The sequence below is a fragment of the Dermacentor andersoni genome, chromosome 1 (assembly GCF_023375885.2).
Source record: "Dermacentor andersoni chromosome 1, qqDerAnde1_hic_scaffold, whole genome shotgun sequence".
NCBI classification, from domain to species: Eukaryota; Metazoa; Arthropoda; class Arachnida; order Ixodida; family Ixodidae; genus Dermacentor; species Dermacentor andersoni.
Window position 1 is genome coordinate 331,777,345 of NC_092814.1, and position 288,358 is coordinate 332,065,702.

Below are 288,358 nucleotides of genomic sequence, written 5' to 3' on the forward strand. Positions count from 1 at the left end.
GAGGCACCCACGGAATGTTTTGCCACGGCGGACCCGCAACGTGTTGTGGGCCACATAGCAAACACAGAGGAGCCGCAATCGGGAAGCGTGCGAGCAGCACACCAGCCTCGCCTCCCCAATAGCGCAGAATAGCAGCTTTCATGGTCTGTATATGAGGACTCCCAAGGCTACCAAGATTCTCTGAGCATAGAAAAAAAAAAAGAGGGGGGGGGGTGTTTGCTTTAAATGTTAACATCTTGCTATAAGTTTTCGAAACAGGCCCTGTAAACGACCCTCGCCTATACTAGCTGCTCTCGTTAACTCGGCACGATGAAAAAGTTTAGTATATTTTTCCTGCATTTCCAAACGTTCCAGAAAAAGAAGAGAAATAACTTTTTTAAATGGTATTCATTCATGCGTTCAAAATTTTCAGGTAGTATATAGATATCTAACTGCCGGAGACTCCTGCGCAGTGGCCTCACCAGTAGTTTGGCTGGTAGGTTGTTACTTGGTGAAATGGCGCGAAACCTACTTTGTGGGATCGTACCGGAATCGGGGTAGGAGTTCAAGAACATGAAATACTTTCGAGGAGAATAAGTTAAGAGGAACTTAAATCATTACTGACGTGGACATTTTCGAATTTTTTTTCTTTACGTTAAATGATTATTGATCTCGAAATCCTGGCAAAAAAAGAAAAGAAAGTTCACCAACGATTACGATACTCCCTAATGGGAAATTTGAGCGCAGCTCTATACGTACGTGTTTTAATTTCGCAATATATTGGCTGGCGCGGACAGTCTGTCTCGTGCGGCACATTGCAAACGGAACGAAGTGTGGCGCGACTGCCTCGTTAATCGGGAGAGAGCGAGAGGAAGCGCGTGGGCGACGCGTGGGCGCGATTCACAGCATCCGCCGCAGACAGACCTCCGCTCATGCAGCGCTTTGTTTCCATATACAGTATCGCTGGACACGTTCGCCGCATGCCATCGATCAACAGACGACGGCGCACTACTCTGGCGCCATCTCGTAGCGGTCGCCGCCGCGGAGCCGCGGCACTACGCTTTCCTTCTCACGTTTTCGCCATAACCTTTTACTCCCTTTGGTGAAGACCGTATTGGAATATGTTCGTGTTCGTGTCAGTTCAAAAGGTGAAGAACTCCGGGTCTCTCTTACTGTTTGAAAGTTAATTTTCCAGGTCGGAAAAATGACCGACGAGGTTAGCGGCGGTATTGCTCCACCAAAGAAGACCGCCAAGGACACTTGCTGCTTCGCTCCAAACTGCAAGTCGGGTTCTAAATATGTGAGAAAGAGGCCCTAGATAGGCTTGTTTTCGGTGCCAAAAGACCCTGACCTTTAGCAAATTGGAACTGGCCCTTCACCGAGCAGACAAGCAACTGCAGCCGACATCAGTTGTGTGCGAGCGACACTTTGTGCGAACGACATGCAGTCAACGGGAAGATTGTTCTGATTTCAAGGGAGCATCCACGGCTTTTCATCTATTTTATGACGAAGTTCGACGCGGTCTCTTCGTGTATCGTGAAGAAATTCAGCAAATGCATGGCTAAGCCACCGCAACAGATGTTTTTATCAAACGGTTCCGGCAGCTAATCTCTATCATGACATCACGGCTTACAACAGCTGCACCGCGTGCAAACTCGGAGAATGCACAGCCAGTATCTGAATTCCTCGACTACTTAGACGAGTGGGAGCGCACGTCCGAAAAAAATGGCTTTATCAGCGCAAGCGCGGCTGAAGGTCTTCTGGTATAACTCTGTACAGCACACTTGGAGTATGTGAGATCCAAACTCGGCTTCATGTACCCGATAACAAAGATTTAGTCGAAACACTCTGGAACAATTGTTCGGCGTTCTGAGGCAAATGTCGGGCAGCAATGAGCATCCCACGCCAGTACAGTTTCTAATATCTACTAACGCACTGAAATTTACGAATCTGGCAAGGTCTCCTGACAGCGGAAATGTTCGCCCCGAGCTGCTCAGTAACTTGCTCTCAGTATCGGCGACGCTAGTGAGCCAGCGGCACAGCGAAAAGCGTACGTCTATGAGCTCCTCGATGATGAAAATTTGCAAGCCGCACATGAGGTGAGCGCCTGTGACATCGGGAACCGCTGAGCTGCTACAGGGAAAAGTGACTCTAGGCTGATGTTCTATATAGCAGGCTATGTAACAAGCAATGTCCTGCAAAGAACCGAGTGCTCCGATTTCTCAGGGACATTACTGAATTCAACAGTCAGCTCAATCCTCCCGAGTCGTCACTTACGCTGCACATGCGAGTTCTGTTTATCCCTTCTGAAGCACTAAACAAACTGGTAGCATCGCTAGAAGGCGCCTTCATTCTCTGCTTCAGTTTAAGTGAGTTAAGGAGGAAAAGTATCGCCGACTTCGCATCCTTTCTGCAGATGACTCCTTCGAATTTGATCGGCCGTGATCGACACAAGAAAGAGTTCACAAACGATGTTGTGAAGTTCTATTCAATTACACACCTTCACTTTCTTGCCAAGGGCAAGAACATGGCGTGCGAAAGCAACAGGGAGCAGAGGAAGCACCTGAAACAGGCGTGTGCTGTGAATATATAATGTGACGTCGTGGATTAACGCTGTGGCCTTGCTGGCACTGTAAGCTATTTATGCCGGTGTGTCTGCTAACTCAGGTTACGAGGCATTTCTTGTATTTTAAATACATTCATGAATCTATAGTCCAAGACGTATTGCTTTATTTTATTGCAACCAAACAATGAACCGTATGCACTTACCAACACAATTATTCTCGTAACAATTTAAATACCGTAACTGAGGCAGCAATAAAACACAATAACTGCATGGATTTATCGAAATTGAAACACTGTAACTCTATAAATATCGCGTAAACACTTTTTTAAATACCGTATAAAACCATTTCAGTACTGTTTTATACATTGAAAAAAAAATATGCATCTACGTCTTTAGTGCAATGGACTGGAGCGCCGCGTTTATACCAATAAATGTGACCAATCGCCAATCTAGAAAATTGATTTCATCATTTCGTCTTTTCTGACTAGACGACAGTAACAAGTTCCCCTTTGCCTAAACTCCTCAGAGTGGTGTTACAACGCGTACATCAAAGCTAAAATCCATGCTAAAATCAAAGGCAGCGATACTATCAAACACGCTGCTCGTCTACACAGCACAGTCGACGTTGCGCGCAGCTGGACCGCTATACTGTCCGCAGCGCCGCTTCTGCGTAATGATGCGGATAAGTTGTCAACTACGCTCGGTCGGCACATCTAACTTTCTATATAGCCTATGATCTAGCCACCATACCAATGCTATCACGTGGCGTTACGAGACGGTAACAGCTAAGTAGCGTCACTAGCTGTAGAGCGTTGTAGTAACTAATGTTACTACACCCGACGACATCGAGGATAGAAAGCGACAACTTTCTGTGGCAGCGCAGCGAAAGCTACGAAGCCGAAGCACACATTTTTTTACTGTGCATCTGCATGTAATCAGCGAATGTAAGCAACTGTAAGCTGTAAACCGTGAAACAAATCAGGCCACTTATGTTTATTTTTTGTTCAATATTTATTTCACAGCAAATAAAAAGATTTCGTAGGAAAAGGATTTCAGTTTCTTGCTATCTTTTGGATTTGTGGTATCCATGTTTGGTATTCCAGCCCTGAAATTCCTGAGATTAGAGTGCGTCGACGTCCTCCTCCGCTAGAGGACATCGAGGCACCCTACCCGAGATTAGAGTTCCTGTATAGGCTACCACGAGCTAAGGAAAGAAGAATGATGGGTGTAACGTTAAGGGATAATAAAAGAGTAGATTGGGTGAGGGAACAAACGCGAGTTAATGACATCTTAGTTGAAATCAAGAAAAATAAATGGGCATGGGCGGGACATGTCGTGAGGAGGGAAGATAACCGATGGTCATTAAGGGTTACGGACTGGATTCCAAGAGAAGGGAAGCGTAGCGGGGGGCAGCAGAAAGTTAGGTGGGGGGATGAGATTAAGAAGTTTACAGGGACAACATGGCCACAATTAGCACATGACCGGGGCAGTTGGAGAAGTATGGGAGAGACCTTTGCCCTGCAGTGGGCGTAGCCAGAATGATGATGATGATGATGATGATGATGATTATATGCTACCAAACTACTTTCAGAAAGCGAACAGAGGAGCCCGATTTTATCATACGAAGCCCACAAAGACACCAGGGACAGCATAGGGGAAATTACTTGTGCTTACTAATTCAATTAAAGAAAAGGATAAATTCATGGAAATGAAAGTGGATGAAAAAAAAACAACTGGCCGCATGTGGGATACAAACCCACATATTCGCGTTACACGTGCGATGCTCTTACCAATCGAGCTACCGCGGTTCTGTTTTCCCATGCACTGTCTTGGATATCTATATTTTACTACTAGAGCTAACCTTGAGAGTGTTAGCCACGAGAAAATTGCAGATTACAGAAGAAACAATCCCTCGCCTAGGTTACAAACCTAGGCGGGGGATGTGGACCATCCTTTCTGCAGCAGACGTCATTATAGTACGTGATCCAGTTGGGTGACGGCAACAAGTCAATAAATTAAACCTACTCATGCTACCTGAAGGCATCAATGTCGACGCATTCGAGACCCTCGTTATGTAATGAACGAGAAGAAAAGGGGTTAACCGAGGCTGGCTAACACTCCCAAGGTTATTTCTTGCAGTAAAAAACATAAATCCCAATAAAGTGGATGGGAAAACGGCGCCGCGGTAGCTCAATTGGTTAGAGCATAGCACGCGTAGTGAGAAGACGTGGGCATAGAGTTTCTCACTATATTACCTAGAGGGAAATCTGGCGATTCTGCGCTGTGGTATGCATGGGAATGCCGGTATATTGTGACTTCGGATTGACATCGTTCTCGGAGAGCCAGGACACCTTGGGATACGTTCGATTCACCTGCACCACCTGCACCAGTTCACGAGGTGCTGTACCCTGTCATTCGTTTACGCGATGCAGCAGTGACGCCAACTGAACCACGAAGTTCGTTTCAAAAGTGCAGGAAAGTTGCAAGGCTGGTTCACGATTTTGCTGCACCCACTCGACTGTCGGTGCTGACTTGGTACAGGCGTACAAGTTCGAAGCAGCGGCGCAGTAGACGGCGCAGCACAGGGGCGCGAGCACCTTGAAAACCCCGCTTACGCACGTCTGATGTGTCTATGCAAGTGTGGTGTGTATTTAGGCCCAGAAGCCGATAATATACCTGCAGGCAGGACCTCGCAAACTCACGCACTCCGTGCACATTAGTCTGACATAACATAAAGCCTGCACCGTGTATGCCCCTTTGCATCCGTTTCGAGTGTCTCGCTGGGCCTGCACCTCAGCAATCAAGCTGCACAATTTCTGAACTTCTCGTGAACCGCCGTGAACTGGTTCACAGTAGTGCAGGCGAATCGAACGCACCCTTGAAGACGCGCCTGGCAAGCACCGTTCCGTCTGTCACAATGATTCATTTTCTACTAAAAAAGCACGTAAAAAGGTGTTTTAGCTTTATTATTACAGAAAAAACATGTTTTGTTTAACTATGAGAACTTGCTATTGCACGTACAATTATATGATAAGTAAAATGTATCAGCGGGCCGCCAAAGTTGGAGGACAGACTACAAGATTCGCGCTCGCTTTAGAACAGTTTGTCGTCTGTTCTTGCTTTTCTTCGCTTGGTTATGCATTGTAGGTGAGTAAAGATGTAATATGCGTGAATTGAAACATTTTATGAAGATTTTACTTTGAGAGCGCGTTACTTGTGTAGCCATATCTACGTTTTAGACGAAGCCTCTTACATTAACACCAGCCAACACAAGCCTCGCAGACAAATATACCGTCATTCCCATGACGGCACAGTGCCCCTTAGAAAACTCCCATAGACGGTGGCGCCATATTTCCCTCTAGGTGTTATAGTAAGAAACTCTATGGACGTGGGATAGGGCCAGTCGTTTTTCAAGCGAAGCTTGGGTTGGCTCACAAGTTTCGGTGGCGTTGTGGTCACGCAAAAGAAGAACAGTTGCTTCCAGAGCAGTGCAGCTGCGGGAAAGAGCTCTTTGATGAATTGACAGCTGCGCCGGCGCTGGAGCGTGAGGCATTAGCAAGAGTTCCAGCTGCATAGGCGCGCGCTCACGCTACGCGCGCAACCAATCAGGCCAGTTCCGCTTCAGCCGGGGAGGGAAGGGGTTTTACACGCGCTGCGCCGGCTTCGTTTCAATTGAACTCATTCTCAGAAAACGCATGAGACGGCCAAGCATTGTGCGTTCCCCGAAGAACTGGCAGCCTTCGACGAGCGGCGGCGAGAACTCGCCCGTGAAAGGGCTCGCCGTCGGCGCGCCGATCCACCCGTTAAAGCCGCCCAAGCCCAGGTAATCCGACAGCAACGAGAAGATCCCGAGCTGAGGGAGCGGGAGGTCGAAGCAATCCGGCACCGTTACCTGCGGGTTACTTATCCGTGACGGAGGTCAGGTGCACGCAGGACAAGCTTCGCTTACCCCCATATTCCGGTAGGGGTAGGGTTAACATTTTTTCATCCACATTTAATTCCATTAATTTATCATTTCTTTAATAAATTAGTAAGTACAAATAATTTCCTCTCTGTTGTCCTTGGTGTCTCTGTTCGTTGGCTTCTTATGATATGATTAATAAAAATCGGTTCCCTTGGTTCCCCTTCTCGTTCATTACATTACGAAGGTCTCGAATCCGGCAACATTGATGCCCTCGTAGCATGTGTGAGTTTATTGACCATGCAGTTGCCGTCACCCATGTAGATCACGACTCGTGACGCCTGCGGCAGAAAGGGTGTTGCACATCCTCCGCCTATAGGTTTATGTGTGGTAGCGCTGGCTAACACTCCCAAAGTCACTTCTAGTAGATAAATAAAAATACCCCAGAAAGTGGATGGCAAATCGGAGTCGCGGTAGCTCAATTGGTAAGAGCATCGCACGGGTAATGCGAAGACGTGGATTTGTATCCCACCTGCGGCGTTGTTTTTTCATCCACTTTCGTTTCAATTAATTATGCATTTTCTTTAATTTAATTTGTAAGTGCAAGTGATTTCTCCTATCTTGTCCTTGGTGTCTTTGTTTGTTGGCTTCTTAGGATACACATTATACTTTGGTAGCATATATACAGTAACTCTACCCGAGATCTTCGAGTGGCACCTTCTCGCATGTGACGTCATAGGGGGGACTCCATTGCCACTCCACTGCTGGCTACCCAGGGGCCAAGGAAAACATTGGCAGTAGAGAAGCCTGGGAGGCCTTGCTCCAGAGCGAGGCTGAAGACGACCAGCGTCGAGCAATCCGCCTGGCCGTTGAGGCCGTGAAGACTCACCGTCCTCAACGCGCGGGGACTGCTTCGTCCTCCCCCCCCTACCTACGTGTAGGTTAAGAGGCGGGCACCCCAGCTCGGTGGAATAATAAAGTTTTCAATCAATCAATCAATCAATCAATCAATCAATCAATCAATCAATCAATCAATCAATCAATCAATCAATCAATCAATCAATCCACTGCCGCACCGCGCGCGCGCTACGTGTGGCAACTTGGCGCTGTCGGCCGACCTGCTCTGTTCGAGTTTTTGAAATGCGAGTCTGTAGGCTTGTAGAACAGTATATACGGAACGTTCCAGGACACTATTTCACGTGAAATCAAGCGGACTCGCCGTCGTCATCACTCTAGTGTCGATTGCTCCTGGCGTCGTCTGCTATGGTCATCATTGCGTATACGTGCATGTAGGGCGTTGGTTACTCGTTCTTGCTGTTCCGTTATCGCAGCGCAGCATTTGACCTTCAGCTACTGCGTCTGCGCTGTAATACTGCGTCTGTCTGTCCAGCGCGTACTGCGTGTTCAGTCGCCCACTCCGTTGGCCTCAGCCATTCCAATTGTGTTGCTGCCAAGCGCGTTAAGCAAATCACCAAAGACCTTCGATTAAATTAATTTTTTGGGTTTTACGTGCCAAAACCACTTTCTGATTATGAGGCGCGCCGTAGTGGGGGACTCCGGAAATTTCGACCAACTGGGGTTCTTTAATGTGCACGTAAATCGAAGTACACGGCGTTTTTGCATTAATTTCGCCCCCATCGAAACGTGGCCGCCATGGCCGGGATTCGATCCCGCGACTTCGTGCTTAGCAGCCAGACACCATAGCCACTGAGCAGACGTTCGAGGCCATTCTCAGGAAACGAAGTGGTCGCTAGGGTGCGCTAAAGCCCCTCCATACACGTTTCCGCCGACCAGGTGGCGGTGGCGCGTGGATGTAGGGGCTTTAGGGTGCGCTAATGCATGCACTACTTTAGCAGCAGTGACTCAAAATACTGTCTGGAACGTCTGATAGCAGGGCGGACAAAATTAGTGTGCCAAAGCTACGTAGCTTTGTTCTGCTGTGCTGACCTTCGCAAGGTAATTTAAATGAAGCTTAATTACTTCCGTTGTGACAAAGTTCGCCCCTGCAAGTGAGTCGGTTCAGCGTAACCCTTTCTTTCTGTGCTGCTGCCATGGGGTAGCGAGCACATTTTCCGGACGATGTTCGTCCAGCGATGATAATTAGCGCTACAAAAACAGGTGACTACCTTTGTTTATATCACTGTTTTCAGCATACTTTGTTCTGTAAGCGCATCATACGTATTTAAAACTAAAACAAGAAAGTTAAGTTCATGCTGGCTGGTACTCGACCGAATAAGTAGCTGGAGCGCTAAACAAACTAGAAAAAAAAGAAAACACTAGAAAAAAAAAAAGGGGGGGGGGAGAGTAGACGTATAAAGGCGCAATAAAATGTTTACAGGCGTTCCTTGGTGTTCTTTTTTTTATAACAATATTTTTATTTCTACGCTGACAAAGTGATGTATTTCGAATGGTCTCTGGTATTCTGAAAGTAAGTTGAACAGAAGTAGTCTTATGCTAACCTAAGCAAACAATATTTTCGCATTATAAAGTTGTAATGAGATTTACTTGCAAGAAAATAGTGCTAAGCATGCTGGAGGATTGCGAAACATGATAGCGCGTGGTGCAACTAATGTTCGAAATAAACCGCTTGTCACTGAAAAAATTAATTTTTCTGGTCAGAAAAAAAATTATATATGCAACACATAATGACTAAACCTGTGAGCGGAATTTAAAATTTATGTTCGACTATAAAGCCACATATAGCAGATACATTAAATATACAACGTTTGTTGTCTTCCCAATGCTGTCATTTTAGAACTAGAGGAGGAGGAAATAGCTTTATTGTGTTTCCTGCGAGTTGGTGGGGAGGGCCAAATGATTTCGTAGGTCCTCGGCCCACAAGAAGAAAGAAAGAACAAGAAATAAATACAGGCAGTAATTGGAGAGCGCCGTGCTATTCGAGACGCTGTCAGAGCGCGAGAAAACGCATGAAAATGAAGCTATTCCGGAGTGTAGCAGACGACAAAGGTGGGTCCCCGGACTGACGTCACTGGAGCGCCGTTCGCAGCGCCGTCATCGGTCGCGCACGAGACTGTATGTATTTGTAGCCGAAGCATGGAGCAAATTTTTTTCCTTCCTCCATGCCTAAGGCTCCTAAGGAACCTCATTGTTATAGCTTATTGTAGTAGGAAGCCTACATAGCGCGACTTTGAAGTCACGCGCTTATGGTGGCTTCAGCTGGCCAGCTGGCTTCCTAGTTCTTGGTGACTGCGTCGGCACATGGCATTCAAAAATGCAATACTTTGTTCTAGGTTTCAATCCGTTTACCGAGAAATAAACAACCTTCGAAGTTATGAGAAGCTTAAACTTCAGCTATTTTATCAGATTCGAAACTAGCCAACGTTACGGTTATTTATCGCAAGCAGACGACGTTTTTGTAGGTTATGTATGTCCGTTTTTATTGACGTTCGGCTGAATGCCACACTACCTAGCTTCTGCAGCGACTCCTTTCCTAACAGCCTTCTAATTTATTTCACACAATACCCGCTCATAATGACAGAGTTCTTTTTCTTTCTCTGCACACGCTGAATGCAGTGTAGTTTCTCTTTCCACGGTTATTCGTATGCAGCAGTCGCTTCACGGCTTGGTCAGGCACTGCTTCAACGCGCCCAGCTCCCGATCGAGATTGCGTGCCACCTGATTAACGAAGGAACGCAAATGAGTACTACACTGGAGTGTGTACGTCACCAGCAGAGACATATTGAAACAAAACCGAGGTAAGCACGCTCAATTCAGTGCTCGTCGATCGAACCGTGAGGTGAACGCACCCGCGTAGTTCTGACTTTATCCACCAACACTGATCATCAATGTAACGGGCTACAGCAAGCTCGTTAACTTGCGGTGCGGCAGTGTACAAAACTAGCAGTGCGAGAAATAACAGACCATTGCTCGTTTGCAGTGCAAATGCGTTACAATGCCCTCAAGAATGTTGATTCGGGGAGGAAACTTGCCGAACAACTCGGCTAGCTCACTATTTAGACAGCGCAGTTTCGTATGAAGCTTGGCGTAATCTTACATGGGTATTAATATTTAAACATAGATAAAATATATCTTAGCAAATTAATTGTTTAAAGAATAATCATAATATACTAAAATAACATTTTTATGACAAATTTAGGTACGCAACTGTTTACATCCGGGATTTGGCATGAAAATCCTTCAATGCTTTAATGGCCGCCTTTGCTGGCATGTAAATTGTTTGAATTATTCTCTGTAAATTGCGTGGCCATCTAGACTGTAATATAAAGTCGTGTATCTTCGGAAAGTTGTAGGACTTGATGTGGGCCCGTCGGATGTGAGAAAAAAATGCAGAATGTAGTTCATGGAAATGCGTGCGATGCCGTGAGAGAGGAACCACAGGAGGTTAGTAAAGGACGTACAGGAACTAGCGATAATTTCGAGACGGGCCAGAGGCAGAGCTTGAATTCCCTGCATTCCAATTTTATGGCAGATTTAACCGAGAGTGACGACGACGAGGCATCCGAGGTAACCCTGCTTCCTTTCTCTTGCTAGCTGCTCTTTGATCCCTGCGTGTGCGACTCACTTGTATGCGTGTGCCATACGAAACGAGAAAAAAATGCTGCTGCGATCGTTAGGCCTAGGAGGGCTTTTTCTGTCCCCGTCGCGTCAGCCAGCCGCTCGCCCCAGCATTTTTGCCTCGATGCGGTGAGTAGGGCCAGGGTCCCGGCCGGCTGTGCGGCAGTTACTGGTGGCGGGCAGTGAGCTCCTGTCTCAAGCCGACGCGGCTTTCCAACTCTTCTGCGTCCATGTCGGGACTGGCGGCGGTAGCTTACGGGGCAGCACGAGGGTTGCGGTCACGGCGGCGCCAGCGCGGTACTCCGTGCTGTCGCCGGCTACGATCGCGACTCCGCTGTACCGCGTGTGTTCTTTTAACAGTTTATGGAGTCGCGTTGCGCGTGCTGTGCGTGCTTGCTGCGTCAGTAAAAAAAAAGAAAAGAAAGAAAATGGGCCCGTCAGCAGAGGGTCTAGGCCTATCGTTTGCCGACCCCCCTACCCTTCCCCCTTCATTTTTTCACCTCGGGATATTGCACCCTTCGGTCATTTGTCTCAGCAGCCCCGGCAACGGGGCATCGTGGCACTGTTTTCAAAATTTTGGATTCATTGCGGCAACACGGCGCATGTGCTGGTACGGTGAGAGCAGTTGCAAGACGTTTTAGGACAGAGGAAGTGGGCCCCGTGCAGTGCCCTTTCGCGGATCTGAAATATCGGGAGCTTGGCCGAATGAGTGTGGGGGGGGCCTAGTACTGGGCGATGTTTCGTTGCGCAGTCGCCTATCGGACTTGTCAACGCTGTAGCGTCCGAGGTAGGGCGCGCGTCTCTTTTATTCTCTGCTGTGCCTTCTCCCCGCGTCACGTTGCGAGACGCCGCCGAGCCGTGCCCCCGCCGAGAGTGAATGCCCGCTGCCAACGGACGCAGACGGTAGCCAGTGCGGAAGACTGTTTGTGTCCGTGGGGCTGCATCACGGCCTCGTTACGCAGCACGTCTGGAAAACACGAGTTGCCCACTGTTTATTCTGAGTGAGTCCAGCTGAATGTTTACAGCTTTACAGTTTTTTAACTTAGTCCGTCCGCAGGCAAACAAGAACGCTACAAAGAGGAGGGGGAGGGCGATAGGGGAGGGGGCTACGTAGCGCTAGGCCTAAACCTTCGGGCAACGTGTATTGTGCGCTGTTATTAAACCGCGTTAGGACGGCCGCAAGCCTGTGAACGGACTCGGGTGAGCTGGCCGGGTGTAGAAGGATCACTTGTGTATGGTGGGGCATGTCCGCACTTGCGTATGCATGTGCGATCCGGCGTTGCTGCCGTCTCCTCGTGTCGGGTTGAGGTCCCAGAACTGCTTTGAATACGTAGCTATGGGCCGCTTGCTCGCTAGTGTGCCGACAGTGCGTTGCCAGCCGCGCACTGGCCAGCGGTCACTTTGTGGCACTGTATAGTAGCGGTTCGCATCGGCCAGGTAGCTTCTTGCTCCCAAACAGCGCGAATCTCGCAAAACTCAACCGCGCTGTCGGTGGCGTTCGTACTACACAGGCACTGCGTCAAGAGTGCCCCAGCTCAGCGTTGACAAGCGGTCCTTGAGTAAGCGCGCAAGGTAGAGAAGCCATCTGTCTGTACGGCGCGCACGCATATGCTTCCGTCACTGGCCCGTCGTCTGCTGACGCGAGCACTCGTTCGAGAGTTGCTGCCATGTTTGTCGTCTGCAAAGCCGTCGGTGAGACGCGCCATTCCACGGTTGCCGTTAGTGGTGCCCACTCTAGGCTCTTTTAATACCTCTCGGTGTGCGATGGGAGCTTGCCGCCTCGCCTCCACGTAAACAAAAGTAATGCTTGCTGCTGTGTTCCTCTGGTATTAAACTTGACAGGTGGGCTTCCTAATGGACGTGTTTTATGACGTAGCGCGTATACTGCGATTCTTCAGTGATCACTCCTTTGAAGCTCGTAGTTAACAGCTGTGCGTGGCCTTGACTCATTGAGCTTTTACCCCCAGTGTGTGTGAATTGCTTCTGACAATTAGTGAACCTGAGTGGGTTCTGGGTCAGCACCTTGGTCAAGCATATTTTGGCTGTCTAAATAGGCGAGCATAGAAGTGCTCATAGCACGTTATTTCCCAGACCATGTCAAGGCAACATAATTTGAATTTCTATTTCTTGAGAGGTATTCTTTGTGTGTTCTGTTATACAATGACACTTGACAGGCCACTAAATTTTGTTTTGCCCACTAAATGATTTCGTAAGTAGTGTAGAGAGTTGTAAAAGCGAGTGCACTTTGAAGGTAGTGCTGCAACTACTTGTGTGGTGGAATTTACTATGTGTATGGTTAAAGTTGCCTGTTAAATCTGTTCAATTATGTTTATAGCAAACAGGTATTGACATTGAATATCCATTGGTTCTCATTGCGATCTTGGAATATTGTTCCCTGGGAAGCCTTCTGTATACTAACGTTGGTGTGTTCCAGTGTTTTTCTCTCTGTTGAGTAACCCGCAGTGGTTGCTTAGTGGCTATGGTGTTGGGCTGCTATGCACCAGGTCGTGGGATTGAATCCTGGCCATGGCGGCCGCATTTCAGTGGGGGCGAAATGTGAAAACGCCTGTGTACTTATATTTAGGTGCACGTTAACCCCAGGTTGTCTAAATTTCTGAAGTCTCCCACTACGGCGTGCCTCGTAAACAGATTGTGGTTTTGGCACGTAAAACCTTATAATTTAATTTTTTTTTCAGTTGAGTAGAAACTAGGAGAAAAAAACTATCAAAGGTGGGGCAGGAATGTGCGTACTGCTAATAGCGCTAGCGCATGCGAAGACTTGTGTACACTCTTTAGTAGTAATCACACAGGCTTAAATATTAAGGTTTGTGTTGACTAGCCACATGAGAATGACTGTTCAATAAGGTGTCTGAATAGGCGTGTTGCCTATGGGCTAGGTCAGTGTTATTGATCTGCTTATTGCAGTGACAGTAGTAGTGTATACTAAGGATTGTTGATGTGTACTCTGTGACCGGTATCTGGTTCCTGCAAGACAGTCTTGGAGGATGTGTTGAAGTCATACCTCTGTTTTCTTGACAAATGGCTGGTGATGAATTGGTCTGTGTGATTATAGTCTTCACTTTTTTAAACCTTGTGCCAAATTTTGGTGGTTGTGCATGTTGATGTGTGCATGAGTGGTGATGCAATGGAGAAACGCATACATGCATGTATGCTTTTCTTCAATTTCATTTAATTTGCTTCTACTCTTAATGTATGGCAAGAATGAATATACAGTGTATTCTTGTCGTTAATGCATCGGCACTTCTGGTTTTTCTGCTGTTAAGGCTCGCTTTTAAAGGTTGAGTTGCTGAGCAATGTGGGAACTGTTGTGATTGCTGGTTTCCATAGCCTCTTGGTTTGCTTGCAAAGTGCTTTGTCAGTGTGTGATGCTTTCATAAAAGTAGTTGTATTAAAACACAGATAAGCGGTACACTGCCTGCGGTTTTCTGGTTGCTTAGGCCTTACTTGTTTTTGATGCTTGCTGGGGTTTCTGGAACACATGGGAAAAAAGTAGAGGCAGTATTGAAAAGATGAAATGCCACCAATTAAATGAAGATCAGCCAACTCGGGATCATTAATATAAATGTCATAGTAGCCCAGAATTTTAAACAGTGTATGCAAAATTTGAAGTGCTGAATGTGATGGTAATGTGCCCTTGAATAAGAAGCTGCTGGAGAAAGTAATTTCATAACTTCAGCATGACTCGTTCATCTTTAAAAAAGAAAAGTGGACAAAATTAAGCCAGAACTGATTCGTAGCAGTTTTTTTTTCTTATTTTCATAAGATACCACCAATGTTGGATCACTAAAATGTTGTATAGAAATTGAAGAGGTTAATTCTTGTGCAATATGTATTTTTGCTCTTTATGCATGAGTACCATGTGCAATAATGAGACTGACCACTGGCCAGAATGTATTTTGGGATGTTGATTGAAATAAAACAACCATGATTAATAGTGATAGAATCCAGCATGCTGTTCATAATTCAAATAGGAATTACAATTTTAATTTGGCAAAGAAAATCTCGCATACCAGTAAGTTGTGCGGCCTGGTGGTGAAGTCTTGGCACTTCGGATCTGGTAATGAGATTACTGTACGTTATTTGGCTGTTAAGTACATCGTACTTACTGCTTGAAATTCCAGTTCGTGTATTAGGCTTTGGCGCTATATTCTTTAGTTTTGCAAAGTAAATAAAGTGCATGCTATCGAGCAACGCTGCCTTCATGATAACGAGTGGAGTGGCAGAGTTGTTCAGTGCATAGTGGCGCACATGAGGGCTGTTCCATGCGTGCGAGTTTGTGAGTTAGTACCCAGAGTTCTGTGGTCTCTCTGAGATACAAAATAATATCGACTTATTGTGCTGTGAATGAGTGCCAGCACTGCAGTAATAGCACTATTTGCATATCCTTCCATGTAGCTTGACTTGGCTAGAAAAAAGAAAAGCATGGTATTTGGGATCAGCTTGTCTTTCTTGGAGGGAGCTGTCGCTTCTGCATAGATTTGGACCTGTTGTAAAAATAATGCAACACTTCATAAAACATGAATGGTAGGAACATCGGCATGATAAATGAAATATTACTTTCTTTTAGCTAAATCCACACTTCTCGCCTGCTTCTTGCAAGTGCCGGCGTATAATCGCTATCGCAGTCACCTATCGCTGTTTTCCAGCATGTTTCTTGTGCATGACTACATCCTCAATGCAGATAAGAAACTTCTGGTAAAAAATGTTCCATGGCGTTTTCTGCATTACCACTGTATGATTGCACACTCAGACCAGTAAGCTTTCTGTTGCACTAAAAAAAAACTGGTGCATTAAAAATTGGTCGTTGGTCCCTTTACGACATTTGTGACCTGGTGGTCATGCTAAGATAGGCAATTGGAATGTTAGTCATTGCTTGTACTTGTTTCCGTAATCCTACTGCCATTCTTCAGTTGATTGTTACGTGAAATTATTATTTGCAGGAAGTTTGGTTCCTTGTTCGAAAAGAACTGGGCACTGGTGATTTGGCATAGTACTCTGTAGGTGTTGCATTAACCTTTTCATTCACAACCTTGTTTTTAAGTAGCACATTTGTTTCTTCAAGAAAAAAAAGAAGGTGCAATAGAATTGTATGACTTCATTGAATTTGTGGTGGCTTTCTGAAGAAAAAATATCCATTGAGGCAAAAGTTTATAAAGGCGAGATATTGGTTTGGCTGTTGTAACTGTTCGTTGTACACATTGCCAGTGCTAAGGATTTATGTATTCTTACTGAGTTAAGCGGGTGTGTAAAGGTATTCTGGATATTTGAGCATGGTATGGGATGGGGGGGGGGGTGCATATTCAGCTCTTTAGAAATTCATTTGTACTTCGTCTGTGGGTACATCAGTAGTAATACGTTGTGTCGGTGCAAGTTAAAACATGAACAGGCAATAACTGATCACAATGCCTGTTATGCATAATGGCATGTAAATCAAACATGTAATCACGGCGGCCAGTTTTTAAGCATGGTGCAGGCCCAAGTGTATGTTTCAGTTTAAACTAAGCCATCGTTACAAATGCACGGGGACCTGCAAGTGAAAAAAAAATTGGAGTAGTTTTGGAATTAATGTGCTTGAATTTATGTCGATAGTACAACCACTTTCAGGCTTGACTTGAACAACGGAGATGCATCAATGGTGACTTAACCTCCAACAAACAGTAATGAGCAAATGAATGCTCTGGGAGGAAGAATTAAGCTAGCACATTCAAGTCAACCCAACCAGAAAACACCAGCGCCCTTTGCAGGAGAAGCGAAGTGGCTCCTAAGGTGTGTTTATGTCAAGTATGATAGAGACTGTAGTTAACGTTGGAATGTTTCTGCAGTTTCAAAATGAGGATCATAAGCTGTATCAGTGTTAATTTTTTTCATTTTAGCGTTGTGGTAGGGGATTCAGTTGAAGCTATATATTTACTTTTTTGAGGCTAATTAAATTAAAGCCTGCTTAACCTGTTTTGGCACTTCATCAGTGATTGTTTTCTTACTTTAAACTGAAAAGGGAGGAGTATGTTCTCTTTACATTCCTTAAGTCTGCTTTAACTGAAAAAGGTTAGTGTTTTCAACAGCAGCACAATGGAGGAAAATTAAATGCAGGTGATTATGCTCCAGTGTTGTGTAATTTTGTAAATTCATTTCATGATAGGAGTGCATACTTGGGATTGAATTGGCACACACTGACACATGTGCTAAAATGTCAATTTTCACTGTTGAAAGGTGGTTTCAGCAAGGATAAAAATCAAGGATTTCTTGTACAAAAGCTGTGCAAGAGCTTGTCAAGATGCGCCACTCAGTTTGCATGCATGTTATGCATGTATAATATGTATCCCTTCCGGTAGTGAACTAGTTGTTACCTTTATAGGGAGTGGCTGTCACATTTTCTTAGGTTAATTGTGTAGTTGTGCTATTGGTATATATGTGCTGGTATATTAGGTGGAAAAGAAAGCCAGAAATTATATTTCTAGATAAAACCTGAAGCAGTATCAAATTTTGTTGTAAGGTTTGGCAGCTCTGTTCAAGAATGCTGGTTACATTGAAATCGCTTAAACCTTTAAGGTTATGCTCGTGGGGAATTCCAGCAGCCAATTTGGAGCACCTTTTGCTTTGTGCATAAGAATGGGCATTCTTTTTTGTCAGTTTCAGGTAAGACAGCAGTTTCGAGAGGTAATTTTCATCTTGCATTGTGAATTGAAAGAGCTTGTGCCCATACAAGTACGCCACTAGTATTCACCATTTGTCATTAAGTTGTGTCCACTGTGACTGGGTTTTGTTGTGCTTTGTTGTTGGATATGGTAACTATAACTGTTGACTATTTTAGTTGTAATGGCTTCATAGTACGGTGCAGGAGGTTTGGTATGTCTTGGAACTGAAGCTTTCAGAGAAAAGATGATTCCTCATGTTTGGCACATCATATCTGTCATGCTGGTGGTGTTTAAAAAAAGTTACAGTATGCCATTCTACTTACCTTTCCAGGTGCTCAAGCAAAACTGAAGTATTAAATGTAAATAATGCTGAATTCAGTAATACCTAAATTGTTAACCCTTCCTGGTCAGAATCTTTCAGTCAAGTGAAAATTTTGTATTCATGCATGCAAACGACAAGTCACACACACACACAAAAAAGTTCTGTAGATTTTGGCAGTGTATCTAAGGCTTTTCTTATAAACACTTAAACATATTCAAGGCATTGTAAAGTGGCCCAACGTTCTTCAGACTTTCTAATAGATAGTGACAATGATGGGATTGTATGGCCACAGATTATTTGAAGGCCGTTTTCATATAACCTTAGGCATGTTATATGTATTAGGCAGCGGGCTCTAGATAGTGTCCAGATAGTGTGATGCAGCGCATGGGCATTTGTGAAATTTCAAGGAGAGCCATATTTATCTGTGGCACAAAATACACATTATGTTAGCATTGCTGGCACTTGGATTTCTGAAAATAATTGTTTTTTCTTGGTGTCGAATATTTCCCACAGAGCCTTATAATTTCTACAAGAATCATTGGACCAAGGCCGCGATTTTGTAGCGATGCCTTTTCCCGATGCTAATGCCTTACAGTGCTTTTCGCAATCGTGAGTGACTGTTCAACGTTGCGGAGCGTCTCTTGAGTACTATTATCATCGGAAAAGGCATTGCCATAAAAGTGCAGCCCAAAAAGGGTTAAAGCAAAACTCATACAAGATAACCAGTGGCTTTTTGTATCACTGGGAGGTTATCTATTTTCTTCAGTGCAAGGAAAGACAAAGGTGACAGAAAAGTACGTGCGGACAGCACTGATGTCTCTGTCGTCTTTGTCGTTTCATGTGTTACGAACTTACCAGACTTGTGTAAGTTTTGTTAGATGGGAGGCGAGTCCACTTTCAGCCTAAATCTAGTACTAATCCCTGGAGTACCATTTGTGTGCACCTTGCAGTTTTCAATATACCAAGAGCCTTGTGGCGATTTTTACTTTGTGAAAAGTAGGGAGGCTTTGTGCTTATAGTCGCTTTATGCTGACGCATGTTTTTTTAAAGACGTCCAAATGTTAAATTTTGCAGAGCTATGAGTGAAAGTAGGACAGCAGTAAACTTGCTGGCATAAAATAGACATTGCGACAGTGACAATGTTAAAAATATTTGATAGTTGTGTAAACTTTTATGCATGAAACTTTATGTCGTGGGCCACTTTCACAAAGCATTTTGTGTGTGCATAAGAGGTTATGTGACAGTAAATTGCCACACTGTAGATAGGTTGACAGAAGAGTAACACTTGTTCAAAGCTTCTTACCTTTGTCACATGACAACTTTGTGGTATCTTGCTGTCACTTGTGCGAAGCTCCTTTTTTTTACCATGGACAAGTCTAGACGCAGGTAAAATGTCTAGTCAAAATGGCTGCTAGAGTGTACAGGGAATTTTATTCTGCTTACCCTTATAGATGAGGTGGTGTTGTCAAACGGGGCCCGTAATATTGTCTTGTTTTAGGAGCAGACATTTCTTCAGTGTGTTCATTTAGAAATGTATGCATGACATAGGGTACTGTTAGTTTGAACTTCTTTATTTTTTCTTCTTCACTGGGAGCTGTGACTTCATGGCATAACCTTATTTATTCGGAGTGGCACAATTAAAGTTTAAAATGTTATATTGAGCAAAAAGCTTTGAGTGTCCATAGGCAAGAGTTACAGTATTACCTAAATTTATCAAATTTTCTTTGTGTGTGTGTGTGTGTTTGTGTGTGTGTGTGTGTGTGTGTGTGTGTGTGTGTGTGTGTGTGTGTGTGTGTGTGTGTGTACATGTCTAAGCAGTTGCAGCTTGTGATTTGAAGTCCTCTAAATGAGTCATTGTTGCAAGAAAAAAACAAAACCCACAGCCGTGAAGGTTTTAGAATGGGATTCTTTATAGAAGTCAAAATTTGTTTTAAAAACACTAAAAAAAGACACTAAAGAGAGAAACAATTGAACCTGTATAAGTGAATTATCCTTATACAGTACCAAAGAAAGCCACTCTTACTGTGAGAAGAGGCTTGGTAAGCCAGAAACGATGCAAAAATTAAAGATGGGTGGTGACCATCCATGGAGGCTTTCGCACCAGCTAGCCGTGACGTCATGAATTTTGATGGCGTCTGCTCCCACCTAGTCAAGCTTTTGTCTAAAGATTGACACCATTTTATGATAAAAGAACCAAAGACTGAACTTGGCAAGTTTGGATAACTTTTACTGCACAACAACGGCCAAAATGTGAGAAAATACTTTGAAATCTGTGACGTCGTGCTGCAGTTTCGGTGCGACATTAAAAAATATATATAAATTTGACCCTTCATTTTCTCTTCTAATATTCAACCTATTACTGCGAAAGGAGTAAAATAGTGTTTTAAAAAAGTACATTGTCAGTTTGAACAGTTCCATTCTTTCTCTTTTAGTGTCCCTTTAATGTCGCATTCCTTAGTGTGAACAAAACAGTATTTTTTATAAATTAGGTGCATCACTGGCTGAACCTAGGTGGTACAAGGAAATCTTTATCCCCTCGTAAAATGCAGTAAAGGTTCTTAAAGCAATTCACTTTGCGAAGGATCAACCTGCCACACAAGTAAATACTGGGCTTCAGCTGCAGGATTCAGCTGTTGGGAGTGGTGTTTTATGTATTGTTGTTTTCCTGTGGCAGTGTGACCATGTTCATAAAGCCAGTGTAGCAGGGAGCAGACGGTAATCGTGATCCCAGGAAATGGATGAGCATTGTGTGCTGATCTAGCATTGTTTCAAGAATTGAGGCAGATTAATATGATCTATTGTTTTTTTTCTTTCTTTTTAACTGCAAAAACATGCTGATTAAGAAAGAGTTCTGTGATGTCCTGCTTGTTTGCTTGAGAAATGTGTTCATGTGTGCTATAAGGTGAGGGTTGGTGCTATGAATTTGCTGGAATTAAAAGTTGCATGCTAAGTGCATATTATTGCATATTGCACATGTTTTGCTGAACCTAAATTCATTCAGAGCAGCTTGGTATGACACACCGTGCAGGGAAAGGAAAATGTTCATGCATGGGCAGTTGCACCAAATCATTTGGTATGCACTTGCTCCATTCTAGCCACAGTAAATTCATAAATACAAAGCAACTGCTTAGTGAGAATTCAGTCTTAGAGCAACACCTGGGTGATGAGAGAGGCTGTAGAGTGAGAGTCCTGGATTAATTCTGTGAGGGGAGCACGAAATTGAGTTGCACTGCAAGATTTTAACACGATAGCGTTAACGGCCCTGTGTCGCAAAAAATCCCCCGTCGGCGTCCAGCGTCGCATGTCGTCTTGGCAAAAATATTTTTGAACCGTCCAGGCCCTCCATGTGGCAAGAAAGTTACTGAACCAGATGAATTTCTCAAGCTAAAATACGTAGAAAAATCATAAAGGACAACTTGCACGCATCCTACAGACATGATAGCGTCTGTTGATACCGTTGGATTGTAATTTGAATATACGAGAAAACATAATTCTGTTACACGGAAACTCGAACAAACCCTTTTTCCAGCATTTCTACCATTCATAGTCTGGCCACACCGTCCACAATTTGCGCGTGCCCGCGCTTGAATATCTCGGAGGCCATGGAGGGGCCGAGCGTTTCCCAGTAAACATAAACGATTAGATTCGCTGCAGTTGCCGGGAAGCGCGAGAAGCAGTCGGGGATCTTTGAATGCTATGGTGTTCCACCCTTAAAGGCGAAGCTTAAGCACCCTCTAAATTTTTTGTGATTCAGTGTTAGTTTTGCTGATAGTGAAAAGGAAAGCTCCATTTTCATTCTTGACAGTGTGCTACACTTGGCCATAACCTTTGATGTCATAGTGAGCATTTTCAGGAACTTCATGGTTGGACATGATGCGATACTAGTGCTATGCGACAAGGACACAAGGTGACGCAATACGGTGCTACACAAGCCAATCAGTGACGTGTGGTGTTGCCTTCGTATCCCTGTCACCTAGCACTAGTATTGTGCCCAACCCACTAAAAGAACGCAATGTGCTTGCAAGATTGGCTGCCATCGGTGTTTCAGTTTTAATCTTTTCATGGCATGCCAGTCCTGCACTTCTAAATGTTGCCCGTCATCATTTCTGGAAACGTAACACGCTGATTAGCTTAGCCTGATGCTTTCTATCAGTAGTTCTTCAAACTGAAGTGAACTTCAGATGTGCTTGTATGTTGTTGGTGTATGTCGTGAGTGCACCATTTTGCTGGTGTCTGGAGCTCAAATTGCCAAAATTGAGCTATGTGCGACGTCTGTGATGCCATTGGCACTCGTGTGAACTGCTGCACGCCTAAGTGAATTGGGGCTCTTTGATCCTTCCAGTTGCCAGTCTGCTGCTAGGCTTCATGTTTCAGATCTCGGAACATAGTTATTGGTAAGAAGCATGGGGTAAGGGTGGGGCTGGGTCTGCTCATATTGTTTCACTTAGAAACAATAAATTATAAATCACCACTTCCTTAAACATTGCAAAGAGAGAGAAAAACCCGCAAATATCATGAACCCGGAGTAAGATAAAACAATTAAATAACACTTATATTTGCTCTTTTTTTTTTCCATCCACATTTGCCATTTCTAATGCTGTTCAAAAAGAAAGGCTACAAGTGACTGATCATGTTGGCCCTTATTGGTAGCATGTCTTTTAACCTTGCATATCATATGACAGAGCATGAAAGTCTTCAATCCCAAGATCAGGTTGAATGGAGTGTAATGTCAAAACTAATCAGGGAAAGAGAAAGCAATATTTAGAATTATAACATCGGAAAGGAATGAGAAAGCAGTAAAGAAAGAGTAATAATAAATTTGCCAAGGAGCTTGCCAGGGACAATATGTATGCAGCCACAGATAAGCGGGGCAATGTCCTTGGCAGTTTCATTGATATAGTAAAGGTAGCAGAGGAATTCTGTACTAGTATATAGGACCCAGAACAGCTATGTAACCCCGGTGAGATCCAATCTCTAAGTAGTTCTGTATGTAACTCAATGATGTTAGAATTGTTTTGCAAGTAAAATGCATAAATTTAAGATCTGATAAACGGTGGCAAGGATATTATACTCTAAAAGCTTGTGACCCTTTAATTAATTCATGAGGCCTTGCATGTAGAGTGTACGAGAGACTTGGAAGGATGCTAACATGATATTGGTTGATGGGAAATGAGGTGTTAAAGACCTAAAGAATTGTGAGCCCATTAACTTGCTTTTGCAATGCACAAAATATTCACTAAGGTAATATTGAATATAATCGGAGCGACATTTCAGTCAACCAGAGGAGGGGCTTGCTTTAGCAGGCAACATTCAGCAGTTTATCACGTGCATGTCATCAGCCAGGTACCTAATTGAGAAGACGTCGGGAGTATAACCAGCCTGTCTATATGGCTTCGATAAATTATGGAAATGCATTCGATTCAGCTGAGATACCAGCAGTAATGGAAGTATTGAGTGGTTGAGGAGCAGAGGAAGCATACATGAATATCATTGGATTAAAATATCTAGAAATACTTTAGTTTCCGTAGCTCTTCACAGGAAAAGTAGAAAAACGTCGCTCAGAAAAGTTTTCGGCAAGAACGCACAATCTCTCCCATGCTGTATGTACACTTCATGTTTGAAAAAAGAAGCTGTAAGACTAGGAAGGATTGATGTGAGGATCAGGGGGGAATATTTTGGCAACCTGTGGTTCGCAGATGACATTATCTATTAGGCAACTCTGGAGATGAAAAAGAAATGGAGTTGGGTAGGTCTAGATCAGAAAACTGGTGGTCTGTTTGAGTAACAGGATTGGTTGTGGAAAGAGAAGGTAGATAAATGCAATTGAAGGCAGCAGAACGTTAGCTGGTGTAGTAAGATTAGAAAATTTTGCAGGCTTAGGATGGAGTTGTCCGTTGCAGGACAGGGGTACCGTGCTCAGTGATTGAAACTCTATACTCGGACAACGTGGTGGCTGGTACTTCCTTGTGCCACTGGTGGGCGGTGGTGACACTGAAAGCCTGAAAGTGTTTTCATGAAAGCAAAATCCACGCATGAAAGTGAGAATTTTTTTGATGCATCGTAACTGCATTTGGCCTCCTCAGCAATCGCCCAGCGATCACCGGTGGCACAAAAAGCGCCGGCTGTTGCGCTGTCTGAGTACTATGTTTCAGTCGCTGAGCACTGTGCATTGCTGGGAGAGGCCTTGATCCTGCAGTGGACATAAGCTAGGCTGATGATTATCAGTTATTGTAGGAATAGTTTATATGCAAAAACCAGTTAGTGTGCTTCTCCACACACCTTTTCAGACCTAACCAATATGGCAGATATCAAGCTATAATCATAAATAATGCATCAGTGTGTGGACTGGTGCTGTCATTTCTGCTGTCTGTTAGCTTCGAAAGTGCTTATTTAGTGGAAGGTTGGCCACCTTGGTTAGGGTAAGTCAAGTGTGCGGGAAAGCCTACTTATGGAATTTTGCATATTGTTTTGAAATGTGAGCTTTGGAACTGGTATGATAGGAGAAACTCTATGAATGAAAAATAAAGTTGTTTGGTACTTTCTTTGGCTGTGCCGGACTTCACTGAAGTTGTATTATAGTGAATATTTGTAGAAAGCATTCAAGTGCAAAAATGTGTGTGGCTCTAGCCCTTTAGAGAAGTACCCAGAGCAACAGCTTTGTGCGAACCTTGGGTTAAATATGTCAGTATTGCCTCTGATGGTGTACAATGCGTACCCTAGATGGTGTCGCGAATCCACCCTCTGCTGGCCAGCCAAGAAGAAATGTCAAATATGATGGATTGCGGCACAAAGGGAGGCCTGGGTAGTGTGCATTTGTATCATCCGAATTTCTGACACTGTCTTTAGAATTCCACATGGAACAGTATTTGTACAAGAGGTGGTCCTGTGTGCCGAGTATGCAGTGGCATCTTATGTTTTGTGACTCAAGCTTGAAAATGCGAGCCTTGATTAGGACATAAGTGTCCCCTTGTCTGCTCCTCTCTTGGGTCATGCTAGCTAGTGAAGCCAACATAATGTCATGAAGCCAAGCAGAAAGCATTGCATGGCTATGGTGAGAGTTCTTAAAATATATACCAACAGTGCCCTAATCTATCTGTTTGGTAGTTATTTAACATCAGGAGTGCAAAAGGTACATTTATAAAAAAACTTCATTTTTTAAACAAAATTATGCATCTAACTGGCCCCATAACTTGCAGAGCTTTGTGTGGGGATTCAGATTTCAATGATTTTAATAGGTCAAGAACATGTAAATTGTCCTTATCCTCCATTTGTCAGTCAGCCAAATCTTTATTCCTTATTAAAACTGTGTAGTAGACTTGTCTGTAAAATTTTTAGTATTGCAAGGTGTGCATAGAACATATCTGCTGGCACTGCTTAGCTGCAGTAGTTCATGGGAGCAGTGTGAAAAATTAGTTGGGCAGGGAGACAGAATTTCTGCATTGATGTTTACTGCTTGTCAATAGAAGTGTTCCAAAAAAAGAGATGGGATAGCTCGGCTGTAAGGACCAACATCTCTTGCAATTCGCAGATTGTTGTGCTAGGTAATTCTGCAGGTAACAGATAGTGATTGAGAATCTGAAGTAGCAATGTAAATGTATGCTGGAAGTTAATGTGCAATGGTGCAGTATATTGAAGAATGATCAGTAAAGTCTTGCAAGGGAAGAATAGTTCTTGCTTGGCAGTCAGCATGTGGAAGTATTGAATACTTTTTTCTGTGATAATTAGTTGTGTATTAATGGTAATATGAGAAGGAAATCGGTCGAACAGAAATGGAGTGAAGTGCATTTGGCAGTTGCCCTGAAACCGTGAACCACAGGTTACCATTTACCATAAAAGTAAATATTTGCTATGTTCTACCTGTGTTCATCAATAGGGGTGAATTTGCAAGGCTAACACGATAAGTTTAAATGAAACTCTGGCTGGTGCAACATTTGTGATTGTTCAGCTAAATTGGTAAATTAGGTCATTTGGAAAGCAGGAACATACAAAAGTGTGGAACAAGTTTCATAAACTAAAGCTTGGTGATTGATGTGTAGTAGCTTTTAGCATTAATTGATCAAATATTCAGTTCACTGTTCAGAAAGCACTTGGAACAAAAGAGAGCAGTGAAAATTTAATTTGTTGCCTGGGCTGTATATCTGGCACTTTTGTGATATTTGGCCCACTTTATAAAAACGAAGTTCATCTGTTAATCATGGTAACACATTAAACACGTGTCAGTTGCTGTGTTCCCTGCATGTCCAATTACTGGAATGTATGTAATATAAATGTGTTAAGCTGTGGTATATTCCTGTGCTGCTTTATACGTTTTTACTGGCAATAGTTGGTGCATTTGACAAAGAGCATTGCTGGTATGTGCTGTTGGTCACTTTTTTGCTGGCAGTATGAAGCAAATACCATTTTATGTAGCTTCTTCATGAAACATTTTACAAGATATTCATGCATGCATTTAGTAATTGAGGGAAATGACTACCTGCAACCTATTGAAGTCGTGGTCATTGTTGCTGTCGTCAGTTGTCACTAACTCTACACCGCACTGCAAATTTCGTGTGAAACTTCGAAGGAACATGGGGTCCTTCAGTGTAGGCAATGGATCTTCAATGTCATAAAGCTGTATTGCTATACTCGTGGACAAGTTCTTGTAGCACTCAAGTGAAAGCTGCACTGGCAGAGCTTCTGCAAATGTTACTTTGCCCAAGAAATCTGGCAGAGTTTGCCTGCGTTTTCTGTTTTTGCACAGTTTCTTGGAGTGGATATTGAATCAGCGTAGCTTGCGCTTGGGATGGTTTTGCATGTGCCAAAACATGGAAGAGCAGAGTTAAAATAATCAGGTTAAAATTTAGCTCTGAGTGGTGTTTTGTCTTCTTTTAATATACATACTGTAGTACAAGCGTGAGTGAGGCAGTGGAATTATTTTCAGGAGCACTGTCGCTTGTGTAGTTCGCTTCCATAGCTTTTCCTTCATTGCCACAGAAGGTCGTCTATGAACGTAGTGGCAATGTCCTTTCTACATCTCTTTGCGCTGTTCATTAGTGTGTGGCTTGGAGGTTTCTAAAAATGAAGCATGAATGTTGTTTGTTTTCTTGGTTTCTTTTAAACCTTTCTACTTTTGCACATATTCATAGCATCTGTCCATGAAAACTTCAGTAGTCTGCGATTGTCCTTGTTTTCTTCTCTGTTCTTGTGACCCCAACGATTTGTACCAATTGGCCCAAAATACTGACATGCGTCCCATTTTATTAAACCATGCATAATGGTTGTGTTCAGAAGTGATTTCAAGTTCAAAGAAAGGGATGTCATGTAAAAACTGCATACACATGCCCTATTTTCTTGTAGCGCATGCTGATGTAAGCTTAGTCTCCTGCACCTAATATCTGTTGGCTTACATTACAGTGGGGTTCAGTATGTGCTGCAAGAAAGCTTGGCTTGCAATACTCCAAAGTCGAACAGAAAACTCTAGTCATAGCTTCTTTTTCTAAATATATTTCAAAGTTCTGTGAGCCTTCATATAGGCAGCACAGCTGGTTGCCTGAAGCTGCAAACAAGCCTGCAGAAATGGTTGCCTGTTATAAATGTTAACTTTCCTTGCAAAATTTTGTATAGAAGTTTACCAGAAACAAAAAGATTGATCAGTTTTGAAATTCCGACTTTACATCTGAAACGGTGTAGGTTTTGTGTAATGCCCAGCATAGATATAAAAGTTAGGTGTTGCAACAATTTTTGTATTTGCGAATTTTATAGTAGCTGTACCTTGTTTTCGTCTATGGATAATATCTACTGAGAAAAATTTGCAACTTGAGCTTGTGTAAGTGAATACTAAAAATTGAGTGTCGGAAAACTGCAACAATGCAGGCAGCTGTGTGTTCTAGTCTTGTTCTGTGTTAATGTCTATCCATGTTTTGTACAAGTAAGATAATGTGGGCTGCTAGTTTGTTAGTGCGTATACAAACCGCGTACCCTTAGTTCGATTTCCTGCTGCTGGTGCACCATTGTCAACGTGAACAAGAGATCAGGAGGTGTACTTGCAGGAAAGTGAGAATTGAATGTAATAGAAAAAGAGACTTCTGTTGAAATTTTCAAAGGTGCTGACAGATTGATGAAAAATTAAAGTGCCAAATAAAGCATTTAATTTAGGCAAGAAATGGCTTTAAAGTGGCACTAAGAGAAACAATCATATCAGTTTAGGCTGAGGAAATATTTTTAAAAGCTGTATTAACAGTAATTTTGAGGCAAAAGGTTGATTATTAGAAAAAAAAAAACAGGTCAAAGTTCTAATATCTTTTAACGTTTTTCTCCAAAATTCCCTGAGCTCCAGTGCATCAGTGTAATTTAATGAATTTCAAAATAGTTCTTCATTATTGCATTCTTGTGCATTAGTACAATTCTTTCTCTTAAAATGCGATGCATTCCATCTTAAACTAATAAAGAAAAATCAACTATGCCTGAGCAAGTGCCATCAAAGTCAACTTCTAGGGCGAGACACATCTTTCATTTTTGTGTTTTTTCTGGCCTCTTCTCACGGTCTCTTTTTTCGTATTGGGAAAGGGTATAAAAATGCAGCTTGGAATTATTCTCTTTAGTCCACAATGGTGGGGATGTAGGTTTGGTACATCTTGACTAAAGGTGTCTAAGCGCAGGTAAACACGGGGACAAAAGGCACATTGGATGCACATGCAAGAGATCGGAAAGCACCTGTGCAGCCAATGTGCCTTCTTTTGACCTCCTGTTTCCCTACACTCAAACCACCTTTATTCATTTTAGTGTCCCTCTAACGTGCTCTTGTTGTGCAAAGGTGTGTGTTCTGTCTTTCTGCAAAATTGTTATACACTTCTTGCCTCTGCTTATAATGACCTTTAATTTTTGGGTAGAAGAGCTGTTTTTGTGATGCTGTAGATACTTTGTCACATTGTGCTTGGTGTATTTGACACATCACCACTTTGGTAGATCAGTGCATCTATGAATTCTGTTATAAATGGGAAAATATATGTCTTGTTGAATATTGCAATAGAAACAGCATTTAAAGTATCATTTGGCACATGTAAGCTTAAGCATCTTACATTTTGTTCTCAGCTTGTACTGTAAAAAAGCAATGGGTGTATTGCTCCTGCTGTCAGTGGACTGCAGTTCATTCGAAGTTCATGTGCTGACAGCAAATGGCTCATCTTCATAGGTTTGAAGACTATATATTTTACATGTTTCTGTCAGGACTGTATGCTTGCTGGCTAGTGTTGCCACATAGCAAGTGAGGGTACTGACAACTTAGAGAGGCATCACTGTAAACTGACATTCTCTGTATAGCTGCATCTTTGTCAGTTAAAGCTGTGCGCTTGTGTTTCCATCTTACTTTAAGGCATTGTGGGAGCTTGCCACCTTTGTGGTACTCATTCTACGATTTCGAAGCGCATCGCACGCGAAATGCGAAGGTTGTGGGATCGTTTCCCACCTGCTTGTTTTTTCATCCACTTTCATTTCCATTAATTTATCGTTTCTTTATTTCATTTATTAAGCACAGGTAATTTCCCCTATGTTGTCCTTGGTGTGTTTGTTGGCATCTTGTGATATGACTAATAAAAATCGGGCCCCTCGGTTAACCCCCTTTCTTCTCGTACTAAGATTGGTGTTTGTAGCGTGACCGTTGGGGCAATGAAACGCAGGCCGAGTCATTCATCTTGGACCCAGAAGAGCTGGAGGAAGAGCGCGTGCTGGACACGTCCAAGTTCCTGCTGAGCTCATCGGAAGGTGGTGGAGGCGAGAGCCCCGACCTACAGGTGGGCAGCGTCGACCCTGACACCCAGGCGCGCCTTGAGGCACTGCTTGAAGCCACAGGTGGGTGGCTTCTGGGTGGTACATTGTTTTACTTAACTGCTTGATGCCAGTTGAAAAGTTATATGGCATGGGCTTGGCACAGGCTACTGGTTGCTTGAGAAGCAAGATTTTATGTGAGGCTTGTGCAGTGGGGGGATGAAGCTTTTGGAGAGAGAAAAATGGTCAGATAATTTTTTTTTATTTCAAAATCAAACCCTTGGTTTGTTCAGGTATTTTACTGTGCATCCCTAAATTTTTGCTCGAAACCACTGGAAGGGCATAAAAAGAATAATTTCCTCAGCCAAGATGACAAAACATACCTTTGTGGTCAGAAAAGAACATCTTATTCAGAGGTCTGTGTTTCAGCAGTGGCACAGTGCAGATACCCACCATCTTGGTCTTGATGAAAAGTTTTTTTTTTCATCTTATAAACTGGCAGCTCAACTGTCTACTCTGAGCAGAAAGAAGTGCATAGACTGCCAGTTCCAAGGTTTAGCAGAAGGAAATGACTGCTCCCTATTGCTTCCCATGCCATGATACTCCGGCATGCTGTGTCACTGGCCTGAAATTTGAGACAGAACATCCAGTGTTGTAAGATTAAAAAAACACACACTCATTGTGTGCACGCAAACATCAACACAGGCGCGCGCGTGCGCACACACGCACACACACACGCACGCACACACGCACGCACACACACACACACACACACACACACACACACACACATGTGCATGCTCACATTCACATGTGCATGCTCACATTCACATGTGCATGCTCACATTCACATGTGCATGCTCACATTCACATGCACGCAGGTGCGCACACACAACTTTAATGAATATATCGCATAATATTTACATATGCAGCAATGAGTTTAAATGACAATCAAAGCTACTTTAAAAGTTTTATCAATAGTTGGTTTGCAAGCTCAAAAGCTCAGTGTTTCTGAACCTTGTGTTGGAGTGGATTTTTTTTGCATCATAACTAACTGAACAATCTGAACAATCTTAATGTGGGAGAAAAATATGCATATGCAATAGAATAAAGGCAACAAGGAACAAGAGTGCCACTAGTTTTAGTAAGTTATTTCCTGATTCTGTTCTTGCCAGTCAATTCATCTTCATTGGTACTGTTTACCAACAAACTTTGGAAGCTGGTAGCTGTTGTGCCATCTGGAATGCAAATTTTTAGAAGTCATTATTACATCTTCAGAGTAGTATGCTTGCTTTCCAGTCAATGCTTTGGTGCGTACTTTCTCTCTTCATTGGCATTGGAAGATCATTGTGTTGAGTGCATGTTTAATACAAGCTTATTTCATTGTGTGGGCAAAACATTGTGAAGCTAAATGGAAGCACATGTATTTGGACACAGGTGAACATATTGGCACTATGGAGTTTTATTGCTTGTGTTTACATGTAATTGTGAACCTTGGTGGACAGATGAGTGTAGTAGAGTACTGTAACAAGTGATGATGAATAAATTAGCATGGAGGGAGAAACTGCACTTTTTGTGCATTGATTGTATTACATTTAAACGGACACTGAAGAGAAAAGTGATTTCACCTGTGGTAGTAAATTACCCTTCCACAATACCAAAGAACCCACTTGTGCCATGAGAAGAAGCTTGGTAAGCCAAAAGAGCAGTCAAAATGAAAGACTGGTGGTGATGCCACTGCCTTGGAAGTTCTTGCACAAGCTTGGCGTGACGCCATAAATATTGATGGTGTCTGCTAGGGCGCAATAAAGTGTTTATTGATAAAGATTGAATTTGGAAAGTTACGTGAACTTCTACTGTGCCACTGAGGCCCAAATACTAAAAAATATTTTGAAATCCGTGATGTTACACTGGCGTACCGGTGTTAAGGTTTCGGCACGAAATTGAAAAGATTGAACTTTGACCTTCATTTTCTGTAGTAATAACTAATTATGGCAAAATTAACGAAGATATAATTTTCAATGAAGCCCTGATCAGTCTAAATTAATGTAGCGTTCATCTTTAGTGTCCCTTTAAGGGGCCCCTCACTAGGCCACATAGCAAATTTTCTTTATATGCTGGAAGTTGTTACGTGCTCTCTTGGGAGTGTTCTACTGCAATAATTTTTCAAATTGCTTCATTAATAGCCGAGATAGAATTATTTCAGTGCCGCGAACCGATGATTTCAAGAGGCGAGCATCACTGCCAACAAGGACACTCTCTCCACTTGCCCGTCTAGCCTCCGCAAGCGAAATGTCTTCCCTGCATTCTCCCGCACTGGAGCTGGAGGATCGAGGGACGCATATGCCATGCGCCCTGCCTTCTTTTTTTTTTTTCTCTGGCACTTTACTGCTGCGTGCTGCGCACTTCCGCTGACGGTCATGTGCGCACCCTGTTGCGTTTGTCTCGTTTCACACAGCGCACGAGAACACCTGAAGAGCTGTATACGTCAGCCCTTCACGAACACTGAGGCAGATGCAAGCGGATCACAGAGCATGATTGTGCGCTGGAACACGGTAGAAAATGAGTTTCGTTGTCTGTGCACGCGACTGAACGTGGGAACAAGCAGATGAAACGGAAGTACATTTCTCTTGCTGCTGTGCGAAGTAAAACAAAAACACACTGATGTTTGGTTCGTGTGTTTTATTATTTCTCTGAACTTTAATTCGTCTATTGAAGCAACGGATTACACAAATAACAGATGTTGCCTAGAATAAGTCTTGAAATGTCATGTGTCACTATGAGCGACGTCGCAGCATATACATGTTCGTAAGCGCACTTTCTGATGTACATCATCCCCCCCCCCCCGTCTTGAAGCATGGCGCCTGCGAGGAGAAAGGCAAACAGCATTTAGTTTGAAATTTCAGCTCCTTCTACGGCGCGTAGCGATGTAATTCTTAGCAGAGTCGATCGTGAGCACGCATTGTATGCACTGTGCTTGTCAGCTCAATATGGCCGGACCTGGTGAGGGGCCCTTTAAAGGCTTGCCTCCTTTGTGTGCTGTGAAGGACGAAAGCAAGCATGCGCCACTACCAGTGCCATCTTGAGCTTGTAGATGCATTGTATTGCATTCTTAGACTTAATTCAGTGATTGCAGGTTGGGCATTATTAAAAAAAAAAACTGACTCATGTGTACAGTTGTAAACGGGTCTATAATGGATGAAATGTGTAAGGCTAACGCTTTATGGCATAACTAGTCTTGCAGTGCAGTTGAAGGAATGAAAGCAATTCGACTCATTGACGTAACATACATGAGTAACTTTTGAGTGTCCTTCAAGTACAATGCCTCAGTTGCCTCACACCAACCACACTGATGGTGTGAATACTGAAAAAGAAAGTGGCACAACATCTTTGTGTGGAGCTAGTTGGAGTATCCTTGTTGTGAAAGGAAACCTAAGAGTTATCTTTTTTCTGAGGAAAATGGTCTCTGGAGTGTCAAGAGAATGACCACAGATTTGCCTGCCTTGGCTAAAACAAGCAAGTTCAGTCCGTCAGGGGACAGAACACCTTAATAATAGCTTATTGGTTATTATGGCATGTCCTTTCACACGAATACGCATTTGCTGTGCCCAAGTGGCAAGCACCGGCAACATTCTGGTAGGCACCAGTGGCTCCCGCAGCAGACGGCATACGAAGTTGTGGGAAGCTGGTAGATACTGCGACCTGGCAAAGAACTTGTTAATGCAATGCCAGTGACATGCTGCTTTGTTTGCACAAGTATTTTGGAACAAATCACGGCAACTCTGAATTGCTTTTCATTACCAACCGCTAAGCATGACCAGCAACAAAATACTCTGCATATTATTTTCAAGGGACAGCACGAAAATGTACTTGCATTGCCATGATTGACTGAACACAAAATTCTGACATTATACTGGCATTATCTTCCGAGAGTTACTATGTCATTGCCTTCTAGTTTATTCAGGGATGACAGAAGTGCAGCACTTAAATTTTAGTAATATATATATATATATATATATATATATATATATATACACACAGTCAAACCTCGATATATCGAACACGGATATATTGAATTATTGCGTATATCGAACAATTTCTATATCACATGGAAAATCGCATGCATTTTTAATTCTTTATTTCGAACGGGGCCGGATGTAAAATGGATATATCGAACTCCGCCGCCCCAGACCAAGTGCGCTCTGTTGACAGGAGGCGAGCTTTCCCGCAACACTCTCGAAGATAGCGGCGGCGCGATCGGCGTACCAGACTGCTGCGTACGACAGCTGCCCACATCGGTTGCGCCGAGGGCGCCATTTGAACGTAGTGGCGTACACACGCGGCGGCTTGGAGCCAGCACGGCCGCCTCGATCACGCGCGCACCTATGCGCGCACGGCGGGGCAAGCCGCCTCGATCACGCGCGCACGGCGAGGCTTGCCCCCGCCGTGCGCGCGTGATCGAGGCGGCCGGGGAGCCAGTTGGAGTGCTTTGTCGGTGCTGAGCCGCACATCATGTGCATTGCGGACGTCGTTGGCGGTGACGACAGCACCGGAACAGTGGCGGAGTTAGCAGACGTGGATATCGCGGCAGAAGTGACTGCTGAGCGGCCAAACGAAGACGCTGCCGAGGCTGATCCAGCAAGCGCTGATGTTGCCCCGCTCCCGACTGCAACTGAGGCTGTAGCTGCTTTGGCCGTTGTACGCCGCTACTGCGGCGCAATAGAAGGCACTGGACTGTCCCTTGTGGACCGTTTGGACTATGTTGAGGACGCCGTGGTCAAGCACGCGGTTGCCAATATGAAGCAGGCTACGCTGCTTCAGTACTTTCAGCGAACAAAATAAATACTTTGTTTGAAGCTTCATGTGAGTATCTATTGCGCCACGATTGGTTCATTGATTGATTTGCGCTAGTTTTTGACGCGTTTTCTACGTGATTTTATATATTGAATTCCGGCTATATCGAACTATTTTGCGATCACCGCGCTGTTCTATATATCGAGGTTCGACTGTATATTGTGGGTTTCTCTGTCTATGGCAAGTATGCGCTACCAACTTGCCTGATATTCAACATTAGCAATAACTCTTGTACAGTCTGCACAAGAGAAACAGGGCTGCTATCTAAATGTACAGGCTGTACTCTGTGGTGAAAACGAAATTTAAAGTAGTCGAACACTCGTGTACATGATGCAAGTAGCAAGTCAATCTGTTGTTTTCATTTGCAAAAATTCCTTTGTTACCACTGGATGGCTGCAGCTTGCCATAATAGATTTATTTCTCTTGCTGGATCTTCCTAAATCTGAAATCTGTTGGGAATGCAAATACAACTAACCGCTGAAGAGTCAAGCCATTCATTTCGCTGACCCTTTTCAAGCACCCTATCCTCTCTGAGACTTACCTTAGCTGTAGCTTAGCCAAAGATGTATGCATTGGCGATACGTACATTTTTCTTGTGCACAGGCACACAAGCTATGTGAGGTCGTGGGACCCTGTAAATTTCTGAATAGGTGAGTGTGATGTCATGTTCACATATGTGGGGAACCATTGTGAACAGTGTGTTCAGAGTTCAAGTGGCTGACGCACACAAGTAACATGGTGAACAGCACAGATGATGGACAAGAGATATAATGTGCAAAATCGATCCACTGCCCTTTTTTTTATATCAATGCGTCTGTCCAGTTTGTATCTCTTGTTTTGTTCACTGCACTGTTGGCTGTGTTGAACTAAAAACAACCAATCTTCAACTACTCATGCAAACAAGAGATTAGTTGAAAAATTGTTGGCCGTGTTTCATAGCTAGATTTTCTTGGAGTACAGACTGTCCTGCTTTGTGTTTGCCACAGGGCTTGAACTTCTCTGCCTGTGCAGGGGATGTGCTAGAAAGCAAGGATTGAGTCAGGGCACACAAAGACACATACAGGAGTACACTAGCAAATTACATTTATTGAAGTTTCAAGTCTTCATAAATAGGTAGATTATTTTATAGCCATGTGACTGCTGAAAAGGTGCCAAAGAAGCATTAGAGCCCTTTCATTTCTTGTATGGTTTACACCTTGCCCCTGTCATGGGACCGAAAATGCATCAAACACACCAGCTGATATATGAACGATCGGGTCAGAGAACATAAGCAAAATTTAGTCGAATCTCGATAATTTGAACTCGAAGTGGCCCGAATATGTGTTGTCATTAAAAGAAGTTTGAAGGAATTTAATTGAATGGAGGACTTACCTGCAGTGGCGCATGTGCACTGAGCTAACACGAGTGGTAAGTTCCAGAAGATTTATTCACACATATTTGCAAAATACACGGAAACATCCAAAAGTCCGGCGGTCCAAAAAAAAAAATATGGATCCATGCCTTTTACTGCCCCCGAGGGCTCAAATCGCCACAGGCACGTCCGAAATAGCTCTAGAGGCCTGCCAGTACGCTTATTAAGCATATCGGTGCTCGTACTGTGATAGGAGAAGGCCGGTGCACACATGTATAATTACCATCTCCCGTGACAATTGCCCCTTCTAACTTTTGGTATGCTTCATCGATTCACAATACTGTATTGTGGAGAAGCTGACTTTCGGGAACCGGCATCATGCAACATGCCATGCTTTCCGTGCTCCAAAGCCATTGGCGAGGATTACAAAGGGGGAGTCGGCGTCAATGCTAACAGCGGCGAATGGTTTCAAAGGAAAACAAGGCACTGAACAGCAATAAGCTTTGTAGGGAACATCAAAGCAGCTAGGTCTAGCATTGTCGCGGTGGTGCCTACGGCTACCAGCGGATCTGCATGCGAGAGCGCCGATTTGAGGCGTCGTGATAACCAAATGGCAGCAGTGGTGGCTTCAACCAATGCCGTTTCGGACCTGCGGTCATGGCAGAAAGTCTAGAAAACCGGACGGTGAAGGCTTTTTAGGTGCGAAATTTCAGACGTTCTTATGAATACACATAAACGCTTTGACTCTCCGCAAAATTAAACCCTTTGAGTCGTATCTTGCCACACAACAATAATTGTCATGTCTTGTCGGCATTCCCTTTCTTTAGCGGTGCGAGCTCGGTACTTCAAGTCGCGTACGGCATGCAAATTATCAGCTTGGCAGAGAATTCTCGACAGGAAAGTAGTGAGTGCAGCGTTTTCAAGAAAGGAAATGCAAGACAGGTGACAATTATTGTTGTGTGGCAAGATATGACCCAAATGGTGTACATTTGCTTAAGAGTGTATGGAGTACCATGGTGGTGCCGCGAAGGCACCTGAATTATCGGTCATGTTCGAAAATTTGGGTTCCGGAATATCGGTCGTTGACTGTACAGGACACCAGTCACTTACAGAAGTAATCTGTGATGGGTGGCTGCGCACAAATTTCCGCCACATTTTTTTTCTTAGCCTGCGGCTTTGAGGGGTCTCTCCTAAGCTCTTCCTCTATGGCAGGGTCAGAGGAATGCTGCTCGGGGGTGCCGCCGTGTGATTTGGCGCCCTACTGAGGGCATTGTCGAAGTGCAGTATGTTCGAATTAACTGTCGCAAATGCTTGCGCATTCGAATTACCGGGCGTTTTCGCCCATTGGAATACAGTAAAAATTTGTTAATTCGACCCTCGTTAATTTAGAAAACCGAATAATTCAAACTCGTCCTCTGTTCCCCGCAGGTGTATGAATTATTTAATGCAATGAAACTCATGAATTTGGACGTATTTGGCCACACATCGGTTAATTTGGACAACTCTCGGAGCTCTGCGAGCATGGAGCGCCGCAAATGTGCGACGCAAAAGAACAAAATCGTCGTTAGTGTCCACCAAAATGAACGGGCGGACTTCGCATCGTCATAGTCATCAGTGGAAATTATACATGAGTGACAGCAACGCTGGAGTGTGTCGGGCCTATTTGTGCCTTTAAAGCCTTCTTGCATTTACTGCTGCGCTTAGCACTGCATGGGCCGCGTGCCTTCAACACTGCACAGTTGCCATTCATGATCACGTTGATAGCGACCGCGGTTTCGTCCGCAGCGGTTGTGGCAAACACTAGTTTTGTTTTGTCTCAGTGCGCCCGTTGGCTGCGCGCCTTCAGAACCGCAAGGTCGCCGTGCATAATAGCCTCAATAGCGGTTGCGGTTTCGTTCGCAACAGTTGCGGCAAACAGTAGTTTCGTTTTTACTCAGTGCGATGCCGTTGAGGATGAAGAGCACCATCTACGTCACGATGGGTGGCGACCTGGCAAAAAAATAATCTGGATGTGCGTGTGGTAGTGAGAAGCTTCTCGGATGAAAACGCGCCGCTGCCACGCTGTGAAAGAAGTCGCAAGGCCTTGCTTCTGTGACCGCTAATCAGTCACTAGATGAGAATTGTAGCTTCCGCACTGCCCTTGTACAAAAATAGAAATAAGATTTGCTGATTCAATGAGTAAATAAAAGCATGACAATGTAGTATGCATTTGCTTATGATTTTCTTGATACCCTCGATAATTTGGCATTTGGTTAATTTGGTCATTTCTTTAACTCCCGTGAAATCTGAATTTACAAGGTTTTACTGTGCACACAACTTTGACGGGATCACAGTGTCAATTCGAATTAACCGAAAGTTCAAAATGAGAGCTTTTGGATTAACGAGATTCGACTGTATTATGTGTTACAGAGATGGGCACCTGTCAAAGCACATTGCAATAATTGTGGCTGTTCTCATCCTTTTTTATGCGAAAGCTTCAAGTGGCCCATTGAGCGAAAAAACCGGCGGAGTCTGTAGCAGCGAAAAAATTGCATCCAACGTGACACCATGTCACGAATGCCTGAGGCACTCTCGTCATAGTGGTTCGCGCTTGCAGGCTCGGGCAGCACGTACCGCTGTGGAGTGTGAAGCATCTACATAGTCGCCGCTGCAACCTTGGCACTAGCTAAATGTCGGTGGCATGTGGCATTGGCACCACAGGCTGCTGCTGCTGCTTGCTGGCTTGGGCAGCACATACCCTTATGGAGTCTGAAGCATCTGTTGAAAGTGCTACATAACCAGCTCCCTCAAAGATAAATGTGTGCAAGAAGTTATAGAAGCAAAAGCTGTAATCAGCGATAGTTCCATGTGTGTTAGTTCATATGCTATCAATTTAGTTGTCATGAAGATAAGTATGCTTTTTAAACTCCGCAGAAAGAGTCGCAGTGTACATCACATGGCTATTAGATCATGTGTAAACTCGTGGAGTTTCACTAATGTCAGTTGCTAACGTGCTCCCATATGTGTCCTTGTGTGCCTCAATCAGTCCTTGCTTTTTAGCGCACCCCCTGCACAATATGAATTGCCAACTTGCCTAAGAAGCAGCTCTCGCAGTCTGCCTGTCCCTGTTCTAATAAATGACACCGGTAGCACAGTTGCGAGGGATGCGTACATTCCAGTTGGAATGTGATAATTTTTATACACAAGTGGGCAAAATACATTCCATCACCTCAATGCCGCAGTGACAGCATGAAAGACATTAATTGAATGACAGAGATGCTTAAGAAAGTTCTGCATAAGGAGGGAATTAACGAGTCATAATCGACTTTGCACAACTAATCCTCTTGCTTAACTTTTTAGTCTTCAGCTGCCATGGTGTTCAGACACTTCATGTGCTTGCTTTTCTGAGCAGGTGCATCATTTAGCTGGGTCATAAAGCCATTGTTGTAGGGAAAGAGGGACAAAATTCTCCCTGGGAAGCTTGCTTTGGTGAAAAACGGAACTCTTTAATGTAGCTGAGAAATACATGTGAATACATTGCAGTTCACTTCGCACAGCTTGCCTGTCTGCTGTCACAGCAGCTCAGTGCCTGCCATTCCTTTTTCTCGCAGTGTCTGTGAGGTGGTGCCACAGTGCAAAATGCAAAGTGAAGTGGCACCACATTGTGAAAGACTGATTGTGTTAAGTTCTAGCAATGACCAGACGCGGTGATCTTTGTTTGCTGCCTTTCACCAGGCTACTTCTACAGAGTACAGAATTCTATTGAGTTCTCGTACAATTCTCGGTTAGTATGTACACTCTCGGAACATGAATATCACCTTTAGCCACTTGATAAGCCATGTGGCATTTGCACTGTGCTGCCCTGTTTTAAGGATTTCTCCAAGTGTCATCTTGTTGAGCAATGTAGGGGGAAGGAGTCTCCCAAGAGCTGCGGGAAGGGTAATGCTCTTAGCCCCATCAGTGTCCATGTATTTGAGTAGTTAATCATGCCACGCATCTTCATAAAAAGAAATGAATCCCTGGCTCAAAGTGTATGCATAAGTTTACCATTCGCTGGAAGCATTACAAAACTGAAAAAAATTACTCACGCACCATTGCTGATGGCAAGCATGGTAACTGTGCCATCAGACATGGTAATGCCTCCCAAAAAGGCTCTCTATGGCAATACACTGGACTCTGAATTGAACTGCTGCAGCATTGGTAAGCAGAGTTTTCAATTTATGTGACCATAAATGTTGTACTTTTTTTAACCACCTCTGGACAGAAAGCAGAAAAAAAAAGCATGTGACATACACAAATGTGTATGCCCTTACTGAACGGGCTAATGTAACTAAACGAAGCTGGTTGATTCGTTGCTACAGGAAATGCCATCACTGAAGTAGTCTGTCGATGCAGCTGTACAAATTAAGACAGTGGTGGAACAACTGCACCAATTATGCGAACTTTCAAGCCACTGCTTGAATGTGTTAGCCAAATAAAGAACTAAGGGCAAAACATACTGATCCTGATTAAATTTAGCTCTTTCCATACCGTGCGCATTAGGCATCATTAGCCCGCCAATGATGGTTTGAAATGCCGCTTTCGAGACCTTACGCGTCGCTCACGGACTCATTGCGCTATCGGATGTGAAGGAGGAGAACTATATTTTTGTTTGCTAAGCAGTTCGCTTTCTCCCCGCACGTGGGGATTTTTGAATGTGCTCTGAAGTTTTTGCGATCGTCAAAGTAAATAGCAAAAGTGGCTGCCAACTATCTATGGTTTGAAAATGCCATGTTCGAGACCTTCAGTGCCGCTAATGGACACTCTGCACCATAGGACGTGAAGGAGAACTATCATTTTTGTTTTCTAAGCAATTCACTTTTTCCGCGCCAAGTGTTAATTTTCTAATGCACTCTAAAGTTTCGCAATTGTCAAAGTAGAATGCAAAAATGGCCGCCTCCGGGAGCGATGCGCCCGCTTCGAAAGATCGTAGATCTTGTGACTCAGTTGCATCTGTGGCTGATAAAGATGGATCGAGCAGCAGCGAGTCTGTGAATGCTGCCTTTTCGTTAGACTTTAAATCTGAGAGCGATGATGACGCAAGCCAGCCCGGAACGTTAGCAGCCCCATCCTGGCATGCCAAACTGTCGTGCTTGCACTTTAAAATTTTTGTAGTGGAATACCTGTACAATTAAAAATTTTGATTTTTACAGAGATAGTGCCTATTAGATGGTAGTTGATTTTGTATATATCATAATTTTTTTTACATATTTTTCAGAGTAGATACAAGCGTGTCTTCACAAACTTTGTTCAAATTTATCCCACAATCTTGATTCTCATAATTTCTCATAATTCTCATAATATTTAGTGCAGTAGTTCCAAAAAAAAAAAAAAGGCTGGCGTAACCTTCAAAACGCCCTATTTTCCTCATGGTAGGGCAAGAGTTAAGCGCAAAGTTTGGGCAGCTTGGAACACATTTTTAGCCCCGCTTTTAGTACAAGTACTGTATAAGTGGCTCGCGCCATTTGTACAAACCGTAATGAGTAGGGGTGTGTGAATATTTAAACTTTTGATTAACGAATTGAATAGTCACTATTTGTAAATGCAAATATTTTTCTAATACTTTTCGAATATTTCAAAATGTCCCCTGCACCCAAATAAACATAAAATTGGAATATGGTACGGTAAATTTTCACCTGCACGGCCATAGTACAGATGCAAAACATGAGAACTTGCATATGGGAGCAGGCTACGTCACTTAGCTAGCCACACTTTATAGGCTGTACAGCGGTTATTCGCACTCTCTGAAGAGCCCTGTGCGTGCAAAGAAACTACTTGTTTGCTTCTAATGCTCCAATTGTGCTTTTGATAAACAACGCTTCATAATGTACTACGTAATCATAGAAACTTGTTAACGTTAAGAATACTGAGGTGTGAACATTGTTTCATATTAATGGTGATTCGAAAAGTATTTGTTATTTGATTCAATTTGCTTCTTGCACTATTTGATTCGTATTTGATTCGGTCTGAAAAATCGCTGTTCACACACCCCTAGCTATGAGCTCCGAAAGCGCTTGCGTGTCGTCCACCCAGTCACCGCTTACTATACCCGCTAAAACGCAAGCATGCAGAGCTGCACCAGCGTCACGCACATCCATTGCAAACACTGAGGCAACGGAGGCAGCTGAGGCAAGCAGTGTATGGGATCAAACATGCTACTGTCCACGGGATTGCTGTGAAAAGGGTAAATAATTCGCTTACAAGTTGGGACCTTCCTCACAATCCTGCACAATTGGAAGAGCAGATTCTGTCGTTGTAATTTAATCAGCTTTAACGTGTTTTACAGCACAGCTATACATATATGCTGGAGAGATTCTGCACAATAGAACAAACCTGTTGACATCTTCACTGTAATTTCAGTTTAGTCGTGCACGTCCTAGGGCTTGGTCTTGTTAACACGCTCTAGTTCTGCAAACTTTTTGTTCTTGCTTGTGTGAAGTGCGCCGAACACGCAACAGTTGATGCAAGCTTAAATAGTAGAAATGGCATTATAGCATGATGTATGCACATGGGAAGGCATTCTATTCAAGATAATAAAACTAGTCCGGTACTTTACAGTATGAATGCATTACTGATTGGCATAAAGCTGGCTACAATATGAGTATTTATTGACTATCTTAGGTAAAATTGGGACCATATCAGGTATAAGGATGTACGTTGAACGCTGTGCCAAAAGTGCTTGTCGCTGCATTAAATCGAATTTTTGCCTGAGCCAAGACTGTCCTTGAAAAGTGAAATGGTTGTACCACCACTGAAAAGACAATGTGCACGTTGTAGGATGGCAATAATGCTTCACACACTGCTCAACGTAGAGTGAAGCAATTAACCCTTTCGCTGTCGGGCGTTTCTGGCCGTGACGCACCCCCAGTGTCGGCTTGGTTTCAGGGAACGAGCATAACAGGGAATGAACATAGCAATTTATTTTTGATTATGATTGGTATACAAATAACATAGTCAATGCAATATGCACATTTCAGTGTTCTGCAGCTGTTGTTAGTAAACATCATCATCATCATCAGCCTGACTATAAAATCCGTTCAACATCCGAATCTGACGATGCGGAACCCTCTTCCTCTCATGCGACTTTGTCCGAGTCCGAATCCGAGCTCGGCTCGTATTCTGAATCGGAATTCAGCCACCGCTCCCATGAGCACACGAAGGTCCCGCGCGCCGAGCCATCCGAAAGTAACCGCGCGCAGGGAGGATGCGCTTTCAGTTGCCCGCGCAACGGAGAGAAATGGGACGTTGCGTGATCAAGAAGACAGAGGTAGATGGAAAAAGGCTAAACAAAGTTCGAAGGGCTTTACGTTTACTGCTGCAAGTCGGAAGCGAGGGTGCGGCGAGAGAGCGAATGCAGCAATCGAGTCACCCTTTTTGGAGAGGCAACGGCACGTGCGCCTGAACTTGACGCGCCGTAGCAGGCACACCAACAGAAGAAAAATAAAAACCTTCAAACCAGCGGAGATTACAGAACAACCCTTGAACCCATAACCACACGCGCGCGACGCATGATCCAGCGAACGCGGAACCACCGCGCCACTCAGCAAAGAGAAAGTGGGGAGTGGCAGTCGCACCGTACTCTTCAATACATGGACTAACACAGGTCGGGGCGAATATACGAACTTGTAGAAAGAGTCAACCGATGGCGTGGCCAATCCAGGAGCGCCTGCTTTGCGCTCAGGCGCGAAATTTTGAACGCACGATAGAGAACGTACCGGTACGTCAGTGACACCGTGGGGGGGAAGCGCGATGACGTACCGGTACGTCAGTGACAGCGAAAGGGTTAAGCAATGTTGTGTTAAAAGGGACTGTAAGACTTTGTAAGGGGCCATATCTTCGAATATAGCTAAGAAAGAAAGGTAGCTGATGAATGTCCAATGAGTTAAAGAAAAAGAAAATCCAGGTTTTTTTGGAAATGTATATGCACAACAGTGATAGATGGGACAGCAGTGTGTAGCTGGATGATTATAATTGACAAATTTAGACCTGTTGAAGTTCTGTAATTATGCACTGTATTACACTTAGAAAGCCATGACTGCCTTGCTTCTGCAAGATGCACACACCTGCTTGACCTATAGGGGAAAGCCTACTATATAGGTTTCCCAACTCTGGAATGGACAGTCTGAAGAGGGGCTAGGATGACTGACCCCAACAATACCAGGAGCCCCATGTCTGTATGGGCAAGAAGTTGCGCAATAATTTTTCATCTACCATGTTGTGATTTACTACAAGAAAGATGCAGTTGTTGCCTGGCTAATACAGCTACAAGTACAGATAGTACAGATAATTTGAACCATTAAGGCCAACAGCACTAGAACCATGACAAAAACTAAACCACACTTATGTTTTTTACAATGCTACAGAAGAAAAAAAGAGAATGTGCAACCGAGCTGTCGGGCATTATTAAAGGAACTATGGTTTTTATTGACTGTTATTCAGTAAAAAAAGAAGCCTAAGTAGGGACATTTGGCTGACCTGGCACTAAGGGTCAAGTCGAGACCGGGACATTTGCTCAAGAGTCGGAACTGTCCCGCTAAATTTTGGAAAGTTGGTAACCCTACTACTATACCTCTATGCCCATCGTAGTGCATTGCAGACAGATGGGCGACTATTCTGGTTGGTAGGTAAAGGGACCTTGAAATGATTTTGACGATACAAACGTACTCAGTTGTTAGAGTAGGTCCTTCTGATCATCAATTGACGCATCTAAGTGTTCTGCGTAAAACGTGTAATATATTACAAGGTTTTAAAAATCCACATCACTGCCGATCGCAGCACACTGCTCGGCGGAATTTTAAGCCGCCCCTACCTATATGACTGAAATCACCCATATGACGTCAGTGGGGCGAACTATCCGATTGGCTGACCAGGGCGCGTAATCGATAATTTTTCCAACTTTATGGTAAACAAATGATGTTCGTAATAGTTGGAATGTTAGTTAATTTGTTTTTATAAAAAGAAAGTAGCATAAAGAGAATGCACAAGAACAGTTTTTCACTTCCGGCACACAGCAAGTGTCGTCTGCTTGTGTTACAATGCGCTCCGTCTTTGACGAGAGCTCCGTCGTCAGTTTCAGTCTGTCTTTTCGTGAGCGCTATGATTCGACTTTGTTGCGTTGTGGACTGCAAACGTAGCGACTGGCAATATGTCAAGCTGCGACATCGTGTCCCTCTGCAAGCCAGTAGACAAATGGACTGGCTGCAGCGCATCGGCCTGCCGCTATCCGATCGGTGCTAGGATTTGCGCGATTGAGGCCGTCACTTTACACCGGAAGATTACTAACGCAATAGCGTTTCGCGAGTCCGGTATTAGCATAAACGCAAGCGCAAGGGGACAGGGCCTGGCCATGTCCCCTTGCATGTCGTTTCACGGAATGAACAGAAGCGCAAATGTGAATGGTCTGCACGGTGCAGCCACCTGGAGGCAGAGCTCAACCACACACAGTAGCAGTAACGAAATGTATTCTTCTTTGCTGCTGGTGTATATTTTTCGCAGGAGTGTAATCGTTAACACGTTGTTTTTGTAAATGTTTAAAGTGTGTTACACTTGGTTAGAGCAATATTAGCTCTTTCTTTGGCTGGTTAAGCTCTGCGCCAACGGGTGGCTGGACCGTGGAGACCGATCAGGCAGCTCACGTACGTCTACGCTAAAGTTCCTTCATCAGCTTGAGTTTATGCCTCCACCGTTGAGTTGAAACGTTCAGCTAGTGTGTTATTACCGGAATACCAGACACGTTCGGTGCTGCGACAAAATGCTCGCAACGCACACTGCTTCGATAGCTCTCGCTTGGGGTCGACGGCCAAGCTGCTAGCGGAGAGGTTTCGCGTGGGCGGGCGCGGGCTCCAAAACAACCGGAAGTGGATGATGTGACGTCGCATCGTGACGCAGAAGCAGTGAAGGCGGAGCTTAGCTGCGATCGCTTGGCGAACGATTTGAGGAGGAAAAGCATGGCTATGGAGGAGGGTAACTTGTAATCGCTGGTAGCTCCATTAATATGTAACGCTTCACTTAAGTTGTGGTGCGAATGTTTAGTTAAGCTGTACTCTATGTGTCTACAAAATTTGTCCGAACCATTTCAGGGGCCCTTTAATTTGAGGTTGTCTATGCGTGTGCAGGGCTGAGCAAGCTGTCCCTTGAGGGCAAACAGTTCGCAGACCCGGAGGTTCTTCGGCGGCTGACGACCTCGGTGAGCTGTGCCCTGGATGAGGCGGCGGCTGCGCTCACGCGCATGCGGGCCGAGCACGGCGGGGGTGCCCCCCATCAGCAGCAGCAACCACAGCTTCAGCAGCAACTGCAGCAGCAGCCACAGCAGCAGCAGCAACTGCAACCACAGCAGCAATCGCAGCAACAGCAGCAGCCTCAGCAGCAATCGCAGCAGCAACAGCAAGGAACAACTGGAGGAGTGCCTGCAGCAGCAGTCAACAGCAGCCGGACCCTGGCGGAAGCGTGTAGTGAGGGGGACGTACGTGCCGTGCGTCAGCTGCTTGACGAGGGCCGCAACGTCAACGAGGTCACCGAAGAGGGGGAGAGCCTGCTCTCTCTCGCCTGCGCCTCGGGATACTGTGAGCTGGCACAGGTATTCCATGTCCCTTCCTGGCTGCCCTTGTAGAAGAACCCAATTGGTTTCAGTGACTGCATGGAGTGCCCAAGTGCTGGCAAGCGCTTGTGCTAAGTGAGAGATATGAATTGAATTTGCACTGGGATGAGTCAAATGCAGAGTGCACACACCTGTGCTGTTCATTGATTGGTCCCAGTGCCTCTACTATCCAGCCCACCTTTGCACTAAGGTGATAATCATACCAGTGCTTGGTGGGGGAACAGCTGCGCCAATTGCACCAAATTGGGCCAAGACCAGTGCTTTGCACCATCCCGGGGAACTATAACATAAGGCTATTCCAAGCTTTTCTATCCCATTCTTGCAATCAGCCTTCCACGATTGGTCACAATTTTTTCGGACTCCCCCCCCCCCCATTTCGCTTGTTTGTTAAGGGGAGATGTGGGTCTTCAAACTAATTTTGTTAATTTTAGTGTGAACGGGATGATATTTAACAGTATTGTTCAGTTTTTTCTGCTGATTGCAAATATCTAATTAGATTTTGTATATCTTCATTAGAACAAACGATGCAATGTTTTTAATACAGAAATTCAATCAATTTCTTACAGGACTTTTCAAAAATTTAACTTTATCAAAAGGAAAATCAAAGTATACAGCCAGAACGCCAGAGAGTAGCTCTAGCCGGTGATGCTATTTTTATTGTTCTCAGTGCAATTATAATGCAAAAAAGACAGATGTAAACATAATTTCAATATTTTTGCTAATTTTCATTTGTATTTAGTGGCAATTAAAATTTAGCCGGCAACTTTAGCAATAAATAAATAGCATCACCGGCTAGATCCATTCGACACAAATATATTGATACCAAACATTTTGCTGGTACTTAGAAAGAACATATGAAGATCCCCCGTAAGGCAGTGTGCGGTGTCCAAAAACATGAAGCTGAGAAAAACAAGTTTGAACTTTCAGTTCACTGTAACTTTTAATGGTCTCACGATATACCAATATAAATTGCATCACCATGTAGGCCTGTCTTTCAGCAACAAGTTTATGACATATATATGGCCATTTTGCAAATATAACACTGAGATATTGGTTGCAAAATCATGCATAGTCATTGAAAGCAATGCCAGAAAGCTAGCACCACGAGCTTCACATTCCTATTTTAGTTCTTTGTTGAACAGAAGGCACACAAATGGCATCCCTATGCAAATAAAGTTGGGCATAGTTCATGGCCACAACAAAATATGTCCTTTCAACAAAGTTTATGGCTACAACAAAAAATTTGGATCAAATCCCAGTGGTGGTCGCCACATTTCAATGGAGCTGAAATGCAAAAAAGTTCATGTGCTTGTGTTGTAGCGCTTCCCAAGTGGTCAAAATTGGTCCAGAATCATATCATGGTTTTGGAACGTAAAATCCCAGAATTCAAATTTAAAAAAAAAAATTTATATCTCTTGCACACTCTCACAATTGTGCATTCAGCAGAAGGTCACACCTATACCTATAAAAGCCCAGGACTGTAGGCAGAGTCTGTTGCTGGCTTGTGCCTCTTTGCAAGCTTGTTTATCAAAGCATTTCTGTTTGTGTGATCCTTGTTGGACATGTGAAGCCTCCGACGATCCTTTTCATCCTCAGACGATCCTTTCACGCATGCCACACGTGGAGCACTCCAGCACAAGCTTGGCACAGAGCCCGTACTCCTTGGCGGGGTCCTTTGAAAGCATCAGCGTTTTCTTGGCGCGCACGGGACACGGCATAAGTCCAAAAAAGTCTTGCGCCACGGATAAATCTATGATCGCAAGTTCCGTTCCGCTGTCGCTGACGTCCTCTTTCGTGTCAACACCCAGCAGCTCAAACTTTCGCTCCGTTGCAGACTGCGACGCCAGGCGCGTTTTCGCCTTATCGGCGATCGCTGCGCGCTTGCTTCTATCTTCGGTCGTGAAGAAAACGGTATCTACACGGTCTGCGCCAACTCGCGAGGCGTGGGTGGACGAAGTGTTGATGCTAGACGTACTGGGTTGCAGTTCGGAACTCGATCCGGCAGAATCTTCAGGCAGACCAGCAGCCGGCAACTCCGGGTGCATTTATCAGTCTTCTATCGCGCATTCCACGACCGCCTTCGCGCCTTGCCGAACGCTTGACGCGTAGTAGTCTTCAGACGACGATCTCTTCCAGCCATTCGGGCAGTGAAAAAGACATTTTATAGAATGTTGTCGAGAAGCGAGCGGCTGAACAGTGGTGCGATAAAACCTCAGAGACAAACAGGCAGCGCGCACGAGAGCGACCAGCCTGCCGGGCGCGCGGGAATCGGCACTCAAACGGCGCCAGACCAATAGGAGCGAGGCGCGCGGGGGCCGTGCGTGCTTTGGCCAATCAGCGGCACGGGCGCATCCTTCAGAAATGACGCGATAGCGTCGGTTCCTCCTCACCTAAGCCATTTTGAACCGGCGCAAAATACGCACAAAGAAAGCAGCTTCCAAACAAGCTCAAAATGGCGCCCGCCGGCCAACGCGTTCGCAGATGACGACGGCGCGAAGTTCGAACATTTTTGGCAATTTTTTGCTAATTCCGCGGCCACCCTGGCCCGTATAAGTGTGTTTTTTTATTATTTTCCGATTAAATTTAGGTTCTAGATTTCGCGGAGAGATTCTTGAATGTATAAACGTAGCGAAAACGCACTTTTCCGAAAATCGACTTTTTTGCGATTTTTTGTCATTTCAAGACCCGCGTCTCCCCTTAAGTGACGTCCGGAAAACCGCGAAAGCTTCTCATCTTATATTTATTTATTTATTTATTTATGTATTTACTTTTTACATGCTGCAGACCAATCTGGTCCAAAGCAGGACGGGCAATACAATTTACAATATATCTCTATTACGCAAAAAGGGAACAACAAGAAAAGAAACATGATAGCACCTGAGGAAGGAGCACAAAAAGACATGATCATCTCGTCATACAGTGTGTCATAATGTTCTGTTAGGCTGTTCCAGTTGGACACAGAACACGGAAAAAAGGAAAACTCGTAAATGTTTGTTCTCGCAAAGTAAGGGGTTAGAAACTGTGTTGAAACAGAAACAGAAGTCGCATGGCGCCCTTTTCATTGCGGGGTGCTCTTCTCGTCGTGACGATTGCATTCATGAGGCTAACGTAATGCGCAGCTTCTGCCACGGTCGGGCCTGAATTGCCCGTGCTGTCGCTTTCTGTGTCGTCCTCATCACTGTCTTAGTCCACGCTTCGGCAACAACAGAGGCAATGATGGCGAAAACTCTAACCTCGTAGCCGACATCGCGGTCGCAGCAGCGCTGCCGAGCAGCTTCTTCGCATTCCAAATGCCACACACCGTAGTCAACAGCAGATGCCTATCGCGTGCCAGCGCCGACTTCTTCGTGTCACGTTCGACAGCACGAACGATGTCAAATTTTTCTTGTATGCTGAGCACCCGGTGTCTTTTTTATCCAAACTTCGGCATGACGCGAGTCCTCGCTTGCATGACGCCACAACGCTCTCCGGCACGGCGCCGAAATGATGTTGATGTTGATGTGGCTTCACGCGCTAACGCACAAGGCGCTTGGAGGCTGCTGTTCCGATCTCTGAGGCTTGTTGTTCTGCCGGGCCGCCCAATGGAGACCGACGCACTGCTGTGCTTGCGTGACGCGAAGTGGAAACACTACGTGTTAACAGATACGTACGCAATAAGCTGGCACGGTTTATGCGGATACGAAACACATTATGTTCAATGGCCGCTAAGTCGGGGATTTGACTTTACTACTTTAAAAACAAAACTACTGTTCAAGCGGGTATGGTTTAACGAGGTTTTACTGTATACTGCATTTCAATACTAATAGAAATACCAGGAACTGCGTACACTAGTCGAAGGTCATGTGGTGGACCTCTTATGCAGCTTCACGTTTTTGCCGCGTGGGGTGGCAAAGGTAATTTTTCACGACTTTTAGTGATGATTTCAAAATATAAATCCACATTTAATGAGAAAAACATGCCTTGTTTTAGCCACTACGATAGGGAATCATTCCATCAGCGATGTTATCTTGATTCACGTTTTGAGCGGTTGTTTGACCCTTTAATGGGGACCTTCCTTAAAAAAAAGCAGATCCCATGGTTGTAGTTTAAACTCTCTGGCTGTGTGAAATAATGTACGTCACATTTGCATCAGTTATAAAGGTGTAGGATGGTGTATTTAGGCATCTCTCACTGCTGTTTCAACAATTCTGCAGTTACTGCTGGCGATGCGTGCCAACGTGGAGGACCGAGGCCTCAAGGATATGACCCCGCTGATGGAGGCGGCCACTGCGGGCCACACTGACATAGTGAAGCTGCTCATAGAGCATGGAGCCGATGTCAATGCACAGACGGCACAGGGTATGTGTCTTACCCTTTCTTTCTCTTTTGTTTGCATGTTTAGATGGGGCTTATGTGTGGTGACAGGGAGTGACCAAACATGCCACAATCTGTCACCGAAGCTCTTTAGGCTTGTATACCGAGGCATCCGGAATTACAGTGGTTGACTTTCAAAAATGGCTGACGAAGGTATTAAAATTTCTTCCCTCTGTATCGATATTCAAAACTTAGTGCACTTTGGTGCATCACTGCGAAAATCTAATTTAAGTGATGTTGCACAAACACATGGCATATAAGTTCTAATCTCTTCATTCACAACTTTCGAATTTGTGATTCTCATTTTTATCAACATTTTAATTGCGCATCCCAAAATACAGGGGGCTTATACTGAAACAGTTTAGCAATGTTCCTCATTCAGGCCTTGGCCATATCATAGTACACGAGTGTGTTTCACTTTAGGTACAATCATAGCTTTGGGCGTGCTTAGTACATTTTAGTGGTGTTTATCTTGTACAGTTAAACTTCGTTATAACGAACTTCAATATAATGAAATTCTCGATATAACGAAGTATTTAACTTTTCATAACCTCTTGTCCGTAGAACACCGTGTGTCTAGAACCTCAATGTGACGAATTGTTTGTGTGCAATTTCAATATAATGAAATTTCACTTCCCCCGCAATGGAAACTTCCATGGACGCAGATGGTCAAATGATTGAATTACTAACGACTGCTTGCAAATGCGCACCTCAAATTTCGCCAGAGTGACCACCGAAGTGGAGCCATATCATGTTTCGTATGAAATCCAAGTGCCACAAGGTCCAATCGCAGCACCTGCACTTTGTGCTTTAGGTGCGAGTGAAAGTGTGCGAGGGTGAGACAAGAAAGATGGGGCTTCACGAGTGTTGCCTTCCTGCGTGAGCAAAGGGAAACGGGAGGGGAGCTCGTGGTGCGATCAAGCGATCGCGAGGGGGGGGGGGGGGAGTAAATTGGAGCACATAACAATTTCTGACGTGCTCCTCTCCGCGGTGGCTGCGCATGGCTGTAAGCATACGTAGCCACGCACCCTGCTTGTAATCTACTGTGTGTGCAAAGAATGGGCGAGTGAGCCGAGATGAGACTGCGTGGCATTATGTAAGCTGTCTTCTTGTGGGTTTAGTATTGGAGGTTGCGTAATCTCGAGTTTTGGTGACTCGTTGGAGTGAAAGGCAGAGGAAGCATTAGCTTCCCGTTGGCCGGCACTTTTAATAATAGCGTCGTCCCAGTGCGGGCAACTCTATCAGCCGCCGGGGCAGAGTGCACGCGAAAGCGTGGCTGGCTTCGCTTAATTTGTACTGTGGATTTGAAGCTATGGTCGTTGTGGCATGAAACCGTACCGTAAAAACTGGACTATAGGTTGGACTGGAATATAGGTCGATCCCCCAACTAACGAATTCTAAGAATGAAAAAAATCTTTTTCAATGGCAAAAGTACCGAAAGACACCCTTACCTTGAAACAAATGCGACTCATGCACAATAGTGACAGTATTTATTTAAATGCTGATCGCATGTGCACCGGGCCAAGTTTTTTAACAGTATCGCGCGACCATCGACCTGCATGCTTGTCAGCACCTTATTAAGGGGGGAAGCGGGGATCAGATCGCGATTTTCGCGAAAAAAATCGATTTTTTAAAAGTACGCTTTTCAGAATCTACAGCATCATTTCTATCTTGTACTGAAATATTTCACCGAAAAACAAACTCTAAGCACTTAAAATAAATATATTTGTCGGTGCCGGCGTCCACAAATCCGCCCGAAATCGCGAAAAAGCCGCGAAGTTCAACGCGCGACTGCTCGGCTTTCCCGCCACGGAGCGCCGCCATTTTGGTATCGTTGGAAAGCCCGACTCTTTGACTCTTTGTCCCAGCCCTTCCCTTCCTTCCCTGCCAGCCAGCAAGCGCACAAAAAAAGAAAAACAGGAGAGTGGCAGCACGGAGCAGCCAATGGCTGCCGCGCCCCGATTGGCTCTGCGCCGCGGCTCGTTGTAAGGCGCCTCCTCATTGGTCGACGCCGCGCCATAATGGCGGCCGAGGCAAGGAGCGCAAGGAGCGTCTGCTTTTGTCCGCTGCTGGGAAGCCTTTCTGGACTTTCCTTCTCTTGTGTTTCGAGGACGTCGGCCACGTGCAATGGATCCGCGCACGTTCGAAAAGAAGTACCGGACGAAGCATGCCTACGGGAAGCGGAAACGCAAGCCCGTCACAGCAAGGAAGAAGCGGCGATTGTCAGCAGGTGGTTCGGCCGAGCCGAGCGTCCGTTCAGAATCGGCGGAGTACGCGCCCAACGTGCTGTGCGATCTCTCGCCCAACGTGCTGCGGGATCTTGCGCCGAGTCGAGCACCAGCCAGCGATAGTGAGACGAACCATGATCTTTTGCCGTCGAAGCGCGGGCGCAGTGTTACTTCACCGGTGACGATCGACATGCCAGTGAGTCTCGCCGTACGCGAGCGTCCCGTCGCAAGTTCGTCCAGCACAGATTACGGAGTGAGCTTGCAGCGGTCATCGCCGCCCGACTGCAGAGCATCGGAGACGCGCTTCCGCGGTGTGTCGTTCAACGCCGAGATGTCTCCGCAGCCAACAACCGCCAGTGAAGGCAGTCCCATGCCATCGACGAGTTCCGGCGCTTCGACGGAGCTGCAACGCGGGCGCACGCTTGCTGCCGCGGATGCGCCGGCGGCCGACCTTGCCGCTCATCGCAGTGTTGACTGTTCGCCCAGTGGACGTCGCACTATTCAAGCTCACCTGGAAACACGATTTGTGTCCGCGGAAACTGCAGAACTGCAAGCGTCGAGAGTTCGCGAATCGCTTCGCGCGGTTTCAGCAACGGAGCGCAAGTTCGGGCTGACTGGCTCACAGGAAAATGCCATTCCCGCACCTCCAGAAGAGGAGTTTATGCTTGTTCAAGTTGCTGCTTTGAACTCGCTGATTGGTTCCCCGCTTTGCCCAACTTGTCAGCAGCCCGGCCTAGCAGTGCACCGCGAGACTGAACTGGGACTAGCTGTGAAGATGGTACTTTCATGCATTTCCTGTGGTAGTACCCTACAGTCTGAGTGGTCCTCACAAAGGAAGAGCGGCTCTAGAGCTTTCGAGGTCAACATCAGAGCTATGCAAGCAATAAAGAGCATTGGGAAAGGACCAACTGCTCTTAATGACTTCTGGGCCACCATGAATGTCTCGCATCGTGGGTTACACCACAAAACATATGATGGGCACCTCAAAAAGACTTTCAAGCCTGCCGCAGCGGCAGCTGCACACAACATCTTCACAGATGCTGTAGAGGCAGTGAAAAAGGTGTACACTGAAATGGAGACAACATTTTCAAAGAACATTACAGTAGTGTATGATGGCACATGGTTGACACGCGGCCACAGCTCCCATACCGGCGTAGGCTGTATAATTGATTTTCATACAGGGCTTGTGTTGGACTGCATAGTTCTGTCCAACTTCTGCCTTGGGTGCAGCCGACAGCCAGCAGAAAGTGACCCCAACTATGCTGAATGGAAGCAGCAACACCAGTGCCAGAAAAACACTGATGTGAATTCTGGAAGAATGGAGGTTGAGGCTGCACTACAGCTCTTCAGGCGCTCCTTGAGCAGAAATGATCTACGTTACACAAACATAGTTTGTGACGGGGACAGCCGCATGTTTCGCACTCTATGTGATGAAGAAGTTTATGGTTTTGTGCAGCTATCTAAAGAGGACTGCATAAATCATGTTAAAAAACGAATGGGGGCTGCACTTCGCTCTTTGGTGGCCAAGGCAAAGAAAGGAGAGCCACTAGGTGGAAAGGGGGGCCTGACACAGCAGCTCATCAAAAAACTGACAAACTACTATGGCCTTGCTCTGCGGAACCACTCGGAAGTCGAGGAAATGCAAAGGGCAGTAATGGCAACGTACTACCACATCACATCAACAGATGATGAGCCCCATCATGAGCTGTGTCCCCCTGGCCCCCTTAGCTGGTGCAACCACCGGTCAGCTGAGGCAGAAGGGCAGCCAGCACCAGCTCACAAGTACAAGCTTTCAGCTAAAGTTGCTGAAGCACTCCTGCCTGTGTACCAGCGCCTCTCAGACCCTCAGTTGCTGGCCCGGTGCAGAGGAGGCAAAAGTCAAAACGCGGCTGAGAGTCTCCATTCAGTGATATGGTCACTAGTATCAAAAGACCAGCATGCCTCACTGTTTGCTGTGGAAACAGCAGTGCACGAGGCAATTTCAAAGTACAACTCGGGCAGTCTGAAAGCTTATTCAGACCTGTGCACAACATTGGGCCTGCGCCCTGGTGCCCTCTCTCTTCAGCGGGCTGTCGAGAAAGACTCCCAGCGAATGAAGAAGGCACACAAAGTCCATCTCCTGAAAGGACAGAGGGCTAAGAAGTCACCTGCTGCCAAGGACACCAAATTCTACAATGCAGGAGCATTCTAGACAGTGTGTGCCAGTATGGAACTTTGAGGCTTGTTTTCTCAAAAGTTTGTTTTGAGCTTATCACCTCGCTCGTGGAAAGCATAGCACGGCAATGGGAGCACGGATTTTAATCCTGTTTGTTTTGCTGCAATTGGTGAAGTGTGCCTTATGTCAAGACAGTCTCAGATTTACCATTTAGGCTCACCATTTTTTTATTACACAATAATTGGAGCATGATACATTCTAAACATAAAGAGAAGGTGCATACTATATCGTTTAGAAGAAGAGCAGAGAAATTTAAAAAGAAATTAAGAGAATCTTGACTTAGACTATACTTCTTAGTAACTATTAAAAACATTTACAGACCCATAACCCATTTTGCTGTCACGCTAGGCTTTCCACGAGCAAGCAACATGTGAGCAATATATAAATAATGATAAAATAAAAACTACTGAAGATATGATTGTGAAACTTTGCAGCTGTCTGTTTGATGCTATTTCGAACCTGTATGCCAAATTTCATCACTCTAAGATAAAAAATGAAAAAGTTAGTTCCGATCCCCTCATCCCCCCTTAACGGCGCTGAGCGGCGAAACAAACGAGATACGCTCAGGTGTACACGTGCGCTTACTTTCGCTCTTTCGCCGCTCCGTGCCGTGATGATAAGGTGCTGACAAACACGTGGGTCGATGGTCGCGCGATACTGTTAAAAATTGGCCGGGTGTACAGTACACAGAAGGGCACGATGTGTGCAAGTGCTACTCCGAATCAGAGCAACGCCTTTGATCAGAGTCGTCCGAACTAGAGTCGGATGATGAGTGCTTCTCGCTGCCCAGTCCAGAGGCGCGCGCGATCTCTACCGCTTTCACACGGATGCATTCGGCAGTCACCGGCAGCGATCTTGCACGCAGCTCCTGGACGAACTCCGCAACCTTGTCTTCCAGTTCTGCGGTCCGCTGCGGACCGCCCACAAAATGACGTTTTCTTTCGGTTACTGCAAGTGGTAATACGCTGCTTCTGCTTCTGCCAGTACCGACAGCTCTTTTCGGATACTCCAGATTCGCGCTGTTCCACCAGGTTGCCGTAGGCTTCCGCGTCCTCAATCGCCTTTTTCTTGAAGGCAACGGTGAATTATCGTCGGCTCCCGCTCATTTTGAAACAAAATGTGAAACAGCAGCCTTTAACCAATATAACTTTGTGACAATCGAAACTCAAAATAGCGGTGCCATAATGTCGCCACGCTGCGCTGCTGCTGTTGGCGATGACGACTGTTTACTTCGTCCGCCCATTGTTGCAAGACTTCCGTTGCTTTGCCCGCCAATGTCCGGTATATTAGACAAGGGTCAACTTTTCGCAATGGTATTATGAAAAAAAGTTCCACCTATATTCTGGTTTTTACGGTATCCTTCATCGCCGACTCCCAAATTCGCCAAAATGAATCATTATCTCATTTGAATTTGCTTTTTTGATTGCCCGATCATTCGGAAAATTTTGTGGATCTTGTAAGAAAAATCAAGCGGTAATTGTACTACAGCATAGACCGTTTATAACGTGGGTTGGGGGAGTCGGGAAAATCCGCATTATAAGCGGTACCGCACTATATCAAATATGCCATTTTTAGACTCTTATTCACGTGCAAATATCGTCAACCCACCTTTTATGATGTCTTTTACAACGTAACGTGCAATAAAGCACCAGAATTTGACACTAAACAAAAAATGTTTTTCTTCATCAATGAAAAAATGCCGTTATCTTCGTCTGGCACTGAGCCTTCACTGCATTATGCACCATCTCATCTTCAACAGCGATCAGACGCTGGAAAGCTTTCTCGCTCAAGCCCTTCTGTGCGCAGTACATCGTGAGCTTGGTGATGTATGATGCATCTTTGTGCGAAAGTTTCCGGTATGCTGTCTCCTTCGTCGTCGTCATCGTCCGATACATTGTCATCGCGATCACACACTGCTGCTACAATTGCTTCGTCTGTGTCGGCTTCTTCGCAGACAAAGTCATCGCAATCCTTGTTTACGAAGCCTTCGAATGTGTCGTCCTGTCCAACAATGTTGTTTTTCACCAGGTCCGACCACACATTCGTGTTGAGGACTTCGTCAAGATTGTCAACATTGTTGCCGCGGTGGCTATCGACGCTCCTCACATCAAGATCGCTGACCACGGCGTTGCGCACAAACCCCGCCTTTGCAAAACACTTGGTGATGGCTGACGCTTTTATCTGCCACCAAGATGCCATGATCATGTCGCAGGTTTACCTTCATCGCTTTGTCATGCTGAAGGTTAATCAGCATTCTTTCGCATATGTGCATTTTATAATGCGCTTTCACTGCGGTGATTATGCCTTGGTCCATCGGCTGGCTCTTGGCTGTCGTATTTGCGGGCAAGAACTTGAGGCTCACTGCACTGAGCTTTAAATTAACATGATGGGCACTGCAGTTGTCAAGAACTATGACAACTTGTTGCTTTTCTAACACCATGTCTTCATCAAATTTTTGAAGCCAAGTTGCAAATAGCTCCCGAGTCATCCATGACTCGGGAGCTATTGCAACTGTTGGCCTTATATGTAATCGGCAGGCACTCTTTTTTTTGAAACAGTGCGGCCGCGCCGACCTTCTGATCACAAATAAGCACCTCTTGTCGCTGCCATCCATATTGGCGCAGAAGAGAACGGTAAACCGCTCCTTCGAAGCCTTTCTACCGGAGCAGCACTCGTGGGACAGTGTAAGTGTGCGGTTTGGGAGCAAATTACCGTATTTATTCGAATCTAGGCCGACCCCAATTCTAAGCTGACTCCCTAAAGTCCGAAGCCAACAACAACAAAAATATATTACCTTGAATGTAGGCCGAACAAAAAAAGCAAGGACAGTGTTCACAAAATGCAAACAGCATTTATTGAGTCTGAACATGCAGAGCTCATTCAATGTCGTCGTTGCTGCTAGACTCGTCGCTGTGTTCCTTGTCACTGTCACCTTCAAACAGTGCACTATCTTCGGTACCGTCAAGGGCATTAGATATGCTGCACTTTTTAAAGGCACGCACGATCAAAGTACCTGGGTTGTCGTCCCACGCTGCAGCTTCCCAGCCCTCCAGCTTCGATAGCGATGCACGTTTGATGCGGCCCGTTGCTGTTAGCATGTGGTCTTCGTCAGTCAACCAGTCCGTGTAATATTTCCGTAGACGATCCTTGAAAGGTTTGTTGATGCAGACATCAAGTGGCTGCAACTGGCCCGTCATGCCGCCCGGTATGACAGCGAGGTCCGTGTTCGCTTGGGTAAGTGCAGCCTTCACGTTGTCGGTCAAGTGCCCACGTTAAGAGTCAACGACAAGGAGCAAGTTCTTTGTCAAAAGGGCTCCTGGACGCCGTCGCCACACAATCTTAACCCACTCTTCCACCATCGCACCCCCATCCACCCGTTCTCATTTGCCTGCACAATGACATTTCTTGGGAAAGTTTCTCGAGCAGGCAGTGTCTTCCTTTTAAATATTATATAAGGAGGGAGTTTGTCCATCAGCTGTGCAGCACAGCATCACAGTTGCGCGCTGCTTCTCGTAGCCCGCAGAGCGCACCTTCACCTCCTTGGCACCGTTTTCATTCACGGCGTACGCCACTGGCATATAAAAATACACAGCAGTCTGGTCGGCGTTGCCGATTTGCCCAAGGTTGTAGCCTACCGCTTCTTTTTCGCAGCACGTAGCGCTGAAAAGCTATCAGCTTTTCTTCGAAATCGCTTGGAAGCTTCTGGGTGATTGAAGTGCGACGTCGGAGGCTGAAGCCGAAGCGCTTCATGAATTTCTTAAGCCAGCGCCGGCTGGCTTTGAAATCCTTTGGCGTTAGGCCTCGCTCCCTCGAAAGTTCCCTCGCTTTCGCTTGGAGCACTTCTGTTGTCACTGGAAGGGCAGCTGCTCTCTGCATCCGAACAAAGTCGGCCAAAACTGTCTCCACTTCGTGGTGACGGCCTTTCTTTGGTCCGCTAAATGCCATCCTCGTTGCGGCGCATGCAAAAAGCTGCTGTCGTTCCCTCCAACAACGGACGTTTTTCTCGTCGACGACGAAGTCCTGCCCGGCTTGAAGGTTCGACGATGCCACTGTGGCTATCACAACTTTTCGCTTGAAAGCGGCACTGTAGTGGCATCTCCTGCTTGGTGACATCGCGATAACATCACGTTGCACACCGATACGGCCGACACGACACAGGTCAAAATGGCGACCTCGCTTGTGTACGGTTGGCTACTGGCACGGCTAGTAGCGGCTGTGATACTGACTTTTCTAGATGGCACTAGCTATGCACTATATTTAGCAGTTTCAATGAAAAACTGGCTCGTTTTTTAAAATCCTTGAATCTAAGCCGACCCTAGCTAGAGTTTGGAATATGATTATTTGAAAAAAAAACTATCGGACTAGATTCGAATAAATACGGTATAAAACACGCCAGCCTCATCCGCGTTATAAATGTCCCGCTCGGCGTACTTCGCCAGCATGGTCTCAATGTTTATATTGAGCCAGGCCTGAACAGCAGAATTGTCAACTTGTGCGCTCTCCCCGGAGATAACACGGCAGCTTATTCTGTGCCAGTCCTTAAACCGTTGAATCCACCCATTTAATGGGTTGAAACTGTCGTTGCCTAACAAGTTGGAAAATGACCTGACCTTTGCTTGGAGAATCGGACCACTCACAGGCACATTCTGGGCTTGACAACTTCATACTTTGATGAAAGCGTCTGTTTCCTTGCTAGTAATCCATAATCTTCTTGCAGTTGCTGTTGCACCTTATCCCTGTTTTTCCAAATTGCCGACACTGTTGTGTCGGTGATGCCTTACTTCTGCATGACAGAAACCTTCTTTAGACCACTTTCGACGTCGTTAATGATGCTTTGCTTCGTCTCCAAGGATAAAGCTTGCCATTTTCTTGAGTTGGAAGGATCAGGCGCATGGCAACTTAGCCTAGCGTGACACAAGTAGCGTGACACAAATGCAAGACAAGGAAACAAGTTTTCTGGTAGCTAGGCCTACTATGCTGGCAACACACTTCGGTGCCACAAGACGACGACTCGCGCACATCCATGATAACAACAAGAGGAAAAGCAGAAGGCTGGCACATGTGCAGAGCCAGCCTGTCAACCGGCCACCCCCAGCGATTGGACCTTCCCAACGTTTCTCCTTCTCGCCAAGTGGCTGCAATTGTAGTATTTCACTGCACTAATTTGTAGCATGTAGTTTCTTTTCCATTTAAACCACTTTGGCAGGCCCTCTTGAAGCATATCCATACCCAAGCTCAAGCCTTTGAGAGAGAGATCCCACCTTTACTGAGGTGTTTACTGGGTTTCTGTTGGATGCACATATTGTGAATTGCAGGAATGCATAAAACTGAACGGAAGTGTCTGAAAGAGTACTTGAGACGAAGCAACATGCTGTGCAGGGCACACACCGCTGATGTTTGCCTGCCTGGGGGGCCACGAGGCTGCGGCTCGGGCCCTGGTGGAGGCGGGTGCAAACCTTGAGGAGCACAATGAGAATGGCCACACCCCCCTCATGGAGGCTGCCTCTGCAGGGCACGTGTCGACTGCCCGTGTCCTTGTGGCTGCTGGTGCCTCCATTAACACCCACTCTAATGAGTTCAAGGAGTCTGCACTCACACTCGCCTGCTACAAGGGTAAGCTGGCTTGATCACTTGTGCACCCGCTCCCTTTTCTGACTTTGGTGATGTAGGTGAATGTAACTGCTGCCGCTTCTTGCTTTTGCTCGTTTCAATGCTGCAGGGAATGAGCTCTGTCTTGGGGAAGCTGCTTGCCATGATAGCGATAGTGTTTGCCAACCAGTGCTAGGACGTAAATGTGTGTCTATCTCCCATGCTCTTAGATTTGTGCCATGCTTGTGCTATGCTCTCAGTTTTTTTGATGGTTTTAGATAGGGAATGCAGGCAGATAGTGAACCCATTGTTGTGTTTTGCACCTGTCTGGACACTGCACTGTTGCTGTTTTCGAGCCTTCAAGCTGAATGGATGAGGTGGCACAGAAATGGAGCTGGAAGTAATTTTTTTTTTTTTGCATGCGTGTGTGCAGGACATCTTGAAATGGTGCGGTTCCTGCTTGAAGCGGGCGCTGACCAGGAGCACAAGACTGATGAGATGCACACTGCCCTCATGGAGGCCTCCATGGATGGCCATGTCGAGGTGGCCCGGTTGCTGTTGGACTCGGGGGCTCAGGTATGCCGTGCAATTGCCCATGTGCAGTCTTTGTCTAGTGGGCAACTATCAAAACTTTTCAGTGTTGTGCAATGCTCAAGCAATGCTCAACTCACAGTTGTGCATGTGGAAGTGCCTTTATGAATGAGTATTCTTTGTTTCTGTGCATCGTAGGTGAACATGCCGACAGACAGCTTTGAGTCACCATTGACACTGGCAGCCTGTGGGGGCCATGTTGAGCTGGCTATGCTACTCTTGGAGCGGGGTGCCAACATTGAGGAAGTGAATGATGAGGGCTACACACCACTCATGGAGGCTGCTCGTGAGGGCCATGAAGAGATGGTGGCCCTGCTCCTCTCTCAGGGTGCTGACATCAATGCCCAGACGGAAGAGACTCAGGTGAGTTTCACTCTCCGGTCTGTGCTACACACTTTCCTGGGAAGCAGCAGGTGCACTTGCATGTAACCATGCCGGTGCAGCACAGCTACAGTCTAACTCTGCAATAACGAAAGTCCAAGACATCGAAACTCTTGCCATAGTGAAATATTTTTGTATCCCCATAGGATTTAGTAGATATTGTATATCTCTGCAGTGAAAATGCATTGAACGCAACCACGTTGGAACCTGGGGGCCACATGCATGACACTCGCGCAGGTCGTTTATTCTTTCGCAGCCGACGGCCATTTGTATTCTTGGAACTGCGCTGCTTTTCGAGGCGGGTACCGCTTGGGATTGCATACTTCCACTGCGGTGCCCTTGGTACAGTTGAATTTCATTACAGTAAAACCTTGTTAAACCTTGTTAAATCTTTCTCGGCTACCCGCTTAACACATAGTGCTTCCACTTTTCGTTGCGCAATCACGGTGGTGCGTCGTTTCCATCGAGCGGCCCGGCAGGACAAGCCTCAGAAATCAGAACGGCTTCCAAGTGCCCTGTGCATACTTGCCAACCCTCCCGATTCGCCCGGGAGACTCCAGATTTTTTACTGAACTTTCCGATTCTACGATCACTATCTTTTATTTCCCAAAAAGTGATATCTGTTCGCGCAATAATGGTCTTTGCGAAACCGGCACTGCGGAATCTACAGCCACATCGTGATAGTCAGAATCGCCAACAACGGCAGCACTAGCACCGTAGGTATCGACTAAGCAGCCGGCTACAGTGCCTAGTAAGCCGATCAAAGCCAGAGCCAATGTAGTTCTTGCATTTCATGCATGCCTTCCTCCATGGTGCATCTTGTTTCTGCTGCTTGTGTGTATGATTAGTGTTGGCTAGGCCGTCTGTGTGCGGTGCACCATGTAAAGTTAGAATCCTTGTGTGCTTTATGCCATGGCGCTATCAAAGCCCAAGAAAAGGTATCTGCAGAAGTTTTTGCGAACTTATATTTCTGAATTTCTGTGCTTTTTGACATCAAGAACATATTGCATTTTGTACAACGTTTGGATACTACGTCAGCGTGTCTCATGGTGTCAACGGCAACTTGAAACTTGCACGTTTCCACGGCGAAGCATTAAAGCTATGTTCGCGCCGCTGAGCAGCAAGGCAACAATAGTGAACTTTCTCCGGAACAAGTACGACGACATTGTCATACGTGTGGAGCGCCTGTTTACAGGATTCGCTGTTGAACGCAACCTACCCCTTAGTGTCAGCGAATACGTTGGGCCTCTTCTACGTAAAATGTTTCAGAAATGCGACGAGGCGAAGCACTATGGATGTGGATGCAACTCTGAAATGCAACTCTGATGAAACGCAACTATGAAGGATGTGGAGGTGGCCAACCTGAAATTTATTTCACAGGCATCGCTCTCGAGTCTTCGTTTCTTTATTCAGTTTCCCTCAGCTGCTGCCCCGAAATTCTAATGAATCTACTGAAGACGCTTTAGATGCTCTCGAAGCTGAGTTTGCCACACTACAGGCGTACAGTCTTCCAGAGGACATTCTGCATGAAGAAAGGTGGGATATACAGTGGTCTATGGTTGGAAAAATGAAAAACACTGATGGAAAACATGTTTCACCGAGTTGCTAAGGCGATGCTCGATTTACTTATGGTACCGCATAGCAACGCAGAGTGTGAGAGAATTTTTAGCATGGCGCGAAAAATTGGGACTGAGCTCTGCTCATCACTGTGCAACACCACCCTCCAACACTTGCTGCTAGTGAAGGCAGGGTGTCTACCAACCGGGAAAACTGGCAATTCTCAGGAATTTTAGGTAGTCTGGAAAAACTCGGGGGAAACTCGGAATTTGTGCCTCTATCAGGGAAAATTAGCTGTAATTTTATTGAAAGGGTCGAAAGTCATGGTAATGCTGGCTCGAGTGACAGACAGGAATCGTAATGAATCGTCTTTCACACCCTTTCGTCGGCTGGAGAGTTGCCATTGTACAGTTAACGACCGACTTTCCGGATTCCTGATAATTTGGACGGCTTCGTGGCACCACCACGTACCCCATAGATAGTCAATGTATCGGAACATCTGAAATTTCGGGCGCAAGAACTCTTCACCATCCGATTTTACGAACGTTTTGCCGTGACTGTAGGTCCAAAACGGCACTAATCAAAGCCACCACCGCTGCCATTTTGATTACCTCGTCACCTCTAACCGGTGCTCTCGCATGCAGATCCTGCGGCAACGCTAGGCCTAGCTGCTTCGACGTTCGCTATGAAGCTTGCCGTTGGGTGCCATGCCTTTTATTGAAGGAATTCCCTACTGTAAGCAATGGCACGGACTCAGCCTTTGTGGTCCTCGCGATTGGCTTAGAAGCTTGAAAAGCACAGTGCGTTGCATAGTGTCGGTCCCCGAAAGTCAGCTTCGCCTCCGTACAGAAATGTTACTTGGTGAAGCATACGAAAAAGTATTGCAATGAAGCATTACAAGCGTGGGAAGGGGCTATTGCCACGGGACACAGTATATATTCCTCAGTTATACACGCGTGAACCCGGTATTTCTTGTCACAGTACGAGCACTGATATGTCTAATACGTGTACCGACAGGCCTTCAGAGGGTTTTCGAATGTGCCTGTGGCGGTTTGAGCTCCTAAGGGCAGTAAATGAACTGCATTTATTTTTTTCAACTGGCCGATTTTTCGGACGTTTTCGCGGCCTCTAGGGAGTTAGAAAAATCGGACGTGGACAGTGCAACTGACCAAGAAGATGCTTCAAATGGTTTGTGGGGTGAACGAGTGGCGGAAGGAGGACAAGAACAGAAAGGACTTAAAGCATTGAGGAATGAACAGGAAAGGAAGCGTGCTGCCGCCGTTTTGAAGGAGCTTGAGCTCAAAAAACAGTGTTGGCTGATGCTGAGATGCAAGTGTCCCTAATCCAAACCAAAATAAACTCTTCAAACCAGTGAAACACAACACTGAGGCGTCGTGCACGGGTTAAGAGTATGTCAGGATAGTTCAGGTTGATACACCAGCTGTTGAGAGAGAATCTCAATTGTGACAAAGTTCGGGCCTCGTACCACTGAGCTTGCCATCAGTTGATAGAAATAGCTCGTATTCGAAAATATTTGCTTCTGTATGCATCTCCTTTTTATTCGTATTTGAGAATGTCCGACTCGATTTGCAAATTTTTTTCGAAGACATTTGCTGTGTATTTTTCTAACCCCTCCCTTCTATTCTCTTTTTGAATAGCATAGACACTACTCCTTAGTATTCAAATTATATTAAGTTCTTTATTTAAAATTTTTTGCATATGCTTACTAGAGAGTGACAGCATCGGGCGATATGGTTTCAGCCAGTCTTGACAAAAAGATAGTTCTGTTTCACTCGGAATTTTGCAAAGGCACTCAGGGAAAACCTGTTAAACTAAGGGAATTTGGAAATGTCAACTTGGTAGACACCCTGGTATTGTTTCAATTCTCACAAATGCTTTTCTTTTCAAGAAAATTTTTCAAAAATTGCCTGTGTGGTGCAATTGAATAACAAACCTAAACGACCTTCGATGCCTTCATATGCTTTATCGCATAACGTGGATGTATTGTGGTGAAATTTACTTTAGTGAACAGGTCCCAATGGTGCAACACATGTTAGACCCTTTTGCCTCTTGCTGAAATCCTGGGTGTGTATTAGAGTTCTGCTTTGTTTAGGAGCTTTAATGTCATTGTTACGTTAGTGTTTAATTTCGACATCAGAAAGTGGGTGTGCATTTGATTCGGGGCTGTGTTAGAATTGGGCAAGTACTGCGTTGTGAATCGGCCGTGCGTTCTAATGTTTTTTTGTGCAACTTCTTTAATTCGACTGGCCGGATAATTTGATAAATTTTTTGTGTTCCATCAAGGTAGAATGAACATAAGTTGACTCTTTAGTAATGGCTTACTAGTTTTAGTTTAGTGTTGGAAATGTAATTCCAATATTCAGAAATTAGCTCATAAGTCAATCTGCAAATCATTATTTTGTTTTCAATTCAATATTCGAAGCTAAGTATTCTATTCGAGTTTAAAACGTTTAATATTTGCACGTCATTACAAGTAATTCATTAGTCTGTAGCAGTAAATCTCGTGTTCCCTTAGGCAGGGTAGTGAAAGCATCTTGTGCACTTCTTTGTGCTTTGCTCAAGGTAGAAAGTGCGGCAAATTATTTCTTGGGGGCAGGACTGACCTGGTTGTCTCTGTGACTGCAGGAAACGGCACTGACACTGGCCTGCTGTGGGGGCTTTCTGGAGGTTGCCGACTTCCTGCTCAAGGCGGGCGCCCAGCTGGAGCTAGGCGCCAGCACTCCACTCATGGAAGCTGCCCAGGAAGGGCACCTAGAGCTTCTTCGGTACCTCATAAATGCTGGTAAGGAATTTTGGCTGCACACAAGGGGCCCTGGATCTTTGGCTCATCTGAGCTAAATACAGTAGACTCTCATCAGTAAAGCCATGACGAAACCTTTTTTTATTATTGTAAAGCTACATTTCCTGCGAAAGCGTCTGCCCAACTACTTGCACGGACATTGCAGAGTTGCAGAATGCATTACAGAATGCATTGCAGTTGTGTTGTATTTCACCAGGTGTCCCGACATGTAGCAGTTGCATGCTGCATGTAGCTGCACCTGGTTAACTCAAGCAGGCTAGGTGACGGTTTGTCACCACCCTGTATTAAAGGGGATGTCATTAAATCGTCAGTGAGTGTCATATCCTGCCATGGGTTAAGGAGGGACGCGGCTTTCGCATCGCGAAAAATTGCCAAAAAAAACGATTTTTTGAAAATCACATTTTCAGTTTCTATAACCCTTTTTCTATCTGATACCCAAATATCATCACTGTAAACCACTTAGAAGTGCTCTAAAAAATTCGTTTTATCAGCCAAGGTGGCGAAAAGTGTCGCGGAAATCAAGAAAGAACAGCGTTTTTCAAGCCACAATATCTCCGGAACGGCGCGACCGAGCGCTGCCATCTTGGTCTCGTTGGAAAGCGCATTTCTCTGTCTTCAAATTTGCCGCTTCAGCTATCTCCTCCATACAGAAACAAGCGCACAAAAAGCAAATAATTGAAGGTCGTGCCGGAGTTTGCGATTGGCCGCGCCCGCCACGTGACTCCAGCGCGGTTCGCCATTGGTCCGCCGCTTGCGTCGTCTGCTTGGCTCTTTGCACCTCGCGAGTATGGACGTCGCCACTCGCCGTAATCTCGACGTGTCAAAACGGGCGCTACACGGACATCGCAGTAGCGTGGCCGATTCCTACACTTGTGGACGTTTCAGACTCGCGGTTAAGCATTCAGAGCATCGGCGACGCGGACTTCGCGACCAAGATTCACACGCGGAATCCTTGGACATGCGGCTAAGCCTTTCAGCACTCCGTGTTTCGGAATTCGTGACGAAGCACGTCGCGCACGCAATCCTCGGTCACGCGGCTAAACATTTCGCGTCTAGAGAGTCTCCCTCCGGCTCAGCGATCAAGCACATCACGCGCGGACTTCTCCGACCCTCGCCTCAGCATTTTGTGCATTGGCACCTCGGACTGCGCGAGTATAAGCGCATCGAGTGTCGACTCCTCGAGCCTGCGACTAGGCATATCACGCGTCGTCAACTTGGACTGCGCGAATAAGCGCATGGAGTGTCGACTCCCCGAGCCCGCGACTAGGCATTTCACGCGTCGGCACCGCGGACTTATTAGCGAATAAACGCATCGAGGGTCGACTCCTCGAGCCTGCGACTAGGCATTTCGCGCATCGACACCTCGGAATGCGCGGCTAGGTACTTCACGCGTCGGCACATCGAACTGCGCGACTAAGCACATCGTGCGTCGGCTCCTTGTATCTGCGGCTAGGCATTTCGCACATCGCCGCCTCGGACCCGCAACTAAGCATATTGCGCGTTCACTCTATTATCATATTGTCACGATAGCTCGTAACAATATCTATCATACCACTCTTTCATAAAAAGAACCTCATCATGAGCTCTGTTCACTAGGCCCCTTGGGCTGGCACACTGGCTGCAGAAGTGATTGACGCATCATACAAAAGTACAATTCTGGAAAGCACCTAGCAGCTGCAAATCTATCACTGGTTCTCTGATCCTAAGTTCTACAGCCATTGTCAAGTAAAGGTGACTTGGTAGGCTGCTGACACTCAGAGCCTTCATTTAGTAATGTGGTCAATTCTACCAAAAGAAAAAAAAAAAAATGCCTCGCTGATTGTACTGGAGATTGCTATCAATCAGGCGGCCTGTGGGTACAGGCTGCCTGAATGTACACTGGAACTATATTCATGCCCACACAGAGTTCTGCTCGTCACTTGGTTTGAAACCTAGGCACCATATGCTCTTTGTAGAGCAGCAGCAGCAAAGAATGCCCTATAAAAAGAAAAAAAAGGGGGGGGGAGCACACCAGACCAGAGGCTACATGTACAAGAAGCCCCACATCACAAAACGCCCCAAAGACTACAAATTTGGTGCCTTTTAGAGAACTGAGGAGAAGGTCAAACTTTGAGAGTGGTTTTCTCAAAACTGTTTTTCTGCCTTTCTGCTCAGTTTGCGGAGCTGATTTCTTTGTTACCGTTTAACATATTTTGACTCCGTTTTTTTTGTCACGTTCCTTGGGCTGCAGTGCAGGTCGTGACATTCTCGCTTTCTTATCTTGACCCTTTGTAAGTTTATGATATGGCTATTTGTCTACCCTGCAAGTGCGTTTGATACGAAGGTAACATAAAACATGGCACTCCAAAAAATTTGTGTTGCGAAAAAGAATTCAAGAATGTCACGACCTTCAGCACGCATTTAGCTATGTAGTCAGTACTTAACAAGCCTCCCATCACATTCTTTAAATTCCCCAGGCTCTCCAGAAAGTCGGAGGAAGAAAAATTCTGCTCAATTTAATTGAATAAAATGTTCTCAAGATATCACTCTGAAACTTTTAGGGAAGCATCAGAGAGACATTCTAAACATTTGTGCCAATTTTCATTAAAATCCACGAAGAAATAAGGAAGTTGATTTTCAAAGCCACGTCCCCCCTTAAGGGGGGACATGGGTTGTGGAGATTATTACCTGCATCTTATGGCCAAATCTGATGAAAATATACAAGCTTACTTAGTTTTTCGTGCTGATTTCAAATATGCAACACTCTTTCTTGTAGGTTCATTAGTTCAGGAGATTGACGGTGCTGCCACTCTATTGTTTCCGGAGACAATGGAAAAGAAACTGCTCAGCAGAAAGTGAATATTATTGCATAGCTAGATACTATAATGTGCAATAACTGCAATGCTGCAAAAAGTTTTCAAATGAAATTTTAATTAGCCATTCTGCAGGTGATCAAAATTCTTTCCTTGACCTAAGGCTACCACACCAAAAGAAAATTCATAAAATGGAAATATACATACGTACAAATTTGAAATTCTGCTCTCAGCACTTTGTAATGTGTAGATTAGGCTTTCTGCTAAAGAAAGAATTAGTGCTCTAGCTGTTCTAGATCATGAGATATCACTTCGACAGTCTAGTGAAGTGACCCAAAAACATGTTTTGAGAAAAGTGAGAAAACGTGCAAAACCCTACTTTATTTATAAATTTACAGCTGTAACAGCTCAGTAGGCACCAGGCATGTAGCCCTGCTGACTCCCAGCCCCGGTGTGCCGCTTTTTGAGGGACTGGCGCAAATTTTCTGATGCTTTGCATTTCTTGGCTGATGCTGTCATTTGACGCCTATCTTTCTCGGCCATGAGGGTGCGACTTTGCTCGCTCGGATTTAGACATAGTTCTTTCATTATGTCCTTTGAGGCCCTTGCCTTTGCACACAACGATGTTCCCAGTATGACCCACGTTCAGTTCGGCGTAAAGTTCGCGAACCGACCGCGCGCAGTCGCTCGTCAGATTACGCGCCGCGCGATCGGCCGCTGGCGTCAACTTCGTCTTCACGTAGCTCTGGCACGTTTTCGTGTGAAGAGCCCGACGACTGATGCCCATCAACGAGACAAACGTCATTGAGCGCGGTCTGTCGATTCTCCGTTGCCTGCATGGCACGCGTAGCCAAAACGTTCACAGCAAAGGGTTTCATTCGTTCAGCACTGTGAACGCGCGGCGAGCTTTATAAGGCACCACTGCAGATGTTGCAGTTCGCAAATGTTAATAAAGTGTTCACGGCACTCAAATCCACAATCGTAAACGTAGTCCCATCAGGCGGGCGAAGTGCATCGTTGGTACTGTCACCCACACTCGCGTTTCCTCTCCGTCGCTGGAGCAGAAGACAACTCCGATAGCTTTGCTTTGGCTTTCGTTTCCTCCTCCTCCCGCTTGGAGGGTTGACGGTAGATCGTATCTTGCCGTACGCGAGCGCTGGGTCGAAGGGTCAACGGCAGGCGGACTTGTCACAGTATCCGCAGCAGCCGATCCGGTCGTTAGGCCTGCCGTTGCTGCATCGACGATTTCGGCATCGGTCGCTGAGGTTGTGGCGTCCTGAGCGTTTTGCAGTGTTGAGCAGCGTTTTTTGAAGTTTTCGATAAGTGTCCGTCCCACTTTTTGCGCACCAAACTTGTGCCGCGTTCGAAATTTGCATTCCGTTTCAGATATCGCGTTGACGCTGGGGCAAGATGGCGCACCTCAGTGCGCGGCTCCAAGCGCGGAGCAGACGATGGCGATGCAGTTCCGCCAATCGGGAGGCAAGCTCAAGTCACGTGCACCGAGTGACGAATAGGAGGGCGTTCTAGTACCTTTCTTTGCCGCGCATTTTATAAGTGGCCAATGGCTGAATGGGGCCCGTTCTGGCGGGAATTTGAAGGGAAAAGTCGCCTCTTTCAAATGAGACCAAGATGTCCGCGCTAGCGCACGTGGAAGAGCAGGCGCGCGTTTCGTAAAATATGCCGTTTCAGTGCAAGTTCCGCCTGAAATTCAGCTAGTACATGTCGTATAAGGCGTCACTGCGGCTAAAATACTGATGTTATCGGTATGAAATTAACAATATAGATGCAATAATAGCTTTACATTCCAAAAATGCAAGAAAAAAAAATCTAGTTTTTTTCGCGATTTTTGGTCGCCACAACCTGTGTCCCCCCTTAAGGGTTTCGACATGTGCACCGTGTAGTTTGAGATACCTGTGTTTACTCTTCCATACAATTTAAGGGACCTCCTTGCAAGGTATGAATCGTGGCTAAAGAAGCGAATCATAGAGCAATGCTGCTACTACAACGAGGCCATGTCAGGCCCAGCAGACTGCTGTACAGAGAGCAGCGCAAGCCGTAGGTTGCAGTCGATGCTGAGCGGACAGTTTAGATCGTTCTCGTGAAAACGACGCAAAGAGACTTTTCCGCGTAGGCCCTCTAGCGTGTGCTGCTGAAAATGGAGCCGCTGCTCCAGCTTACGCTGTGACTATGCTGAGTGTGCCATGAAGGCGTGACATTTTTTTTTTGCAACGGCAATTCTCAGCAGTCAGATGGTCAGCTGAGAAGTACCCCTTAAAAAAAAAAAATTTGTGGCCCGTTCGATTGCTTCACATGTAGGCGGCCGCATGTGCATACTTCCAGTAGCATGGAAGTGCGCAATGTTGATCTATCTTAAGTAAGCATACCTGCAAGATTCAAATACTTACACACTCCTGGTGACCTCGGTTTTTATTCCTCACCGCACAGACCACCATTTGGACCACCCTGGTTTGTATTTCCCGTGAACATATTGTCAGGTGAAGATCGAACTAAGGACTGGGATCGCTGGGACTAAACTTAAAAAAAAATATTTCACTATCAAAACGCAACTTCTCTTGATTAAAATTTCCGTGCTGAAAGTTGTGCTTCTCAATTATATCTGTTTTTCTGCTTATTTTTCCATCCACCACCTTAGTGTGTACCAACAGCTAAAACTTAGGCCAAAATAGCATTATTGCCCAATTCAGGCTTTTATTTTATACCCTGTGCTCAGCACATAGGCAAAAATAAATTTTTAGAGGGTGTACCGTATTTACACGATTGGAAGTCGACCACTTTTTTTTAATTTGAAAGTCTGAAGTTTGGGGGTCGACTTACAATCGAAACCAAAACATGGCCCCGCCAAAAAAGCGAGACCAACGGGAGCTACAACGTAGTTACAATTCTATGTTTGCTCTATGGCCCTACCCGTATCTTTTTGCTATTCCACGTGTTTGTTCGCTTTCGGAAGGGTTTTTCAACATTTTTGAGAGTTTTACAGTGCATGCAACACTCATGGGGACGTGTCGATAGTTGATGGAAGCGCTGCTGTTCCCATTTGCGGCGGCACCCTCAGAACGGCGGCGCTTGCGGGGAGTATTGGTAGCTCATGGAAGAGCAGACACCGCTCGCAGGTTTCTCTTTCTCTGTTGAAAGGCATTTGGCTTGACGCGTTCCACTTGACTGCCGGCTAGGTGCTACTTCTATGCTTCCCCAGTCGTCATGAGTGCTCCAGGCCCACTAATTGTTCAGCACTCATTCACAGCAGCGTTCAAGAGGGCTGCCATCCTTTACACCGAAGAAACAAATCACTGCGCAGCGGGCCGCAATTTCGATGTTCCTGAACGGGTGGTGCTATAGTGGCGATTGCAGCGAAGTGAAATTTTCACCTGTGACGGCAAGCGAGAAATTTCCCACGTGCCGAAGTCTGCACGCTTTCCGGAGCTGTAGGCTAAGCTTGCGGCGTACGTCGCTGAAATGCGTGATCGATCCCTGCCAGTGAAGTGCGACATCGTCATGAAACAAGCCCGGACCTTCGCCTTAATAGAGACTTTTAGCTCAGCGGGTTTACGTTTCGCTCTGCTCGCAGTCTCCACCGTTGCGCCAGCGGAGCGGCTCGCGAAAAAAGAATTTTAGCCCGGCGGATTACTCACCCGCTCGAGCGGGGTAAAGAGCGGGGCGCTCTGCTGCCCCACCTAGTGGTCCGAATAGGAGTTACTGAGAAATGAATTTGAATTACGCTTGCTTTTATAATGCAAGAAATGTTGAATAAAGATATATTACATGTTCTCAGTACATTATTTGTTAATAATGTACTGAGTACTAATGTACGGGTCAGCGCCGCCGTCGTCGATGCAGAACTGCCGGCATTCATGTTCACGGCTGCCATCTTGCATTTGCCATACACGCCCGCGCGTGCTGCGCTGCTGGGGAGTGCTTTCCAGCGGGCGTAAACGCTGCTCCGTAAAACCGCTGTCCGCCTCAGCGTCGTGCGCATGCGCAGTCGCGTCTTCTCTCGCCCGCTCCACTCCGCTGGCTGTAAACCCGCAGGGCTAAATCTCTAATTTTAAGGCCCTGCTCCGCCGTGAGTACGAGTGGCTGGCGGCAGAAGACCGCGAAATTACGCCAACCGGACCTGTCAAAAGAGCCTCCCCGACGGCTGCGTGTGGTTGGGTGCATTCGGCGTGGGCTGCTGTTCCACAAGATGTCCTAGTGAGGTCGTTTGCCAAATGTGAAATTTCGCTGGACCACGACGCGCTGTGGGACCGCAGCAAAGATGACGATGGCAGCACTAGTGAAGACGAGTAGTCCAGTGACCATGTCAGCTACTAATAAATTTTCGTTATCGAATGCGCCCTCGGGTATGCTCTCTCTCTCTTCTTTTTTTTTCCTGTCACGCGATATGGGGGCGTCGACTTACATTTGAGTCGACTTACAATCGTGTAAATACGGTATGCTTTAGGAGAAGTTCTATAAAAAAAAAATTCCAGGTTTTTATCCCTGACCATTTTTTGTGAAGTTTCCCAAAAACGCTATAATTTGCGTTTTCACCGTGGTGCTCAGGACTAAAAAACATAAAGGTATTTTGTGAAACTGTTTTAAAATGCAAGAATAATGTTCGGACCGCTTAAAAATTAAAATTTTGAAAGAATGTGCAACGCGGTCAATTTTTTAAAAAATTTTTTTGCACCGGCTTTACTACTATTTCGTGAAATTCAAATAGCCCTCATGTGCCCAAAAACTTTTTTCGGCTTAAAATAATTTGGGAAGATACTGTGCAAGTAATGCTTACATACGTGTAACTTTTTGAGAGAAATTAATTTTCTCAAGCGTGTGGGAGATACGGGGTTCTCCTCCGTACTCTTGGGACAAAGGAATGACAACACAGTAGTGCAAACAATCACAAGGGCATTTATTGCACCTTTCATAGATCAATGCCAGCTAGCTGAGTTGCTATCCCCAAAACATGCCGATGGGCGCGCGACAAATCTAGAAGTCCGACTCACCACGACCGCAAAGCGAGCGAATGTGTTCGCCCCATGCTGGATCCCAGCGCCTGGTCGTTCGCGTGTACAGTCACGCCAACGGTGTCCAAGGTGGCCACGCGAGACGGTCTCGCAGAAGCATGGGTCGGCGCGGCACGGCACGTCCGTCCCGCTTGCTTCCCAAACCCAAAGAGACCAAGTGCCTTCCTTTCGGCGCCCAAGTAACCTCGCCTGTCGGCGGCGTTAGCAGCGCAACACTCGCGCCATCTCTCGCACTGCGCCCCAACCACATCGACCGCCGCGGGCATCACGCCGGCCACGCGGCGAAGCCGCACTACAGGAGGCGCGCTATGCGGGAAAAACATCAGGGGACGCGCGAGAGTCGCGCATCCCCACAAGCGCCACGGTTGGGACAGTTGGCGTGGAATAATCCCAACATTAGATTCAACATTAGCCTTCTTTTTCTTTGATTTGATATTTGATTCGAAATCTACTATTTGATATTCGCACAGCTTTAGTTACTTTGTGAAAACCAGTGAAAAAAATGTTAGTTCAGAGTCCATGTGCTCTTTTAGCTTAGATTGTCTGCAGCAAATCATATTTTAGACTGTCCATTTGCTTTTGAGCAGCACTTGATGCTGAATGCTCACAGGGCCTTGTTTGCTAACCTCCGTGTTGTGTGCAGGGGCATGTGTTAACGCGAAGACTGCCACGGGGGACACTGCTTTGACGTATGCCTGCGAAAATGGCCACACGGATGTCGCTGACCTGCTGCTTCAAGCTAACGCTGACTTGGTGAGTGCAGTTGAGTGTCTTATCTTTTTCTTGGTATTGGATGTTCAATTTTTTGGGTACTCGCTACCACTTAGGATCAGTGTCACGCTGCAGCCAAATTGCCGTGTGTTGAATTTGTAGCAGCAGCAGCTCTTCTTACTGTGGGAAAAACATGAAAACAAGTAAGGAAACGACTAGACAGGAAATAATGTTCTTTGTAGTTCGATAGTTTCCTTACTTGTTTCAAGTCTTTCCCACTGCAAGAAGTATGAACCAACTAGCCCAGCAACAAGTATTAAGCAGCAGCCCTGTCAGCATTGCTGCCATCATCTGCAGGAGCACGAGTCCGAGGGTGGCCGGACACCGCTGATGAAGGCGTGCCGGGCTGGCCACCTGTGCACGGTGCAGTTCTTGCTCAACCGTGGTGCAGACCCCAACCGGCCAACCAGCAGCAATGACCACACACCCCTGTCACTGGCCTGTGCGGGTGGCCACCTGTCGGTGGTGGAGTTGCTGCTGGCTCATGGGGCGGACCCCAGCCACCGGCTCAAGGACAACTCCACCATGCTGATCGAGGCATCCAAGGGGGGCCACACGGCAGTCGTGCAGCTCCTGCTGGATTACCCTAACCTGGGTACGGCTGCGGCAGCAGCTGCCGCCGCCGCGGCAGCAGCGGCCGCAGCCGTGACCTCGACGGCTTCAGCCACCACAGCAGCGGCCCCTTCCCCCGCAGTTGAGGTGAGTGCCATGTGACGGTGCATTGCAGGCAGTGTGGTGTTGTGGGATGGGCAGCGTAAGAACACTATCTCCTGCAGAATGCATGCTGGGCATGTTTGTCACTCTTGTTTGAGCAAACATTTGCAAGAATTGCAATGCTATCCATGGGGGGCATCAGATAATGAACCCTTTTCATGATTGTAAGGCTAGCTTCCTGCTAGGTAGTTTGCCATGCTAATGGTGACGTAGTCATTCTTGAATTCGGCATATATGAGCCCAGTTAGCTTTTCTTATGACATGGAAAATGTAGACATGGCTCTCTTCATCAAACTGTGTACAAGAGCCATTAGTTGGACAAGTGTGCAATGTAGAGAAGTGCACTGGCAAATTATGAAACGTGTGTGTTTGGTTTAAAACGTTCACATAAAAATCTTGTTCAAACATTCATGACTGCAGCTGCAGTCTGGTGGTAGAGTTGCCTCCTTGGCTGTAGGAAACGTGGGTTCAATAGCTGTTGCCACCGGGCACTCACCAGTTTTCTGAAATGGGTACCAGCATTCCCCTGCAAGGTGCTGGTACTCGTTTTCAGTTGGCAACCTGGAGTTCATGTCAGAGTGAACACCCAATGGTTAACTCGATCCCCGTTAATTTGGAAAATCGGATAATTCGGACTTGACCTTGGTTCTGGCATCCGTATGCATTTTTTAGTGGCATCAAATTCTCGTTAATTCTGACGTATTTGGCTGCACACTGGTTAATTTGGACGACCCTTGGGGCGCAGCGAGTGCTGAAGGCCATAAATGTGCCATGTAAAAGAACAAAAGTAGTGCTAGCGTCCAACTGAAACGAAGCAGCAGTGACGGCATGGCCAGTTACGGGGGAAAACGGCCAGAACGCTTCGTGTTTACTTGTCCTCATGACCTTTATTCTTATGTTGCTACGTCGCATGATACCGCATGGGCAAGTGCCTTAGAATTGAGTCGTACCCATCAGTGATTGTGTCGATAGCGACAATGGTTTCGTCCGCAGTAGTTGCACCTACTGGTTGTTTAATTTTGTCTCAGTGTGCGTGTTGGTGGCGTGCCTTTCAAAATTGTGTAGTCACCATTTATGATTGTGGCGTTGATAGCAACCACAGTTTCGTCCGCAGCAGATGTGGCAAACAGTAGTTTCATTCTGATTCAGTACGTGTTTGCTACGTGCCTTCAGAATTGTGTGGTCACCATCCGTTCATGATGGTTCCATCGATAGCGACCATGGTTTCCTCCGCTGCAGTTGAGGCGGGCAGTAGTTTTGTTTTGACTCGGTGCAATGAGTAAGCAATACTGCAGCCTGCACGTTGGCATCAAATCCGTGGCTACTTCGCGATAGACGGAGAGTTCACTTGCTGGTGAAAATGTAATGGGGATGTGCGCATGATAGCAAAAAGTGTCTCAAATGAAGACGTGGGCATTGCTTAATGGCCACAATATGAAAGAATCCGCGAGGCCTATGCCGCTGCGGCTACTAATCAGTCACGAGATGAGAATTGCAGCTTCTGCACTGCTTTTGTGCAAAATAGGAACATGATTTGCCGATTCATTGGGTAAATAAAATTGTGTTGATGTACTAAGCATTTGTTTGCTGTTCGCTTGATATCCTTTATAATTAAGCATTCGGTTAATTTGGCCATTTCTTTAGGTCCCATGGAATCCGAATGAATGAGGTTTTTTGTAGAAAAGAAAAAATAAAGCACTGAAAGAAAGTTTACAAATTTTATTGTTTGCAGGTGTGCTTGAAAAATTGTGCATGTACCATCGATTCTAATGCGTCCTCAATTGTAAGCCGCACCCGTTTGCTGTGACTTAGAAAAGAAAAGTCCGTTACAATACCGTACACCTCATTCTTTCGTACAGAAATAAAGCTTTTTCTCATTTGGAAAAACAAAGATTGACTCCCAATGCACTGAAGCTGTGATGAATAAAAATGCATTTTTGCCTGAAAGGCGAAGCATCGATTGCAATAGCAAATTAGTAGACAGCCATACAAAGTAAGGACATTAGTCTTATCGGGCGTATAAACTGGTAAGCAAGCGCTTACTAAATTAACCAGCATGGTGTCACGCGCGCACAAGCAAACATGAACACGTCTAACCCGATGACTACAGAAACTCGCTATCGAAACGCTGGAGTCGGGAAGTGTGTTAGCAGGAGCGAGTGAATTGGCCTTCGTGCTGCCTCTCGCTATAATGCAAACCAAGTGATGATAGCACAGTGCAGTGCGCCTAGACATGTAGACTCTGTCCCCATCGCAGATCGCTTTCAAGATAGGGGCCGCGCAGCTGCGCCGTACGCAGCAGCAGTCGGGATAGAATGCCTCTCCTTCTGTTTGCGCCAGTCTCGCACGCAAGTTTCGGGAACTCCGAATGCCTGTGATGCGACCCGATTTCGGTTCATCTCTGCACACGTGATCACTGTCCTTTTAATTTCGGTATCATTATGAACTCTGCGTCTGTTTGTAGTCTGCACTTCCATGCTGATAAAGCAAACGCAGATAACGGGAAGACAGATAGTGGACTAACCTACATACTACAGCACATGGAGGTAGCTACGGCAGCTAGGCTCGAAGTGTGTACGAGGAGGCCATTTTGGAACGCCGATGGCGATATGGTAACGCAGATTTAGGGTCGTACTCGATTCTAAAGCACATGCAATTCTTGGACCTCTTTTATCTGGAAAAATGTGCACATTAGATTCGAGTAAATCCGGTAAGTGGGGTAAGCATAAAATTTGCTAGCATAGGCACCACACTATATTAGGATAAAATTCTTGCAGGCATTTTTCAGACCTTAGCTTTAGAATTAGCCCGAACAAAGAGCAAGATATCAATTAAATTTTACTCATTTCACTTTTTCTAGAGCAACAGTGAGTTTTCTGCAGGTGATCGCTACCAGCAGAGATTTCATGCATCAGGATATGTTTACATTTGAGGGTTGGTTTTTCTTCCTCCTTTAGTAAGAACTTTGTGGACTAGTCTTGGAAAATATTTTTATTATTATTGAAGATGCCCTGCAGCTTTTCATACCCTGAAACAGAGTTGTAAGACTTTGAAGTAGACACTTAGATGAGTGTTTAATTGTGACAGCAATTATATGGGCACTTGAGGTCTGTTCACACTGCCGCTGGGCTGTCACACACATACTTGGTACCTGCATGGAGGGTTAGAAGGTCACCAGAGGCGCACACAATAGACGTGTGGTACGTTTGGGTGCACTGTCGTACTCCGCTCCGTTGGCTTTGCAGTGGAGCCAGGGCAGCGTTCTGCCTTCTGCTGCCAGAATAAGCGTTGCGTGCAGAAACACTAGCGTTCTTAGTGAGCAATAGATGTCGACTGTTTTCTGTCGGTCTCACCTTGTGCGACAAGGTGCGACGCCTGGTAGCTTACATGGTTCCTGCTGCGCAGCAGCAGGTGCCTCTGAGTCTCCCTTGTGTATTGAAACACTGTCCAAGGAGCTCTAACACAGTGGTCAGCCTTGCCATTGCTTTCTCTGCTTCAAAACTGACAAACTTTTTTCTTTATTCCGTGAACTCTCAAAATTCTTGTTCTAGAGTAGACTAGACAGAGCAACAAGGTTTGTCTTCTTGGATTTCTTGAATCTTGTAAAACCATGAATAGTAATACCCTATTTAATTAAATTTCAGGCACTGATATTTCTCCAAGCTCGTATAAAACTTAAATTAAATTGGAACAATGTGAGATGGAAATGAATGTCATATTCGGAATGAGCCCATAAAATTACAACTTGGACCACTTATGACGTGACCGCTTACATTATGTAGGACCTGATATAATGCAGTGTTTTCCAACTACCATTTACCCTCCATGGGACTTAAATGTATACGGATACTGCTTATGATGCAGCCGCGTGACATGAAATGTAGTTGACTTCCGTTAATTCGACCCTGACAGGTCCGTTGAAATTTATTAAATTATCTGGCAAGTAGAAATAAACAAGATGCAGAAAAGTGACATAACACACTGCTGATATGTTTGGCGGTATTTGCCCGATTCTAACATGCCCTCGAATCAAATGCAGCCCCACTTTATTTGTGTACAAAGTAGAAAACTAGTATAAAAATGACATTAAAGCTTCTAAACAATGTACAAATCTAATGCGCACCCAATTTTTTAGCAAGAAAAGGGGGCAAGCATATATTATGTGTTGCACATTGGTGGCTGGGTTCCTAAAGTCAGTTTCGCAGTAATACATCTGTGTTCTATGGTAAAGCATATGAGTGCTGCGAAGCTGTTTGTTTCATATCTGACCGCACTGTGCAGGCATTTTTCGACCCAATTTTCTTGTGAAAAGAAAGGTGTGCATTAGAATTAGGTAAATGCCATAATCAGACATTGTGAGCTTTTGCTCTTGCTTGAAAATTTACCTAGGGCCACCAGAAAATAAACGTTTTGGACGGGAGATGATATGTGTTTAACACATTCACTGATCCCTAAGTTCTCCGAAGACAGACATTGCCAGTAAAGGGGTTGCTATTGGTGTATCATAGGGCTCGTACGCACGCGTGGTGACTAATCAAGTTCAAATTATCAGGCAAATGCCAATTTTGAGATCGAAATAACAAAAGTTTGAGCTCGTAAAAATGCATGGGTGGCAGCAGAGACTTTCGGTTGGGATCAAATTAGCTGGAGTCTACTTTACTGGTTATAATGTGGCTGCCGGAAAATCTCGGACAAGCAAGGTAGCAGGCTCGCTTGTCAGTGAGGTGATGCCGGCAGCGGAGGGGAGAGTGACAAGGGCAATGCGGAGGAAGAGGACGCATGAAGCAAACAAACCAGTATCAGAAAAAAGTGTGTTGTATGCGCTGTTAATTCTCATGGTATGAGTTGCTTTATGAATGGGATGGCGGAAGCTGTGGACACAAGGTGGTTGCCTAGGTGACTGAGAAGCCTGCTTCTGCTTACAGCCTCCGATATCAAGAGGTGCACGGTGACTTGTCAGCAGCATGGGCTTTGCACCAAACTCTGCACCAAACACTAGCACATTGTTACTTTGTCATTTAAGTTTCCATGCGGAAAGTATTTTCGTCTTTTACATTATTTTTCTATTATACTTTGTCTACTTCATGCGACATCCATCTGGAAAGGCCAGTCCTGAAACGTTTATCGTTATTTAAAAGGATGCAAACATCAGACTACTTGCTTCAATTGTCGTAAATTCACTTCAGCCTGGTGTAGATGTTTTGCATATGTGCTGGTTTCGTGACTATATTCGTGACTCCGGCAGTGGTCATAAGTGGTCTACGATGTACATATTTCTGCAAGCTTGCAGCACCAAAACTTGGAAAAGCAAAGAACCAAGAAAACTTTTTGATCTAGACTCAACTCTTATAATTAATACCCCTGTCAAGCGGCCAAGTTAGGTGCATCTTACGGGGAGTGTACTTTGGGACCTTGAGTGACATTTTAGGCTATCCAATGCTAAACGGGAAAACGGAGCGCATTCACAATAAAAAGAAATGGCGACAGACTAAGAGTGCATTTTTTGAAGATGTAGATTGAAAAAAAAAAAACCTCTAAAAAGTGATTGTTTTACATTGTTACGAATAAAAAGCAACTTAATCTATTTTTTCTCAACCAAAAAAATTTTTCAAATCAACGCCGGCCAATCGATAACAACATGGCAGCGTGTAACGAGGCGGCATTTGATCCTGCTAGAACAGAATATGAGCAAGTTCTGTTCTGATTATTTTGTTAAAAGCTGTACAACAACTAAAATGAACTTCCGTGTCTCTTCTTTATGCATTACATTTTGTACCATTGAAACCACTCGCAGCAAGGCTACGCACTTGGCCAGCAAAGCGCATTCTGTGAACGCACTTCGACTGGAGTGCACTCTTCTGCGAGTGACATTTTACTTGCAACATTTATATCTGGCAAAGTGCACTTCAATCGAGTGGCACTCTATCCAAGTGCACTTAACTTGCCTGCTTGACAGTAGTATAAGATTTAATGTGCTCTTCACACTGAACGCATGGAAAGGGCGGGATGTCTTGTCAATGGGTCAGCAAGCACCTGCCTCTGCATACTGCATTGAGTGTGCACCCCTAACGCTGCCTCGTGGCAGTTTCTTGTTGCCTGACGCGATTATTCTGCTTCGATACAGCAATGTCAGTTCGGGGAATGCTTCACACTGACAGCCTGGCTTTCGTGGGCTCTGCACTGCGCCTGTTCTTAAAATGAGGCACTTGAGCGGAGACAGCAAAGAGAAGGCTATGCTAGCAAGAGGTGTTAGAGGTCCCCCTGATAGGTCCTCAGGGTTCGTGCGGGTCCTTGAAACCCTTGAAAACCCTTGAAATTGAAAAGATCGTTTTCAAGGCCTTGAAAGTCCTGGAATGTTCGGAGATACTTAAAATCCTTGAATTTCCTAAATTTTCATTTTTAATAAACTTCCAGGGATTGTGTTCGAGAAAATTTCAACCCTCCTGAATTCCCGCTACGATTTTGTTAAAAAAATGGGAATTCTCAGGCATTTTGAATTGTCTGGTAAAACTCTGGGAAAACGCAGGGAATTTGTGCTTCAATCAGGGAAATTGGCTGTCATTTTATTGAAAGGGAACGAAATTCGTGACCTACTGCTGGCTCGAGTAAAAGAAAGGACTCGTTATGAATTGTCTTTGACACCGTGTCGTAGGCTGGAGGAGTTGCCTGTGTACAGTCATCAACCGATTTTCCAGATGCCCGATAACGCGGACGGCTTTGAGGCTCCACCACGCGTCCCATAGAGTCTATGTATAAGAACGTTTATAATTTCAGACGCAAGAACCCTTTGCTGTCCAATTTTCTGGAGTTTTTGCCGCTGCAACAGGTCCCAAATGGCATTAATCAAAGCCATTACCGCCGTTTTGATTATCTCGCCGCCTCAAATTAACCAGCGCTCTCACACGCCGATCCGCTGGCAGCCGTAGCTACTACCGCGGCAACACTAGGCTTCGCTGCTTCGACGTTTGCTATTAAGGTTATTGCCGTTCGGTGCCGTGTTTTTTATTGAAAGAATTCGCTGCTGTCAGTAATCGCACCAACTCCGCATCTGTAATCCTCGTATAGCTTCAAAGCTTAGAAAGCATGGCGCGTTGCATAATGCTGGTTCCCGAAAGGCAGCTGCGCCTCAGCACGGCGATGTTACGCGGTGAAGCGTACGTGAAGTATTGTGGTGAAGCTTAACAAGCGTGGGAAGGGGCAATTGTCACGGGACACAGTACGTATTCCATAATTATACACGCATGTATAATTATGGCCCTGCGTGTGGTCCTTGAAAATCCACACACAGGACCTTGAAAGTCCTTAAAAACCCTTGAATTTTTGTCATATACACCAGCATGAACCCTGGGTTCTGTTTTTACAACTTCTTCGGCACCTACAGTGTACAAAGGTGCCGAGCACTACATGGGGTGTCCCCTAAAGACATTATGTGGCTGTGTTGTGCAGGTTGTCCCCATGACTGAAGAGCAGAGGGTTGCAGCACTAGCGGCAGCAGTTGCTGCTGGGCACCCCTACCTTCCACAGGTTGCTGGAGGTGAGTGTTGGTCCTGCTGTTGTGAAAAGCATGTTTAATGGAAATGGTGGCGGGAAGCTCACGTGTGTTACGTTCCCTTCTAGCGGTAACGCCCCGTGTGGCATCGGCGTCGTCCTCTTCAGTGACGGCCATTCCCTCGGCCGATGCATCGTGGCCCAGCAGCAGTGCCCCTTCGACAAGTGGCAAGCGCAAGGCCAGTGGGGACTCTCCTTCCTCCTCTTCCTCCTCGAGCCATCCACCCTTGATGTCCTGTGGCGGGGGCACTGTGGTGTCGCGGGGTGGGGCAGACCAGTTGACAAAGCCAAGCCAAGGGCAGCCCGGCCTTCGGCCCAGTGAACGGCTGGAAGCCTGCATCAGCAGCATGATGCGATCGGCTGAGCTCAACCACCCCAGCCGGGAGGAGCAGATAATGCAGAAGCAGCAGATCCTTGAGGAGTTGCAAAGGGTGGAACGTGAGCTGCAGGTGGGTCGGGATAGGGAACTGTGGCACGCTCGCATGCACGTCCCTGGCTGCGCTTGGACGTCTCCCTGCACCCGGACTGAGAAGCCTCTTTCCGCGGGCAAGCCTCATGCGGGTGGCTTTTTCTACGCAACACTTTTATTCTCGCCTCGAAGGAGGCCCATAGTGAAGGTGATGGATCTCTTGATTATCTTGCACTGCATGGCTTGCTTGATTGGCTTGGGCACTGCAACAGTCTGCTCCTCCCCATTTTGTAGCATGTTCCCCAGCATGATGGGCAGGTCCACACGATGTAGCGTGGGCTTGTGCTCTGTCTTGTTTTTTTCATTGATATGAAAGGCATGACTGCCCTTCGTGGGGACGGGGTGACTCCTAGTGCAGAGCTGCATTGCTGTGGCTCCAAAATGTTTGGCAGTAGTAGTTGATTGGACCACTTGCACTCTTTGCAAACAAAGCATTTCTTGTGCTTTCCTGCACCTTCTTGCCTGGCACATATAACAGATCAAGTTAGTACCTAAATATGCGAAAGTTTCACACATCTATTGCACCTTTTAACTTAGTCATATTCTCAGGTTGTGCAACCTTTTAGTCAGCATGCACAGAATCTTGCATTACAGTCGAGCCTGCTTGTAGCAACCCTGAGTATCGCAGGGCATCAGTTGTCTCTCGAAGTTACTGATATTGGATGTTAAGGCTTCTAAGTGAAGTGGGCTAGGCTAATGGTGTGCTCGGCGGTGGTGTTAAGCTGCTCGTGTAATCTTTGTGTGATCCCACAACTATTTGAAGTATTCGCTTCGAAATTATTCCGTACTAATTACTACCGTATTTACCCACATAATGAATGCACTCGCGTAATGAACACAGCCCCCACTTTTCCAATCAAGAAGCATTTTTTTTTCTCGTATGAAGATTGCACCCTGAACTTGCTGCCGTGAAGTAGGAGAGACACCGTACAATTCGGTGTCTAATATGACGTTCGGTGGGTGCTACTGTGTTGGATGCCGTGTCGGACGCCAAATCGTACCATGTCTCCTACTTTTTTTTGCGATAGCAGTTATGTAGATGCTCCAGGTGCATTTTTGCCGTCGTCGTTGTTGTTGCGCGCCGCATGGTGTAACTGCGAGTGAATGTGCATGAGGGAAGCCGACGATCGTGGCTCAAACCTGCGCGCCGTCTTTCGTTGCGCAAAATACCCCCGGGGGGGGGGGGGGGGGGGGGGGGGGAGGCGAGGAAAGGCCTGACGACGGCGTTGTAGTCTAGCAGCAACTACGTATTGCACAACCGCGCCCAAGGGGCGCCAACGATCGCGGCTCAATCTCCCACATACAAGGGACGAAAATGGGAAGGAAACACGATCTTCCGTAGTGTGCATAGCGACATGGGGGGGGGGGGGAGGTGTTACTCTGGCAGCAACTACGCATTGCGCTGCTGCGGCCCACCGTATCTTCAAAGCAATCTGTGTCAGTGGCCGAGTCGATGGCGACTAGTACCTGGTGCTGCGTTCTCACCGCTCAGTTTGCGTTAAAGCGAATGTTTGCAAGTTTATATGGCCCATAAGACTACTATCCTTACTTCGTATCGCTGTCTACACATTTGCTATCGCTTACTATCCTTACTTCGTATGGCTATCTACACATTTGCTATCGCTATCGATGGTTCACATTTCGGGCGAAACTGACTTTTTTAGAGGCAGCTGTGGGAAAAAAAGAATAACTCAAAATTCTACCCCGCATTATGAACGCACATCCCAACTTTGCACACATCTTTCAGGAAAAAAAGTGCGTTTATTATGCAAGTAAGTACGGTATTCGCTTTGACTTCGCTTTGAACCTAAAAGTTGATATTTGCAAAAGCCTTTTCCAATGCAATCATGCCTTATTAATATTGCAACTCACTGTCTGGACAATGGACAGGGCAGAAGCATGCAAGCCCGTAGAAGCCCATCTATTGTTTCATTAATATAGGCAGCATCGGCATGGACAGGACCTCCTCTAAGTTTTAAAGGGAGCCTAATGGCTCGAGCACACGGGCAGCGGAAACGGAACTCGCGTAGTGTGCCGGTGGCTGCATGCCTCACAGGTTGTGCCAGCAAGCAGCACAGCCTGTTTACGTACATGTATATACCGTATTTACTCGCATAATGATCGCACTTTTTTGTCAGAAAAAATTGATGCAAATTCAGGGGTGCAATCATTACGTGGGTTAAATTTCCCGCGAAAAGAAAAAAAAAATTTCATCCTGCATTTGCTGCGGGATGTGGGTGCAGGACAGCAAAACAAAAATGGCGGCCGGCGGAGCAAGCCGAACGCGCCGAACGCGATTTTTTTTTTTCTTCTCGTGAGTACATTACGTGCATTGAAAGTTTCTTCCGTATCAGTAATGAATAATATCGTTAATATTGGCAAATTTGCGGCAATAACGTAGCCATGCCCATTTTGAGGGGGCAGAAACAGATGGGCGCACTGAGCTGCTAGTGACATAGAAACACATGGCCGGCATGCTGCGGAAACTGCGGCACCTGTCTTCACTACTATCCGCACATATGCTCTAAGGGTGGGTGAATATCTTAGCTGTGTTACAAGCGTTGGCGTATGAATAAGATACACATTTAACGTATCAGTGTAAACCTGGCTACTATCGTTGCTGCTCGCGATTTGTTGCGTGCCCACGAGTGCAGATGAGAAGAATTGAAAGGCGCCTTTTTTTGTTGTTGTTGACCACAACCATTATAAAGCCTACACATAATAAAGGCAAGTTTGGTTGTACCTCTGTCATGGAAGTGGGGAAAGTGATGAAAGTAATGAAATGAGGCATCGACTTAAGAATGTTTGGTACGTGCAGACCGCTTGGTTTGTCTTGAAGAGTCGTTCGCGTAGCATTCGACAGATGGTAAGCGCGATCATTATTAGCTAGACTTGGCACACGACATATCGCTGCGGCAAGTTTGGGGTGCGATCATTACACGGGAAATAAAAAAAAATCACATTTTGACAAAATTCAGGGGTGCGGTCATTATGCGAGTAAATACGGTATATAAACAGGGTTGGTGTGTGCTGTGGTGAGTGCGAAACTTGGTGCATGCTGTGGTGTGGCCTAACAATGACAAATGGCACAACTGTGTTGCTTTTGCAAACATTTGGAATTGTATAGCCTGCTACACAGTGGTGCAGTGTGTTGAAGTGTACGGGAGTACTACGAGACCATATGAAAAGTGGCAACGACAGCCTTGACAAGTTCGAACAGGTGTGGGATTCATGGCGTCTCAATATCACCTGTGTAACACACTGCCCCACTGTTACAGTCAATGTCCGATTTTTTTGGACTCCCTAGGGGCAACAAAAATGTAAAATAAATTCATGGACGATTACGATACACTCTAATGTGAAAGTTGAGCACATCTTTTTACGTGTTTTCATTTCGCAATATAGTGAGGCATTGTACTGATCACCGCACCCACTGGCAGAGTCTTGATGCGCGGCGCTATATATAGACCTGCCACACAGTTGCCACTTTCCGGCAAGTGCAGCTTTTGCAACCGTAATATTTCTGGAAAATGCTTGCGGCGAACGCTATGCGTGAAGCCGACCTTTCTGGTTCTTCTTTTTATTTCCCCCGGACGACCTGCGCCATGAATGCATGGACATGATCACCATCTGGTAGTGCTTCAAGGTGGCTTCCTCCACTTTCCTCCTCGTGCTCTCTTCGCTATTGCAGTCTTCTGATTTTCTCCTCACCCTTTTGCCATACCTCCGTTTCCCACCTCATGCTTTTACTGTAGCCTGCTCCTCTGCTTTCCTCCTCTCGCTCTTTTCAGTGTGCCCTTCTTTCATCTGCTGCAGCACTCTGCATTCGCTCTTTCATCTTTCACTGAGCTTCTTCGCTCGGTTACGCTTAGGGAGGGCGAGGCACGCCAATGTTCACCACAGGAATGGGTGCCTGTGAGCTGTGCTTTAAAAGAAAATTGGGCAGTTCGAAAAAAAAAAATGCATGCCTTTGACTGCCCCCAGGGGCTTAAATCTCCACAGGCATGTCCAGAATAGCTCTAAAGGCCTGCCAGTTCACTTATTAGGCTTATCTGTGCATGTACTGCGACAGGAGACTGCGTGTTCACGCTTGTGTAATAAAGGCATACAAACTGTGTCCTGTGATGGTGACCCCGTTCCACTCTTGGTGTGCTTCACCGCAATATATTGCATATGCATAATGCCGTATTGTGGTGGAGCTGACTTTTGGAAACTGGCATTATGCAATGCTTGACCCTTGCAACGCTTTCCATGCCTTAAAGCCATTGGTGACTATGACAGACGGAATTGACGCCATTGCTGACTGTGGCAAATTGTTTCAATAAAAAAGAAAGCATGAAACAGTGGGAAGCTTGGTAGCAAATGTCAAAGCAGCTCAGGCCTAGTGTTACTGCAGTCTTGGCTGCGAGACAAGCAGTGGTGGTTACAATATGGCTGCCAGTGGATCGGCGTGTGAAAGTGCTGGTTCAAGGCTGCGAGACAAATCAAAGTGGTGGCTTCGATTATTGCTGTTTCAGGCCTGTGTTCATCACAGAGATGGTCTGGAAAACCGGACAATAAAGAGTTTCAGTGTTAGACATTTCAGATGTTCTTATACCTTTGCTCTAGGGGTACATGGGGGTGTCACACAGGTGTCTGAATTATCGGGCATATCCGAAAAATCGGGCATCCAAAAAAATCGATTGTTGACTGTATTGGACACACATTGTCTGTAGGCGAGTGAAATGGGGTATCAAATGACACAAACATTTTCGAGTTGAGGGTAGCTCTGCATTTGCTTGTTTTGAGGCCCCTGTATTTGATGACTTCAGTTTGCACGAGTTGTCATAGAGTTAACTTCCATCTCTTGAACATGCAGAGAATAGATCTAAACAAAAATGATGCCCATAAGAAAGTTTTACAAGGCTTCTTATAAGTGGGGCTCTTATGGGCTGGCTCAGCTGTAGTCAAGGATGCACTGTAGTGAATGTGCATGCATGGCAGATATATTGTTTTGCTGTGGCTGCTATGCATGTGAGCAATGTGCATGGTCTTGCATGTCTTTGCTATGGTGTCCTTTGTTGCCGAGCAAGAAAGGGAGCCATGCAAGACACCTCTCAAACTGTGCTGCTGGGAGCCAAAATTGTAGCTGCGTTGCCATCACAACTCTGTTACTCGGGGACTTGACGCTACAAACGGCCTGTGCGACCAACAGCGACTGTGTATCATGAGCTGATTTGCATAGCACAGAAACGCTGTCCTGGTATCAATTTCGCTTTGGTCTGTGCTTCACTCCAGGGTTCCGAGGACATGATGCCCAACGAAGATGACGCCCCTGCATGTGCTTGCCAGGCGCAGACCGCATTCAGCTGGCAGCAGGCAGAGGTTGGCGTTCTTGCGAGCCCTCAACCAATATTTGCTCACGGCAGGCCGAGATTTTCAAAGCTAACTCGCACTCGCCTCACTTACTGCATCATGAGCTCATACTCACCAGAATGAAAGCTACAAAATCGTGGACTATGCATATTTTCATTCTGCTGTCAAACTAACTCGCTCCATCACTGCTGCTACTAAATGTCAGCAAATTTGAACGTCGAGTAGCTCTAGTTCACAACTTGTGTCCTTGTCCAAAGACAGCTCACTCCACTAACTTGTGCAAGTGGTCAAGCTTGTGAACACCATTGTGTCCAACTTTTTCATGACTTATTGATGGCATTGGGTCTTTGGGGACATCAACTTAAGCTTAGCTGTGCACGTGTAGAAAAGAGAGGATAAATTTAATTTAACTAAATGGGAAGAAACTCTTTTCTAAATGTCGTACTATAGTGCAGATGACACGTAGCTGAGCAAGAGTTATACTGTAACATTCATGTTGCTTGTTTTCATTCATTGTCAATGTGTCATCTGTGTTGAATTGTGAATTGCCTACAAGGCCTGTCTTGATGTCCTAGCAGATTCTTTTAGTAGCTACTAGCATTGAGGAAGGAAGGCCCCACTTTTGGTGAGCTTTTGGTCCTTAAGGCTTATTATTTCAGGAATCCACAACTTCGAAACTTGCCAGCAGATTGCAGTTTTTGTTTCCATGTATCCTTGCACTTCAGTCATTCACAACAATGGCAGCTAGGAGGAGTGCTTACCAAAGTGAAGTAGGTACCAGAAAATTTGTTCCTGTTGCCTAATTGGTGCTATTTAACCCCAACAACCAGGTTCAGCTGAATTTGCACAGTGCTGTGAATGGTCGTCGGAAGATCTGCTACTTAACACTTTCCTGCCCATGGGAAAAGCAGCAGTTTTTGGGTAGCCTAGTAAATACTTTTTTCCTATCGCAGAGTATGCCTGATACTTAGGTTTATAGTATCAAATTGTTGAGAGAGAAATTCTCTTGCCGATGTTACTAGGCCCAAACATCACGTTTATTAAGGGGGGACGCGGCCCTTGAAAACCGAAAAATCGCGAAAAAGTCGATTTTTGAAAAACAATATTTTTGGATTGTATGTCTCATAAACTACCTGTTCCGTAATTATCAGCACCTAATTCAACCGTAAAGTACCAAAAATAACGCTACCTTTGAGGCCACCGCGGCCCAAAAAAGCACGCGCAAATGCCGAAATGAAGTCAAACTTCGCGCGCGCGCCATTCCCGGCCCATGGACAAGAACGGCACCGAGAGCGGCGCTGCTGCGCCGGCGTTGAGAGCGCCGCATGCGACGCAAAATTCTTTTAGCGGGTGTACCCCTCTCCCATCTCTCGTTCGCACCGCCTTGATTGCCTCCTGCACTGCGCGTGTTTGGGCACGTTTCGTGCCGCGCGTGGTGTGTGCCTACGGGTGTGCGCGTGAACATTTCATTCGAAGGGCGATGTACAGTCTGTTCACATTTAGGGGGAAACTCGGAGCGCATTGCATCGCGATGCGGCGAGCGCTTGAGTCAGGCGGCGGCAGCAGCTCGCGCAGGTGCTCGAGGGGCGGGATCTTGAACGGCGTCGTCTGCTACGGCGGCGCGCGCTGGCCGCACTGTCGGGAAACCGTCTACTGTCAGTTGCAGGGCGCCCATCTCATCGTTACTGCGTGAAATGAGCCGGTATTCTTTACTAAGCGTTGTGCGACGCCCACTGATACGCCTCGAAGGTAAGTTCATCGTTGCAGGGCAGTCATAGACGACGTTCTGATTCCATACATTCTTGACGGCCCGTTTCTGGAAGGCGACTATATATTCTAACGCGATAGGTCGCCGATCCACACTGCTCGCGTTGTGCAAGAACTGCTGGAAGAGCGCGCAGTCACTCTCTTGGAGTGGTCGCCTCAATCCCCGGGCGCCAACATCATTTAAAATGTCTGGGGCTCGTTGAAAGTATCGCTGCCGCACCATCCCCTCTATCAGTCGCCCGAAGATAGGCTTCGATCCACCATCATCAGCGACTGAGACGTGCTGCGGATGAACACATCCCTGATCAAGTCATTCTACACTTCACTGCCTTCAGGATGAGCGCTGTCATCGCTGCCGCTGGGGACATGACGAGATACTAACCGAAGTTCCGAGCGTGACGTGTCCAATTCCCCGCCGGCGGACAGGGTCTGTCTGGTGTAGTGATTGATTGTCGAGAAAGATCACTTCCAGCTCATTGTCTTAACCTAAAACATTCCTTTAATCGTACCCGTTTGTTTCATCGTGTTCGATCCCCATAGTAATCATTGTTGAGTGCTTTGTTTTCCTTTCGAGTCAAACAAAGACTGAGTACGTTGCACGCACATCTTGGTGTGTCTTGTCGCTGCTTATTACGGTAGCACACACAGTGAAGAAATATACGTGCACGCGCTCAGTACCCAACCCTTTCGAAAGAACAAACGAAGCATGCTGTTAAAAGAAGTTTGTGGAACTCCATTATCGCTAATGAAGGCTCAGAGTTTGGCGCCGCACAACGTTTAGTAAAGAATATCAGCTCAGCTCCCGCAGAACCCGATGAAATCGGTACTCTGCCCCTGACAGTAGCACGCTTCCCGACAATGCGGCCAGCGCGCGCCGCCGTAGCAGATGACGCAGATCACGACTCCGCCCCTCGAGCGTCTGCGCCTGCTCGAGCTGCTGCCGCCGCACGACTCCATTGCTTGCCGCATCGCAATGCAATACGTTCCGAGTTTTCCTCTAAGTGTAAAACAGACTGTACACGCTTCTATTTGCCTTTAAGAAGATCGGTACGCTTGACGATTATTTTTATGGCTGCAATGCGGCGAAAGGACAGCGTCTGCTTAACCATGTAAGTGACGCTGAGCAGGTAATTGGAAACGACATCGTATGTGCCGCCGGAAAAATCGTCAGCACATACGATGCGGCACATGCATACGGCACATACGAGCTAAAGTCATTTTTGCAGTTTCTCACAATATGTTTGCTACAAATCCGTGTTGTCTCTGATGGCGACAACGGATTTCCATCGACACTGTGCGGAAATAAACAAGATATATCGCTGCATAGCACAAGTACGACATGCGCACACAACTTCAACTAGTACGTCCCCTACAATATGGACTAGAGGCAGCAATGTAGACAACTTGGCCATTTTTTAACAGTGCTCAAGAGGCGGAAGTTGAAAGTATTAGTAATCATTCCCGCTTCAGCAATGCCGGCGCGACCAAGACGCGGGCGTGTATCGTCCAGTAACTCGATCGATCGGTGCAGTGGTGAAGCGGGAATGAACTCCGGTCATGTTCAATGCATCGTGCACATATTCAATTCCTCGGCACGCGTGAACTTCGGCCACTGCTAGCGCATACAACAAAAGTGGTTTCCATTCTTGGGCAGCGCACACACAAACGAAACACGAGAAAGAAGACAGGACAAGCGCTCGTCGAACAACTGAAAGTTTTTATATGAATAAAAGGATTATGTACCGAGTAATTCTTAAATTCATGTGGGTTACATATAAAAACCGTCATACACTTAGGAGTGATCAACGAACGAGCTCGCTTCGTTTGCCAGTTTACTTCGCTCGGCGCACCGCAGTAACCCATGTCTGTCGTCTGCTTTTTTCGTACCATTTTCTTGTGAATCGGCAGAATTTCACTGGTGGCATCAACCCTTTCATGTTTACATTGCTGTCGTGACAGTTAACAACACAATAATAATTTCCGGTCATCCGAAGAGACGCCGTCGCAAACAAGAGACGTTTCGCCCGCAGCGCGAACTGAACGCGGGCGCGATCGTGAAGGGAAGCGGCGGCGGAAACCTACCCCCGTTGGAGGTGAAATCGTTCCGCCAGGGGAGAAACGAGCGCTGGCGTCTAGGATGAAACTTGGCGTGCGGTCGTCCATACGGCCTGCCCGCGCCATCTTGGTGTCGTCTTGACCGTGGATTCTTTGTCTCTATTTTGCCGCCTTGCAAAATGGCATCGTCGGCGCGGTTGAGGCGCTATTGGCGTTTTCCCGCGATGTGATGCGGAGCGCTGATTGGCCGGAGCAGCGCGTTCAAATCTCGCGGGCGAAAGCGCGCCTGCCATTGGCTGCTGCGCGGGCAGCGGCGGCTGCTCAAATCCCGCGGGCGAAAGCGCGCCTGCCATTGGCTGCTGCGCGGGCGGCGGCGGCTGCTCCCTTTGATGCCGCGCTCGCGTCCCTGTTGCCCCTTGCTCCGTGCCTCAACATGAGCTTGCGCGCTATCATCGCCTTGCGCTATCTTTTAGATTATTTGCTCAGCTTTTTCTTTTTTTTTTCGCTAGTTCTTCGCTTCACGCGATGCCGGCAAAGCCCAAGACAGTGCAGATGTTCGGTGCACGGGAGCGCGATATGCGTCTTGTACGAGCATCGAACTTCCGATCTCCCGCAGCGAGTGCCGATTGCGTAGACGCTTTTCAGCGGCGGAACTGTGCTTTCGACTGTCGCCAGTCGAAAATCCGACACACTGAGTGTGCCTGGAGCCGCAAGAGCTAATTAGAAGCTCCGCAGGAGCTTTCTAATAAAAAAACACATGGGTTCAACTTTAAGGCCTGTTTTCTCGGAATGGATTTTTTCGCTAGTAGTGGTGCTGGGGAAGGCGATATCTCAAGAACCGCTCTTCAGATTTGTATGCCGTTTTTTTTATTCTGTTCCCGAATGACTTTGCCAGGGGGTAACAGGCTTCTTTTTTTGAAAGCTGGTGCAGTTAATTTATAATAAGCAATTAATTTTTGATGAATGTGGTCATTACTGGCTACATCAAGTTCAAAGTTGTCTTAAAATTTTTTGGAGGGGAAATTAAAGAAAAGGGCTCTTTAGCCCCCTGGGATATCTATCAAGGGATCATCACGGTGAATTTCAGCTTCCTACGATGTCCTGGCATTTCTTCAGGCTCTTCCTCAGGCATATACATGAATCACCTAGTTAGACCTCAATAACTCTGGAACTAATAAACATATCTTTATGAAACTTCGCAGTTCCTCATAGTTCGGTGGTGTGAACGTACCCTGAAAGTTTCATCTGGATATCTTAAAAAATAAGAAAGTTCGGTCTCCAGGGTAGCCTCCCCCCTTAAAAGAATTCCCAAAGAAATATTTGAACAAAAATGTTTCGAAAAAAAAAAAGTTATAAAGGACGTCATTGTTGCTTCTTAAAAATTCGGATTATAGATTTTCAATGTAAGGGACTTTTACAATATTCCAGCGACTATCAGCTTTCTATGTGAAGAATTTCTTTAGACATAAGAAAACGTTAGCCCTAATGACTAGCCCCAGCATGATGCCATGATCAATTCCTGGCCGTCTTTGGCTGCAAAACTCTCCTCCCTCTCTGGTGGCCACCGAATTATTCCTACGGAAGGATGTTAACATTTACAATAAGAGCTGTGACCTTTAGGGCATGCAGGATATCTTTATATCGGCACATCACAGCTTTGAAATGGTTCGGACAAGAAAGCGAAACTCCTTGCTGAAATGTGACGGACCAAAGTTGTTTTCTGTGTGGGTGTTATTTCACAAATCCAAAAACTTGCATGTAGCTACGTCAGAGTCTGTAGAAATGCATGCAACGTTTCCGTGGATGAGTGGTGCATAATGGCGTCATCTTGGGAAGTATGTGTGTGCTCATCGTGCCAACGACACCCAAGTCTTTCTCCGGGGTTGCTTAAGAATAGTCGTGTGGCATAAAACGATAACAGAAAGGCAAAACTGATAAATAGTTGCTTAATAACGCAATAGACGGCACTAGTCCAAGAGTGCTCGGGAAGCAGCAAAATATGAATTTGCAGCCATTAATAGTGGGCTATCGATGGGAATAGGCACAGACAGGAAAATGTTAAAGCACTGTCAGTGTAAAGCACCAGAAATAATTTGGAATTGGATAACTGACTTGGAAAGAAAAAAAATTAAAATGTCTGGGCTAGCTCATGCTATAATCTTCAAGGCAATTTGTGGTGCCATGTGCATTTGACGTTTGCATTTAAGTGAATTTATCATAACTTATTCACACCCACAGGAGGCGTACTTTTGTCCGTACTACCGTATTTACTCGAATGTAGGCCGGCCTCAATTTGAAGCTGACCTCACAAATTCAGAATGTTAGGAAGTGGGGAAAAAAAAAACAAATGCAAGTCAATCAAAAGAATGGTAAACGGCAACAGCCACATAAAGCAAATGACCTTTATTACCAATGTCTGCCACTAGCCACAGACATTGTCCCAATACTCCGTAGGCACCGCTCTGCTAACGTCGCTTTCTCGCTGCCAGTTTCTTGTCAAGAGCTAAGTTTTAAAAAACAAAACAAAAAAAAAGAAAACAATGGACCCCCATTGCATCCATTAAATGAAATATAAGTGGTGTACTGTTACAGTGAGCTGTAGTACTTCATGGATATGGCAGCAGATAGTAATGCATACCTCCTAACCTTTATGATTTTATCATAAAATACCAGATTTTTAGAGCTTGTTTATGATTGTCATATTGGCACCAATAATTTTACGACTGTTCATATGTAGCCAGCTTAGGGCAGAATTCATTTTTTAAGAATACAGTCGCCCACCAATCTTTCAGAGGCAATTTTCGGATGCACTAATTTATTCTGACCTACCAGCAGCAATGCCATTCTCTCGTAGAACCAACGTATAACAGCAACTAAAGCTTCAACCTTCGATTTGTGAATATTTTATGAAAAAGTTAGTGGATATTTCCATTTTTCTGTGGCACAGATCATTCCTCTTCTGACTATATAGCAATTTGCCTGTTCACAGTGACCCCCAGAGAACAGTCGAATTTTCTTTTTAGAACACAGTTAATGTCCTGACTACTGACACAATTTTAGTATTTTTCATCATTATTTAGTATTTTTTGGCTTAAACTGCAGTATTTACCTTATTTACTTGAATCTAGGGTGGCTCCGATTCTAAGCCAACTCCCAAAAGTCTGAAGAAAGGAAGAAAAAAAATCTTACCTCGAATGTAGGCCAAACAAAAAGTGAGGACAGCGTTCACAGAGTGAAAACAGCATTTATTGAATATGAACATGCCGAGCTCATTCTACTTCATCATTGCTGCTGTGGTTTGGTAAATGCCATTCATGTTGCGGGGCAAGCAAAAAGCATCTCTCGTTGCCCCCTTCAACGACTGATGTTTTTCTCATGGATGCCAAAGTCTTGCCCGGCTTGAACGTTCTACGATGCCTCTGCGGCTAGCATAACTTTTTGTTTGAAAATGGCACTTTAGTGACAATACCATGCCATGCGCTGATACGGCACAGGTCAGAATCGCGAAGTTGCTTGTGTACTTCAGTTAGCTACTGGCACGGCTAGTAGGGGCTACGATACTGACTTTTCTAGATGGCGCTAGCTATGCACCATATTTATCAATTTCACTTAAAAACTGGCGCTTTTTTTAGAATCCTCGTATCTAAGCCGACTCTAGAGTTTGGTGTATGATTATTCGAAAAAAAAAACTGTCTGCCTAGATTTAAATAAATACAATAACGATTAAGGTTGGCAGGTCTGGTAGAGGCTACAGAACTGTCTTTTGGTGTAGGGTTAATGGCGTGCCATCAGTTCCAACGGCTACTAACGAAATCCTGGAATCCTGAAGCTGACCTGAAAGTTTCATGAATCATCTTTAGAAAAAATATATTGGCCTATATTCGAGTATATGCAGTACTTGGAATATTGTATTCATTTTAAGCAGAAAATTAACTTCAACTTTGAGTTGTGTGGAAATATCTTTCTCCAAACATGCGTGATATGACAGGCACCCCTGTAAACACATTACAAAGGTTAGCCTATAAAACGTTCAGCAGAATGCCAGCAGTTCCCCCTGACATTACTTGCTTTCTGAGGGCTCTTGAATGCCTTAATTACCATACAAAGCAAAGGGCTTGCAGTGCAAACAAGTGTGAAATGTGCAATCCTGTGGTGTGCATACTGTTTTAGTTGAGGCTGTTTGTAGTGAGCTTATCTCTACGAAAAGAAATTAATAATTACCATCAATGGAATATAAACTATCTAAAAAAAATCTTTAAGTGTATGAATTACTTCTACATAGTTCAGTCTGATGATGTTAGTTTAATGAATTAGCTGGTGGATTGGATTGGATTGGGAAAACGTTTATTGAGCCTGCAGTAAAGCGCGCAGGCGGATCAAACATCTCAGTACTTGGAAGTGCATACAACCCTGCTAGCTCATTGAAGTCAACAATAAATTGAGCAATCAGTAAATAGTCTTCCCCTTTGTATAGGCATAGCTTAGTGATCACATTGTGCAAAGTACCTGTGAACCAATGGTGGCAATTGTAGACCGAAATTTGCAGCACTTGTAGGTGGTAGCCTACAAGTGCTGCAGATCTTTTGCCAAGGACTGCATGAACTGGCAGAAAGAATGGACAAGTTAGCGCTCAACCTGTTCCTACTGCATGCTTGCTGCCACTGTTTGCTTGTCATGACTTTGTCGTCAGCTGCCCCACTATTAAGCCTGCTGGCCACACCAACAATTGATTACTGGGCTCAAGATTAAATGAACTTGCTCTCCAAGCGTAGGTGTTAAAAAGAAAAAATTCTGGTCTGTAGACAAGCATTACGATAATCTCAGAACTCTTGTGTGCATAAGTGCTATGGTAATGGATTTCATGGTTATAAAGTAGCAAGAACTATTGGCTGTTAGAAGGAAAAAGAAAAAGGAGTGTGTGGGTAGTCCATGATCTCGTCATTGGACAATGCTTACGCAATTATTAACCAAGAATAAATTTATTAACAACAGCTCTGCTTCCTTTTGATCAAAAGCGTTCTTACTTACAAACTGATATTTTGCCCCAGAATGTGAAAAGTGTGCTGTTTAGAAGCGACACACTACGTGGTCTGCTATCAAAAACAAGGCCTCAAGGCACGGTATGGCAGTGTTTTCATCTGCTTAAATCTAGCGCTTCCTATATAGTAATGTTGTCACGCATATCTCCGTACTAATCCTCCATAAATCTGCACGTAGTAGCTCTTGAGCTTGTAGAACAGCACTATTGCATATTCAAACATTTGGCTAAATTTTAGCTTGCAGACAAGGTTTCATGTTCAGTTGCAATTTTCCAAGTAGCTTTCTAGGCTTTGTTGTACTGCATATGAAAATGAATCTGGACTTGTGGCATTGGGTTTATAAGGCATGTCATCAAGGAACCTAGGCTTTCACACCTAGTGCCATTAACATTGTCCTTGTGGGAAGGGTCCAAGTTACTACACGTTGTCAAGTTAAAGTGCCTGAAGTGTGAGGGGCAAATTTGCATTCCAGGGAGTGTCTTTGAGACCTGGCAGCTAGTTTCGAGATGTGTGTTTTTGTGGGATGCATGGTATGCATGCCTGCTGTCTTGTTGCTATTTTCATTTCCATAATTGTTACCATTTGTACTTAAAGATTCAATTCCTTTCTCTCTCTCTCTCTATCTATCTGGGGAAATCTGGGGATGTATTCTTGGATGATTGCTTTCGGCAATATTAATTTCAATGCATGCTTATTGGCCGGCTGAGCAATACCACATGAGCCGATTCGCTGGTTGTGCACTGCATCATGCGAAGGCGATAGTATCACCGAAAGTGATCGTCGAAGAATACGTACCCTGCTTGAGGTTTATATGCATGGAGGGCAGTCATTTATTTGCCTGACCACATTTATTCAGCACCAAGCAAACAAGTGAAGCAAGCTGTACAGTGCAGTTTATTCTGAATCCACGATGCACCATGATGTGACGCTAATGCCACATTCGAGATGATGTTGCATTGGCAACCAGGCTACCTTTTTTTCCTGAAATAGCTGCTAGGTATAGCTGCTAGCAGGCACATTATTTTTAACTTATTTTATATTAAAATGTGACCACAAACAGCTTGGTGCCTTTATTGTGGTGCCCCACACTACAAATTGAATGGTGTATGTAGCAGCAAAAAAGCCTGATAAGCACAATAAACAAACACACAAACAGAAAAACATTTCACTGCACGGGTGTTGGATCTTTTGGTATGGTTCTTGAAACACTTCTGAGAACAGCTTGGGTGCTCTGTAGAGAAGCTGCTGTCTTGCAAGTTTTTGCTAGTGCAATGGGTGTGACTGCCGCTGAGCATGCCTTGAGGTTACAATTGTGGGTGGGCGCTGCACCAGTGTTTGCCTCCTTTCCTTCCCTGGGATGGGTCATAATGGGGCGGAGACGAGCGGTGGGCTGCATGTCTGTTGTCCGTGTGGGCCGTGCGTGCAGGAAAAGGCTCATGCCCAGATCGTGCTGTCTGCCCAACACCACCAGCACCTGGCTGCGGCCGCATCGACGGAGGACGTGGTGGAAGAGCTGAACCTGCGCAATGCTGCCCTCTCCTCCTCATCAACGGTTGTGCCCCCGTCCTCCGGTGCAGAGATCACTGCCCTGCCCTCCTCGTCCGCGACAGCACCCACACTACTACCCGCTGCTGCCAAGAGGCATCTTGACAAGGCATGTGTAGCTTTGAGTCACTGTGCTACTTCTGCAGCTCAGTGGCCATGTCTTTGGTCATCTTTCTTGTTTAACACTTTCCTGCCCATGGGAAGAGCAGCAGTTTTTGGGTAGTCTATAATAAATACATTTTTCCTATCTCACAGCTGCACTTGGGCGCAAGTGCATTAGAACCTGTAGAAATGGTGTTTCTGCACATAAGTGGTGCGAAATGCTGATGCCATCTTGGAAACTACGAGCACTCTTAGTGCCAACCACGCCCCTTTTCCAGAAGTCTTAAAGATCTGCACATAGTGGGAAAAGAGAACCGAAAACCGAAACTGAATAAATAGTACTTAAATAAACCAATAAATGGTGCCAGCTGTCTGAGTGCGCTCGGAAAGCCGTAAAATATGAATTTGTAGTCATCGACAGCGAGCTATCGATGGGAATAGGCGTGGACAGGGAAGTGTCAAGGAGTGAAATGGGATTGAGTAATGAGAATAGGTGTCTTATTTGTTGTGTGTGTGATATGGGCTTTGTTTTCAGCCCAGTTCCTTTGTGCATTTTAGGTAAAAAGGTTTGATGCCACCTTAGGATTAAAAAAGTAATTAATGTTCATATTAGCACTGAAGGTCTATGTTTGCAGTGTGAGTGAGCTCTTGTTCGTTGAAAATGCCAGTGACCGATACTCTAAAAGTGCTAGGATTCTGCTGGGAAAAGAAAAGCTGGCCTGGTCAGAATGCTTCAGGACATAGGTGGCTTCATAAAACCAGCACCTTTCAGGGTATGTATTGACAGTTGAAGGGTTTCTGGTGTTTTCATAGTCCCATTGCACTGTTGGTTTATGCCATAGTTAATATGTGAACAGCCACTTTGTTGTGCGCTGACGTTATGTTGTTTAAAAAACATTTGTTTTCATTTTTCTTTAAGTTTGATAGAAAACAATATGGTCATAACAGTGTGGGTTGGCTGTCAATGTGCCTGATATGCCGTATTTATTAGAATATGAGGCATTTTTTCCCCTGAGAATACCTAGCCTCGAAGTCGCGTCATGCCTTATACACGAATATTGCTTTGAAGTGTGGCTTTATGGCAGCAGGTGCTGTAATTCCGTGACGCCACATTTGGAGGCAAAAGTCACACTGCCGTGAAGCCACGCATAAAGGTAAAATTCGTATATAATCCACACTTCGCGTGTTGAAGCTACATTCCGCCCTATTTCATTGTCGCTATTTTGCATTTTGGCTTTGTTAGAAGTTAAGTATTTCAGGCAATCCCCACTAAGTCTTAGTAATCCATCTGCTACTCTTTATCGTCTTACTTAGTGTGCATACTTAGGATCTTTTCTTGGGTCCCCCAACTGAGCACCCATGTCTTGTCATCAATCGTGACCACCTTATAATCAGATAACTGTGGTAGTTCATGAGAAAGTGCCTGAGGCTGGATGGCCCTGTCCCATCTCCAGGCAAAGGCAAGTGGTGGCAAGCAGCAGTTACCTCTGGCTGCCGCTGTGGGGGCTGTCCCGTGTGCCAAGGATGCCTGCAGTGGCATAGTATGTGCGGCAGCAGCAGGAGCGGCGGCAGCCGTGGCGAGCAGCTGCAGCGGAGCCTCCCTTCTTGGTTCGTTTGGGGCTGCACCCCCACAGGCTGAAGGACTCATGGTGGCCGCTCCTGCACGCACACTCCACGAGGCCTTGGGCGAGATCGTCACCGGTGAGTGAGTGTCTTGCATGCATGTATGTGTCATTAGATGGTGGTGAGTGCAGCTTCTACAGCCAACAATTTGTTGACAGGCTCCGAGAACAGTTCTGTCCTTCCTAATCGGGGAGGACACAACAGTTAAGAATTTGCCAGTATAAGTCATCCAACTGACTCTGGGCTGTGGGCTGAGCACATGGTGGCTGTTGGCCTTGTTTAATGAGCAAGTGATGCCAAAAGCTCTCAAGTCTGGCATGGCAATGTTGTAGCTTTCCGTTTTGGCATCCTTGAGTTTTTTACACCTGGCCTTCGCTCCGGTGCTTTGGCAACAGGCTGGTCATGCTGGCTGTTCTGACACTCTTGCTAATTTGGGCATTGAGACAGTGTCGGCACATGCGCTGTGTGCATACCTGGTGGTGCTTGCACCAACAGGCATGGTATGCACACAATATGCACACAAAACTGAAATTGTGGTCTGCTCCAAGCCCTATTGGCATTTGGGTGTTGTAGAATCACGCTTCTTACTGATTGGTGTCTGCCTTGTTTCTTTTAGAATTTGAAAATAAAACACTTAGGTTTATTTTGAATGTATAGTAGGATAGAAATACTCAATATTAACTAAGTAAGCTGAAATTTCGGTATAGAGAACTTATGGGACCATGGAAAGTTTGTTATTCTGAAAGGTTATTGCGAAAGCTCCAAATTTAACCATTCTGTGCATAAATTTTTCATCAATTCTGCTGCCACGTTCCGTCAAAGCACTGTATAGTAACTGTAGCACACACAGAAGTGACGTCTACAAAACGACCAACAAGCAGGAAGCTCCATGTTGCCTTCAAAGCGGAATAATTTTTTTTCTTCACATTCTTTGTCTTATGGATGCTGCAACTGTTTCGCTCAAGGCGGACAGCTGTATTCTTGCTAAGTGCAAGTGTGTGTAAGTGACACCATCCAGAACAGAAAGGGCTGGCCCACGAGCATAGAAATTAAATCTCCCTGCGTGTAGGAAGAAGTGCGAAAAAAAAAAGCGTGTGCAAAAATAAAGGCGGCAGAAGGAAGATATGCATCTTCATTGCTAGGTGACACCTGTGTGAAGGGAGCATGCGCTTGTGTCATGGCTTCGGGAAGGGGGGGGGGGGGAAGAAAAAGAGTCCCCTTCAGCACTTTTCTGCTCCAGTACAGTCTCAGGTTTTCTGAGCCCATGCACTGTGCCTCCCTGGGCGCAAGTTGCAAGGCGTCCACTTTCTTTGCCATGTTGTCTGCTAGCCTACCGCTCTTGTTGCCGCGAAGGATATATACATTGAAACCAAAGAATCCCCAGATTTATAAATATGAATCCGTAGTACTGAGATGGTGTTAACATTACACGGAAATTTAATAACGATTGTTATTCTAAAATGTTTGGTTTTGTGAAGTTTGTTGTGCTGAAATATTTTTACATTGAAAGTATAAGCGGTCAGCTTGGGATTTCTGAAAAGTTTAATCTGGGGTTTACGGTAATCAGGTTTTGCTGTATTATTTCTCAGTGGGTAGCCTTTGCTTTTCTAGAAAGTTAATTGACGTAGACTTAGCAATATCGAAGCTTCTAGCATTGTTGACCAGTATCACAAGGACTTAGTAGTACTTTTTCGAGCGACCGTTATAGTGACGCATATTCTGCCTCTTGTTTTGGGTGCTGGCACTGGTGTTACTTTGCTCGTTTGTCATCTTGTCGAGATTGTGACACTTAATGCACACTTGGGCTTACCACACGATGACAAGCTTGCCACATGACATCTGGTGCACAGCCAAACATTTTCCATTTAATCAGTGTCTAATGCGGTAGGATAATGTAAGAGGGCCCAGATAGTGGGTTGAAATGTATGAATTGAGGATCAAATAAATGAGCCTTCACTTATATAACCATGGTGTCGAACCAAAAAAATACTGGTTCAGTTCGGGTTCAAAGCACTCCGATTTTGTTCGTGTTCCATTTTAGTTTCGTAGAAATAAAAAAATTTGAATGGCTCATGAACCAGTTTGCAACGCTGAACCAGTTCAGCAGAGTAAACTTTATCCTGTCCAGTGGTGAAATGCTACGGAGTGCTATTGATATGCCCGCATGAGGCTTTGCTAGGAGTTGGAAGGAATAGGCTTTCTGGCATATGGGGGAGAAAAATGAATGCTTTTTACATTAATACAGTTAACCCACCTATAATGATCCTAGATATAATGATCTATCAGTTATAAAGACCACATTTCAGTGCATTTACGATTTTCTGACCCTGCCTATTGAAACTGCTTTCAGCTATAACAAACATTTTTTTAGATAGCCTTACTTTTACAATGAATGCTTTGAACCCGGCGTTCCCTAGTGAAAGGAACCAATTGTTCCTGTCGATGCAACCTGAGTTAAAGAGAACTCTGCACCATGCACTACTGCCACGGAATTTTACAAAGGATTGGCGATTACTATGCTTATCAGGAGATAAGGTTTGGCGGCACTTTGTTTACGCATTGCCGATTGCTGATTAAGGTTTACGGTGACATTTTACCTATTGAACATTTAATTTTTTTGTTGCCCAAAGTGACATAGATAACTGCGATTGTATATGTTTCCTGGATGCTAGATCCCATGCAAATAAGAAAACGCGCGAGGCATGCGCTATCAAGAACCGTATATAGCTGCCCACCGCGGCAGCTCCACCGTGATACTCGCCCGCCCGCCTCACATGAAAACTCCGCCGTGCGCTCACTTTCTCATTCAGTACCAGCAAAGCTTCTCCGGGGTCGTTGCACACGGCATTCACAGCTGTCACCGCCAATCCTGTTGTGATAAGCATCTTTGCCTATCTGTTTTACAGTGCGTGGTGCTGTCGGAAGTGTAACTCACGCTTTTAATAGGCGATAACCAAAACACACTGCCATTGTCTGTTGCAGACCGCAATCGTATACATTTTCCGGTCGCTGGATCCATGTGAACAAGAAAAGGTGCGAGGCACGTGTAATGGTTTTAGAAACTTTATTAACCATATAAGAGAAGCAACGAGGAACGGCCCATATGCTTAGGCCTGGGAGGCTTGAGATAAGGGATATCGCTGACGATGTGATTTCCGTTACATCCCCCTTGTTTTGTTTGTATTAGAGATTCAGTCGAAGTGGCGCCTTCCCTAGCCTTCCAGCTCTTGTTACAGTTGTGACTAGTTGTTGACTGAGTGTCTTTTTCACAATTGCCTCTCCCAATGGCTGGTGGGGAGTCCATTACTCTGGCTTGCAGGGTGTGGCTGATCGACAGTGGGTACTGCAGTTTTTGTCTTTCAAGGCTGCTTTCGTAGGTCTGATGAAAGACTTATTTCTTCTGAGAGTTCCCCTTGCTGTCTTTACAATGAAAGACAATGGGTGAGGCATACTTCCGACAATAGTTCCTGGGATCCATTTTTGGTGACTGTCAAAGAATCTGACTTTGCATCCTTCCTTGATTTCTGGAGCAGGTGCTGCATGAATGTCTGCATACTTCTCTTGCTTCCTACGCAGTGCTTAGAGTTTTTCTTTTACATTGTTAATGATTTCAGGTTTCAGGAGCTCTGCGCTGACTGCTAGTGTTGCAGTGCCTCGCTACCTATTGTAAATTGCTGTTCTCTTCCGAGACTGTTAAACATTACTTTAGTTTTCTGCAGATTAATTTTTAGACCCACTCTTCGATATATGTACTGATAAAATTTTTTACAGCCATACCTGATAGCTAATGCCTCTTTCTCTATCTGAGGATAGTTTTGTTGCACTGCAGTCAGTGCTGCTGAGGCATACGCCACTGATTTTGCATTTTGTAGGAGCACTGCACCTAGCGCTATCGAGCTTCCGCCAACTGAGACTGTCATGTCTCCATTCTCGTCATAGTAAGCCAGTGCCTGAGTATTTTTTAAAGCTGCCTTGATTTCTTGCAGAGCGGAGCTCTGTCCCTCCGCCCATAGCCCGTCGATATCTTGTGTGGCAAGTTTTTTTAGGGTTGTGGTTTTTTCTGCCAGGTCTGGAAAAAAAATTTTGCAGATACTGTAGCATTCCTAGTAATCTCAGCAGTTCCACCTTGTTCTTTGGCTCACCAATCCTCTCAATGGCATTCACCTTTCCCTCGTCAATTTTCAGTCCTTGAGTGAGCACATGACCAAGGAACTTTACTGTAGGTTGGTCGAACACACACTTTTCTCGGTTTAGCTTTGCTCCAGCTTCACGTAGTACTTTCAGTACAGTGCCTGTGTGCTTTTGCAGCTCTTTGCTGGTCTGACCGTGGACCAAGGTGCCATCCGTGGAGTTTACCACGTTTGGAATGCTTTCAAGTAGCTGGCTGATTACTTGTTGGAACACTTCAGGTGCTGTTGCGATTCCAAATGGCACTCTTGTGAACCAGTGCCTTCCCTAGGGCATGCTAAATGTGAGGTAGTTTTGTGTCTTCTCCAAGACTTTCAGTTGTCAAAACCCTTTTTTTTAAAGCCCAGCAGCGTGAAGAGAGTTGATCCTTGGATCTGGGTGACTACTTGTTCCAAGTGTTTTGAGAGGATAGTGTCTTCTCCGCAACACCTTGTTGAGCTCGACAGGATCTAGGCAGATTCTGAGTTTTCCTGTTCTATTTAACTACCACCATATGACTGTAGAATAGCGTTGGTTTCATGACCTTCTTGGCTACTCCTAAGCTCTTCCTTCTGCAATCAAGGCATATGGGATCTTTCTTGGTGGCTGATTTTGCAGCTTTTGCGCTGCACCCTCCTCGATGTCAGCTTCATAGACGTAGTCTTTGTTGCAGCCTATCCCCTGAAAGATGCTGTCGTTAGCTTTCGGTGTTTCGATCAAGCGTACACGCTTCACTAAGTTCAGGGTTTCACATGCTGTCTGTCCAAGAATAGGTGTGGCTGGGTTGTCCACAACAATGAATGTCAGTCTTGCTCTCTGTCCACTAACTTCACACACTTCTTGGGCTTCCCCCATGACAGAAATCTTGTGGTTAGTGTAGGAAACAATGTTCTTTGCCTTTGAAGGTACTATCTTCAAGCCTGCTTTGCTTACCTCTTGTTTGGCTAGCACGTTACACTGTGCACCAATGTCCAGTTTCACTGTGATAGTCTTGCCATTTCTAAACTGAACCGTCTCTTGCCATTATGACTTTTCCTTCTCTGGCAGCTCTGAACTTGGAGATGTACATTTTTTCACTGTCCGAGTCTTGCTCCTCCACAGCACTTGCAAATCGCCGGTGTTTCACTTTTTTCGAGTTGCACACTTCAGCAACCCGCACCTTTTTTCATCAGGCTCCTTTCTTTTCTGACCCCGTTGATTAGGACTCCACCCCCAACCCAATCTACCCATTTACAGAGATTACAGCCTATTATCAATGCGGCCACGAAGTCTACCCTTGCCCTCTTCACCAACACTATGCTGTGCGCGGCAGCTCGCAAACATTTTGATCCGGCCTTTACTGGAGCTTGCCCACACTGTGCGGAGAAGTCCTCGGACCACTACCACCACATGGTGTGCGCTTACCCATCCAACCCTGCTTTCCCCCTCTTACCCAACCCTACCTGGGAGGACTGGGAGGCTGCCCTGTGTGGCTGCTCAGACCTATGAGCCCAAAAGGCCCTAGTTGAGTGCGCTCAGGTGGTGGCTACCGCCACTGGGGTCCCGTACTAGGGACTCCACCTAGTGTTTGTTAGGGGCAGCCCCTTCAGAGTCGTCCCGAGCACACCTCCTTGTACTTTTTGTACGACCACTAAAAGTTTTTCACTACCACCACCACCACTGCAGCAAAATGGCCTACCTTGCGACACAAGGTGCAGGTCTTACCATATGCTTGGAACTCTTTTCTGTGGTGTGTGAATCCACAGTACTTGCAATTGTTTTTGCAGTCTGTTCGCTGACTTGGGCTTTTCTTTGTTTTGACATTGACTGCATCCACAGTTTTAGTTTCTTTGGCTGTCATTTCTTTCAGCTGTAGCGTTGCCTCTTCACTTGCTTGGCACAGGTGGATCGCTTTTCCCAAGTCTATGGTTGGGACACCAAGAAATTTTTCGCAAACATCATTGTTCGAAATGCCTACAATGATTCGGTCTCTCAGGAGCTCGTCGGTCAGGTTCCCAAATTGCCACTTGTTAGCCTGCAGTCTCGCTGTAGTAAGGAAGTCTGTGAAGCTCTCGCCTTCTTGTTGCTTCATCTTGTTGAACTTGTACCGCTCATAAGCGTGGTTCATTTTCGGCGTGTTCTTTGAACTTCGCCTTTACTACTTCCACGTCCTTGCTCTCTGCCTTGCTCAGTGCTAACATTGTGTATCTTCTGTGTATCAGACCCGATTGCGGTCATGAAGTAGGTGACTTGCAGTTCCGGCGGCTTCTTGTTGAGTTGTGTCGCAAACGCATACCAATCGTAGTTTTGGAGCCAATTTTCCCGCTCATTCGGGCTGAGAGAGGAGACATCCAGAGGCTTCGGTAGCTGGACCCTATTGTCCGCTGCCATTTTTCTTTTTCCGCACTGCCGCGACTCCGTCGACTCACTTTTGCAGATGCGGTCCTCGGTCCTGTGTGCTCGCTTCTTCGTTTCATTCTTGTTGGCTTCGTTGTCTCAATCCCGTGTCTGACACCATGTGATGGTTTTAGAAACATTATTAACCACATAAGAGAAGCAACGAGGAACGGCCCGACCGTGGGCCTGGAAGGCTTGAGGTAAGGGATATCGCTGGCGATGCCGTGGCCGTTGCAGCATGCACGATCGAGAGCAGTATATAGCCGCCTGTTTCACATGAAAACGACAGCACGCGCAGTTTCTTATTCCGGTACCAACAAATCTCTGCCCGGGTTGTTGCACGCAGCATTCACGGCTATTGCTGCCAAACCTATTGTGATAAGCATCTGCACTTATCTGTTTCACAGTGCGTGGTGCAAAGGGCCATTGTTATACCGTACTCTACTCTTTTAATAGGCAATTATTTAATTTTAATTAATTTAATTTAATTTTAACAGCCGTGCGGTTCCATATTGAGTCCTATTTTTGTATTTTCTTTGTACCCTCATTCGAAGCACAGTGCGCATCACTCACATGAACTTCTCGTGTTGCCACAATTCTAGCAATAGCATTGTCGAAAATGAACTATTGGAAAGTATCTTTAACAATGTTTTTCTCAAAAACATGCAGTTTGCCAATGGGTTGCACAGATAGGGAGGATATTCTTTCTACGTAGCAAAGACAGAGTTAATTAGTGAGTGCCTGTATCTTTATGGGGTGGGCTTAGCTTCCACGCCTTTACAACAGCTTAGTTAATTCATTTTTCTTTCACTTCGTGTTATTATTACTGGACTGGTGGTGAACAAACTGTGACAAAGTGCGGGTTCACATTGTGTTACGTAGATTACAGCTGCAAACTTTTAATCTCTAAGAAAGTTAGAAGCCAGCAAGTGACATTTTGCTCAGTTTCCTGCTTACTTAAAAAAAGATAAAGGCAGGTAAAGACATTGATGCTTCTAAATGATGAACACTGGCAAGGTATGCTAAGCACCGTGATTATATAACCCCCAGTCAAGGGTTGACAGTATTTAATAAGTAAATAAATAAGTAAATAAATAAATAAATAAATAAATAAATAAATAAATAGTTCTTATACAACTGCACCCGGCACAGAGCCTTGCGTTGACTAAGTGCAGACAAAATAGGCGAAATAATGCATATAGTGCTCCGAGCACGATTAGCAGAAATAGAAGAGTGAGGCAACTTTGCTTGGAGGCTCCAAATGTGCGTTGAATCTTGGCAAGGAACAAAAGTGCATTTTCTGTGCTGTTTACAGCCATTGTTACCATGCACTGAGAAGGTGATGGCATTCATTAACGGCCATTGGTTCGTTCTTGTAAGAAGCCATGCTGATGAACAATTTCGTTTTCCCATATTCTCTCCTTGGGAACACCATCTTTTTTTTGTGCTTCGTATGTCCTGACATGTGCGTTTTACGGTGTATCTAGTAATAGTAGCAGTGTGGCATTTGCCAGCAGTGTGCCATTTGTGCCGTTTTGGCAGTGGAACCAACTGTTATGGCTGCATTCATAAGGGCAAGCATCTCTGTCGAGGTAGCTGTATAGTTGTCAGCACATACTCATTGGCTCTCCCCATTTTCGCAAATAATGCAATTTGTGAGCCGTAGTGATATTCTCGTAGGGTGTACTGACTGAAAAGTAGTTATTTCGAAAAATCACTTATGTATGAGCACCCATTTGCATCCTATATTGTTTGAATCGTTTCGTGCTGAACCTGTAACCATTATTTTTTAGTTATATTTTTCTGCTCGGGTTTGGTTTGGGTTCAGGCAAAGTCTAATAATATCGGTTCAGGTTCAGTTCTGGCTTGCATTCCGGTTTTGGTATGGTTTTCGGTTCGGGTTCAGTTCGACACCCTGGTTATAACTTGCTCGTTAAGAGTTAAAAGCATTAGCTTTAGGTGCATGCATTTGCTTTTGGTCATTTGAGGGAAGGCTGAGAAGCTCATTGCATGTTTTTATTTTCCATCCTCTCGTCATTGATATAGTCTTCTGCACATGCTGCGGTCCTGCTCGTTTCGCAGGTAGATTTTACGCTAAAGTATATTTTGTGCCAAGTTATTACATCTGGGCTTGAAGGAGAAATTTTTGTTGAATCTGTATTGTCCAGCTTGCAATATCAGTCACAGTTGTCTAGGACAGTGAAATCGTTATTGCTGCATGTAATGTGTTAAGTATCTGCGGATAAAAATCTCGGCTAGTTGTACTTTGTCAATATAGCATATTTAAGGACTTATGATAAAAGATTTCACTCTTCAGTGCCTCTCATTTTTCTAGCCCCTTTATAAATCCAATATCCTAGCTATCAAATCGGTGCCTGACATGTTTTTAAGACAAAGTTCCTTTTCGTCGCTCAACCCATCGAGGCTTGGGTGCGGCAGGCGTTATGGGGCATTGCTGTGTGGGAATTACAGTGCTTGGCACACACTTAATTTCAAGCAAAACTATAATCTGAACTTTTAGATGATATTTACATGAGACTATGAACTTAGATTTGATAAATTTGAGATGACCGGAAAGTACGAAAGTGAGTGCATATTTGAACCTCATAAAATAGTGTCCTGTGCTGGCCTGCTCTTTATGACTGTATCTGGGCCTGAGCTTTGGAAGCCAGCTTCATCTTGTATTCGTGTATATATTTTTTTGCTTTGTTACTTGCCTGCCGACTGTTATTATAATATGATTCCTCGGTTCCTCGTGAGTGCAAAGAATTAAGTCGCATAATGTAGGCTGTTCAAAATTATGTGCCAAATGCAGAGTGGGTTCACATAAGTGGGAAATGGTTTGTCATGGCAACTGAAAACGGTGGTCTTGTGCTACTAGTGCATACCACTGGATGTGCACCCTCTGGGGATTGAGGCATGCCCCGCAGTGCCTTTGCACGGGTATTCACCTGTCTCCCCTTTCCACTTGCGACGGTTGTTGGCGGTGGCGCTCCACTTGTGGTAGTTTGCGATTGGGGCACTCGCGTTGCTGGCGGCAGCTTTCCGCTGTCTTCAGAGCGGGTGTATGGGAGATCTCTCCGGGACAGCACTCAGTATGTACATGTTTTCCTCTCGTCTGCTGGCCCCTTTGTATGTCGGATTTGAGGTCGCACGACTACAGTGCCTTTGCACATGTGTACCTTGTGTTGATCCTTTCCGGACGCTAAGCTGAAGAGCGGTGCCTAGTGCTCACATGCGGTCATACTGGGCCAAAGCGCACTGATCGGTGGCCCAAGCCAATGGAGATTGCTGAAGCTCTAGCGAGTGGGACCTTTGGTTATCGCGCGATCAAGCACCTAGCGTTGTGTTGTGGGAAGCCATCCTCCCGCAGTGACTAAAGCCCCTCAATGTTTAAAAACATCGCCAACCACTTCCCTCCTCCTCCGTTATACTCTCCCGCCCGACGCGGCCTCGACAGTGGTTCCGCCTATGTCGGGTCTGCCGTAGCAGATGACGGCTAACGCACCACCAGAGGAAATCTGCGGAAAACTTTGTTAGAGCCCTGCGAAGCAGTTTTTGGCGCGAGATTTTGCTTTGTCAGTTGGCAACTGGCCTTAAGGGTGGTTAAAACACGTTGGTGGACTAGTTGGTTAGAATCCATGATAGAGTGTATAAGCGCAACTGAACGAGGACGTAGAAAGAAACAGATACACAGAGACAGCGCTTCACTTTCAACTTCAACTTTCAAGGGGGGACCCTGCGCCTGGAAACTTTTTTTAAATTCTCGATCGATTTTGATGAAACTTGCCGAGTCCATGTATTTCAATGTACTAGTTTTAAATATACATCCAGTTTTCTTGCAGAGTAAAGAACTTTGCAGAAATTGAAGAAATTCAGCTTTATTGCATAATTTTCTTGGAGGTGAGCTATCTACCAAACTATAGAGGCCATAATAAATATTGACATACGAAAATGATGTGGAACTAACAAAGAGTGCAAATCGGCAAGTATGGTGTTCTAACCCAATTTTATATCAAATGAGAACGTTGCAAACTTCAGTGAGAGAAATTCATCTAACTGCTCAGAAATTTATTTTGTTTAATTTTCTAATAAATGCAACAACATTATTTACTATATTTGCACTCTACTCAGCTTTGCCTTTCAGGGAAAAAAAAATTACAATGATAGCCCAAGTAGAAGCAGAGATAATGCACCTCCAACGCAGCATCATCATCAAGGTTGTGGTTTTGAGGAAACAAAAAACATTTCACAACTGATACATTGGAAGAAAGTTTGAAAAATGGCACCAAAAGCCATCGGTAGGCACTAGGCATAATTCATGGCCGTTTGGCCGTTTCCGGACGAAAACATAGCACGTATTGCGAGTATGTTCACTTCAAAAGAATTATTACACGTTTTCGGGTCTTCAGTTCCCTGCGAGCTCCATCCTGACGCAACTTCACTGCAGATCTCACAAACCACAGCCAGTTTAGTAGTGAGACGGTAATCCTGACCGCTCCGCACCAGCTACGCAGAACCACCGCAAGTATTGCGCGAGAAAACGCCGAAATTGTTCACTGCTGCAAGTCCGACGACAACGTACGGAGCAGTGGGCTTTGTGATCAAGACTATTGCACTGTCAGTGGTCGGATCTTCAACAAAACGGCGAATCTTTCGCTCCGTGGCCGTCGTAAATGCAATCTTGTCGAACGTAGATTGCTCATGTGCTCTTATCTTGTCCACTTCCTCTTCAGGTATGACAGCCGTGTTCAATTCTTATGCGAGTTTAACTTGCGTGTGGATATGCGTGATCCAGAAGAGCAGTTGAGGCATTGACATTTGGCGGCGGTGCGACTTAAGTGGCGAGCTTCCGGTTATCCTGTGCCAACTGCGACGACGGAATCGCTTTTGGAATTTTATTGCATCTCGCAAGATTCCGCGCGTAACGATTCACGGAACGAAACTTTGTTGGACCTCCAGCATATCCAGCGTCGCAGTCAGGAGACTAAGACAAAATTGCGGCTGTTTTCGTCGTTTGAGTGCTCGTGGCCCTTGGAGCCAATCATCACTTGCCATCTTGGTCGCGTGCTAAGAGTGGCCAATAGTAGCATGCGTAGCGGATTTCTTTGCTGTTGTTTTTTTCGTGAGCACTGCACCAGCAATGCTATCTACCGACGAATAAAGAAAGCCAGAAACGTGAGCTTTGGAATGATGCCTACATGGCGCTTGCAGAGAGCGTAGTTATCGAGTTATGCGTGATGAAAATCTGGTGCAATTTGTCCCCAATTTTAAGGGCAACGCTTGCAGATTCACATCTTTAGGTCATGATAACGGTAGAACTACACGGTATTTTGTGGCCTAATTTCAAAGGTAGGTGCGAAAACGCTTCGGAAACGCTGAAATTAAAAATCTAAAGTTTGATTTTTTGGCTGATTTTCAGTCCCAAAGACCCTGGCCTCCCTTAATACAGTTGAAACTCGATTTAATGAAGTAATGATCATGCTCGAATTATTTAATTAAATTGGGAAGTTCATAAAAGTGAGAAAGCTCCTTTCTGGTCCTTCAAAATCTAAAATTGTAATGTAGTGACACTCAAAAGCTACCACGGCATTGCGTTTGCTGCTAACCGTCACATTTCTTGCGTCCCAGTTGTGACAGCGTGAATTATGTCAGTCTTTTCTTTGAGGTTGAGCACTTTCCTTTTCTGCTTGGGGGGCACCATGTCCAGGCGATGCAGGCCAGGTAGATGGTCGCATGAAGTTGTGACAGGCTGCCGATATGCAAAGACGCCTGGAACGAATGCAGTGGTTGTGTGAGAAGGCCGAGCGAGGAGGAGGAGGAGGAAGCAACTGTATTAGGCCGAAAATTGTGAGGAGATGATCAGCGCCATCTGTCGCATAAACCATGATATAACGAAAGCAAGCACCACTGCCCCTAGTGCCATTTGGTACGTATGAGCGCTATCAACTGCTGAGTCTGTTGTTCCATGCATAGGCACAGCATGCAGCCTTGCCAAAATAAAGCCAGGGCCGTGACTAGGGTGCGTATATGCTTTAATGCGATAGCGTTAGAGTGTACGCTCGAAGAAAACCCATCTGTGCCAAATTAATATTACAATTAATTACTGTTACAATTAATGTAATACAGTAAAACCTCGTTAATTCACATTTTGCGAGACTGGAAAAATGTGCCCGAATAATTCCAAATGTTGGAATTATCGAGGGTATCCAGAGAACACTGCGAGGAGAAAGTGGCGGTGTAAGCGGACAGAGAGCTCCAAGTAAGGCAAGACAAGGCGCAGGTCTTGGAGGCTACGTGCACGGTTGACTGTAGTTGCCATAGAGAGGACCAGGGGGCGCGGGTGTGGCGGTGAGAGGGGAGGGAACAGACACAAGTGGCGTGAAGTGTGTGTGGTGTGGCGTGCCTGGATGGACAGCATGTAGACAGCGTGGGGCAAGACTTGCGGAGTAGAGTAATAAAGTCAATGTTTGCGATGAACAGGTCGGCCTGTCGTCGTTTGTAATGACACGAAACAAATGCTTACTATATCCATAAGCTTTTAGTATTTACTGAATGAATCCATAAATTCTGTTTCTGTTTAGCACAATAGTGGTGTGGAAGCTGCAATTTTTGTCATCTTGTGACTGATTAGCACTCTCAGTGGCAAGGGTCCTGCGATGTTCCTAATAGTGCAGCTGCGGTGCAAGGCTCGGCCGCATTTTTTTAAGCAGCGTTCACTAGCACGCACACATCCCAATTAATTTTTCGCCAGTGAGCTAGGCCATCATTTTGTAGCAGTGCTTTCCACTTCTATGCCACTCTTATAATTCACTGTTCACACTTGGATGATCCAATTGATAATGTGGGTGGAGCGTCACTCTGACCACTGACGAAGTGCGAAAAGTGGGAAAATATAATTGAGAACGGCATTACTACGAAATCATGACCCCGGTTGACAACGGATTGTCTGCGCGCGTGGCATGCGTGTGTGCGCACACACACAGAGAGAGAGAGAGAGAGAGACAGGCAGGCAGTCAAATTTTGCTAATTCAACCCTGATGGGACTGATGAAATTTGTCGAATTGTCTAGCAGATCGCATTAAACAAAGTGCAGAAATAATAGCAATACCCACCGCTGATTCATTTGGCAGCATTTGCCTTATTCTGACCACCCCAAATAAAACGTGTGGCCACTTTATATGTGTCCATAATAGTAAACTAATGTAGAAATGACATTAAAGCTCCTAATCAAAGCAGAAATCTAATGTGCACCTGATTTTATTACAAAAAGAAAATGTTGCACAATGGCAGCTTGTTACCTCAAATCAGCTTTGCCATGGTTTTTTTTTTAAAGTCAGCTTCACCACGATATATCTCTGGTATGCAGTAAAGCATACAAACATTGTGAAGGTTTCGTGTCCGGTTGCATTGCGCAGGCAATTTTCGGCCCAAGTTTCTTTTTAAAAAGGCACGAGTTAGAATCTGGTAAATACCGTAATCAAACATTGTAAGCTATGGTTATCGCTTTAATATCTTCCTACTACTAGCCGAAAGTAGGTGTTTTTGACAAGAGATGAAGTGTGCTCAACGCATTCACTGTCCCTTAAGGTCTGCCGAGACAGACGGTTCCACTAAAGGGGCTGTTATCTCATAGGGGCCAGGCACAAGCATGCTGACTGGTAAAGTTCAAGATATCCGGCAAAGGTCAACTTCGGGATCGAAGTAATGAAGGCCCATGGTGCTCAGAGAAATGCATTGGTGCTGGGATTGAATTAACCAGAAAGCGTAATTAACTGGAGTTGAATTCACCCCAGTCTGCTGTGTGTGTGTGTGTGTGTGCATATATATAATGCACTTTTATGCAAGTTACTCCCTTTTTTATTATGCTAGTAACCATGAAAAAAGAAATCACTTTAACAAATGGTTCTTATGCTCATTCTGCTTGTGTGAAACGTTCCCAACTCTAAGCCTGCATTGCAGAGATGTTGGAACTGGTTTGCAGTGTCATGTGCACATCTGTTGAAGGAGCTGCTAGCCTGAAGCTGAGCTTGCATGCACCAACTTTTCACAGGCCTACAACAATTTTGACCTAGACTTGCTGCCGTCATCCAGCCAAGGCAATGGGCGCAGCCGAATATGAGTTGCTGGCAAGTAAACCATGAGTGTGCAAAAATGGGGGTCGTTTTCTTGTTTTTTAGACAATGTGATTGAGACTGACCTTCTTTATAAGTGGTATGGGGGGGGGGGGGGGTAGAGGCATGGTATAACCTATCCTGGCAAAATGCAGTTAAAATTAAGTCTTCAGAAGTTCTTTGCTTAGCACTGTGGTTATCGAAAAATAGTGCTAGCGATTATGCGGGAGTAATTATGTATGGTATGAAGGTATATCAATGGCCTTTAATGTGTGAACGTAAAATTCTCCTTTGTTGATTTGGGTTTGCGTCTCATCTTGTCCAATACATGCATTATTCTGTTACATCAGCATTCATTATATCACAGGAATTTGCTGCATGTTGCGATTTGGACGAGCTGCGGAGCTCCACTGCAATTGTGTTGAGGTCAGTAGTTAACGAACAAGGCAGAGGAACAATTATCGCCAGGGTCATCACTTTGGTAAACACTGAAATGCAGCTGCGATGTATTGGATGTTTTACTTTTATCATCCCAGTTCGCATTTTTAACGTACATGTGCGGGACTTGTGTGGGAGAGTAGGTGCACTTTCATTTTTGTTAAGCAGTTTGGTGCGAGAGACTCCACTGAAACAATCTGTGAAGAGACAAATGGCACTTTTGAGTGTGACCTGTATGCCTACACTCATTGCAGTCATGATGGATGATTACTTTGCTGGCTGGCTCACTTACAGTGAGTTAATTGGTAGATGGGCTTTGTCATAAACAGCTCGCTTCATGTAGGGATGTGTGCGAACACTGCGAGAGATTTGACACAGCTCTTGGCTTTTTCGGAGGATTTCCATGCGAATTCCCCTAACAGATCATTTTTTTTCTGCAGCCTTGCATGTGTAAAAAGAATTGTTTAGATGCAGTTTACTAGAGCAAAATAAGGAGTGTAGCACAGTTAGTCATTAAAGTATGTCGATGCAACAACCATTTGTTACTCGTTTTCATTGCACGTTCAATAAGTCAATATAGGACAACTTGGACATTTTTTCCAAGTTGCGTGAAATTTGAATGAGGAGTCTTTGAAATGATGTTCATTTGCATAAGACGAGCAAATGGTTACCTATGAAATTCAATTCACATATGACTGAGGTGTGAAATGTGCATTTGAGCTCTTTAACATTTGACAGTTGGTTTTGGTGAGAGGTTGAAAAGTGGGTGCCAAAGGCAGCAAATTCCATTCCACAGCTACCAGCAGGATGGGTAACTTAGAAAGTGTCCGTTATGTTTTGAATTGGCACCTTGATTAGGCCAGAAGGTACAAAGGGAAGAGGGGCTTCCACTTTTGTTGCCAGATTGAAGATGCATCTTTGTCTTCCATTTGGCAAGTGCATGGCCACATCTGTCTTCTACACAGGGAATGCATCTCTTTGAAGCAGCACATTCTAGATAGGTGGTGTTCTACCCAAGTCCTGGACTCTCATTTGAGGCCTACAAACTGACTACATCACTACAAACTCGGCTGATGTGGTCAGGCTTTGGTGGCACTAAACTGAGCACTGGCTGCAATAAGAAGCCACTACTATTTTAAAATTGCAGATAGTCTGGTGTCATGATTTGGAACACCTGGCTTTAATATGCCCAACTGCCTGAGGCACCTCTCAAACACACTTCAGTATATATCGAATGTCTTGTACACAGCATTTTTTGTGCGATGGGGAATTTCAGGGCCCACGGTAGTGAGCACTCCATGTGGCGGCGGAAGTGGTGCCCAGGTGTCGATAACGGCGCAGCAGGCAGTGACTGTGTGCCCTGACCACCATCACCACCACCACCATCACCACCACCATGGGGGTGGAGCTCACCCAGCAGCATCCACCTTGGGCCAACAACCACCTACCTTGGCCTTCCACCCAGCTGCCTTCCCCATTCATGCTCAGGTTAGCACTTATATGCGGTGTACTGTGGTACAATAGAAAGCAAGGGTTGTTTGTGAAAGTATCAAAAGGACAGGCCATCCCAACTTTTGTGATCCTGATGTTGCTGTGGGGAGCATTTTTCCTTCGCAGTGTACTTCCGACCAATTGGTTTGCCGGATGTTTTATACAATGGAATGCAATACAAATGCAAAAAAATGAAATTGGCAGGAAAAATAGGCAACTACAGTTTGGTTTATTTAACCAGGGAAAGTATAGATGAGACTGCATGCAGTTTAAAGGCCAACTGGGAGGAAATTTGGAACCACATAAAAAAAAGCCCAGATTTATATAGTGTAGATGTAGAGTAGCCTTCATGCAAAATTTTCAATTCTAGATACAGTTGGGCGCATCACAATAAGACCACAAGAACAGATGTTGGCTTACATTAGCCCGGAATATTCAGAACCACAGTGCAGTGCCTGTTCCAAGATCTGGTGGTGCTTGTGGTACTGATAATTTGAAGCCATGAGCCGAGATAGCCCGGAATATTCAGAACCACAGTGCAGTGCCTGTTTCAAGATCTGGTGGTGCTTGTGGTACTGATAATTTGAAGCCATGAGCCGAGATCTGCAGTATATCCTCTAACCGCCACATGCTTGCGTTGTCTGCTAGAGTGCTCTTCAAAAACTGTTAATGAGGGCATTAGACAATTACCAGCACTGCAGCTTTGCCGTACCACTCGTTTAGAAACAATTTGGCAGAACGTGACCTTTTGCTTCGAGTTGGCCTTCAATGCAGTAAACTTGTCATTCACAATAAATTCTTCTGGAAGAAATGCTCGTAGAACAGTGTGGGAATGGTGCTTCACTGGTTTCGCATTGTGGTGGTCTCGGTTGTAATCCCCTGTGGTTGCCTTGGAAATTGATTTGTGACAGTACATGCTATAAATCATGCATCTATAATAGTATTAGGGGATTTCACAGCTTACTAATGTGTGTTCACAAGATTTAAATGCTGCCACACACCCATAGTCTTTATTTTTCGAATCCGATCTGTAGCACAGATCATCACCGATGTGTAGTAACTTGCTCAGTGACTTTCAGCTTGCCAAGCAGCCCAGGTGTAGCCCATGCCAGTGAGAGGCCCAACAAATGGGGATTATTGATGGGGGCAGTGTTATGTACGAGTAACCTCGGTGACCTTAGGTGGACCTCAACTGGCAGACGGAGAGCAACCATGACACGGCTCTGACGCTGGCGTGTGCGGGTGGCCACGAGGACCTGGTGAGCCTGCTGTTGAACAGGGGAGCCCACTTGGAGCACCGCGACAAGAAGGGCTTCACACCACTCATGCTGGCTGCTACAGCAGGTCATGCAGGTGTTGTCGACATCCTTCTCTCACATGGTGCTGACCTGGAGGCTCAGTCAGAGCGCACAAAGGACACCGCCCTTTCACTTGCCTGCTCAGGGGGACGCTACGAGGTATGACCCCCACTTGTTGGGCACACTTCCGACGGCTTCGTTGTGTCATTAAGTGGTTCTTCCTGACTTCTTAGAAGGAAAGTATGTAAAGCGGGACAAAAGAGAAAAACTACTCACTGACAACTGATTTTAACATGCTGATGATAACATACTGATAACATGATTATCTGAGAAACTGATTTCTCTGCCAAGCAGGGCAATCGAAGGTGTGACGATGCAGAAAGGGAATATGCTTCTAAGATTCATGCCTTCTAGCCGTCTTCCTGCCTAGCTTCTGAGGAAGCGTAGGGACATAAAGGCATGGATATTGTTGTGCAGTCAGAAGCAGGATTTGCTCTGATTATGATGATAGGCTAGGCTGTTCGGAAACTTTAATTCAGGGAAAAACATAAGTGTGCAAAAAAAAAAAATATATCTACCTTATCTGTCTCTGTGCTTAGTATTATTTAGTGCGTTTATGTATTTCTATTAGTAGTCGTGGTAATAAACTTCGTTGAGAGGCAAGAGGATTTGAAATTAATCTTTTTTCAGTAAGTAGCCCTTAGTACAGTGCTGCTGTGGCCTACATGGAACTATAGGGATGACCGTACTGTGGCTTGGGGAAAGCTTGTATTTGTTCAGCTAGTGAAACTAAAACTGAAAAATACAAATTAAATAAGGCAGAATTAGCTTTGACGGAGTTGTCGATATCCACCAGCAATTAAGTGCAGAGAATTATTCTTGGAAATTATTTGGTTTTGGAAGTTTTATCACATCCATGTATTGTTTAGCAGTAATACAATTAACTTCAGTCTAGCATTTATGCATGCACGTGACAATCAATGATTTGGGTGCCGCCTAGGTGGTGGAGATTCTGCTGGCCCGTGGCGCCAACAAGGAGCATCGCAATGTGTCTGACTACACGCCACTGAGTCTGGCTGCATCTGGAGGCTATGTGAACATCATAAAGCTCCTCCTGCAGCACGGTGCTGAGATCAACTCTCGCACGGGCAGCAAGCTGGGCATCTCGCCTCTCATGCTGGCTGCCATGAATGGTCATGTGGCTGCTGTGCGTCTCCTACTAGACAACGGTAGTGACATCAACGCACAGATCGAAACAAACAAGAACACAGCCCTAACCCTGGCATGTTTCCAAGGTCGCCAGGAGGTGGTGGCACTGCTGGTGGACCGTAAGGCCAATGTGGAGCACCGTGCCAAGGTGAGATTTTACTGCTGAGCCGTGTGGACCATTATTGTTTCCATCTTCGTTAATCTGTGTGAGGGCTCATGCCATACAGTGACAATCATGCAAGAGCAGTAGCCAATCCTAAGATGGTCCTGGAACACCATTGTTCCCCCTATTTCATTCCATCATCTTTTGGCAGAAAAATGCGAAGTGCAAGAGCAGCCATCAGCGACAACACATTACAATGCAGCCGCATCGGCAGACGGAACTCAGTGTGCGCTGTTAGCACTGTTAGCACCACAGTGCACTCAGGCCTGCTCACCGAGTAGTCAGTGAGTGATACGAGACTTCCAGGAATGACATGCTACCCCGTAGAAGCCATTAATAATTACTTGAGGTCCACGAAACGCACAACCGACGCATGCTCAACATGGGCACAGGTACCGTATTTACACGATTGTAAGTCGACTCGAATGTAAGTCGAGCCCACCATATCGCGTGACAAGAAAAACGAAAGTATACCTGAGGGCGCATTCGATAACGAAAATTCTTTAGTAGCTGACATGGTCACTGGACTACTCGTCTTCACTAGTGCTGCCATCGTCATCGTTGCTGCGGTTCCACAGCGCGTCGTCGTCCACCGAAATTTCACATTTGGCAAACGACCGCACCACGACATCTTGTGGAACAGCAGCCCACGCCGAATGCACCCAACCACACGCAGCCGTCAGGGAGGCTCTTTTGACAGCTCCGGTTGGCGTAATTTCACGGTCTTCTGCCACCAGCCACTCGTACTCACGGCGGAGCAGGTCCTTAAAAGGCGAAGGTCCTGGCTTGTTTCATGACCATGTCGCACTTCAGTGGCAGAGACCGATCACGCATTTCAGCGACGTACGCCGCAAGCTTAGCCTACAGCTCCGGAAAGCATCCAGACTTCGGCGCGTGGGAAATTTTTCACTTGCCATCGCAGGTGAAAATTTCGCTTCGCTGCAGTCGTCACTCTCGCACCACCCATTCAGAAACATTGAACTTGCGGCGCGCTGCGTTGTGGTTTCTTCGGCGTAAAGGATGGCAGCCCTCTTGAATGCTGCTCTGAATGAGTGCCGAAGGATTAGTGGGCCTGGAGCACTTCCATGAACTCTTCCATGAACTACCGATACTCCCCACCAGCGCCGCCGTTCTGAGGGTGCCACCGCGAATGGGAACAGCAGCGCTTCCATCAACTATCGACACCCCTCTATAAGTGTTGCGTGCAGTCATGTGTGCACTGTAAAACTCTCAAAAATGCTGAAAAACCCTTCCGAAAAGCAAACAAACATGCGGGATAGTGAAAAGCTACGAGTAGAGCCATAGAGCAAACACAAAATTGGAACTACGTTGGAGCTCCCGTTGGTCTTGCTTATTTTGGCAGTGCCATGTTTTGGTTTCGATAGTAAGTCGACCTGCCCCCCCCCCCACTTCAGATTTTCAAATTTAAAAGAAGGGGTAGACTTACAATCGTGTAAATACGGTACACAAATCGACCAGCGAAAGGCCCGGCCCCCTTCCAAAACATTTCCAGAGGCGTGCGGCAGAGGGCAGCACAGGAGCATGAAGAGGGCAGATTGTCATACTTGTGTTAGGTTTTTTTTTTCCAGATGAGCAAAGTTAGTTTAGTCTTAGAACCTCATGAGGATTGTCTGATGCAAAGATTAACACTGGCAAATTGTAATTTTGTTCCTGGAGTGATGGGGAGACAGGCATGCCAATCATTTTTTAGTTTCTTTTGAGTGCTAGATGCCAAAATAAATAAGCTGGACGGGGAGCCCTTGTAGAAGCAGTGATTTCCGAGTTGTTTTTCACACTGGGGGATGTGCTCAGCAATGTCGCTTTGAGTTCAGCCTGAATGACCTGGCCAGTCTACTTTGTCTCATCTCGACTCTGCTTGAATTTCAGACTGGGCTGACGCCCTTGATGGAGGCTGCATCGGGTGGCTATGTCGAAGTTGGTCGGGTGTTGCTGGACAAAGGAGCAGATGTGAATGCGCCCCCAGTGCCATCATCACGTGACACGGCTCTCACTATTGCCGCTGACAAAGGCCATTACGCCTTCGTTGAGCTCCTCATCAAGCGTGGTGCAGCAATTGATGTCAAGAACAAGAAAGGCAGCTCGCCCCTCTGGCTCGCATGCAATGGCAAGTATTCTAATTTTCTCTCTTGTATAAGGATATCATTTCAGTGTTCATGCACTGTGTTCAGTCAGGACTAGGTTCTTGACATGTTTGCAAAAGCTGCAAGTGACACAGTAAGTTTGTATACTAGACCTTTCTAATGCTCCTTGGGCATCACCATAACTTCCTCTGGGCTGTTGTACCGTATTTACTCGAAGCTAACGCACACTTTTGTTTCCGATAAAACGGGTCCAAAAGTTGCGTGCACGTTAGAATTGAGTATGACCCTAAATCTGCATTACCATATCGCCATCGGCATTTCAAAACAACCGCCTCGTATGTGCTTCGAGCTTAGCTGCCGTAGCTTCCTCCATGTGCTGTAGTATGTGTGCTCAGGAAATAATGCCTCCTTTGGCTTTGGTTAGTGTGCTGCCCGTCTACCCGGTCTTCCCACTTTCTGCATTTGCTCTATCAGCATGGAAGTGCTGACTGCAAATACATGCAGAGTTCATCACGGTGCTGCAATTAAAAGGAAAATAAGCATGTGTGCAGAGACGGACGGAAATTGGGCTGCATCACGGCCGTTATGAGTTCCCGAAACTTGCGTGTGGGACCGGCACAAACAGCAGGAGAGCCGTTCTACACTGGCGGCCGCTATGTATGGCTCGGCCGCTCAGTGCCTATCTTGAAAGTGATCTGCGATGCAGACAAGAGTCTATGCATCTAAGCGCACCACGCTGTGTTTCGTCGCTTAGTTCGCGTTGCAGCGAGAAGCCACACAAAGGTCAATTCACTAGCTCCTGCTACCGCAATTCCTCACTCCAGCGTTCTGATAAAGAGTTTCCGCGGTCATTGAGTGGGACGTGTTCATGTTTGCTTGTGCGGGCATGATATCATGCTTGTTAATAATTTATTTAGTAACAAATGTTTAAAAGTTTACACGGCCGATAAAAATACTATCCTTGCTTTTCGTGTAGCTGTCTACTAATTCGGTACTGTAATCGATGCTTCTCCTTTCGGACGAAACTTTGGGTTTTTTTATTTATCATAACTTTAGTGCATTGGGAGTAAATCATTCTTTTGTTCCAAATGAGAGAAAGTTGTATTTCTGTATGGAAAAATAAGGTGCGCTTCTTTTTTTAGTTCACGGCAAATGGGTGCGTGTTACAATCGAGGGCGGTCTTTTTTTTTTTTCTTCTCTTTTTTGGTCACAGAAAACGGGTGCGCATTACAATCGAGTCAATATGATAATTACTAGGGTTGGGCAAATAGTTGAAGTTGGGATGAAGAACCTAACAATACACTCTAACTAGTCCTATTCAAGAAGGAACTATTCCATATTTTCGAATATAGTAAAACCTCGTTATAACGAAGTTGAAGGGGTCATCGTAATTACTTTGTTATAACCATTAGTTCGTTATAGCCACTATCCATTTCTATCCACAATTATCAAGCAAGAGAGGATGTGCTCACCACGAAATCTCACAGCAGCCCGCCACCTGAAAAAGAAAACGGCCATTGCACAGAAAAAAACAAGCGAAAAAGAGACAGCAAGGAATTGCTACCATATTCACGCCAAACGGCTCATCACTGATCGATGAACAGCACACCAGCTGGCGGCTCACTTCGCAGAAAAAAAGTCCTTGATAGATCTTTGCCGCATCTTCTTCAGACGAATGTTGTTTTTTTCAGCTGCAGCCGCTATTTTGAGTCCGTCCTTGCCGTCATCGTGAGCGCCAAAAAAGCGGCGCAGCAGGTCTGCCGCATTCAGCACTTGTGCGGGCGTTGGTACGTCGGGTTCATCAATATTAGGCTCCGGGCTGTCATTGACACATTTATCACTGTCGTCATTAGGCACTCCTGTAACCGCGCACGCAATTTCCACCTCCGTTAGCTCTTCCGTCGTCACTGTGTCAGCATCGGCACTGACACACGTGCAGAAGGGGTTGCAGTTGGGCACTACGCCGGCGTAAAGGAAAGCGTCCCACAACGCTATGGCTTGGTCGCCCGCGGCACCCTCATTGGCGGCAGCACCGAGAGCTTCGCTGTAACCGCCGCTGCTGATGCGAAATGAGGCATGTCAGAAGCAATTGGCGATCCTGCTTGCCAGTACAGTTAAACCTCATTAAACTACAGTTGGCCGGAGCTCGGAAAAAGTATGTACTAAATGGTAGTACTGTTTGTAAAGGGGGACACGGCTCTTTGGGACAAAAAAATCGCGAAAAATTCGACTTCTGGAAGAAGGAATTTTTGAAATGTGCAGCTATTGTTCCGCAACTACACAAAGTTTCTAGACTCTTTAATCAATATTTTAGCCATAAAATCGCGTTATTTTGTTGATAGCTGCAGAATTTCAACCGAAGTTATTGCAAAAACGGTACTTTTTTGCGAAGCGCAGCTGCCCTTTCACTCATCGTAGCGCGGACATCTTGGTGTCATTTGAAAGAGTGATCTTTCTTAAAATTCGCGCCAACTCCGGCTCCATGCTGCCATTGGCTTCCTCAAATTTCTGCGCCAAAAGAGAGTCCCAGCGCGGCCCCTTATTGGTTGTTTAGCGCATGTGACCTGTGCTCGGCATAAGATTGGCGGGATTCCTTTCGCGTCGTGTGCATGGAGCTCATCTGCGCGGTCGGCTGTGCGCCATATTGTCCGAGCGTCGAGTCATTGTGAGTGAAGTGACACCATACTACGCGATGGCCCTTGAGAAATTTCATATGAGGAATAAGTTTGGTGCAAAAAAGGTGCAACGTGTGCTTATCGACAACTCCAAGAAGTTTAGCGCGACAGATCCGGATGTCGAAGTCGTCGCAGCCTGCTCCGCACTTGCGTCTGCTGACACCGTCGATGTAGGCCTAGGCCTAACAAGCCTGTTGCTGTGCGAAGGTGCCGAAGGTCTCGTTAGTCGCGATACGAAGTTTCTGAAGCCCGCAGAATTGGAAGAGGGCAAAAAAGAACCCAAGAAAGGCTCCAGCAGCTGTCGTCCACTCCCGCGACAGAAAGGAAGCGAGATCTTCTGGCTGATAACACCGATGCCGCAGCTGAACCCGTTGAACCACTTTATGGGACCCTGTTTACTATAGTAAGTTTAGATGCGGGGAACATTCTGCTTTCACGAAGGAAGTGCGAGGTATGCAATGGCGGGGACATGAAAATCGTTAGAGGTGAGCATGAATACGGACTCTCTGTCAAGTTAATTCTTATGTGCGGGAACTGTGGTGATGTGACGTCGATGTGGAGCTCACCGTGCATACGCGGTGAACAAAATTCAGACCCGTTCGCTATGAACGTTCTCGCCGCTCGCGCAATGCAAGCAACGGGAAACCGGCAAACAGCCCTCAATTATGTGTTTTCCATGATGAACATTAGCCGTCGCGGACTTCACACGAAGACGTGGCAACGCTACGTGAAGGAAAAGCTGACTCCTGCTGCCGATCGTGCTGCCCGAAATGTGACAAGTGAGTGTCCGCGTTCGGTTCGCGAACTTTACAACGAATTGTGTCTCGACAACCCCGGGAGCATCACGGTGTCGTACGATGGGTCGTGGATGACCCGCAGACACTCCTCGCACATTGGTGTCGGCGCCGTGATTGAACTGTTTACGGGTCTTTGTTTAGATTACATTGTATTGAGTAATTTCTGCGCGGGATGCGAGACAGGCCCAAATGAAAATGATCCTGGTTTTGGAAACTGGAACAAGAATCGCCAGTGCCAGAAGAATACTGAGAAAAAAAATCTGGAGAAATGGAAGTGGAGGCCGCCCTCATTCTGTTCAAGAGGTCCCTAGAATGGCACAACCTCCATTATACCACTATATTGAGTGACGGGGATAGCCTTACTTATCTTGCACTGCAACAGGAAAATGTTTACGGTGGGGATGCCGAAGTGGGGACGCTTTCCGGAGCTGTAGGCCAAGCTTGCGACTTACTGAAATGCGTGATCGGTCCCTGCCAGTGAAGTGCGACATTTTCATGAAACGAGGCTGGATCTTCGCCCTTTAAGGACCTGCTCCGCCGCGAGTAGGAGTGGCTGGCGGCAGAAGTCTACGAACTTACGCCAACCGGACCTGTCAAAAGAGCCTCTCTGACGGCTGCGTGTGGTTGGGTGCATTTGGCGTGGGCTGCTGTTCCACAAGATGCCATGGTGTGGTCGTTTGCCAACTGTGAAATTTCGTTGGACGACGACGTGCTGTGGGACCGTAGCGGCGATGACGATAGCAGCACTAGTGAAGACGATCACACAAGTGAAGACGAGTAGTCGAGTGACAATGCCAGCTACTAATAAATTTTCATTATGGAATGCGCCCTCGGGTATGCTTTTTTTTTTTTCCCTGTCACACGCGATATAGAGTGGTAGACTTACAATCGTGTAAATACGGTAATCTTCGGCAAGTGCAAAGGCCAAACCAAGATGGTTGGTGCTTTCGTGCACATTCTGTTCCCTGATGTCTAGGGTTGGTGGTCGCGTAATCTCAAGTTTCGGAGGCACCGTGATAAAGTGTTCGCTCACATTGTGAGAGCAAGTGTTTTTGGTCATTGAGTGATCTTCGCCTGAGTGCGCCTGACACTGATGAAACTACGAATCTTGCTTCGTGTAGCTTTCTCCTTGCTATCGGCGGCACTGCAACATCATTTTTTTTTCTCGGGGCGAATATTCGTATCGTTTTGCACTTTTGTTTTTAATTTGAGGGCGACGTCTGATATTGGAAGTGCGGTGAGCCATGGCATCCAAGAGCTACGACGCTGTGCGAGGCAACACGCCAATCTCTGATGCAGTGTGCCACACTGATGGCTCTTGGCACGATCTGCATCACATTTGCTGGCGCTCATAAGCATGCTACTATGGCGTGACCTTGGGATTTGTTTATAAGCGATTACTGACAAGATACTATCCACCAGGAATGTTCTGGGAATTTGTGAAATAACTTTCACTCCTGTAAATTTAGAACCTCGGAAGTAACAAAATTTGTGATTTAGTGAAGTTTTCCACTGCAAGTGCAGTTGCGGAGAAAACATTACGGCATCTGCGAGCACATGCCAAATTGCATTCTTGCACCCTTTAGCGAAGCAAACGCCTTCTTTTGCGACATGAGATTGCGCATGCACGGCCCTTCATGCTGGCGTTCCTGCCACTAGGCCCTTTTCTTGCCAGCCTGCTGTTGGAATCGCCATGATAGCAGAAGATGACGCTAGGAGAGCTATTTCAGACGACTGTGACGTGTGACGATGCACTGCGCACCCCAATGCCCGAGAACGACACCGCTCCTCCTAGCATAATCTTCTGCAATCATCGTGATACTGACAGCACGCTGGCAAGAAATGGGCTTAGGGGCAGGCATGCCAGCACGCCGCATGGGCAATGCCGGGCCTTAAAAGAAGGCGCTTGCTTTGTTAAAGGGACACTAAAGGCAAATATTAAGTCAAGCTAAAGTGATAGATTAGTGCTTGAGAATCTATAAGGCGTCAATATTATTGCAACCAGGGCCTTAATAATCGAGAAACTGAGGTAAACGCAGGACATGATTAGCGAATCCCCGAGACATTCAAGTACTTGCCCGATGACGAAAACACTCCTCAATTAAATTTTGTCACCAGTACTCAACCACTCATTGCAAAAAACAGCATAGTATTGTATTATAAGACGAAATAAAATGCTATTTGTCCAGTTCTATTTCATTTTTAGAAAAAAGAACTAATTGAAATTGCCCTTGACAATAATGCGGGCAGTCGAAAGGCTTTGTTTTTGCTGGACTCCGTGCCGCCCATGCCTTCGCATTTCAGTAATTTCATTATCACGTTGTGCTGCGCTGGTTTTGCTGGCTCACGAAAGTCTCACAAACTTCAAGTAGCAGAGAATTCTACTTCCATGTTACATCGCGGGATGCCCAAACGTCCTAGGCCACTTGACCGAAAAGCAGCTGCAGTGGCAAATACACCGCTCTGTCTTGGCTCGGTGCCGCTGTCTGTCGTGCACTGTTTTACTCACCGACGGTTGCAAAAGGGGGTGATGGCGTATGCAATGTCACCACTCCCCCGGTTGGGTGGCGGGGGACTTGAATTTCAAATAAGGTATTCGGACCCCTCAGATACAATTTTCTCGTAAACTAAATCCTTTCTTGGGCACGAAACAAGTGTTGTGAGGTTTCTGGAATGGTATTTAAACAGTCCATGTCGACTTAGTATTTGCCTTTAGCGTCCCTTTAAAGAAGGCGCAAGAATGCAGTTTGGCATGTGCTCGCAGATTCTATAATATTTTGACCCAGTCTTTACAACTTTATTACGTCGAGGTTCAATTGTATTGCAACCTTTGCACGGGCTTGCAGCTAGTGTACATGTGAATTATGCTACTGAATTTTCGACTTTTATGTTCAACCGGTAAAGAAAAAGGCTATTACTGTGTAGCGTTTATTCTCTCTGAACTTTACCTAACGATCTTGCATTTTTTTTTAAGGGGGGGGGGAGGTAATGGCTAGGTTGCATATTTGACTCCTGCGGCCTTCAGACTAGCTGCAATCACGATAATCGCAATGCCCCAACATTCCTTGCTTCGTGGCACCCATGTGAGCACTTTGCTTTGCATCTGTGCTCACAATGCCCGTATGTTTGCTGTAGGTGGCTACTTGGATGTGGTGCAACTACTGGTGGCGGCGCAGGCTGACATAGACAGCATGGACAACCGGCGGGTGTCGTGCCTGATGGCGGCGTTTCGGCGAGGTCACGTGAAGGCGGCCAAGTGGCTGGTGAAGCAGGTCGCCCAGTTCCCCTCGGATCAGGAAATGGCCCGCTTCATGGCCACTTTGGGGCCGGATTCACGGGATCTCCTTCGCAAATGTCATCAGTGCACTGAGGTGATCCATGCTGCGAAGGAACGCCAGGCAGCCGAGGCCAACAAGTGTGCCTCCTCTCTGCTTGAGGAGCTCGACCTTGAGCGCTCTCGTGAGGAGAGCCGCCGCGCTGCAGCTGCCCGCCGGCGGGAGCGAAAACGCCGCAAGAAGAAGGAAAAACAGGAACAGGTTGGGTGGACTTTTTACTTACATCCATCTCAATTGCTCAATCCATCCAATTCATTGTTTGGCTCTCGTGAAACTCGCAATAACCCTTCCTGCTGAATTATGTAAATTTTGCTACAATGCAATTGAATGTGTACTGTGTTTAAAAACTTCTTTTAGGCACAAGCGCCAATTGTCTAAAACATGTTGGTCTTTTGTGTCTTTCCTGCATGTTTTTTTTTTTTTCAGCCCTTGCTGCAACACGAGCTTCCCTCAAGTCATTTTGGTGACTGTAGTAAGTGTAATTCATGCTGAAGAACAGGCCTTACAACAACCTCCTGCAGGATACTTCTTGTGTGTTCATTGCTCCCATGCTGTCACTTGTAGATATAAAACACAATGTGTAGAGTATAAATAAGCAGTTAAGAAGTGCTGGAGCACTTGTTCTGAATACATGAATGGGCCGAAAGGCTATGCCTTCATTTTGTAGACATGGCTTGACACACCATGTACACCAGTGAGAAAGCAAACCTCTCCATTAATGTAGGCTGGTTTTACAGTTCCTAGAATTGCTGTGGCTCTCCGCTGGTCTTGTTTAGTTTACCAGTGCAGTGTGTACATGACAGGCAGACACTTTGGCACTTGTGCATAATTTATGTTTACTAGTGCGATAGACCGCGCGTTAATGTTGACTATCGGTACCATCACTGTGGATGATGCTATATTTGCTGGCCTGCAGATGCGGCTGGCCAAGCTTGAAGCGGAGGGCGGGGACAAGGCAGCTGTGCCAAGTGCTAACAACGGCAGTGGCAAGGACTCTGACAAGGACTCCAAGAGCGAAGGAGACAAGCCCCCAATGAGCTCCCAGTCGGAGGAGGACGACGACGACGACGAGGAAGAGGATGAAGAGGACAACCGGACTTCTGCCCCCTGTAGTGGAAACAGGACCGCAGAGCTGGACGAGCGGCTACCTAATCCTGGAGGGGGTGGAGTCAACCCTTTGGCTGCCGCCACCTCTGGTGGGTTTGATGGATGATAAAGCAGGCTGAAACACTGTGGTAGCCCAGTGGCTGCTCAAGGTTGCGGGTTTAATCCTGTCCATGGCGACTGCATTTCAATGGGGGCGAAACGAAAAGACATCCGTGTACTTAACTCCATCTCACAAATTGTTTGTAGCACTGTGGAAGCTGCAGTCTCCTTAGCCAATAGCAAGGCTGAATGCCCTTTGAGATGTGTTTGTCCACACCACATTGTCCACTCAGCGTCTGCTTGCCATCCTATCGATACATTCTCCACAGTTGGTGGATTGACACAACCAATGTTTTGACATTGCAACCGTAACCTGCATTTACATGAATACATTAGCAAGGTTTTGCTTCATCTAAATGGTTTCACAGCAGTTCCTTGCGGCCAGCTTAGCCTAGCCATTAGTCAAGACGAATGCCCTTATAAGTGTTCACCAGTATCGCATTGTCTGCTCAGCGTCTATTTGGCGCTGGCTCGCTACCGTCATCCCCTACCATGCTGTAGCGTAGTAGTAAACTAAGAATGCAGTGAACTATTAGGCCTTTACAGTCGCCGACCGTTTATTCGGACCTCACGGGGTCTGCGGAAATGTCCGAATAAACAGGTGTCCGAAAAAGCAGATTAAGAAAAAAAAATGAAATCCTTTATTTCCACGCACATATTCGGGCTCGGCAGTAGGCTTGAAGAAATCGTGAGTGCGCCGTTGCACACTGTTCCGTTTACGTGCAATCAGATAAGCCTGAATTTCGGAGAGGGTTGTACGATCACTATAGGCGGCTGAAAGCACAGTCACTGCTTGTGCACGCTCCGCATGCGACGGCAGCGTAGCACATGGTGCGTCATCTTCCGACTCGGAGTCATCGTCCGGCGGTGCAGCAGAAACCTGACGAATGATCTCGCCGTCGTCGAGTTATGCGCATGTCAGTACAGCAGTTTCAGCACCTGTGAAACTGTCAAATGAGACGGTGTCCGGAATTGCAATGCAACCACTGCGCAGGTCTCGGCAGAACATTTTCCGCGTCAGTAGGGAGCACATCGGAAGGCGACAAATCTTAGGCCTCCCGGCACCCGCTTGCCAGTATTCCCCAGTGCAGTCGGCGCCATTAGACACTTGACGCGATGTTTCCGTACGCCGCGTTGGATCACCGAAACCTCGACACAGCACACAAAGCAAACACCACCGTGCCGACACCAGTCGCACAAACGAAAAACGTGGCCTGCTCGCAGCGTCGTGCGCGAAAGAAACAAATCAGCTGCTGGATTGTCTTGACATGGCTTACTAAGCTGAAACTGGAACTGCTGTACGGCCTCTCTATCGAACCAGGCAGAAACGATGATGATGAGCGGGGATTTCCAGTAGCACCACTTCGTGGGGCAGCAAGGAGGCTCCGTTCTAAACAAAAATGGCGTTCAGCAAGTCGAACTATGCGCCGGTCAGAGTCGGTGCATGATGCCCTCAATCGAGTTGGCTCAAGGAGTGTCCGAAAAATCAGACGAGAAGTTGCAAGGTGTCCGAACTTTCGGCAGTTGTTATACGTTATGGTCTATGGGAAGAATGGCGGTGCCGCGAAGCTGACCGAATAATCGGGCATGTCCGAATTTTTGGAGTCCGGGAAATCGGTCGGCGACTGTATAGTAGGGTGTGTGAATACCGAATGGTAGATTTTGAATCTAATATCGAATTGAACAAGAAAAAAAAAAAAAGCCAAACATTGAATCGAATACAGTTGAAACCTGATATGGAAATCCCGCGACAACGAAATATTTTCGTATCCCCTGTGAACGTCCATAGGATTTAATGGATTTCGTACTTCAAAGCAACGAAATGTTGCTGTACAGTGCAGTTCACTTCATCATCATCATCATCAGCCTGGTTACGCCCACTGCAGTGCAAAGGCCTCTCCCATACTTCTCCAACTGCCCCGGTCATGTACTAATTGTGGCCATGTTGACCCTCCAAACTTCCTAATCTCATCTGCCCACCTAACTTTCTGTCGCCCCCTGTTACGCTTCCCTTCCCTCGGAATCCAGTCCGTAACCCTTAATGACCATCGGTTATCTTCCCTCCTCATTACATGTCCTGCCCATGCCCATTTCTTTTTCTTGATTTCAGTTCACTTATAAAGGTATATCACTTATAACGATGAGTCGACTTTAGAGCATCAACTTATGCATTAGGACTATAAGGAAAAAAAAACATATATATAACGATATATTATTCACCGCATATTGGATATAACGATCGAAATTCTGCCTTTTGGGCACTGTTTTCCATGCAGAATAATTGTGAAATTTGCCTTGCCAAGTTCCCCTTAACCAAGATGGGGTGAAAAGTTTGCCTACGCGAGTTCATATCTGCCTCCGTTACTGCACAGCGCGTCCCGCTAGCACGCCGATTGCAAAAGCCACGGAGAGCATCGCAAGTTGGCGTAGCGTGGCACTAGATTGCGCCAGCTAGTTCGCGATTGCGTTGTTGGCGAGCATCCTGAAAAGAGAGAAAAAAAAAAAGAGAAGCGAACCATGCCTGCACTCTTTCTGCAATCTCCCTCCCTTCCTTGGCGAGCGCAGAAACGAGCTGCAGAAGCAGCGGTAGGTGTGCCGACGAAGCGCGAAGCTGTGCCGCTTGAGATGAAGATGTAAGTTTTGCAAGAGTCTAAGTACCAGCTCGCGCAGTCGATGGTATAGATAATTCTGAAAACTCCGAGCGCCACGATCTTGAAGGCTAGAAGCAGTGACGATGCCGATCAAAGAAAAAGGCGGGCTGTGTGCGCTAGGGCGAAGCCCCCCATGCGTGAAACCAACACGGTGGCAGCCGCTGACATTACAGAACTCTGGGGAGCACGTCGCTACTGGCAATAAAATAGGTGGTGCTTCGATAGAGGAGTTTCTGAGTGCAGATAGCGCTGCCTCGTTCTGCGAAGTACCGTATTTACTCGCATAATGATGGCGCTTCTTGTAAAAAAAATTGACTCAAATTCAGGGGTGCGGTCGTTGCGCAGGTTAAATTTTCCGCGAAAAGAAAAAAAAAATTCTTTTCGTCCCACATTTGCTGCAGGATGACAGGTCAACAAGCAGGCTGCCGCCACTGAACAGTGCGGGACACCAAAACAAAAATGGCGGCCGGCGGAGCAAGCCGAATGGGATTTTTCTTCTCATGAGTGCATTGCTTGCATAAAAACAGTTTCTTCCCTGTCAGTAATGAATAATATCGTAAATATCGGCAAGTTTGCGACAACTTAGTCATGTCCACTTTGAGGGGACAGAAACAGAGGTGGGCGCGCTTAGCTGCCAGTGACATAGAAACACGTGGCGAGCATGCTGCATAAACTGCAGCATTTGTCTTCACTACTATTCTATACAGCACACTTCCGCTAAGGGTGGGCGAATATCTTAGCTGTGTGACAAGCGTTGGCGTATAAATAGGGTACACTGCGAACGTATCAGTGTAAATGTGGCTACTATCGTTGTCGCTATGCGATTTGTTGCGTGCTCAGAAGTGCAGACGAGAAGAATTGAAAGGCGCCTTTTTTGTTGGGGTTGTTGACCAAAGCCATTGTGAAGCATACAAATAATAAAGCCAAGGTAAGTTTGGTTGTAGCTTTTTTTTTTATGTAAGTGCAGAAAGTGATGAATGAAATGGCGCATCTGCTTAAGGGGTGACGCGGCCTTTGATAAGCGAAAAATCACGAAAAGGTCGATTTTTGGAATACTTTATATTTGGGCAGTATGTCTCATAAACTACCATTTCTGTAAATATCAACATCTAATTCATTGCGAAACTATTTCAAATAATCTTTATAACGACCCGGCGGCAGCCCTTGAGCGGCGAGCAAGCGCTCAAAATACCCCTATTTGGCGGGAACGCCATTTCTCCACCGCTCGCCCGAGTGCCGCCATTGTCACGATCCACCCCGGGTCGTGAACAAGGGAGGGCTTCTGGCGCCCTCCGATAGATGGATGCTCTGCAGCGTGGCGGTGCTGAATGATTACTGACCGACGAGCTGCCGTGCTCGTCGGTGTTTATTGTGGTGCGGGTGACCAGTGTTGCCTGCCGAGCTATAGCAGGCCGCCGAGCTTGGCAGGCGAACCAAGATTATGTCCGAGGGGGCGTCACATACTTGCTACAACCCCTTACCTTCAGTTTGTTTGTTAAATAAAAAACAAACGTCCAAGTTCACACTATGAGGCTCTGCCTCCACCCTAGCTGGGTCGACGGTGCCTGCTACCCAGGCGAGTAACGGTCTGGTGGCCTCCGCCGTCGAGTACTCCGCCTGGGCACCGGTGTTGACGGGTCGGGTGTGGCAACGCCGGGTGCTGCCTGGGCCAGCCTCGCTCCATCCGGAGGGTCCGTAGTGGTCTGTCTTGCGAGTGGTGCCGGGCTTGACACCGGTCCCACGGGTGCCGCATCTCCCGGTTGATTGGCTGAGCCTGCTCGCTGGACACCGACGACGCCTCAAACTCAATGCGTAGATTCTCGTACTCTCGACGAATCTGCGCGATGTTGTCCTCAAGGCGGATGACCTCCGAGCGAAGCTTCTTCTGGACAACCAGCTCCTCGCTTTCCATCTGCTCAATGTGGCGAAGGTGTGAGTTTTTGGCTGTCGACAGCAAGGAGCGACACTCCTCCAGCTGAGTCTTGAGTTGCATGCTCTCGTTGTACAGCACGGAGAAGTGGCTCTGCAGGCACTTGTACTCTGCCGTGCTCGCCACCAGGCTCTCGGGCAGCGACCGCAGCTCTATCCGCAGCCGCTCCACCATCTTCAGGGCCTCCTTGTGGTCAAGCTGAAGCTGCTCCAGCTCCAGCAGCCGTGCCAATGCCAGCTCCCGCTGTTCCTCTAGCTGGCTCTGCAGGTCCGCCAAGCGCATGGAGGCTGCTCCGCCACCACCGCCACAGCCCCCAAAATCCACATGTAGGCGGGACCAGGGTCTCTGTGGAAACGGCCAGGGGGTGCTTTCCACATTACGCGAGGCTCGCTGATGCTCCTGGCAGATTTGGCAGCTTTGCACCACATGCAGGCTGGCTTCCGGGTACTCTGGCAGACGAATGCCCAGTACATGAATCCAGTTTCGGCCCAGCAGCGTCGGCAACGACCCCTTCGTTAAGTAAAGGGGAAGGGTTGCCTTCCTGTTGCCAAAACGAACGCTGACCTGTGCCTGGCCCTGGACCTGGGAGAGTTGCCCGGAGAAGCTGCGCAGCATCACGCCCGAAGCCTCGACGGACACGCCGGGGAAAGTCCGCTTGAAGAGCTTCCCGGCCATTACAGACACGCTGGCCCCCGTGTCCAGCTCCATGGAAATGGGGTGCCCGCAGATTTCGACGGTCAGCATGTATGGCGGCACAGACGACGGTACAAAGCCTGTGTGCCACATGTCGAAAATCGGCGGGTCCTCGGCCACCACATGGAGCCTGGCCGCGGAAGAACTTGAGTTTGCTGCCGCATGCCTCCGCCGCGTACCCTTGCGACGGCTACCCTGGCCGCGGGCTTGTGTTGTACTTGGGCTTGAATCAGGCTGCTGCTTGCTGTTCGTCCTCCCACTTCGGCATACACGTGCCAGGTGCCCAGTTTTCCCGCACGTAAAGCATTGTGCTTGAGAGAACTGGCACTGTGAAGGGTAGTGGGCACCACCACAGCGACCGCAGGTACTGCCCTTTGTCGCGAACTTGTTGACCGCCGCTTCCGCCGACGGTGAGCCAGTCGCACGGGAAATCTCGCCGGCGTCCTTGGCGGCAGCTTCCATTGCCAGCGCTGCCTTCACGGCGGCGTCCAGCGACGGGTCGGGAAGCTCCAGGAGTCGCGTCTGCATGGCGGGGTTGTTGATTCCGCAGACGAAACGGTCCCCAGCGAGTCCAGTTGGTCCCCGAAGGTGCAGGCACTCGCTAACCCTCGCAGCGCAGCAACGAATTGCCCGAGGGTCTCTCCTTCCCGGCCGCTCCGGTTGTTGAAGCGGAAACGCTCCATTAGTGTGGACGGTGCTGGGTTAAAATGCGAGCGCAGTATGGCAAGCAGCTCACCCAGCGTCTTAACGTGCGGCGTGGCTGGCTTCAGAAGATCAAGAGGCTGAAGACGCGGGTCCCGCAGCTGGCCAGGAAAATGTCCCGCTGTTTGGCCTCGGGTGTGTCGTTTGCCCGGAAGAACACGTGGACTTGCTCCTCGTAAATTTGCCAGGCGGACCCATCTCCCTCGAACGGCTCGAGGCTTCCGTACAGCGGCATGGCGACAGCAACGGGGGGCGGTGTTTCGCCGCTCGCGGCGGCGTGGGACGCTCCGTAGGTACTCGTTGCCAGCTTCTTCGCCAGTGTCACGAGGATCCCATCCTTGTCGCCAGTGTCACGATCCACCCCGGGTCGTGAACAAGGGAGGGCTTCTGGCACCCTCCGATAGACGGACGCTCCGCAGCGTGGCGGTGCTGAATGATTACTGACCGGCGAGCTGCCGTGCTCGTCGGTGTTTATTGTGGTGCGGGTGACCAGTGTTGCCTGCCGAGCTTGGCGGGCGAACCAAGATTATGTCCGAGGGGGCGTCACATACTTGCTACAGCCATTTTGGTGTTTTGTTCGTGCATTCTTGTGCTTTTTTCCCCCACCACCCATGCGGGCAGCTGCAGCGCAGGAGAGGCATAAATCGCTCATGATTGGAGGGCTTGCGAGAGCTTTCAAGTTTCCGGCTGCTGGACACGAAGCTGAGATTAGGCAAAGCGCGTGCACCTCAAGGACGTGGAGGAGCCTGCGACTCCCATTGGCTGCTGCATGCGATGATGTAGTGGTCTCCTGCATAGTGCGTCCGGCCGTCTTCTTCGGCTCCCCTATCGCCGGTGCCCTTTGTGTGTTCCGCTTGCCATCATCTATCTTTGCAGCCGATCGCATATTCTACAAGTCTCTACCGTCTTAACGAGACAATATTCAACCATCCTTACGGGACCATTGTTGCGTTTAGCCTGCCAATTGTTGTGCAGTCGGCCACGATGCACCCAAAGAAAGTTTAGACGCTACACACGTTCGTTGCAAGGAAGCATTGTATAAAGCTCGCCGCGCGCCCGCGCGCTGACGATCTTCGCATCGATGGTTCCTCTGGGGCAGCTTCTGCTTCACTAACGAAAGAACATGGTTGCGTCGATGCTTCTAGCAATGCGATTCTTACTCCACCGGTGCAAGAATTTGTCATGACGAGTGTGCCTGCTGTTTTGTGCTCATCGACAGCGGCTTCCACATCCTCTCTTTCATCTGCCTCGGACAGTGCGATCGCGTCGTCCACTGTGCACTTGAAAACACGTTTCCCGACGTGTGAGGAGAAAGAGGCGGCGAATAAAAAAACTCGCTGCTGTGCAACAAGAACTTGGCGCTATGTCAGCGATGGAGCGAAAATTTCAAGCACTGGAGCACAATTCTGAAGCTGCCACCGCTACAAGTGAAGGTGAAAAATTTCTTGTGCAAATAGATGCCCTAGGCAACCTGCTATCTGGGACCCCATGCCAGCGGTGGTGCTTCACGACTGGGATGAAGGTTCAAGGAGGCACCCTACTTGGACTTGCAACAAAGCTTGAGCTGCTATGTTTATATTGTGGAGTAGTTGCAAGCTCATGGAGTTCTGCTCGTCAGGATGACTCAATGGCCTTTGACATGAATATAAGAGCCATTGTGCTAATAAAACAGATAGAGAACGAACAACCAGCCCTCAATGACTTCTGGGCAGCGATGAATGTGTCCAATTGTGGCCTGCATCATAAGACTTTTCAGAAGCATTTGAAGAAATTCAGGGAACCGCAGACACAGTGCATAGACAAGTTCTATGCAGAATCTGCTTTTGCTGTGAATACCACCTACAAGGAAGTGGATCCATATTTCAGCAGAGATATTACAGTAAACTTTGATGGAACATGGCACAAGCGTGGCCACATGTCCCATATTGGAGTTCGTGCAATAATTGAATGTCGTACGGGCCTCATCTTGGACGTCATTGTTTTATTGAACCAGTGCCTTGGTTGCCAAGTAGCACCAAAGCCTGGAGACCCAGGCAACGCAAGCTGGCAGGAGGATCATGTGAGCTAGAAAAACACTGACTCTAAGTCTGGGAGGATGGAGGTTGAGGCAGCTGTCATCCTTTTCTCACGTTTGGTGCCGAAGCACAACCTCCGTTACATAACGCTCGTGTCTGATGGAGATATAAGGTCTCCTCGATTTGGCTGCACCTTTTGCACTAGTTCAGAAAAGTGTCGTGCCAGTGCAGTGCTAGTTCTTGAAGTGTGAGTGTAGCGCGACGCTAGCGCTTTCGGTGCATCGGTCAAATCGAGGACAAAAGTGCAGAAACGTACAGGCCTTCATCTGCTGCGACTGGGTGGCTGTGGCTTTTCTTTTGTTGGTGTGTCATTATTCAGAAAGCATGACCAAGCGTGGTTTCCACACCTTTCTGAATCATATATGGCACAAGGTTTCAAACGACTGACCGATGTGGTTTCGCGCAAACTTAACGTCGAGGTAGCGGTAAGCTCGTGAAAATTAATACAAACTACTGTGACCTGAGGGAAAATCCCGGCCTTCAGTGCACTTAGCAGCAGTTGAACCCGGAAAGCGCCCTTAACAAGATGCTGCGTACACATCCTGAAGAAAACTGGTGTCTGTGCTGCGTTACTAATAGCAGGCGCCGTCTACCAACACCCGCATGGCCACGGAGCCGCATGTGTCGTCTACTATCAAAAGCCTTGCACTACGTGCACGAGAAAAGAACTTGCGGAGAGTCTAGTGCCGAAGTGTACATGAACTCGTGCAGCACGACGTCAAATCGAGTGCCGAAGTGCAGGTGGCGCTAGCTGCACTGGCAAATCGAGTGCTAGAGTGCTGCACCCCCTGAACTAGTGCAGAAAGTGCAGCCAAATCGAGGAGACCTAGTGCCACCTTCTCTGCCCTTGTGCAAGAAAATGTTTATGGACTGGTCCCCATTTCGAAAGAGGAATGCCTGAAGCACGTCCGGAAGAGGATGGGGACAGCACTGCGCAACCTTGTGCAGAAAAGTGACAAGGCTTTAGGAGGGAAGGGCAGGCTGACAAAGGCCCTCATCGACAAGTTGACCAACTATTATGGCTGGGCCCTACGGAACAGTTCCAGCAATGTAGCTGCAATGCAGCGTGCAGGGCTGGCATCGTACCACCACATGACATCGAAGGACGAGGATCCTCACCACGACTTATGCCCTGAGGGTGCAGACTCGTGGTGTCGTCATAATGCCAGCAAGAGTGATCGTGTGCCACCTCCGTAGCATCGGTAAAATCTTCCAGGCTATGCTGCAGAAGCACTGCTACCTGTTTACGAGTGCCTCTCACAGGCTTCTCTTCTGTAACGCTGCCTGGGAGACAGCATTATCTCTAAAGCAGGGTGCGCAGCTGCGTATGCGCTCAGCCAGGCATACAGCCATGCGCAGCCACTGCCCAGAGTTGCGCCATAAATCGGAACGTGCGCCAATTTACCCGCCCCCCCACACGTGCTTGATCGTGAGCTCGCTCCCCTCTCCCCCTCTCCCTTTGCTTGCGCGGGGAGGCAGCACTTGTGTGTGAAGCCACGGTCTCTTTCGCACCATCGCACACTTTCACTCTCACCTAAAGGGCAAAGTGTCCGGGGCTCGATAGGATCTTATCGCACTTTGACTGTATATGGAAGATGATGCGGCTTCACTTCGGCGGTTGTCCTTGGCGTGCCACATTGCAAGGTGCATTTGCAAGCAGCCACTTGTAACTAAATCATATGACTATCTGCATCCACGGAAGTTTCTGTTAATTGTCAACATTCCTTTGCTGTGGAAGCGTAATTTTGTTATATTGAAATCACATACACACTTCATTATATTGAGGTTCTAATTACATGGGGGTCTATGGACAATAGGTTATGAAAAGTTATATACTTCGTTATATAGACAATTTAGTTATATTGAAGTTCGTTATATTCAGGTTTAACTGTACTGTGCCTCACATGTTTTGGTAGTCTTCTAGCATTGCATAAAAAGAATGTAGCAGGCTTTCAGTAATTTAAGTACATGAATATCAAGATATAAAGTATGATCTACTACTTCACCGCACCTATTGAAATGTATTAACGTGATAGACAGTTTTTCAACACGTTGTTAAACATTTCTTTTGGAATTCTTTTACTAGTAACATCACGCACTGTCTGAAATGAAGACTGAACTTAAAATGTATATGCCAGATTTGACAATTTTTGGCCAGATTGGGGTATCTGTAAATATAAAACATTGGCTGGGGGTATTGTTGAAACTAGCCTCCAGTGCTCTTAGCACTTCTTTAATAAAAAGACCCAAAATTTGCGTGTTGGTTTACTAGGCAACATAACTTTTAGATGACAGCAGCATAAAGACGCGGAAGCTCCTCTCGGGTTGTCAGTTTTCTGGTCCGACGTTTAGGCTGTTTTAACAATGTTTCAGACAGTGGTAAATGCCTATGAGTGTTTTTTTTTTATAATTGCATCGATAAATATAAAGCTCAACTTTAGTTTCCCCACCATGGATTGCTTTTATCCATCAGTGCTTTGACAGCATATGTACTAGTTATTACGAGCAGTCCTGGTCGTGTGGGGTTTTCACTCGTATAAGACAACGCAGATGATTTCGGACTTGCCTTCGCCAGAAGCTTCTGTCTAATATCTCTCATAGCTTGAAAACCACCTGGGCAAGCGCCCTTATTTATTATTATACGATATTGTACAATGCTCCACATTACTGTACATGAACTGAAGAAAGCTTGTGGAGGCTCCAGCGTCAGTTGAACATGCACCTTGACATGTTTGCTTGCACAGATAAGCTGATCAAACGCAGTAATGAAGTTTGTGAAGGCTTCCGCATGCTTCTTTGACCTGACAACCATTGCTTTGCAAGCCTAAAGAACGCAGTAAAAAAAATCCAGGTGCCTACTGCAATCGGTAAAACAAATGCTCCCTGTACTATACAAACTTGCCTGTTTTCACATTTGCAAAGTTACTGCTTTCCCACAGCATGGGCATCACTGTGGCTAGTATGGACGGCAGCAAATCTTTTAAAAAATTTTCTTGCATGATCGGACCTACAAAAGTTAGAAACAAGGAACCAGGTGCAGATTTTGTATATTTCAGTTTTTAAAGTCTCGGTACTTCTAAAAATACTGAATTATTGCTTTCATTCACGTTGCTTCAGGTGCTTGTTTGAAGTTTCACATAATTATTAAAAATTGTCTGAGCAAATTGGCTTACGATAACCCACCAGCTATACATCCATTCAAAACACCAGTGATCTGGCTATAACATTGTGTCGCAGTATTGGTTCAGACTTTGTGGGAGATACGGGGTTCTTCTCCGTACTCTTGGGACAAAGGAACGACAACACAGTAGTGCAAACAATCACAAGGGCATTTATTGCACCTTTCATAGATCAATACCAGCTAGCCGAGTTGCTATCCACAAAACATGCCGATGGGCGCGCGACAAATCTAGAAGTCTGACTCTCCAAGCGACCGGATAGCGAGCGAATATGTTCGCCCCATGCTGGATCCCAACGCCTGGTCATTCGCGTGTACAGTCACGCGAATGGTGGCACGTTCGAAGGCGGCCACGCGAGACAGTCGCGCAGAAGCATCGGACGGCGCCCGCGCCCGCCGACGATCTCGAACCAAAGAGGACGCGCCTTGCCTCTCGGCGCCCAAGTAACCCCGCCGCGGCGCGACAGTCGCGCCATCTCTCGCACCGCGCTTGTACCACTCCGACCGCCGCGGGCACCAGGCCACGCGAGCCGTGCGGGAAAACAGCATATCAGGGGATGCGTGAGAGTCGCGCATCCCCACATCCCCCCAACCTTAAATCACTTCTTATTCCGGCGAAACATGTGACACGGTCTAACATTAACCCGTGCTTCGCGAACAAGATAGTACATGCAACAGTGGCCGCGCTGAGGAAATGTCCGCACGCTGTCCATAACATGCGAGCCAACTGTCCTTGGGGTGCACCGCTGGCGTCTGCCGGTCACAGCAGCAGCTTTGCGACTCGACGGCACGATCCCAGGCCAGGACTCCGGAGACGACGACGCTGTAGTCTGTACGAGCAAGCGTCGCTCACGCCGACGCGCCCTGCTGGCAAGAGCCGTCGTAGCTGTCGGTGACTGCCGGCTCTTTTGTCCGCCGCCGAGGGTTGTGAGCTGGATACAGGAGGCCGCCGAAGTCGCTGCGCCGAACCGGCCACAGCATCACCATCGCTCGGGGTGGCTCGATCGTAGTCCGGAGCAGCAGCGCAGACGATGTGCAGGTGACAGCAAGCCAGGGGTGACTCCATTCACGCTGCGTACACTTAACACACTCGGCAAACACTAAAGTAGTGCAAGGGAGAGGAATTCTGCATGCGCATCGCCCACATGGTACGATGTTCAACTCGGCTAGCAAAAGATCGGGCGGCTACTCAGTTGCTAAGTTCACGTGAACGAAGCTCGCTTCCTTGAGTCAAACGAGTAATTTCAATTCGTGCGAGGCTAAATAGAATGAGGGAAGCAAATTGCAACGCCTCAATGCCACGGTCCACCAGGTTGTGTCCCTCCACGTGCGACAGACAGCTTCGTAAAGCCTTAGGATTAAAGCGTCGCTACTCTGACAACAACCGGCATCCAAAAACAACACCCAAAATGGGCGCAAGACAGGCAGCCGCGAGGAGACTTCAGCTCTGTTAGGTGGTCCTACTCCGCTCGGTGCACACAGCATCCGAGTTGACGGCGCCCACCGTCCCAGACGGTGTCGGAGCGCCCGGTGCCAGGCCGCAATACCAGTCAGCCCGTAGTGGCACCCTTGGCCCGCGGCCACCCGGCTCCCAGAGCCGCGACTTCATAAGAGTCAAAGAGATAGGAGAAGCTATTTACATAAGAAATTTGGACCACCCACGAGGCTTCCGTACTCACTCGCTTCAGGCTTGCCACTGCTCCGCGGGCGCTCAGCCTCGCCCTCCCAGGATGCAGACCACGTGGCTCTCGTACCAACGAATGCCATTAAAGAAAAACACTTGCGAAAAGGCTTAGCATGTTGACATGTTCAAACACACTACAGCCGCTGCCGCCTCGCTCAAGAAAGCACGCCGCCGACGCTAGCGATCAAAATCCACGCTAGGCCTACGCTTCGGTTCAAACAAAAGTCTTGAACGAAGCAAAACTGTTAAAATTATCGTCCGATGCCCCAAGAGGCCCCACGTTGGCCGCCAGATGTGGGAGATACGGGGTTCTCCTCCGTACTCTTGGGACAAAGGAACGACAACACAGTAGTGCAAACAATCACAAGGGCATTTATTGCACCTTTCATAGATCAGTGCCAGCTAGCCGAGTTGCTATCCACAAAACATGCCGATGGGCGTGCGACAAATCTAGAAATCTGACTCACCGAGCGACCGGATAGCGAGCGAATATGTTCGCCCCATGCTGGATCCCAACGCCTGGTCGTTCGCGTGTACAGTCACGCGAATGGTGGCACGTTCGAAGGCGGCCACGCGAGACAGTCTCGCAGAAGCATCGGACGGCGCCCGCGCGGACGTCCGCCCCCGCCGACGATCTCGAACCAAAGAGGACACGCCTTGTCTCTCGGCGCCCGAGTAACCCCGCCGCGGCGCGACAGTCGCGCCATCTCTCGCACCGCGCTTGTACCATTCCGACCGCCGCGGGCGCCAGGCCACGCGAGCCGTGCGGGAAAACAGCATATCGGGGGATGCGTGAGGGTCGCGCATCCCCACAACTTCTACATCTTGAAATGGTAAAACATAAAAGCACCGAAAAGGAGCACATTTCTAGCAGCAATGAATGAGTTGAAGGGAACACCAAATTACCATGCAAGCTTTTATTACAGCTCAGTTCTAGTTATGAAGGTCTGGAAAATATTTTTTTTTTATCAGTAGAACATCTGTTGAACAGAATCAAGTGCTTGTTCTGCTCTGAAACTAGTGTATTGACTTTCCATTGTACTGAATACCGATGAGGTTCTCGGTTGGATAGCGGAAGTGTGTTCTGCGTCAATAATTTATTTATATCGGAGAAGGTTTTGCTTTCCAGTTCTTCTCCAAAATACAAAAGGGCTATCCCAACGTTAAGGCAGGTGGGTTACCATAAACCAATCTTCAGAACATTCGAAAAGACCATGTAGATGACTCTGATCACCATTCTGTGCACAGCTGGCACCATTGTTAAAGGGCAGGCGCCTTTTCATTGTCAGATTGGGCATTGTTTACCACCTCTCAAAAGACTGAAATCTGGAGGGTCACAGAAAGTTTGCGTGACGCTTGCACCCCCCTCCCCACCCCTCCCAATTCATCCACTGTCTGCACATGCATTGCAACTGGGACAGGACACTTTTGTGCCTGCCGTGTAAATCCAAAGGTAGTCATCTGACAGGTTGTTTGAAGCTACAAAAAGAGTCTGATGTGCGTCAACTAACGGCATCGGGAATGATAGGTTGCCATGCGGTGCATCACAAAGACGGTGTCCGTGAACAGCTTTGTTGCCAACCCTGCACTTGCTTTTGTTTACGAGGTGGTGTGTCGTCTCTGAGTATTGCGCGGCTGTTCCTAATAGGTCTGCATCGATTCGGCACCACACTCTAGCTTTAGTAGCCAATTCTCTATCGGGTAGTGCCGATTAGGCCTACTTGCCTGTCAGCATGGTAGGGACTAAATTTCACTGCTGACTAATGTGGTAACAGGCCACAGAGTGTCGCGGAATGCTAGCCGCTAATATATTCGAATGGATGGTTCACCAGTAATCGGTACCGAGATCAAGCATGCAGGTTAGATTAAAGGCTACTGAAGCAGCGGGAACTTCATTGTCACGTATCCCACACGATCTGTGTGCCTATTGGCAGCTGATTGGTATGATCTCCACACATGCTTTTGCACTTTACAAAATATGCACTGCTTTGGTTGCTGTTTCCTCTGTCTGCATTGCATTATCATTTCATATAATTTTACTTCATTATCATTAAGTCCTGTTGACTCAGACGAACCTTATACCGAGAGGCAGTGTATTCTGTGAATTGGGGCGTTCGGGCTTAGGGCCGACATCTTAGAGCGCTTGCAGTGACAGTCTGCTACTGGGTTAGCTGGAGTGTCTCGTCTGCTGCGCACTCTGCTTTCTAAATTGCGCATTTGATGCAATGTAAAAACTCCGGTCTATTGCGATTGAGGAGTAAAATTAAACCTGCGTATGTGTGCGCAATGTAGAAATTGTCCAGTTCAGGTGACTAGTGTAAATAGAACTCTGTGTGCATTCACGAAATGTATAAACTGCTGTGTATAGGGATTGTGGAGCAAATCGAACTCTTGAAGCATGGGCGCAAGGTTGAAACTGCCCTTTATAGCGATTGCAGTGAAAATTTGTGGCCGTAATGTAGAAGCTCTCCTATATGACTATTGCATTGTAAATTGGATTCTGCATAGATGGTCGCAATGTCATACCTGACAACACTCCCGATTTGCCTGGGAGACTCCCGATTTTTGGCATAACTTTCCGATTGTATGATCACTATATTATATCTCCCGAAAAGTGGTCTCTGTTCGCACAATAATGGTTTTTGCGAAATCAGCACTGCAGAATCAACAGCCACATTGTAATTGTCAGCATCACCAACAACGGCAGCACTAGCACCATCTCTATCATCGACTAAGCAGCCGACTACAGTGCCTAGTAAGCCGACCAAAGCCAGAGCCAATATAGTTCTTGCATTTCATGCATGCCTTCCTCCATGGTGCATCTTGTTGCTTCCTCTTGTGTGTATGGTTAGTGTTGGCTAGGCCGTCTGTGTGCGGTGCACCGTGTAAAGTTAGAATCCTCGTGTGCTCGATGCCATGGCGCTATCAAAGCCCAAGAAACGGTATTTGCATAAGTTTTTGCGAATTTATACTTCGGAATTTCCATGCTTTTTGACGTCAAGAAAAGGAGAACATTTTGCATTTTGTACAACGTTTGGATGTGATGTCAGCGTGTCTCACAGTGTCAACAGTGACTTGAAACTGCACGTTTTCATGGCGAAGCATCAAAGCTATGTTCGCACCCCTGAGGAGCAAGGCAACATAGTGAACTTTCTCTGGAACAGGTGCGACGACAGTGTCATACGTGTGGAGTGCCTGTTTACAGGATTCCTCGTCGAACACAACTTTCCCCTTAGTGTCAGCGACTACGTTGGGCTTCTTCTACGGAAAATATTTCTGAAATGCGACGAGGCAAAGCGCTGTGGATGTGGATGCAACTCTGAAACGCAACTAAGAAGAATACGGAGGTGGCCAATCTGAAATTTATTTCACAGGCATTGCTCTCGAGTCCTTGTTTCTTTATTCAGAGTTTCCCTCAGTTGCTGCCCCGAGATTTCCGTGAATCTGCTGAAGATGCTTTAAATGCTCTCGAAGCTGAGTTTGCCGCACTACAGGCGTTAGTCTTCCAGAGGACATTCTGCATGAAGAAAGGTGGGACATACAGTGGTCTATGGTTGGAAAAATGAAAAACACTGATGGGAAACATGTTTCACCGAGTTGCTAAGGCGATGCTCGATTTACTTGTGATACCGCATAGCAACGCAGAGAGTGAGAGGATATTTAGCACGGCGCGAAAAACTAGGACCGAGTTCCGTTCATCAATGTGCAGCACAACCCTCCAACACCTGCTGCTAGTGAAGGGCCGTCAGTCTGGACCAAGTTTTGAGCAAAACTACTCCGACAAATTTTTAAAGAGAGCAAAGTCTACTACGGCAAGGTCCTGCAAATGGACTCATTGAACACTGCCTGAAAGTTTTAGCAGAACACCCCTTTCTAAGAGCGTACTTAATAGTGTTCCACATTGTCAACACATCACCAGTGCTTATGCTTCGGCCCCATCTGCTAAATGGACATCAAACTACCTTTACGGCTCAGTGCCACATTCCAGTCTTAGCAGCATCAACACAAACAGCTGATCTAAGTAATTGCGACTAAACATGCCTGAGGCTTGGCCCTCAGCATGAGGTGAAACTAAATGATGATGGATTTTACGACTTCTTTCTTGCTGTCAGGACAGAGAGCTAGTAGCAAATGTCAATTTGGATCGAAGTGGGCAGTCTGTGCTGTTATGTGCTGCCATGTTGCTGTGTAATCGTCGTAGTAATTAGCAGAATACAATGTGCATGGTCACGTCACGTATCGCTGTAACCTATCATGTACCAAGCAAAAATTAAACTCTAATCATGCTCCTAATCAGACACTTACACCCAGAACTATATTCCACTGTGCAAAGATATTGCCTGTGTATGCTTTGTACGTTTGGCAGTGCTGCAAACAATCTCTGAGATGGAGTATGGATCTGGGTGCACGTTAAAGAACCTCTGGTGGTTCGAATTATTCCGGAGTGCCCCAGTGCAGTGTGCCTCATTATCGGAGCGTAGTTTTGGCACTTGAAACCCCAGAAATATTGGCATTTGGCACTTTTGGCATTTGTGAAAGAAAAGTAGTGTTTAATTTAGGGCAGGTTTTGATTTGTGCTCTAAGCTGGCACCAACTAAAGCTGCTTGATGAATCCGAGCGGCAAATATTTCTACCAGCAACCAAAGAAATTGCTCAAGACTGTTGGTACATGAAGTACTGACTGCCAATTTTTCGTGTTAAATGAATGTGTGGGTCCGGCAAATATTTCTACCAGCAGCCAAAGAAATTGCTCAAGACTCTGTTGGTACATGAAGTACTGAGTGCCAATTTTTCGTGTTAAATGAATGTCTGTGTCTGGCAAATATTTCTACCAGCAGCCAAAGCAATTGCTCAAGACTGTTGGTACATGAAGAAGTACTGACTGCCAATTTTTCGTGTTAAATGAATGTTTGGGTCCGGCAAATATTTCTACCAGCAGCCAAAGAAATTGCTCAAGACTGTTGGTACATGAAGAAGTACTGACTGCCAATTTTTCGTGTTAAATGAATGTCTGGGTCCGGCAAATATTTCTGCCAGCAACCAAAGCAATTTCTCAAGACTGTTGGTACATGAAGAAGTACTGACTGCCAATTTTTCCTGTTAAATGAATATCTGGGTCCGGCAAATATTTCTACCAGCAACCAAAGAAATTGCTCAAGACTCTGTTGGTACATGAAGTACTGACTGCCAATTATTCGTGTTAAGGGGGGATGCGGGGCTAAAATACCGATTTTCGGAAAAAAAAATGTGTTTTAAAGCTTGAGTTGTTTTGGATTGCTGGTTTAATGAAGAATATTCTCACCAGGTTTGGTTGTTATCGGAGAAGTAGAAAAGAAGAAAATGAATTTTTTTCACGACGCGGTGGGGCGCATTTGCTGTCGAAGGCGTCTGTGAACGCTCTTTTCAAGACGCGGCCGCGGTGCGGGCAAAAAACCGAACGTGAAGTGAATGCCTGTGATAGAAAGTTTGTTTTTCGCGCTGTTTAGTGACGGAATACTTTCCATCGAGACTATGCAAGGCAACTATCGAAGAACTAAAAAAGAAAGGCATATTACTGGCCGCAGAAACCGAAACAGGAGCTCGAACCGAAGCAGTGGGTGGCAAACCGAAACAGGAGCTCGGATTGGCGGAAATGTACCACGTGACCACCCAACGCTGTTTTCGCGCCATTTGGAGTTGTTCCTGCTTTGGTTGCGCTCGACGCTTGCTATGTGTTGCTATATCTTCCTTCTGTGAGCTTATTGCGATCATCGGGTGGCCGGTGGTGTGACCCGAAGATGCCCGCAACGAAGGCTTCGACACGGAAAAGCTTCGGGAAGCGAAAACGCACGACTAAAGCGAGAGGCCTAAACAGCACTGGGCGACCGCCAGCAAGTGAGCGTCTGCCTGTGCGTTCGCCAAGCCCAAGCCTGCTGCCGGCGGCTGATGCGAACCCTACAAGCTCCGATGGTGGTTCGTCACCTATGGAAATGTCTACTGGTTCTGCTGATGGTGGTGAGTGCCAATTGACGACATTTGAAAGGAAGGTTGCGCTACTTTGCCAGGGTCCTGCCGACGAAAGCGAGGAAACGCCGGAGCCCAGCGGCTACCGTTTTGTAAAAGTTACAGCCATCAAGGCGGTGGTAACATCGCTTCTGTGCCCGCATTGTCACGGACAGTCGTTGGACTTGGAAGAAATCTGTGCGGGTGTGAATCTGGAGTTTGTCGTGATGTGTAGATGGTGTGGTGAAGTCAAGAAGGCCGCGCATGCTCCACCTGTGAAGTCCAGTCGGCAGCCTGAGCTTTCATTGCGCCTCGTGGTTGCAAGCCGTAACTGCGGCATGAACTACAAAACCATGGCAAACTTTTTTGCGGGTATGGACGCGCCAATGCCCATGCACCACAAAACATACCAGACAGTAGCGGAGAAGGTGCACAGAGCCGCTATGGAAGCTGCGTCTGATGTCATGCGCGAAGCCGGAGCCGCTGTGAGGGCAATCAACTCCGTTGCTGGCTCCACTCAACTTTTGGACGTGTGTGTAAGTTATGACGGAACTTGGCATAAACGCGGCCACACCTCACACTTTGGGCTCGGCATTGCTATCGAGCTGGAAACTGGGTTGGTGCTGGATTTTGCTTTGCAATGCAACTATTGCCATGGCTGCAACTATGGTCCCAAAGAAGGTGAGGATGGACATCAAGATTGGAAAAAAGCACACAGTGAGGTCTGCCAGAAGAACTTCAGTGGATCGTCGAATGCCATGGAAGTTGAAGCTGCAGGCATAATATTCAGTCGCTCTAAGGAGCTTCACAACATGCAATACACCACAGTGCTCTGTGATGGCGACAGCAAATCATTCCTGCATGTCTCCAGCCTGCAGCTGTATGATAAAGAGATTGTGAAGGAAGACTGCATAAATCATGTCGCAAAACGTGTTTATGCTGGAATTGAAAAACTAAAGAAAACGACGAAAGGTCTAGGAGGCAAGGGGAAGCTGACGCAAAGCGTGGTAAAAAAACTCACTGCTTACTATGCATCTGCCCTGAAAGAAAATGCTCCAGATGTGACAAAAATGCAACGAGGAGTATTTGCGACACTTTTTCATTCCTACTCGACGGACGAAGTCCCACGACATGACGCTTGTCCACATGGTGAGGACTCATGGTGCCACTACAATCGGCACAAAGCCCTAGTTGAAGCTGGTAAGCCATCAGTGCCAAGACCCCATCGTCCAGCTTTCAGCAGAGACGTTGCCAAAGAGCTTGTGCCTCTCTACAACCGGCTTAGTAAGCCAGAGCTCCTTGCATGATGCTCAAGAATGCAGACACAGAATGCAAACGAGTCTTTCAATGCGCTAGTGTGGAAGAAGTGCCCGAAGACCCAATTCGCATCCCTGAGAACCGTGGAGACTGCAGCAGCCTTGGCTGTACTAGAATTTAATGAGGGTGCACGTGGCATCAAGAGAGTATTTGACAAGCTGGAACTAGAACATGGAGTCCAGACGATGAAGCACGTCCAACAAGCAACCCATCAAAGCATTGCCCGAGCGAAGGCAAGGGCGATGGACAGCTCTAAAGTTGAGATAAAGAAAAGAAGGCTTGAAGCAATTGCCACAGAACAGCGTCTCGTTGAAGATGAGGGCCCGACCTATGGAGCAGGGCACTTTGATTAATTTTTTTTTACCACAAAATAAAATAGCATGTTCTCAAATCTTTGAACTCATTTTTCTGAGTTTGCACTTTTTGGGGAAACAAAACCGTTAGGAAAACAATCATTTCTAAACTACATTGCCAAAAGATGCTTTCAAGGTGGTTTCTAGACTGAAATTTTCTCAGGAACAAGATAAGATACTTTTTAGGGTGCTAAATAGTTTCTAACAGAAAATATTTTGAGATGTCTGACATGTAATGACAACAAAAAAATTGAACTTTGTTTTTAGATTGATGACATTTTTACAGAAATTGCATAAAAAGCATGCGAGCGGTCTTATCTTGCACTATGAACCATCTAGAAGATATCTAATTACAAACAGTTGATATATCTCCATTATTTTTGAAATGATAGTTTTCCTAAGCTGAGACACATGATTGCTGAATATGAGAGCTACCGTATTTACACGATTGTAAGTCGACTCGAATGTAAGTCGACCCCCCCATAACGCTTGACCGGAAAAAAAAAAAAAAAAAAAAAATCAGAGAGCATACCCGAGGGCGCATTCGATAACGAAAATTTATTAGTAGCTGACATGGTCACTGGACTACTCGTCTTCACTAGTGCTGCCATCGTCATCGTTGCTGCGGTCCCACAGCGCGTCGTGGTCCAGCGAAAGTTCAAATTTGGCAAACGACCGCACCAGGACATCTTGCAGAACAGCAGCCCACGCCAAATGCACCCAGCCACACGCAGCCGTCAGGGAGGCTCTTTTGACAGGTCCGGTTTGCGTAATTTCGCAGTCTTCTGCCGCCAGCCACTCATTGTACTCACGGCGGAGCAGAACCTTAAAATTAAGGCGAAGGTCCGGGCTTGTTTCATGACCACGTCGCACTTCACTGGCAGGGACCGATCACGCATTTCAGTGACGTACGCCGCAAGCTTAGCCTACAGCTCCGGAAAGTGTCCAGACTTCGGCACGTGGGAAATTTCTCACTTGCCGTCACACACTTCGCTTCGCTCGCACATCTCGCACCACCCGTTTAGAAACATCGAAATTGCGGCCCGCTGCGCAGTGATTTGTTTCTTCAGCGTAAAGGATGGCAGCGCTATTAACGCTGCTGTGAACGAGTGCCGAACGATTAGTGGGCCTGGAGCACTCATGACGACTGGGGAAGCATAGAAGTAGCACGTAGCCGGTAGTCAAGTGGAACGCTTCAAACCAATACCAATGCCTTTAAACCACAACCGACTAGTAATAAAGCCGGTCGTGCTTTAACCAGAGAAAGAGAAACCCGCGCGCCGCCGTTCTGAGGGTGCCGCCACAAATGGGAACAGTGGCGCTTCCATCAACTATCGACACCCCCCCATGAGTGTTGCATGCACTGTAAGACTCTCAAAAATTTTGAAAAACCCTTCCGAAAAACGAACAAACACGCGGGATAGCGAAAAGATACGGGTAGAGCCATAGAGCAAACATAAAATTGTAACTACGTTGTAGCTCCCGTTGGTATCGCTTTTTTTGGCGGGGCCATGTTTCGGTTTCGATTGTAAGTCGACCCCCCAACTTCAGACTTTTAAATTTAAAAAAAGGTCGACTTACAATCGTGTAAATACGGTATAACTTTTTGTCTGTTTGAGCTAGCGCATTGAAACTTTGAATATATTCTAATGAGCAGATTATAAACAGTCGCTGAAAATTTGATAAAAATTGATGCAGTAGTTCAAAAGTTGACTCTTGAGCCTAGCATCCCCCCTTAAATGAATGTCTGGGTCTGGCAAATATTTCTACCAGCAGCCAAAGAAATTCCTCAAGACTGTTGGTACTAGAAGAAGTACTGACTGCCAATTTTTCGTGTTAAATGAATGTCTGGGTCCGGCAAATATTTCTGCCAGCAACCACAGAAATTGCTCAAGACTTTTGGTACATGAAGAAGTACTGACTGCCAATTTTTCGTGTTAAATGAATGTCTGTGTCCGGCAAATATTTCTACCAGCAGCCAAAGAAATTGCTCAAGACTCTGCTGGTACATGAAGAAGTACTGACTGCCAATTTTTCGTGTTAAATGAATGTCTGTGTCCGGAAAATATTTCTACCAGCAACCAAAGAAATTGCACGAGTCAGGAAATGCATTTCTAAGGGAACATTGGATGACATGTTCCAACTCTGTGGGGCAGACGTGAGAGAGAGAGAAACATCTTTATTGACAAGTCTGAGGATAGTGGGTGAGGCCCCTAGTCTGCAGCTTTCAGGATTCGTGTGTCGCCCTGTGCTAGCAGGGCCCAGTGGACCTCGGAGGCCCATTGTCTCGCTGCTCGCCAGTGCAGAGGGGATGAAGGAACGAGTGAGGGGGAGGGGTGGGGGAGGGCAGATAATGGTGCATTCCACCATGACATGATACATTGTGAGGGTGGTGTTGCAGCCGGGTGTAGGTGTCCGGGTGTAGATCCGGATATTGTGTGGGGCAGAAAAGGAGGAAAGTTTAAATTAGAAAAGGTCAGTGTTTGTGGCAGCCTCGGCACCACTGCTTTCTTGTGGAACAGTGGGTGAGGCAGGGGAAAGAGAATGCATGATTGTGTGTAGTAGTGAACAATCTTGCAGTATGATAGTAAGGGTTTCTCTTAGTCTGGCTTGGTCACCTCATTGTACAGGCGTTGTTCTAAGGGTAAGTTCTCAAGCGGCTGCATTAGTGTTTTCAATGCCCTGCAATGAGGTGTGACCAGGCTCCAGAGCAAGTGTAAGTGGTGTTGGCCGAATGTGGTGGTGCAGGAGACGTGCTGGAAGATGCGGTATGCCAATGCTGGAATGTCGTGTCCTGCCAAGAAGGCGCCCCAAGGATCTCCCTGTGCACAGCTTGCATATGGAGGCAGCTGTTGCAAGGGTGTGAATGCTGTCAACCACCACTGCACTGCACCTCAGAGGGCCCCGAACAGTGTTCATGTACAGAATGCACATCAACAGTTGGCTGTGCACTTCTCCATACAAACGAGCCTAATGGAGCGCTTTAGCATCTTGAACTTCGTTCCACGCAATGTGTCCAGTCATGAACAATCTGGCAGTAAACATGGAAACTTGAAGAAAAAAAGCACTGACGCTGTAAAGGTTGCGAAAACTTGACAAGACAGTGCAGTGAGCGGTCACAAAAATTACGAAAAGTGTAGCAGAGCCTGCAAAGACTGGCAGTAATGAAGCAAGCAAACAGCAGCAGCAGACAATGTGCGAAGTGACCGTTAGCGATCGCCACATGAGCACAAGCAGCAGCCAATAATAGTCTCAGGTTTCCCCACTTGCTTGAGGAATGCACGCTTGGTCCTGTCACAGTTTCGCATCCAAGAGACAGGAAACTCGGGAGCTCCCATTAGCTTCCCAATCACAAGCAAGCCTTGCTTCGACCATGCTACCACCACAACCAAAATATATAAACAGCGAAGCATACTAGGCAGTGCTCATGTGCACTTTCTTATCTGGCTCAAGGATGCCTCAAATGACAAGCTCTGCAATACTACACACCTTTGAACGCAACCAGCGTTGTGCGGTTGAAACAGACAAGCTGGTGTCGTGCTCCATTTATTTATGGTACCCAGCCTTCCCAGCTTCCCCTTGGAGGTGGAGAAATATGACCGTCCAAGCGGCTGGCGGGCGGCAAAACGCATGCTCAACGTGGCACCATCTCCTTCAGTGCACTCTCACCCATCTCATTGCTGCTTCCTGTGTTGAGGCCTCCTCGTCCTCTCCACCAGCGGCCAATGACCCACATGCGCAGGCTGGCTTCCCCCCTCTACCTTCAGCTGCTGCGGGCAAACTAGTATGAGCCATTGCTCCTAGATGGCGCCGCCATTCCACTGAGGAGGCACTTTGTTGTTTGAAGCCAGGATGGGAGTATTGTGAACTAAGTAAGGTGTACCGAATCAAGTACCAAGGGATATACATATTATGCGGTGCGTGTGGAGAGGAGGAGGAAGCGGCTGAACACCTGATACTTTTCTATAAAGGACCTCACCCTACACTTCAAAGCAACAGGGCAGATCTTTTAAAAGCATTGGGTTTTAGGGACAGTGGAGGCAAAATAGACTAAGCGGGTAGAAATAGCCAAACAGAGTGCCTGATTGGTCGCATAAAGCAACACAAGATTGAAATTTCACCCTTCACTAATATGTACAAAATATGTTACTAGTCACCGCTAAGTTGCAATAACGCACGAGCAGCAGCGGAAAAAATGAAATCAGGAAGAAAAGAATTTGGTAACTCAAAGGGAAGCTCATTACTTTTAGAAGTGAGATCAGGATGCCTTAGAACATGCACTTATAAAGCGAGGTATAAGAAGGAAGAAGCATGTGCCTGCTGCGGTAAAGCTAGGGAGGCAATGGAGCATGTTGTATTAGAATGTGAAGATATCTGCCCAGCGGTCGATTTAGGAATCGCTGGCCTCCTTGAAGCCCTTGGTTGTGAGAGCAGGGGGAAGGTAAACATGTCCGCAATAGGTGATTTGTAAAAGGCGATTGGAAGATTTGTGGAAGAAAAGTAGGGAAACGACAAACAACGGAGGCTTACAAAAACAAAGTTCACAATAGGGGTCCAGAAACTTTGGTTCTGGGAATTAATAGTTTTTTCTTTTTTCTTCACATTGGTAGGTCATTAGGCAATAAAATAAGAGCTTGGTGGAGACACCTGCCGCCCCGTTCCAAAGGGGACGCTCATAACATCCATCCATCCATCCAGTGGGCAGCAGCCACGTTCAGGAAAGTTCGGGATGGTTCGCAAAGAAAACTTAAAAAAAGAGGCGGTGGTTGGTTAGACGGTATGGGAGCATGCTTTGGGTCATATCTTGTCCCGCAACCATAAGCGTCATCTGTCTTGCCCGCATTTCCTTTCTTTAACGCTGCGAGCCCGGTACTACCTGGTCACGGAATGACGTGTGCATTATCAGCGTGACATAGCATTATCAACAGGAAACTTGCTAGTGCTGAGTTTTCAAAAACAAAAACGCAAGCAAGGTATATAGCGATTATCGTTTTAGGACAAGATAACCCCAAAGGATGCAAACTTTTCAAGAGTGTGTATTACCCCTGCTCCTACAGGTAAAGCATTGTTACAATCGCGCTTTCATTCATGTTTGCACGAATACCACTACTAGCATATCTGACCACTTGGCTTGGCTGGAGCATGAAAAAGCATTGGTTTCTGTTGTTTGGCTGTAGCGTAGATTTGGACACCACCTATTTTAAAAATCAACACTTCAGAACACATGAGCCGCAGGAACATTGGCTTGATAAAGAAAATAATTAGGGGTTTGCGAATACCCGAATGTTAGATTTCGAATCGAATAGTAAATCTTTGAATAATTCGACTCGCAAATCTAGTATCCAGTACCGGTGTCGCGACCACTTTCTCGACCGCGATTGGCTCCCTCGTGCAGCTTGCGCAAAGGAATCAATCGCAACCAAGAAATTCGACCTGGATCGGGCTTGATCGCAATTGAAAGTTTGCCGTGTGACACTGAATGTCGGTACTTTCGGTGAATGACACAGCCGTGTTTTGTGCCTTGATGCGCGCAGCATTCCCGCGGTGCACAATCTGTCTGTACAAGGTATGACCAGGTTGACTGCACCGCTCAAAACTATTCACGCTGCGCGAACAGAGGGAACAACAAACCCAGCGCGTGTGGAAAGCACCGAAGCATATGTGAAGATTGGGCCAATTAGACCCTGGAAGGCACACTGATCATATAGAGTACACGATTTCAGTGTTTATGCACGCAGATTCACACATTTCGTTGCTTTCTAACCACATGCGAGCACACAGAACAACTCTGGCACCGATGCACGCTGTAGTTGCAGGCCAGTCGACTGCAGACTTTAACGCCGGTTCAATGACCGTCAGTCGCATCCATTCGCGTGATCTAGTGACCGATCACTGATGAGCCATACGTCAAAACATTAGCAACAAACTTTCCGCAGTGGTTTGTGGCCCCTTAGGCTGACGCAGCTGCGTAGTCAGGTGTCGGTGACTAAAATTATGGCTACTGAATTAACCGTGATCTATTCACAGCAGTCGCATGAGCCTCAGAAAGCCGACAAACCACCTCGCCAACAAAAGCGAGTGCACGGGGTGACCGTTGCCTGTTCACGGCCTCCATCTTTGTGAAATACCATATGGTGGCCCCTTGTTCCCGATCGTAGGCTCACGACGGTCTTTTTTTCGTAGCTTTCAAACGACCCGTCTTAAGCCCAAACCGCACGAGAGCCATTTTGTGTGCAACGGCGACAAACGTCAGGCCACCTTGTAACACTAGCAGATACAGGTAACAACTGGTGACCAGGTGTACCTAGGCAGTGCCTGTGCTTGCTTTGTCCAAGCTTCTTTCAGTAAGCATCACAGCCTCGCATCCTAGCATGTTTCTCGGAGAGGGAAAAAAATTTCTTTGTCAAGCAAATGTGAACAAGTTGTACAGGAGACACAAAATGAATGTAGAGCAAATAAACGTGGCCGGTTATGTGCTTTGCTCATGTACATGGAGTCTTTAGAGCCCTTTTGGTTTCGTTGACTTTTTGTCATTCAGGATGTTACAGGTAATCATGCTGTTTTATCTGTTAGCCTGAATATGTTTTATTATGTTTTTTAGGAATGCAAAGCCTGCATGTTGTTTGCCACTATTGTGTGTCAATGTCACTGTTGTGTGTCATTTACTGTGTACAGGTTCCTCTGATCGTGGTGGAGGGCCACCCAATGCACCTGGTCGACCCAAGCCTAACGGAGCAGCAGTCTCTTCCTCTTCCATGCCTAGCAAGGTTCGCTTAAAAGAGACCTCTGACGATGCACCACCCAGTGGCAGCCATGAGTTATCGAATAGCCCTTCCTCCTCTCCTCCCAAGACCACTGCCCCTTCGTCTGTAGCTATGGAGGGTAGCAGCAAAAATTCACGCAAGAAGAAACAGGCAGGAACCTCCACCACGGAACGCCCTTCCGAGTTGACACCACCCCGGTTGAACCACGCCGCGTCTCCATCCCCTGTGGCACCCAGCAAAATTGGAGGCAGCAGCAAGCAGGGGAAAATTGCTCAGACAACCCAAGCTCTACTGCAGCAGCCAGCATCTTCGGTGACTCGATCATCTCTGGGGTTGGGGCCACCCTCAGTAGTTCAGTCGCATCGCCAAGCAGCTATGGCAGGCAAGCAGCGAAGTGGTGAGGTCATGGTGAATGGGCTTGCTGATGGTGAGGACTTCTCGACCGTGGTGAAGGGGACCAAGCACCGGGGACAGGCTCACCATGCAGTCACTGATGGCTCCTCCAAGACCAGCACGTAAGTAATTCATGTGGTGGCTTTACAGGACCTGCAGGATACCACAGGCATGAGCTTGGTCAGCTGCAAGGCCATGTTGGCTGCTGCTTCACGCAAAACAGTTCATGGCTATTACAATGGATCTGCCTACAACATATTTGCGGATATAACAGACTATATTTCTTCCTTAGTGTTTTTCTGTTTATAGTATTGATGAAGCAAGTTCGGAAAACAATTCACAAAACAAAGATATCACCAGAACTTCTTTTGCGATACTTTTGCAATACATATCAACAAGGTTAAAAAGTAGTGCTTAACATAGGCTACCAATACAGTAAGTAAAGTAATAATGTGTAATATTAGCACAACATGTAAAATACATATGAACATTGTGAAAGTGTAGGAATCAATTAATATGGACTACAAAAGCAACACCAGCTGAAACATGAGCTTGAGGTAGTCAAAATAAGACCAAGAATGTGCACTCACTTCGATAGTGCAAAGAAAACATCACTAGACAACACTGACGACATCGGAAGGCAATCTATTCCAGTCATGAATAGCTTTTAGTAGGGGTGTACGAATGCCGAACAGTATATTATGAATCGAATCATGGAAGAAATGCTGAATATCGAATCAAATATTGGAAAACATTTCTGAAAGCTTTTTCCCAAGAAAATGTGGTGCTGCAAATGCTCAATAGTCTCTTAGCATTGCATAATAGGAATCTAGCAAGCTATTAATCACATGGGTACATAGAAATCAGGGGATACAGCTCGGTCTACTGTTATTAAAGGGAACACCAAATTAGTATGCCAGCACTGATTACAGCTCAGTTCTAGTATATGAAGATCTGGAAAGTTATTTTTTTTATGAATAGAATTGCTGTTGAATCGAATGAAGTGCTTTTTTCCCCTCTTTAACTAATGAATTAGTGGCCCTCTGTTGTACTGAATACCAACGAGGTTCTGTTTAATAATGGTCCTGTGTTTTGCAGCAATCTTATTTATTGCATAGAAAGTTTTCCTTTGCAGTTTTTCTTAAAAATGCGGAAGGGCTATCACAACTTTACGGCAGGTGGCTTAACGTAAGGCCAATCTGTGCGACAGATGAAAGGATTGTGCATCACGTGACTCGCGTTGCTGGCACCGAGAAGCTGTCCCTGCTATTGCATTGTTAGGTTCGGACCGATTTGCCACCTGCCAAAGATTCTGCAATCTACTATACCTGTTTATCCGCCGTCTGCGCCAATGCATGCAACCAGGTCATGACACTTTCGGGTCCGCCTTTTAAATGCAAAGCTAGTTTTGTGGCGAGTTGCTCGAAGCCACAAAAAGGCTGATGTGCGTCTACGGTCGGTGTCAGTAACGAGACTGTCGTTCCGTGTCGCAAATGTGGCGGCCGTGAACAACTCTGTTGCTGCCCCGCTCACTAGCTTTCATTTGCAAGGCGGTTTGTCGACTTTTCGAGTGTCGCACAGCTGCCGCGAATAGGTCTGCGTCGATTTGGCACGAAACCGTAACTTTAATCGCTGACGCCTCCTGAAGCAATGCTGATTAGGACTAATGGCCTAAGCAGTGTGCCGTGATGAACATTCACGGCACACTGCTTACAACGGGCGCAAAGCCATCGCAGAATGCTTGCCTGTAGTGTGTCGATATGACTGGATCATGTGGTCGGTCCCGAGGTCACACGTGCGGGCTAGATTGACAGCTGTCGAAGTGGGGTGAACTTCAACGTTGCGTATCCAACACGATCTGCGTGCTTGTCGGTTGCAATTCGGCCCGTTCTTTCATAAGAAATACGTGCTGCTGATGTTGCCGTTCGCTCTGTTCGTGTTGCGTTATCATTTCGGTTGGTCCTTTCGACCCGGACAAACCTTGTACTGACGTCAGGGAGCGCTCGTAGTGACAAAGTCCGTTACAGCGTCAGCCGAAGTGACCCGTCAGTGGCACGCTCGGCGGTCACTTTGCAGCGTAAACAACTTTGCAGCGTAAACGACGTGAAATGCTCACTTGGGCGGCATCGACCACGAGGGGCTCTGCAGCACAAGTGACATGGGGCACTGCGCAGGTCTCTACACCGAATATATCAAATAGTGGAGAAATCATATAGTATATATTCGATTTGCAAATCCAATTATTCAGACGTTCACTATTAGATTCGGTGTGCTATTCGATATTCGCACACCCCTTGTTTTTCGAAAATAAACTATCTTGACCAAATCTGACTTGCAGGCAGGTCCTTGGACTTTGAGCGAGTGGTCAACCTGTAGTGACCAGTAATGGGGTTGCAATATATATATATATATATCCCTTTGTATACCGACTGTGCCATGATAGATGCTGTAGAAAAGTTGGGAGTCCTTTTTTGCCGACTCTCAAAAGTCTCCCACTTTTAGTTCTTTTTTAACATTTGTCGCACTAAAATTTACACCGTATTGAAACATAACTGAGCAGCTAAATTCTGTATTCTCTGAAGCTTCTCTGTGTCACGATCAGTGGGGGGGTCCCATAATACACACGCATATTCAACAATTGATCTATCAAATGTTTTATAAAGTAACTCTCGTGTAGGTTGGCTCAGTAATTAAGGGTTACGACTGAGAAAACACATTTTTCTTGGTTTAGCTGCAACCTTGTCAATTTGTCGCTGCCATGATAATTTGGCTGTATAATATCTATAAATATTTAAACTCTGACTTTAGTTATTAGGTAGGAAGAACACTGTAGGAAGAATTGAAGGGGTTCTTTTTGTGAGTAAGCATCATATGAACTGTTTGTTTGATTTAATTGTATATGCCATTGATTACACCATTGATTGACTTGATCGAGGTCCTTCAGAAGGATTTCAGCATAATCTGTTTTAGTAATCGTTCTGTACAAAATGCAGCCATTATTATAAGAACAAGAGGAGCCCCATAACGGAACCCTGAGGCACCCCAGAGGTAACTTTCTGGAAACCCGACTCAACCCCATTTGTAACCACTGTCGTCATAATGTAAGGTAGTCTGTGACCCAAAAGACAATCTGAGGATGGACATGCATGCATGAATTTCATGCATGAATTCAGTTAACTCTGTGATACAGGACAAGCCTTTCCGAAGTCCGTGCCGACAAGGCAATGCTGGTGGATTTTCACAGTGTCTTCCTTCTAACAGTTCACTGTTGCTGATGTAATCACCAGCTCTTCAACTACAGGCTACACATCTGCTTTAGTGTAAAAATGGCAGGCATATTTCACATTTTCTTGTGCCTTTGCAACAGAATGGCTGTGCCAGAAACAATGAAGCATAAATAAAAAATGAGTAGGACATTCTTATTGCACCAGTTTTACTCCCTGCTCGTTTGGTTGACTGGAACACACTTTTTGGCAGGCTTTTGACCTTTCATGGTGGACGCATTCCCTGCAGGCTAGGTGAGCTCGCCCTGGATGTAATGGACTCGTGTGGTGGGCCCCGCAGTCCTGGTGGGGCAGGCCGACCCTCCCCCGGCGTGGCCTCCTCGCCCAAGAAAAGTGGCTCAGCTGGCAGCACCAGCCTGAACACATCGTCTTCCGCCATCACGCCTGTGTCTTCGGGTGCCAGTGTGACATCGGGCTCCTCCAAGAGTCACCATCGGGGTGAGGAAGGTTGGAAGGAAGTGGTACGCCGTTCCAAGAAGGTGACGGTGCCCTCAACTGCTATAAGCAGGGTGATTGGGCGCTGTGGCTGCAACATTAACGCCATCCGTGAGGCCTCAGGAGCCCACATCGAAGTGGAGAAGCACAAGGGCCAGGGAGAGCGCACCATCTTGATCCGGTGGGTGCTTCCATCCTCTTTTTGTTGTATTTTTGCTGAAATAGAGTTTCAAATTTGTAGGGTCCTTCCTCGGTTACAGTGCCTTATGGGCGGTGCATTGGTGTGCTGAGGGCTCATTGGGTATGCTGTCTATGGGGCTAGCACAGAAGGCAGGCTCTGGTTCTAGACAAACTCGATCACGAACATGTAGTGCAAGTGACTGTGAAGGTTTGGGTTTTACTCAAGCGGTCGTGTGCTTCCCACAGGCTGGAACTTTGTGCCACAGAGCAGGAATGATTTGTTGCTTGGGTAAATTTTTGCAAATCCATCATTGAGGTTTTTTTTGTTTTTAGTGTATTAGACAGGGACAAGAACGTGGACACACATAGCACTAATACGTCTAATCTGCTGAAAAATACCTTAATATTGCAGTACCAACTAGCGCGACGATTAACCTTGGTGAATGCCTGATCCAGCTGGTTTAAAACTATCCCTTCCTTTGGGATGGCTGTGACATTATCTCACTTGGCATCATCTAAGCCAATTTCAGTCAAGAGTATTTGCTGGCCACTCAGAGATACTCATTTATAGTTTTAATCTTTGTGCTTCGGCTTTTAGCACGTGCTGTCACACACTCTGCTGCAACAAACATATTGGAGAAATGTCAGAGGACATATCAACACATTACTGTATGGACATCTGAAAAATATGCCATGCAAACGTGACTGAAATTTCCACGATATTCGTGGTACAAAGGATTACTGGGGGATGTGCGTTTGCAAAGTGTATTTCAAAATGATATAATTCCATTGCAGTCAGTTTTGATAGCAGCTTTTACCTCCTTCCATGTAGTTGCCCAAGAATTTGGTTTTGCATCTGATTGCACCTTGCAGGCAATCTTCTGCCCAATTTGCTGGGATAAAAAAAGGCACATGTGAAAATCAACTAGATACAGTAGAACTTCTTTGGTACTATCTTGTTTTGTACTGAGCAAGTTGGTTATACATGATTAAAACGAAGGCGCCAAATAAAACAACGAACGAAGGAAGGCAACACGGAACCACGTAGACGCTACGTTGTTGTCCCGTGTTGCCTTCGTTTGTCGGTTGTTTTATTTGACGCCTTCATTGTAATCTTGTTTCGTACGATTACCTGTCGCCAATGTTCGTGATTGAGAACACAAAAGGCGACCAAATACAGTCACACTTCATTTTTACAGGTTACTACGTTCCCTGAAAGCAGTCTTTCGGCACCAATATTTAGTACATTGCGAAACTGCAATCGTATGATAAGTTTCTGCCTGCTAGATCCCATGTGAACAAGAAAAAGGTGCGAGACGAGCGATCAAAAGCAGTAAGCGCCCGCCACGACAACTTCTTGCAGTACTCTCCTCAGGCGCCTGTGTCCTGGGAAAATAGCATCACACACTCACTTCCCTCTTCCAGTACCAGCAAGTCTCCTTGCGAGTCGTTTCCTGTCATATTCACAACTATCACCATTAACGCTGTTGTGATAAGCATCTTCACCTATCTGTTTCACAACATGTGTGGTGATAGCCATTGAAAGTGTACTGCACGCCTTTAATAAGCAATAACCCGAGCATGCCGCCGTTTTCTGCTGCAGGCGGCGCGAAGTGCGGTTTCGATCTGGCAGCATCGTCGAGCATCGCCTACCAGCTAGATCTCATTTCGATTTCCTGCCGTCTTACACTACGTAATAGGAAAAACGACAGTGTGCGCTTCGGGCCGCTCGAGCCCCACCAGTTAGATAGGCATCGTCTTGTGCAATGTTTTGCTGAGTGGGTACGTTGAAGCTTCTGCCAAAATACCCAGCCTCAAGAAACTGCTGACCCAGGCTCAGTTCGAGGTGCACAAACGTAAGCTTTCCGAAGCCACAATAATGACACGTCTGGGGCCGCTAGGGCCCCGCTAGCTCGGCTAATGTTGGCTTCTCCTACTGCAACGATTTGCGGAATGCTTCACATTACACATGTGAACTACAGTTAAGTCTGGCAAATTTTTTAGTGATTTGGATGTTACGTTTTCCCAGTTAGTATGTTTTATGTCACATTTTTTCCAAAACACATAAACGAGTTTCTACTGTATGTAAGGAGATTCATACACTCCTGTGATCCAACATGTGATAAGAAGAGAAACACTTTACGAAGAATTAAGTCATAGCAATATACAAAAAGCCCTTAAGAGTTCTATTCACAAATTGTGACACAGTCGGAGCTACCCCACCATAACTCAAATTTAATTAATCCCATGTGTGCGGCAGCAGCTATTTAAACAGTTTGTGCAAAGCTGCAGTTTGTCTTACACAATAAACGTGAATTTCTTTCTGCTCAAAAAAATTTTAGTTTCTTACAGGTGCACAAACACTCCAGAATCCCTTGGTGCATGAAGCCATCAAACAGATGGAGATACAAAAACACACTATTCATTACTGTCGATGTCAAGCATGTGTTTTCAGCCTACAAACTTATTCTGAGTGATAAGAGGGCACAATCTTAAACACCAAAAAGACAATAGTCATATATTGCTGTTATAACTAATACCCCTGTCACATGGGCACCCGTAAGCTCCATTTAACTCCTTCATCTTTACATCAACCGAGTTGTGCTCCATGTCACACGGTCTCCCTTGTGTCAAGGTAGTTAAATGGAGATTTCGGCGAAGGAGGTTTGTCAGCGACCATTACTGCCGGATGGAGTAATCTCGTTCCCAGGTAGCTAGAGCTTCGCAGAATACAGCGCTAATAAAATAGTTGTAACTCTACTAGTTGTAATAGTTGTGCCTGTATCCTCTGCACCAGTGCTTCGCCATGCACCGTGGGGAAATGTTCTGCCATTTTGTTTGTTTATCCACTTTGTCATCACCTGGAAGCAATTGAGCTCACCGCAAACACACGCACATGCACGATTACAGTTGCCGACTGATTTTTCGGACTCCAAAAATTCGGACATGCTCGATTATTCGGTCTGCTTCGCGGCACCGCCATTCTCCCCATAGACCATAATGTATAACAACTGCCGAAAGTTCGGACACCTTGCAACTTCTCGTCTGATTTTTCGGACACTCCTTGAGCCAACTCGATCGAGAGCTCCATGCACCAACTCTGACCGGTGCATGGTTAGACTTGCTGAACGCCATTTTTGTTTTGAATGGAGCCTCCTTGCTGCCCCACCAAGTGGCGCTACTGCAAATCCCCGCTCATCATCATCGTTTTTGCCTGGTTCGTAGCTACAGCAGTTCTGGTCTCAGCTTAGTCAGCCATGTCAAGACAATCCAGCAGCTGATTTGTTTCTTCATGCATGACGCTGCATTTTTCATTTGTGCGACCGGTGTCGCGGTGTGACGGCGTGGCGATATTTGCTTTGTGTGCTGTGTCGAGGTTGCGGTGAAGCAACGCGTCATACGGAAACATCATTGAAACATCGTGTTGGCGTCGACAGTGCCCGCGCACACTGCGCTGGGAATGCCAGCAGGCGGGTGCCGGGAGGCCTAGGATTTGTCACCTTCCGATGTGCTCCCTACTGACGCCGCAAATGTTCTGCCGAGACCTGCGCAGTGGTTGCATTGCGATTCCAGACACCGTCTCATTTGATAGTTTCACAGGTGTGTATACTGCTGTACTGACATGCGCAGAACTCGATGACGGCGAGATCATTTGTCAGGTTTCTGCTGCGCCGCCGGACGACGACTTCAAGTCTGAAGATGACGCACCATGTGCTACGCTGCAGTCGCATGCGAAATGTGTACAAGCAGTGACAGTGCTTTCAGCCGCCTATAGTGGCCGTACGACCTTCTCAGAGATTCAGGCTTATCTGATTGCGCCTAAACAGAACAGCGTGCAACGGCGCATTCACGATTTCTTCAAGCCTACTGCCGAGCCCGAATAAGTGCGTGGAAATACAGGATTTTTTTTTCTTAATCTGCTTTTTTCGGACACCTGTTTATTCGGACATTTCCGCAGTCCCCGTGAGGTCCAAATAAACGATCGGCGACTGTACACAGCACAGAATCACAGCTCGAAGTGCACCAGTCAAAGTGACCCATGTGCCCACGCATGAAAGCAAGAGCACAGTGGGGCCAGCATTGCTTTCAACTATGCTTGGAAAACAAAAGTCTTGCGATAACATACAGCAAACTTTCTCGCTGTGATTTTATTAGATTAGATGGTCTGTTAAAAAACACTACCTCTAGATTACTTTAATGGTGACTGTATGTGAACAGTTGCACGCGGAAGTAAGCACAGCAGCGCCGTTTATTTCCCATGCGGCGCCCGTCGAAAGCTCGCACTGTGCGTGCCACATAGCACGGCTGCAACTCCATTGCCTTGAATCTCCATTAGGGAGTTCCATGCCCAATGGAGTTCGCGGGTGCCCGTGTGACAGGGGTATTAAACAAACATTTGTACACATACTATTCAGTGTTTCTTACTGAAACATTTGTTGACGTCAATCCATTAAGCATGTATTTTGGCTTCTCTCATGAACCATTTAGCAGCTTTTCTGTTGTATTCTGTGTTTTTCGTGCTTGCTGCACTTGATTTGTCATTGTAAGCAGAAAATTTTTTATATGAAATACGCACTACTTGCTCTGAAAAAAAAAAAGTATCTGAAGAAAAATTTGTAGGAGCAGATGGCTCTCTTCAGTGTAAAGTGGGGAGGTCCCGCAACCTTTGCTTTTTGCCAGGTTATGTTGAAAAAGAGTAAAGCACGCTAGCTTTGATCATCGTGGAGATCAGCGGTACAGCCATAGCGATGGATTCAATTATGGTTGGTGGCCGATGCTGTCAGTTTCATCGTTCGCTGTTCTCATACTGTTGTTTAATTTTTCTAATGTACTGCTATTGTACAGTCTTTTTGCTTTGTGCCGTTTGTGCTACAGCTCCTACAGCTTGCGCAAGGAGGATGCCGGATAAAAAGCAACCCTCGGACGTCTATTTGTGCATTGTTTAGCATAGCTGCTGGCAGTGCCACTTCAAAAATATATAGTATTGCATGTACTTAACACTTTCGTGACTGTGGGAAAAATCGATAGTTTTCAGCTGGTCTAAAAAATATTTCTTTTCCTGTCACAGAAAATGCTTGATGTTAAAGTGTATGGTATCCAATTGTGGAGAAAGCAATTATCCTTCCAGTGGTAATAATTTCAAACAACATACCGTATTTGTTCGAATCTAGGCTGATAGTTTTTTCCAAATAATAATCTACAAAACTATAGGGTTGGCTTAGATTCAAGGATTTTAAAAAAACGCGCCAGTTTGTAACTGGAAATGATAAATATGGTCCATAGCTAGCGCCATCTAAAAAATTCAGTATCGTAGCCGCTACTAGTCAGGTCAGTAGCCAACTGAAGTATACGAGCGATGTCGCTGTGACCTGTGTTGTATCGGAGCTGAATCTGAGGTATCGATGTGCGGCGTGGCATTACCGTAATGGCACACTATAGTGCCGCTTTCAAACGAAAAGTTGTGCTAGCCGCAGAGCCATAGCATCGATGAGAAAAACGTCTGTCGTTGGAAGGGGGAATGGGAGATGCTTTTGTGTGTGCTGCAACGAGGAGATCACAGCAGTAAGGATGATAAGCACCCAATAACAGAGAGGAGCTGTTCACTGAGATCGCGCCGCGTTTCGATGCGTGCAATGCCACACTGTCTGCACATGCATGGGTGCGCGGACACGAGCTTGTGCGCATCCGCAAGCGTACGTGTAGGCTAACGGTGGTGACGATGTAGGGTGAGCTCGGCATGTTCATATTATATAAGTGCTGTTATCATTTTGTGAACGCTGTCCTCATTTTTTCTGGCTTCGGACATTCGGGGGTCAGCTTAGAATCGGAACCGGCCTAGATTCAAGTAAATACGGTATTTATAGTAGAACATCGTTCATACGTTTCAGAAGAAAACCTTGAGAGTAAACGTACTAACCAGGAAAACCTACGCTCCGAAGTAACTAAAAAAAATTTGACAGACTCAACTATTGTTGACATCTGCGTAATGCAAAGTGTCGCGCGGATCGTTACGGCATGAGACACGGATGCGCACCAAGCTGGTAGTGTTCTGGGGCCCGAGACGCATTTTGCTGTTTTCCTATTGCGTGGGGGATGGGAAACCGAAGTTGAAATGGAGCTGGTGGGCGACGTTGGATGCATCCTGCAGCAGAGAACAGCAGCGCGTTTGGGTTATAGGCTACTAAAAACGTACAGTATGGTATACCAATGGCACTACACTCCACGCGCTGTAAAACATAGGTGAAGATGCTTATTGCAATAGGTCTGGCAGCGATAGCTTTGAATAAGGTGTGTGACGACCCAAGCGGAGATTTGTTGGTACCGGAATAAGAAACTGTCCACGCCATCGTTTTCACGTGATACGGGCAGCTGTATACTGCTCTCGATCGTGTGCACCTCGCGGCTTTTCTTGTTCACATGGGATCTAGCGGCCGGAAGATGTATACTATCGTGGTCTGCAGCAGGCAATGGCAGCGCGTTTGGTTATCGTTTATGAAAAGCGTGCGCTACACTTTCGACGGCACCACGCACTGTGAAACCCATAGGTGAAGATGCTTATCGCAATAAGATGGTGATATCCGTGAATGCCACGTGCGACGACCCCTGAGAAGATTTGGTGGTACCGAAATTTGAAACTGAGTGCACGCTGGCGTTTTACCGTGAGCCGGGCGGGCGAGCATCGTGGTGAAGCTGCCGCGGCGGGCAGCTGTATACTGGACTTCTTCGATTTTCCACTTCTGGCTACCTGCGGGCTACCAGAGCCAGCCAGAGCATCTTTGTTTTTCTCTGGTTGCTCTGCCCACTGCGCCACACACTTACGGCGGGCGTTCGTTTTGCTCGGGCTGGACGATTCTGGTTACTCGCGGGCTGCCAGAACCTGCCTTGACGATTTTGGTGTGGCTGCTCTCTGGAAGTTCTCTGGCTAGCACATGACTGAAAGAGGCGACGGGCGCTCGCCGTCATCTTTACGGAGACTTCATGGATTGCAACGCGGGTGCTTGAGGACTTAAGTTTACTTCGCTCAGCCAACTGTCTACGGTCACCTTCAGATTTCCCTACTTCTAGCGTTATCTTTTTAGGTGCTAACGCTCCGTTCCGCATTACGAAGCGGTGTGATACGAGCAGTGGTGAACCGTTTGAAGCTTTTGTGTGCGTATGTGTCCCCCCCCCCCCCTGAAGGGTTCTTCGCAGCGGTGATCAGTGCGGCACGCTCTCATGCGTGCATGCTATCTGCATCGTGTTCCACGTAAGTTGTAGAAGCTCATTCACACATTGCAGCACATTTTGGGTTCGTCCTTCTCTGGTGGCGTTCCTTTTCACATATCTTGCTTACGTATACGGAGATATCTTCTTTTTCTGCAGTTAGCAAAGGCTTTGCAGCTAGCCCGTGTTCGCTCCGTCTCCATCGTATGCTTGGGCGGCACCTCAAAACCGATATGTGTTCGAACTGCAGGCCGTTGATCTAAGAATGCACTGATTGAGTAATAGGCACACGTACATTAGACACACGTACATTGGCTTATTGCTCTCATGATCGCGACCAATGTTGTTTTTCATGTGAAACATTTCGCTGGTCACAGGCGGCGTGCATTTTCGTGCGCCAGCCGCATCCCCATCTCTTTTGGGTGAAAATGAGAAGCACCATCAGCCACAATAAACTCTGAAATTGAAGCCCAAGCAGGTCGGCACGATATTTTATGCATATGAGAAGTACCGGATAGCCTGCTTTTTCATGTCTTGTCAAGTGACGACACAACACCAACTCATCAGTGTCGCCGGTGGGCGACGTGATCGCTGCGAGCAAATATCCTCGAGCTATCGTTTTCGAGTATACAATCACTTATGCGCGATTTTGCGTCTTGTCATTGGACGCGTCGGAGGCCATCTGTTGCACTGCGCAAGGTGAGGTTGGCCCAGTACGCGTCCTGCGCCGAGCCACACGAAATCGTGCGAAAGTGATAGTATCCCGGAATGCAACTATATATTTTCAAGCTGGCAACGCATAAATGGGCCGACTACGCCATGCGCTGCCATGCTGGTAGCATGTTTACATTTGGCCAGCTGTCCCGGCGTTCGATTTTGCAAACTTCAGGCAGGTTTGGGTTGTCTTGGGACCCCAGCCTATGTGACTTCCTATCAGGACCGGAACTAGCTGGCTGCCATCTGGCTTCCCACGGGCTGCCAGAACTCCAAAAATCGAAGAGGCCCACTGTTCTCGATTGCGCGCGTCTCGCGCATTTTCTTGTTTACACGGGATCTAGCGACCGGAAAACGTATCATATGATCGCAGTTAGGCAACAAACTGAATGTTAATGCAGAAAAATCTTGTTTTCTGGGAACGTTTGAACCAGTAAAAAAAGAGCATAACTCTATTGGGTCATTTTTGTGTGTTCTCGATTGCAAACGTTGGTGCCGGGAAAACGTACGTGAACAGGAGCGTATCAACAAGGCTCCACTGTGTTAAAAATAGTATGAAAAAAATTATTAAAGAAGAAAATTATAACAAAAATGAAAAAGAAATTGATGAAAACATTAATGCTGCTTTGCACAAGATAAGCCTAAGAAAAATTCGAAATATACAGTTTGAACACAAGAGCCATATGCACTAATCCGGCAAATATAAGCTCTGTATGCAAGATACAGAGCTTATTAGCCCAACATTAGCCCTAGTGACTGCACTGCACTCCAGAGCACGATGCCAGGTCCACTACCGGCCATGTTTATGCACAAAACTCCACTGCTTACTCGGCCGCTGGCCATTAATTTTTGTCGTTCAGTCACACCTGAATGACGTTGATACCCTGCAGATAAGAACTGTGACCTTTAGAATATGCCACATATACTTGGCGATGAAACTGTCCAAGAAGAAAACGAAAATCACCAGTGGGTGCCTGTTGACATTCAGGTTGGTTTGATGCACTTTCGCTGTCCGGACTAAAGTATGATGAATTGGAGTCGTCTTCCAAGTCTGTGCTACTACCATCATCCAGAAATCCAAGCCCAGATGCATGGGAATCTGTTGACATAGGCCGTTTCTGTGGAGCAGCGACACACGTTGATGCCATCTTCGACGCTACCAGCGCTTGTCACCCCAACTACGACGGCACTTTGAAAATCCTCACTCCTTGAAAAAGCGAAACACAAAAACGAAACTGAGGAAATAGTTTCTCTTTAACCCATTAGGTGGCACTAGCTGTCTAGAAGCGTTTGGGGAGTGCCACAATTTGAACTTGTAACCATCGATAACATGCTTTCGATGGGGATAGGCACGGTCACGAAAGTGTTAATTTCATACATATAATTTGCTTACAAGTGCAGACCTTTCTTGCTACCTTGCTACCCTGTACAATCAGAACAACAAATTGTGTAGTTGTAATTTCGTAATTGTGTTTCACGTATTCCATGGCACGGTGATACTGGAAATATTGTGCACATTAAAAGAAACCTATGGACATCTCAACTTTGGTCTAGTCCCGCATGTCATAGGGCTCCAGTCACGTTAACATGCCCTGGTTCCTCAAACATCTCGTTCTTCCTTGCTTAGCGCACCCTAAACGTGCAACGCATGTTCCAAGTATTAATGGTAGAACTGGCATAGTTGCGTTTTATGCACAGGGAAATCCATTCTATTAAAAATAATGAAACTAGTTTGGTCATTTTTATCCTGAGTGCCTCATTGTTGCATGTAAAGCTGACTGTGCTATATTTACAGACTATTTTAGTTAAAGTAGAGACCATATTTGGTATATACAGAAGGTTTCATGTAGCTTGAACCAAACTTTAAAAATAGAGTGGTACACCTTAGACAAGCGAGGCCCATGTCACATTGCCTGTAGTCGTCTTGAGTTACTCTGGCTCTATTGAAGTGCAGTGAACTAGTGCAGTAAAACCCCACTGATACATTCCTTACTATTGTATTTTCAAGACCGCTACATTGCATTTTTGCAGTCCAAATGTAAAGCCTATTGATTCCTATGTATTACGTTTCCATTTGATATGTCAGCATTCTATAATGTTCCCGCATCTTATGGTGCGGTGGACACATATTTAGCTTTCCAAAGGTAAATTCACACTCGCATGTTGCTTCAAAAAGATAAATGCATATTTGCAGTTAAACCTGTCCAGCCCCACCCGTGGCCCCTACACGAAATGCAGAAAGTATGCGATCGTCAGTCCTGATAAGCATTTCCCTGCGCAGTTGCGCTTTTTGCCAGTTTCCTAATGTCAGCTTCGCCGCGATACAGCCGTGTGATGCGGTGAAACAGTAAAACTGTCGCAAAACGTAGTATGCGCCCTTTAATTATACACACATGCATGCACTGTCTCTCATCACAGTATGAGACCCGAGACGCCTAATAAGTGTACCGGCAGCCGTTTAGAGCTGTTCCCGGCATTACTGTGGCAATTTGGAGCCTTCCTCACTGTTATGTTCTCCCGTCTGTACATTTTCTTTTTGCAGTTTCTTGAAAACCATATCAACGGGGTTCTGCTGTAAGTAGTTAGCAAAAAAAGCACAAATAGCGCACATGGCCATTATTTGCAAGAAGTGTTTTGCCTTTCCTTGTCTTGTGAGCCCTTGTTGACGTGCCTTATCATTTTGCAGTTTCAACATCTTGGTGTCCATCCTAGACTTTTCGGGCCTTTGCGCGTACCTTAGTAGTAAAAACGTCCTCTCAACGTTGCCAGACGTCATGCTCTCTTCTAATTTTTTTTTCTTCCATGTAGACGAGCCAGTGACAGAAGCTCAAGGTCCAGTGAGATTGCCTCGTTAGTCTCCAACGCAGAACGGTTGCACAGAAACGAGACACGACCTTTGAACGAAAAGCATGTTGCGGGGTGTGTGTGTGCCGCCGTCTCTGTGAGGCTTTCTGTTTCTTTTCTTTTCGCGTTGCATTAGTAGAGCCTTGGTTTTTCTCGCGCATGCACATACCCGCTGGCATCGCTGTCAGCTCACGCCTGTTTGTGGAAAAAGTTACTATTATTTCTAGCTTTCGGAAGATAGGAAGAGAATTCTGCTGGCCGCACCAGCCACTGCTGACACCTGAACAATAACCAGAAAGGGGGTGCAACAAAAAAGAGAAAGGAATAGGGGAAATGAAATTAGAAGAGAAGTAAACAGGAACTACAGTTGAATCTCTTGAATACAAACTCCAAGGGGCCTGAAATTTATTCCAATTAAAGAAAGCTCATTGAATGGAGGACATACATGCAGCACTGCATTACTTTACTGTTAAATTTGTGAATTTTGGTGCACCAAAGTACGATACTTGCAACGGGAGATAGGAGGAGTAGCCGGTGCCCAGCTGCACTGCTTGATCGGAGGTGCCACGGCATGAGTTCACGTTCATGAGACCATGGTCAATGGCGCGGTATGTTCAAATTAACAGGATTCCACTATGTATGGTATATGTACAAAAGTGACTTAGTGCAATTTACACAGGACATTTCACTTCCCGTGCAGGGTACAGCAGCAGTGAATGCTAGATTGCCGGCAGGATAGGTCATTGTGCCCACAAGCCATTGTGGATACAGTGAGATTCTAGAAATTTTCACTTCTGGCCACCTTTCTTGGCATTTTTGAATGAGCAAACAATTTGCTCTCGCTTCCCCCAACCTCCCAGGCATGAACGCTGACATCTGGCGTGCCTCCCCTCACAAAACGCATTAGCAGAGGAGAAATCGAAAACTTCATTGTACTAGGTGCTTCAGTTCCATACTTTTTGTACTGATGTAATAGTCCCTTTTTCCACAAGAACCATCGCGTGTAGATGAAGCGGTAGCGTTCATTGGTCTTTAACACCTACATATTTCCTTACCCTTCACAAAGGGCCAGACTTAAAGGGGCCCTGAACCACACCGCGGGCTTGGTGAAATAAAAGTCCGTGGGTAGCATACGCTGCTTGCTGTGAACATCTAAACCAAGTTTTCCTGTCATACGCAGTGCATGGAGCTTGCAAGCAAATAGCGAAGTCACCTTCCTCTTAAACACTCTTTTTAACACTAGTTCATTATCAGATGCACTATTTCGTCATTCCCTTAGACGGCTGCTATTGGCTGATAGCTGACATCAAGCTGCTGTCAGTTACATGGTGTAGATACTGCGGGGTGCCGCCATGAGTCCACTGGCTAAGCACACTGTGGCTCGTTGAGGACAACCCCATTTGTCTTATGCTTAGAGTGTTGTAGGCACCAAAGGCGGCAGTCGTGGCGTCTACGTTAACATTCAAAATTAAATTTGAACTGTGTGCCACAGTGACATTTAGTCACGCCCCTATGCACCGTAGCCTTCGCCGTGCAAGGCATTGAAGAAGGAACAGGAGCACAGTAGAGGCCGTACTTGATTGCCAATAACTCCGCTTCTGCTGAATGTATTGAAGTACTTTTTGCAGCAAAGTATTTCTGAAATAGCCTAAAATAGCATATTTTCACTTCAAATGACTTTCTTCACTTCGATAAAAAGCAGTTCAGGGCCCCTTTAAGAGAGGAATAAGGTCTACTTAACACTTTCCTGCCCACGCCTATATCCATCTATAACATGCTATCGATGCCTGAAATATTGTATTTTGCTGCTCTTCAAGCGCTTTGGTACAGCTAGCATCATCTAATGCATCAATTAGAAACTATTTCTTTAGTTTCACTTTTCTGCTCCAATTTTCTACCACACGGTGATTTTTAACTCTTTAAGAGTTTTTGACATACTTATACGGCTTATGTTTGATATGTTATGTTTGATAGTTCAGGTGCATTTAACACCCCTGCTTGTGTTTGTGAGGTGCTGCCATTTCTATGTAGTCGCACAAACTCATTTGAAATTGTGTTTCTGCTCACCGGGTCACACAACTCGATTTGTTAACCTCTGAGTGTTCACTCACACGATTGCGCACGACTTGTTTGCTACCTCCAACGCATGCATAAAGGAGATGCCATCATCTTTTACGGTCGCCGCAATCGTGTTTCCATTAGCTTAGATATGGCCTTGCATAACTTTAATTCAGAGATAATTTTTTTTTTTTTTTTTTTAAGTAATAAGCTTTTGCTTTTGGTAGGGGTTTGCGTATTCCTATACAATGGGATGTGTGCAGTCATGATTTTTGTATGGCTGCACGCATTGCCTCTTCTTCCAGTAAGCCCTCAAGCATATCTTCTTTTGGCTCTGAGTACAAACCAAGTATTGAGCCAGAATCAGCGGATGACAGCTCATCATTGGATGAGTAATTTCCACCGAGCAGGTCAGACTCGAGTGCGATATGGCCAGAACAAGCAGGCATGGCACAACGATGCTAGATGGAGCAAAGGGGTCTCTTCGCCAGTTCTGTTCTCTGTTGACTCCTCCGAAAGTGGCCATGTTGCTGACTATGTGCTACCACCAAACGCTAACGAAGTGGAGTGCTTCAAGCTCTTCTTTGATGGAGACATAGGTTGACTTGTAATGAGCGAAACAAACAAGTACGCATGTGAGAAGTCATCCATACCTCGCCTCCCCTGTAGATCGCACCTCAAAGCCTGGAAGGACGTTTGATTTTGCTGAACTTTACTGTTTTTTAGGAGTAGCACTGATGGGCCTAGTCCAGAAGATTACATTGAGAGATTATTTGTCGGTTTAGTCCACGCTGGACACTCCGTTCTTCTGGGAGATTTTCTCAGGCAACCGTTTTTGTTGCTGCGAGTCCTGCACTACAGCTCCGTAACAGACACCGCAGATCGCCTGAGAGCAATTGGATGATTATAAAAGACATTAAGAACAAGTTGTCCAGTCTTTTTCTTTCCTACCAAGATATTTACGTTGAGTCATTGATGCCTTGGAGGAGCCAATGATGCATTTTTGTGATGTGTGACGAGAAGACCGAATAAGTGTTGAGATTCTTAACCTGCATGGGGCCTCTACAGACGTGACCATCAACAAAGAATTAGGTTTATCAGGCTTCATTATTGCTGACATTCTAGCTGATTTCCTAGACAAAGGTCATTGTCTATTTGTATTTGGAGGCAATTGGTACACCAGAGCAGCGTTATTAAATTTTTCGCAAAGCAGAAAGACCAATGCTTGCAGAACCATGCATCAGAACAGAAATAAATGTTACCTTGAAAGTTTTCACACCAACACATTGATGGCACGCAAGTGGTGTGACAAGACTCCGTTGCATGAACCTGAGCTGTGGCAGACTGACAAGATCAACAAGGACAGGGGAAGATCGGAAGAAGCCTGCAAGTGTGATGGAATATAACAAGAAAATGGGTCTCATTGATAAGGTTGACATGTAGCTCAGCTTTAGTGATAGCATTAGACATACTCTCAAGTGGAACAAGATTTTCTTCGACCTTCTCAACATGGCCCTCCTGAACACTTTTGTCTTGTACCACGAGAGTACTGCGTCAACAATGAAACTTGCACAATTCTGAAGGCGTGTCGTGTCGCAAGGCAGCAGATTGAGCAGCACCACACACCGAGAGGACTGCTTGCGGACAACTCTACGGAGAAAACATTCTGTAAGTGACTGCTGGACATTTTTTGAAGCTTTCACAAACATGCGCCCCAGGCAGCCAGCCACCGCAGCCAGCGCAGGTGCCATCTGTGCGAACAAAAGCCAACGCTTCAGACAAAAAAAAAAAAGAAGCATGCATAATTCATGTGTGTTGCTTGCAACAAGGCGCTCTATGTTGAGCCCTGCATGAAGACATCTCATACTCTGAAAAGATACCAGATGTCCTTTTTTCCCCTCCATTTTCCTGGGTACATTTTTTTTGTCTGTATACTGTGTCTGCATGAAAGGCTCTTTTCTGACAAATTGATAGCCATAAATAGTGCTAGACATTTTTGCTGGACGTCCTACTGTGTACCATATATGTATGTATACTATTATTACAATTAAAATGTTTCTAATACAAAATATTGCTTGGAATAATTTTTTGCTGTATTTAGGAGTGTAAAATCATTTCCTGCTACTGGAAACTGCAATAAAAAAAAATTGACCGCAAGGAGAGGCAAGGTTCTTAGAAAAAAATTCGACCCTCAGAAGGTTAAAGCACTTCTGGAGTCTGGGCATAGTCGAAGTGGTGAGCGCTCGTTCCCAAAATGGCATTGACATTGCAAGCTACTGCTTCATGGAAATACTGCATTTCCGCCAATTCTGATGCATCTGCATGCGAGTTATTGAGTTTTCTTCTCGTAACTGTTTTGTTGCTGCCGTGCACTGCTAGAGATAGATACCCCGGTTCTAAAGGTCACAGTACTTGTGTGCAGGGTGTAAACATTCTTCGGTTGAGATCACTTGCTGGTGACTGCACAGGGAGTTGAGCTTCCCCTAAAGACGCCCGGGGGTCAACCTCGTGCTAGGGCTAGTCGCTACGGCCACAGTCCATCCATACTTTTCGTTTCATACAGCATCCGCAGTCTGCGCACTGCGCCACTTGGGCAGGTAGAAGGGCATCGGAGTAGACAGCATTGTGCTCCGGCAGCAACTGCACACTTTGCGACTGGGCGCAAGGGGATCTGACGATCGCGGCTCAATTTTTCACACCATGTATGGAGGAAAGCGGGAAGGCAGCGCAGGAGGGTGGGAGGCGGCTTCGACTCCGCTGACAAGTGCACACTGCAGTCACTCGCGCCCTATCTTGAAGTGGATCTGTAAACGGCTCATAACCTTTGTGCACGCTGTCGTCTCGCTGCTCTTGCATTGAAGCGATAGACCGCATGAAGGTCACTTCGCTCACTGCTGCTGCTGCACTTGCTCACACTAGCATTTTGACCGCGAGTGTGCACGCACATTGCGTAAGAAGTTTGTTTGCTTGTGTGTGTTGACGCAATGCTTGTTAATTCAATTAGTAAGCGAATGCTTCCAAGTTTATATGGCCGATAAAACTACTATCCTTACTTCATATAGCTGTCTGCTAATTTGCTATCACAATGCTTTGCCTGTCTGGCAAAACTGCAACTTTCTCTCTCGGGTATTTTTGTTGAGTGGCACACTTCCGGAGACGGTCTCGTGTGCAAGCTGTTGGGTTTGTCTTCTTTCGTGAAGCGGACAATTTTGTGCGCTCTGCACAAGAACCGTCGATTAGGGGTATAAGTCACTGCCACAATCACACGCACTCAGGAAGGCATGAGAGGATGAAAGAGCATGATCGCGGCACTGGAACACAGTAGGAAATATCATAGTTTCGTTCTATGCATGCACGACTGCAAGAGGTGGGAACAAGGAGACAAAACAGAGGTGTATCTCTCTTGCTATGGTATGAAGTAGAACAAAAACATGCAGACATTCGGTTTGTATATCTTATTATTTCTCTAAACTTTGATTCCTCTAGTGAAGCAACAGATTAAATAACTGATGTTGCCTTCAATGCAATTTTCTAAATGGCATATCACTGAGTGATGTCACGGCACTGCCATGTATGTAGGTACAGTGTACTAGAAGGGGCAGTGGGGGGCAGCGGGCGGTACTCTCCGCATGATTGCGGCAGCGTTGCCAGTAGCAGTGGCGCTGCGATCGACCAATCTTGAAAAAGTGGCCGACGAAAAGCACGCACACTGCGACGGACTACCTATATGCTTGACGCGCGCAGGAGGTTTTTTTCAGATTCTTTCCTCAAGCGCTTTGTTTGTTTGGTCTGTTTTCTCTGCTTACGATCAGACAATGAAAGGCATATTTTTTGCCACAGATGCTAAAGCATTTTCTGAAATTACTATAGTGCGTTTGTTCTCGCTGCTGAAACCTAGGCACATTGTCAAGAACATCGGCACTTTCAATCGCAATCGAGTCCTGTCCGGATTAACTTTTTGAGCATGATATAAAATGATCCCTGGTATATGTTCAGCAACCAGGATCAAGTTTGTATAAAGTATCCGAAATTCATCTGTAGAAATCATGTTGCACCCGCACAGTAAACAGGAATGAGCAGGAGGAGAGCACTAGCACAACAATGTTACCAGAAGCCAAGCGGTAGCTTTGCTGAAATGGGTAAGCAGCTAATTGTTGTGTTTATGGAGACCGTGCTTTGGCAAGCAGTTTAACGACCCTGTGAAACACTTCATCCATAGGACGTCAGAATCGTGACCCAAAGTGCATGCACCATTTCGGATACAAATAGGACATCTGCTGGATGTCAGTATTGGATACCCTGTTAGGAATGTCTCAGTTATTCCACATGGACCTTTTTTTTTACATGCATGTGAATATTTTTTCTCCAGTTGATGCTATGTCTCACGAGTTTCTTAGTAGCAAAATTATGTTTATTCGCATGTTCAAAAAACAATCCGAAGCTATCATGTCTGCAGGCCTATAGCGAATAAAGTTCAACATGCAGTTTCAGCTCTTGAGAGCAATTGATTATCGCACCGCACTTGATAGGGAGGAAACTCGTGATTCTCATACGATGTCCGCACTCTTGACTACAAGCTCCAACAAAGAAGGAGCACAGCAGAAACAGCCATGCACCTCAGCAACCATTTCAGGTTGCCAAAATGACATTTATTGCCTATTGTGTTTAGGAAATAGGACTTCAATTGCTCAATGGTGCCCGCTGCCAGCCCGACCCAGCGCGTTGGGTGCATCGCACAACGAAGAGCAGCGCCACCTACGCAAGACCTGAATCAGAGGAGCAGCACATGCCGCCCGTTGGCGTCGCCTAACAACTTCTAGCCACCATAACCGGGGAGACGTTGCTCAAAATCGTCATTTGCATGGGGTACGACTTCTAGGCGACAAGCAAACACGACAACCATCGCATCGCTTGTCACCGTCGCGCGCAAAATTGCTTGTATTGGGTTTATGCTTAAAGAATACAAACCTGCCCACACGACGCCTTTACCACAGTGAGTGGTAGGAAACCTACGGAGCAACACGTATGAGTGATTCCAGCGCTGCCGCTTCTTTCGCTACCAGCGGCGTGAGATGCGCCTGTGCCTCGCTGTCTCCGCACGCTGCACTGCCCCTTCTAGTTCACTGTAACGTGGGTGCACTTATACAATTGATGTCGACTCTCTGGCTGGGAGTGCGGCGCCCGTTAGGAGGAGGGCAAACTGCGCTTGGTTTGAAATATTAGCGCCTTCCGTGGTGTGTAGGGATGTAATACTAAGCAGACAAGATCGTGGTAAGGGGCCCTTCAACTCTTCGCTACCACGGGAAAAAGGGCAGTTTTTACTTGGTGGAAGGGAGTATTATTTGGCGGCTATGCACTAATGCCTTATTTACATTGTTTGGTATCAAAATGTAGCTAAGAGAATTTCCTATTCAATAACATAAATGTTGCATATATATTTATTACACAAATTAATGAAAAAATGTTTTAGTGTAAGAATTTCTACATTGGGGGGGAGGTTATCGTTCTGCTTGAAAAAGGTGCACAACCTTAAAGATATCAGTAATTAAAGAATTTCAGGATATACATTTTGTAGCCTATTATGTCCTAAAGAGATAACACAAGTTTCAGGAAGTTTTGCAGAAAACTGTTCTTTCCGCAAAAAAGAAAAATTAGTGTGGTTGAGTGGCGTGCCATTCCCCAAAGCAGTCCCTCATTGGGATGAAACACAGATAAACACCGCATGGTTCACATAGCAGAGCTTGCAGTTACGGCGCTTCTTTTGCGCCTTGCGCTTGTGCTCGGACTTCTTTGGAGGAGGTGGAGGGTGACTATGTCTATCGTCCATCCCAAAAATCTGGTTTACCAGCTCAATTCGAGATGCAAGCTGATCAAAGCCAGCCATTCTAGAGAGCTCCTCTATCTCGGGGTGATGTTCCCTGTGTTCTTGGAAAATGATGAAGCTGTTGACGACAGCAATGTCAATGCAGTGGAAGAACAGTGTCTTCCACCACCTTACACACTTCATCAAGACATTATAAAAAGCAATAAGTTGATCAGACTTGTCAACACCAAGCATGCCCTTATTGTAGTCTTCTATCAAAAGAGGCTTCCTGATGGGGAGCTTTGTCCATTGGTCTCCTCGCTTCACTTTTTGCATTGCAGTGACCCGATTGTTGGCAGTGTGTGCTGTGCGTATCATGTTTACAGCACAGCTGTCTTTCCACTGCAAGCACAGCACATCACAGCACCGCAGCCAGCGAGTGTCCCCTCGTGTTGTTATTTTTTCCCAAGTGGAGTCTTTCAACTGGGAGGGAAATCCACAACAATCTTTGCATGTTGCTCCGCAAGAGAGAGTTTTCTTTTCAAGAAGACGTTCAAAGAGGGAGATGGACGTGTAGAAGTTGTCAAGGTAGATGATGTAGCCTTGATCCAAATATGCATCACACAGGCGGGTTACATCATAAGCCAGTCCCTTTGAGCTAGGTGTTTCTCACTTCCCGGTGTAAGCACTGAATTGAACAGTGTAGCCTGTCCTTGAGTCAGCGAGGACCCATAGCTTATACCCCCATTGACCCCCTTCTTGCGCATATACTGCCGAATTCCCGATCCTCCTTTTGATTTAACCATTCGTTCGTCCACGAACAAATTTCAGTATGGCTGAAAAAGCTGCCCTGACACGTCATTCATATGCTGCAGTAGATGTGCGATCCTGTGCAGCTTGCCATTGTGGACAGGGTCAGTCTTCTCTGGGTGCATGACACTGAGAAAAGCAAGGAAAGAAAAAAAATCTGCTCCTGAGGGCATAATCTTTAGAGGAATGAGGCCCGAAAATAACTCCAACTTATTCCAGTATAGATGGAGGCGAGGCTATTCCACAATTCCTATGTAGGTCAGGATTCCGATGCATTGCATTACTTCACCGGGACTGAAATTTTTCCATGAGTCGTCCTTTTCTGCGTAGGTCTGCGGCTCTAAAATATGCGTCCACACATATTTGTTCATGTTTTCACAGATAATGTTGGTTAGCTCTGCAGTGAAAAATAGTTGGAAGACATTGACGGCCCGTATGAAGTGCTGTGCATTACTCCGGAGCCCGTCGCCAACTTCGAACCCCGGGTTTCTTCTCGCAAAAAACTGTACGCACTTTACAGCTGCTGGCAAGGAATCGTTTCTGTATGACATTGAGGCTCTGAAAATACATAATGTAGCTTTGAGTACATGCTCCACCGCCCATAACTATTTATTAGTAATCAAAATGTGCGCCGCACATAGAGCAGACACTCACCCGCTGGGTGTTCCGGCTTGATTTGATGCATCCTCGTCCTCGGTGCTGAACTCTGATGTGTCCATATCTTCTTCAGGCTCACTACTACTGATTTCATCCACAAAATTAGCTACAGAAACGCTACATTGGTGAGAAACATGTCTTTTAGGAGCGTCTGCGCGATGACGACGCCATGATCGACGCGCTCGCCTGACAATTCGAAACTTTTTGCGGCGCGGGGAGACGCACCGGAAAGCAAAAAACCAACAAAACATAGCGATCACGTTGTGTTTCCCACTTTCTAACCTAGATGGCCCTAGGCGCTCGCAAGCCACGTGAGAATTTGAACTTGAAATGCGTCGATCAAATTGATTGATTTGAATAGGCGCGGTAGCGAAAGAGTTAGGTAAGCAGACTGTGCTGCAAGGGGATGCATAGCCAGTTCAAATAATTTCTACCCAGAAAGGTTTTAAAATTTTTTTGCTACCACGCAGTTACAAGCTCAAGAAGGTGAGTGAACTAAGGTTTATTTCCTTCTAGTCGTCAGCTTCATCTGGTTTACTACTACAATGTTGCATATCCACCATAGTAGCCCAGTAGCTACGCCGTTCTGCTGATAAGCACAGGGTCGCAGGTACCGCGTACCATGAGGCACGCGGTAGTGTGGAGCTCCATATTTTGACTATTTGGCTCCTTTAATGTGCACCCAGTGCACATTCTTGTATTTCACCCCCATTGAAATATGGCCGTACAAGACGGTAGGCCGCTGACCGCCGCAATAATGACGTCCAACAGCGCCTGCGATCTCATTAACGTGGATTTAAATGAACTGGTGTTCTCGGTTTTGTAAGCGCAAATAGCAAACGAAATGAAGTACTTGCAAGCCACCAGAGACGAAATGCTGTCGGATCATTGCTGACGATCACGCCAGTGGTTTAGTACATAGGTGCTGCTTTATGAAACACTCGCACACGTGATCAAATGTGAAAAACAAGCTGTGGCAGATTTCTGTCACTGTGAACGGCGATAGAAGCGATCACCTGGGCTGGGTGGTATGGGACCCGGCCCTATACGACGGTGCCGGTCGTGGCCCGCGCAACCTTAGCTGTTGGCTGCGGCCGTCAGTTCGCTCCATGTCTGTACCAACTGTACGTTTTATTTTGTGCGCGAAAATTCATTCGCACGTGTAGGCCTATTCGTGACATACACACTGCAGTTTATGTAGCTGTGCTGCAGGCGTATGTGAACATGTGATAGGCTATCTACACGGGGCCGTATTCTGAGATGATCCATTCCGGCGATACTATCGCCTTGGCTATGCCTTCGCCATCTATGCACACTGATTGGCCGTTTTAGCAAAATTGGATGAGCTACGTCATCTGAATTTGCTCAACCAGCCATCAGCGCGCACCTGACAGAACTATCGCCGAAGTGGATCGTTTGAGAATACGGCCCCAGGTGGCTCAGTTTCTTCAGATTAAAATAAATTACTTATTAAATTCTTTATTGAAATGCCAAATTAACTGTGTATTAAGACTAAGTTTGCACTTATCTTCATCATCTTATATGCAACAATAAAATGGAACAGCAAGTTGAAGAAAAAATACTTGCATCTTAGTATGATACATATTGAATGCAATGTTTCAGAAAGATCTAACTTATGCAGAGCTTCCTCTTCACATTAGAACAGTAAGTTACTGCTCGAAAGCATTCTTTTCTTGCTTTAAACAGCAAATTTTTCTGCTCCAAAAGCATATATTTCTGCTCCAAACTGTGATTTTACCTGCTCCGAAAGCTACTCCAAAAGACAAAGTGCTGCTTCCATCACTGAGGAGGAAGAACATGGCAAATAACTATCTGTCAAGAGGGCTGATCGAAACTTCTTATGCAAGCAGTGGGACTTTTGGGGCCAGGTTCATCAATAAGGTTGTGGTGTATAATTTGCGCATAAGTACATCCTACTCTAAATTATTTTGTAAATTATATAAATTTTATTGATTATAAATGTTCCTGTTGCATTTTCAGTCTACAAACATGCTGAAATAAACGTGGGGGACATGCTTGTGAAAAATTGCACAATCGCACAGCCCCGGCCATTCCAGTGCCGCAGATTGATGCCTTTCTATTTAGCCAGTGCCTCGCATGACACCTTCTGTCCCTGTATGAAACTTTGGAGAAAGTTTCCTGGCCAGAAGAAACGTATTGAAAGACCCTGGTATGGCTAACATTTTTTTATATATCTCAAGAATTACGTTACATAGAAAGCTGATATTTGCTAAAGCATTGCACAGAGTCCTTACATTTAAAATTTGTTTTCTCTGTGCGAAGCAACATTGTTCTTTTTATATAACTTTTACACAATTGTTGCGCCGATATTTTTTTCCTTCATATGCATAAAAATGATGTTTTGGAACTAATATCATCAGAAAGGGAATTTCTTTCTCTACAGTTTGATACTATACACTTAGTATCATATCAAGCATGCTCTGTGAGAGGAAAATAAATATTTACTAGACTACCTGAAAACTAATTCTTTTGCCATGGGCAGGAAAGTGTTAAACCGATTTTCATAGAACTTGATCAGGGGTGCAAAAACTTAGAATTATTGGGTTCTGCCTGAAAACAAAGGACCCTAATACAAGTGCCTATTTCAGCCCTTATCTTAGCTAAAATGAGGATTTAAATGCCTAAAACTCGCACTTTTAGTGCAATTGGGCATTGATCTAACATGCTCATGCCCAGCAGCAAAACACCATATTCGCTCACCCTGCATGGCATAGTCGGAGACTGATTTTATTGTCAAGTTCAAGTTTCTTATGCCTACGAAATACCCAAGAAACCGGTGGTAAAGTTTCTATAGCTTCAAAGCTTTGTCTTTAGGGCTATTTACACAATAGGGTAGTAACGTCAAACAAAAGAAACTACACCCGTCACGGAGTTGTGAGAAAATGTTTTTGTAGCATGCATGATTTGACCTACAAATAAGGCAGCATGGGGTGCGGCAGCTTAACCTGACTTGCGCAATGCACATGTGCAGAGGATCAGCAGAGGCGACCAAGCAGGCGCAGCTTCTGATCCAGGGCCTGGTCCAGGAGCCTGACCGTGACCTCTCGGACATAATGGCCCAGCATGGCGTTGCGGCTCCAACCTCCGCAAAGGCATCGACATCTTCCTCGGACCATCGAACCTCCTCCTCCTCGTCAAACCACATGGTGAGTCATGCGACTAGCTTGTCTCGCTGTGCATTTGTCACGACTATTCTCTTCATTTTGAAGCAACTTGATGCATTGCTCTAATGCCGTCCCCACTGTAATGGCATTGTATGGATAGCCAGGGCTCTCCCTACAAAGCTATTTCAAGTTACTGTCTAGAGCGACAGTGGTGATGTCCTAGCAGCAATCTGGTACAAACAGCATGGGGCACTCATGATGGACAGCCGAGACATTTGGGGTGCTAAAGGACTTGAAACAAAGCATTGAATCTGAAGAGCAGTACACGCCATGAAGAAAAAATGAGCAAGGTCCATGTCCCAGTTTTGCTCGCTGCAAATAAGAATGGCTTGGGCAAGCTGCAGCCATGTGTTATCGGCAAGAGCAGGTATTTTGTTTCAAGAATGTGAAAGGCCTCTTGGTCCAATACGTATTCCACGATAAAAATGGTGCAGATCCGACGTACTGTAGGAACCAGCACAGAAGCGAAGCCTTGTGTGCTGGTTGCTTTGATTGAGGATAAGAGTGGTGATGATGATGGCAAAAGCTTAATTCCTTCAATGCTATGTGGTGATGCCCAGGGAGCTCCAAAGGGCATTGTGCATTTTGGACGTGGTGCGGTCAAGAGTTTCCTTTCCTCTCTGACTTGCTCCTGTCATGTATACGCACGCTTTCAACCCCCCCACCCCCCACTTTCCTCCATGCGGCGTGCCAGACAGCAGCAGCCATAGTAGCAGCAGTGGGAAAGTCGAAGGAAGCGGCAAAGAAATCTTCGCTTTAAAATGTGAATAACACTCGCTCTTTTTACTGAGCCACTCTGGGCATGTCTGCGCCACAAGGCTTGTCATCTTCTAGACTGGTAGTTTCCACGGGCAACCAAAGACAAATCCAATCCCAACCCTCTACTTGGAAGGATTTTTACATAACAGCTTGGATTTAACAGAACCATCACATGCCACATTGCACTTCTAGCGGAATGGCGATCGGGGCACGGTGTGTGAAGTGTCATTTGTTCAATTAAAGCAGAAATGCAGTTCAATGAAGAGTTTGGCTCATGGCTCGCTTTCTTTTGAAAGCGCGGTCAGAGGAGATAGACCAGTACAAAATCCCCGGCTATCACAAGGGTAATGTAAAGCAAATGAAATGTATGCCTATTTTTCACATTCAACAAGAACTGTCTGCACAAAGTTTCAAATGAAGCCGTAGGTGGCTTGAGAAAATAATAATCTCTACTTTGTAAGTGGCCAGCAAGCAATCAACATTCCATCAATTAAAAATATTTTCCAGACCTTTCCTTACGAACCGGCTTATCAGTGCTGGCCTGCTAATTTTGTGTTGCCTTTAATAAGGCTAGAGCATACTACACATCTAGATATCTAAGTTACTGATATCTAGCAAGGTTCTTGTTAAGGAACGTCATTAGCCTCCTGAGCATGTGCAGTACTGTGTTAGTTTGGAAGCATAAACGTTTGTGCTAGATTTTCTGGTATTCAATATTCTATTTGATATTAAACTTTTTTTTTAAATTTGATTGTATATTCAACATCTACTATGTGGTATTTGCACACCCCTAATATCGTATTTGCTTTATTTTAAGCACCCGGTTTTTTTCACGATCGCGATTCATTCTCACTTAGATTCGAAAAATCCGAAATTACCCCCTCCCTCTCCCCCCACTGGTTTTTTTTTTTTTTTTTTTTTTTTTTTTTTTTTTTTTTTTTTCAGCGATATCTTAACGAGACTGATGCGAGAATTAGCATTTTGTTTGGCACACATTCAAAGGAAAAATACCTAGGTGCAGACAGTGAATCCACCGCTTGTGTCTGATACTTAGTCACTTTCACTGCCACTCAAGTCCATCATACCACTTGAGCAGCCGTTCTCAGTATCCCACAGCAGGTCGTCTTCCGTCACCTCGGGACTCCAACTGGCCCAGCTCGACGACAGAGTGAGCAAGTGCGCTTGGTGGCCTTGGCTACGTGTACTTCCTTGCATGCAAACTTTTTCCAGATTTCTTTTGTGAAGATAGGTGCGGGGTGCTTAGAATTGCAAAAATACGGTAAATATCGTACTCATACCTTGAAAGTCTGTCATAACTGGGAGGTGTATTAGGGCCTGCGTGGTGTAGTGGTGGCTTTGGCCGGAGGGTGCAGGATCAAATCCCTGCCACAGAAGTCACATTTTGATGGGGGCGAAATGCAATAACATTTATGGTGCCGTGCATTGGGTGCACATTGAAGGACCCAAGAATTATGTATTAGGGGTTGTATTACTGTCACTATTTACATGAAGCCAGAGTTCTCCCCATGATGTATGGTGGGGAAAATGTTGCCCAACTGCTTCCGTTTACCGCCCACCACACTGATTGACCGTCCACCCCTTTGAGGGGCAGTTGGCAATTATAATGTTCCTTTATCATGCAGGAAAATATTAGAAAAAAATCTGAAGGTGACAAACTCGCTTTCCCGGTATGCTGCTGCCAAAAATTGGCTAGAAAGTCGGGCTTTGGGAGGGGCCTTGACATCAAGGATTGCGCAGCCGCCATCTTGGTAGTGTTGTAAAGAGGAGAGATTGGCGCTGTGCTTACACTAAAATAAAGAAATATAAAAAGTAAAAACAAAAAAGAAAAAAAAAGTGGAATAACTGATATTGAGGTTTCCTCCATGGTAATTCATTACTGCTGCTACATACACACAGGAAGTGCTCCTGTTGGCTAACTAGAATGGCAGGCTGTTCATTCATTTATTCTGGTGATATTTGGCAGTCGCGCAGGCTGCATCGCTAGCTTGCGTCTCTTTTGCTAATGTATTTGAAAGGTGAAAGTCTTGAATGTAACATGCAAATAGCGAATGGACATACTGAAAAAACAAAAAGATATTTATTTGCATGTGTAACCCCCTTCAAAAATTTTTATGGAAAGCCTGCATGAAGCCGTTGACTTCCTTAACCAATCTTGTTTTGTATCATTGCACTTCAAACAGAGCCATAAACTGCGTGTTCATTCCAGTACAATTTGCGAGGCGGAACTCTTGCAGCAGGGAAATTTTCAATTCATAATAGTTGCTCTGTTCTTGCAGTCATACTCAAAAAAGTGCTGGATAGGTTTATCTATCCTATATCTTTATCTATAAGCATAGGTTTATCCTGAAGCTGCATTTTAAAACAGTTTTCTATCAAAGCAACATTTTGGTGGGCTGATGAGGCACTACAACTTCATATGGCTCTCGGCTAGACTTTTGTAGGAAAATTAAGTGAATGGAACCTTTATTGGCATATCTTTCAGGCCCAGGACTTGGGGCTAGATTAAAGCTTGTTGTGTAAAAACTTTGCCTTATATTCACAGTACTTAAGTAAGCACAATACATTGGTAGCATTTGCTACTCGTTACGTGTTCAATTCAGGAAGTCACTATTCAAATTGCAGTAAAACACGTTGTAGGGCTAGCTGGTGCATAGCTTTCAACAGTGACGGCACACTAAGAAGGAACAAAGACAGGACAAGGCGCTACTGCAGCTTAGTACTTTCAATCTTCACTGGATCCAGTGAAAAGCATACTAGGTGAAGCCAATCGTAGAGCAGGCGGACCTGTTGCCATATCTCCGGACGTAGAATTCGGCACATTCATTTCACATGGCCAAACCAACGGTCTAACACAACTGAACAGAGCGGTGAATTCTGTTGGCACAAGTCGCACAAGTTGGGACAAAAAAGCGCCTTGTCTTGTCTTTGTTCCTTCTTAGTGTGCCATCACTGTTGGCGCTTCATCTTTTGAAAAAAATTTTGAACACTATACAAAGCTGTGGAATTTTCATTTTGTTCACATAGTGTAAGGACAGGAGCAGTTAGTTAGTCTACAGAGAGCAAGTCTGATACAAAAGGAGGCTCTTCTGAATGATTCTGGTGCAGGAGAACTCCTGTTATTGCTCAGATGGTGCAGTTCCTAAACACACATAGAGGAGGTCATTTATGCACAATAGTTACCAGCCATTGAAGCATTTCTCACCTTAGGCAGCCTTGCTGTCTCTATTAGACAAAGCAGTTTATTATTTGGCCTGTCCTCGTCATGTTTGTATTCCTTCATAATGATGCATAATGCTCCAGCTCCTTCATTGAGTCTTTTACTCCACTGCGTGCATCTGTCACATGCTTTTTTTCCCCATAATTGCCATTATTGTTGTGCACCAGATTTGATTGTAATTTCCTTTGTTTCTCATTCATAAGCTTCTCAATTGACCTGAAATCCAGTTAACAGCATTACATGTATAAAATAATGTAAATAATCCTTTTGTTGCCATAGTTCGTAGAACTTCTAATTTCGATTTTTTTTTAGAAATTCAGAATATTCGATCCAATATTCGAAAGTAATGTTTTTCTCAAATACGTTTTGCAGTCCAATTTTTTCCAGTTTTGCCGCACCTACAAATAACAAGTATGAATTTGCTCATGTAAGAACGAGATAAAAGGGGGTTAACCGAGGGGCCTGATTTTGAGCATCGCATGCATAATCAGAAGACGTGGGATCGTTCCCCCACCTGCGGCAAGTTGTTTTTTCATCCACTGTACAAGTAATTTCATTTATGTTTTCCTTGGTGTTTTTGTTTGTTGGCTTCTCATAATTTGCTCATGTGTAATTCTGGTACCTTTAAATAGCTGCTTCTGCTCACAATTACTTCGTACATCTATGTTTTTCTACATTTGCTAAACACAAATTTTCATCAACAGTACGCTATCTTCACTTCGTGTTCTGAATGTCGTGTCCTGAAGGCCACCAGATTACATGCTGATAAACATCTGCCAGTTTAAGCTGAGAGTAAAATTGGAAGCCCATTTTGGTAAAGCCTTATGGAACTTTTGTTTTCTCCTTTGCTGCAGGGCTCTTCTTCAGTGCTAGTCTCTGGCAGTGGTGGTAGCAGCAGTAACAAGCTCAGTCGACAGGGCAACTCGGCCAAGGTGGTGGGTGTGAAAGCTGCATCAACACCTGCACCCTCTCTGCCACCGTTTGGTCAAACACGCCCTGCCCCTCGGCCTGGGATACCTACACTCTCGGGTGGAGGCAGCAGCAATAGCAGTGGAAGCTCTGCACCGGTGACATCGTCTGCAGCACCACCATTTGCCTCGGGCTCAGCTGGCTGGGGCACTCTAGCATCGTGCTCTGCCTCAGCAAAGCCTGTTGCGACAGTGGTAACAACTGTGACAACTGCATCCGCAGTAGTCACTGCAATTCCGTCTATGTCATCCACTTCAGCTGCTGTGAATGGGACAGCTGCTACATCAGCATCGTACACCCAAGCTGTTATTTCACCAGCCAAGAGCTCAAGCCGTGCAGCTTCTGCTGATCCGCGTCCTAGTTCATCACCAAGCTCGGGTGGTGGCAGCCCTTCACCGACATTAGGCAGTACTGGCCACGTGGCAGCGTCGTCAACGGCTGCTGCAGCAAGCAGTACCTCTACAGCCACTTCAGTGCCAGCTAGTACCTCCTCGACCAACACTGCGCCAGCTATCAGCATTCCGCAGACATTCTCGCCTTTCAACAACGTGTTCAGCAAGGAGACACAGCCGAGTGTCTGGGGCCAGCGGGAATCCTCCAAGCCTAACTTTGCCTCCGTGGCCGCTTCCGGTGTGTGTGGCGTCCCTAGCTCCAGTGGCGGCAGTGTAGGAAGTGCACCAGCACCGCCTGAACCTCTTGTGGATGCAGCCAAGGCTCCTGGCTATCGAGGCAACCTGCACGTGTCACCGCCCAACTTTGGCCCTATTGGCAGTGGGCCACGGAGTGCCCCATGCACACCCCCCATAGGTGCAGGGGCACCACCTTCACCTCCTTCCCAGCCGCAGGCACAGTCCCAACCACCAACGCAGGCACAAGAATTTTATGAAAGTGCCTCTGCGCAAACGACAGGGGTGCCACAGGCAGTGCAAGCTGCCCCACAGCAAACATCGTCACGCATGGTGTTTGGTCCACCCCACTATGGGTCATCAGCACCCGAGCTGGCACCACCCCAGCAGCAACAGCAGCAGCAGCCGCAGCAGCAGCAGTCACAGCAGCAGTCACAGCAGCAGCAGCAGCAGCAACAGCAGCAGCAGCAACAGCAGCAGCAGCAACAGCAGCAGCAGCAGCAACAGCAACAGCAGCAGCCTCAGCAGCAGCAACCAACCATCCAGAGTACCCTGAACCCCAATGCACCGGACTTCTCTAGTAGATCAGCACCACCAGTGATGCTTGCGGCACCATTCCCGCAAGTGGGTGCAGGTCACCACCACCACCACCTCACCCCCCACCACCACCAACACCCAGCAGCCACAGGAAGTCTTCCTGGAATGCGAATGCCTTTTGCACCACCGCAGGAATTTCTGCACCCAGTGCAAAGTGGCAGCCACCTTGGACACCACCATCAGGGAGCAGCAGGAGCGCTGGGAGCGCACCCTGGGGTATATCCACTGCAATTGATGTCACACCTCCAACAGCAGTACTCTGGTCTAGTGGCCCCTGTGGGACAGATGCCCAAGGGTGCCGACCGCGCACCGCTTGGGGTGCGGCTTGCGGGTAAGTAACGACACTCAGTTTCTGCATTGAATTGTTTCTAACACATGAGCAGATTTTTTGTTTTTTTTTTTTCATATTCATGTTGTTGGCTGTCTCTTTTGGTTTTGTTGGTATGAAGTTATGCTGCATATACAGTAAAATCTTGTTAATTCAGATCTCACGGGACCACAAGACATGTCAGAATTATCCGAATGCCGTATTAACAAATAAACAACAAGAACAGCATTAAAATCAAGCTGGAGCAGCATACCTTTACTTGCTGAAGTACTGCGTTATGGGCCTCTACCTTTTCGCATAAATCCCAGCTGTCATGACAATTTTTCTGAGTCCTAAGTGGTCAGCAGCATGGTCAACAGGCTCTCTGAAGTGCCTAAACAAAAATCTTCTAGAATTAAAAGTGCCTCCGTTGCCTCTCTTGAGGTGCAATGAGGTCGCGGCTGCTTCTCCTCAGATGGCCTTTTCTCATCGGAATTGTGGTCATGCTGGGAGCACATAAGGTCATTTACAATTTCTTTTTCGGTTAGCCAGCCAGCTGTGGCAACAGTATAGTCGGCAAGCGTCACATCAGTTTGCAAAACAGCGTCAAAGCTCGGGCAGTAATCGTCGCTGGACTCCGCCTGCACCCTCTTCGGTTACTGCCAGATCCTTGGGCTCAAGCCTAACAAAACGCCGAAACAATTGCTGATAACATGATGAGGTGTGTTTTTCCACACCTGAGTGATCATGTGCACCGTGCTAAGTAGGTTCACTTTGTATTGCATCCAAACTTGGGAGCACAAAAGCATCAGCTATAGCAGTTCTCTTCGGTATTTAGATTCCGCATACTGAATAGCAAGGGTTGAAGAGCAGAAATAGTTCAGTAGAACCTCGTTCATAAAAATATGTACTAACGGGGAAAACGTATGATCCAAAGTAACTAAAAAACTTTGGCAGACTCGACTATTATTATCTACGTAATGCGAAGCGTCGCGCGGATCGTTGCAGCCCGAGACGCTTTTTGTTGTTAGCGTGGTGTGTTAACCCCTTAAGTGTTTCAAACAAGCAGAGCTTTTGCTACCAGAATACGTTCTCCTCTCGAGTGTTCAGGATCAGAAGCACTCGTCTATGGCTTAAATCGCATGTCGCCCACCAGATGACGCACCTGACGATTTCGGTTTCTCCTGCGGCAGGAGTGTGGTTTTCGTGTGAAAACATGGTGTCCGGTGGTGACGACACATGCATAGTTCACCCGTCAACCCAAAAAGGAAGCTCTTCATCTTTATCTTCTTCCAATGAAGACGATTTGGATACCGATGTTTATCTTGTGTTTTGAAAGTGAAGAAGACAGTGATGACACTCAATTGAGCAGTTTTTCTGGTGATAACATCTCTGAAGTGAACATTGCGAGTGTTCGTCAGTGGGTGCAGCTTGGTGTCGACAATCCTGGTGCAAGCCTCTTCAGTTTCCATTTTTGGCCATTCTAGGCAAGACTTTCAATTTAATATCGCCAGGTGACCGTCTGGAGTGCATATAGCAGTTTCTCGACGATGAACTGATTACACTAGTGGTCGATGAAACCATTTTAATGTGGCTGAAAAGCTAAAATGCTCTCGTCCCAGTGAACACTCCCGCCTCAAAATATGTGTACCAGTGACCAAAAAGAGAACCTGCTATTGCAGGGAGTAAGTTCAAAACCTCCGAACAGCAGTGGTACTGGTCCAAGAACAAGTTGTTGTTCACACCTATTTTCGGAGGTGTGATGCCCTGTAACCGGTTCTTACTAATAATGTGAATGCTGCACTTTGTGGATAATGCCAGCACCACTGACCTTAGTGGCCATTCACAGCCAAAGCTGTGCAAGATATGGCCATCTTTTGAACGATTGTTGAACTACGACTCGGCATACATACGAGAGAGAGACATATGGATAGACAAAAGTCTCATGCTCTATAATGGCAGGCTACGATGGGTGCAATACATCCCACTGAATATAAAGGAGTAAGATTTGGCTTGAAATTTTACATGCTTTGTGAGGCATCATCGGAATATGTGTGGGATGTCTTGATCTTGTGGGAGATACGGGGTTCTCCTCCGTACTCTTGGGACAAAGGAACGACAACACAGTAGTGCAAACAGTCACAAGGGCATTTATTGCACCTTTCATAGATCAATGCCTGCTAGCCGAGTTGCTATCCCCAAAACATGCCGATGGGCGCGCGACAAATCTAGAAGTCCGACTTACCGCGACCGCATTGCGAGCGAATATGTCCGCCCCATGCTGGATCCCAACGCCTGGTCGTTCGCGTGTACAGTCGCGCGAATGGTGGCACGTTCGAAGGCGGCCACGCGAGACAGTCTCGCAGAAGCATCCGACGGCGCCCATGCGGACGTCCGCGCCCGCCGACGACCTCGAACCAAAGACCACGCGTCTTGTCTCTCGGCGCCCGAGCAACCCCGCCGCGACAGTCGCGCCATCTCTCGCACCGCGCTTGTACCACCCGACCGCCGCGGGCGCCAGGCCACGCGAGCCGTGCGGGAAAACAGCATATCAGGGGATGCGCTATGCGGGAAAAACATCAGGGGACGCGCGAGAGTCGCGCATCCCCACAATCTATACCGGAAAAGGCACAAATCTTTGCACACCAACAAATCTTGCACCCTGTTCACGAATGGGTACCAAAGTTGTTATGAAGGTCCTCGAGCCCTTTCTAGGCACGGGGTACTTCCTGTACCCCGTGTACTGCCTGACGATACTAGACAACTTCTATACTTTGACAGAGCTCGTAGACCTCCTTATCCAGAACCGCACAGATGTGTACAGCTCCATGAGACCAAACAGAAAGGGCATGCCTCCAGATTTCCAGACGAAGAAGCTTAAAGGGACCCTGAAATGATTTTGTACAAACATACTGATTTGTTCAAGTAGGTTCTTCTGATCATTAATTGACGCATCTTAGTGCTCCGCGTAAAGCATGTAATTTATTATAAGGTGTTAAAAATGTACATCGCTGCCGATCGCAGCACACTGCTCGACGGAATTTTCAGTCGCCCCTACCCATATGGCGTAAATCACCCAATTGACGTCAGTAGGGCGAGCTATCCGATTGGCTCCCCAGGGCGCATCATCGATACTTTTTCCACCTTTATGGTGAACAAATGATGTTCGTAATAGTTGGAATGTTAGTTAATTTGTTTCTATAAATAGAAAGTAACAGAAAGAGAATGCAGAAGAACAATATCTCATTACAGTTAAGCACTTCTGACACACATCAAGCGTCATCTGCTTGTGTTACGAGCTCCATTTTGACGAGAGCTCCGTGGTCAGAGTCAGTATCAGTCTTTTTGTGAGCACTGTGATTTGACTGTGTTGCATTGTGGACTGTAAACGTAAGCCACTGGCAATTTGTCAAGCTGCGACATCGTGTCCCTCTGCAAGGCAGCAGACGATCGGACTGGCTGCAGTGCGTCGAACTGCCGCTATCCGATCAGCGCCAGGATTTGCGCGTTTGCAGCCATCACTTTACACTAGAAGATTATTAACGCAATAGCGTTTTGAGAGTCCGGTATTAGGGTAAACGCAAGCGTAAGGGTACAGGGCCTGGCCGTTTGACAGTGTCGTTTCACGGGATGAGCAGAAGCGCAAATGTGAATGGTCTGCACGGTGCAGCCACCTGGTGGCACAGAGCTCAACCACACACAGTAGCAGTAACGAAATGTATTCTTTGCTGCTGGTGTGAATTTTTCGCAGGAGTGTAATCGTTAACACATTGTTTTTGTAAATGTTTAAAATGTTTTAACACTTGGTTAGAGCAATACTAGCTCTTTCTTGGGCTGGTTAAGCTCTACGCCAATGGGTGGCTGGACCATGGAGACCGATCAGGCAGCTCACGTACGTCTACGCTAAAGTTCCTTCATCAGCTTGAGTTTATGCCTCCACCGTTGGGTCGAAACGTTCAGCTAGTGTGCTATTACCAGAATAACAGACACGTTCGGCGCTGCGACAAAATGCTCGCAACGCACGCAGCAAGCATGCTCGCAACGCACGCACGCACGCAGCAAGCTGCAGCAAGCAGTACCTCTACAGCCACTTCAATGCCAGCTAGTGTCTCCTCGACCATTGCGCCAGCTATCAGCTGGCGCAATGTTTGAAGCACTTTCCTACTTACATCCTGCCAAGCCGATGCAGCGCCAACTGGAAAATTCTTTATTTGCTGTCAGAAGCAAGGAGAAAAGGGGAAGAAAGTTTAAAAAAAATGGCTGTGGCTTAGCTAAGGTTAAGCCCAGGATGCGAAGCATACTAGCCTTTATTTTAGTTGTTGAACCACTGTTTAGCCTGGTGAACTGGTGTTGCTTGGCTATATTTGGTTCGGCTAGACGAAGAAACAACTCATGCGTTACTCTGCTTCGCCTTCAAGAGTGGAACGCGACAGCATTCCCGTCGACCCGCCAAGGGGTGTAAGACAATGGGCTACGGCGCAGCGACTACGCGCCGCGCATTGGACGCGGTGAGCGTCGAGCAACGCAGCGTTCGGCGCGGCAACGAAATGTGCGCCTGAGCAAGCGACGCATGCCTGAGCCTTAGAAACAGCTCGTTTCTAAGGCAACACCGCATTCACTAGAGGCGCATTTGTACCGCTTTGAAGCATCGTACTCGTGGCTCAGTGGTAGCGTCTCCGTCTCACACTCCGGAGACCCTGGTTCGATTCCCACCCAGCCCATCTTGCAAGAGTTGAGCCAAAGCCACCTAGAAACAAGCGCAGCTGCTTATATACCGCCGCGACGCCGCGAGCGACGGCGCGAGTTGGAGCCCCGTTTCTCCTCTGTCGTGATGTCACGGTGTCACGTGGTCAGCCTTGAAGGCGACGCTGCGAGCGACTGCGCAAGTTGGAGCCCCGTTTCTCCTCTGTCGTGACGTCACGGTGTCGAGTGGTATGGCATGGGGTCAAAGGTCATTGAAGGCGACACCGCCGCGCCTGAGGAGCTGGGTTGAGCTCTAGTAATATGCTTCGCATAAAAGAAACTAGGTTTTGGCGCGTCAGCTGCAACAAGCCGCCCTGTTTTTAAATTCACCACATAGTCCCGAATCTTCCAGAGTGAAATAGCCAAAGGTTGATTGCCTACACAAGTGAAGAATGATGAGACGTTTGCGACTGTCTTCTTTATGTGGTTTGTATTTTTTACTAGCAGCAGGCAGCTGGTTTCCTATGTAATGTTCAAAATAAACTGTATTGTGTTGATTCGACTTAGCATGTGACTCAGCAATAAAAGAATAGGCACTTTTGGTTAGGAACTTATCAAAAAAAAAAATAATAAAACACTTAAGGGGTTAAGAGGGCAACAGGAAACCGAAACGAAATCAAGTTGGTGGGTGGCGCCTAATGCCGCCCAAGTGAAACGTGATGGTCATATCGCGCCGCCTGCAGCAGGGAACGGCAGTGCGTTTAGATTATCGCCTACCAAAACCATGGAGTATGGTACCAATGACACTAAAAGCCATGTGCTGTAAAACAGATAGGTGAAGATGCTTATTGCAATAGGTTTGGCGGCGATAGCCTTGAATGTGGTGGCGTCGACCTGGACAAGGATTTGCTAGTACCGGAATAAGAAACTGTGCGCGCCGTCGTTTTCACGTGAGACAGGCAGGCGAGTATTGCAGTGAAGCCGCAGCGGCGGGCAGCTATGTACTGTTCTCAATTGTGCACACCTCGTGCATTTTCTCGTTTAACGGGATCAAGCGATCGGAAAACCTATCAGCCGATCGCAGTTTGGCAACGTACTGAATGTTGGTGCTGAAAAATCGTGTTTTCCAGGAACGTATGAACCGGTAAAAAATTTGCATAACTCTATTGGGTCGTTTTTTGGGTTCTCGATTGCTAACGTTGGTGCCGGGAAAACGTATGTAATAGGAATGTATCAACTAAATTCTAATTAGGCGGAAAAAAAAGCAACTTTGATGCTTTTCAGTTCAATAATGCAGGGAAGTACCTGCAATTGTGGATTATCATTGTTATTTTGCACTCCTTGGAAGAGAACTGTGGGTCCAACTGCTGCAGCCAGCCTCAAAAAATATCTGAGGTCATCGAAGCCTTTCTTTTTGCCCAGTATTCAACAGGAAAGCTTTTGATATTTTTGAAATAACGTGGTTTTGTGGCCTTCCCAGTGACTACAAGGGGCAACCGCTCCGTCCCAGTCATATTGTCAGCAAGAACCACAGTTATTGTTTGCTTGCATTTTTTGCCACTGATACACAGGTCTCCTTTGCACCGTCTTGTCTGAAAGAGCCTTAAAGGAGAGCACCGTCTTGTCGGCATTTAACGGATCATTTGGGGAATTTGCAGCGATGTGCTGAAGTAGCTGCATGTTTCTCCACTCAGCGGTCACGTTTTCATCGAAACTGCCCTTTTGCCTGCACACACTTCTGAAAACGATTCATGCCTCTCTCTGAACCTCTCTAACCAGCCTTCGGAAGCCTTGAATGAATGAGTGTTCGTCGTTGCACGCTTTTCCACTTGTGCCATTATCAGATGTCCACTCAAAGGCAGGTGCGCATTGCGACTGTCACTCACCCACCAAAACAAAGCTGCTTCCAGCTGATGTTGAGCTGCGGTTCGCAGCCACTTTCTTTGAGCATGAAACTTTTTGCCTAGCATGATTGCCTAGCATGATCTGTTGTTTGTTCTTAAAATGTGTCCAAAGTGCTTCTCTTCATGTCATACCTTTTCATGACGACTTTGATTTTAACTTTAGTTGCAGAGTCCTTGGCCACATACTTGTCGCTTTGCCGGCGTTGCCATCAGTGTAGCGCAGAGTGGAACGGCATGCACAACACAGCAGCTATGAAAAGAGAACGCTCCATGAGAACAGCCAATGCGAATGCTACAATAACAGGAAAAATGCTGCAGGCAAGCGAAGAGAACAAGAAAAGAAATGAAATAGAAAAGAAATTGCATCATCATCATTTATTGACCCTTAAAGGCCCCTGTTGAGGTATTACATAAGGGGGGAACATACATAAGAAAAAGAAACGTACAAACAGTCATGACTGAAGTAAGAAACAATAATAATAAACATTCAGAAGGGCAAAAGAAGGTGCAATCAAATGAATGTCAAACACAAAAAGTAATAACCAATGCACTCAAAAAAGTGTGTAGTAAAAAGTAAAATCCATTAAGAATCAATACTCAGAAAGTTCGTTAGTATGTTTCGAAACTTGGTAGGGTTACGTTCGATTACTACGCGATCCGGTAAACTATTCCATTCTGCAATAGCTACCGGCAAGAAAGAGCTGTTGAAGGATTTACTAGAGCCGTGAAGACGAATACTGAGGTTTGAGAGACGGCGTGAAGTACGGTTGGGTGGCAAGAGAAGTGTCTCGCGTAACTGCGGGAAATTATAATAGAGCTTTTGAAAGAGGCATAAGCGTGAGATTTTTCGCCGATGTGCTAATGATTGGATGTGGAGGGATGATTTGATGTTTCTAACACTTAGCCGATAGTCGTACTTGGATGTAATAAACCGGGCTGCGCGATTTTGGACGGCTTCCAGTAGCTCAACAAGGTACGCTTGATGGGGATTCCATATTGCCGGCGCGAATTCCAGTTTAGTGTGGATAAATGTTTCATACGCTAGTTTACAGATCACAGGGGGTGATGATGATAGTGACCATCTTATGAATCCCAGGGATCGATTAGTGGCAGTAACCAGATTTTGGATATGTTCTGACCATGTAAGCTTGCTAGTGAAGGTGATACCAAGGTACCTGTATGATTGAACCAGCTCAATAGGAAGGGAATGCAAAGAGTAAGAGTATGACATGAGAGAGTGTTTCCGCGATACGTGCATGAACTTATATTTTTTGGCGTTTAGCTGCATAAGCCACTCTGTGCACCATTTTTCAATTGTAGTGAGGTCACACTGTAAAAGCAACTGATCATTGTACGAGTTTATACGGCGGTACAGCACGCAGTCATCGGCAAAGAGCCGGATGGATGACAAAATACCAGAGGGGAGGTCATTAATGAAAATTAAAAACAAAAGGGGTACAAGGACTGAACCTTGCGGTACTCCAGATAATACTTCAGTGACTGTAGAGTGACGGTGTCCAATCACTGTAAACTGTGATCGGCCAATTAGGAAGCACCGAATCCAGGACGTGATTAGAGGATGGAGACACAAGCTGTTCACTTTGATCATTAGTCGTTCGTGAGGTACACAGTCAAAGGCTTTCGAAAAGTCTAGATAAATTACGTCTGTTTGGAAGAGAGAATCAAGGTTTAAATGGAGGTCAGTAGTGAATTCAAAGAGTTGAGTTTCACAAGAGTGACCTGGTCGGAAGCCATGCTGGTTACAGAAAAGGAAAGAGTTAGCTTCGAGAGGCAACAGGAGAATAGATTATATGTTGAAGAAGTTCGCAGGCAATGCAGGTGAGTGATATCGGGCGATAATTCGATGGATCAGTTCTGTCGCCACTTTTCAAAACCGGGACAACCTTGCTTAACTTCCAGTCGTTATGAATGGTACTGGTAGTTATGGACTGCGTAAAGATGATTTGCAGAATTTTACTAGTAAGCACCTTAGTGCTTTTGATGGCTTTAGCGGGAATGTTATCCGGGCCGGGAGTGATGTGAATTGCAGTGATGTTACACTTCGTGAACGTGGGTTACGCACAAGCATATGGGTGCTGTTTGGGAGTTTCTAAGCTATGCCATCTTGCCCAACACCCCCATTGTTGCAAGCCGCCTAGCACATTCTTCGGGAGTCTCCTGGGCATGCCTAGCCTTTTGCCGGTCTTGTTCAGTTTATGCCCAGCATTTGCCAATGACTTCAGAGTTTGTCGACTCACGCTCGGCCTGCCGCCGCTTGCGTTGCTGCTTCGTCCTCGCTCGGCGCTCGGCCTCTCGATTGCCAGACTAACCCAGTATATCCATAACGCACGCAGCCCATACCAACTGCCAGCGGAGGTGAACCCGACATGCCTCCGCCTTCCTCCTTGCCCCCCTTCGTAGCCTGCTCCTCCATACCTTCCCTGATGTGCACTTCTCTCCAGATCCAGGCGCCCTCCTTCTCCGCCGCTCACTTCCCTCTCCCAGCTCGGCAGCCTCCGACCTAATCTCGCCGATTTCATAGATGGGGCATGTACACATGCACACAAAAACAGATGCAATGGCGATGCCTCCCGCATTTTGGTTTCACTCAAGTGGTGCCGACTTTACTTCGCTTTTGTGCAGTAGCAGTTGTCAGCATTTGCCAGAATTATTTGGTGCATGTGTGAATTCTGCCAAATTAATGAACGTTTGGTTGCATATACCAGCATGCACTGTTTCCAGGTCCAAAATACTGTTCTGAATTAACGGGTGTTGAACAAGCTTTTAGTGTGCTTGTTTCGGTAGTGCAGCTGTGTTCTCATCTACCTCTTGCAGTGAAAGGGGCCCTGCACCACCTTTCTTTGAAGTCTCAAAATCGCACTGGAATAAATGAAGTGCCTTCCAAGTAATATATTATCTAAATAATTTGAGAAAGAAAATCTAGTACGATTGGAGGTATTACAAGCACTTTACCTTTCCGACTGAAGAAGCGGACTATTGTCTGCTCATGCTCACGCTTGGCCGCGGCTGCCCATGTTGGAATTAAACTTTGGCCTCGCTACTTATCGGTGTCGTAGCCATTGGGTCTCTTTAATTTCAACTAGTTTTGAACACTCAACTAGCCTCGAACCATGCAAAACTTAGTCCAACCACACGCATGCCTGCCAGCGTGCACTTACCCCTGACCGCCCGTGGCTTGACGCCTTGACAGACTTCGCTTTCTACTGAGCTATTGAAGTGCTTCAAAATGCGCAAGTCGGGCGTGGCTACTATTCGTCTGTCAAGCTGGTGTAGGACAAAGCCAGTCCACACAACATAGCACAACCAGACTGGAGCATATGAGCACGAGCGCGCACTCAAGTCCTGTTGTCAGGGTGTCTACCAATTGGGAAAACCGGGAATGCTCAAGGATTTTGTGCTTCTATCAGGGAAAATTAGCTGTAATTTTATTGAAAGGGAACAAAAGTCACGCTAATGCTGGCTCGAGTAACAGAGAAGAATCGTAATGAATAGTCTTTGAAGACTTGTCATCAGCTGGAGGAGTTGCCATTGTACAGCCAACGACTGATTTTCTGGACGCTCAATATTGGGACATGCCCGATAATGCGGACAGTTTTGTGGCACCGCCACATACTCCAGAGTCAATGTATAAGAAGGTCTGAAATTGATTAATTGATTGAAAATGATTAAACTACATTAATCAAAGCCACCACTGCTGCCATTTTATCTCGCCGCCTCGAACCAGCACTCTCGCATGCAGGTTCGCTGGCAGCCGTAGTCACCTCCGCAGCAGTGCTAGTTCTAGCTGCTTCGACTTTTACTATTAAGCTTCTTGCCGTTTGGTGCCGTGTTTTTTATTGAAAGAATTCGTGGCTGTCAGCAATGGAACCGACTCCGTCTTTTTAATCCTCGCAATTGACTTAGAAGCTCGGAAAGCACGGCACGTTGCACAATGCCGGTTTACGAAAGTCGGCTACGCCTCAATACAGTAGTGTCGTGCGGTGAAGCATATGCGAAGTATTGCCGTGAAGCTTAATAAGCGTGGGAAGGGGCAGTTGTTGCAGGGCACAGTATGTATTCCTTAATTATACACGCGTGCACCCACTGTATCCTGTCACAGTACGAGCACTGATATGCCTAATAAGTGCAATGGCAGGCCTTCAGAGCTGCTATGGACGTGCCTGTGCTGATTTGAGCCCTTAAGGGCAGTAAGAGACATGCATTCATTTTTGCTGACGTTTTTGCGTCCCCTAGGGAATCCGAAAAATCGGACGTTGACTGTACAACAGACCAAGACGATGCTTGAAATGGCCCATGGGACGAACGCGCAGTGGAAGGAGGACAAGAACAGAAAGGACAAACGCACTGATGAATGAACGGGAAAGGAAGTCTGCCGCCGCTTCTTTGAAGGAGCTTGAGCGAAGTTTTGGCTGACGCAGATGTATAGGTGTCCCTCATCCAAACCAAAATAAATTCTTTAAACCAGTGAAACGCAACACTGAGGCATTGTGCACGGGCTGAGAGTATGTCAGGACAGTTGAGGTTGACTTTCCTGCTGCTGAGAGAGAATGCCACTTGTGGCAAAATTGGAGCCTCATACCAACAACCTTGCCATCAGTTGATAGAAATAGCTTATATTTGAAAATATTTGCTTCTGTATGCATCTTTTTTAACCAGCACCACTTTGTCGGGTATCTGCTACCAAAGTGGCAGTTTCATGCCCAGCCAAATTTTATATTTAGTTCTTTACATCCAATAATTTGTTATATATCCACATTCGTTATGTTGAGGTTCGACTGTATGTGCCTCTATGACTTATTGCTGATCATCCAGGTGCTATATTCCTGGAACTGCCTCTGGAATAATGTACCCTTACAAAGCAATGCTCTATAAAAATCCCAGAGTTAACTCATTTGCAGTAATACATTCTAGTTCTTACATTCACCCGCGGGTTTTGATCTGGATGTCTAAGCTGCTGGAAGATATCACAATAGTGGCATGCAGTTTTGCGATTTCTTATGTGTGCATGCATGTGATGTGTTTCTTGCCTGTAATCAGCACCAGCATCACCCGCCCCTCTTTGTTTTCTTCATAAGCAATGATCAATTTTCTCAACTGTTCATCTTGACAGACATTACAAAAATTCAGTCATTCCGCTGCTAAAGCTGCTTTCTGGAGGGTTTATAGTAGGGTTTATAGTTATATAGTAGTAAGAATAAATGTTGAGGTGCGTGAGAACAAAAGCAAATTTTATTTAACGACCAGTCTCTTCTCCTGAATCGGTAGACAAAAGCAGAAAAATTTGAAATTGCACGTGCTCAGCTACAGCATAGTCGTCTCGATGCGTGCTCACTTCTCATTCAGATTATTGTTGTAAGTGGCACTTCAAAATTTTTACAGAACATGGGGGTGGTTTAGCCTATGCTGCTGGGCCTAATGACCGTCTGTCGAAAACATGGAAAGACCAAAACTAGCCTGTAATTTCTTCGCGCTAATGGGGAATAGAGAATTATTTGGTATATCGTGAATTGTGACGCTGGGCGTTAAGGGACTAATTATACCACGGTGCACTAGGGTTTCAGTAACATAATTACAATGTCAAGAATAGTTACCATCTGATTGTTGACTCTGCCACCTGAAGCGTGGACCTGCTCGGAAAACTCAACTGCCTTTAATGGCATCTGACTTCTAGCAGCACTTATTTCCCTTTGTGAACCCCTAAAACAAAGTATTTTACGACATTCAAGAAGGTAGTGATCTACAAGTCGCTGTTGTTGACATGTATCACGACTAAAACAGTTTACCCCTTCATCTCCTGTGTCAGGCTGGAAGCTGCTCATCATCATCATCATCATCATCATCATCAGCCTGGTTACGCCCACTGCAGGGCAAAGGCCTCTCCTATACTTCTCCAACTGCCCCGGTCATGCCCCGGTCATGGAAGCTGCTACTTTGTAATAAATCTCATAGGTGACAGATAGGTTGGTAAAGACGAAATTAAGTGCCCAGCTATATAGAATGAGAATGTTAATACGTATGGCAGTTTTAAGCGGTGTGCTCAAATATCTTGCGCACCCAGTAAAGGTCCTGTAAATGTCTTCCAAGTATTACTTTCAATCAACCAATACATTTGACCCTCGTTATAACAAAGTCATATTCAGCATGATAATACATTCACTATAAGCACACACATACATGTTGACATTGGCAAAAAGGAAAATCGCAATTGGATCTATGTGAAAGAAAATGCAAGCACAATGCCTCCCAACTAAGCAAGGGGTCCCCAGTGTATTTTGATTGCCAGTCGGCAGCTTGCCATGCCACTACGGGGCACTGAAACAACAATAAATTACACACGCGTATTTTGCATCTTTGCTAATATGCAACTACATAATCAGTATGATCACACGGGATCTGCACATTAGCTTGCCAGCTGTCCAACTCAGCCAAACTACTGGCCAAAACACCCATGTCCGTCCCTAATGTGCTTTGCCGTCCCTAATGTCCCTAGTTGCTTTTGCCAAGTACAGTTGCTGACTGATTTTTAAGGCATGGAAAGAGGCACTCACAGACCCAAACTTTGGTGTTGCAGCCATCAATCTAGCCCATGTGTGTGATCTCCCACATAATCGCCAAGAGTGAGCTTCGGACACTCTGGCATTGCAAATTTGCTGGGACGGCTGAACATGGGGGTGGTTTAGCCTATGCTGCTGGGCCTAATGACTGCCATTTCGTCAGTATTTAAAACTAAAGTTGTGCTGCAGTGCCGAGTCGACACTGCGGCAACTTTTTCAACTTCCATGTTAGTGGCATCGTCCACATAAATTGTGTCCAAAAAGCTGGTGACACAGCATGCAGTGTCTGAAATTTCGGTTCCAATTAGCACTGGTGATAGGCGTAGGTGGTGGTGCTGCTGAGAAATTAGAACAGTTGTGCAGGTCCATAAAAACTGGCATTACAAAAATGAGTCTACAACTGCATTTGACCTCTTTGCTACCAGAGCACATATTTCGAACTACATGCATTCAGATGTACTTTTAACTTGTGAGGTACATCTTAAGGGTTAACTAACTTGCGTTTTTGCCTTGAATTACTGCAAGTATGGGCTTTTACGATGTGTATTGATTGTGAAGTTCGGTTGTTCCTTAGACATCCATGAGCCGTTGACCCAACCTTGTGCCCGGGAAAAATTGGCGGTCAAGCATTTTTCACTCATGCCTAGTGTGATTCCTTGGCTCTGAAACTGTAAGCAGGCTTGCTTGCACACCACCCCAGGAAATGAGGGGCAAAGGGACCATTGTTTCCCAGACTTGGACGCATTTCTGCAGGCTTTTCCAGCTCACCTTAGGTTTCCCATTGCTCAACTTCATTTGTTTTGCAGAGGCAAAAAACCTGTCGTCACTCAAGTAAGGTTTTGATACACCTGCCACGTAGATCACTTTGGTCTGTACATTCTTTGACTTTGTAGGTCTGGGAGGGCTCGCATTACCATGGTGACTGTTTTTCATGGTCACTCAAAGTAGCCTTCTGGTTGCACACCATGTTGCTTTTGTAAACAATCCACGTTTTGCATGACCAGAATGTGCATGTGTTGTGCCCTAGCACTGCAGGCTGGAAAAGCTCATGTACAGGTACCGCACTAGCAGCCAGTTGCATTTCATATTATGCTACCTGCACTAGCATCTCGGAATACATTACAGCGGCTCAGAATAGTTTTCCATTACCATCCACAAAGCATGACCAGCATCATAGACATTCTCAAGTGACACCATGAAAACGGCATGCATGAAAGATGTTTCACAACCACCGTGCACCTGACACAGAAAGTGTTTATTGAAGGTAATGCATTTTAGCTTGATTCACAAAGCCAGTACGATAGATGACCAGCACGCAACACCGAAAAAATGTGAACAGAGGCCGCAGGTAGATGAGTTAAAGTGATTGACACTGGTCGTCGTTGGTTTTTGCAGTTCTGGCAACCTGACAGCACCTAGTTAGTTCCATCCTGATAGGAACAGCGTCAGAGTCACATGGGATCCCAAGACAGCCCGAAGCTGCCCGAAATTTTCAAAATTGAATGCTGGAACAGCTGGCCGAAATAAACATAAAGACACTACCAGGATGGCAGCAGCCAGTGCACACAGCATAGTCTTGCCCACTTGAAAATATTTAGTTATGTTATCCAAAGAGTTGAAGCAGTAATGTCGAGCTATCACTTTTGAGGATACTATCATTCTCGTGAGATTTTGCGCGACTTGGCACAGGACGCATGCTGTGCCAAGCTCACTATTCTTACACCGTGCAAGAATAGTGACAAACAATAGTGATTCACACAATAAGCAGTATCGGTCATGACAGCAGTAATTGAATGTACGTGTGGTTATATGGACTGGCTGGACTGGCTGGGCATTACTCCCATCAGTGTATTTCATTAAATCGACAGCTGAGTTAGAACACATTGGTGTCAAAGCTGTTTATGCACCCAAACACCCCACAACGGGAACACTGGCTAGCTGCGATCGTCTTCACTAACTGCAGAAAAAGAAAAAATGTTGCTACATAAATGCAAGAGAGATGAGAAAGGATACCATTGGGGAGAAAAGTAAACCCAAAAGGTGCTGCAGTGTGTGGGAATGAGAGTCCACAACTCGCGAGACATAACGCCGATCTAACACATGAAGGCACCAGGCAGTGTTCACGGAAGGATATTTCACTGGATGCAAAAGAATTCACAAAGATGGTGGTGAGTGCTCATCGCCTGTTTTTGTCGTCTGCTAGCCAGAGAGAGCTCAAGGTCGCGGGTTCGATCCAAGCCTTAAATTTAGGTGCACATTAATGCCATCTGTGCCATGGATGAGCTGGGTTTGTCCACTCATTTCTGGCAAAAAGGGCCTAGGTACCCGAAACTTTTCATTTTCTAGTAATGCCATAGATGAGCTGGTTTTGTCTCAGCGGTTTGTAGTGTTTCTTGTAGATGGCAGCACGCAATTCCTGAGGCAACACCAGCGGGAGCGAGTTTATTCTGGCGGAGGAAGTAAAACATGCTGGCAACTGGGGTCTTTAAAAATTCACCATTTGTGGACAGAATTCAGAATAAGATTGTGGCATGAAAGAACCTTAGGTGGTCAAAATTAATCTGGAGCCCAACACTACATTATGCCTTATAATCAGGTTGTGGTTCTGGCGCATAAAACTCATGATTTTAATCTATTTTAAATTTTGCTAGCCAGGCAACTTCCGAATTGCTGCCCAACTAAAGTTATGCAGGCAGGTTCTGGCAGCCCGTAGGTAAAGTGGAACATCAAGAAGGCCCACTGGGCAAACGAGGGAAGTTTCAGCCTGGTGCCAGCGTTTCGATAAGATTTCTCTTTGCCAGGGCAATTCTCCTTGTCAAAACATTAGCTCCATGCTGAGGCTTCTCTTGTTGATCACTTTGAAGATGTCCAACACTGATTCACTCCTGGTAAGACAAAGGGCTACATTATCTGCATTGGAAACCCGAACACATTTTGAGCTGGCGAACCTCCTTACATGTTGTTCTCTTCTTTTGGTTGTGGTGGGACAGTCATTAGCAGTTTGTTTTAGATTGAGCTGCTGACAAAAAAGAAATGGTCATTTTTGTTTATGTTACCGTGGACATCTTGAAAGCGTAGATCGTGCTGATCATTACTGGTCTTGCTTCCCTGTCTGTGCCTATCTGTGGCACTTTTCATGGGAGCATAGTTAAACGTAAGAAGTATGACTTTATGGTTGGTCATAAAGTTCTGATATGTCAGTGGTGGTCAATAAGCTTTTGTCGCCCTCAACTGTGTCCTTGTAGAAATCACTTGAGTGATTCAAAAAGGATGCTTTCAAAAAGAGTTTTGCAGCAGACTATAGCCTTCAAATACAGTACATACAGGATTATTCTTGTAACTGGAATTGCTGGAGAAAATTTGAAGCTAAGGTGACCTTCTTAACTTTTCATTGCTGCCTATTTGGTGTTGAAAGTCCCAGTGCACTGACTTGTCCACAAACAAATCTTTCAGCTTAGTCGTGGAACTGATTCCAATATAGGGACAAACCCTGCCTACGATGATTTCTTTGGTGCAAAGCGCAAACCACTAACACGGCTGGTATGCATGTGCTAACATTGCATCTTGGCGTGCTTTCTGCCATTGAGGTGGCTCAACGCCTGCCATTACATTTCTTGTGGTGTTTGCAAGGCACTGCCACAGTATCTTGCAAAAGGCAAATATCTGCAAGTAGCTTTATTCCCACTATCTGTTTCATCGCTTCTTTAAAAGTAGTAACCACATGCAGGCCTATCATGAATATCTGTGTTGGCACCTGTCTGTGTGTGCTGATCTGTGGCATATACAGCAAAAGTTGGTCTGACGCAGTCATTTTGAGAAGTGCTCTTTCAGTAATACACGAGTGACTCTTTCTCTGAGGCATGTTCCCACCATAAGTGCTGACGCCTTATCCACCCTGCTTGCATGTGCAGACGAGGGTTCCCCGTCGGCGGTGTCCCCTCAGGGGGGCCTGTCTCCCGGTGGGGGCCTGGACGACCGCAAGCTGCCTCGCCCCATCGGGACGGAGCGGGCCCAGAAAAAGGGGGCACATGCTTCCTACCCGGGCATCTGGTCCTACTCCAACAGTGAGCTAACTCGCTGTTCGCTTCTCATTCACATGGCCTACAGGGGTCTATTGGGCCTCTCTATTGTACACTCTATAGACATGCACTTTTGGCTCTCTATTGTGCCAGCTAGTGGGGTTCAGTGGCTGTGATCTGTGGTCTCACCTCGAGCACCTTTTCCTCCCTAATGTTTCAAAAAGTCCAGCCTAGAATGAGACTGTGCTTGATTCCACGTGATCATAAATGGGGACAGCTTGTATTTCTTTTTTTTTTTTTTTTTTCACTTTCGAAAGCAAATTATTCCCTTGGGTACGCTAACATAATACTTGTGTAACAGTTCACAGATCCCTTTGCTAACATGTCACACCCCTTGAGACAGATTTAACCTCAGTGTAAGCCTAGTTAGTAGGAGTGCTCATATTTCAGCGCTCTTGTGTGTTACATCCACAGCATTTTGCAGGCTCTGTGTCAGTAGGTAGAATAAGGCTTATACAAAGTGCATTCAAGCTCTAGAGTAGTCTTACAATAATTATTTTTTTTTTTAAGAAAGATGTTATAGCCATCATTTCCCACACCTACTTTGGTGTTCCAGCAACCATGGCATTCTGCTGCTAAGCACAAGGTCATTGGTTTTATTTCTGGCCACAGTGGCCACATTTTGACTGCAGCAAAATGTAGCAATGCTCATGGTTTAGGTGCAAGGTAAAGAACCCTGCACATGGGCAAAATTAACCTTTAGTCCTGTACTACAGCATCTCTCGGAGCCTCAGTGTTACTTTGGGAGGTTAAATATTTCTTTCCCCACCAAGGCCATTGAATATGGGTCACAGGCGACGCATGAGTGCCATGCCCAAGGGCGCAGCTCCCGGTGCCCTTACAGGCTAGCTGTTAAGATGTAGGCTTGTTTTCAAAATGCAGACTAAGGCACAGACTTAGTTTTATGAGCGGTTTATTTTTGGAGGCAATTTTTTACGAGCACACAGAGGTGTGAATCTGGTGATAGCAAAGATGGCAGGCCCTCTAGTGTCTGAGCTTTTGTAAAAACGCTGTTGGTATTGTGATACTGCTGTATCCTCAGATGACTAAGAAAAAAAAAAAAAAAAAAACTCTTGTGGTGCTACTAGTAATAGTGAGACCAAGGAATATGTCAAAGTTGATTGGATTTTAACTCTTATGATAGAGACCCACAACACCAGCCGGACCATTGTCAGCTGCTGTTCAGTGGCGATTTTCATTTTTTGCCTGTTGATCACTGATGATTTCTTGCGCTGACTGAGACGTCGTAGCGATGTTAGCAATTTTGTAGGTCTTATTTACAGTGTACCTGCAGCACACAGCAGAGATTTGCCAACATGAGCCCAGCCAAGTATTTGTGGCACCTGCCAGAAAGAGGTACTTTGCCAGTAGGGGCAGAAAATGTTTATTTGTAGCTCACATTTCTGGTGAGTTACATCATTAAAACTTGCATGTGCTGTAGATATTTGAAGCAGAAACGTTCTGTCTGCACTTTTTTTTTCTCTCTATCAGTGTAACATTCACTTGTTACCAGTAACCTTATCTTTCACACAATGTTATCTTTGCAAAGCACATTTATTTAGCTTTCTTGAACATGTATTCAGTAAATAACTATTATTAAAGCCTTAAAAGGGGGGGGGGCATTTTTTTTATATGGTAAAGAGTTAAATGCCATGATTCAATCAGTCATTTTCAATCATAGTTATCCTGTGGGCTTACATACATTTTCTCATCGAGGTCAGGTAAGTGTGCAGAATTGGGATAAGATTGGTGCTGATGCAGAGCTACTTCTGGATGTGAGCCACTCAATCTGCAGGAGTACTGTTCTGATGTAAGGGCCCAGCCTCTCTCTCTCTCTCAACTGCTTTCTTTGCATTCTGTTTCATGATTGCATATCTACAAATTCTTAAGAATTTCACAGAAACCTTCCACCATCTTGTTGCACCTTGAAATATTACATGCGTGGCTCTGATCACCGACATTTTAAATTGAATCTTCACCTTTCAGTTTTTTTGCAAAAATCACACGATTTCCCCAGTGCGTGTTGCCACATTATTGGCCGATGTTCTTACTCGGCACTCGTCTTTCTCTTAATATCAACGTCACAGTTGCTACCTCCGTGTGTGTGGCGCTTGCCATGAGTGAAAATAATTAGGGGAACTAAGGGGCTCAATTAAGGAGCCAGCGTTAAGGAGCAAGTAACTAAGGAGCCAGCGCCGAACCAAGAAAAAGCATAGGGGAAATGTGTACTGTGTTATTTAATTGAAATCTCGAAATTGCAGACTCGAAGAAAATGCAAATTAAGTGGCATACAAAAAAGTTGTTTATTGCTGCCGCATTTCTCACTATATTTTATTATATATAATAGCTGTATCTTATTTTCCTATAGCACACATCACATGCCACAGATGTCCACATGCATCATTACTTGGGCAACTTCATTCCGATTTCAGTCTTGTGCATATGACTGGCCTATCTCACAGCATATCAGACTTCTGTGTGTTGTGCAAGAGGAGGAAGTGGGCACTTGGCTCTTCAAACATGAATGTCACTTTTGTTGATAGCTGAGTAAAGCCATTTCCAGAATTAGACACAGTCATCGACTTTCCGAAAGCTCAACAGCACTTTCCATCTGACTTGACTTTGCTGGTTGGCCGTATCCTTAATATAGGTTCTTGCAGTTGTGGCTGCTGCTATTCTTAAGAAAAAAAACCATGCAACCCAAATGCACCTTGTATTGATGTAAGTCATCGCCTTTCTGCACAAGAGTTCCCCCTTTGAAAGAAGAACCCTTGCTTTGCAGGCGCCGCAGGTGTGGGTGGCGGTGCAGGCGGAAGTAGCCTGACTCCAGACCTCAGCGCCATCCAGGCCTGGGTTCAGTACCAGCATGCCACGGGGCCCCAGGGAGATGGCCTGGCTCCATTGTTACAGCACAACCGCTTTGCTGCTGCTGCTGCAGACACGGTGTCAGAACAGCAGGCACTCGAGCAGCACTCTTATCACCATGTGAGTAGTAGTAGCCTTCCATTTCATTAATTTGACAAAATTAGGCTATGGAGGCACAGCTGGGAAATGTGTGCTGCACAATTGAGAAGCAGCATATTACTTCCATTAAAGGGCCACCTCATCAGTTTTAGGCATTAAAAACAGGCAAAACGATGTCAATTGCGTCTCCGAAGTGTTGCTGAAAATTCCAAAACTGTTCTTGAAGGAGCCCTTAGCCAACCAGCGAGAGATGGTGCCAGCAATTCGCAAATGGCCATCAGAACAGCAGAGCACATGGCCAAAGTATAGCTGAAGGCATAGTGTGCACATGTGGTTTCCACTCTGGAGTGCAAGGCTGGTCACCCTACTGCGATAATGGTGCTGGTTTTGTCACACCACTGCTGCAGCACCATTTCCGCCTGTCAGTACCATTATGCTGCCCTGAGCCGTTGCCGCTCCAGAAATTGTTGTCAAGTTCTACGTCTACTGTTGCATCAAGTTTTATGAAAAAGATTCTGTTCACAAAAACAACGTTTAAAGGGGTTGAGGGATGGAGCGGTTCAAGATTGCAAAAAATGCACAGAAAAAAGAAATTGTGATGGTATCCACACCGTCCTCACGTGGCAGCGCAAGGCGCCACATGGTAGAGGGTTACTTGCTTCAAGCAAGTTTATTCATAGAAGTTCCTGAAGCATGTGAAATCAGCAGCAAAATTGCTCGAAAAAGTCACTGTGGTCACTGTGAAAAATAATGTGTAGCTTGTCAGGCTCAGCTGTTCTGAGTTTGCTGTGGCTAGTATGGTGTGCTTAAGAGCGGGACAGCTTTTGCACCGTGAAACATGGCCAATTTTTTGAAAATCGCATTTTCAGTTTCTATAGCTCTTTTTCTATGTGATTCCAAAATATGTTCTCTAAAAACCGTGTAGAAGTGCTCTAAACATTTGTTGTGTAAGCCAGAATGGAAAAAAAGAATTCATGGAGATTAAGAAAAACAGTGTTTTTCAAGCCATATAATATCTCTAGAACAGCGCAACCGAGCGCCGCCTTCTTGGTCTTGTCGGAAAGCGCATTTCTCCATCTTCAAGTATGCCGCTTCAGCTATCCCCTCCATACAGAAACGAGTGCACAAAAATCAAATGATTGAAAATTGTACCAAAGTCTCCTATTGACCGCGCCCGCCACGTGACTCCAGCGCTCTTCGCCATGGGTCCAGTGCTCACTCCATAGAGGCACCATCTGCTCTTTGCGCCTCATAAGCTCCCGACGTCTTCACCACCGCGAACTCTACGAGTGTCAAAACGGGCACTACGGACCTTGCAGAAGTGCGGCCGATCCCTCCTTTCCTGGACGTCTCAGATCCGCGGATAAGCTTTTCGAGCATTGGTGCTTCGGACTTCGCTTCCAAGCACATCATGCAAGCAATCCTCGGAAACATGGCTAAGCCTTTCAAGCATTGGTGCTTCAAACATCGCAACCAAGCGCTTCGCGCACGGAATCCTCGGACCCACAACCATGCGCATCACGCGCATACTCTTTCAACCCATGGCTAGGCATTTCACACATCGGCGCCTCGGATTTGGTTATAGAGCACATTGTGCGCAAACACCTCAAACACATGGCTGAGCATTTCCCGCATGCAGGTCTCGGGCTTCGCGACCAAGCACATTGTGCACCAAAATCAGGCTTTTTATCTATCTATCTATCTATCTATCTATCTATCTATCTATCTATCTATCTATCTATCTATCTATCTATCTATTTATCAATTTATTTATTTATTTATTTTGGTCACAGCTTCGTGAGCTGCAGTGCATGTCACGACCTTCTCGTTTCTTTGGCTTGAATATTTCAATTTTTTCACGCCCAAAGTGTGTGTCTGATGTGGACGTGCCAAGAAAAATAAAAAGTGCAACTGCAAATCTTCGCATGAAAAAAAAAAGGGGGGGGGGGAGACTCTATTTTGCTTTGTTCACAGTACAGTTGAACCTGGATATATCAAATCTGAAGGGGATCACAAAAAAGTTTGATATATAGGTAATTCGATATATAAAACAAAATTTTATACAAAAAAGGAAATTTTACAGCTGTTCAATGTATACAATAATTCGTTATATTCGTTCAATATACCCAGGTTCGACTGTATTCGACAACCTTCCATTACATTCTGTAAGCTATCCAGGCTCTCACAAGGTTCAAAGGTGAAAAAGTTTGTGCAATACATTGTTCTCAAAATATGGATAGCTGGTGCAAACATTAGGCTGCAAAAGCTTGTAAGGCATGCATGTTCCAGCTGCACTGCTGCCCCTGTACCATTTCCTTTCTGATGTGCAGCTCCTCAGCCATTGTCTAGCGAAAAAAAATCAAAATGCTGCTGAAAGCCTTCATTTAGTCATCTTGTCGTTGCTACAGAAATATGAATACACACCATTGAATGTGAGACATTATGTGAGTGATTCTAAGGGGGTAAGGCTCCCTGCTCCACTAGAGACAGCCGTCAATGAGGCAGTATACGAATACGATTCTGGAAGCTACTGTGCTTTTGTTGGATATTGTGCAACATTTGGTCTGCAACCTGGCCATCATGCTCATCACAGAACAGTGGAAAAGGATGTCTTGGAAGCGAAAGAAAGGAAAGCAAAGGCACTTCAGACTAAAGGCAAAGCACTCCAGAAGCCCCGCATTTGGTAGGACATCAATTGCTAGCAGCCCTGGTAGCTTTTGATAAAGTATAATCTAAGGTGCCACTTTGGGGGGGAGGCCATTTTCTCAAAATATTTTCTTGCTGCTTGCTCACCTGATTACTTCACGACTGCTAGGTCTATTTCAATTCCAGTTTCATTGAAGTGCAGTTCAAGGTGGGACATTCTTGCTTTTCCAGTGTGACTTTTTCTGAATTAATGATTCAGCTAGTTCACAGTTGAGATAAAAAACGTCATAAAAAATGAGAACTAAAAAAGTCATGTTGTAAAAAAAAAAAATGTCACGCCCTCAACCATTAATTCTGAAACGCACAGTGCTTCAAATGAATCTTCGATCACATTTTGTAAGTTGTTCATGCTTGGGACAAGCCCAAAAGCAGAAAAAAAAATATTTCAAGAAAGAAGTTGTTGAGATATAACTTCGAAAGTTCGATGATAACATCACAGAAACATCACCACTAGCTCTGCTAATTTTCATCAAAATCTATGAGGAAATAAGGAAGTTGATTCCGAAAGTCACCCCCCCCCCCCCCCCCCCCCCATTAAAGGCAAACCAGTGTTAAAGTGCGTATGTATCCCATAAAAGGTATGTGCTCAAACACACACCTCTTGGTGCGACACCTGCAGTGTTGCAAGTACACTCCTGATCACGCCAGTGTTCTGAGACACCTTCAGTGCGACGCTAAACCTTGCTATTGCTTTCAATCCTTCACCTTCAAGTGAAACTGATCATATTTTCTTTTAAATGTGACATCGTATTGACATTTTTTTCTTTCTTTTATTGCATTTTTCTTGATTCCGCTTTGAGTTCAGAGTCTACCAAAATTCTCCTACAAAAATTCCCAAGATCCAAATATGGTAGATGAGCATACATTTAATGCCTGCAAGTACCATTTAGTTCTGTACTATATTGTCGCAACAACACTGCAATACAGGAAAGAGCTTAATACGTACAGACAAATGGTTCATATTTTACTGAATGTTGTAAATCTGCAGCAGATGAAATGAGAAAAATGTTATGCAAACCCCACCAAACTAGATTTGGGGGAAATCTTCTGAAATGGCAACACTTGTGGCAACTGTGGAACCGGAAAAAGATAGAAAGTCATTCATGGGAGTTATACATACAGTAGACTTCCATTGATTCAACTGCTGTTAATTAGGTTTTTCGGTTAATTCGATCCCAACCGAAGGTCCTGGCTGGCATTTTTATGGGCCCAAACTTTCATTATTTCGATCATAAAGTTTGCATTTGCTGCATAATTCAAACTTGTCCACTCAACATGCCCGCGTCTGACCTCTATAGTAACCCCATTAGCGACCAATTTATGTTAAGATGTCTCAGCGGCGCTTAGGGGCCAGTGAACATACGTCATTCTCTAAATATATATGCCAACACAAAATATTTTTTTCTCGCTTTACAGTCGCCCTAAAAAAATTACAGTAAATTCTTTTCGAAATAACTCGCTAAGAAGAATTAGAATCTGCAATAAAAAAAATGCTCATGGTGAAAAAGATCGACCCTCAAAGTGTTAATGGAAGTTGCCTGTCTTTAAACTTTTGAACCTTTAAACTGTCAAATTAAATTCTTTAGCATCTGAACTCAACTATGGCAAATCAGTTCTGCAGAAGCTCACTATTGGACATATTGGAATATTTAGGAAATTCGTCATCCACCTGACTAGCACGAAGCTACAAAGGAAACCCATACCTGTCTATCATAAAAAAAGCTTTATAGTTGAAAAAAAATTTGCCCGAATCCAGGATTCGAACTCTGGACGAACGCCTTACCGGGGTGACTGCTCTACCATCTCAGCTAACCAAGTGGCTAGGAGGTTGCAGAGCGAGAGTGAATTAATCGAAAATTTTAAGCAGGAGTACATGAAGCTACCTTGGTAGCTTTGTGCCTTTAATGCTAGCTTCCCTTTCATGCTTTCCCTTTCGTGCTCTAAAATGATTTCGCAAATGCAGCTTGTTTGTGTAGACCTTTTCATGGGTGAAGAGGAAGGGAGGGAGGAGGAGACCTCTACCTCTTGCTGGAATGTGACGTGAGAGTGGTTAGATGCCTATTATTGTCATGTCAAGCTGAGCCGCCTAGTGACACACTAAAAAACGGTCTCCTTTCACACAGATTTGGCTTTCACACACATTCTACAAGTTTGGTCGCCAAGTGAAAGCATATGGTGTCGCTTCACTCATTAACGAGACTTAGATGAAGGCTTGGCAGAATTGTGTTGTCCGAAAGGTGTCCCATTCTGATACCAATCCATACAGTCTTGATAAATGTGTAAAATGTGTCTTCGCATGGTTACATTTCTTTATTGAATATTTTAATTCTTCAGAGTGACTTATCTTCAGAAAAAATAACAACAGTATTTTCTCATGTGAAGTCCACTTTAATTTTTACTGGGTGCTTGCTTTACACGAGGCAGGCTTATAGCTATTTGCTAAAGCTTCAAACTACACTCGGATGGCTATTAAAAATAACACAATCACTGGCAGCCGACTATGAGCACATTTACAGTCTCCGATAGATTTTTCAGATATAGACAATGTCGCAAAAATGTCTGAATAATTGGACAGTCCATAAAAACAAATTGTGATGGTGAAAATTTATTTCTTTCTTTCTTTTCTTTTTAAGAGCACCAACACAGCAGAAAATTTGTTCAGACTTTTGCTTAGTGTTGTGCTCTATTAAAATAAAATGTACTTCAAATTTAGTGATCGCCGTGACCACAGGTGAGTTTCGCATTTCTCCATTGCGCAGTGCTATGTGCGTCGCGGGTCATCGTGAAGCACGTATACCATGCACATGGCCTTCATGCCGTGACACCACCTGTCAGTTCAGACTGGTGCGCAAAATCAGTTTTCAGCTTTATTGACTTTATGCCCACTCGTGAGCTTACACCATTCTATCCAGTAAGTGCACACACAAACTTGGTAGGCGTTATCAGTAGTTGCCGGCTGATCGCCCGTGGATGTAAACTTCACTACAGCCACAGAGGCCGTAGGACCAGCCCATCCATGTATCTCGTGCCTGATCACTGATGTAGTCTAGTCTACTGGTAGACGCATTTAGGGCGAACTTCCCACTTCAGCTTTTTGCCCGCCACACCCATCGGCTAGGCTTAAGCATTTCGTCAGTCTGCAAGCGAAGTTGCAGTTTGGTAGGTTTGATGCTGGCGCGGGGTATAGTAGTGATAATTCCATTGTCAACAGGACAACTAGTGCCCTCTAGTACAGCTTGTAGAAATTAACCAGCATGCAGGGTATGCACTTAGTGAAGCTCATTTCATGAAAGTAATTTTCTTTCCCCTTTTGATGAAATAAGTCGCTCTGAAGATTCTAAATCTGCGATTGTGAACATATGTGACCTTCAAACTGCCACACACGCTCATTTATAATGTGCGCTGCCTTTGTATCCTGTTCTTATGCTCTCACGCATCACAAGGACCTGTGATGTGTATCTGTGTCTTCTTTGTGGTTGTGCCTTTGCACTACATTACGTCAAGAGCAGTAGTCCAATCTGCCTTTGTCCCTTTATTTTGGCTAATAAGGAAAACATCAAGATATTAAAAATGCTGGACTCTCATGGTAAAAAGGCATCCACGAAATGTGCATAACACTAGAGATTTTGAAAGCAAACTTGGGAGTTCTGCACATTTTTTAACTGAGGATGCATGACCCATGTAAGAGCGTCATCATGGGTGCCATCTTTTTTGTTAGCAAGCCTTCAGTAGGTGTAGAGACATCATTTTCATAGCATCTGTGGGAACACAAGCGCACACATTATGAAATTATGCTGTGTCAAATTGCTCTTTATATGGACATTTTTTAATGCATTGTGATTTCAGCATGTTAATAAGGTCATTATATGCCCTTCAACATGGTGGGCATGAATGAACAGCAATTGTGGCGGCTAGCTCAGAGGTAGGGAAGTACAGAAATGGGGGTCAGATGTGCAACTTCTTGCCTTTCTTTTTTTTCCCTGCTATGCTGCACAGCCTCAGCAGGCAACACTGAACGCTGGAAGCCTGGGTGGCTGCCCCCCTTTCCTCAACGGTTTCCCTGGCGGAGCAACTGGAGCAATGCTAGGAGGCGCTGCGCAGCTTTTCTCCTCTGCTAGAGTGGCTGCCGAGGCGCCGCACCAGCCTCAGGTGGGTGCACGACAAAGGGGAGAAACTTGCCATCTAGATTGCTCTTAAAAAAAAAATAAAGGTGGGGTGACATATTCCTGTTTCTAAAACACTACTTGAAATGATTACTCTATAGGCTCATGTATTGTCCACATACCCAGCTTCAAGCAGAGAGTTCTACAAGTATCTTCAGGGTGTGTTCAGATAAGTTTAGCCGGGCATGCTCGGTGAACATTATTATTATTTTTTTTTTTTTTGATCAAACATATTATTTTGTTGCCCAAGTGCTAAGGACAACGAAATCAACCTTAGGCTCATGAAAAAAATAATTAAAAAAATATATTAACATGCCCGGTCAGTCAGAGACGTTATTTGCAAATTTTGCTGAATCGGCATTTTGGTTAGCTCGAAATGGAAAAGTGTTAGCGGCCCTAAAAATATTAAGTGATAGACTGCAAGTCAATAACATTGATTCTTTCTAGTAGTGACCGAGTATCACCACCATGATGTGGAGAAGGAAAAGAACACAAATGAGGAAAATTGCACAATGTTTGCCAAAGTCCGGATTTCTTTTTTCTTTGCATCTGGTGAAAAGCATGGTTTTCAAAATTTGTCAATATGTTGCTATGACAGTTGATAATATTTGAGGCAGATATCTTTGCCCGAGCTAGCATTAAAATTTTACGAGAAGCGCTCAAGCTTATGCATGTTAGTAAATTAGCAGTAATTTAAAACATCTTTTTTTTTTCTTTCGTAGAAAGGCCATCCTTGATTTTCTTTGAGATTTCCCTAATTCAATTTATATACTTGAAACTTATGTGATCTAGAAATACTATCATTTTTGTTTCAGAACTGCAAAGCTAGAAATGTGACTGAATAAATGGTACCCCTGCTGGAATATATGTGGTCCGTGCATGCTTGTGGTTGCAGGTTCCTTTATTTTATGACACGAAAATGCTGCAGGATGGTTCAAAAAGCAAGGGTTGACGAAACCAAAAATTTTGGCAGTGAAAACACTCCATGTGTTCTTGGACAGAAATGACAAAACCTGTGCATGCAGCAACAGAACGGAGGTGCATTGTCACATATTTTGGAGTGCTGGCTCTCGATATTGGGCCTTTAAATGCATGCCCTGCATGCTGTTCATTTGAAGCAGAGTGGAGAGGATACAAGAACAATTTTCTTAACCAAACGTAGTGAGATCCTTATAATTCAAAATCCCTCAGTTCAAATTTACAGGTAGTTCGAACTCCGAAAACCACCCATTGGTTATATTGAACAAAATATCTCTCTCCCAGGCACAGCTCTTTGGACAAACCCAAGCCAAAGGTGAAGGTTCGATGCGTCGCTAGCTACAGTTGTGTTGCACACCGTAGCCGTAAAAATGACAATGAAAGACGCACAGGGAGCCAAGACCGAACCGGATGCGCCCCCATCTTTCCCATCCAGCTTCTTAAGGGAGTACATGATTTATGAAGCTATGTTACTTATCTTTAGGCCAAATTCAGTTAAAGCACACGGTCTTATTTTGCTTTCCGAGTCAATTACAAAAATGCAATTGTTCTTTTAAGAGATAATTATTGATATAACTAAAAGTCCATTATATTGTTTATGGAGACAACAGGTAAAAAAATATTGGGCAGAAAGAAATAACACAAGCAGAATGTTTGAGGAGTAAAGTGCTCAAAGCAGTTTTCAAATCCAACAACAATTGGCGATTTGGCAGCTCACAAAGTTGTGTTTACGGTATGGCTACCAGGGAACAAAAGCAAATAAAAGTAGAGGAATTAAAAAGAAATCTGCTGGTAGCACTTATATATTATGCATTTAGGTTCATATAGCAAAAAGAAATTACAGCTGTAGCTGTCCTAGATCTTGAGATGTTGTTGCCACAAACAAGCAGGCTGAGCAAAAAGTTTGTTTTGAGAAAATTGATAAAAATAGACAACTCAATTTGTTGAGGAATATAAAGTAGGTGCATGTTACCAGTTGTAACAGGCTAGGATGCCCCTGGCACATGCCCCAGAATGTATGCCGTACTCTGGAACGTTTATAGAAGAAAAAATCTTGTCGTTTGCCGATTGCCGGCACTCCGCATTTCGTGCACAGCGAGATTGTTCACGAGGAACGGGTTCAACTTTTGGCCACCGCTCCCACTCAACGAACTCCACGCCGCAACTTCGCCGAAAGCACCACAACTTGCGCTTTCCACAGTACAGCAGAGCATCTATAGAATCGAGGCTTACGATACCGAAGCGCGTCTTCATCGCAGCCAAGCCAGTCGCGGTGGCTTCAACGTGACCAAGAAATTCCGATTTTTGCTTGGTAGCCAGCATTGAGGCAAACTCTTCAGAGTTTTTCTTGAGTTGCCTTCACCTGCTGCAATTTGTCGGGCTACAGTAGTTGTGCTGGAATGCCGCATGGACACCGGGCAGTGCCAGAACAGAGTTCATCTTACTAAGCCTATTCTGCAGTTGCGGCGTGAGGCTTTGGTGGCGCTCGTCACAGGTAGCAAGGTATTGCCGGCACCTTCCAATGCTACTGTGCATTTTTGAAAGTTTAACACCCCTCATTTCTTCTTCTTTTTGCCGAATTTATGGTTAGTAGCAAACTGAATTTGACATAATTTCGTGCCACATTTCACATGCCCGAGCAAGCAGCTTAGGCAGACGGCGAAAATCAACCAATGGCATGGTACGCTTATGGTCACATGTCTCATTCGATGAGTGGAATTGCGCATCGGGGCAACATTTTTGCGGGCCTTTCCTTCATAGCCATTCAGTATACTGAGTAGAGGTGGCATGAAAACTAAATGAGAAGCAGTTGCGGACTAAGACGTACCAAGTGAAGTACCAAGGCATAAACACGTTATGAGGAGGAGGAAATGGCTGAACACCTGATACTTTTCTGTAAAGGGCTTCACCCTACAGTTCAAAACAACGGGGCTGATTTTTTTCTAAGCATTGGGCTTAAGGGGCAGTGCAGGCAAAACAGACTAAGCGGGTAGAATAACAACAAACGGAGGTTATCTGATTGGTGGCTAAAATCAAGGCAACAGTGTAATTTCGCCCTCCACTATGTACAATATACCGTAAAAACCGGAATATAGGTCGAGCTTTTTTTCAAAAAACTATTGCGAAAAGTCGACCCTCGTCTTATATACCGGACATTGGCGGAAAAACTACGGAAGTCTTGCAACAATGGGCGGATGAAGTAAAGAAGCGCCTTCGCCATCAGCAGCCCGTCATGTGCGTCGTGGCGACATTGTGGCACCGCCAATTTGCATTTACAGTGTCATAAAGTTATATTGGTTAAAGGTTGCTTTTTCACATTTTGTTTCAAAATGAGCAGAAGCCGACGACAAGTCACCGTCGCGTTCAAGAAAAAGGCGATTGAGTGCGCGGAAGCCCACGGCAACCTCGCGGCACAGCGCGAATTTGGAGTATCTGAAAAGAGCATTCGGTACTGGCGGAGACCAGAAGCAGCAAACCAACAGAAAACGTCATTTCGTGGGCGGACCGCAGCGGACCGCAAAACTGGAAGACAAGGTTGCTGAGTTCGTCCGGGAGCTGCGTGCAAGATCGCTGCCTGTGACAGCCGAATGCATCCGTTTGAAAGCGGTAGAGATCGCACGCGCCTCTGGACTGGGCAGCGAGAAGCACTCGTCATACGACTCTAGTTCGGACCACTCTAATCAAACGCGTTGCTCTGATTCGGAGTAGCGCTTGCGCACTTCGTGCCCTTCTACTGTACTGTACACCCGGCCAATTTTTAACAGTATCGCGCGACCATCGACCCGCGTGTTTGCCAGCACCTTATTATCAAAGCACGGAGCGGTGAAAGTAGGCGCACGTATACACGTGCGCGTATCTCATTTGTTTCGCCGCTCAGCACCGTTAATAAGGTGCTGACAAGCACGCGTGTCGATGGTCGCGCGATACTGTTAAAAATTGGCCGGGTGCACATGCGATCAGCATTTAAATAAATACTGTCACTATTGTGCATGAGTCGCATTTGTTTCAAGGTAAGGGTGTCTTTCGGTACTTTTGCCATTGAAAAAGATTTTTTTTCATTTTTAGAATTCGTTAGTTGGGGGATCGACCTATATTCCGGTCCGACCTATAGTCCGGTTTTTACGGTATGTCGCTAGTCACGGCTAGGGGGCGTGAGCCGCTGCCTGAGTTACAGGATTCGGCCTTATCCATCCATCCAAGAGTGGCTCTTTCAAACAAGACCAAGATGGCTATGGTCGGCAACTGTGCGTCACGGAAAAAGGCCCTCTTTTGCGCGTTTATCAGAAAAAGTACAGCTCGATGACGGGATACAAAGCGCCATTACAAATAATATATATTGGTTCAAGATGCGTAAAAATTTTTGAGATACTGCGTCAGACACTGTAGAACCTAAAAAGAATGTTTCAAAAAAGCGATTTTCTGCTATTTTTTGGTCTCTAAGGCCCGTTCCTTTCAAAAGGAGCAGTAAGGAGCCCCTAGCACGCACTTGATCAATCACATTACCAGTGCTCACCTATGCCCCCCTCCTAGCGTGCGCTCGGTCATGTATCTCCAACACTGGGCATGCGGGAGTGCAGCGTGCATCAAGTCTCCATCCTTCTCTGCTCACCCTTGCACGGTTTCCCTCACACCCACAGTAAACAACGCACGAGGCTTTAACTGATGAAGGAAAGAAGATTTTTTCTGTGCTAGCCTAGTGGCAGTTTTGGTTTTGCACACTCTACCACACAATTGATCAGTTGCTTATGTTTAAAGGGGCTGTCCTCAGTTCAAACTCTGTTTTATTCTTATAAATGTCCGGTCCCTAAGGAGTTCTAATTAACCAAATTCTACTGTAATTTGATCAATGAGGGAGCATGTAGTGAAACTCGCAGTGAACCAACACCACATAGGGGTACGCATCGTGAACTACAACTACGAAGGAATAGTCTTGGCACTGGCGTCGACGCAATCGAATTTTTAACCTGCCAGTGCCATCTCACAGTGAGATCATAAGTGCCACACGAGGAATCTGCACAATTACATTACGTGAGCTTAGAGCAAAGTGCTAAGAGAAGCGAAACAATTCCTACAGAAAGGTAGTGTTGTGCTTCACTTTCATTTTGTGGAGAGATGCACTTTTTTCCTTCCCAATAAGAGCAGTATAACTGTCAAAAAAAGTTAAAAGACGATTCAATTTCTAGTTAAAGTCTATCAAAGACAGTGTCTTCCCGAGTGAATTGGGGGTCCGAATAAGGTGGCTCATTCTTTGCCCCGTTTGCACCCACCAAATATATATATATATATATATATATATATGTATGTATGTATGTATGTATAAAAGGGTCACTGGACATGCCGGTCAAACTTATCTGAACACACCTTTCAGACTGAATTTGAAAAAAATCGCATAGGTAACCTTGGGAGGTGGCAACATGCACTTTGCAACAAAACCAAAAAATCCCAGCTTAATTGTGTGGCTGGGTTTTTCCTGTTTGCTGGTGTAATCCATTTTCCAAGTGTTGTTTCATTGTTTGAAGACATCATTTAGCCTATTGGTATTTTAAGCTTCTTATGAATGCCTTCAACTGCCAAGGTTAGGTATGCAACTCATGTGCAACTAAACGCTGAAAATATTCCTGCGAAATTATTCAACCCAATGTTACGAATGCAGAACTTGCACATGCTATGCAAAGTTTAAAAGTGTTGATTTCAGGAGAATAAATTCACTGGCATTCAAAATGATTGCTTTGGAAAATTTCTCAGAAGTGCTGTCAGCCCCTGAAGTGGCTTTCAAAGGTGGTGATGGCCAGGCCAAATCTTTAAATGCCAGCTGCACAGTTTTGGATCCCGTAAAAAAGCCTAGAAAAATAATGAATTCCAATGGCGGAGTCGGAGCAGCCGACGAATTCCGCGAGCAAGCACTTCACTCTGGCACAGAGCAATGCCTCCAGATCCGCGAGTGGAACACAACCTGTGCCGCCGGAGCAAGGTGGAAGCGGAAGTTCTATCACCGAGTTACCCAGGATACCTTGCGTGTTGTCATTTCCTTCCGCTGTTTGCTCCCAGCACTGCCACACCGGTCACTTGTCTCTTCAGCACCGTTCACCTGTTTGTTTTTTTAAGTGCGGAATGGATATCTCGCCAAGCGTGCAGCAGCTTTTGCTTCCTCGCAAGTCGTGACCAGTGGCGCCTCCCAGCAGACAAACGTGGTAAAGGAAATACGTCACGCAGAGTTCCGATACACTCCGCTGATTTTGGCGGAGCATCTTTTACTGCTCCACGGAGTGACTCCTGCTCTGAATCCCCTCCGACTCTCTCATTGGAACACCTTACTCCCGCCCTCACTCTGCCATTGGAACAAACTTGCTCCGAAACGAGCAGAAAAACTTGCTCCGACTCCGCCATTGGAATTCAACATAAGGTAGTGCAGGTGCAGAGGAGCCTCCATGCAAAATTTGATGCTTAAAGTACGAGCGAAAGCGTCGTGAAAACCTAGCAAGAAATAGCCGTTCTTGATACCATAACTGAAAAAAATACTGCCATTATTGCTCTCTGGAAGTGACGGCTACCTAGAATGCGCAGCTTCTCAGCGTGACCTCCGAGATAAGCCCCGACCGCATGTACGCTTGCTTTTGATAGCGTTTCAAAATGCGCAATCTGGATTTGGCTACTACCCGTCGGTCAAGCTGGTGCAGAACAAAGCTGATCCACGCCACGTAGCCCGGCCAGACTAGAGCACACAAATGCAAGCACGTACTTCAGTGCAGCCATGCACTTGGCAAATATGCTCAGGGCTTGTCTCCCTTCAGTGGAGGGGGCCTTATAGGGCGCAGACCAACATAACGCGCACAAACTCCCACACGTGTGTGTGTGTGTGTGTGTGTGTGTGTGTGTGTGTGTGTGTGTGTGTGTGTGTGTGTGTGTGTGTGTGTGTGTGTGTGTGTGTGTGTCACATGATCCCGCAATGAAATAGGTCAAACAACAGAAGGACATTCAACATTCGCTACGTAGATGGGTGGGTTTGTACATATTATGCAAACACATTTCTTAATTCCAGAGGTGCACTGTTTACCTCTGTGTCAAACGGGAAACAAGAGATGGTGCTTTTGGTACAGCAGCATAAGCAGCTGCCTCACTCAGTTACAAACGGTGTCAGCGATGGAAGCTGCATTTTCGCGAGAGAAATTCACAGCTTATAAATGAGCACTTCTGTTTATGCAAGCACAGTTATCTTCATTACTTTATGGCACACGCAAACTGTAAACATGATTGAAGGAAAAGAAAAATGAGACTAATAACAGCCCGTAATAGACTCATTTCAAGCTGGAACAATGCAGCTCATATGTGCAGATATGTATGTCTTGCTACATTTTGACATCGTTTCATATCAGCGATGCTCCGTTTCCACAATATTTGAAGCTCGCAACCATGTGGGGCTGTGGATGTGGATGTAGACAAGTGTACCGCTTTGGTAAATCCAACGCAGAAGGCTGCACTTGAAGACTTGAATATGCGAGGTGTCTAAAGAAAGTGTCAAATACAAAAAGTGAGCTCCAAGTACAGAAATCGGCGACAACAAACTCCATGGCAGCCGCGTCGGCAGAAAAAACTCGGTGTTACTTTATAGGCCACACTGTTAGCACAACAGCGCACTCAGGCCAACCTGCTCACCCAGTAGTTAGTGCCACATGGCTTCCGGGAAGGACATGCTGCTCCAGAAAAGCCATTAATAACTGTTAGCAATCCACGAGATGCACAACCAAGGCACACTTGACATGGATGCAGGTACACAAATCAACCGGCGAAAGCCCTGGCACCCTTCCAAAACGTTTACAGCAGCCTGCAGCAGAAGGCAGCACAGGAACATGAAAAAGGCCGATTTCGCGTAACTATAGCGCCAGAGCGATGGCATTCTTGGCACAGTGCCGAGCGCGCTTCCGTGTGACTAGCCCAACACGCGTCGGCATCTTTGAGCGACTTCATGCATGGAACAGTGCCAAGCACACTTTCTTATCACTGTGCAAAAACACTTCCATCTGTCGACACCTTCGATGCTAGTCACATGAAATATAGCGAAAACGAAAGTATCCTCTACAAGCGATCAAGAATACAGCCCAAACCATTTGTCAAAGTGTGTTGCTGCATGCAGATACGCTTGCCCTTAGCCTAGACAGTCTATGCTCATGACTTTCTTGTAATGCCTTTGACAATATTCTTCTTCGCACTTTGTCAGGGGTCAGAGCGACACTCTGCACGTATTATCAACAGGATCAGCTGGCCACGAATGGTGGATGGGCCTTCTATGATATTCTTTTTTGTGCTTCGTCAGGGGTCAGAGCGACGCTCCGTACGTGTTATCAACAGGATCAGCCGGCAATGAACGGTCGATGGTATGAGTGGCATAGAATCGAGAGGAAGGCATTGCTACAACCTGTTTCTCAACCATTGTGATACTGCCACTGCAGATAGACGAAAGTTCAGTCGATTCATGCACCGAATCCTCATCTGGGACTACCAAATCGACTAAGCTTCGTTAGTTTCGGTGTTGTGGAGTGCCGGCAGCGTCTAAATATGAAGATATTGCTATTTCTGTTTGACTCAGTGGCCATATTAACACACAATTGTGCAGTCTGAGTCCGAGTTATCACACAACACGCTGTAAAGTGTCCAAAATGTGAGTCTTTGTAGATTATTAAGTCTATGGGGCTAGTGACGGCGCCACGGGGCTGTGCGAATAATAAAAGTTTGTCCAAATTATCGGGGTCCAAATAATCAGTCGTGTACTTTATATACTACTCATTTGTAACAAATTTAGCCAAAGTGAAATTTTGTTGCAATTGAGCTCTCATTTCATTAATGGAGTTTCATTCAGGCTTCAAAGTTCTAATTTTTAATGGTATGTCTTTCAATTAGTATGTCTCTCCTTTGAGATCAACTTCACCACTCGAAGTAAAACTCCAAGCTTACTCAGTTGTGTGTTCGTCTGTTTTTTTAATAACTGCTTGCATGTATGTTTTAGATGACACAAGAGATAGAAACAGAACTTTAGTTGTTGACATTTCTGCTTTGTAATCTTTCCACTGAAACTTAAAGTACGCAGGAGTGAAAGTGCTGCCCCAATTGCCCCCATCCTGTGCCAGACACAGTGGTGCACACGTTCATAGTCGTGCGCTGGGATTTAGCTCACAGGTCCAATCCACTTCAGTCTTCTTAGTGCGTATTCGAACTTCGCTGTTGGAAAATGAGCAGCAGCAAAGTTTTTTATAATTATCGTTATATTGCAATAGAATCTTGTTAAATCCAACTTTACGGAAAAGGGGAGAAAATCGGGAATGGAGCACACGCTTGATGGAGCACCCCACCACCCCCTGCACGTGTTTGATTGCACACGGAAAGACGGCACTCAAGCCACCATCGTTCTCTGCTCGCCCTCGCAATTTCTCCTTATTTGGAGCATGATGCTGCTCCTCTTTGGCGGTTGGTTGCTCTTGGTCGCCCGGTGGGCAATTTGAGAAGTGCATTCGCAAGCAGGCACTTGTAATTCAACTATTTGACCATCTGCATTTGTGGAAGTTTAGATTTATTGCTTCGGTATTCCTTCATGGCGACAGTGAAATTTCATTATATTGAAATCCTGTATATATACAACTTCATAATATTCATATTCAAAATGCATGGTTCTACAGCCAAGAAGTACTTGTCGCATTGCATGCCTGTAAAATGAAACCGTCACTTTCTGCACCACTTTCCATAGCAAAAGGTGAGGCAGACACGCAAAAAAGTGAGAGCAGAGATAGTTCCTGTGGAAGAAAGCATGACTTCCAGAAGAATATTCGTGAATTCAACTTGTGTGAATACGGCCTTGTGCCACCCTCCTTGAATTGTCCTTAAATGTTGTGCGATATTTGGTACAAACCATGGCTAATGTGCACTGGAGTTGTATATTAATGTTACATTCATGCAGTTGTAGTAATGATACTTGTCACAAAAGCAGTAGAGCATACACTGTCTTTTCATCGGCTGTTGTTGGCCACCCTAATCTGTTTGCATCGTAGTTTCATGCAATTGTTACTAGAGGAAACTCTGGTGCTGCAATCGTTCAGCCACCATGGGAACGATGGGAAGCACAAGGATTTGTCTGATCTTCGTGCTTGTGGATTCAGAAGCTCCTGTCTCTATGTTTATTGTACGCTTTATCTGTGTTCATTGTCCTGAATTTCAGAGCAGTACATACTTTTCTAAGTGTGGAATATTCTGAGAGCACACATAATCGCTACTAATTGCAGTGGTTGAGCCTCTCGAGGTAACCAAATCGAAATGGGCCACGCGTCTCAACGTGCTGGCTTGCCTGCAAGAAATTCATAAAGGTGTTCTATGCCACTTGTCGATGCATGTGTCCGCGACGTAATGCTTTTAATATCGGACCTGGTACAAGGGGTCCTGTGTTTGAATCCTGTAGCCAGACAGTCTTAATAATGTTTTATTTAATTATTTCTGACACAGCACTTTGTTGAAACTGGCGAGTTTACAAAGTCAAGAAGCCGTTTAAAGCCAGCAGAACAAAGTTTAAGCAAGTCCGTGTACTTGGTATAATTCCCATGCTGGGTCAACCGCTCCCATTACAGCTCCCGTAGACACTAGTGCCGGAGTTTCCTCTAGTAATTATTGTATGAAACTCTGTGGTTTACATGACAGCTCCTCTAATTTTCGCTGTGTTCATGATGGGGGTCCCAGAGAGCAGTCGCCCCGTTGCTCAGAGATTAAATTTTTCTTTCCATCAGGAGGCAACACCCTGGTCCCCGCATAAGCTAATGGGTGGTGCGCCAGGCGACTCCCTGCACCACCATGCCGGCCACCACCCCCCCCACCACCCACAGCAGCAGCAACCTCACCATGCCCATGTGGCAACTGCCAAGCTGGTAGGTTATCTCTCTCTCTCTCTCTCTCTCTCTCTCTCTCTCTGAGTTTCTGTAGTAGTTGGTAGCTTGCTGATTGTGCATGTTGTCCTACATATAGCACACTGCTTCCATTTTCAGCATATTATCTTTAACAGCTTCCACTGCTCAAGATGCTTTTTGAGGGCCCTAATCCTTCCTCTGTGCCACCAGCAATTGCTACGGTGACGGCTCACTCACGTGCAATCTAGGTGTATTCATCTGCTTTGAAGTGCAGCATTGGTTATTGTGTAAAATGGTTGGAGACAACCACCTGACCTAGTGGAATAGCCTGTAAAACTAGGTTCAATATAACTGCAGCCAGTAAAGCATTGTCACTTACAAAGGCCATCACACATGCATGACATTTGAGCGACAGTGACATAGAATGCGACAAGCAGACCTTGTTGCATTGTGGTGTGGGGTAACTACTAGGACACACCATTTTGACAAGAAGTAGTGACAAATTTACACTGTTGTCCAATTAAATATGCGAGTAAAAAACTGCAGTTATGTCGCAAGATCAGTGTTCTATAAGGTCGAGTTTGGGGTATGAGAGCGAATTAGGTCTAGTTTTAATACCGTGCTTGAGCACAGTAAACAAAACAAAATAAAAATATGTTGCAAGGGTGAGTTTAGATTGAAGCTGGCAGTCTGGTATGAAACCGTGGTAACCGGCAGGAGCCTCTGTGTAGACTTCTGGGCAACAAGTCAGAATTTCTTAGTGGTGCAAAACAGGCAATGCAGCAGGCGATGGCGATAGATGCCCTTCTGCAACAACAAATGTATCGCTTGAATTTTCCGTGCACGTGTTTGAGCCTTTAAAATCCTCTAGAACAACTATCAGCAGATGCATAGGTTTTTTTTTTTCAATAATGTGAGTTCAGGAACATTACGGCCCCAGATTAATGTTGCCAGAACTCCATTATCCGTGCATTATCCTGTAGCGCCTGGTATCAGTAGGGGTGCTTCATTTGACAGTAGCCTGGTGGGTGAAGCAAGCAGCAAAATTAATTGTGCAGTCCATTGTCGGAAGGCACCTGCCAAGGCCTTTTAAGCTGTGCACATCCTTTCTCCCAGTGCATATGTAGTGCCACCTTTTGGGCGCTCGCACAAGTATGTACTTATTTTATCCTCTTCCCTCTAGGTGGCAGCGCTAAGGTGAGCAACTAAAGAAAGCTCAAAAGCAGCAGTAGCTTGAGTTGTTTCATTGCCGCCGCTCAGCGCACACGCGTAACGGGAATGATCCTCATGGTTTCAGCGCAAGTAACAATGACTTTAGTGAAGAGGAAAATTATATTCTTTTATCAGACAACGAAACCTTGTCCAATGAGTGTACTGATGACGGTGACTGGAAAGATGACACAGAGGACGGCAGCAACAGAGGTGCACGTGCGACGGGGCTGGAAAAGCTACACAATTAACATATTTATCAACAATCAACATATTTGTCATGAAGCAATGGATTGAGGAAATTGTGCATAAGACAAACCACTTTGCACATGAGAAAGTTTCCTACTTTGGTGTCCTTCCAGAGCAATCCATATGGAAGGGCTGGAAAGAAGTAACTTTATAGTATAGAAATTGCACGGACTATTGAGAAATTAAAGAACTATGTGGCAGCTGGTATCAATGACAAAGGTCCAGTAGAAATTAAGCATATATATCACCATTAATGTGTAATGTTCTTGTCCACATTATTAACCTTACTCTGAGCATGGGCACCTCTCCACAAGCTTTAAGAATGGCAGGAGTGACATCCATCTATAAAATAAAGTCCATCTGGTATGTCTGGTATGTATGTATGTATGTGGTATGTATGTCCGTCTGGTATGTCTGGCCTGGCGCACTGTTGTCATTCCTGTCCATCCTCGTGCTGGATGCATTTCGTTGCCATTTGGCCAACTCAGTGAAGAGCCTATTGCGTTAATCCGGCACTGAACTCGTAGTTATTCCGGGTTGGATGACGTCTCAGCTGTAGCCTTTAGATGTTTGTATGAACAAGCCATTCAAGGACGCGGTCAAGCGATGTTACGCAGATTGGATGCGCTCAGGTGAGCCTACAGTTACGCCGACCGGGCGGCTGCAGCGGGCTTCGCCAGCCGCGCTATGCAAGTGGATTGTGGACGCATGCGCCAGCATACCAGAGAACCTTATGCTTTGTGCGTTCAGGAAGTGTGGCATCTCGAATGCGCTCGATGGCACAGAGGATGAGTACCTCTGGGAAGATATGTCTGACAAGGAACTATCCGAAAAGAGTGCAGTTGAGGAAGACAGCGACTGAAGTGCGGAGTGCAATTTAAATAAATGTTTTCCTCGAGTTTCCCTAGCTCATATTATGCGCGGATAAAACTTTTTTTTTTTCCATTTCGCATCCCAAAAATGTCGCCTCGTACTATATGCGGGTTCGTATTAGATGTGGGTTTTTACGGTATTGATGCCAAATTCATTAAAACTTCTTTCTGGGCGAGTTATGCATACTTGACATAAAAATTGTTACAGCGCAATCACATGCAACCACAAGTATGAAGGACGGAACACAAGCGCTTGTGTTCCGTCCTTCATACTTGTGGTTGCATGTGATTGCGCTGTAACAATTTTTATGTCAAATGTTGCCAAATGCTGGGAGCATTTCAAAGCCATGCAAAAAATTTGCATTAATGAGAGTGCCGTCAGCTTCAAAGCAAGAGTCTCTAAGTGCTATAACCTACAAAAGCTGACAAAACAGGGCCTGCACTGTTTTGTGCTTGCTGACTTCCTAACAGCGTACATCTCCACATTTGAGCCGTACTATGGCAGTATCACTACAAATACCAGTTCTCAGCCAGACCTTCCGTTCACAAAGTATTCGACAACTACATGAAGCAAGGTGCATGGTTTTGTCGGATGTATAAATTGCAGTAAACATACGCTTAAATAATTAGTTCAACAAGCATGGTGTCATGCGTGCACGGTCAATCTTGGAACAGATTTCCCCCGATGACTGCAAGCACTCACTGTCACAAGGCTGGTATGATGAAGAGCGGTGACAGCAAGCGAATTGCCCTTCGTGCTGCCTCTCACTTTGACATGAACTATGCATGTGAGAACACAGTACACAGAAAGCCCTCAGCCTGCCTAGCCTTTGTACCCACCGCAAATTACCTCCAACTGGCCATGCACAGCCGTGCCATTCGCAGTCGCAGCCGAAGTAGACGAGATGTGTGCTAACATACTCCCTCTACGTTGCTGTTGTTATGTGGAAGTGGAATACATCTACAAGAGTTCGCCATGTGCCCGAAACACTATATTTAGCAATTTTTTGGTTATATGTACGTTTGTCGTCTTTTGAATTGGTTTCCAAGCTTTAAACGATTTGCCTGCTGGTGTCGGAGCTTGCATTCATCTGTGCATTTCGCCATTGTGACAGGGCATGAAGCAAGACACAGCTTGATCCACCCGCAGAAACATGCTGCAATCGCCTGTGCACTTAGATTTACAGTTGAAACCACTATTAACAATAGTCAAGTGCCACGAAAATTCCATTGTTATAATGGATAATTATTATAACCGGGTTGCATGAAGAAAAGAAAATCATATAGGGGGATGGCAGAGCTTATGTGAGAACTGTAATGCTGGGGAGGCCAGTGCCCCTCCCCACCATCTTCCTCTATCTTGCTGCTGATTGTGTTCACTCTCGTTTAACTGCTTCCTGGGCGCTCCGATCGCATGTAACAAGCTCCAGCTGTCAGTGTTAAAAGAATAGCATTGCTATAACAACTGCAAAGAGGTGTCACAGGTGGCAAGCGATATGCGAGCACCACCGAAGCATCGCTTTGGTGGCCCCAAATGGGGCCTTTTAGTAATTGCAAGAAGGATGCCACGGCAGCCTGTCAGTTTGAGAGATCCAGAAGTAATGCTGAGGAGAGATCGCCACAAGCATCTCACCACGTAGTTCTCACTGGCGTGCACAAGAAAAGTCTATGTCCATCAGCCATGCATGCTTTACGCGAAGCTTGCCGACATCCTTCTTCAAGGCATCCAAGGGCTCCACGTATTGCAGCGGAAGGTTCCTCGCAAGAACGAAGCCCCGGAGGGACTGAATTATCTGCCAGGCCTCCTGTGAGGACAATGTTGAGGCAGCCTGCCCTGTCATCGCTGCCGTCGTTGCCGGTGCTATCTGATGCAAGCACGTTTGCAACGATCATCTCATAGTTTAGAAGCACTTAATTTCCAAATCTATAGCTGTGTGCTTTCTTTTCAACGGCAACATGGTGCATTGCCAATGATCAGCGGGCGGATCAGCCATCTTCCGTTTCGGCGGCGAGTGAAGCGAGGCTGAGAAGCCGCATGGCCAGGAACGATTTCGATGCAACCAACCAAGAATGCAAGTGATTAAGCTGCTTGCAGTACTGCGCTGAATGAGGAGCCAGCGAGCAACAGGCGAGCAATCTGCTTGCGGTGCAGTTGGCGCAGTCCATTCGTGTTTCAGAGGGTGGGGCGGCGTAGAGCTATGGGCACAGCCCATTCGTGTTCGGAGAGGGGGAAGGGAGACGGGAGAGAGCCGCACGGAGATGGCTGGAAAATGAGTGCGTGGTGGCTGTTGTAGCAGTGGCCCATCATGCAGCAGCTTGAATTTCTCGTTTTCTTTTTTTTTTTTTTCATTTTTTTTTCAGGGATTTTGCATTTCACTACCTTTCAGCTCAGACACCCAGCAGCCAGACTTCATCGTTATAACTGATAACGCAACATTGGGGCATTGTAGTAAGCGGGTTATTTCACCATGGAAAACATACAAAAGTTGACGGCGCTAGAAACATTGTATGTTTCTTATGTATCTAGTATTGGCTTTGTGAGCAAACAGACAAACCTAACTGGCAGGATTAAAGGGACCCTGAAACGATTTTGACGATTTTCCACAAACGTACCGAGTGTTAGAGTAGGTCCCTCTGATCATTAATTGACGCATCTAAGTGCTCCGCGTAAAGCGTGTAATTTATAAGGTTTTAAAAATGCACATGGCTGCCGATCGCAGCACACTGCTCGGCGGAATTTTATGCCGCCCCTACCCATATGACGTCAGTGGGGCGAGCTATCCAATTGGGTGACCAGGCGTGATCGATAATTTTTCCAACTTTATGGTAAACCAAATGATGTTCATAATAGTTGGAATGTTAGTTAATTTGTTTTTATAAAAAGAAAGTAACATAAAGAGAAGGCACAAGAACAATTTTTCAGTAAACTTAAGCACTTCCGGCACTCAGCAAGTGTCATCTGTTTGTGTTACAATGCGCTCCGTCTTTGACGAGAGCTCCGTCGTCAGTGTCGCTCTGTCTTTTCGCGAGTGCTATGATACGACTTTGTTGCGTTGTGGACTGCAAACATAGCAACTGGCAATATGTCAAGCTGCGACATCGTGACCCTCTGCAAGCCAGTAGACAAACGGACTGGCTGCAGCGCATCGAACTGCCGCTATCCGATCGGCGCCAGGATTTGCACAATTGTGGCCGTCAGTTTACACCGGAAGATTACCAACGCAATAGCGTTTCGAGAGTCCGATATTAGGGTAAATGCAAGCGCAAGCGAACAGGGCCTGGCCGTTTCCCCTATGGTGTCGTTTCATGGAATGAACAGAAGCGCAAATGTGAAGGGTCTGCACGGTGCAGCCACCTGGTGGCATAGAGTACAACCACACACAGTAGCAGTAACAAAATGTATTCTTCTTCGCTGCTGGTGTAAATTTTTCGCAGAAGTGTGCTCGTTAACACATATGTTGTTTTTGTAAATGTTTAACCCTTTGAGGGTCGATTTTTTTCGACATATGCGACTGCCCAGAGTCGATTTTTTTTATTGCAGATTTCAATTCTTCTTAGGGACTTATTTCGAAAAAAATTCACCGCAATTTTTCTAGAGTGACTGTAAAGTAAAAAAAAAAAATTTGCGTTGGTATATATGTACTCTTCATTCATGAATAACAGCAATGAAAAAGGAAATAAACTTATAAGAATTAAAAATTTGATGCATTTTTATAAGCATAGTTCAAGGCCTTGAAAATTCGCACAAGAGAATATTTCGCAGGGCTCAAATCTTCCTGCTCTTACACTAATATCTAATATGTACATCCATAGCGTAATCGAACTGCGTAGCTGCTCGCACTCAAGAAAACTGTGTGGTTGTGTGCCTGTCAAAAAAGCAAAATGTGTGACAAACTTCCGCTAATCTTCATCTTATTTATCGCCAACCAGAGGCAATTAGTTATCGAGTGTCAAAAAAAAAAAAAAAGCAGCGGTAACGCATGCACGGCGGCATCCTTCCTATGCACACCCCTGCGAGCGCTGAACGATCGAGAAAGAGGCGGTCGCCTTTTGAGCGATTAGTAACATGGCATGGACCATTTTCGGACTTGTTCGCGGCGCCGTATATTTACATCATTGACCCTCAAAGGGTTAAAATATTTTACACTTGGTTAGAGCAGTATTAGCTCTTTCTTTGGCTGGTTAAGCTCTGCGCCAACGGGTGGCTGGACCGTGGAGACCGATCAGGCAGCTCACGTACGTCTACGCTAAAGTTCCTAAAGTTTAGCCTCCACCGTTGCGTCGAAACGTTCAGCTAGTGTGTGGTTGCCGGAATACCAGACACGTTCGGTGCTGCGACAGAATGCTCACAGTGCACGCTGCTTCGATAGCTCTCGCTTGGGGTCGATGGCCAAGCGGCTAGCGGAGAGGTTTCGCGCAGGCGGGAGCGGGCTCCAAAACAACCGGAAGTGAACGATGTGACGTCGCATCATGACGCAGAACCAGTGAAGACGAAGCTTAGCCCCGAGCGCTCGGCGAACGAGTTGAGGAGGAAAAGCATGGCTAGGGAGGAGGGTAACTTGTAATCGCTTGTAGCTCCATTAATACGTAACGCTTCACTTAAATTGTGGTGCGAATGTTCTGCTTAAGCTGTACCCTACGCGTCTACAAAATTTGTGCGAACCGTTTCAGGGGCCCTTTGAATATGCCAGTCCAAAGGCAAATATCCAAGGTGGAGTGTCGCTGAAATGTGCAAATGCACAAGGATTTCTTTCAGCTAAGGTGCACCAGCTTTAATGTTTCTTCTTCTTTTTTTTTTTTTTTTTCTGAACGAATAAAGGAAATTTGTGTGTTCCGTTGCATGTGTTTGCGTGCCATTACCTGCTGCATGCCGCAGTCTCAAGGATGGAGAGCAAAAAATCTTTACCAAAAAGTGGGAAATAAGAAATTATGCAATTATTTACTCATTTATTCACATATGTAGTTGCTGCCCAACAGGCATTACCATAACTAAAAACAGTAGTGATTGAAATTTTAATGAACTTCGAGCAGAAAAATACTAGTTAGTTGGTTTTCCGCATGTCTGCTTATTTCGTGGTCATTTTTAATTTTTTTTTTATGTATTTATTTATGAATACCTTACATGCCTTTAGGAAGGCACTGAGTAAGGGGAAATGCTACAGTCACATCAACCTAAAGCAAGTGTTATTCATTAAGGAAAAAAAGCATTGGGTAACAAAGACATTATTTGCAAACACAATAGCACACAACATCAAACTAATAAGAACAGGAAAAAGGGCGCATCGTTGCACTAAAGAATTGGTGTGCGAACTCGAAAACTGCCACATAAATTGCTTAATTAACGCAATGCAATAAAAAAAGCTAGGTAGACAACAATTAAACTCTGCCATCTACGATAATCTACCAGTCCACAGACAATGGACAGTGTGTCAACACACGATTTGTTTAGAAAGACTAATGAAACATAAGTACAGGCTATAGATACTGCAAGATCAATGGATAAGGATATAAAAGGGAGGAAAAAATATAAATGCACAAAAGGACTAAACGGTTAAAATGTCAAAATGCTCGAGGCAAAGCTCAAAATTGCCTGAATCTATCCTGCCAAAATCTTCCACAACAGATGAAAAGAGAGGCAATGCGCACATTGAGGTCTCGCACGGTCTGCCTTCTATGGCCAACTCCACGGGCAGCAGAGCCCTCAGCTAACAGCACCGGGCGCCCGCGCTGCATTACGCATTTTCTGCTGCAGAGCATGCAAATGGGTTGGCCAGAGCAACACCTGCCAGTGCGTGCAATCGTGGAGGCCATGGGTAGACAGAGCAATAAGGTGCAGAAGCTGCACCTTATTGGAAGCCACTGATAACCCTGTTTACTGAAAGCCGAGGAACTTCCACTATTTTTTTTTTTATGTGAAGTAAACTTGCCTAGGGTTACAACCAAATGAGATAAGTAAAAATTGAGGTCATAATTGGAATAAGCGCATAAAGTTGCACATATCTGCAACTACGCGGCACCATTATTCCCAGAATAAAGATCTTAGAAGTGTTTGGTCTAATACCTGACTCCACCCTTGAAGGCAAAGGACACCTTTCCTTTCACAGGGTGGGGATGGGGTGACATCTTGCTGGATGGAGTGCGTTGTTTTTTGAGGCCCAGTGTTGAATGTTTCTCTGCTCACGGTGTTGGCGGTGGCACTTCCTTGCAGCCTTGGCAGAGCTGGACGCACCACCAGACGTGATTTGGTCCCGCGGTCCCTTCCACAAGTAGCCGTTGCCATCCCGACAGCAGATCGGGTGGCCCAGCAAGCCCCCCAAACCTGGGGGAGGGGAGCAGAAGGAACCCGTTTATATATATTATAAATATATATATACACACACAGACAGACACACAAGCGTGCCAGACACACACATGGAACGCACACACATGAGACAACACTAGCGAGAGATTAGAAAGGCCACCGGACAAGCCACCGGTGTTGGAGGAGCAAACCTTGGGAGGGCATGCTGCAGCGCTGTTATAAATAATAAAAAAAATAAAAGCAGGTTCAAAAAAACCACATGTGCAAAGTTGTGTGTTCACCATGTGCAGTGCGAAGTCTGTTGACTAACGCTTGCACATGGCTGTCATAGCGGTTGATGATAGAGGTTCGCACAAGCTTGGGACACACAGTTGTCCTATGTCTCAAGGTTGAAGTTGGCCCAGGCCAAGTTAGAAAGCTACTGACCCAACTGCGCTCAGGGTCTTGCCACAGTGCACAGATTGTTTGCAGGGTTGAAGGCCATAAACTTGCTCTGAAGAGTATTGGGTTCGGATCGTCTAATAATTCTATTCCAATGATAATCATTTTAGCACTTTGTCACTGGTCTGTGTGGCGCTCTACCTATGTTATCACCTAAAAAATGGAATTGAGCGAAATTAATCCTTACATTATACCTGCCTTGGTGTCCATGTGTTCCAATCTACTGTTAATACTGGAAGCTCCACCTCTGGCACCTGGAAGTCGCAGGGAGCCATAGAGGGACTTGGCCCAAAGGTGCAAGTGCTCGGCGTGTTGCCAGGAGTGCTCTTGTTGTGGATATTGTAGGCAAAAAGTGTATGTTAGAATGGAAGACCGGGTAGCATTGTCATCTTTTAAGAAATTCTGCCCGGCTAGCTGCCCATTCGAAAATGCATCATTTCCCCAAAATCATTTGCCGAGAAAGGGTGAAATTTCTCGTAATGTTCTCGCCAGCTAAACTGAGCCTGTAGTGTGACGAGTAAGGACTTCAGCTAGACCGCTGTACACATATTTTGTTGAGAATGCAGCTTGAAAATGTAAGAAATGAGTGGTTGTATATGTTTACATGGATCAAGTGAGTGATGGCATAGTGAGCTTATATCGGAGTGCACTCACTGCATTCTAATAGTGCTAGCATATGGGTCAGAAACTTGGAGGTTAACAAGGAAGCTCGAGAACAAGTTAAGGACCACGCAGACCGATGGAACGAAAAATGTTAGGCTTAACATTGAGAGACGAGAGCACTGTGCATCGGAGAGCAAATGGGGGTAGCCAGTATACTAGTTGACATTAAGAGAAAAAATGAAGCTGGGCACGCCATGTAATGCGTTTAGTAGGTAACCGTTGGACCATTAGTCCAGGTGAGTGCCAGGGAAAAGGAAACGCACTCTTGGATGGCAGAAAATTACACGGGGTGATAAAGGGGAAATATGCAGACGCAAGTTGGAATCTGCTAGCATAAAACGGGCAATTGGAGATCGCTGGGAAAGGCCTTCGACCTGCAGTAGACATAAAAATAGGCTGCTGCTACTGATACTTCATTTCCACATCGGAATAGATGCTATGCAAAAACCCCAAGTTCACTTATCCACACATCTTGTTGACCTAACAAGGATCTAAGGTGTCGGCGTGTGAACTGGGAGTCTCGTCCCTGCCATCCAGGCTTTCGAAATGTGTGTCGCAGCTTCAACAGTGCTGGAGCTCAGCCTTCTAACTTCTGGCCAGTAAGATGTGTGGGGAAGCCTGCTTGCCAAACTTTGCACATAGTTTATTGTGCCAGTCTTCAAATAGGCAGGAAGGGGAATGCCCAGAATGCCCTCGCACTTCCTAAGCAAACATTTGCTACTCCACCAAGTGCAGTGTCTGCACTGAAACTTCATGGTAATGCAGAAGTGGTGGAATTAAGCCTGACACAGTGTCTGCTTTACTGATCTTGCGCAAAAATTTGATTTATTTATGTTCGCTGTCAAACCTGCAGTTTTTCTGTATGTATTGTAGAGTAAATTATCTTAATTTCTGCCTCATTCATCATTGCTGGTACATAAACTACAGCACTGGAGGAGCTGAAGCCTGGTTTAACCGAATTGTGGTGTTCAGACATGAAGCCATCATTGGATGCTGGTGTGGACGTTGCACCATAGATAGGGTTGTATGATGAAAAAGATCTGTCATCCTTCTCGCATGAAATGTGAATGGATTGTTCAATAGTGCATGTGTATGTTTCTGGCAACAAAAGCTCACTGCACAAAATGTGGAAAGCCTGCGTGATGACCCTGACCACTTGCAAGCACCTTCACAAGTGCTATGCATGCACAAGGGAGGTAACATGAAGTGTTCAGTTTGGGAATGACAAGCACTAAAAACATTCCAGGAAAAGTAGCTTCAAGGAGGCGACGTTTGAGTACTGGGTCTGCCAGACAACTTCATATGGAGCGTCGCTCGCAAAGCTTTCATAGTGAACCATACTTCCACAAATGGACCTCGAGTTATTATTGTAATATATAAAATAAAGTTTTCTCTCTCTCTCTCTCTCTGCACATCCTAAGGCTGTGCCCACAAGCAGGCGCTGCCGCCAGAAAGCAGCACAAGCCACAGGGTACTAAGATGCAAAGCTTGTGGCAACAGTAATGCTTGGTCAATTAACTTGCGTCGTAACAGACTACCAAGTGTTGAAGCACCAAAATGGACTTAATGGGAACCCAATGTGCCTCCATGCACTGGTGGAAATAGTGCAGTGCATGCGGTGCAGGAAGGGGTGGCGATAGGCATGCCTAGGGGAGGGGTGTGCTCGTAGTGGGGATGCACAAGTCGAACGTCCCCATAACTGATGTTTTGCCTGCATTGCTCTCACATCTGCAATCCGGCTTGCCCATGTAGCTGGGCACCGCTGGTGGTCAGTGTAGTTTTAGATTAGTATGAGAGGTGGCGCGAGTGTTGCGCTGCTAATGCCACCTAACGGGCGGGGTTACTCAGGCGCAAGGGGGAGTAGCCTGCTCCTCTTTGGCTTGGGGCCAGCTTATTGCACAGATGTATCACGCGTGAGCCGAAACGCCTCGCTGGACCGTCCTGAGAAACGCTTTGGAACATAGCACCAGGGTGGACGAACTCGATCGTTCGAACACGACACTGTTCGCGTGACTGTACATGCAAACGAACAGGCATTGGTGTCCCAGCATGGGGGCAAACATATTCATTCGCTGTCCTGTCAAGATGAGTCTAATTTCCTCGATTCGTCATCACCCGTCAGCCTGTTCTATTGGTAGTCGTTCATTCAGCTGGCATTGGTGTATGGAAGGTGCAATAAATGCCCCTATGATTGTTTGCATTACCGTGTTCTCGTTCCTTTGTCCCAATGCCATGGTTGAGACCCCGCATCATGCATGGATGAACTCTGAAATGCTTTTATTTGATATTTTGGGATGCATATTTAGGGGTGCGACCTTTGCAGAGGAATGCACAGTATATCTATTGTTCCCATGTTGCTAGATAGAAAGATCCTTCTGGTTAGTAAAGGATACTTGTTTGACCAGGCCCAACTAGGGTGGACTTGTGGTTTGGAATTTCTGCTGGTGCGCACCTCTAATTACTGTGTTCTCGGAATGTTGCCGAGATGAGTGATCTGGGTGTTACGTTCAGCCACAGGTAATTGTATTTTAATTCTAAACGCCAATTCGTTAAGCATTCGTTGATGTCACAGGGAATGCAGTTTCTTCATCTAATTAAGGAAATCCTTGAATGTCATATTTGCATGATTGTGGTGCTATTCAAATCTGATGGGAATCCTGTTGTGTTGTGATAAGAGAATTCCCATCATACCAACTGATAACTGTTTACTGCCTTTTGAGTACTAGCAGCTCACTGAAAATGAGTACTTTTTTAGATTTCAATTTTGTCAATGTGTGTATGACTGTATGCCACAAGTGGTAATATTCATTGGGAAGTTCTAGACACAGCAAGTAGTAATAGTATATGGAATGAATGCACTTATAACAAACGATTGGATTTTTGAACATTCTTAAAATACTGGCTTTTTCTTGCATGTATGTTTTTACAGCTGCAGCACCTGAATGCATTTTATGCATTTTCCTGACTTTGTAGAAATGCTTACATGTTTTAGAAAGCAAGCACAATGTTTGGTTCTGCAGAAATGCTGTGTGTGCTTGTTCATGCGTGTCGGAGAAAGGAAAACAACATAAAGCAGTTGTCTGCACACTGGTCAACAAAGGTGCTCAACTATTGCCAGTGAAGGTATGTCGCCATCGCTAACTTTGTTCACCTGTGCCCTAGCGGTGGATGGTAGCTTCCCCCCCCCCCCTTTTTTTTTAACCACGTGACCATGCTTCGTGTATGGAAAACTAACCAGCAATCCTAGACCCGTCAGGAGCGTGTACAGGGCCTTGAAAGTTTAACTGAAGGACCTAGGTTAAACTATCAATTTTAATTAGAGGATCTGTTAGATATTGAAATAAGGGAGGGAGAGGCTTGCGCAGAGATGTATGCCCTATTTTGACGGACACCGTTTTTGCAGGCAAATAGGCTTACAAGCATTTGTCTCGCAAACCATATTTATTTCAAGGGAATTTTCCACGTCTCAATAATTCCTCTCGTCGTATTCGAGTGCTGATTGCCGTGTTATAGTTTGTAAATGAAGCTTTCCCTCAGGTCTAAATATTTTAAGGCAGCTTGTCGGGTGCGTATCATGGCCACGCACGCTTATGTCGCCTTCCGTTTCTCTACCACGGTTGCGCTTTAAAACCACAGCGCTGAAATTTTGCTTCAGAGACTTTCCCTTCCTTCCTTCTTTTCCGCCTTTAAACTGGCTCTCTTAACGACTACACGCAGAGACAAAGCAACAGCGCGCGCATTAGATCGCATAGATGAGATGAATATTTACAATTATTATTAGGGTTAATTATATTCGAGTGCTGATTGCTGTGCTATCGTGTGTTAACGAAGCTTTCCCTCAAGTCTAAATGTTTTAAGGCAGTTTGTCGTGTGCGTATCATGGCCACGCACGCTTATATCGCTTTCCGTTTCGCTACCACGGGTGCGCTTTAAAACCACGGCGCTGCAATTTTGCTTTCCTTTCCTTCCTTCTTCGCCGCCCTTAAACTGGCTCTCTTAACTACTACACGCAGAGACAAAGCAACAGCGCGCTTGCGATCCCATAGATGAGATGAATGTATATATATATATATATATATATAGAGAGAGAGAGAGAGAAAATTATCAGTCATATCTCTCGTAGTATAGCCCTCTGGGCCGTTTCCTTTTTTTTTTTCTTTCGAAAGTAGTCCGATTAGGGTTATTATAATTACACGAAGGTATTTCGCCCTCCTCAGCAGCAGTCCTTGAGATAGTTATTCTGGCGGCTAGCTTCCCACGCTATGCGTGCCGCCCTCGCACCTGGTTAAGCTGTTCCTAGACGCTAGAGTTATACTATGTCCGCGCAACCTTGAGCGATCGGAAAGCGCGTTTTCCCCTCTTGGCCGGCGGAGAAGGGAGGCTTTGTGTCCGGCCCGCAGAGCCCTCCCCATCTCAGTAAGGTGCCTGGTGGTGGTCCCGTGCAGACGATGACCTCTCGGTGAGCGCATATTTCCCCCTCATCTTTTAAGAGGTTCAATACTTACAAGAATTTGTCTCGCAAACGATATTTATTTGAAGGGAATTTTCCACGTCTCAATAATTCCTCTCGTCGTATTCGAGTGCTGATTGCCGTGTTATAGTTTGTACACGAAGCTTTCCCTGAAGTCTAAATATTTTAAGGCAGTTTTCCTAGTCTCTAAATCCGCTCGAGCTCGCTCTTCTCCTCGGGCGGCCATTTTTCCAAGAAAGTATGCGGACAACATCAGTTCGTTTCCACATAAATATGAGGCTCGGAGCAGGAGCTATGGCGGTTCAAAGTGACCTGGGGCCTGACGAACCAACCGATTGAGCTATCTTTCCGGGCAACATCCAATGGTCACGAGTTCAAATCGCCTGTCATGTTCCTCTTTCTTTCCGCTTTTTCTTTCTTTTTTCTTTCTTTCTTTTTAATGCCTTTTCCTTTATTTTACCACTGTACGAGTACCCTCCTAAAAAAAAAAAGAAAAAAAAACATATATATCTTCAATTATGTATGGCCACACATGTGCAGGTCATAAATACCAGGTTCTCTAGCCGAGTGCCATCCGTGCGGTATAACCGGGCTCAGATTGGTCCACCTTGACTGATCAAATAGGGCACCACTGTAGGTTAAATGAAGCGTACAACTCCTGCGGGACCCGCCGTGGTTACTCAGCGGCTATGGTGTTAGACTGCTGAGCACGAGGTCGCGGGATCGTATCCCGGCCACGGCGGTCGCATTTCGATGGGGGCGAAATGCGAAAACACCCGTGTACTTAGATTTACGTGCACGTTAAAGAACCCCAGGTGGTCGAAATTTCCGGAGTCCTCCACTACGGCGTGCCTCATAATCAGAAAGTGGTTTTGTCACGTAAAACCCCATGATTTAATTTTTAATTTAACTCCTGCGGGGACGGTAGAGTATCCGCCTCCCGTGCAAGAGGACCGTGATTCAAATCCCGATGCCGCACAATTCCCCACCGGAAAATACCAAAAAAAAAAAACCGTGTGTTGAGAAAATTGCACAAACAGGCCTGGAGTGCGGCCTGATCCCGGTCACCAGAACCGGTAACGCACTCTCTCACCAGAGCAGGATTGGCCACCCTGGTGCAGTACTTGGCCACAACCTCCTATATGAACCCAACAATCAAACCCCGGCCCTCAGTCCCCAGCAGCTGCGAAGCAACTGACCACGGCGGCGGTCAGACCTGCGACGCTGCAGATGGTGCTAAGAATCCCTGGCTCCGGACAGGCCGCCATTGGAATATGAACCTGGCAACGTTTAACGCTAGAACGTTATCTAGTGAGGCGAGTCTAGCAGTCCTATTGGTGGAATTAGAGGGCAGTAAATGGGATATAATAGGGCTCAGTGAAGTTAGGAGGCCAAAAGAAGCATATACAGTGCTAAAAAGCGGGCACGTCCTGTGCTACCGGGGCTTAGCAGAGAGACGAGAACTAGGAGTCGGATTCCTGATTAATAAGAACATAGCTGGTAACATACAGGAATTCTATAGCATTAACGAGAGGGTGGCATGTCTTGTTGTGAAACTTAATAAGAGGTACAAAATGAAGGTTGTACAGGTCTACGCTCCTACATCTAGTCATGATGACCAGGAAGTCGAAAGCTTCTATGAAGACGTGGAATCGGCGATGGGTAAAGTCAAAACAAAATACAGTATACTTATGGGCGATTTCAACGCCAGGGTAGGCAAGAAGCAGGCCGGAGACAAGTCAGTGGGGGAATATGGCATAGGCTCTAGGAATAGCAGAGGAGTTATTAGTAGAGTTTGCAGAACAGAATAATATGCGGATAATGAATACCTTTTTCCGCAAGCGGGTTAGCCGAAAGTGGACGTGGAGGAGCCCGAATGGTGAGACTAGAAATGAAATCGACTTCATACTCTGCGCGAACCCTGGCATCATACAAGAAGTAGACGTGCTCGGCAAGGTGCGCTGCAGTGACCATAGGATGGTAAGAACTCGAATTAGCCTTGACTTGAGGAGGGAACGGAAGAAACTGGTACATAAGAAGCCAATCAATGAGTTAGCGGTAAGAGGGAAACTAGAGGAATTCCGGATAAAGCTACAGAACAGGTATTCGGCTTTAACCCAGGAAGAGGACCATATTGTTGAAGCAATGAACGACAATCTTATGGGCATCATTAAGGAGTGCGCAATAGAAGTCGGTGGTAACGCCGTTAAACAGGAAACCAGTAAGCTATCGCAGGAGACGAAAGATCTAATCAAAAAACGCCAATGTATGAAAGCCTCTAACCCTACTGCTAGAATAGAGCTGGCAGAACTTTCTAAGTTAATCAACAAGCGTAAGACAGCGGACATAAGGACCTATAATATGGATAGAATTGAACAGGCTCTCAGGAACGGAGGAAACCTAAAAGCAGTGAAGAAGAAACTAGGAATAGGCAAGAATCAGATGTGTGCGTTAAGAGACAAAGCCGGCAATATTGTTACTAATATGGATGAGATAGTTCAAGTGGCTGAAGAGTTTTATAGAGATTTATACAGTACCAGTAACACCCATGACGATAAGGTGAGGGAGAATAGGCTAGAGGAAGTTGAAATCCCACAAGTAACACCGGAAGAGGTAAAGAACGCCTTGGGAGCTATGCAAAAGGGGAAGGCAGCTGGGGAGGATCAGGTAACAGCAGATTTGTTGAAGGATGGTGGGAACACTGTCCTAGAAAGATTGGCCGCCCTATATACACAATGCCTCATGACCTCAAACGTACCGGAATCTTGGAAGAACGCTAACATAATCCTAATCCATAAGAATGGGGACGCCAAAGACTTGAAAAATTATAGACCGATCAGCTTACTGTCCGTTGCCTACAAAGTATTTACTAAGGTAATCGCAAATAGAATCAGGAATACCTTAGGCTTCTTTCAACCAAAGGACCAGGCAGGATTCCGTAAAGGCTACTCAACAATAGACCATATTCACACTATCAATCAGGTGATAGAGAAATGTGCGGAATATAACCAACCCTTATATATAGCCTTCATTGATTACGAAAAAGCATTTGATTCAGTCGAAACCTCAGCAGTCATGAAGGCACTACGGAATCAGGGTGTAGATGAGCCATATGTAAAGATACTGGAAGATATCTATAGCGATTCCACAGCCACCGTAATCCTCCACAAAGAAAGCAACAAAATCCAACTAAAGAAAGGCGTCAGACAGGGAGATACGATATCTCCAATGATATTCACAGCATGTTTACAGGAGGTATTCAGAGACCTGGAGTGGGAAGAATTGGGGATAAAAGTTGATGGAGAATACCTTAGCAACTTGCGTTTCGCTGATGATATTGCCTTGCTTAGTAACTCAGGAGACCAATTGCAATGCATGCTCACTGACCTGGAGAAGCAAAGCAAAAGGGTGGGTCTGAAAATTAATCTACAGAAAACTAAAGTAATGTTTAACAGTCTCGGAAGAGAACAGCAGTTTACGATAGGTAGCGAGGCACTGGAAGTGGTAAGGGAATACATCTACTTAGGGCAGGTAGTGACCACGGACCCGGATCATGAGACTGAAATAACCAGAAGAATAAGAATGGGCTGGGGTGCCTTTGGCAGGCATTCTCAAATCATGAACAGTAGGTTGCCGCTATCCCTCAAGAGGAAAGTGTATAACAGCTGTGTCTTACCAGTACTCACGTACGGGGCAGAAACCTGGAGGCTTACGAAAAGGGTTCTGCTGAAATTGAGGACGACGCAACGAGCTATGGAAAGAAGAATGATAGGTGTAACGTTAAGGGATAAGAAAAGAGCAGATTGGGTGAGGGAACAAACGCGGGTAAATGACATCTTAGTTGAAATCAAGAAAAAGAAATGGGCATGGGCCGGACATGTAATGAGGAGGGAAGATAACCGATGGTCATTAAGGGTTACGGACTTGATTCCAAGGGAAGGGAAGCGTAGTAGGGGGCGGCAGAAAGTTAGGTGGGCGGATGACATTAAGACGTTTGCAGGGACAACATGGCCACAATTAGTACATGACCGGGGTAGCTGGAGAAGTATGGGAGAGGCCTTTGCCCTGCAGTGGGCGTAACTAGGCTGATGATGATGATGATGAGGTTCAGTAAATGCATAATGAAAATATTTTTTTATTATTATGGGATGCATTTATATAGGTTACTTGAAACAGTCGTATTCAAAGACAACTCCATTTTGTTGTATACTTCTAGAGACTTGTGTTCTAAGATATTCGTGAAATTTGGCACTCGGCACGCTAATTTTGCATTGGAACGTTGAGCATTCGTCTTTTTGTCGACTCCCGCCTCTGAATGTCAACTTAGCATATCGAGTGAGTGAAACAACTTTATTTGGTCCACAATAGACGCGAGTATACTCGTCACCTGGCTAGGCCCACTCGGGGACCATTAGGTGAAACCTGACGGCACTCTCGCGAGCCCTCTGGACTGCCAGGATTTGAGAGGTGTGGTGGGTGTGGTCCTAGGCCCTAATGAAATGATGAAGCATATCGAGTGCCAAAAATTTAATGATGATTGTCTCGGATCGCAAGCGCTGTAATAGTATCCAATAAAATGAAGTTGTCTTGCAACGCGATTGTCGATTAATACTTAATATGCATGATCAGTGTCCTGAATATCTTGCGCATGTTCAAAAAAAGATTTTGCACTCACCGCTGCACTGTTGCTCAAATTTTGCAGAATGATCGCATTTTGTTGTCGACTTCGTTTATTATAACACTTGGCACGATTAGTCGTCCGTTTTTTAAGACAAAAATGAAAAACTGTTTCGCCTATGGGAAAAACGGCGTCTGAAAAGCCGGCCCTGGCACAGACTTGTGCCGCCGCCTGCCGGCAGCAGCAGGAAGTAGCTGCTGCCGCGTAAGCGGCCGATTTCAGCATGCGGTTTTGTCTGCTAAACAGCTCCTTCCTGTTGCTACCGGCAGGCGGCGACACAAGTCTGCGTCAGGGCCGGCTTTTCAGACGCCATTTTTCCTATAGGCGAAAACAGTTTCTGATTTTGTCTTTAAAAAAAAGGTGACTAATCGTGCTAAGTGTTATACTAAATGAAGTGGACAACAAAATGCGATCGTTCTGCAAAATTTGAGCAGGAACAGAGCAGCGGTGAGTGCAAAATCTTTTGTGAACACGCGCGGCCAAATATTCAGAAATTCTTGTTTATTATATATTAACTGACTCAATTTGTCCGGGAACGTGGTGTCTGCCAAAGTGCCTAACTGTGCAAGCAGCCTTTGCTTTCTAGCATAAAGTTAATATACTGACTCTACAGGAAAAACTAGTCAAGAAAAGTGGCCACCACAATGACGCCGCCATGTTGCTACCTCCCGTTTTTATTATGCTGAAAATAATATATGCAAAAACAGGCATTTACACGAAACACGTATTAACGATGTGTAAAGTTAATTCCGTTTATTTTAAAGAATGGTGCGATCGGTATGTATAAAATTTCGATGTAAAATTTACGGTGCGTGAAAGCGTGCGTTTGAAGGTGCCTATTTGTGTGATCATTCCTGTATTCCCAAGACCCAGTGCCGACTAGAACGACCTTCCTACCTCCATCGCTGCCATTTCTGACATTGACAAATTCAAGACAACTGTGTTTTCGGCCACTTTTTAAAACCTGTTATTGTATAATTATGTACTGTTTTTTTTGTACTTACCACTCCTTTCTGTAATGCCTTCGGGCCAGGAAGGTATTCGAAATAAAAAATAAATAAGTGAACTAGATGACGCCACCACACCCAAGGAGGCTCGGAGTAGCGTTGATTGCGCATTTTGTCTGAATCGCATCTCGTCTGCGCCTGCACAGCGTGCAACAGTGCATCGCCCTTGTGGTTACCGATTTCAATGCATGGGCGCTGTGAGGAGCTTTGCAGCTAGGATTGGTTACATTAACCCGGTGTTGTACAGAGGACAAATTTCGGGTTTCTCAGAGCAAGTTTAGTGCTTCCGAGAAGCTATTGTGCATATAGTGCTGTTGCGACTGGGGGTCCGAAGGCGTGGAATCTACTTTCATAGTGGAGGAGTAAGGAAACGTGAGGCTGGGCCCGATATTCAGGGCGTTTTACAAACACGTTAATATTTACAAGAAAATTCAAAGTAATACAGAAAAAGTTCATGATGAAGTTGTAGCAGCCCATCATTCCCGCCGTCCGTGGCTCTTTTTATGCCCTAGGTGGCCATTGTTCAGTCACCTTCCCCAATCCGACGTCAGGAGACCGATGACATCAGGCCCCACCAATCCGGAAGTCTGTTGCCCTTTCCCTCCGAAGGGAGCTTTGTCGGAAGCGCACGCACATCACTGGGCACAAACAGGGGATCGTACACGGACTCCGCTTGAACATAGTCTCCGCTTGTCCGCTGACTCCGATCGTTCACTGACTCCGTTCTTGGCGTGGACCTGCCAGTTCGGGCGGCTGACAGCTGATGGACCGTATTTTTGCACTATTTGCCCAAACCTCTCCTGACCGAGATACTCCCATGCTGGCTGTAAATCATCCGTGTTGAGAACCATTTTGACGAGGCCGTCGGCCGTTCCCCACAATCACGCTAGCCGTGACCGGAGGTTGTCGCAGGATGAACGGCCGATCACAACAGCCCGTCCACCGCCAGGAAGAGGGCTCGCAAGGGGCCAGCTCGAAGTCCCGGGCTCACCGGGAGGATCGAACGGCCGATCACAACAGTGCCAACTTCAGTGGACGACAGAAGTTTTCAATATCTGCCCTATAGGGTGTATGCACGAAATCAGGCGGCGCGGTGCATTGTGGGTGAGCGGCCATCTTGTAGTACTCCTTAGCAGACGCCCGCTGTAGCCTCCGCACCCGCTAGTGCAGCATGCTGCGACGATAGATGGGATAACCGCTCCAGTGACGCGCTACAAGTTGCCTGTTCACAAAGACAATGACTTAAGTTGTTGAAGACTAATGCAGCAACGTTACGAGATCAAAGCAAAAGTGATTGGCATGGACCCTTTTACGATGCGTGCAAGCGACTGCATCAAAGACATTGGCTTGTGGCCGTGCGTGGATAGCTCAGACATCTACGAATTCTTGGTTCTGAGGACCAGCTTCACGACGCGTAAGCAGTTGAAGTCGCGGAAGTCACAATTTTGTGACGAGCGGCTGGGTGCACGAGCCGTCTGTGAAGGTGGTGTCTGCCGATACCGCAATCATCATAACAAAGGTAAGGCGTCTTCTTTTGCACCATAACATGTGCTGATGGCGCGTTTTATTCGCAGGTAAACCACTCACAGAGCCTCAACCAGGCTCCGCTAACAGTTTGGGTGTTGGCCAAGAGCGACGGCGACATAAGCGCTGCGCACTGCACTTGCATGGCAGGGAACGGCGAGGCCCGCGCTCATGTTGCCGCCGTTCTTTTTTCCTCGAGTACGGTGTGCGTGGGCGGCAAGAGCGTTTCATTAATATAGCAGAAGTGGGAAGGGGGAGAGGGGGGGGGGCGTCTCCTTTCGGCAAAGTCACTAATAATCTTAATGCGCAAAGAAAGCATGCTATGCCAGAAACGAGTGTTCTAGAAAAGTTGAAGTGCTTTCGCTTCCTTATTGTGTCGACACCGCAATTCCCATGACGGGTGACTTCCAGACAATGATGAAGCTCGTAACATAGCTCTAACACTTGTCCTATGCTTCAAACAAGTCGCACGACACTGAGCTTATAGGCTGTGTTAAAGAAAGGTCGTAATGTACATTCAGCGTATTAAAGGAAGGTCTTCAAAACCATTCAGAAGAAAATTGTTCTGAGCAGGTTGCCCTGATGCATTGAATGCCGACGACTTGCGTTGCTTTTAGAAAATATTTCTCCATGTACCGAAGCTGCGCGTTCCATAATACCGCTGTGCATCACTGACCTGGCCCAACCTCAACTGACGATCAACCGCCGATTGACACACGCTTCTCCTGCATTTACTGTTTTTCAAAAAAAAAAAAAAAAAAAGTCGTGCCATTTCTTGTCTTGGAACTGTGCCATTTATGCCTAGATGATGATTGAATAAACGAAGCGTATTGCAAATTTTAATAAACATCTGCAATATGCTCGCGAGGAATTTCGTATTGATACCTTGTTCGCAATGTTACAGATCTGAATGAAGCTCTAGTGGTGTTATATGTTGTAATGCGAAACAAAACCACATATGAAATAAGACTACAGACATTTTCAATATAATTTCCTGGATATTTACCGGTACATTAGCACAAGGACAGCTGTGCAGAAAATTGACTAGGTATAGCATGTTGTTTGGACCAGGAAGTATACCCGTTGTAGGGAATAAAAAGTTTTTGCTACTGGTATGCGAAAAATGTGGATCTGCTGCTCTTGATAATCTTCTTTTTATTCACAAGTAACTGTTGCGACAAAAATTGCTTTGGTAGAGGTGTTTTGTGCACAGCAAACAAACATGGCATCTGTAGCAATTTTCTGTCAATGAGAAATTTTAGGAAGCTGTCTTACGTATATGTGATCGTTGCACAGAATGCGCCCATTTGTACTGACTCAACTGTACACAATTGTATTGTGTATTGAATGTCTTGTTGTGCGATTGGTTTCTAATAAAAACAGTGAATAAACAACATTTTTCTGCCTACTTATGTTTTGCCGAAACAAAATAGCCGCGCGCATGGCATGCTGGCTCGCGCATCTTGAACCGAAAAAGATAAGTTTTCACACAGATGCGTTGCACATATGTTGCAAGTAAGAAAAGAAAATTAGCAGCCGAAGGGTGTTGAAAACAAAATCCAAAATCGGAAAACAATCTGAAAAAAATTATGCAAGCGGTGTTGGTTTCCGCTTGTTCCTTCAGAGAAAGTCGTGTGCTCGTAGATCGCATCATCATCATCATCAGCCTGGTTACGCCCACGGCAGGGCAAAGGCCTCTCCTATACTTCTCCAACTACCCCGGTCATGTACTAATTGTGGCCATGTTGTCCCTGCGAACTTCTTAATCTCATCCGCCCACCTAACTTTCTGCCGCCCCCTGCTACGCTTCCCTTCCCTTGGAATCCAGTCCGTAACCCTTAATGACCATCGGTTATCTTCCCTCTTCATTACATGTCCTGCCCATGCCCATTTATTTTTCTTGATTTCAACTAAGATGTCATTAACTCCTGTTTGTTCCCTCACCCAATCTGCTCTTATGCCTTGACGTTACAGCTATAATTCCTCTTTCCATAGCTCGTTGCCGCGTCCTCAATTTAAGTACAACCCTTTTCGTAAGCCTCTATAGGTTTCTGCACCGTAGGTGAGTACTGGTAAGACACTGCTGTTATACACTTTTCTCTTGAGGGATAACGGCAACCTGCTGTTCATGATCTGAGAATGCCTGCCAAACGCACCCCAGCCCATTCTTATTCTTCTGATTATTTCAGTCTCATGATCCGGATCCGCAGTCACTACCTGTCCTAAGTAGATGTATTTCCTTACCACTTCCAGTGCCTCACTACCTATTGTAAACTGCTGTTCTCTTCCGAGACTGTTAAACATTACTTTAGTTTTCTGCAGATTACTTCGTCCCGGACCACCGAGCAAGCCGTCGTCTACAACAGCTGCCCCCGGCGCACGGACTTCTACCTGAGGAGACCAAGAAGATTGTGGCCAAGACAACCACAATGGCAGCCCCAGTGTCACCCATCGTACTTCAACAACCCAGAGAGCCCCCTACCTTCCGTGGAGCTACGTCGGAGGATCCGGAAACGTGGCTCGAAACCTTCAAAAGGATTTTGACCTTCAACAACTGGACATCTGAGGATAAGCTACGACATGTGTGCTTCTCCTTGGAAGATGCCGCGAGGACTTGGTTCGTGAACCCGGAGTCCACCCTTGCAACATGGGACCTGTTCCACAGTAACTTCCTGAGGACGTTCACGAGCGTTGTCCGAAAAGAAAGGGCCGAAGTTCTGCTGGAAACCCGAGGCCGACTACCCAATGAGACCATCCCCATCTTCACAGAAGAGATGACCCGTCTTTTCCGGCACGCCGACCCGGAAATGTCCGAAGTGAAAAAAGTACGTTTCTTGATGCGAGGCGTAAAGCAAGAACTTTTCGCCGGACTAATCCGAAACCCACCGAAGACCGTAGCTGAGTTCCTGACAGAGGCCACGACGATTGAGAAAACTTTAGAAATGCGCACTAGGCAATATAACCGCCAAGTGCTCACGCCTCGGTGCGCCATCCAAGCGCTGGGATCCGTTGATCTCCAAGAGACCATCAGGGCCATTGTGCGCGAAGAACTGCGCAAGGTCTTGCCTTCGTCGCAGCCTCAAGTAGCCTCGATCGCTGACATTGTGAAACATGAGGTTCAGCGATCGCTGGGAGTTCCTGAGGTGCAACCTCAATTACCGCATCCCCCGCCAGAAGCGATGACCTACGTCGCCGTCGCACGCCGTCAAGGTCCTCATCCGCGACCGCACCAGGGCCCTGTAACGCCGCAATTCCGTCGTCCGCCGCCGCCGCCGCCAGCACGACCACCCCTCGCCCAGCGCACCTACGCGAGGAACACGGACATTTGGCGCGCCCCCGACCACCGCCCGCTTTGCTACCACTGCGGCGAAGCCGGCCATGTGTACCGCCGATGCCCATACCGCGACCTGGGATTGCGAGGCTTCGCCGTCAACGCACAGCGTCCGAGGGAAGGTGAACGCCCTCGTGACATCGCCGACTACCTCGCCGCTACTCAGTGGAGCCCTCGACGACCGTCCCGTTCGCCGTCACCAGGTCGCTACCTGTCGCCGCAGCGCCGTCCATACACTGGCCCAGCCCGGGGCCGATCCGTGAGTCCATATCCGGAAAACTAAAAGCAGCAACCGATGGAGGTGCGGTTGCTGTTCGTCGAACTGACGAAGATCCTCCGCCGCCTACGAAGAGACTGCCTCGACGACATAACAACGACACGCCGCCGTCCCGACGAAGACTGGAAGCAAAGAATACGCCGACGAAAGACCACCTGACGACGCCACGTACCAGCCACATGTCAACCCGACGCAGCCATGATCCGACGCCAAGGCCTAACTGTAACGCAAGACAAAGAACCACCGACTTCGACGTGCTTCTCGACGGCCACGCAGTCACCGCCTTAGTAGACACAGGAGCCGATTACTCCGTCATGAGTGGACACATCGCCGCCCAGTTGAAAGTTAAGACTGCACGGGAAGGCCCATTAATTCGGACCGCTGGAGGACACCTCATCATGCCGACTGGAATCTGCACGGCAAGAATTACCATTCATGACCGGACTTACCCTGCCACCTTCGTTATCCTGCAACAGTGTTCACGAGACGTCATTCTCGGCATGCACTTCCTGAACCAACACGGCGCAATCATCGACCTGAAGTCGAAGTCAATAACGCTGTCGGAAGATCAAGCGATACCGCCGGAGAGCCCTAGTAGTCACCACGCCTTGAGTGTGCTCGAAGATCAAGTGAGCATCCCGCCTTGCTCCAGCATTGTTATTTCGGTCGGCACCGAAACGCCCGCTGACGTAGAAGGCGTCATCGAAGGCGACCAACATCTACTGCTCGACCGTGAAATTTGCGTCGCTAGAGGGATCGCTCGACTCCACGGAGGAAACACGAAAGTGTTGCTGACAAACTTCAGCCAGCAGTTCAAGCACATCAACAAGGGCACGACGATCGCATACATCGAGGAAATTCTGGAAACCAGCAATGCGTTTGTCCTCTCGGATTCTGTCGCATCTATCCCGACGACCGTAGTTCCCGAGCCAGACTTCGACAGAAATCCAAGTCTCCCCGTGATTAAGCAGCAACAGCTCAGAAGTCTGCTTCGACGATACAAAGACTGCTTTTCGACGTCATCGAGGATTCGACAAACACCAGTCGCAAAGCATCGCATAATAGCCGAAGAGTGCGCTCGACCACTCCGCCAGAGCCCTTACCGAGTTTCGACGCGAGAACGCGAAGCTATAAGACAACAAGTCGACGAAATGCTGCGCGACAACATCATCCAGCCGTCGAAAAGCGCGTGGGCGTCTCCTGTTGTTTTAGTGAAGAAAAACTTCCGTTTCCCGGCACAAATTTCAAGGCACGTGAGCTCGCCACAGCCAATCAGAGTCAACATGGCGGATAATGGCGGCCGTGCAGCCGCCATGCGTGTCGAGAATAGCACCCAGGGTGCCGCCTTCCGCCTCGTGCCAAACATACCCAAGCCAATATAATAATCTATTAGCAACCATGCTGTCGTTTCTGTGCAAGAAGGTCATATACTTAAACTTCTTCGGTGCCAGTCCTAGCCGCCGCCTACGGGAGCGAGTGAAGACGCCGGCGGCCACATTGCTAGACGAAAAAAGGGCGCGCGCCTCCAGCTGAGGTGTCCGCGGTATACGCGCGGCGCTCCCTGCGTTTGTGGTTCCGCGATGAAAAATAAAATTAAACCGCTTTGAGAAGTATATCAGTCCGTGGGTGTGCGTCACTGATGTCGAAAGAAAATATTTCTACGTCGATTGGTTGCCGCAGGCTTTCAGAACGGTATCGGCGGGACGCTTCGAAAATCTCGCATTTTCTTGCTTGCTTATGTTATAAACGGTTTCTCCATAGAAGCTAAACTTGTGTGATGTGAGTTCTCAATGATCATTCAGTGCTGTTTACCTACTAATTGACGTGACAGATTATCAGACACCTTGAATAAAGATTGAATACACTTCCCGTCCGTCAACGTTTGACTAAATGGTGCCACCGCACCATCTCATCTTTCATCAGCGCTGTGACATGGTCGTTGACATCTGGAGAAACTTTACTGAATATTTGTATCTATTGCAGGTAGTTCCGAAAAGGCATTTACGCAACTGTAAGCCTTGCTTAAATCGTAATATTATATTATCGTACTTACACGAATACAAGGCGAGATTTATTTCGAAATTTCTGGCCTCAGAACGCGCCTCGCGGTGTATTCACGTTCATAACACAAATACGAGTACAACGTGTGTGTTTTTTTCTTGACGTGATAAATAGGTCAGCACTCGCCATTTGACGTTATTTTGCGACGGCACTTCGCAATAACGATGACTAAAGCCCTCCGGCCATCCGCTTTTTAGCATTCTTTCCTGTTTCTGTAGTAATAACTCCAGTTTTCATGGCAATCCTTACTTATATATATTTTTTTCTTTTTCCAAAAGATCAAGAGCCACTTCGCATTAAATTCATGGTTGCGTTATTTACGTGAAAATTTGGTAATTACTCTTTATTGTAGTACGCAACTTCATACGAGCAGATTTACACAAGACACATCAAGCTGTATGTGTTTAGCATCCTGAACAACGTGATGTTCATATGCTGAAGGTAGAGCTTGCGTGATGAACTTCACTGTGAACGTTCTCCTATACTTCGTATATGCTAAAAAAAAAATAGTCATGCCGCTCATCCATCCCTCCTGGAACTTGTTATTGTAACGCGCGCGACAGCTGAAACATATCAGTCAGAAATACTGCACACCAGAAAACATTTCCATTTAACACTTGAACTTTTACCATGCAAAACGTTCACGTATACAAGCTCAGTCTGTTACTCAGGTTCTGTGTCCATTAATTATTAAATATTACAATCTTGAAAGCAGTGTTGCCGCTTTTTCTTCCCAATTCGGTCGTTCAGTTTTTTTTAGTGATGTGGCGTACCAAAAACATTAGGTAGCATTCTGAAATATTTTCGTAAAAGCGCTCACGATCTTGTGTTCAAGCCTAGCTTTTACAACAAAATCCATTGCTGAGCGAATTGAGGCAAATTAATGAACAACAAACTTACGAAACATAAAGAAACGCACGCAAGAGAAATGGTCATATAGTGAGCACTGAACTTTCAACCCTTCACTTGTAAGTCCAGCGCTCCTCGTGTCCACGTCTTATCCTGTGCATGCGTCTGTCTCGTTGGTTTCCCACACAGGTGCTGCGCGGAACGTACACGGTACAAACCAGAGTACGTCGTTGTACAAGCACACTGCATATGTATTCGAGCTATAGCGACGCAATCCTATCCTATTCTCATAACATGTAGCCCATGCGTGCGCTAAATAAAAACCGCACGCATTGACGTGCCAACGAGCATATATAGGACGTAAATTTATTGCCAACGTACGCGCATCTTACGAGAACATTCACAACCGTTGCCAACTGATGCAAACGTACGCACGACCTACGACGGTCCTGGGCAGACGACGCGAGCTTACGTTACAAGTAAAACGTTACACCCGGCGTCATCTCTACGCGACTGGTGCAGCTATGACCTAGACAGGTGCTGTAATGCCCTCGGAAAGCATGCCACAATCAGTTAAACACTGTTGCAACTGTTCTGCGCCCTGCAACGGCCGCTACGGCGGTTCGTGCTTCTTGCCCATAGCAAGATGGCGGCGACTGGCTTCACTTTTGGAGAGCCACCTCCACTCCAGAAGTCTAAGTATATAGGGGAGAGCATTACGTCACACAGCCCTTGCCAAGTGAACGCTCCGTGAAAACAGTCTCTTTGCTCAGTGGCGGGCCAACACGGGACCTCTTGCGTACAGATCACGGAGCAAGAATCGAGATTTGCTGAGACGGTTGGTTCCCAGTAGCTGTGCCAGTAGTTTTTATTCGCTGCGCGCTTGTTCGGATACCCTGCCGTGGCTCTGCCGGCAGAGCGGGAACACTAAAACCAACCGCGCACTTTGACGTGCGATCACGTGTTGGGCCGATAGATTTGGCTTTAATCGCGTTGCCCGATTCTCCCTCTTAACTTTTTTCTTCCTCCACGGCCTCAATACACCACTCTGCTCACCATGACGCCGTTTGTTTACGCAAGGTGGCTCCACCTTTTCAACACGCACTACTCTAAGAACAGTTGCACCCTTTGGGGTGTATATTTGCCACACAACGATAATCGTCATCTGTCTTGCCCGCATTTCCTTTCTTTAACGCTGCGAGCCCGGTACTTCCAAGTCACGAACGGCATGCGCGTTATCAGCATGACATAGCATTCTCGGCAGTAAAGTAACGAGCGGAGCGTTTTCAAGAAAGGAAACGCATAGCAAGACAGATTACGATTATTGTTGTGTGGCAAATATACACCCCAAAGGGTGTATATTTGTTTAAGAGTGCAGAGAGGAGCTGTTGACCGAGATCGCGCCGTGTTTCGACGCATACGAGCCGTGCCGCACTGTCTGCGCATGTGTGGGCGCGCGGACGGGAGCTTGCGTGCGAGCTCGCGTACGAGGGGAGCAGCGATGATGACGTAGAGTGCAACTATTTTAGAGTGTACACTCTTAGGCAAAGTTACGCCCTTTCGGGTGTACCTCTGCCACACAACGATAATCGTCATCTGCCTTGCTTGCGTTTCCTTTCTTGAAAACGCTGCGCCCGTTACTTTCCTGTCGGGAATACTATGTCATCCTGATAACGCGCATGACATTCGTTACTGGGAAGTACCGGGCTCGTACGCGTTAAAGAAAGGACATGCGGACAAGGCAGATGACGATTATTGTTGTGTGGCAATAGGGTGTAATTTTGCATAAGAGTGTAGCTGGAACTGAAAGAACCTCACGCAAAGCAGAGTTAGCGCAAGAGCATAAAATACAATCTCAGGCAATTGCGTACAAGTGAAATAACTCTCCCTGCGCGACTTTTTGGTTACGTGACGGGATATGTATTGGTTGCACTGCTTCACCACCAAGCGACGCCACATATGATCATTTTTGCACCACTTTCAGATGCAAAGACATGTTCCGAGCGGTAGACAGTGCCTTTAAACAGGCCAAAACTGGTTGCGCTCCATCTCACACTGTTATGTCTCGGAAAAATGACGAGAAAATGCGTCGTTGATATGGGCGAAGCTCAAAGGATGAAAATTCTTCCGCTCACCCGTGCGATCTCCTTCGCAGACGCGACCTCCTGTCCGCCGGTCCATTTTTGAGGATCTTGGAGGGCTTTAGTTTGCCGCCAAGTTTTCGCGAATAAAGAATTTCAGGGGAATTTTAGAAAAAACTTCTTTTAAATTTAATTTATTTACAACTAAACAAACCAAAGAATACCAAAGCAGCGCGATCTGCTTAACTGGCGCAGGGGACTGGCTGTCTCGCTTCTAAAGGTTCGGCCACACTTACGGTGCTCCTTGCGGCAAAGCATGCACTGCGAAAAACGGGTGCCGCTAAGAGGGCTGAGAGTGCGTCTCCAATCTCCACGTTTAGCGGCGTGCCATGCGCTGCCGGTCGAAGAGACCAATGAGGAACAAGCGACTCAGACGCATGGGCTAGCTGCGTGAGGAACTACCTCTCTCTCTCCGCTCAGCTAGGAATAATCACAGATCACAACCGCACTGATTACATCGAAGAGTGAGGTCACCGCGAACAACACTATCGCACGAACCGGGGTACGAAGGCTGCGGCCGCCATGTGGCGGTAGAGACGCCGAGCATTGTGGTCATGACACCCCCCCCCCTCGTCCTCTTTATCACCACTGGGTGAGTGATGTCACTCTGCTGACCTATCTATGGTGGTTAGAAGGGGGCAGTGCGACGGGCGGCTTATGGGCGCCGTGTGAGGGAGAGGCGCGATGAGCGATGAAATTTCCCCGTGCCGCTAAATGCGCTGAAATGCTCTGGTGTGCAAATGTCCAAGAGTGGGAATATAGTGAGCTTCTAAGTGTAATAACGACTGAACTACGGAAAAGGAAACAACACGTTCGCTGGAAAGGAAAAAAATAAACCGAAAAGCTGGTGGAAAAGGGAGATACGAGAAGCGATCGCCGAACGACAAGAAAGCATCCCGAGAGCGCAAGCAGGCAAATAAGGCGCAGTTGCCGCAGGATGAAGTAGCCAGTAAATGGGAAATATACCGGGAGAAAATGTATATGGTTCAAATAATGGTGCAAGCAAAGATAAAAGGCGAAAGTGAACGTTCGTTGTCAGAAATACGTGGGAGAAATACAAGGCCGCACCTAGAGTATTTTGGAACCACATAAAATTATTAGGCAGGAACTCAACAACAATACAGCAACATATCCTAGACGAAGATGAAAACAAATTGGGAGAGAAAGCGGCATTAAAATTACATCCGTAAAATAACAGCCGAATCTTTCCAAGGCAATGACGAGGTTGTATTTGAAGAAAAAAAGAGCATGAAAGAGAACCAGATGGAAAAGGAGCTGGTGCTGACAAATTTCAACTGGAAGAAAACCGAAGATAAAATTCCTAAGCGCACAGCCACAGGGCTAGGCGAGGTTCCCATAAGGCTGATTAATGAACTAGGACCAAGAAGTAAGGAAGCTCTGATGAAAACAGTGGGAAAAACTTTAAAAGTTAGACGAATACCAGAGAGTTGGCGACAATGTAGAAGAAATTTAATTTATAAAGGTAAGGGGAGGAAAGAATTCACTCGTATAGACCGTTCATCATTACATCGGTAATATACAGGTTGGCAATGCAGGCAATCAAATAAAGCTGGAAGCTTGGGCAGAGAATAATGGCATTTTGGGAGAACTTCAGTATGGCTTCAGAATAGGTAGGCGTTTAGATGATAACTTATTTGTCCTTACTCAGTGTATTGAAATATCCAGAGTAGAAAGCGGACCGTTATATGTGGCCTTTTTAGACATTACAGGAGCCTATGACAACGTAGACCGCAACATTTTGTGGGATATTCTGGAAGGGGAAGGCTTAGGTGACGATTGTGTACAGCTTTTGAGAGAGATTTACCTAGACAATACCGTTTGCGTTGAATGGGAAGCGAAGAGGAGCGAGGAGAAAGTTGACACCAACAAGGGACTGAGGCAGGGGTGCCCTTTATCCCCACTGCTGTTTATGATGTACATGGTGAGGAAGGAGAGGTCGCTAGAGGGAAGTAATATCGGGTTTAATCTCTCATGCAGACAAGCGGGTACAGTAGTGGAGCAGCAGCTTCCAGGTTTATTTTATGCAGACGACATTGCGTTGCTAGCTAACAAGCAAAGTGATTTACAACGTCTGGCTAATATCTGGGGACAGGAAGGCAAGAATTTAGCTTTGAAATTTAGTGTTAGAAAATCAGGTGTTATGGTATTCAATGAGAACAGTGAACAGACAGTGACAATACAGGGCCAGGAAATAGTTCGGGTGAGAGAATATAGATACCTTGGTATATAGATTAACGAAGGCAACAGATATATGGAAACACAGGAAAAAACAATAACAGTGAAGGGGAAGAGAAATGCAGCCATAATGAAGCACAGAGCGCTATGGAAATACAATAGGTACGAGGTGCTTCGAGGTATGTGGAAAGGTGTAAGGTTCCAGGACTTTTGGAAATGCGGTTGTTTGCTTTAAATCGGGGGTACGATCAGGACTCGATGGGAACCAAAGGTCAGTGGGACGCCTCGATTTGGGCGCTCACGGGAAGACTACAAATGAAGCTGTGCAGGGGGATATGATATGGGCTGGACTAGTTTTGAAGTGAGGGAAGCTCACAATAAAATTGATTATGAAGAATGACTGAGAAATATGGAAGAAAGTAAATGGGCTGGGAGAGTGTTGAAGTATTTTTACAGGAAAACATTGATTGACGGTGGAGGAAAAGAACTAGGAAGCTTACCAGCAAGTATGCGGTCTGTATAGGGTGGGCAACACAGCAGCAAAGAAGGTCAAGCGGAAAGTCAGGGAGGCTGAAATAATCTCATGGGTGGCGTCAATGGAAAAGAAACGTGCCATGAGTAACTACTTAAGAGAAAAAAACGAAATCAGGAAAGAAGCAGTTTATGAAAACTCAAAGGGAAGCTCATTGCTTTTCGAAGCGAGATCTGGATGCCTTAGAACACCCACCTATAAAGTGAGATATAAGAAGGAAGAGGAAGCATGTGCTTGCTGCGGTAAAGCTAGGGAAACGATGGAGCATGTTTTATGACAACGTAAAAACATCTGCCCAGCGGTCGATCTAGGCACCACTGGCCTCCTTGAAGCCCTTCGGTTCAGCGAAAGCAGGGGAAAAGTAAACATATCGGCAATGGAGATCAGTAAGAGGCGATAGGAAGATTGGTGGAAGAAAAGTAGGGAAACGACAAAAAAAACGGAGACGTACAAAAGCAAGGTTCGCAATAGGAGGTCAGAAAATTTGGTTGTGGGAGATCATAGTGTCCTCGATTTTCTTTTTTTTTTCTTTCTTAACTTAGGTAGGACAATAGGCCGTATAATAGCAAAAGCTTGGTGGCGCAACCCACCGCCCCGTTCCAAAGGGGACGCTCATAACATCCTTCCATCCATCCATCCATGCAAGAACAAGCCGCGGCGTGGGCCTTGCCAGTGTAGTGCCAGCGAGGTCTGCCGGGCAGCGTTGGCGTTCAGACCGCGCTTGTTTGCACGTCGATCGGGATCACCTGGAAGCGGGCAAGCGCTCGCACATGTGACACTGTGATTATTTTAAGGAGCGTAATGCGTGATAATGTGCTGTTCTCGTGTTATGTGTATTAGATAACGCCGCGTGCACTCATAGCGTCGAAAGCGGGAACATGTTTTGGACCGTTTAATTTAGTGGCAAAATTTCTTGTCAACGTTGCGCTCGTGGCCTCACAGTCACCAGAGAAGCAGCTGTATGTATAATGCAGACAGCGTGTTCACTCAGCAATTTGACAAGGGAGGCCTATTTTATCCTGCAGCTCAATTATAGTGCTAGAGGATGCACGCGCATTATTTTATTTTTTTCATCAGAGAAGCTTTATGCTTTCAGTGTGCACGATATTATGTAGTTCTTGAGCAGTTTAATACTCCGCCAAGTGGGATGCGAGCTTCATCGCAAGGAGCTCATTGCAAAAATGACCTAGTTTGTGGTGTTAACTAGGCTGCACTATTTCACAAAATCTTTGAACAAGGACAAGGCTCTTCAAATGGAGCGCCAGAAACATTTGAAGTTAAGAAGAGTTATGTAGAGCCTACTGCTAAGCTCGGCCTGATGTGTGCATGTGGATTACTGAACTATGTAATAAAGTGTTTCCTCTCGTCTTGTGGACTTGTAGGACAAAAGCACTGAGGGAAATTACTTAGTGCATGTTGAGGTTCGCCAAAGCGGCCATATATATGTACCTAATTTTTTTTACAAAGCTAAAGCTTTTTACAGGGTATGTTGTTGGCGCATGCGGACGCGGAGAGTGAACTGAATGACGCGGTGATGTTATTCGCCGGTTTCTTGCGCGTAGCCCCACTGTTGTGTTTGTTTGTTTGTTTGTTTGCGTGTACAATTTTGTCTACGCCCACTGGCTATATTTGCGGTAGATGAGCGAGTGAAAAAAAGTGGAAAGTCGGCATTTCGGGTTGTTCGTGTTCACGGTCCACGTTCGCTTGCGTTAACACCAAGCGTTTAGTAAACAAAACAACTCATCCGGAGTGGCCTTCAAATGTACGATCTTCCTCCTTTTTTAAATCGCATGGCTAAACATCTGCTGCGCGTTCCAGCGTTGCAAATAGCGCATCTTTCCAGTCTCTGCTCTCCGAAGAAGTGTCACACTTCTTAATAATGCACCTCTGAGCTGCAAACACTTCGTGATTTTTGTACTGCGCATTGCATTAAAAGTTCAAACGTGGTGCAAAGTGAACGCGACACGTGTGCTAGCTGCCGTGCGCCGCCCCCTTCAAAAGCCGCGAAAGGTGCACACCAGCTGCAAGTAGCGCCATCTACAACTTTCATCGCTCCTCCGTGCGCCTCACCCGCTTCCGCCTGTCACACTGCCCCCTTCTAGCCACCATAGCGAAGCTTCCATAGAAGTAGAGTGTCTAGAGTATTCTAAGCACTGTAATAGAAGCCCATATTGTTCAAAACATGGCGGTTCATCGGTGTTTCATATGGTGCCTCGATGTAGCGCGCCGCCGTACAGAGTGGAGACACTGCATTCGTGACTGCCATATTGGGGCGAGCGCAGATGCGGTGGGCAATGGAGCGTCGGCCGATATTCTTGTTTAGCATGCGCTTGCGCCAGCAAATTCAGGTGTTTAAAGTCTTGCACATTTACTCGCAATCCTAAGCGCTTCTTGCACACAGAAATAAAATAGCGTATGCTTGCATCCACAGATCTCCGAGGAAATGACGACTGTGCAGCTAGAGCCACGTTGCCCATCAGGGATGCTCAAAGCGATGAATTACTCTAAATGCTAGCGCACTATTCCAGATACCGGAGAGTTCGATGCAACGCGTGCGGTATAGGCACCGAAAGGCTCCCAAAAGAAACACTTTATTAGGCTGACTTGCGCCTACCAAGAACTGCACATCTTCGCGGCGGCGATAACAGCAAACGCTCTCGGCTGTCATCGATGAATCAGGATGCCCGCCGCTCTCGGCAGAGCTCAATTTAAAGGCGGTAAGGAAACTTCGAGATACCGTGCTAAAGACAACGACAAAATTCTGGAACCCGACATCGTCGTGCGCGGCTCGGATCAATCGAGATAAATGTGGTCGTATCTCGCGTCACAGAAAAACTGATAATGTGGCGTGACCAAACAAACAAAAGCAAGCGTCGCGGCATTATTCTAACCACACAATGCTGGTACAGGGTGGTCCTTTATGAAAGGGAACACGCGAGCGCGTGGCCCTTGCTCTGCGGAGGCTGCTTACAGCGCCACCAACAGGCAGCAAGGGGAAGCACGTCTGCTTGTGGCATCATCTGTTGGCGGCTAGAATGACCAGGCATGGCCGATAGGCAAGCGCCTGCTAGAATTAGCTGGAACCCCCCGTCCTCGCATGACTATTGCGCAAAGAGCGGGGCCTGCAGCGCAACGTCTGCTGCTACCAAACCGCGTTGGATAGGCAAGCGCACTGGAAACGTGGAAGCGGCAACATACGCCCGGTAGTTATTAGGTACTCCTGGCGTACGTATATTAATGCGTAAGCATTCTAGGGCTTCTTCCCTCGGAACTTTGTAACGCGTGACACGATGCACTGCATGCATAGGCATACATGATGTCCTACGGAGGTGTATATGAGAATGCCTTATGACTACGTATGACTAATGAGACATGATTTGACAATATATAGTGAGTACTGAGATCTATAAGTGTAAGTAAGGATAACAAAGACTTATAAGATTAGTTACAATAAAAACAGTTCAATGTAACGGCGATTAGACCATAGGATGGTAAGAACTCGAATTAGCCTTGACTTGAGGAGGGAACGGAAGAAACTGGTACATAAGAAACCAATCAATGAGTTAGCGGTAAGAGGGAAACTAGAGGAATTCCGGATCAAGCTACAGAACAGGTATTCGGCTTTAACCCAGGAAGAGGACCATAGTGTTGAAGCAATGAACGACAATCTTATGGGCATCATTAAGGAGTGCGCAATAGAAGTCGGTGGTAACGCCGTTAAACAGGAAACCAGTAAGCTATCGCAGGAGACGAAAGATCTGATCAAGAAACGCCAAAGTATGAAAGCCTCTAACCCTACAGCTAGAATAGAACTGGCAGAACTTTCTAAGTTAATCAACAAGCGTAAGACAGCGGACATAAGGAACTATAATATGGATAGAATTGAACAGGCTCTCAGGAACGGAGGAAGCCTAAAAGCAGTAAAGAAGAAACTAGGAATAGGCAAGAATCAGATGTGTGCGTTAAGAGACAAAGCCGGCAATATCGTTACTAATATGGATGAGATAGTTCAAGTGGCTGAAGAGTTTTATAGAGATTTATACAGTACCGGTAACATCCACGACGATAAGGTGAGAGAGAATAGTCTAGAGGAACTTGAAATCCCACAAGTAACACCGGAAGAGGTAAAGAACGCCTTGGGAGCTATGCAAAGAGGGAAGGCAGCTGGGGAGGATCAGGTAACAGGAGATTTGTTGAAGGATGGTCGGAACACTGTCCTAGAAAGGTTGGCCGCCCTATATACACAATGCCTCATGACCTCGAACGTACCGGAATCTTGGAAGAACGCTAACATAATCCTAATGCATAAGAAAGGGGACGCCAAAGACTTGAAAAATTATAGGCCGATCAGCTTACTGTCGTTGCCTACAAAGTATTTACTAAGGTAATCGCAAATAGAATCAGGAATACCTTAGACTTCTGTCAACCAAAGGACCAGGCAGGATTCCGTAAAGGCTACTCAACAATAGACCATATTCACACTATCAATCAGGTGATAGAGAAATGTGCGGAATATAACCAACCCTTATATATAGCCTTCACTGATTACGAAAAAGCATTTGATTCAGTCGAAACCTCAGCAGTCATGAAGGCACTACGGAATCAGGGTGTAGATGAGCCATATGTAAAGATACTGGAAGCTATCTATAGCGGTTCCACAGCCACCGTAATCCTCCACGAAGAAAGCAACAAAATCCCAATAAAGAAAGGCGTCAGACAGGGAGATACGATATCTCCAATACTATTCACAGCATGTTTACAGGAGGTATTCAGAGACCTGGAGTGGGAAGAATTGGGGATAAAAGTTGATGGAGAATATTTTAGCAACTTGCGATTCGCTGATGATATTGCCTTGCTTAGTAACTCAGGAGACCAATTGCAATGCATGCTCACTGACCTGGAGAGGCAAAGCAGAAGGGTGGGTCTGAAAATTAATCTACAGAAAACTAAAGTAATGTTTAACAGTCTCGGAAGAGAACAGCAGTTTACGATAGGCAGCGAGGCACTGGAAGTGGTAAGGGAATACATCTACTTAGGGCAGGTAGTGACCACGGATCCGGATCATGAGACTGAAATAACCAGAAGAATAAGAATGGGCTGGGGTGCGTTTGGCAGGCATTCTCAAATCATGAACAGCAGGTTGCCACTATCCCTCAAGAGGAAAGTGGATAACAGCTGTGTCTTACCAGTACTCACCTACGGGGCAGAAACCTGGAGGCTTACGAAAAGGGTTCTGCTGAAATTGAGGACGACGCAACGAGCCATGGAAAGAAGAATGATAGGTGTAACGTTAAGGGATAAGAAAAGAGCAGATTGGGTGAGGGAACAAACGCGGGTAAATGACATCTTAGTTGAAATCAAGAAAAAGAAATGGGCATGGGCCGGACATGTAATGAGGAGGGAAGATAACCGATGGTCATTAAGGGTTACGGACTGGATTCCAAGGGAAGGGAAGCGTAGTAGGGGGCGGCAGAAAGTTAGGTGGGCGGATGACATTAAGACGTTTGCAGGGACAACATGGCCACAATTAGTACATGACCGGGGTAGTTGGAGAAGTATGGGAGAGGCCTTTGCCCTGCAGTGGGCGTAACTAGGCTGATGATGATGATGATGATGATGATGAGGTATACCGAGGCTAATTAAAATCTACTTGTGTTAAATTGTTCATATAATAAAAAGTTACTAAGGCTAAATCAACGGAGCCTAATCAAGAATTAAGGCTTCCCTGAGAATAGTTAGATTTAAATAAGCAATCATAATTATTAATTACAGATATAAACGCCTTCGCCATAACTTTAACTAAGGTTAATTAATTAGCAAAATGACATCATTACAGAAATAACAGCCTGAATAATAAATACAATATGATTATTTACCTGAACTGAAGTTTCACTTAAGTGCACTTCTGTCCTAAACCGCTACAAATCTGGTGAGGTTTATTCAAGCTATGGAGGGGGGGGGGGTAATGGGCAGCCAAGGCTCCGTACTGCAAAAAAAGTTGCAGAAACTCTACTGGAGTTGTCAAAGCGTGCATAAGCATTGCCCCAAATATAAGTTGGCCCACCCCCAAATTTCAACTTGGCCCACTACCAAATTTAAGTTGGCCCACTTCCAAAATTTCAAGTTGGTCCACCGCCAAATTTTAGGCTGGCCCACCCCAAAATATAAATTGTACCACCCCGAAATTTATATTGGCCTACACCCAAATTTCAAGTTGGTCCACCTCCAAATTTCTCCAAATGTCAAGTTGGCACGTACCCAAATTTTAAGTTGGCGCATCCCAAAATTTAAATTGGCCCACTTTCCTAAAGAACATATCCGGAACGGAGACCTTTGTTGACGCGGCGCGACACGCCAGTGCCAGCAAGTTCTCCGTAGCCGTAGTCGATGACAGGGGAGAACTCCTCTCGGCAGCCTCGCTGAAAACCTCCTCGGTCGATGTGGCAGAACAGGCTGCTATAGCTCTCGGATTACTGGACTCGAAACGCACTACGGTGTACACGGACTCCCGAGCAGCTGTTAGAGCGTTCGCATCGGGATTGATAGCCAAAGAAGCAGCCAGGATTCTAAACGGCAAACACCCCTCTGACATTGTTCACCACATTGTCTGGTTCCCAGCTCACATGGGACCAGACGTATTACCGGGTCACCTGAACCCCAATGAGGTAGCCCACGACCGTGCGCGAGGTTTTGTATGCCGCGACGGGATGGCGTCTCGGGAGAGTCCGGGAGAGCTCGTCCACAGTGATCCACTGGTTACTTTTCATGAAATCACCTCTCATTACAGAGGGAATAGGCAGAGTTTTCCTTTCCCCCATCATAAGCTCAACAGGCCACAAGCTAGCACGCTTCGCATGCTCCAGACAGGGTCCTACCCCTCTAGGGGCTTTTTGAACATCCTCCACCCGGACATCGATCCACTCTGCCCAGATTGTGGCACTGAATTTAGCTCATTAAATCACATGCTCTGGCAGTGCCCTGTGTTACAGGATTTTAATACAGAAGAAGACTGGACGAAGGCCATCACAGACCCGAGACAGGACGTCCAGCTCCTGGCTGTCCAGAGGGCCCGTGAACGAGCGGAAAGGCATGGCCTCTCTGTTCCGACATGGGACTAGCCAACGGCTGGGTAGGGACCTGCAGGCCCCCGCTTAGCTCCTCAGGACCCCAATAAAGTCGTTTGCTGCTGCTGCTGCTGGCCCACTCCCAAATTTAGGTTGGCCTACCCTCAAATTTCAAGTTGGCCTACGTCTACCTAAATTGGCTTTTCCATGCATTTTTTATGGACCCATCTCTTGGGTTATGCTCTCTAATGAATTTTTTTTCAATTGTTCCTCATCGCTTATAAAGTAACTAGCCATCTACATTATAATAATTAAATGTCGAAAGTTCGCACATTGCGCATTTTTGTGCAGACACAATACATTATAATTCTGGCGTGGCGGACAGATCTTGCTTCGGTACTCGCCAAAGAATGCTTACGCATTAGAATACGCTGGGACTGCCTATTAACTAGAAGGCATATGTTGGTCCTTGCACGCTTCCAATGCGCTAGCGTACCAAGTGCCGTTTGCTAGCGGCGTCTGGTTGTAGGTTCCGCGTGTCGCGCATCCACCTGGCGTGGGAGGCAGTCAGCAGCCGCTTGTCTATCAGCCGTGCCTGCTTATTCTGGCCGTCAAGAGATGGCGCTACAAGCAGACGTGCTTCTCCTTGCTGCCTGTTGCTGGCGCTCTAAGCAGCCTTCGCAGAGCACACGCCACGCGCTCGCGTGTTCCCTTTCATAAAGGACGACCCTGTACAAACCACACAAGCGGTACACAACACCCTGACATGCTGTTTTTTGCGACTGAACACAGTTCAATCGCCCAGCACCTGGCGCACAACATAGCAGCTTCGCAAACTCCCCAACAATGCTGCTTTGCCAACGCTGGAAGCAACGGGCGCAGCAAGCGACTCGTCCCAATATGGCGACCGCGGAGCAAAACGGCGGCGCGGCGCCGTCCAAAAGGTGTCACCACCCTGCCGGTGCGCTGCATCAAGGCACCCTAGCGCGCGTATGCCCTAGCGTTTCATGAGCGCCATATGTATAGACAAGAACGGCACCGAGAGCGGCGCTGCTGCGCCGGCGTTGAGAGCGCCGCATGCGAAGCAAAATTCTATTAGCGGGTGGTACCCTCTCCCATCTCTCGTTCGCGCCGCCTTGATTGCCTCCTGCACTGCGCGTGTTTGGGCACGTTTCGCGCCGCGCGCGGTGTGTGCCTAGGTGTGTGCGCGTGAAGGGCGGTGTACAGTCTGTTTCACATTTAGGGGAAAACTCGGAGCGCATTGCATCGCGATGCGGCGAGCGCTTGAGTCAGGAGGCGGCAGCAGCTCGCGCAGGTGCTCAAGGGGCGGGATCTTGAACGGCGTCGTCTGCAACGGCGGCGCGCGCTGGCCGCATTAAACGTTCTACTATCAGTTGCAAGGCGCCGATCTCATCGTTACGGCATGAAATGAGCCGGTATTCTTTAATATGCGTTGTGCGACGCCAACTGATATGCCTCGAAGGTAAGTTCATCGCTACAGGGCAGTCATAGACGACGTACTGATTCCATACATTCTTGACGGCCCGTTTCTGGAAGGTGACTATATATTCTAACGCGATAGGTCGCCGATCCACACTACTCGTGTGGTGCAACAACTGCTAGAAGAGCGCACAGTCACTCTCTTGGAGTGGCCGCTTCAATCCCCGGGCGCCAACATCATTTAAAATGTCTGGGGCTCGTTGAAAGTATCGCTGGCGCACCATCCCCTCTATCAGTCGCCCGAGGATAGGCTTCGATCCACCATCGTCAGCGACTGAGACGTGCTGCGAATGAACACATCCCTGATCAAGTCATTCTTCACTTCACTGCCTTCCAGGATGAGCGCTGTCATCGCTGCTGCTGGGGACATGACGAGATACTAACTGAAGTTCCGTGCGTGACGTGTCCAATTCCCCGCCGGCGGGCAGAGTCTGTCTGGTGTAGCGAATGATTGTCGAGAAAAATCATTTCCAGCTCATTGTCTGAACCTAAAACATTCATTTAATCGTATCCGTTTGTTTCATCGTGTTCGACTCCCATAATTATCATTGTTGAGTGCTTTGTTTTCCTTTCGAGTCAAACAAAGACTGAACACGTTGCGCGCACATCTTAGTGCGTCTTGTCGCTGCTTATTACGGTAGCACACACAGTGAAGAAATATACGTGCACTGCCCCTGACAGTAGCACGCTTCCCGACAATGCGGCCAGCGCGTGCCGCCGTAGCAGACGACGCAGATCACGACTCCGCCCCTCGAGCGTCTGCGCCTGCTCGAGCTGCTGCCACCGCGCGACTCCATTGCTTGCCGCATCGCGATGCAATACGTTCCGAGTTTTCCCCTAAGTGTGAAACAGACTGTACACGCTTCTATTTGCCTTTAAGAAGATCGGTACGCTTGACGATTATTTTTATGGCTGCAATGCGGCGAAAGGGCAGCGTCTGCTTAACCATGTAAGTGACGCTGAGCAGGTGATTGGAAACGACATCGTATGTACCGCCGGAAAAATCGTCAGCACATACGATCGATGCGGCACATACATACGGCACATACGAGCTAAAGTCATTTTTGCAGTTTCTCACAATATGTTTGCTACAAATCCGTGTTGTCTCTGATGACGACAACGGTCTTCCATCGACACTGTACGGAAATAAACAAAATATATCGATGACTTAAATGATACTGCGCGACAAAAAACGACACGGACGTGAGAGACGACACACCAAGCGCATGTCGTCGACACACCAAGCGCTTGGTGTGTCGTCTCTCACGTCCGTGTCGTTTTTTGTCGCGCAATATCATTTAAGTAATGGATTACCAACTTGCCCGGAATGCTGCTCTCAAAAATATATCGCTGCATAGCACAAGTACGACATGCGAACACAACTTTAACTAGTGCGTCCCCTACAATATGGAATAGAAGCAGCAGTGTAGACAGCTTGGCCATTTTTTAACAGTGCTCAAGAGACGGAAGTTGAAAGTATTAGTAATCATTCCTGCTTCAGCAATGCCGGCGCGACCAAGACGCGGGCGTGTATCGTCCAGCAACTCGATCGATCGGTGCAGTGGTGAAGCGGGAATGAACTCTGGTCATGCTCAATGCATCGTGCACATATTCAATTTCTCGGCACGCGTGAATACAACAGAAGTGGTTTCCATTCTTGGGCAGCGCACACATAAACGAAACACGAGAAAGAAGTCAGGACAAGCGCTCGTCGAACAACTTAATGTTTTTATATGAATAAGAGGATTATGTACCGAGTAATTATTAAATTCATGTGGGTTACATATAAAAACCGTCATACACTCAGGAGTGATCAATGAACGAGCTCGCTTCGTTTTCCAGTTGTTTACTTCGCTCGGCGCACCGCAGTAATCCATGTGTGTCGTCTGCTTATTTCGTACCATTTTCTTGTGAATCGGCAGAATTTCACTGGTGGCATCAACCCTTTCGTGTTTACATTGCTGTCGTGACAGTTAACAACACAATAATAATTTCCGGTCATCCGAAGAGGCGCCGTCGCAAACAAGAGACGTTTCGCGCGCAGCGCGAACTGAACGCGGGCGCGACCGCTAAGGGAAGCGGCGGCGGAAACCTACACCCGTTGGAGATGAAATCGTTCCGCCAGGGGAGAAACGAGCGCTCGCGTCTAGGATGAAACTTGGCGTGCGGTCGTCCATGATGAGGGATTACTTCGGGCGGAAGAAAAAATAATGTGACGCCATATCCGTTAAAAACAAAAGTGACGTCATTTTGTGCTCAAAGGCGCGAAATTTGTTTTGGTGTAGCTGTATATCCAAATGCCCCGCCATTCGACTTTATGGGCGTTTCGAGCTTTTAGCGCGGAAAGCGATGCAGAAAAGCGTCAGCCGTACGACTGCCGAAATCGCATCCCCGCACAGAACATACTTTCCTTAGAGGCCGACGAAAGCTTTAGGTGTAGAGGGCTGGTCCTATCGCCGGACGCCAAGCCCGTCGGCCGGCGCAGTCACACGAAAAGAACTAAATTAAATAATTATATGGCCGTCGTAACTCACTACTTTTGAATGAACAGGTAAAGAAAGGATGAAGCTATCCGCGTCACCAAGTTCACACACAAGGCAAAGCAAAGCAGCACGTGTGAGGGGGAGGGGGGGGCGTATTGCAAGAGGGGAACTTTACAAGCGCGCCTTTCTGCACACTTCAAGAAGTGCATTGCATTGCAAGCTATAGCGACGTCAAAGCCCCCTCTTAAGATGGGCGCTGAAAAAAGGCATTTATTGACAATGGTAAAATAAAATAGAGTTGTCTTTTCTTTACTCATCACGCTATATAAACTTGATTAAAGGGGTAGGGACACCAAATTTTGAGGCTATAAAGAGTATGTTGTAGGCTGCTTCCGTATGCAAGGACACCCACAACGAGGTATTGGACGCTGCAAACATTTCAAAATAATTTTAATTCAGCTCCAAAAAGTCATTAAAAGCCCCTTCTAGTGGTCGAGACCCATCGCTAGCGTGGCAGTTATGACGTCACAGTGGAGGAACGAAAATATTGACGTCATAGCACACTAGCACAAAAACGTGACGGATGAGTAGCGATGGAATACCGATTACGGAGCCTGCTGAGCCGAGCGACCGAGCATAGCTACTGGCACATAGAAACCCTTTCTTAATGCAAAGGGGTAAGGCGTGCTGTAGGAGTTGAGGACGGACGTCGGGATGAAAAAACTTGAGAGGTTTATTTTTCATTATGTACAGTGAGAGTCAATTAACAGTCGTACAGTCATTACGGGCCGGCAGCAACTCGGACGCTGCGGCCCGTCGCAAGAAGTTCGAGAGAGATGAATCAAGGGATTCTCTGGAATCCTCTAGAATCCTCCTCTTGCTGCTCCCGGTCTCTCTTTTAAGCCCTTCGATGTCTGGAAGACGCGTCATGTTCGGCCAATGGGAGAGCCCGATCAGATGACGCCATTTTCAGCCAATGGAAGGCGCCCGTGCGATGGTGTCACACCCGGCGGCTCCCTGCGGTCTTGCCTTGCTGACTTGCAATGCGTCGTCACAACGAGAGAACGGGGACGACGCTTGGGCCCCAATTGTCCGAGGGCCATCTTCATAGGCGGCCGGGGCGACGCTGCCAGGCCTTCCCGGTACATCACAGCCGTCTTGCTTCGGGACTCACGTTACCTGGAACAGTGCCGGGCTATCCCTTCGCTTTCTGGAAGAGTCAAGCATTGAATAGCCCAACCGGCGGCGTACGAAGTGGGGGCCTTCAACTTGTTTGCCCGTGCGCGCCTCTGGAATGTGGCATCAGTGCTTCTGCGCTTCTCAATTAGCTGTGGTGCGATTGGATGTGGTCTGGGGAACTCGAAGGGGGCTCAGAAAAAGGTCCCGTATCTAACAGTGCAGACACGGACACAGGAGAAGTGGACAACACGAACGCCGCACGGCGGCCCGCGAATGGCAAACTGCGTGCGGCGAGTTGCCGTGCCGGTAATGTGGACGCGCCTTTACACGTTGAGTGTAGTATAACACTAGCCGGCCGACTCCGAAAGGGACCAGGATATGCGGCGTTCGTGTTGTCCGCTTCTCTCCTCTTGTGTCTTTGTCTGAACGCAATTGCCCCTTAATTTGCATTATGAATCCTAACCAACTTGCTCAGCTTCCTGTCATTCTAAAGATCCTTTCTCTATGCTACAGGCTTCTACAACACTGTAACCGAGCTAACCCCGGCCCCTCGCTAACCGAGACATGCACAACGCTGTCGCAGAGAGAGCAGTTGACGTAGCATCTGCCAGTCGCATAGTTCGACAGCTCGGAGCAGTCTCTCGTTCGCTTGGCCTTTCTCAATGTGAAGGCCCGTCCACGTTACCGGCACGCAAACTCGCCGCACGCCGTATTCACGGGCCCCCGTGCGACGGCGGTTTTGCTCGTGAACGGCGAGATTTCCTTGCCGTAGAGAGGACGGGCACGGGGCCCATTTGTGCGGCAGCCGTATGGCGAAGCGGCCAATCAGCGACCGAGGAGTGGTCACTCTGGCACCGACGGCAGCCTCAGCGCCTCTGATTGTTCGGCGCCGCCGATATCATCGCTAGGCCTTTCCCGGTTCACTTCAAAGCTAAAGCTTACGGCGCTTCGGAATGAATCATCGACTCTCACAAGCCGCAATATTTTCTTACCGTTGTTGTCGCTCTTCGCAATAATTATAATAATCGCGACATGCACTTCGAATCACGAGTTGTTTACCTCTGCTGGCAGAGCACGCGTATGCGCGAGCAGACGACGCAGCATAGTTTTACGTCACTATTTTTGTGACCCACGTGACCAAGCCGTGTCGCGTTTCCTCTCCTATGACGTCATAGCATCACCCGGAGCCCAGAAACCGAAATCGCTCAGTATAATAATGCTATTATTAAATTATTTATCGGGTATGTATGAATCCCGCGGTGTGTATCGTGCTTCCTGAAGCAGTACGCAACGCTTGAATTGAAGAATGCATGAACGAAAATTTTCATGTCTCCACCCCTTTCATTCAACCAAGAAATTTATCTTGGTTAAATGAATGTGACTGTGTGTCGCTTTAATTAAACAACGATTTTTTTTCTGTCCCAATGTTTGTTCCCTCAAAACATAGTCGCGGTTCCATCGCTGCTCCCATAAGTACCCTTACCGATGTCGGTGACAATTTGTTCTGTATAGCTTTTCGCCCGAAGCTTCGCGATCCATTTGGATCATCTTGCTTAAGCCGCCTTGCTAAGCCTATTTATAATAGTTTATGTATCTACAGTAATCTGCGTACCTGTAAAAATAAATAAGAACAAATGAACTAAGTATAGAGGTTTCGTCAAACTTGCACACGACAAGCTTCCGCCTGATGGGTCGTCTGTTTTAGCTGTTGTTTCTGCTCGCGTGCGAGGAAGGGAATGGCATAAATAATTTCTTCTAAAAAACGGTATTACGAAGTAAATTGTGTGGCCTCCCGGCATTGGAGCGTTAGGCCAACGCCGCAGACAGCAAGGAGATAACGCAAGCTGCTCCCGAGGCCGGACCGGCGATGACCTCGGAGACGTGACGAAACCCACTTTTTTTTATTATTAAGTGGCGCACAAACGCTGCGCTTCTCCACGCACTTTAGCACTGCGGTACACGGCGTGCAAACACGGCTGCCGCCCACGAAGCGTCACAGAACTCCACGAGGGGCTGCAGGAGAAGCACCGCGCCCAACCGCAGGGGAAAACAAGATGTCGCACGAGAAGGTGGGGTGGACCGGGGATGGCACGCTAATTTATCGGAACAAGTGTGGCACTCATCGCGGGATCGAATCCCGGCTGCGGCGGCCGCATTTCGATGGGAGCGAAATGCCAAAAACACCCTTGTCCCGTGCGCTGGGGGCTATTTGTGAAAATTAACCCGGAGTCCACCCATTACGGCGTGCCTCGTAATCAAATATTGGTTTTGGCACGCAAAACCCCGTAATTGAAGTCACTCTGTATTGGAAAAATTGATGGTGGTCCTATAGAGGGCGTCCCTCGATGGCTCGAGTGCACGCTGGCAACGGGACCGAAGGACGAGCCAGCGTCCAGTGGAAGAAAGCGTTTATTTGAGAAGCAAAGCGTCCGCCCAGGCTGTGCCAGGACAACTGTCTCCGTCTCATCCCGAGCGCCCTTATTCAAAAGCTCGGTCAATCATCTATGTGGTCAATCCCTACGCCCTCCTGCGGAGTCACACAACAACCACAAGGACAAAACGAGCACGCGTATATTATTTGATTGTGCCTGCTTTCGCCTGCCCGCAAGAGAGCGGCACGGCATTCCGTCAAACCCCGCCCGTGCATTTCCTGTAGCTTGTTGCCGGTAGCCACCGGCCATCACCTGCTTGAGCAATCGGCCCCTTTCCCCCGATACCACCGCCACGGCTCCCTTGTGCGCTCGCATGGCGGCGCCAGCGCTCCCGTGGAACTGACCCCTACGGGAGTACGTCCTCCATCTTGTCCGCCGACGCATCCATTTTAAGCCGGAAAGCCACTCCTCTGGAATGCAGGAAACGACGGGGCTCAGCGGCCGAGTGTGCTCGTTCATGCCGCGTCGTTGGTGGCAAGAAGACTTTCACACCAAAGAAAAAAGGGAAACTCTAAGAAAGAACCTATTATAGACACTATTCCAAATAGAGTAAGTTCTAAAGATCGCTCGTTGCACGTCGTTTTTGACACAGTGTTGTGAAAGCAAAAAAAAAAAATAATAATAAAAAAAAGGTAACTTGAACAAACGACGATTGCGGATAAATAAAGTGCTCCAAATTATCTGTGCTTCGTGCTTTATAAATAACGCAAGCTAAGTAGAATTTGGCGCAGATCGAGGTAAATCTAGCGTAATAAACGCTAGATATGGCTTAAAATTTTATACTTCGCAGTTCGATCGAATACGACGCACAGTATAGACTGTTATGCTGCCATGCTGCACCTGTAAGGTGAATCCTTATATATGTATTCAAACGCGCACATTTGCATCTTTTTCCGGTACAGCTTTTTCACCTGCTAACCAGCTGTTGTATAGCGCGAGAGGAGCCATACATGTCTTGAAGGTAATCGCCTATTCTCATGAAAACAATATTGCTGGTGAGATTTATACTTACTCTATATGATCAGATTTCGAGCGTGACGCGAATAGGTTTCTGCATTATGGAGCGTACCGATATGAATAAATAACGAGTCATATTGAATAGCCGACGCACTCTACTCGTAGTACCGATTTCGACGTGCGACGATAATTTTGCTTCGAGCGTCACTTGTTTTTCTCGGCATGTGTTTAGCAGGAGAGGTTATTTTGTGCTTTGAAAATGCGTGACACAGAGGGTGAGGGAAAAAGGTGATTGTTCAGAAGATTGTCGAATACTCTTCATGAGTGACAGGATATGGCACTGCCTTGTTCTTCAATTTCACTAGTAGAACTGGCAATGTATAATTAGACAAAACGCCCAATTACAAAATTCTGAGAAGCGCCGCATAGACGGAGTTTTCATTTTTCCGGGGTGGGGGGGTGGGGAGAGGGCGACCAGCTTTCCGAACCTCATATATATATATATATATATATATATATATATATATATATATATATATATATGTGTGTGTGTGTGTGTGTGTGTGTGTGTGTGTGTCGGTCACTTGTCAGAGAATCTCGGAATTTACAGGACCTCATAGTAGGAGACAGTTCAGTTTCCCAGCCTGAGTCCTCTCGCACCACCAAGAATCTGGCCTCCCTCGGTGGTGCAATCCAGCAGGCTCATGACGTGGCCGTGAGGCTTGGCCTTCCGGTCCCGACGTGGGAGCGGCCCGCTTAGTGGTTAATTATCACTACTTGCAGGACCAAATAAAGTTTTCTTTCCTTCCTTCCTTCCTTCCTTCCTTCAGTGGTGCAATCTTCCTTCGTGTAATTGTCGTATACTTGGCTATCACCAAGACTTAAAAAAAGAGCAGTAGCGCTAGGGTGGCTAGCCTAGTAGCGCTACTACAGCCGCCAGTAATTTTTTTTTTACTGAGATTTATTTCTGTTATTGCAATTATTTATCTAAGTCGAGAAGTACTCTCCTAATTATCAAAGTATCAATGAGACATTTGTAGGCAACCCCAAATGACATGACCCTAATTGCGGTATTTTCAGGGACGTACATATTGCGTAGAATTTTTTTCCGGCTGGCAAAATAAACAACGCGAAATATGAAAAATACCACGTGGCTGCGCTTCCACCCGCATCATAAAGCAGCGCGCTCAGCTAAACTGATTGAAAGCAACTGCATTGCCTGTCGCAAACCCGAAGCGACAGCGCTTCACTTATATGGAAGGAGCACCAGAAGTAGGTTTCGCGTTTCGCAGCTATTCCTTCCTCTCATTTGCCCGCCGTGGTTGCTCAGTGGCTATGGTGTTGGGCTGCTGAGCACGAGGTCGCGGGATCGAATCCCGGCCGCGGCGGCCGCATTTCGATGGGGGCGAAATGCGAAAATACCCGTGTACTTATATTTAGGTGCACGTTAAAGAACCCCAGGTGGTCAAAATTTCCGGAGCCCTCCACTACGGCGTGCCTCATAATAAGAAAGTGGGTTTGGCACGTTAAACCCCATAATTTCATTTTCATTTGCTCTCATTGCTAGGACACGCTTATTATCCGTCTCTCAAGGCCGACTGATCATATTGATAACAAAGTCCCCTTGATAACGCGGCCGAAGCGCCGCTCTGACTACGCACGAAACGAGAAAAGCAGGGGAATAGGCATAGCTGTGGGAGTGCAATGTAGCTATAGGAAGAATGGCAGTTGCTCCGGAGACCCTGTCGTCGAGGTGGGCCGCCGCTCTGCCTCAGGCCTCGGAATCCAGGCGTGGGCAGTCCAGCAAGCCCGTGAGGCGGCATTGAGGCAGGGCGTTGACGTTCCCCCCGAGCGAAACCTGAGCCCGGGTCGCGCTAAACCTTGCCGGACGTACAAGAAAGTTGTATTCATCCATCCTAGGCATAGCATGTTTCAAAATCCCGACTCTGCACGCACCGCATCGGAAGAGTGCGCGCGCAGCTATATTTCGCGTCAGAAACTTGCTTCGGATCAAAACCAAAATAAAGGGACGGCTTTATTTTTCATGGAAGTGTGTTCGTGCTGCAAAAACAGGTTCGTGACAAAAAGATAAAAGCGAAACAAACAGACCGAGAAGACCGAGACCCACATCTAGAGAAAAGGCAAAACGGAAAATCTATCACTTCTAAATGAGCCGAATAGGCAACCGAAATTCCTGCGCAAAAAAAATAAAAAAATACATCAGATTTCAGTTTGCCCTTATTATCTATGAATTTGTAAGCCCCATTGAACACCAGCTGCTGCCTAGAGGATGTGTTCTAGAACTCCTGCAGCTACACAGTAATGAGTCCGCTTTATCACATCTTCAGTGGCTTTCTTGATGACCGACGCTGGAACTCTACGGCAGGCGTCCGTTATCCTTGCCTTGGGCTAATCTGACGTCCGTCTCGATCATGTAAGCACGTTCTTTCACATAAGCCCAAAGAAAGAAATTGAGTGGAGAGAGGTCAGGTGACCTATAACCGGCCAATTTCAGGCCCGTGCCTTCCAATCTATTGCGCATAAAACGTCGCATCCAGCCAGTCTCGTGCTCGGCTACTGCTGTCTGCTACTTCTGTGGCATCTTGCTGATGCCACAGAAATGAAAGACGTGTCAGTAGGACTTCGCTGAGAAACTCATCCACCACTCCTTCAAGGATTTAGTCCACGTAACGCTGTCCAGTCCGTGTGTGAGCGAAGATGGACTGAATATAGCACCGGCGCAAATTCCGCACCCCACATTGAACGACCACTGGTACTGGTGCCGATTGCGCTTTACCCAATTTGCATTGTAGTCGCCCCAATAGTGTGCATTATGCAAATTTACCTTGGCGTTTCTGCGAAAATTGGCTTCATCTGTGCACATGATGTTGCTCAAAAAGTGCGGTGACTCATCGGCTTTTGTGAGCACCTAATTCACGAAATCTAGGCTATTCCACTAGTCCCTATCTTCCAAGCATTGGTGCTGGTTAAGGTGGTACGGGTGAAAGGCCGTCATTTAGAATCCTCCGAACTGATGACTTGAAAAATAGTACCTGGGCGGCCACATCCCGCATGCTAGCTAGAGGGTTTGAGGCCATAAATGGTAGAACATCCGTGCGTATAGGCTAGGTCTCAAAGATGGAATCCTTCGCCGCTGTTTCTTGATGCTGCCTGTTTGTCTCAGGTTTTCATAATTTCTGATGATAGTCGATGCGTTTGGTCTAGCACCACACTTCTATGACCGATATATATTTGCGGCCTTTCTCTTGGTGCTATTTGCAGCTCCGAAGACAAGGACCATGTTTTCCTTCTGCTCATAAGAGAAAGACATAGCGACTGGGACGGAACAAAACGCACCTTTAAACATTTTCAGTGACGTTGTCAATTCGCTTTTGTGGTGACAGCTTTTGTGGCAAAAAACAAAAAAAACCAGCCATGCACTTTATGTACGCTAAGACAACAGCTATCAATGCTTGTTTCCAACTAACACCAAGCGCGATGTGTAAATTCGGCCGGGGCGCTACAGATAAGGCACTAGCTCGATCGCGATGTTTTTCTTTATTTCGTCCTGGCTAACTCAGAGGGAGCATGTTCGAGGGCGCTGCTTTAAGATGCAGGTGGGAGCGCAATCACGTGGTATTCTCCATATTTCGCAGGGTTTATTTATCAATCGTAAAAAAGTAGAGCGCAATAAGTACGTCGCTGAAACAACCACAGTTAGATGGCCCTTGGCTGCACCTACAAATACCTCATTTTCACGTTTATAGTTAGGATAGTATGTCTCAAGTTAAATAATTAATTACGATGACCTAATTAAATCTCAGTAACGAAAAAATTACTGACAGCTACTCCACTGTGCGGGAAACAATATGCACTAGATTTTCTTCGAGTAACCCATTGCTCTTTTTTTATTTTGGTGAATGATAGTTCATTGGGACACCCTATATATATTGTTAAGAATGGCCGTAAGGGGTGGCAACGTGCCAGCTTTCAGCCCGCTGCACGTGTTCCAAGCCTACCAGACGGGGCGCCCTTCGGAGAACTGCGAAGGGCCGGCAGCCACGTGGCGCGCGATCAACTCAGGAAATTGGTACTTGGCCGAGCCACCCGGGACAAAGCAGTTCTACGAAGCCCTCTGACGTCGGCACTGAAAGCTGGGCGGTACCGAGAACTGTCCGGCCTTTTCACCTGTGTGTATGTGCGGCACGTGTATGTGAGCCCTCATCCTCCAAGTCGACACACCTCATCCTCCAAAAAGGCGGGTCATCTTGAATGACGTCGAACTATGACGTCGAGCAAGGGCTTATAAGCAGCGTTTGCCGGCTGCTAGTGTGTGCTCGTGTCGTGCTCGTTGTCGGGAGCTGAGTGCTCTGTCATGCTCGAAATGTAGTAGTGAGCTGTGTGCTCGTAAACTGTTTGCTGTATGTTAGTTTTGCGGGCTCCATATGGGAGTCGCGCTAGACTGCCAATGTACCTCGTGTTATAAAATGTAAAGACTGCCATTAAATCCTGCTCGCCCAGTCCTGTCGTCCCAAGGTCCTCGCTACAGCTACGACTGCCAAATCTAATAACTGAATGGCAGCGGTGAGATCCGACTACGGCTCCTAGATCGGCCTACGACTCGGAGACAGCAACGGCAGCTGACGGAAGTTGGCACATGGTGACCGACCGGCATCCTGATCAAGTTGGAGGCGACTTGAGATTGACCACCTCTTGCAACTGACTGGATACGGCGGGGAAGGACTGGTGATATGGTGCTGCTTCAGTGGGTAAGCGTTTGGTTTTGGCTGTAAGATTTACCAGGCTTCAATTTCTCTGTGTTTTTGGATTTGATTCGCTGGGATCTATTACTTGTATTTTGATTTGCGTGGGTATCGCAACAAGTATTGTGTGACAGCAGAGCCAAAGCTTAAAGTAGCGACCATGGTCCTAATGTGTTTGACGAGAGCTGACCTGTTGTGGTTGTGTGAGGAGATCGGGGTAAACGTAGATGAGAACTTGAAGGAATCAGAAATTCGTAAGACAATTCTCGAAAGTGAGAATGATTTGAAATTCATAGAGCAAATGGGCAAACGAATTCTAAGTAAAAAACGGGAACAGGAAGCAATTAGGCAAGAACAGGATGAATTTAGGCAAAAACAGGAAGAAGCTAGGCAGAAACTGAAAGGGGTTTCGCAGGAAGAAGGCCTAACAGAAGTAACGAGGCAGTACATTGATGCATTGAACAATGAGATTCAAGGTTTTGAGCAGTCAATCGAGCGAAGTCAACAGCGGCTGGAGAAATCTGTAGGCTGGACGCAGCGAAAGTGGGAGGAAGTAGACAGCAGATTTCAGTCGAAAGCCGACAAAAGTAGTAGTACCTTCGAGAGTAGCAGCACGTTCACAAGTGAACTCGAAGTGCTAGCAGCTAACGAAGCCTTAGTGGCAACAGAGGCCGTTAAAGGCTAGAGTGAGAGCGACGAGGTGACGAGGTGCTGTGCCAACAGAGGACTGTAGAGACAGCTAGGCCAGCTGCGAACAAATTGGCACAGTTACCGCGCGTGTGCGTCGCATCTCATGGTAGCGAGGTCGTTAGCGAGGTACAGAATACTACGGACTTGACAGACGCGAGCACCCATGTCGAGTCAGATCTGCGTGCAGAAGTGAAGTGCGAACTGGACGATGCAGTTGAGAGTAGTTCTCGGGGTGGCGAGCTCCGTAGCTCACGAGAGAACAACTGCATTGGTCAGGGATCGGTGCGGCTCTACGCCAGTCTAGATAGCCTAGATAGGGATGATTCCGTTGTTAATCATTCGGACTGTGCGCGTGAGACAGCGATCGATACCGACGGGCTGTGTGCAGATGCACAGTGTGAGCTGGGCAATGCAGTAGAGGGCAGTTCGCAAGAGTGCGAGTTGCATAACTCGAGTAAAGCCTGCTACATTGTGCCAGAGTCGGTTGAGCTGTCCGCCAGTCGAGGCAGCGAGAATGTTGATTTAAATGAAAATCAATCAGAGTGTGCGGGTAAGAGACCGATCCGGGCCGACGAGATGTGTAACGGCCAGCACGAGGCGCGAGATGACGGCATGAAAGAGAGTTCGAGGAGAAAGCGCCGCAGAAAGAAGCGCCGAAAGGATCGGAATGCGGTGACTAATGTAGCGCCGCCAAAGACGGCGAGAGACCCAGAAGGGCAGGGCGCGGAGAAAAGACAGGTGCGGTCGTCACGGACGATGTTGACGCATCAAACACGTTCGAGCCACCGGTCAAAAGGGGACCGAGAAGCATGTTCTGCACGGACGCGGACAATGGGCACGGGGCAGTAATTTCCTCGTCGTTCTCTTCGAAGCTCAGCGTGCAGTACAAAGAAGCGCAAGGTGGCAAGACGAGACCAGGTGGGGAGTAGCGACGCGGTCAATCGAGGACATGCTGAGAGCGAGGCGCGAGGACGCAAATTGGCAGGGGACTCTATCGTCTTGGGGGAGCTGATAGTGAGTCAGCCCTTTTGTTGTTCCTCGGCAGCCAGAATAGCTTTCAAACCGCGGCCACCTCGGGTACGGCTGAAAGTATGAGTCAGTCGGAAGTAATCGGGAACGGGAGGCCAAGAGCTTCCGTTGTAGTGTTGTTTTGTTTTATTTTTGAACATTTGCAGATTTTCGCGATTTGAGACTAGGATTTCTTTCAATATGTAAGGTATGAGCTCTGTTTATGTTTTGTTTGAGAAGCTCGAGATTTGAAAGACGCGTTTTAAGTAAACATGTAGTTTCGCGAGGTGTTCATTAATAAGTATATAGGCTTGCTTTTTTGTGTGTGTGAGTAACCTGAAGGTCAAGGTTATCGTTGAGAGGCCTATCGTAACGCGCGTGTGTGTTGTTTAACCTTCTTTTTTTAAAGTGTTTTTTGAATTTTCTAAGGTTAAGCGCGTAGATTTTCAGTAAGTGCACGATTTGCACTGAGAAGGGCTCTTAAGTCTATTAGCACGTGTCCTGTGTGGACGGAAGGAAGCAGAACGTTGATGACTGGGTTGCTCGTGTGTGTTAAGGGCAGCCGTATTCTGACTTCTCTAGTACGCGTGCGTAGAGGTAGTTATTAGAAGACACATTTGTTCGAAGGTTCCTCTGTGATGCGTAAGTTACGCAAATTTGGTTGTTTGTTTAAGGAACGTGTCCTGTGTGGACTAAAGGAACAAATGTTGGATGCAAGCACGTGTTCGGAATAGGGACCACAAAGCTAGCGCGATTGTGATTGCGTACCTATGGAGTTGGCCAGACTGTTCAGTGGCAACAGTACGTGAGATAAGTACGCCACTGCGATAGGGTAAGAACAGACTGTTCGTGAAGTTAGGCTGCTTATGTTATGTTTGGGTATTGGTGTTTGAGAGCCTTCGGTTTAATTCTGCGTAAACCTTTACTCTTGTGCAGCACGACAGTCAGGTTTGGTCGAACTGAAAGGGGAACGTGAACGCTCGCTTTGGCGGCACGAAATTTTGGGGCAAAATTTGGGATTCCCAGTTTAGTGACTTGCATTGGAATTGTGATAGGAGGCCTGGTGGGTTAGCAGCTGATTCCGGGCGTTTGAACGCTGAGCGGTATTGTGTTGCCAGGTCGGCTCTTCTGTGCCAGTTGTTGTAAGATGGTTGAAGGCATTCCAAGTACGCAGGGGTTGCAGAGAGCAAAGCCATCGTCTTGCTCGCCAGCCATTCTCTTCCTGCCCAGCGGTTGCCTGCACTGGCCAGGCGAGATTTTCCGGGCCATGGAGGAGCTGTTAAGAATGGCCGTACGGGGTGGCAACGTGCCAGCTTTCAGCCCGCTGCACGTGTTCCAAGCCCACCAGACGAGGCGCCCTTCGGAGAACTGCGAAGGGCCGGCAGCCACGTGGCGCGCGATCAACTCAGGAAATTGGTACTTGGCCGAGCCACCCGGGACAAAGCAGTTCTACGAAGCCCTCTGACGTCGGCACTGAAAGCTGGGCGGTACCGAGAACTGTCCGGCCTTTTCACCTGTGTGTATGTGCGGCACGTGTATGTGAGCCCTCATCCTCCAAGTCGACACACCTCATCCTCCAAAAAGGCGGGTCATCTTGAATGACGTCGAACTATGACGTCGAGCAAGGGCTTATAAGCAGCGTTTGCCGGCTGCTAGTGTGTGCTCGTGTCGTGCTCGTTGTCGGGAGCTGAGTGCTCTGTCATGCTCGAAATGTAGTAGTGAGCTGTGTGCTCGTAAACTGTTTGCTGTATGTTAGTTTTGCGGGCTCCATATGGGAGTCGCGCTAGTCTGCCAATGTATCCTGCTTAAACTGTTAATATGTAAATTAAACCTGTTCACCGAGTTCCTGTCTACGACCTTCATCTCCTTCAAATGGTGGCAGCGGCGAGATAGTCCGACGACTCCTACATCTGGTCGACAGCGGTAGGACCGTCCGACAACTACAATAATATTTATGACCCCTGCATACAAGAGGTCATATATATATATATATATATATATATATATATATATATATATATATATATATATATATATATATATATATATATATATATATATATATATATAGTCATATCATAAGAAGCCAACAAACACTGACACCAAGGAAAACATAGGGGAAATTACTTGTGCTTAATAAATGAAATAAGGAAACGATAAATTAATGGAAGTTAAAGTGGATGAAAACGTTACATAACGTTACATAACGAGAGTCTCGAATCCGGCAACACCTATGCCTTCAGGTTGCATGTGTGGGTTTATTGACCAGTTGCCTTCACCCAAAAAGATCACATTCTCGTGACGCCTGCGGCAAAAAAGACGTTCCACGTCCGCCGTAAAGGTCTGTGAGTGGAGGCGCTGGCTAACACTCCCAGGGTTCTACTAGGACACATAAATACCCGAGAAAGTGGATGGTTAAACGGTGCCGCGGTAGCTGAATTGGTAGAGCATCGCACGCGAAATGCGAGGGTTGTGGGTTCGGTCCCCACCTGCGGCAAATTGTTTTTTTCATCCACTTTAATTTTCATTAATTTATCGTTTCTTTATTTCATTTATTAAGCACAAGTAGTTTCCCCTGTGTTTTCCTTGGTATCAGTGTTTGTTGGCTTCTTATGATATGACTAATAAAAACCGGGCCCCGCGGTTAACCCCTTTTCTTCTCGTTTACATATATATATAATTGGAATGGATGATAGTCCTGCATGTGATGTTTCAGGATGCGAGGAGAACATTGACCACTTATTGCCCCACTGTCCTCAATTTCATGCACGAAGACAATCTTTGTCCAACACATTGAGGAAACTAGATGATCGTCCTCTGAGTGAACAGACAGTACTTGAGCACTGTCCCCACCGATCATCGGCTCAGAAGGCAGTGAAGGCACTTTTGTGCTTTCTGATAACGTCTGGTTTGCACGAGCGGCTTTGACTCAATGACTCTCTGTGTACGTCTATATACCCTCTCTCTCTCCCTTCTCTCTTCCCCCAGCGTAGGGTAGCCAACCAGACTCTTGACTGGTTAACACCCCTGCCTTCGTTATATATATATATATATATATATAATATACAAGTGACGGTGTTTCCATCCCTAATAAATGTTATATATTATTAGAAATGTTTTTTCATCAGTCGTTAGCATTGTTTACTGGTAAGAAAAGCAATACTGAGACACATATCATTCACGTGCATTTCACACGCCGTTGATAAAAAGACTCTGCCGAAGGGGTCGCTGAAGTCCGTAGTTTTTTTTTTTCAGGCTCAAAAAAAGCACGCAAAGCAATTTGAAGCGAGGTCAACATAGAGCAACGTATACATTCTCTAGGCATAGGCTATCCATACCATTAGAAATAATTCTTAATTGGCTACCTCCTTCTCTGTCAAAAATATAATGAAATTTCTCCTGTGTATACATTTAAACATATTGCGTATGTGCATATTGTTCACAGTGTAAATTTAGAACAATGTTGAAGCGAGAAAATACGGATGAGGCAGCCGCCGCTGGTGCTTCTAATACACTTGTCCTCCTATGGTCAGGATTTGCAGAAGTAAAGCGAAAGTATTAATTAAAAGCCATGCACGCCCACGCCAGCAATGATGTAGTAAGCTACTAGCCACAATAAAATTTTGAGTGATAAGGTCGAGGTAAGTAAAAAAGAAACTTCGAATGATATAGGTGAAAAAGCTCTAGTAATGACAATATAGGT

General features: G+C 46.2%; 1 protein-coding gene and 2 pseudogenes across 1 annotated transcript; 1 reads left to right on the forward strand and 2 right to left on the reverse strand.

Annotated features, from left to right (window-relative positions):
- Positions 1 to 10,597: 10,597 nt before the first annotated feature.
- On the forward strand, positions 10,598 to 238,663 carry LOC126516797 (ankyrin repeat domain-containing protein 17-like). The gene is made up of 31 exons (XM_055063998.2): positions 10,598 to 10,931; positions 29,615 to 29,786; positions 46,041 to 46,501; positions 50,716 to 50,860; positions 60,698 to 60,931; positions 61,341 to 61,483; positions 61,637 to 61,861; positions 66,083 to 66,239; positions 74,717 to 74,826; positions 75,142 to 75,543; positions 83,005 to 83,092; positions 83,176 to 83,555; positions 88,853 to 88,939; positions 99,263 to 99,467; positions 100,867 to 101,139; positions 117,433 to 117,644; positions 118,829 to 119,104; positions 119,946 to 120,302; positions 122,205 to 122,442; positions 129,027 to 129,427; positions 130,143 to 130,422; positions 157,673 to 158,276; positions 161,668 to 162,054; positions 172,779 to 172,889; positions 185,156 to 185,330; positions 190,200 to 191,868; positions 208,918 to 209,070; positions 211,868 to 212,070; positions 218,752 to 218,904; positions 229,661 to 229,798; positions 238,316 to 238,663. Exons 1-31 carry the CDS (start codon positions 10,752 to 10,754, stop codon positions 238,346 to 238,348), a joined length of 8,652 nt encoding a protein of 2,883 aa, XP_054919973.2. The 5' UTR covers positions 10,598 to 10,751; the 3' UTR covers positions 238,349 to 238,663.
- LOC140215504 (uncharacterized) lies at positions 101,173 to 107,598 on the reverse strand (annotated as a pseudogene).
- Positions 180,343 to 182,700, reverse strand: LOC140214244 (piggyBac transposable element-derived protein 4-like; annotated as a pseudogene).
- Positions 238,664 to 288,358: the final 49,695 nt, after the last annotated feature.

Excerpts from the sequence above, each read along its gene's own strand:
- LOC126516797 (XM_055063998.2), top strand. The coding sequence starts at position 10,752 with ATGCAGAATGTAGTTCATGGAAATGCGTGCGATGCCGTGAGAGAGGAA. Across the intron at positions 29,787-46,040 it reads GGCACTGCTTGAAGCCACAG|GGCTGAGCAAGCTGTCCCTT; the intron begins GTGGGTGGCTTC and ends ATGCGTGTGCAG. Across the intron at positions 191,869-208,917 it reads GCTTGGGGTGCGGCTTGCGG|ACGAGGGTTCCCCGTCGGCG; the intron begins GTAAGTAACGAC and ends TTGCATGTGCAG.